At 48.1% G+C, this 218,648-nt stretch overlaps 2 protein-coding genes, 1 long non-coding RNA gene and 1 other non-coding gene across 6 annotated transcripts; 3 read left to right on the top strand and 1 right to left on the bottom strand.

Annotated features, from left to right (window-relative positions):
- The first annotated feature begins 2,573 nt into the window (after positions 1-2,573).
- Positions 2,574-72,870, top strand: LOC121286786. 2 transcript variants are annotated; one of them, XR_005945054.1, is made up of 3 exons: positions 2,574-2,632; positions 19,690-19,812; positions 72,743-72,870. It is a non-coding gene; the product is annotated as an uncharacterized LOC121286786 (long non-coding RNA). The 2 variants fall into 2 exon arrangements; XR_005945055.1 differs by lacking the exon at positions 2,574-2,632 and adding an exon at positions 11,048-11,090.
- A 13,098-nt stretch (positions 72,871-85,968) lies between these two features.
- LOC121286785 lies at positions 85,969-111,736 on the top strand. 2 transcript variants are annotated; one of them, XM_041203826.1, is made up of 5 exons: positions 85,969-86,011; positions 90,596-90,686; positions 93,172-93,336; positions 94,240-94,371; positions 111,277-111,736. In XM_041203826.1, exons 2-5 carry the CDS (start codon positions 90,596-90,598, stop codon positions 111,411-111,413), a joined length of 525 nt encoding a protein of 174 aa, XP_041059760.1. In that variant the 5' UTR covers positions 85,969-86,011; the 3' UTR covers positions 111,414-111,736. The 2 variants fall into 2 exon arrangements, with proteins under 2 accessions (XP_041059760.1, XP_041059758.1); XM_041203824.1 differs by lacking the exon at positions 85,969-86,011 and adding an exon at positions 86,423-86,527.
- Positions 111,737-112,733: 997 nt separating this feature from the next.
- Positions 112,734-136,875, bottom strand: bcl2l1 (BCL2 like 1). Its single transcript, XM_041203823.1, has 2 exons — positions 136,254-136,875; positions 112,734-114,067 (listed from the first exon to the last, which is right to left on the bottom strand). The coding sequence occupies exons 1-2, from the start codon at positions 136,722-136,724 to the stop codon at positions 113,927-113,929; spliced, it is 612 nt and encodes a 203-aa protein (XP_041059757.1). The 5' UTR covers positions 136,725-136,875; the 3' UTR covers positions 112,734-113,926.
- A 47,432-nt stretch (positions 136,876-184,307) lies between these two features.
- On the top strand, positions 184,308-184,426 carry LOC121287671. Its single transcript, XR_005945210.1, has one exon. It is a non-coding gene; the product is annotated as a 5S ribosomal RNA (ribosomal RNA).
- The last annotated feature ends 34,222 nt before the right edge of the window (positions 184,427-218,648 follow it).

Raw genomic sequence — 218,648 nt, 5'->3', positions numbered from 1 at the left:
CCCCCTCCCCTCTTCCCTCCCCTCCCCTCCCCTCTTCCCTCCCCTCCCCTCCCCTCTTCCCTCCCCTCCCCTCTTCCCTCCCCTCCCCTCCCCTCTTCCCTCCCCTCCCCTCCCCTCTTCCCTCCCCTCCCCTCCCCTCTTCCCTCCCCTCCCCTCTCCCCTCCCCTCCCCTCCCCTCTCCCCTCCCCTCTCCCCTCTCCTCTCCCCTCCCCCTGCCCCCTCTCCCCTCCCTTCTCCCCCCAACTCCCCACCCCCTCCCCCACTCCACTCCTTCCCCCTCTCCCTCCTCTCTCTCCCCCATCATATCCCTCCTCCCCACTCTCCCCCTCCCATATTCCCCTCCCCTCATCAGATCCCCCCTCATCAGATCACCCCTCATCATATCCCCCCTCCCCCTCATCATATTCCCCTCCCCCTCATCATATCCACCCTCCCACTCATCATATCCTCCTCCCCCCTCATCATATTCCCCTTCCCCCAATCATATCCCCAACTCCCCCCTCCCATATCCCCTCCCATATCCCCTCCCATATCCCCCTCCTCCAATATCCCCCTCCTCCAATATCCCCCTCCCCCAATATCCCCCCTCCCATATCCCCCTTCCCCCTTTCCCCTTCCCCCTCCCCTTTCCCCCTTTCCCCTCCCCTTTCTCCCTTTCCCCCTCCCCTTTCCCCCGTCCCCTCCCCCTCCCCCTTCCCCCTCTCCCCCCTTCCTCCTCTCCCCTCCTCTCTCCTCCTCTCTCCTCTTTCCCCTCCTCTCCCCTCTCCCCCCTCCTCCCCCCTCTCCCCAAGTGAAGAGAGTAGATGGATGAGGCAGTAATTGGCCGGTCTAGATTTGTCCTGCTTTTTGTGGACAGGACATACCTGGGCAATTTTCCACATAGCTGGGTAGATGCCAGTGTTGTAGCTGTACTGGAACAGCTTGGCTAGGGGCACAGTTGGTTATAGAACACAAGTCTTCAATATTGTTGCTGGGATGTTGCAGTATCCAGTGCCTTCAGCCATTTGTTGATATCACGTGGAGTGAATCAAATTGGCTGAAGACTGGCATCTGTGATGGTGGAGACCTCAGGAGGAGGCCGAGATGGACCATCCACTCAGCAATTATGGTTGAAGTTGTTTTAAACTTTTCAGCCTTTGTCTTTTGCACTGATGTGCTGGGCTCCCCCATCATTGAGGATGGAGATATTTGTGGAGCCTCGTCCTCCTCCAGTGAGTTGTTTAATTGTGGCAAGACTGCAGAGCTTTCAATTTGATCCATTGGTTGTGGAATTGCTTTGCTCTGTCTATCACGGAGAGCTCCCAGGGCCACTCCCTCTTGACTATATACCTCTGTGCTGCCATCTCTGGTGGATCTGTCCTGCCAGGGGAACAGGACATACCCAGGAATGGTGGTGTCTGGGACATTGGCTAGCAAGCATGATCCAGTGAGTATGACCATGTCAGGCAACTGCTTGACAAGTCTGTGAGACACCTCTCCCAATTTTGGCATATGCCCTCAGATGTTAGGTAAGAGGACTCTGCAAGGTCGACAGAGCTGACTGTGCTGTTGTTCTGGTGCTTAGGTCGATGCCAGGTTGTCTGTCTTGTTTTACTCCTTTTTGACTTTTCTGTAGTGGTTTGGTACAATTAAGTGAATTGCTAGACCATTTCAGAAAGCGGTTAACAGTCAACCACATTGCTGTGGGACTGGAGTCACATGTAGACCAGATAAAGGTGGCAGATTTCCTTCCATAAGAGGGCATTAGTGAACCAGATTGGTTTTTATGACAATTGATAGTTTCATGGTCACCATGTCCACTCCATGCCAGCTGCCCATCCCCACCCACAACTCTGTCCACCCCTATCCCTCACCTCATCCCTGCCCCCTCTGCCTACCTCGGCCCCTTCTGTCCACTCCTGCCCCTTCTGCCCAGCCCTTCCCCCTCTGCTATACAGTGTCTCTGTCCACTGTTCTGCTCATGCCTGTGAGACCCCAATGTCCTTTGGATACACACTGAATTCCCGGATGAAGATGCAAAATTAACTATACCATGTCATATAAATGTAACTGTTGATTTTAAGACAGGCATTTGCACTATTCAGTTTTATTTGTTTTTGGTATGTGTGTGGTTTTGGCAACACCATACTTATTGCCATCCCCAGTTGCCCTAATAAGCTAGGCCACCTAAGAAGTAATTAAGAATCATGCAGTGTGGGGCTGAACTCAAATGCAGGGCTGAATGGCTGGAGGTGGCAAGTTTCTTTCCCTAAACCACATTCATTAATTAGTAAGGTTTGGACAATGTGCAGCAGCTTTTGGCATCATTATTTGTCTGGTGTCAGTCCACAAATGACTAGATTTATTGAATTTAATTTTAGCATGAGTGTGATAGATCCAAGTTTGCATTGTAACCAAGTTTGGAAAAGTAAGCTGTGTGGAGGACACAAAGCAGCTGCAAAGGGTTACAGTAGATTGAGTGAGTGGGCAAGAATTTGGCAGATGGGTTCTAATGTGGGAAAGTGGGAAATTCACTTTGGAAATAAAATGAGAAAACCAAATATATTTTATATTATGAGGGACAGGGAAATGTTGGTATTCAGAGGGATCTGGATGTTGTCCCTTTGTACATGACCACAAAGTTAACATGCAGGTAAGCAAGCATTAAGGAAAGCAAATGTTATATTATCCTTTATTACAAAGGGCTTGGGGTACAAGAGAGAAAATGTCATGCTGCAGTTGTATAGGACTTTTGGTGAAACTACACTCTGAATAATAACAGTTTTGATTCCCCTACCAAAGGAATTATATACTCTGCTTAGCGGGAGTGTGACAAAGGTTTACTGAACTGGTTCTGGAGAGGAGGGAATTGTCCTATGAGGAAGGATTGAGTCGACTGGGACAATATTCTCTGGAATTTACAATAATGAGGTGATATCATTTAAATATATAAAGTGCTTAAAGAGCTTGATAGGTTAATGCTGGAAGGATGTTCCCTCTGGCTAGGTAATCTAGAACTAGGTAGGGCACATGTTCTCAAAAGAAGAACATTTAGGACAGAGATGAGGAGAAATTTCTTCACTCAAAGGGTTGTGGATTTTTGGAATTCACTACCCCAGAAAGCTGTGTATGCTCAGCCATTGAGTATCAAGACAAAGATCGATAGATTGTTGGAGATTAAGGGATATAGGGGTGGTGCAGGAAGGTGGAGTTGAGGTAGAAGATCAGCCCTGATTGTATAGGATGGTTTCTTATTTCTTATGTTCTCAACTTCTAAGCTGGCATGTGTGATTTGAATTTGCAATCTCTGCATGATTAATCCATTTCCATAACCACTACATTAACAAAACTATCTTGCACAAATGATGGAAGAAATCTTACAGAGGGAGGTGCTGAGCTTCACACATCCTGCCCTTGCTCACATGAATACTGCCTGAATATTGATCAGGTGATAAGAGGAGGAAAACCTGGGTTCTTGGCTCTGGAATTAATCAATGATTTCCTTCCACTCCTCCTTTTGCAGTTTAATAATAATACTAATGACTTTTGCTCTGATTTCTGCAGATACGCAGGGACCTAAAACTATTGCAAATGTTTAATTGTTTGAATGAGAAACTCTTCCTCCTGCAACAAGTAGCCACTGAGAGTTGGAAACTGCTGCACTCGGACATGTGTTATTACCAATTCCTTACCACTACTAGGTGAGGAAAGCACAAAAGAATAGTACAATAGTTAAAAAATTGTTGGTTTTAGAGCAGTTCTTTGAACTTTGTGAAGGTTAATTGGTTTAGCTGAAAGGCCTGGGCCAATTTTATCTGCTAGATAGAGGCTCAATCTTTGTTAAGGGGCTGAGCATTCTACTTACCAAGGTTTCAGCCATGGCTCAGTGATAGCAATCTTTGCTCTGAATCAGGTCAAAGGTTCAAGCCCCACTTCAAAGACATGAGCAGAGAACTGAGGGTGTCCTGCACTTTGAGTTATCTTTTGGATGATATGTTAACCAGAGACCCTATCTGCCGTCAGGTTGATGTTAAAGATCCCATAGCAATATTAAAGAAGAGCAGGGGAGTCCCCCCCAGTTTCTTGGCCAATATTTATCCCTCAACCAACACCTAAAACATCATCCAGTCATTTATTTAATATTATTAGTGGGAGCTTGTTGTGTGCCAGTTGGCTGCTACATTTCCTACATGACAACAGTGGCAAAGCTCAAAGTACTTCATTGGCTGTGAAGTGCTTTGGGATGTCTTGATATTATGAAAGGTGCTGTATGAATGCAAATCTTTCTTCCTTTACTAGGCGCAATCTGTTTACTGTCATTCCCAGTTCCTAACTGAATATTAATTAGGGTTTCCAAAGTTTTGGTTTCAACTTGCCAACGTTGGTATTTCTTTCACCAGTAAAACACAGAACAGTTGGTTTAAACATCAGCTCCATACCTGCCCAGTGTACCTCAGTCACATGTGAGATTTGTGATTGAAATACTTCACATGAATTAAAAGGCTATTTTACTCATTCCAGTAGTGACACAGGAATAATTAATTCTACTTACACGCAATTGTACCTTAAGGTAAAGGCTAACAGCAAACATAAAGTCCCAAGTGGCTCAAATCCTTCAGGGAAATGTCTTAAAGATACAGTTTAGTATTTTCCTTCTCCAGCCTGTCCCTTCTGATCCTCCAGTTGACAGGGTTCCAGAACAGTGTCAGACGTTCATGGGCATCTCTATGCAGCTTGGAGAGAGATGAGATAGGGGCCCTGAACAGCCTCATTGGGGTAGCAGCTTTATGTCTGCACCTAACACAGTAACAGTGTGGGGAGGTGCTAGGAAATCCCAGAGCAGTACAAGGAGGCTAGTTCCCCAGGCAAAAGAGAGGAAAATCTCCCATAAGGTGTGGTCAAGAAAGTGATTTGTCTGAGTTTAGCATTTCCTCTTTGCTTTTGGACTCCAATTTTATTTATAAATTCCATATTTTTTTTAAAACAGCTTTGTCAGTTTATCTCTCCACTTCTAAAGCCCTGTGTACCTGAACCTCTAATTCTCTGTCCTCTTTTTAACATTTAACAATTTAATGTACATTTCCTGTCTTTATTTTTCCTCCCAAAATTTATTGCATTTCATTTCTCTACATCTAACATTTATCTAACTGAATTAAATGCATACGAACATACGAATCACGAGCAGGAGTAGGCCACTTGGCCCCTCGACCCTGCTCCACTATTCAATAAGATCATGGCTGATCTGAGTGTAACCTCAACCCCACATTCCTGCCTACCCCCGATAACCTTTCAACCCCTTGTTAATCAAGAATCTATCTAGCTCTGCCTTAAAAATATTCAAAGGCTCTGCTTCCACCACCTTTTGAGGAAGAGAGTTCCAAAGACTCTCAACCCTCTGAGAAAAAAATTTCTCATCTGTCTTAAATGAGCGAACCCTTATTTTTAAACAGTGACCCCTAGTTCTAGATTCTCCCACAAGAGGAAGCACCCTCTCCACAGCGACCCTGTCTAGACCCCTCAGGATCTTCTGTTTCAATTAAGTCACCTCTTACTCTAAATTCCAGTGGATACAAACCTAACCTGTCCAGCCTTTCCTCATAAGACAACCCGCCTACTGCTGTTATTAGTCTAGTAAGCCTTCTCTGAACTCCTAATGCATTTGGATCTGTCTTTAAATACAGAGACCAGTATTGTACACAGTACTCCAGATGTGGTCTCGCCAGTGCCCTGTATAACTGAAGCATAACCTCCCTGCTTTTGTAATCAACCCCTCTCACAATAAATGATAACATTCTATTAGCTTTCCTAATTACTTGCTGTACCTGCATACTAACCTTTTGTGATTCATGCACTAGGACACCCAGATCCCTCTGAATCTCAGAGCTCTGCAATCTCTCACCACTTAGATAATATGCTTCCTTTTTATTCTTCCTGCCAAAATGAAGAATTTCACATTTTCCCACATTATACTCCATTTGCCAGATCTTTGCATACTCACTTAACCTATCTATGTCACTTTGTAGCCTCCTTACATCCTCTTCACAATTTACTTTCCTACCTACCTTTGTGCCGTCAGCAAATTTAGCAACCGTCCCTTCATCCAAGTCATTTATATAAATTGTAAAAGGTTGAGGCCCCAACACTGATCGCTGTGGCACACCACTCGTCACATCCTGCCAACCTGAAAAAAGACCCATTTATGCCAACTGTTTTCTGTTAGCTAATCAATCTTCTACCCATGCCAATATGTTACCCCCTATACCATAAGCTTTTATTTTCTGCAATAACCTTTGGATGTGGCACCTGAATCAAATGCCGTCTGGAAATCTAAGTACCTCCACCAGTTCCCCTTTATTCATAGCACATGTGACTCCTTCAAAGAACTCCAATAAATTAGCTAAAAATGAGTTCCCTTCTACAAAACCATGTTGAATCTGCCTGATTGCCTTGAAGTTTACTAAGTGCCCTGCTATAACATCTTTAATAATATTTTCCCAATATTTTCCAACTTTTTCCCAAGACAGATGTTAGGCTAACTGGCCTATAGTTTCCTGCTTTCTGTCTCCCTCTCTTAATGAATAAAGGAATTATATTTGCTATTTTCCAATCTAATGGAACCTTCCCAGAATCTAGGGAATTTTGGAAAATTAAAACCAATGCATCAATTATCTCACTAGCCATTTCTTTCAAAATCTTAGAGTAACATCCATCCAGACCTGAGGATTTGTCAGCCCACAGCCCCAACAATTTGCTCAATACCACTTCCAAGGTGATTGTAATTTTCCCGAGTTCCTCCCTCCCTTCCATTTCCTGATTTGCAGCTATTTCCAGGATATTTCTTGTGTCCTGTATAGTGAAGACCGAAGCAAAATACCTGTTTAATTCATTCACTATCTCCTTACTTTCCATTATCAATTCCCCAGGCACACTCTATAGGACCAATGCTCACTTTGTTAACTCTTTTGTTATTTAAATATCAATAGAAATGTATGATCCGTCTTTCTATTACTATCTAGTTTTCTCTCATACTCTAATTTTTTCTTCCTCATTAATCTTTTTGTCATTCTTTGCTGTTCTTTCTATTATTTCCAACCTTCTGACTGTTCACCTGTCTTTGCGTAATTATATGCTTTTTCTTTAAGTTTGATACTGTCTTTAACTTTTTTAGTTAACCACGGATGCTGGGCCTTCCCTTTGGGATTTTTCTCTCATTGGAACGTATCTGTTCTGTGTATTCTGAAATACCCCTTTAACTGTCTGCCACTGAACTTCAATTGACCTATCCCTTAACCTCATTTGCCAGTTCACTTTACCTAGCTCTGCTTTCATGCCCTTATAATTGGCCTTATTCAAGTTTAAAATACTAGAGGCATTCATTTCTCCCTCTAAATTATGTAATATTCAATCATATTATGATCGCTGCTGCCTAGGGGTGCCTTCACTATGAGGTTATCCATTAATCCTATTTCATTGCTCAATACCAGGTCTAGTATAGCCTGCTCTCTGGTGGGCTCCAGAATGTGCTGTTCTAAGAAACAATCCTGAAAGCATTCCATGAATCTACATTAGCTTTGCCCATTAGATTTTTCCAGTCTATTTTTTGCTTAAAATCCCCGTGATTATTGCTGTACCTTCCTGGCAAGCTCCCATTATCTCTTCTTTTATACTCTGTCCCACTGTGTCCTCTGTCCTCAAGTGACTTCTTGTCTTAATCATTCCACATCTCAACCAAAACCGCTTCTGGTTTCCTGAACTTAGGTCATCCCTATTTAATGTGCTAATACCATCATTAGTTCACAGAGCCACCCCTCCATCTTTTTCTAACTTCCTGTCCTTCCTAAATGTCATGTACCCTTCAATATTCAGCTCCCAATCTATGCCATCCTGTGGCCATGACTCTGTAATAGCTATCAAATTGTACTTATTTCTATTTGTGCTATCAGTTCATCTGTTTTGTTTCGAATGCTACCTGCATTTAGGTTCAGAGCCTTTAGTTTTGTCCTTTTATTATTTTTGTAGCATCTAACCTTATCTGCTGATTTATTCTTAGATTTGTACTCTGTCACTTCCTGTCATAGTCTGTTTATCATTTCCCATATTAATACCTGTCTCTTTTGCCTGGTCTCTATTCTTTGGTTTACCACATCTTCCCAAATTTGATCCCTTGCCCCCAGTATTCAGTTTAAAACCCTGTCTACTTCACTAGCTAGGCAGCTCATGAGGACAACAACCCCAGCACAGTTCAGGTGGAGACTGTCCCAACGGTACAGATTCTACTTTCCCCAACACTGGTGACAGTGCCCCACAAGCCAGAGCCCACTTCTCCCACACAAGTCTTTAAGCCACTCATCCATTTCTCTAATCTTATTTGTCCTTTGCCAATTTGCACATGGCTCAGGTAATAATCCGCAGTGCCATGGTCAGTTTGCTCATCCACCCTGCATCTCCCACCCTCATCCAAATAAGCTGAGACCTGTTGGACAATTGCACAGGCTCACACTCCTGCCCTCTGGATGCCTTTACCTGCCTCACTCGCAGTCACACCCTCCTGTCCCTGGCCATTGACCAAATCTGAAGACCCTATCCTAAGTGGTGTGACTGCCTCCTGGTATAAAGCATCCAGGTAATTTTCCCCCTCCCTGATGTGTCACAGTGTCTGCAGCTCAGCCTCTAGCTCAATGACTCGGAGCCAAAGTTCCTCAAGCCGCAAACGCTTTCTGCATACGTGTTTTCCCTGGATCACAATATTATCCAGGAACTCTCATATGCTGCAGCCTTGACACATCACCTGTCCTGTCATCCTTGATGTGTTTTAAATAGTTAATTATATCAAGCACTTATTTAATGGTGCTTTCTTATATGCTTTATTAACTTTACCACCAAATTATGTACTATTTTAGACCTTAGGGATAGATTAGAACTTACCAACTTACCTGATACTTAACAAACAGCTAGCTCCTTTCCCTGTAGTAGAACAAGAACCAATTTCTATGGGGTGAGAAAGATTGAAAAAGGAAACGAACAATTCCTTCTCCCAACTCCCCTCGCACCAAACTCCAAGTATTCACTCAGTTAGTCGGCTGCGCTAAAGAACCCTGAATTTATAGTAAACTGAACTGGGGCTACAGTAACCAGATTCAACCAGTTAGCTAATTAACTACTCAGCTCCTACAGCTGAGAGTGAGTTTATCCTGTCTAAAATGCAAGAAAGAAAGAACTTAGCCTGTTTACACTTACTTTCCAGTTGCTGTTAATTACAGACTAGATTTTAAGAACAAAATTTAAGAACAAAATTAACACTTAAAACTCCCCCTCACCAAACTCCAGGGGCAGAATTTTCCATTCGTCGGGCAGGCCTGATCCAATTGCAGCGAGCACGGTGCCGATCGCCGGCAGCGATCAGGGCCACGCCGCTATTTTATGTGGGTGGGCCTTTCAGCGTGACATCCGCCGATAAGTGCAATGCGCTCCCTGTGCGGGCGGGCGGGGCGGGGTTATCCCTAAAATCGAGAGTGCGCTCTTTCGCGCATGCACACGAAAGAACTCACATCTCCCTGAGGCTATGTGCTGCATCAGGGAGATCGCCTCGACTTTTAAAAATATTAAAAGTAGAGAAAAGAAAAATCCCTAGCATGTCCCGTCATGTGACAATGTTCATAATTTCCATAACAACTTTATTACAATTTTTAAAACCCTACATGAAACCTCATCCCGCTGCTGGATGAGGTTTCATGTTTTTTCTAGTTGCCACCGGGGCTCCTGGCCGACCTGCCAACCTTAAGGTTGGACGGGCAGGTCCTTTAATTGTTTAAATGATCCTGTCAATGGCCCCAAGTGGCCATTGACAGGTCGGCTGGCCCACAGCTGATTTTGCTGTTTCCCCGCCTTCCTGAAAATTTAAATGGGGCGGGATGACGTCAGGGATTCGGCCCAAAGTCATCCCGCGTCATTTTACGCATCAGCGAGTGGGCCCCGCCCCTGCCCCTGCTCGCCGATGGTAAAATCCTGCCCCAGGTCTTCACTCAGTTAGTCGGCTGCACTCTGCCCAAAACCCCAGCCTCGTTCAACCACGTTGCTGTCACGTGTAAGCCAGCCCAGGTAAAGTCGGCAGATTTCCTTCTTTGAAGGAGATTAGTGAACCAGATGGGTTTTTACATGACCATCACCAGTTATTTATTCTAGTTTGCCTGTAGTGATTTATGGTCGTATTCTCTCTATTTGTGTCATCCGAAAATATAAATAAAGTGCCGCTAACCAGCTTTCTGATTATTTACATAGCTTGAGAAGAGCAATAGTCCCACTGTTTACATCCTCCAGTTTGTAAAACTTATATTAACCATGATTCTCTACTTTCTATTCTTTAACCAATTTTCTATTCATGCCACTACATTCCCACCTTAATTTTATTAACAAACCTCCTGTGGGGCATCTTACCAAATATATTTTGCAAATGCATACACACAGCATCCAATGCTTTTATCAGTACACTCTGTTACTTTCTCAAAGATCTCTTAAATTTGTCAGACATAACTTGCTCTTTACAAATCAGTGCTGGCTGTCTTTTGGGGTGAATATTAATTTTATCCCATTTTGTGAGTCTAGAAGCTTCCTCGTTACTGATGCTACACTGATGGGTCTATATGGGTATCCCCCTGGAACAGAGACAGCTAATGGGGTTCCAGATATATAAGAGTTTCCAATTTTTTTCATTTTTCAGTACACCCTTGAGACTGATTAATATATCTGAACCAGGAGATGTTTGCTGCATCTTGTCTCATTATCTTGAAATGATCTGAATATTCCATTCATATATACATCTCTGGAATTGCTTCCTTAAGACTCTTGGCCTCTCTGCCTTTTTGCCCTCCCCTAAGATTTCCTTAAAACTGTTTGACTCACCCTATGGTCACCTGTTCTCATTCATAAAATCTGAAAATTCTGGAAATACTCAACAGGTCAGGCAGCATTTCTAGCATTTTCTGTTTTTATTTCAGATATCCAACATCCACGGTATTTTGCTTTTGTACTCCAGTTATCATGAAACGTCATTGACCTGAGATGATGTTAATCCTGTTTCTCCCTCTCTTCACAGATGCTGCAGAACCTACTAGGTATTTCCAGCATTTTCTGTTTTCATTTCAGATTTCCTGCATCCGCGGTGTTTTGCTTTTGTACTAATATCTCCTTATGTGACTCGGTGTCAGATTTTGTTTGATAACACTCCTGTGGAATGGCTTGGAACATTTTGCCACAGTAAAGGCAAGCTGTTGTTGTTTTTATTGCACTGATTCTCTTCGTCACTCTTTAAATGTCGAATCTTTGAAATCTAGCAATGGTTTGGAGTTTTCCTGACCGGAATATCTTGCAAGTCCTCTTTCTATCCTTATTAAACTTTGGCTCAAAAAGACTCAAATAATCTTATTCCAGGCTGTGGGTAAAAGGCACTTGGGCTTATTCCTTTGTGTATGCCTCTTCCCCACTGTAAGAATTGGACATTTTATCATTGCTTAAATGCCAAGCTATAATCCAGAAGGTTTGGCAAGCAAATTTCTTCTCCTTTGTCCTCTCACTCTGTGGTTTTACTGAATTAATACAAAATGATTTTTGCTTCCACTGAGTACCACAACAGGCCCCTATTTATTTTTAAAACCAGTGATTCCGATCCCTCAGTATTGATGTAATGAAGATATAGCTCAGCCTCCACAGAATGCTCGTATTTAATAAGCCAGGGATTCTCACCTCACTACAGCAATTTAGCAGTACAACTGGAGCGGGTAGGGAAGGTCCATTCCTTTGGGTAGCTGGATTGCCTTGCTTTTAGGACAGCATGCTTAAAATATTACAAGATGTAGATTATTATCAGCTGGATATGTATACTGGAATTTTGAACACTCTCTCCCCCAGTTTTCAGCAGAGTGAATGGTATAGATTTCATTGGAGACTTTGCCTACTTATGAAATCTCAGTAAATGTTTTGCATAAGGAAAGCTGTCAGTGGATAATTCCTAAACTGTGGCAATAGTATCCAATAATCCATAGATACTCTGGCTGCAAAGTGCAGATGTGCAGCTCCCGTATTTTGAGCGCTAAAGGATGGTATGTCAGGTCGAAAATGGTGCCCATGCCATGAATGTCTACTTTGGTACATGCCATGTAGGACGCCATTTGCACAGAATCTTTGCAGAAGGAAGCCATTCGGCCCTTCGAGCTTGCACTGGCTCACTGAAAGAGCAATCTACCTAATCCCACTCCCTTGCCTTATCCTCGTAACCTTGCACATTCTCTCTTGTCAGGTAGCAATCCAATTCCCTTTTGAAAAACTTGGTCAAATCTGCCACCACCACCCATTCAGGAAGTTTGTTCCAGATTCCAACCACCCTCTGGGTGAAAAAGTTTTTCCTCACATCACATTTACTTCAATTTTTTTTTATTCATTCACGGAATGTGGGCTTCGCTGGCTGGGCCAGCATTTATTGCCTAACCCTAATTGCCCTTGAGAAGATGGTAGTGAGCTGTCTTTTTGAACCGCTGCAGTCCATGTGATGTAGGTACACCCACAGTGCTGTTAGGGAGGGAGTTCCAGGATTTTGACCCAGCGACAGTGAAGGAACGGCGAAATATTTCCAAGTCAGGATGGTGAGTGACTTGGAGGGGAACTTCCAGGTGGTGGTGTTCCCATCTATTTGCTGCCCTTGTCCTTCTAGGTGGAAGTGGTCGTGGGTTTGGAAGGTGCTGTCGAAGGAGCCTTGGTGAATTCCTGCAGTGCATCTTGTCGGTGATACACACTGCTGCTACTGTGCGTCAGTGGTGGAAGGAGTGAATGTTTGTGGATGTGGTGCCAATCAAGCGGGCTGCTTTGTCCTGGACGTTGTCCAGCTTCTTGGGTGTTTTGAGAGTTGCACTTATCCAGGCAATTATTGGAGATTATTCCACCACATTCCTGACTTGTGCCTTGTAGATGGCGGAGAGACTTTGGGGAGTCGGGGTGGGTTACTTGTCACACGATCCTTAGCCTCTGACCTGCTCTTGTATCCACAGTATTTATATGTCTAGTCCAGTTCAGTTTCTGGACAATGGTAACCCCCAGGATGTTGATAGTGGGGGATTCAGTGATGGTAATGCCATTGAACATCAAGGTGCGATGGTTGGATTCTCTCTTGTTGGAGATGGTCATTGCCTGACACTTGTGTGATGTGAATTTTACTTGCCACTTGTCAGCCCAAGCCTGGATATTGTCCAGGTCTTGTTGCATTTGGACATGGACTGCTTCAGTATCTGAGGAATCATGAATGGTGCTGAACATCATGCAATCATCAGTGAACATCCCCATTTCTGACCTTATGATGGTCATTGACGAAGCAGCTGAAGATGGCTGGCCTGAGTACACTACCATGAGGAACTCCTGCATTGATGTTCTGGAGCTGAGGTGACTGATCTCCAACAACCACAACCATCTTCCTTTGTGCCAGGTATGACTCTCACCAGCGGAGCGTTTTCCCCTGGTTCCCGTTGACTCCAGTTTTGCTAGGGCTCCTTGATGCCACATTCAGTCAAATGCTGCCTTGATGTCAAGGGCAGTTACTCTCACCTCACCTCAGGAGTTGAACTCTTTTGTCCACGTTTGAACCAAGACTGTAATGAGGTCAAGAGCTCAGTGGCCCTGGCGGAACCCAAACTGAGCATCAATGAGAAGGTTTTTGCTAAGCAAGTGCTGCTTGATAGCACTGTTGATGACCCCTTCCATTACTTTACTGATGGTGGAGAGTAGACTGTGGGGCAGTAATTGGCTGGATTGGATTTGCCCTGCTTTTTCTGTACAGGACATACCTGGGCAATTTTCCATATAGCTGGATAGATTGCCCATTTTTTTGACTCTGTGCCCTCTAGTTCTTGATGTATTCTTGAAAGGGAACAGTTTCTCAATATTTACCCTGTCCATACCCCTCAGGACCTTGAATATCGCTATCAAGTCTCCTCTTAGCCTTCTATTCTCCAAGGAAAACAGACCCAACCCCTCCAATCCAACCTCATAGCAACAGTTGTTTATCCCTGGAATCATTCTTGTGAATCTCCTCTGTACTCTCTTCAATGCCTTCACATCCTTCCTCATTTTGGCACCCAGAACTGTGAGGTTAGCACAGGCATTGGGAGTAGGATTATGTGGAGTAGACAGATTAAGATGACAGTCAGTAGATAACGCTGATTGATTGTGGCAGTGCCTTTTTTCACCTCACTGCACCAGCTAACAGCCTCCCTTAACCTCACACAGCTGAGCATGTGATCAGCATCACAACCATCCCCACCAGAGCTAGTTAAAGAGTTCATCAGCTTTTTTAAGGTTGCTTGCTGGTTGACTCCTGCTGGCTCTTGCTTAGTTAGTAGAATGTTTTAATGGTTTGTGATCTCATTTAAAGTTGAAGAAGTTACAGACATAGTGTGGCATGTGATAAAGGCCTCGGTTCTGACTTCAAGGGTTCTGATCACACCACTTGCTCCCTGACATGGTTCGTGTAGTTTCTATCTCCCTTGGCCTGCAGCATGACGGGGAGAATGAGCAGAAGCAACACAGAAGGACAAAATGCTACAAGAGGGAGGTGGAAAAGGGCTTTCAGTTGGTGGCCGTATTCACCCAGGGTCTCCAGGGAGCAATTCTCCTAGCTCCACCTCAGTGAGGAATGATGTATGCGATGTTTCTGCTCCATTAAGGAGGTGCTCACTGAAATCTGCCACCCCTGATGCTGGTAGACCAGCAGCCTCAGAACAGGGTGAGGATGGCACTGTCAATGGCTGTAAATGACCTTGAACCACTTCACATAGGGTTCCTTTCAGGCTGGAGCAGAAAACATTGTCAACATCTCTCAATTTACCATTCAGTGTTGTATAAGGAAGCTGACTGAGACACAATGTGCACTGACTATTCTCCAGAGAGAAGCAGATGGAAAATGTATATGACTTCACCAGGATAGTGGGTTCCCTAGGGTGCCATTGACTGCACACACATTGTTTTTTAGGCACCATATCTAAATTCTAAAATGTACCTCAGTCACAAAGAATTCCACTCCCTCAGTGTCCATCTGGGGTGTGACCATACTCAGTGCATTATGCAGGTCAATACCTGGTACCCTGATATCACGACACTTTCATTCTTCGTCAGTCTGCTGTACCATAACCACATAAGAAATAGGAGCAGGAGGAGGCCATTTGCCCCTCTAGCCTGATCCTCCATTTAATGAGATCATGCCTGATTAACTCCACTTTCCTTCTATCGCCCCCATAACCCTTGACTCTCTGGGGTAGAGAATTCCAACAATTGACGACTTTCTGAGAGAAGAAATTCCTCCTCATCACCATCTTCAATGGGTGTAGGGTTGTCAACCCTCCAGGACTGACCTGGAGTCTCGAGGAATTAAATATTAATCTTTGGGACTCTGCTGCCAGCAACCTCAGAAGAATACAATCAGAGCATTAAAAATGTTGTTTTTCATTGAATGCTTCTGGCTAATTAGTTATAAAAATATCATGGGGAATAGAGACTGTCTAACTTAACAATCATCCAATTGGATAATTAGGAATTAGAGATAGTTTCAGTAAGTTGTATTTGTATTTGTAAGTGTTCGGAATGAGTTTTAGCTTTAATGTTTAAGTTTGATTTGTATTTCTGTATTTGGGTGTTAAGAAAAGGTCAAATTGAGTTTAGGTTCACTTTAAAAGATGCCTGCATTTCTAATGAGAATTTTACAACTGTTGCAGCTAATTTAACCAAACAGGAGTAGAGAAACTGGGCTGTTGCCTAGCAACAGGGGTCCAGAGAGGCAGGTCCTTCCCACAGACACACAGAAGAAACTAGAAAGAACAGTTTGATTTGGAAGCTGTTTGAGTTCACTTGGTTTTGAAAGTAGCTGCAAGGAGAGACTGGAACAAAAGGGACAGATAGCCAGTCCCAAACTAAAGAAAAGACCCCAAAATCCAGGGGAGCAGAACAGGAGAAAGTCCCAAGCAGACTTCTAGTCAAAGAGAGGACAGGAACCTGGAAAAGGTCCTGTGAGTGAGGGACAGAAAGAAAGGCTCCAAGCTTCGGATTTAAAGAGACAGAAGCTGCATGAGGCAGATTTAAAGCGAGAACAGCTTGTGAGAGGCCAGAAGGTCCAAAGAGACAACTGAAGGTCTGTAACTCTCTGCTATGGGCATGTGCAGCAGTGGTGTACTATTGACAGCTGAGTCAGTGTGAAAGAGAGTGTGGAAGAAAACTTGAATGCATGTGGTGACTCAGGGGAGAGGAACATCAGAAGGAGAGTTCGAAACCTTGGAGATGAACCCTTGCAGAAGGCGTCTGAGAGAAAATGTTGGTTTGGAAGAAGATTCAAACGCAAGTTGTTGGAATGTGGAGACTGGAAACCCTTGTGTGAAAGATGGAGTTCAGTGAGACTGGTTGGCTTATGGTGTAACAAGCATCTGGAGGGAGTTGAGGACAGATCCATAGCATCTGTCTGGGGTGGCATCTGTCACTTGGTTTCAGAGCGTGGTGTGTCTGACCACGGGTTGCAAATTGGTTTACATGGACTGTACTTACTGTGAACATTAGATTATAAGATAGTTTTTGTAACTTGGGTTATCCTTACAAATCTGTATATATCTGTAAAGGTATAGTGGGTGAAGGAGTATTGTAATATAGTTCATCTATTCTTGATTAATAAATGTTTTATTCTTTTGTTAAAAGTTCATTAGCTGACTCCGGTGACTGTTCAGTGCCCACTCTCCATGTATCTAAACAAACAAATATAAGTTAGGGTCTATCAGGCTGGGTTCCACTCTGGGATCAGGCTTGTCCAGTGGTAATGTCAGCTGGGGATCATAACAATTTGTTTTCCTATTAGCTATGGGAAGGTGGTGCACTGAAAATATTGATGTTTCAGGCAACCAATGGCGTAGCTGGAGGCAGGAGGTCATGTGGTGACATCTCCAAGAATATATACAGAGTTGGCAATGGGAGACCCCTTATTCTTAAACTTTTCCCCCTAGTCCAAGATTCCCCCGCAAGGGAAAACACCCTCTCAGCATCTACCCTGTCAAGCCCCCTCTTAAATGTTTCAATAAGCTCCTCTCATTCTTCTAAACTCCAATGAATATCGGCCTAACCTGCTCAACCTTTTCTCATAACAGACCTTTCATCCCAGGAATCAACCTAGTAGATAAATCTTTCTCATTTGATCCACCACGAAAGAAGAGGGTGGCTACTGGGTGACAAGGTCTATCTGCTGACCATCTGGCTTGTAACTTCACTGTGCAACCTGTGCACACAAAGCAGCATAGATACAACAAGAGCCATGCTGCTGCCCAAAATGTCATTGAGCAGGTCAGTTGGCTGCTTACAAAACACCTCTGCTGCCTGGAACACCGTGGAGGAGTTTTGCAGTACTCTCCAGAACATGTGTTATGATTTGCCTACTGCAACCTGCAAAATCTTGCCATGTGAAAGTATATCCTTGTTGAGGAGGACGAAGGGAGGAGACAATCAACATGTCTCCTTTCTGGCTGAGCTTTCCACGGTTCGTTCATCTGACTGGTTCATCCCCATTCTCCACCAGATTCAATGGGAGGATCATTGAACATTCAGGTAAAACTGCAAAATCAACTTTGATGGACTGGACAGTGTCTGGATGGCAGAAAAACATCTCCTCCACATCCTTCACCTCCTAAAGACAAGACGCATTTTGGCTGCGGCAAGTGCTGGAAGGCTGAGGAGCAGTGTCTGACCTGAAGGAAGAGTGAATATGGCACAATAGCATAGAGCAAAGTTTGTGTGCTGCCTGCATCAGAAGGAAAGGACATAGGTTAATTGTGCAGCACAATCCCCATGCCCATTTTCAGGGAATATTGGATTGTGCCCCCTATACTTTCCAATAAAAATCAGAGCTACTGCCTGTGAGATCACTCAGCCTCATTATTACCCACTTATGAATCAGGATTACAGGAATCAATTTGCATACTTTGTTATTTATTCACACTAGAATCCATTACAAGTCCCTAGGTCATCCACTTAATTGGCACAGATTCCCCAAACTGCTCTCAATCTCTCCTAAACAGGACACCCAACTCTGCAACTTAAAGGCCCAAATCTTCCAGTATCGGTATCATTGAAATCTGGACTTAAGTTGGGAGAAGCACGACAGGACAAGCAGAAATCCTGACCCGCACACATGCACTCATATTGCCCGGGAAGTTTACATTTTCAGTTGCCTGATTTCCGCTGCAAATGTCTCCAACCCTGAGCTCAGTGTCACAGTCTTGGGCTAGATATGCAGGACTTACCCGGATACTTACCCAGGAAATGTTACACTGGTTAACACCTGGTCTAAGTTGGAGATTAGTCAGTGTAATTCAACTGAACACCACAGCCTACCCCTCCAATCAACCTCCCTCCCACCTGACCTGACCACATACCCCACCCACTACCCCACCGACCAGACTACACCCTCCCACCTAATCTGACCTGACTACACACCCCACCCAACTACTCCCTGACCCGACACGACTACCCTATCCCACCTGACCTGACTTGACTACACACCCACCCAACTAACCCCCCAACCAACCCAACTACCTCCTCCCACCAGACCTCACCCAACTGCACACCCTACCCAACTAACCCACCAACCTGACCCGACTAACCTATTCCACCAAACCTGACTCAACTACACACCCCATCCAACTATCCTCTGACCTGACCTGACTACCCCTCCCATCTGACCTGACCCAACTACCCAATCCTGACCCAACAACTTCCTCCCCACCTGGTTGTGCACCCACCAATTCACTCACTAACCCACTAACTGACTCACCAACTCACTTGTTCACTCACTAACCCACTGAAAGACTTGAGACAGCAGCTAATGTTATGAAAGGGGGTGTGCTTGCTCCATCCGTCTTTTCCTACACTCACTGGTCTTCCGTGAGGATGTCTGCACTGACTCATTGCTGCTACAGCAAGATTGGAAAAACAAAAGTGTACGAAAAAGTTGGGTCGCGTATATCTTCGTGGGCAGCACCCGGCATCGACGCTGACCCAAGATCTGGGTCATTAGCATTGGGAAATTTAATTTAACTGAAAGATCACCTTTTCACATCATTAATGAAAGACCTAAACTTCTTGAGTGACCACTGCCTTATCCCTTGTATCTGTACTTTAATTTGCAGGCCAGTTTCAATTAGCCCATTATTACACTTTAAAAAGTTTACTGAGACTCCCTTTTTAATAAAATCCTAATGAACACAGTCCCTTCAAGAAGAATCCAGATTGTGTGATTTAAAAATGGTGCCCATGGCATCATTCCCTCTTGAAAATGATCTCCAAAGTGAGACTGTCTCTTCAATGAGGTCAGAAAGGTGAAGCATTTTCTTTAAATGTCTAATTTATTCACCTCAAAGGGTGGTGGAAGGAAATTCTATAGTAGTTTTCAGAAGGGAATTTGATGTATAGTTGAAAAGGAGAAATTTGCTGGGCAACGGGAAAAGAGTTGGGGGGGTGGGACTAATTAGCAATTTCAAAGAGCCGGCACTGGCACAATGGGCTGAATGGCCTTCTGTTGCCCTGTATGAGTCCACAATTCTTTATCTGGTTGCCTAGCCTTTTCCATATCTTTGTCTTTCTTACTTTAATCAGGTACACAAAACATACTGTTTCCTGCTCTTAACTCTTGTACCCTCGTCACAGATTTTTCCAGTGGCTTCCTGAGCGAATCCGACTCCCTTGTCGCAGAATAATGTGCAGACCCTCGCCGTGTCGGCAATCGAGACGTTGCTGCACTCGATCCTGCTGGGAAAGCCTGCTGTGACAGTGAGTACAGCGCATCACATCAACTGTATCAAAGAACCAAAGGTCATGCACAGGAAAAGCATTTTGTATCAGGCTCAGGCCCTTCCACATGGAATTACACATCCCTTCAGGGCGTGAGCATTACCTTGTGCCAGACGTGTTCCAACCAACCATCATCCGGTCCACACCAGATAGGGCCTAACCGTTCCATCCCGGCCCTACCCATATCCTGGCACTACAAACGCTGCCTATTCCCAGCATTATCCAAATCCCGGCACAGACTGCATCCCGGCACTGTCCACATCCCGGCAATGTCAATATTCTGGCACTGTCCACATCCCGGTACTGTCCACTTTCTGACACTGTTCACGTTCCAGCGCTGTCCACATCCCAGCCCTATCCACATCCTGGCACTGTGTACATCCCGGAACTATCCACATTGCGGCACTATCCACACTCTCCACATCCCAGCAATGTCTGTATTCCGGCACTGTCCACTTTCTGGCACTGTCCAAGTTCTGATGCTGTCCACATTTCGGCACTATCCACATCCCGGCACTATCCATATTCAGGCACTATCCACATTCCGGCACTATTCACATCCCAGCACTGTCCACATCCCGGGACTATCCACATCCCAGCACTATCCACATCCCGCCACTGTGCACATCCCGGCACTATCCACATCCTGGCACTATCCACATCCCGCCACTGTGCACATCCCGGCACTATCCACATTCCGGCACTATCCACACTATCCACATTCCGGCACTATCCACATTCTGGCATTGTGCACACCCCGGCACTATCCACATTCCGGCACTATCCACACTGTCTACATCCCGGCACTATCCACATTCCAGCACTATCCACGCTATCCACATCCCAGCACTATCCACATCCCGCCACTGTGCACATCCCGGCACTATCTACATCCCAGCACTATCCACATCCTGGCACTATCCACATCCCGCCACTGTGCACATCCCGGCACTATCCACATTCCGGCACTATCCACACTATCCACATTCCGGCACTATCCACATTCTGGCATTGTGCACACCCCGGCACTATCCACATTCCGGCACTATCCACACTGTCTACATCCCGGCACTATCCACATTCCAGCACTATCCACGCTATCCACATCCCAGCACTATCCACATCCCGCCACTGTGCACATCCCGGCACTATCTACATCCCAGCACTATCCACATCCCAGCACTATCCACATCCCGCCACTGTGCACATCCCGGCACTATCTACATCCCGGCACTATCCACATACTGGCACTATCCACATCCCTGCACAATCCACAACCCAGCGCTATCCACATCCTGGCACTGTCCACGTCCCGGCGCTGTCCACATCACAGCACTATCCACATCCCAGCACTATCCACATCCCAGCACTATCCACATCCTGGCACTGTGTACATCCTGGAACTATCCTCATTCCAGCACTAGCCACACTGCCACATCCCGGGACTGTCTACATCCCGGCACTGTCCACTTTCCGGCACTGACCATGTTCCAGTGCTGTCCAAATCCCAGCACTGTCCACATCACAGCACTATCCACATCCCAGCACTATCCACATCCTGGCACTGTGTACATCCTGGAACTATCCTCATTCCAGCACTATCCACACTGTCCACATCCCGGCACTGTCCACGTCCCGGCACTGTCCACATTCTGGCAATGTCCACATTCTGGCACTGTGCACATTCCAGCACTATCCACATCCCAGCACTATCTACATCCCGGCACTATCCACATCCCAGCACTATCTACATCCCGGCACTATCCACATCCCAGCACTATCCACATCCCAGCACTATCCACATCCCAGCACTATCCACAACCCAGCACTATCCACATCCTGGCACTATCCACATCCTGGCACTGAGCACATCCCGGAACTATCCACATCCTGGCACTATCCACGCTTTCCACATCCCGGCACTGTCCACATTCCAGCACTATCCAAGCTATTCACATCCCGGCACTATCCACTTTCCGGCACTGTCCAATTTCCGGCACTGTCCACTTTCCAGCATTGTCCACGTTCCTGTACTGTCCACATCCCGGCACTATCCACATCCCGGCACTATCCACATCCCAGCACTATCCACATCCCGGCACTGTCCACATCCCAGCACTGTTCACATCCCAGCACTATCCACGTTCCGGCACTATCCCCATCCCAGCACTATTCACATCCCTGCACAATCCACAACCCAGCACTATCCACATTCCGGCACTATCCACATCCTGGCATTGTGTGCATCCCGACACTATCCACACTGTCCACATCCCGGCACTATCCACATTCCGACACTATCCACATCCCGGCACTGTCCACATCCCGGCACTGCCCACATCCCGGCACTGCCCACATCCCGGCACTGTCCACATGCCGGCAATATCTTTATTCCGGCACTATCCACACTGCCACATCCCAGCACTATTCAAATCACAGCACTGTCCACATTCCAGCACGATCCACACTGCCACATACTGACACTATCCACACGGCCACATACTGACACTATCCACACTGTCACATCCCAGCACTGTCCACATCCTGGCAATGTCCATATTCTGGCAATGTCCAATTTCCGGCACTGTCCACTTTCTGGCACTGTCCTCGTTCCCATGCTGTCCACATCCTGGCATTATCCACATCCCGGCACTATCCACATCCCAGCACTGTCCACATCCCGGCACAGTCCACATCCCAGCACTGTCCACATCCCGGCAGTGTCCACATCCCGGCACTGTCCACATCCCAGCACTGTCCACAGCCCGGCACTGTGCACATCCCGGCACTATCCACGTTCCGGCACTATTCACATCCCTGCACAATCCACAACCCAGCACTATCCACATTCCGGCACTATCCACATCCTGGCATTGTGCACATCCCGGCACTATCCACACTGTCCACATCCCAGCACTGTCAACAGCCCGGCACTGTACACATCCTGGCACTGTGCACTTCCTGGCAATATCCACATTCCGGCACTATCCACATCTCAGCACTATCCACATCCCAGCACTATCCACATCCCAGCACTATCCACAACCCAGCACTATCTACATCCTGGCACTATCCACATTCTGGCACTGTGCACATCCCGGAACTATCCATATTCCGGCACTATCCCCTCTGTCCACATCCCGGCACTATCCACATTTCAGCACTATCCAAGCTATACACATCCTGGCACTGTCCACATCGCGGCGCTGTACACATCCCGGCAATATCTGTATTCCGGAACTGTCCACTTTCCGGCACTGTCCACTTTCCGGCCCTGTCCACGTTCCGTTGCTGTCTACATCCCGGCACTATCCACATCCCAGCACTATCCACATCCCGGCACTGTCCACATCCCGGCACTGTGCACATCCCGGCACTATCCACATCCCGGCACTGTACACATCCCAGCACTGTCCACAGCCCAGCACTGTGCACATCCCGACACTATCCACGTTCCGGCACTATCCCCATCCCAGCACGATTCACGTCCCTGCACAATCCACAACCCAGCACTATCCACATTCCGGCACTATCCACATCCTGGCATTGTGAACATCCTGGCACTATCCACACTGCCACATCCCAGCACTGTCAACAGCCCGGCACTGTACACATCCTGGCACTATCCACACTGCCACATCCCAGCACAATTCAAATCACAGCACTTTCCACATTCCAGCACGATCCACACTGCCACATACTGACACTATCCACACTGTCACATCCCGGCAATGTCCATATTCTGGCAAAGTCCACATTCCGGCACTGTCCACTTTCCGGCACTGTGCACACCCCGGCACTATCCACATTCCGGCACTATACACACTGTCCATATCCCGGCACTATCCACATCCCGGCACTGTCCACGTCCCGGCACTGTCCACATCCCGGCACTGTCCACTTTCCAGCACTGTCCACGTTCCAGTGCTGTCCACGTTCCAGTGCTGTCCACATCCCGGCACTGTGCACATTCTGGCATTGTGCACATTCTGGCACTGTGCTCATCCCAGCACCAGCCAAAGAGCCACATCCCGGCACTATCCAAATCCCAGCACTATCTACATCCCGGCACTATCCAAATCCCAGCACTATCTACATCCCGGCACTATCCACATCCCAGCACTATACACATCCCAGCACTATCTACACCGCCACATCCAGGCACTGTCTACATCCTGGCACTGTCCACTTTCCGGCACTATCCACATTCCAGTGCTGTCCATATCCCGGCACTGTCCACATCCCGGCACTGTGCACATCCCGGCAATATCCACATTCCGGCACTATCCACATCCCAGCACTATCCACATCCCAGCACTATCCACAACCCAGCACTATCCACATCCTGGCACTGAGCACATCCCGGAACTATTCACATTCCGGCACTATCCACGCTTTCCACATCCCGGCACTGTCCACATTCCAGCACTATCCAAGCTATTCACATCCCGGCACTGTCCATGTCCTGGCACTGTCCTCATCCCGGCAATGTCTGTATTCCGGCACTGTCCACTTTCCGGCACTGTCCACGTTCCGGTGCTGTCCGCATCCCGGCACTATCCACACGCCAGCACTGTCCACATCCCGGCACTGTCCTCATCCCGGCACTGTCCTCATCCCGGCACTATCCACATCTCAGCACAGTGCACATCCCGGAACAGTCCACATCCTGGCACTGTCCACATCTCGGCAATGTCTGTATTCCGGAACAGTCCAATTTCCGGCACTGTCCACTTTCCAGCCTTGTCCACGTTCCTGTGCTGTCCACATCCCGGCACTATCCACATCCCGGCAATATCCACATCCCGGCACTATCCACATCCCGGCACTGTGCACATCCCGGCACTGTGCACATCCCAGCACTATCCACGTTCTGGCACTATCTCCATCCCAGCACTATTCACATCCCTGCACAATCCACAACCCAGCACTATCCACATTCCGGCACTATCCACATCCTGGCATTGTGCGCATCCCGGCACTGCCCACATCCTGGCACTATCCACATTCCGACACTATCCACATCCCGGCACTGTCCACATCCCGGCACTGCCCACATCCCGGCACTGTCCACGACCCGGCACTGTCCACATGCCGGCAATATCTTTATTCCGGCACTATCCACACTGCCACATCCCAGCACTATTCAAATCACAGCACTGTCCACATCCCGGCACTATCCACATCCTGGCACTATCCACATCCCAGCACTGTGCACATCCCGGCACAGTCCACATCCTGGCACTGTCCACATTCCGGCACTGTCCACATCCCAGCACTGTCCACAGCCCGGCACTGTGCACATCCCGGCACTATCCACGTTCCGGCACTATCCACATCCTGGCATTGTGCACATCCCGGCACTATCCACACTGTCCACATCCCAGCACTGTCAACAGCCCGGCAATGTCCACATCCTGGCACTGTCCACATTCCGGCACTGTCCACATCCCAGCACTGTCCACAGCCCGGCACTGTGCACATCCCAGCACTATCCACATTCCGGCACTATCCACATCCTGGCATTGTGCACATCCCGGCACTATCCACACTGTCCACATCCCAGCACTGTCAACAGCCCGGCAATGTACACATCCTGGCACTGTGCACTTCCCGCCAAAATCCACATTCCGGCACTATCCACATCTCAGCACTATCCACATCCCAGCACTATCCACAACCCAGCACTATCCACATCCTGACACTATCCACATCCTGGCACTGTGCACATCCCGGAACTATCCATATTCCGGCACTATCCACGCTGTCCACATCCCGGCACTATCCACATCCCATCACTGTCCACGTCCCGGCACTGTCCACATCCCGGCAATGTCTGTATTCCGGAACTGTCCAATTTCCGGCACTGTTCACTTTCTGGCACCGTCCTCGTTCCCGTGCTGTCCACATCCCGGCACTATCCACATCCCGGCACTATCCACATCCCAGCACTGTGCACATCCCGGCACAGTCCACATCCCGGCAGTGTCCACATCCCGGCACTGTCCACATCCCAGCACTGTCCACAGCCCGGCACTGTGCACATCCCGGCACTATCCACGTTCCGGCACTATCCCCATTCCAGCACTATTCACAACCCAGCACTATCCACATCCTGGCACTGTGCACATCCCGGAACTATTCACATTCCAGCACTATCCACATTCCAGCACTATCCAAGCTATACATATCCCGGCACTGTCCACGTTCCGGTGCTGTCCGCATCCCGGCACTATCCACATCCCAGCACTGTCCACATCCCGGCAATATCCACATCCCAGCACAGTGCACATCCCGGCACAGTCTACATCCTGGCACTGTCCACATCCCAGCACTGTCCACATCTCGGCAATGTCTGTATTCCGGAACAGTCCAATTTCCGGCACTGTCCACTTTCCAGCCTTGTCCACGTTCCTGTGCTGTCCACATCCCGGCACTATCCACATCCCGGCACTATCCACATCCCAGCACTATCCACATCCCGGCACTGTGCACATCCCGGCACTGTGCACATCCCAGCACTATCCACGTTCCGGCACTATCCCCATCCCAGCACTATTCACATCCCTGCACAATCCACAACCCAGCACTATCCACATTCCGGCACTATCCACATCCTGGCACTGTGTGCATCCCGGCACTGCCCACATCCTGGCACTATCCACATTCCGACACTATCCACATCCCGGCACTGTCCACATCCCGGCACTGCCCACATCCCGGCACTGTCCACGACCCGGCACTGTCCACATGCCGGCAATATCTTTATTCCGGCACTATCCACACTGCCACATCCCAGCACTATTCAAATCACAGCCCTGTCCACATTCCAGCACGATCCACACTGCCACATACTGACACTATCCACACGGCCACATCCCAGCATTGTCCACATCCTGGCAATGTCCATATTCTGGCAATGTCCACATCCCGGCACTGTCCACTTTCTGGCACTGTCCTCGTTCCCATGCTGTCCACATCCCGGCACTATCCACATCCCGGCACTATCCACATCCTGGCATTGTGCGCATCCCGGCACTGCCCACATCCTGGCACTATCCACATTCCGACACTATCCACATCCCGGCACTGTCCACATCCCGGCACTGCCCACATCCCGGCACTGTCCACGACCCGGCACTGTCCACATGCCGGCAATATCTTTATTCCGGCACTATCCACACTGCCACATCCCAGCACTATTCAAATCACAGCACTGTCCACATCCCGGCACTATCCACATCCTGGCACTATCCACATCCCAGCACTGTCCACAGCCCGGCACTGTGCACATCCCGGCACTATCCACGTTCCGGCACTATCCACATCCTGCCATTGTGCACATCCCGGCAATATCCACGCTGTCCACATCCCAGCACTGTCAACAGCCCGGCACTGTACACATCCTGGCACTGTGCACTTCCCGGCAATATCCACAACCCAGCACTATCCACATCCTGGCATTATGCACATCCTGGCACTGTGCACATCCCGGAACTATCCATATTCCGGCACTATCCCCTCTGTCCACATCCCGACACTATCCACATTCCAGCACTATCCAAGCTATACACATCCCATCACTGTCCACGTCCCGGCACTGTCCACATCCCGGCAATGTCTGTATTCCGGAACTGTCCAATTTCCGGCACTGTTCACTTTCTGGCACTGTCCTCATTCCCGTGCTGTCCACATCCCGGCACTATCCACATCCCGGCACTGTCCACATCCCAGCACTGTCCACAGCCCGGCACTGTGCACATCCCGGCACTATCCACGTTCCGGCACTATCCCCATCCCAGCACTATTCACATCCCGGCACAATCCACAACCCAGCACTATCCACATTCCGGCACTATCCACATCCTGGCATTGTGCACATCCTGGCACTATCCACACTGTCCACATCCCAGCACAATTCAAATCACAGCACTTTCCACATTCCAGCACGATCCACACTGCCACATACTGACACTATCCACACTGTCACATCCCGGCACTGTCCACATCCCGGCAATGTCCATATTCTGGCAATGTCCACATTCCGGCACTGTCCACTTTCCGGCACTGTGCACACCCCGGCACTGTCCACATCCCGGCACTGTCCACATCCCGGCACTGTCCACATCCCGGCACTGTCCACTTTCCAGCACTGTCCACGTTTCAGTGCTGTCCACATCCTGGCACTGTGCACATTCTGGCACTGAGCTCATCCCAGCACCAGCCACAGAGCCACATCCCGGCACTATCCAAATCCCAGCACTATCTACATCCCGGCACTATCCACATCCCAGCAGTATACACATCCTGGCACTATCCACATCCTGGCACTGTCTACATCCCGGCACTGTCCACTTTCCGGCACTGTCCACATTCCAGTGCTGTCCATATCCCGGCATTGTCCACATCCCGGCACTGTGCACATCCCGGCAATATCCACATTCCGGCACTATCCACATCCCAGCACTATCCACGTCCCAGCACTATCCACATCCCAGCACTGTCCACATCCCGGCACTATCCACATACCAGCACAGTGCACATCCCGGCACAGTCCACATCCTGGCACTGTCCACATCCTGGCACTGTCCACATCTCGGCAATGTCTGTATTCCGGAATAGTCCAATTTCCGGCACTGTCCACTTTCCAGCCTTGTCCACGTTCCTGTGCTGTCCACATCCCGGCACTATCCACATCCCGGCACTATCCACATCCCAGCACTATCCACATCCCAGCACTGTGCACATCCCGGCTCTGTGCACATATCAGCACTATCCACGTTCCGGCACTATCCCCATCCCAGCACTATTCACATCCCTGCACAATCCACAACCCAGCACTATCCACATTCCGGAACTATCCACATCCTGGCATTGTGCGCATCCTGGCACTGCCCACATCCTGGTACTATCCACATTCCGACACTATCCACATACCGGCACTGTCCACATCCCGGCACTGCCCACATCCCGGCACTGTCCACGACCCGGCACTGTCCACATGCCGGCAATATCTTTATTCCGGCACTATCCACACTGCCACATCCCAGCACTATTCAAATCACAGCACTGTCCACATTCCAGCACGATCCACACTGCCACATACTGACACTATCCACACGGCCACATACTGACACTATCCACACGGCCACATCCCAGCATTGTCCACATCCTGGCAATGTCCATATTCTGGCAATGTCCACATCCTGGCACTGTCCACTTTCTGGAACTGTCCTCGTTCCCATGCTGTCCACATCCCGGCACTGTCCACATCCCGGCACTGCCCACATCCCGGCACTGTCCACGACCCGGCACTGTCCACATGCCGGCAATATCTTTATTCCGGCACTATCCACACTGCCACATCCCAGCACTATTCAAATCACAGCACTGTCCACATCCCGGCACTATCCACATCCTGGCACTATCCACATCCCAGCACTGTCCACAGCCCGGCACTGTGCACATCCCGGCACTGTCCACATCCCAGCACTGTCCACAGCCCGGCACTGTGCACATCCCGGCACTATCCACGTTCCGGCACTATCCACATCCTGCCATTGTGCACATCCCGGCAATATCCACACTGTCCACATCCCAGCACTGTCAACAGCCCGGCACTGTACACATCCTGGCACTGTGCACTTCCCGGCAATATCCACATTCCGGCACTATCCACATCTCAGCACTATCCACATCCCAGCACTGTCCACAACCCAGCACTATCCACATCCTGGCATTATCCACATCCTGGCACTGTGCACATCCCGGAACTATCCATATTCCGGCACTATCCCCTGTGTCCACATCCCGGCACTATCCACATTCCAGCACTATCCAAGCTATACACATCCCATCACTGTCCACGTCCCGGCACTGTCCACATCCCGGCAATGTCTGTATTCCGGAACTGTCCAATTTCCGGCACTGTTCACTTTCTGGCACTGTCCTCATTCCCGTGCTGTCCACATCCCGGCACTATCCACATCCCGGCACTGTCCACATCCCAGCACTGTCCACAGCCCGGCACTGTCCACAGCCCGGCACTGTGCACATCCCGGCACTATCCACGTTCCGGCACTATCCCCATCCCAGCACTATCCACATTCCGGCACAATCCACAACCCAGCATTATCCACATTCCGGCACTATCCACATCCTGGCATTGTGCACATCCTGGCACTATCCACACTGCCACATCCCAGCACAATTCAAATCACAGCACTTTCCACATTCCAGCACGATCCACACTGCCACATACTGACACTATCCACACTGTCACATCCCGGCACTGTCCACATCCCGGCAATGTCCATATTCTGGCAATGTCCACATTCCGTCACTGTCCACTTTCCGGCACTGTGCACACCCCGGCACTATCCACATCCCGGCACTGTCCACGTCCCGGCACTGTCCACATCCCGGCACTGTCCACTTTCCAGCACTGTCCACGTTTCAGTGCTGCCCACATCCTGGCACTGTGCACATTCTGGCATTGTGCACATTCTGGCACTGAGCTCATCCCAGCACCAGCCACAGAGCCACATCCCGGCACTATCCAAATCCCAGCACTATCTACATCCCGGCACTATCCACATCCCAGCACTATCAACATCACAGCACTATCCACATCCCAGCACTATACACATCCCAGCACTATCTACACTGCCACATCCAGGCACTGTCTACATCCCGGCACTGTCCACTTTCCGGCACTGTCCACATTCCAGTGCAGTCCATATCCCGGCATTGTCCACATCCCGGCACTGTGCACATCCCGGCAATATCCACATTCCGGCAATATCCACATTCCGGCACTATCCACATCCCAGCACTATCCACGTCCCAGCACTATCCACAACCCAGCACTATCCACATCCTGGCACTATCCACATCCTGGCACTGTGCACATCCCGGAACTATTCACATTCCCGCACTATCCACGCTGTCCACATCCTGGCACTGTCCACATCTCGGCAATGTCTGTATTCCGGAACAGTCCAATTTCCGGCACTGTCCACTTTCCAGCATTGTCCACGTTCCTGTGCTGTCCACATCCCGCTACTATCCACATCCCGGCACTACCCACATCCCAGCACTATCCACATCCCGGCACTGTGCACATCCCGGCACTGTGCACATCCTAGCACTATCCATGTTCCGGCACTATCCCCATCCCAGCACTATTCACATCCCTGCACAATCCACAACCCACGCTATCCACATTCCGGCACTATCCACATCCTGGCATCGTGCGCATCCCGACACTATCCACACTGTCCACATTTCGGCACTATACACACTGTCCGCATCCCGGCACTATCCACATCCCGGCACTGTCCACATCCCGGCACTGTCCACGTCCCGGCACTGTCCACATCCCGGCACTGTCCACTTTCAAGCACTGTCCACTTTCCAGTGCTGTCCACATCCCGGCACTGTGCACATTCTGGCATTGTGCACATTCTGGCACTGTGCTCATCCCAGCACCAGCCACAGAGCCACATCCCAGCACTATCCAAATCCCAGCACTATCTACATCCCGGCACTATCCACATCCCAGCACTATACACATGCCAGCACTATCTACACCACCGCATCCAGGCACTGTCTACATCCCGGCACTGTCCACTTTCCGGCACTGTCCACATTCCAGTGCTGTCCACATCCCGGCACTGTGCACATCCCGGAACTATTCACATTCCGGCACTATCCACGCTGTCCACATCCCGGCACTGTCCACATTCCAGCACTATCCAAGCTATACACATCCCAGCACTGTCCATGTCCCGGCACTGTCCACATCCCGGCAATGTCTGTATTCCGGCACTGTCCACTTTCCGGCACTGTCCACGTTCCGGTGCTGTCCGCATCCCGGCACTATCCACATCCCAGCACTGTCCACATCCCGGCACTATCCACATACCAGCACAGTGCACATCCCGGCACAGTCCACATCCCGGCACAGTCCACATCCTGGCACTGTCCACATCCCGGCACTGTCCACATCTCGGCAATGTCTGTATTCCGGAACAGTCCAATTTCCGGCACTGTCCACTTTCCAGCATTGTCCACGTTCCTGTGCTGTCCACATCCCGCTACTATCCACATCCCGGCACTACCCACATCCCAGCACTATCCACATCCCGGCACTGTGCACATCCCGGCACTGTGCACATCCCAGCACTATCCATGTTCCGGCACTATCCCCATCCCTGCACTATTCACATCCCTGCACAATCCACAACCCAGCACTATCCACATTCCGGCACTATCCACATCCTGGCATCGTGCGCATCCCGACACTATCCACACTGTCCACATTCCGGCACTATACACACTGTCCACATCCCGGCACTATCCACATCCCGGCACTGTCCACGTCCCGGCACTGTCCACATCCCGGCACTGTCCACTTTCAAGCACTGTCCACTTTCCAGTGCTGTCCACATCCCGGCACTGTGCACATTCTGGCATTGTGCACATTCTGGCACTGTGCTCATCCCAGCACCAGCCACAGAGCCACATCCCGGCACTATCCAAATCCCAGCACTATCTACATCCCGGCACTATCCACATCCCAGCACTATACACATGCCAGCACTATCTACACCACCGCATCCAGGCACTGTCTACATCCCGGCACTGTCCACTTTCCGGCACTGTCCACATTCCAGTGCTGTCCATATCCCGGCACTGTCCACCTCCCGGCACTGTGCACATCCCGTCAATATCCACATTCTGGCACTATCCACATCCCAGCACTATCCACAACACAGCACTATCCACGCTGTCCACATCCCGGCACTGTCCACATTCCAGCACTATCCAAGCTATACACATCCCAGCACTGTCCATGTCCCGGCACTGTCCAGACCCCGGCAATGTCTGTATTCCGGCACTGTCCACTTTCCGGCACTGTCCACGTTCCGGTGCTGTCCTCATCCCGGCACTATCCACATCCCAGCACTGTCCACATCCTGGCACTATCCACATACCAGCACAGTGCACATCCCGGCACAGTCTACATCCTGGCACTGTCCACATCTCAGCAATGTCTGTATTCCGGAACAGTCCAATTTCCGGCACTGTCCACTTTCCAGCATTGTCCACGTTCCTGTGCTGTCCACATCCCGGCACTATCCACATCCCGGCACTATCCACATCCCAGCACTATCCACATCCCGGCATTGTGCACATCCCGGCACTGTGCACATCCCAGCACTATCCACGTTCCGGCACTATCCTCATCCCAGCACTATCCACATCCCAGCACTATCCACATTCCGGAACTATCCACATCCTGGCATTGTGTGCATCCCGGCACTGCCCACATCCTGGCACTATCCACATTCCAACACTATCCACATACCGGCACTATCCACATCCCGGCACTGCCCACATCCCGGCACTGCCCACATCCCGGCACTGTCCACATGCCGGCAATATCTTTATTCCGGCACTATCCACACTGCCACATCCCAGCACTATTCAAATCACAGCACTGTCCACATTCCAGCACGATCCACACTGCCACATACTGACACTATCCACACGGCCACATACTGACACTATCCACACTGTCACATCCCAGCATTGTCCACATCCTGGCAATGTCCATATTCTGGCAATGTCCACATCCCGGCACTGTCCACATCCTGGCACTATCCTCGTTCCCATGCTGTCCACATCCCGGCACTGTCCACATCCCGGCACTGTCCACATCCTGGCACTGTGCATATTCTGGCATTGACCACATCCCAGCACAAGCCACACTGCCACATCCTGGCACTATCCACACAGCTACATCCTGGCACTGTCCACATCCCGGCAATGTCCATACTCTGGCAATGTCCACGTTCCAGTGCTGTCCACATCCTGGCACTGTCCACATCCCGGCACTATCCACATTCCGGCACCAACCATATTCCGGCCCTATCCACAATCCGGCACTATCCACATCCCGGTACTATCCACATCCCGGTACTATCCACATCCCGGCACTGTCCACATCCCGGCACTGTCCACATCCCGGCACTATCCACATCCCAGCACTGTGCACATCCCAGCACTATCCACATCCCGGCACTGTGCACATCCCAGCACTATCCACATCCCGGCACTGTCCACATCCCGGCACTGTGCACATCCCAGCACTATCTACATCCCTGACAATCCACAACCCAGCACTGTCTAATCCCGGAACTATCCACATTCCGGCACTATCCACACTGTCCACATCCCGGCACTATCAACATCACAGCACTATCCACATTCCGGAACCGTCCACGTCCCGGCATTGTCCACATCCCGGCAATGTCTGTATTCCAGCACTGACCAATTTCCGGCCCTGTCCACGTTCCGGTGCTGTCCACATCCCGGCACTATCCACATCCCGGCACTGTGCACATCCCGGCACTGTCCTCATCCCGGCACTGTCCTCATACCGGCACTGTCCACAGCCTGGCACTATTCACATCCCGGCACTATCCACGTTCCGGCACTATCCACATCCCAGCACTGTGCACATCCCAGCACTATCCACATCCCGGCACTGTGCACATCCCAGCACTATCCACATCCCGGCACTGTCCACATCCCGGCACTATCCACATTCCGGCACTGTGCACATCCCAGCACTATCTACATCCCTGACAATCCACAACCCAGCACTGTCTAATCCCGGAACTATCCACATCCCGGCACTATCAACATCACAGCACTATCCACATTCCGGAACTGTCCACGTCCCGTCATTGTCCACATCCCGGCAATGTCTGTATTCCAGCACTGACCAATTTCCGGCCCTGTCCACGTTCCGGTGCTGTCCACATCCCGGCACTATCCACATCCCAGCACTGTCCACAGCCTGGCACTATTCACATCCCGGCACTATCCACGTTCCGGCACAATCCACATCCCAGCACTGTCCACATCCCGGCACTGTCCACATCCCGGCACTATCCACGTTTCGGCACTATCCACATCCCAGCACTATTCACATCCTTGCACAATCCACAACCCAGCACTATCCAAATTCTGGCACTATCCACATCCTGGCATTGTGCACATCCTGGCACTATCCACACTGTCCACATCCCTATACTATCCACATTCCTACACAATCCACATCCCGGCAGCGCCCACATTCCAGCACGATCCACATTGCCACATACTGACACTATCAACATCACAGCACTATCCACATTCCGGAACTGTCCACGTCCTGGCATTGTCCACATCCCGGCAATGTCTGTATTCCAGCACTGACCAATTTCTGGCCCTGTCCACGCTCCGGTGCTTTCCACATCCAGGCATTATCCACATCCCAGCACTGCACATCCCGGCAATGTCCACTTTCTGGCATTGTCCACGTTCCAGTGCTGTCCACATCCCGGCACTGTCCACATCCCGGCACCGTGCACATCCCAGCACTATCCATATTCTGACCCTATCCACATCCTGGCACTATCCACATCCCTGCACAATCCACAACCCAGCACTGTCCACATCCCAGCACAATCCACATCCGTGCACAATCCACAATCCAGCACTGTCCAATCCCGGAACTAACCACATTCTGGCACTTTCCACACTGTCCACATCCCGGCACTATCCACATCCCAGCACTATCCACATCCTGGCACTATCCACATCCTGGCACTGTGCACATCCCGGAACTATCCATATTCCGGCACTATCCATGCCGTCCACATCCCGGCACTATCCACATTCCAGAACTATCCACATCCTGGCACTGTCCGCATCCCAGCACTATCCACATCCCGGCACTATCCACATCCTGGCACTATCCACATCCCAGCACTGTGCACATCCCAGCACTATCCACATCCTGGCACTATCCACATCCCGGCACTATCCACATCCCAGCACTATCCACATCCCAGCACTATCCACATCCCAGCACTATCCACATCCCGGCACTATCCACATCCCAGCACTGTGCACATCCCAGCACTATCCACATCCTGGCACTATCCACATCCTGGCACTATCCACATCCCGGCACTATCCACATCCCAGCACTATCCACATCCCAGTACTATCCACATCCCAGCACTATCCACATCCCGGCACTATCCACATCCCAGCACTGTGCACATCCCGGCACAGTCCACATCCCAGGACTGTCCACATCCCGGCACTGTCCACATCCCGGCACTGTCCACATCCCAGCACTGTCCACAGCCCGGCACTGTGCACATCCCAGAACTATCCACGTTCCGGCACTATCCACATCCTAGCATTGTGCACATCCCGGCACTATCCACACTGTCCAGATCCCAGCACTGTCCATAGCCCGGCACTGTACACACTGCCAAATACTGACACTATCCACACTCTCACATCCCGGCACTGTCCACATCCCGGCAATGTCCATCTTCTGGCAATGTCCACATCCCGGCACTTTCCACTTTCCGGCACTGTGCACATCCCGGCACTATCCACATTCCGGCACTATCCACGTCCCGGCACTGTCCACATCCCGGCACTGTCCATGTGCCGGCACTGTCCACATCCCGGCACTGTCCACTTTCCAGCACTGTCCACGTTCCAGTGCTGTCCACATCCCGGCACTGTGCACATTCTGGCACTGTGCTCATCCCAGCACCAGCCACAGTGCCACATCCCGGCACTATCCAAATCCCAGCACTATCTACATCCCGGCACTATCCACATCTCAGCACTATACACATCCCAGCACTATACACATCCCAGCACTATACACATCCCAGCACTATCCACACTGCCACATGCAGGCACTGTCTACATCCCGGCACTGTCCACTTTCCGGCACTGTCCATATTCCAGTGCTGTCCACACCCCAGCACTGTCCACATACCGGCACTGTGCACATCCCGGCAATATCCACATTCCGGCACTATCCACATCCCAGCACTATCTACAACCCAGCACTATCCACATCCTGGCACTATCCACATCCTGGCACTGAGCACATCCCGGCACTATCCCCATTCCAGCACTATCCAAGCTATACACATCCCGGCACTGTCCACATCCTGGCAATGTCTGTATGCCGGAACTGTCCACTTTCCGGCACTGTCCACTTTCCGGCACTGTCCACGTTCCGGTGTTGTCCACATCCCGGCACTATCCACATCCCGGCACTATCCACATCCCAGCACTGTGCACATCCCAACACAGTCCACATCCCGGCACTGTCCACGTCCCGGCACTGTCCACATCCTAGCACTGTGCACATCCTGGCACTATCCACACTGTCACATCCCAGCACAATTCAAATCCCAGCACTGTCCACATTCCAGCACGATCCACACTGCCACATACTGACACTATCCACACTCTCACATCCCGGCACTGTCCACGTCCCGGCAATGTCCATAATCTGGCAATGTCCACATCTTGGCACTGTCCACTTTCCGGCACTGTGCCCATCCCGGCACTATCCACATCCCGGCACTATCCACATCCCGGCACTGTCCACGTCCCTGCACTGTCCACATCCCGGCACTGTCCACTTTCCAGCACTAACTACATCCCGGCACTATCCACATCCCGGCACTATCTACATCCCGGCACTATCCACATCCCAGCACTATACACATCCCAGCACTATCCACACTGCCACATCCAGGCACTGTCTACATCCTGGCACTGTCCACTTTCCGGCACTGTCCACATTCCAGTGCTGTCCACATCCCAGCACTGTGCACATCCCGGCAATATCCACATTCCGGCACTATCCACATCCTGGCACTGTCCACATCCCGGCACTATCCAAGCTATCCACATCCCGGCACTGTCCACATCCCGGCACTATCCACATCCCGGCACTATCCACATCCTGGCACTATCCACGCTGTCCACATCCCGGCACTCTCCCCATTCCAGCACTATCCTGGCACTGTGCCCATCGCAGCACTATCTACATCCCAGCACTACCCACACTGCCAAATCCTGGCACGATCCACATCTCGGCACCGTTCACATCCCGGCACTATCCCCATTCCAGCACTATCCTGGCACTGTGCGCATCCCGGCACTATCCACATTCCGGCACTATCCACGCTGTCCACATCCCGGCACTATCCCCATTCCAGCACTATCCAAGCTATACACGTCCCGGCACTGTCCACATCCCGGCACTGTCCACATCCCGGCACTGTCCACATTCCAGCACTATCCACGCTGCCACATACTGACATTATCCATACTGTCCCATCCCGGCACTGTCCACATCCCGGCACTGTCCACATCCCGGCACTGTCCACATCCCGGCACTGTCCACACTGCCACATACTGACATTATCCATACTGTCCCATCCCGGCACTATCCACATCCCAGCACTGTGCACATCCCTCCGCACAGTCCACATCCCGGCACTATCCACATTCTGGCACTATCCACGCTATCCATATCCCAGCACTGTCCACATCCCGGCACTATCCACATCCCGGCACTGTCCACATCCCGGCACTATCCACATCCCAGCACTGTCCACATCCTGGCACTGTCCACATTCCAGCACTGTCCACATTCCGGCACTATCCACATCCCTGCACAATCCACAACCCAGCACTATCCACATTCCGGAACCATGCACATCCAGGCACTGCGCACATCCCGGCACTATCCATGCTATCCACATCCCGGCACTGTCCACATCCCAGCACTATCCACACTGCCACATACTGACACAATCCAAATCCCAGCACTATCCACATCCCTGCTCTATCTACATCCCGGCACTATGCACATCCCAGCACTATCTACATCTCTGCTCTATACACATCCCGGCACTATGCATATCCTGGCACTATGCACATCCCAGCACTGTCCACATCCCGGCACTGTCCAAATCGCAGCACTGTCCACATCCGGGCACTGTGCACAGCCCAGCACTACCCACACTGCCACAGCCTGGCACGGTCCACATCTCGGCACCGTTCACATTCCAGCACCATCCTGGCACTGTGCACATCCCGGAACTATCCACATCCCGGCACTATCCACGCTGTCCACATCCCGGCACTATCCACATTCCAGCGCTATCCAAGCTATACACATCCTGGCACTGTCCATGTCCCGGCACTGTCCACATCCCGGCAATGTCTTTATTCTGGAACTGTCCAATTTCCGGCACTTTCCACTTTCCGGCACTGTCCACGTTCCGGTGCTGTCCACATCCCGGCACTATCCACATTCTGGCGTTGTGCACATCCCGGCACAGTCCACATCCCAGCAATGTCTTTATTCTGGAACTGTCCAATTTCCGGCACTTTCCACTTTCCGGCACTGTCCACGTTCCGGTGCTGTCCACATCCCGGCACTATCCACATTCTGGCATTGTGCACATCCCGGCACTATCCATACTGTCCACATCCCGGCACTATCCACATTCTGGCACTATCCACGCTATCCACATCCCGGCACTGTCCGCATCCCGGCACTATCCATATCCCGGCAATATCCACAACTCAGCATTATCCACATCCCAGTAATATCCACAACCCGGCACTATACACATCCCGGCACTGTCCACATCCCGACACTGACCACGTCCCTGCACAATCCATAACCCAGCACTATCCACATTCCGGCACTATCCACATTCTGGCATTGTGCACATCCCGGCACAATCCACACTGTCCACATCCCTGTACTATCCACATCCCGGCACTGTGCACATCCCGGCAGTGCCCACATCCCAGCACTGTCCACATTCCAGCATGATCCACACTGCCACATCCCGGCAATGTCCATATTCTGGCAATGTCCACATCCCGGCACTGTCCACTTTCTGGCATTGTCCACGTTCCAGTGCTGTCCACGTCCCAGCACTGTCCACATCCCGGCACTATCCACATCCCTGCACTGTGCACATCCCAGCACTATCCATATTCTGGCCCTATCCACATCCCTGCACAATCCACATCCCAGCACTGTCCATATCCGTGCACAATCCACAACCCAGCACTGTCCAATCCCGGAACTATTCACATTCAGGCACTATCCACACTGTCCACATCCCAGCACTATCCACATCCCGGCACTGTCCACATCCCGGCACTGTCCACGTCCCGGCACTGTCCACGTCCCGGCACAGTCCACATCCCGGCACTGTCCACTTTCCAGCACTGTCCACATTCCGGTGCTGTCCACATCCCTGCACTGTGCACATTCTGGCACTGTGCTCATCCCAGCACCAGCCACAGAGCCACATCCCGGCACTATCCACATCCCAGCACTATCTACATCCCGGCACTATCCACATCCCAGCACTATACACATCCCAGCACTATCCACACTGCCACATCCAGGCACTGTCTACATCCCGGCACTGTGCACATCCCGGCAATATCCACATCCCGGCACTGTCCACATCCCGGCACTGTGCACATCCCGGCAATATCCAGATTCCGGCACTATCCACATCCCAGCACTATCTACAACCCGCACAATCCACATCCTTGCACTATCCACATCCTGGCACTGAGCACATCCCGGCACTATCCCCATTCCAGCACTATCCAAGCTATACACATCCCGGCACTGTCCACGTCCCAGCACAGTCCACATCCCGGCACTGTCCACGTCCCGGTACTGTCCACATGTCGGCAATGTCTGTATTCCGGCACTGTCCAATTTCCGGCACTGTCCACGTTCCTGTGCTGTCCACATCCCGGCACAATCCACATCCCGGCACTGTCCACATCCCGGCACTGTCCACAGCCCGGCACTGTGCACATCCCAGCACTATCCACGTTCCGGCACTATCACCATCCCAACACTATTTAAATCCCTGCACAATCCACAACCCAGCACTATCCACATTCCGGCACTATCCACATCCTGGCATTGTGCGTATCCCGACACTATCCACACTGTCCACGACCCGGCACTGTCCACATGCCGGCATTATCTGTATTCCTGCACTATCCACATCGCCACATCCCAGCACTATTCAAATCACAGCCCTGTCCACATTCCAGCACGATCCACACTGCCACATACTGGCACTATCCACACTGTCACATCCCAGCACTGTCCACATCCCGGCACTGTCCACATCCCAGCATTATCCACATCCCGGCACTGTCCACATCCCAGCACTATCCACAATCCGGCACTATCCACACCCTTGCACTGTGCACATCCCGGCACTATCCTCTTTCCGGCACTATCCGCACTGTCTATATCCCGGCACTTTCCACATTCTGGCACTATCAACGCTATCCACATCCCGGCACTGTCCACATCCTGGCACTACCCACATTCCGGCCCTATCCATGCTATCCACATCCTGGCACTGTCCACATCCCGGCAACGTCTGTATTCTGGAACTGTCCAATTTCCGGCACTGTCCACTTTCCAGCACTGTCCACGTTCCGGTGCTGTCCACATCCTGGCACTATCCACATCCCGGCACTATCCACATCCCAGCACTGTGCACATCCCGGCACAGACCACATCCCGGCACTGTCCACATCCCGGCACTGTCCACATCCCAGCATTGTCCACAGCCTGGCACTGTCCACATCCCGGCACTATCCACATTCCGGCACTATCCCCATCCCAGCACTATTCACATCCCTGCACAATCCACAACCCAGCACTATCCACATGCTGGCACTATCCACATTCTGGCATTGTGCACATCCCGGCACTATCAACATTCCGACACTATCCACGCTATCCACATCCCGGCACTGTCCACATCCCGGCACTGTGCACATCCCAGCACTATCCATATTCTGGCCCTATCCACATCCCTGCACAATCCACATCCCAGCACGATCCACATCCCAGCACGATCCACATCCCAGCACTATCCACATCCCAGCACTGTCCACATCCCAGCACTGTCCACATCCCAGCACTGTGCACATCCCAGCACTATCCACATTCCAGCACTATCCACATCCCAGCACTATGCACATCCCAGCACTGTCCACATCCCAGCACTGTCCACATCCCAGCACTGTGCACATCCCAGCACTGTGCACATCCCAGCACTATCCACATCCCAGCACTGTGCACATCCCAGCACTATCCACATCCCAGCACTATCCACATCCCAGCACTATCCTCATCCCTGCACAATCCATAACCCAGCACTATCCACATCCCAGCACTATCCACATCCCTGCACAATCCATAACCCAGCACTATCCACATCCCAGCACTATCCACATCCCAGCACTATCCACATCCCTGCACAATCCATAACCCAGCACTATCCACATCCCAGCACTATCCACATCCCAGCACTGTCCACATCCCAGCACTGTCCACATCCCAGCACTGTGCACATCCCAGCACTATCCACATCCCAGCACTATCCACATCCCTGCACAATCCATAACCCAGCACTATCCACATCCCAGCACTATCCACATCCCAGCACTATCCACATCCCTGCACAATCCATAACCCAGCACTATCCACATCCCAGCACTATCCACATCCCAGCACTATCCACATCCCGGCACTATCCACATCCCAGCACTAACCACATCCCGGCACTATCCACATCCCAGCACTATCCACATTCCGGCACTATCCACATCCCAGCACTATCCACATCCCAACACTATCCACATCCCAGCACTATCCACATCCCAGCACTATCCACATCCCAGCACTGTGCACATCCCAGCACTATCCACACTGCCACATCCCAGCACAATTCAAATTACAGCACTGTCCACATTCCAGCACGATCCACACTGCCACATACTGACACTATCCACACTGTCACATCCCGGCACTGTCCACATCCAGGCAATGTCCATATTCTGGCAATGTCCACATCCCGGCACTGTCCACTTTCCGGCACTGTGCCCATCACGGCACTATCCACATCCCGGCACTATCCACATCACGGCACTGTCCACATTCCGGCACTGTCCACGTCCCGGCACTGTCCACATCCCAGCACTGTCCACATCCCGGCACTGTCCACATTCCGGTGCTGTCCACATCCCTGCACCGTGCACATTCTGGCACTGTGCACATCCCGGCACTATCCACGTTCCGGCACTATCCCCATCCCAACACTATTTACATCCCTGCACAATCCAAAAGCCAGCACTATCCACATTCCGGCACTATCCACATCCTGGCATTGTGCGCATCCCGACACTATCCACACTGTCCACGACCCGGCACTGTCCACATGCCGGCATTATCTGTATTCCTGCACTATCCACACTGCCACATCCCAGCACTATTCAAATCACAGCACTGTCCACATTCCAGCACGATCCACACTGCCACATACTGACACTATCCACACTGTCACGTCCCAGCACTGTCCACATCCCGGCACTGTCCACATCCCAGCATTATCCACATCCCGGCACTGTCCACATCCCAGCACTATCCACAATCCGGCACTATCCACACCCTGGCACTGTGCACATCCCGGCACTATCCACATTCCGGCACTATCCACATCCCTGCACAATCCACAACCCAGCACTATCCACATTCCGGAACTATCCACATCCAGGCAATGTGCACATTCCGGCACTATCCACATTCCGGCACTATCCACATCCCTGCACAATCCACAACCCAGCACTATCCACATTCCGGAACTATCCACATCCAGGCACTGTGCACATCCCGGCACTATCCACATTCCGGCCCTATCCATGCTATCCACATCCCGGCATTGTCCATATCCTGGCACTATCCACATCCCAGCACTATCCACACTGCGACATACTCACACAATCCAAATCCCAGCACTATCCACATCCCTGCTATATCCACGTCCCGGCACTATCCACATCCCAGCATTATTCACAGCCCGGCACTGTCCACATCCCAGCACTATCCACATTCCGGCACTATCCACACCCTGGCACTGTGCATATCCTGGCACTATCCACATTCCGGCACTATCCACACTGTCTACATCCCGGCACTATCCACATTGTGGCACTATCAACGCTATCCACATCCTGGCACTGTCCACATCCCAGCACTGTCCACATCCCCGCACTGTCCACATCCCGGCACTGTCCAAATCCCAGCACTGTCCACGTCCGGGCACTGTGCACAGCCTTGCACTACCCACACTGCCACATCCTGGCACGATCCACATCTCGGCACCGTTCACATTCGAGCACCATCCACGTTCCAGCACCATCCTGGCACTGTGCACATCCCGGAACTATCCACATCCCAGCACTATCCACATTCTAGCACTATCCAAGCTATACACATCCTGGCACTGTCCACGTCCCGGCACTGTCCACATCCCGGCAATGTCTGTATTCTGGAACTGTCCAATTTCTGGCAGTGTCCACGTCCCAGCACTGTCCACTTTCCGGCACTGTCCACATCCCGGCACTGTCCACATCCCAGCACTGTCCACATTCCGGCACTGTGCACATCCCAGCACTATCCACATTCCGGCACTATCCCCATCCCAGCACTATTCACATCCCGGCACTATCCACACTGTCCACATCCCGGCACTATCCCCATCCCAGCAGTATTCACATCCCTGCGCTATCCACACTGTCCACATCCCGGCACTATCCACATTCCAGCACTATCCACACTGTCAACATCCCAGTACTATCCACGACCCGGCACTGTCCACATGCCGGCAATATCTGTATTCCGGCACTGTACACATCCCGACACTATCCACATCCCAGCATTATCCACATCCCAGCACTATCCACATCCCAGCACTATCCACATCCCAGCACTATCCACGACCCGGCACTGTCCACATGCCGGCAATATCTGTATTCCGGCACTGTACACATCCCGACACTATCCACATCCCAGCATTATCCACATCCCAGCACTATCCACATCCCGGCACTATCCACATCCCGGCACTATCCACACCCTGGCACTGTGCACATCCCGGCACTATCCACATCCCAGAACTGTGCACATCCCGACACTGACCACGTCCCGGCACTATCCACATCCCGGCACTGTCCACATCCCGGCACTGTCCACATCCCGGCACTATCCACATCCCAGCACAATCCACAACCCAGCACTATCCACATTCCGGAACTATCCACACCCTGGCACTGTGCACATCCCGGCACTATACACATTCCGGCCCTATCCATGCTATCCACATCCTGGCACTGTCCATATCCTGGCACTATCCACATCCCAGCACTATCCACGCTGTCCACATCCCGGCACTGTCCACATCCCGACACTGACCACGTCCCGGCACTATCCACATCCCGGCACTGTCCACATCCCGGCACTATCCACATTCCGGCACTATCCACACCCTGGCCCTGTGCACATCCCAGCACTGTCCATATCCTGGCGCTATCCACATCCCAGCACTATCCAAACTGCCACATACTGACACAATCCAAATCCCAGCACTATCCACATCCCTGCTCTATCCACATTCCGGCACTATCCACACCCTGGCACTGTGCGCATCCCGGCACTATCCACATTCCGGCACTATCCACAATGTCTACATCCCGGCACTATCCACATTGTGGCACTATCAACGCTATCCACATCCCGGCACTGTCCACATCCCGGCACTGTCCACATCCCAGCACTGTCCACATTCCGGCACTATCCACATTGTGGCACTATCAACGCTATCCACATCCCAGCACTGTCCACATCCCTGCACAATCCACAACCCAGCACTATCCACATTCCGGCACTATCCACATCCTGGCATTGTGCGCATCCCGACACTATCCACACTGTCCACAACCGGCACTGTCCACATGCCGGCATTATCTGTATTCCTGCACTATCCACACTGCCACATCCCAGCACTATTCAAATCACAGCACTGTCCACATTCCAGCACGATCCACACTGCCACATACTGACATTATCCACACTGCCACATACTTACACTATCCACAATCCACAACCCAGCACTATCCACATTCCGGCACTATCCACATTCTGGCATTGTGCACATTCCGGCACAATCCATACTGTCCACATCCCGGCACTAGCCACATTCTGGCACTATCCACACTGTCCACATCCCGGCACTGTCCACATCCTGGCACTATCCACATCCCGGCAATATCCACAACCCACATTATCCACATCCCAGTAATATCCACATCCCGGCACTATACACATCCCGGCACTGTCCACATCCTGACACTGACCACATCCCGGCACTATCCACATCCCAGCACTATCCACAATCAGGCACTATCCACACCCTGGCACTGTGCACATCCCGGCACTATCCACATTCCGGCACTATCAACGCTATCCACATCCCGGCACTATCCACATTCTGGCACTATCAACGCTATCCACATCCCGGCACTATCCACATCCCGGCACTATCCACATCCCGGCACTGTCCACATTCCGGCACTATCCACATCCCTGCACAATCCACAACCCAGCACTATCCACATTCCGGCACTATCCACATCCCTGCACAATCCACAACCCAGCACTATCCACATTCTGGAACTATCCACATCCAGGCACAGTGCACATCCCGGCACTATCCACATTCCGGCCCTATCCATGCAATCCACATCCCGGCACTGTCCATATCCTGGCATTATCCACATCCCAGCACTATCCACACTGCCACATACTGACACAATCCAAATCCCAGCACTATCCACATCCCTGCTCTATGCACATCCCGGCACTATGCACATCCCGGCACTATGCACATCCCAGCACTATACACATCCCAGCACTGTCCACATCCCGGCACTGTCCAAATCCCAGCACTGTCCACATTCGGGCACTGTGCACAGCCCAGCACTACCCACACTGCCACATCCTGGCACGATCCACATCTCGGCACCGTTCACATTCCAGCACCATCCACATTCCAGCACCATCCTGGCACTGTGCACATCTCGGAACTATCCACATCCCGGCACTATCCACATTCCAGCACTATACACATCCTGGCACTGTCCACGTCCGGGCACTGTCCACATCCCGGCAATGTCTGTATTCTGGATCTGTCCAATTTCCGGCACTTTCCACTTTCCGGCACGGTCCACGTTCCGGCACTATCCACATCCCAGCACTGTGCACATCCCGGCACAGTCCACATCCCGGCACTTTTCACATCCCAGCACAATCCGCAACCCAGCACTATCCACATTCCGGCACTATCCACATTCTGGCACTATCCACGCTATCCACATGCCAGCACTGTCCACATCCCGGCACTTTCCATATCCCAGCAATATCCACAACCCAGCATTATCCACATCCCAGTAATATCCACATCCCGGCACTATACACATCCCGGCACTGTCCACATCCCGACACTGACCACGTCCCGGCAATATCCACAACCCAGCATTATCTACATCCCAGTAATATCCACATCCCGGCACTGTCCACATCCCGGCACTATCCACATTCCGGCACTATCCACACCCTGGCACTGTGCACATCCCGGCACTATCCACATTCCGGCTCTATCCACACTGTCTACATCCCAGCACTATCCACATTCCGGCACTATCAACGCTATCCTCATCGCGGCACTGTCCACATCCCAGCACTATCCACATTCTGGCACTATCAACGCTATCCACAACCCGGCACCGTCCATATCCTGGCACTATGCACATCCCAGCACTATCCAAACTGCCACATACTGACACAATCCAAATCCCAGCACTATCTACATCCCTGCTCTATCCACATCCCGGCACTATGCACATCCCGGCACTATCCATATCCCAGCATTATCCACATCCCGGCACTGTCCACATCCCAGCATTATCCACATCCCGGCACTGTCCACATCCCAGCACTATCCACATTCCAGCACTATCAACGCTATCCTCATCGCGGCACTGTCCACATCCTGCACTGTCCACATTCCGGCACAATCCACATCCCCGCACAATCCACAACCCAGCACTATCCACATTCCGGAACTATTCACATCCAGGCATTGTGCACATCCCGGCACTATCCACATTCCGGCCTTATCCATGCTATCCACATCCCAGCACTGTCCATATCCTGGCACTATCCATATCCCAGCACTATCCAAACTGCCACATACTGACACAATCCAAATCCCAGCACTATCCACATCCCGGCACTACGCACATCCCGGCACTATCTACATCCCAGCATTATCCACATCCCGGCACTGTCCACATCCCAGCACTATCCACATTCCGGCACTATCCACACCCTGGCACTGTTCACATCCCGGCACTATCCACATTCCGGCACTATCCACATTGTGGCACTATCAACGCTATCCACATCCCGGCACTGGCCATATCCTGGCACTATCCACATCCCAGCACTATCCACACTGCCACATACTGACACAATCCAAATCCCAGCACTATCCACATCCCTGCTCTATGCACATCCCGGCACTATGCACATCCCAGCACTGTCCACATCCCCACACTTTCCATATCCTGGCACTGTCCAAATCCCAGCACTGTCCACATCCGGGCACTGTGCACAGCCCAGCACTACCCACACTGCCACATCCTGGCACGATCCACATCTCAGCACCGTTCGCATTCCAGCAACATCCACATTCTAGAATCATCCTGGCACTGTGCACATCCCGGCACTATCCCCGCTGTCCACATCCCGGCACTATCCACATTCCAGCACTATCCAAGCTATACACATCCTGGCACTGTCCCCGTCCCGGCACTGTCCACATCCTGGCAAGGTCTGTATTCTGGAACTGTCCAATTTCCGGCAGTGTCCACTTTCCGGCACTGTCCATGTTCCGGTGCTGTCCACATCCTGGCACAGTCCACATCCCGGCACTGTCCACATCCCGACACTGACCACGTCCCGGCAATATCCACAACCCAGCATTATCTACATCCCAGTTATATCCACATTCCGGCACTATACACATCCCGACACTGACCACGTCCCGGCACTATCCTATCCCGGCACTGTGCACATCCCGGCACTATCCACATTCCGGCTCTATCCACACTGTCTACATTCTGGCACTATCAACGCTATCCACATCCCGGAACAATCCACATCCTGGCACTGTCCACATTCCATCACTATCCACATCCCTGCACAATCCACAACCCGGCACTATCCACATTCCGGAACAATCCACATGCAGGCACTGTGCACATCCCGGCACTATCCACATACCGGCCCTATCCATGCTATCCACAAACCGGCACCGTCCATATCCTGGCACTATGCACATCCCAGCACTATCCAAACTGCCACATACTGACACAATCCAAATCCCAGCACTATCCACATCCCTGTTATTCCACATCCCGGCACTATGCACATCCTGGCACTATCCATATCCCAGCATTATCCACATCCCGGCACTGTCCACATCCCAGCACTGTCCACATTCCGGCACTATCCACGCCCTGGCACTGTGCACATCCTGGCACTATCCACATTCCGGCACTATCAACGCTATCCTCATCGCGGCACTGTCCACATCCTGCACTGTCCACATTCTGGCACTATCCACATCCCGGCACTGTGCACATCCCGGCACTATCCACATTCCGGCATATCAACGCTATCCTCATCGCGGCACTGTCCACATCCTGCACTGTCCACATTCTGAAACAATCCACATCCCTGCACAATCCACATCCCAGCACTATCCACATTCCGGCACTATCCACACCCTGGCACGATCCCCATCCAGCAGTATCCACATTCCAGCACTATCCACACCCTGGCACTGTCCACATCCCGGCACTATCCACATTCCAGCACTATCCACACTGTCAACATCCCAGCACTATCCACGACCCGGCACTGTCCACATGCCGGCAATATCTGTATTCTGGCACTGTACACATCCCGACACTATCCACATTCCAGCATTATCCACACTGCCACATACTGACACTATCCACACTGTCACGTCCCGGCATTATCCATATTCCAGCACTATTCACACCCTGGCACTGTGCACATCCCGGCACTATCCACATTCCGGCACTATCCACACTGTCCACATCCCGGCACTGTCCACATCCTGGCACTGTCCACATTCCGGCACTATCCACATCCCAGCACTGTCCATATCCTGGCACTATCCACATCCCAGCACTATCCAAACTACCACATACTGACACAATCCAAATCCCAGCACTATCCACGTCCCGGCACTACGCACATCCCAGCGTTATCCACATCCCGGCACTGTCCACATCCCAGCACTATCCACATTCCAGCACTATCCACACCCTGGCACTGTGCACATCCCGGCACTATCCACATTCCGGCACTATCCACACTGTCTACATCCCAGCACTATCCACATTGTGGCACTATCAACGCTATCCACATCCCGGCACTGTCCATATCCTGGCACTATCCACATCCCAGCACTATCCACACTGCCACATACTGACACAATCCAAATCCCAGCACTATCCACATCCCTGCTCTATGCATATCCCGGCATTATGCACATCCCGGCACTATGCACATCCCAGCACTATCCACATCCCTGCTCTATGCACATCCCGGCACTATGCACATCCCGGCACTATGCACATCCCAGCACTGTCTACATCCCCACACTTTCCATATCCTGGCACTGTCCAAATCCCAGCACTGTCCACATCCGGGCACTGTGCACAGCCCAGCACTACCCACACTGCCACATCCTGGCACGATCCACATCTCAGCACCATTCACATTCCAGCAACATCCACATTCTAGAATCATCCTGGCACTGTGCACATCCCGGCACTATCCCCGCTGTCCACATCCCGGCACTATCCACATTCCAGCACTATCCAAGCTATACACATCCTGGCACTGCCCCCGTCCCGGCACTGTCCACATCCTGGCAAGGTCTGTATTCTGGAACTGTCCAATTTCCGGCAGTGTCCACTTTCCGGCACTGTCCACGTTCCGGTGCTGTCCACATCCTGGCACAGTCCACATCCCGGCACTGTCCACATCCCGACACTGACCACGTCCCGGCAATATCCACAACCCAGCATTATCTACATCCCAGTTATATCCACATTCCGGCACTATACACATCCCGACACTGACCACGTCCCGGCACTATCCTATCCCGGCACTGTGCACATCCCGGCACTATCCACATTCCGGCTCTATCCACACTGTCTACATTCTGGCACTATCAACGCTATCCACATCCCGGAACTATCCACATCCTGGCACTGTCCACATTCCATCACTATCCACATCCCTGCACAATCCACAACCCGGCACTATCCACATTCCGGAACAATCCACATGCAGGCACTGTGCACATCCCGGCACTATCCACATACCGGCCCTATCCATGCTATCCACAACCCGGCACCGTCCATATCCTGGCACTATGCACATCCCAGCACTATCCAAACTGCCACATACTGACACAATCCAAATCCCAGCACTATCCACATCCCTGTTATTCCACATCCCGGCACTATGCACATCCCGGCACTATCCATATCCCAGCATTATCCACATCCCGGCACTGTCCACATCCCAGCACTATCCACATTCCGGCACTATCCACACCCTGGCACTGTGCACATCCCGGCACTATCCACATTCCGGCACTATCAACGCTATCCTCATCGCGGCACTGTCCACATCCTGCACTGTCCACATACTGAAACAATCCACATCCCTGCACAATCCACAACCCAGCACTATCCACATTCCGGCACTATCCACACCCTGGCACTATCCCCATCCCAGCAGTATCCACATTCCAGCAGTACCCACACTGTCAACATCCCAGCACTATCCACGACCTGGCACTGTCCACATGCCGGCAATATCTGTATTCTGGCACTGTACACATCCCGACACTATCCACATCCCAGCAGTATCCACACTGCCACATACTGACACTATCCACACTGTCACGTCCCGGCATTATCCACATTCCAGCACTATTCACACCCTGGCACTGTGCACATCCCGGCACTATCCACATTCCGGCACTATCCACACTGTCCACATCCCGGCACTGTCCGCATCCCGGCACTATCCACATCCCGGCACTGTCCACATTCCGGCACTATCCACATCCCAGCACTATCCACACTGCCACGTACTGACACAATCCAAATCCCAGCACTATCCACATCCCTGCTCTATGCACATCCCGGCATTATGCACATCCCGGCACTATGCACATCCCAGCACTGTCCACATCCCGGCACTTTCCACCTCCCGGCACTGTCCAAATCCCAGCACTGTCCACTTTCGGGCACTGTGCACAGCCCAGCACTACCCACACTGCCACATCCTGGCCCGATCCACATCTCAGCACGGTTCACATTCCAGCACCATCCACATTCTAGCATCATCCTGGCACTGTGCACATCCCGGCACTATCCCCGCTGTCCACATCCCGGCACTATCCACATTCCAGCACTATCCAAGCTATACACATCCTGGCACTGTCCACGTCCCGGCACTGTCCACATCCTGGCAAGGTCTGTATTCTGGAACTGTCCAATTTACGGCAGTGTCCACTTTCCGGCACTGTCCACGTTCTGGTGCTGTCCACATCCTGGCACTATCCACATCCCAGCACGGTGCACATCCTGGCACAGTCAACATCCCGGCACTGTCCACATCCCAGCACTGTCCACATCCCAGCACTGTCCACTTTCCGGCACTGTCCACATTCCGGCACTGTCCACATCCCAGCACTGTCCACATCCCAGCACTATCCACATTCCGGCACTATCCCCATCCCAGCAGTATCCACATTCCAGCACTATCCACACTGTCAACATCCCAGCACTATCCACGACCCGGCACTGTCCACATGCCGGCAATATCTGTATTCCGGCACTGTACACATCCCGACACTATCCACATCCCAGCACTATCCACACTGCCACATACTGACACTATCCACACTGTCACGTCCCGGCATTATCCACATTCCAGCACTATTCACACCCTGGCACTGTGCACATCCCGGCACTATCCACATTCTGGCACTATCAACGCTATCCATATCCCGGCACTGCCCACATCCTGGCACTGTCCACATTCCAGCACTATCCACATCCCAGCACTATCCACATCCCTGCACAATCCACAACCCAGCACTATCCACGTTCCGGAACTATCCACATCCAGGCACTGTGCACATCCCGGCACTATCCACGTTCCGGCCCTATCCATGCTATCCACATCCCAGCACTGTCCACATCCTGGCACTATCCACATCCCAGCACTATTCACATCCCAGCACTATCCACATCCCAGCAATATCCACACTGCCACATACTGACACAATACAAATCCCAGCACTATCCACATCCCTGCTCTATCTACATCCCGGCACTGTGCACATCCCGGCACTATCCACATCCCGGCACTATGCACATCCCAGCACTGTCCACATCCCGGCACTGTCCACATCCCGGCACTGTCCAAATCCCAGCACTGTCCACATCCGGGCACTGTGCATAGCCCAGCACTACCCACACTGCCACATCCTGGCACGGTCCACATCTCGGCACCGTTCACATTCCAGCACCATCCACATTCCAGCACCATCCTGGCACTGTGCACATCCCGGAACTATCCACATCCCGGCACTATCCACGATGTCCACATCCCGGCACTATCCACATTCCAGCACTATCCAAGCTATACACGTCCTGGCACTGTCCACGTCCCGGCACTGTCCACATCCCGGCAAGGTCTGCATTCTGGAACTGTCCAATTTCCGGCACTTTCCCCGTCCCGGCACTGTCCACATCCCGGCAAGGTCTGTATTCTGGAACTGTCCAATTTCCGGCAGTGTCCACTTTCCGGCACTGTCCACGTTCGGGTGCTGTCCACAACCTGGCACTATCCACATCCCAGCACGGTGCACATCCCGGCACAGTCCACATCCCGGCACTGTCCACATCCCGGCACTGTCCACATCCCCGCACTGTCCACTTTCCGGCACTGTCTACATCCCAGCACTGTCCACATCCCAGCACTGTCCACAGCCCGGCACTGTGCACATCCCAGCACTATACACATTCCGGCACTATCCCCATCCCAGCAGTATTCACATCCTTGCACTATCCACACTGTCCACATCCCGGCACTATCCACATTCCAGCACTATCCACACTGTCAACATCCCAGCACTATCCACGACCCGGCACTGTCCACTAGCCGGCAATATCTGTATTCCGGCACTGTACACATCCCGACACTATCCACATCCCAGCACTATCCACACTGCCACATACTGACACTATCCACACTGTCACGTCCCGGCATTATCCACATTCCAGCACTATTCACACCCTGGCACTGTGCACATCCCGGCACTATCCACGTTCCGGCACTATCCACACTGTCCACATTCTGGCACTATCCACATCCCAGCACAATCCACAACACAGCACTATCCACATCCCAGCACTATCCACATTCCGACACTATCCACGCTATCCACATCCCGACACTGCCCACATCCCGACACTGCCCACATCCCGGCACTATCCACATTCCGGCACTATCCACACCCTGGCGCTGTGCACATCCCGGCACTATCCACATTCTGGCACTATCCACACCCTGGCACTGTGCACATCCCGGCACTATCCACATTCCGGCACTATCCACACTGTCTACCTCCCAGCACTATCCACATTGTGGCACTATCAACACTCTCCACATCCCGGCACTATCCACAGCCTGGCACTGTGCACATCCCGACACTATCCACATTCCGGCACTATCCACACCCTGGCGCTGTGCACAACCCGGCACTATCCACATTCCGGCACTATCCACACCCTGGCACTGTGCACATCCCGGCACTATCCACATTCCGGCACTATCCACACTGTCTACATCCCGGCACTGTCCACATCCCGGCACTATCCACATCCCGGCAATATCCACAACCCAGCATTATCCACATCCCAGTAATATCCACAACCCGGCACTATACACATCCCGGTACTGTCCACATCCCGACACTGACGACGTCCCGGCACTATCCAGATCCCAGCATTATCCACATCCAGGCACTGTCCACATCCCGGCACTGTCCACATCCCGGCACTGTCCACATCCCGGCATTGTCCAAATCCTAGCACTGTCCACATCCGGGCACTGTGCTCAGCCCAGCACTACCCACACTGCCACATCCTGGCACGATCCACATCTCGGCACCATTCACATTCGAGCACCATCCACGTTCCAGCACCATCCTGGCACTGTGCACATCCCGGAACTATCCACATCCCGGCACTATCCACGCTGTCCACATCCCGGCACTATCCACATTCTAGCACTACCCAAGCTATACACATCCTGGCACTGTCCACGTCCCGGCACTGTCCACATCCCGGCAATGTCTGTATTCTGGAACTGTCCAATTTCCGGCACTTTCCACTTACCGGCACTGTCCACGTTCCGGTGCTGTCCACATCCCGGCACTATCCACATCCCGGCACTGTGCACATCCCGGCGCTGTCCACAGCCCGGCACTGTGCACATCCCAGCACTATTCACATCCCTGCACAATCCACAACCCAGCACTATGCACATTCCGGCACTATCCACATTCTGGCATTGTGCACATCCCGGCACTATCCATATTGTCCACATCCCGGCACTATCCACATTCTGGCACTATCCACGCTATCTACCTCCCGGCACTGTCCACATCCCGGCACTATCCATATCCCGGCAATATCCACAACCCAGCATTATCCATATCCCAGTTATATCCACATCCCGGCACTATACACATCCCGGCACTATACACATCACAGCACTGTCCACATCCCGACACTGACCACGTCCCGGCAATATCCACAACCCAGCATTATCTACATCCCAGTAATATCCACATCCCGGCACTATACACATCCCGGCACTGTCCACATCTCGACACTGACCACGTCCCGGCACTATCCACATCCCGGTACTGTCCACATCCCAGCACTATCCACATTCCGGTACTATCCACACCCTGGCACTGTGCACATCCTGGCATTATCCACATTCCGGCACTATCCACACTGTCTACATCCCGGCACTATCCACATTCTGGCACTATCAACGCTATCCACATCCCGGCACTGTCCACATCCCGGCACTGTCCACATCCCAGCACTATCCACATACCAGCACTGTCCACATTCCAGCACTATCCACATCCCAGCACTATCCACATCCCTGCACAATCCACAACCCAGCACTATTCACGTTCCGGAACTATCCACATCCAGGCACTGTGTACATCCCGGCACTATCCACATTCTGGCCCTATCCATGCTATCCACATCCCGGCACTGTCCACATCCCAGCACTATCCACACTGCCACATACTGACACAATCCAAATCCCAGCACTATCCACATCCCTGCTCTATCTACATCCCGGCACTGTGCACATCCCGGCACAATCCACATCCCGGCACTATGCACATCCCAGCACTGTCCACATCCCGGCACTGTCCACATCCCGGCACTGTCCAAATCCCAGCACAGTCCACATCCGGGCACTGTGCACAGCCCAGCACTACCCACACTGCCACATCCTGGCACGGTCCACATCTCTGCACCGTTCACATTCCAGCACCATCCACATTCCAGCACCATCCTGGCACTGTGCACATCCCGGAACTATCCATATTCCGGCACTATCCACGCTGTCCACATCCCGGCACTATCCACATTCCAGCACTATCCAAGCTATACACATCCTGGCACTGTCCCCGTCCCGGCACTGTCCACATCCCGGCAAGGTCTGCATTCTGGAACTGTCCAATTTCTGGCAGTGTCCGCTTTCCGGCACTGTCCACGTTCCGGTGCTGTCCACAACCTGGCACTATCCACATCCCAGCACGGTGCACATCCCGGCACAGTCCACATCCCGGCACTGTCCACATCCCGGCACTGTCCACATCCCAGCACTGTGCACTTTCCGGCACTGTCCACATCCCGGCACTGTCCACATCTCAGCACTGTCCACAGCCCGGCACTGTGCACATCCCAGCACTATACACATTCCGGCACTATCCCCATCCCAGCAGTATTCACATCCCTGCGCTATCCACACTGTCCACATCCCGGCACTATCCACATCCCAGCACTATCCACACTGTCAACATCCCAGCACTATCCACGACCCGGCACTGTCCACATGCCGGCAATATCTGTATTCCGGCACTGTACACATCCCGACACTATCCACATCCCAGCATTATCCACACTGCCACATACTGACACTATCCACACTGTCACGTCCCGGCATTATCCACATTCCAGCACGATTCACACCCTGGCACTGTGCACATCCCGGCACTATCCACATTCCGGCACTATCCACATCCCGGCACTGTCCACATCCTGGCACTGTCCACATTCCGGCACTGTCCACATCCCAGCACTATCCACATCCCTGCACAATCCACATCCCTGCACAATCCACATCCCGACACTGCCCACATCCCGACACGGCCCACACCCTGGCACTGTGCACATCCCGGCACTGTCCACATCCCGGCACTGTCCACATCCCAGCACTGTCCACAGCCCGGCACTGTGCACATCCCAGCACTATACACATTCCGGCACTATCCCCATCCCAGCAGTATTCACATCCCTGCGCTATCCACACTGTCCACATCCCGGCACTATCCACATCCCAGCACTATCCACACTGTCAACATCCCAGCACTATCCACGACCCGGCACTGTCCACATGCCGGCAATATCTGTATTCCGGCACTGTACACATCCCGACACTATCCACATCCCAGCATTATCCACACTGCCACATACTGACACTATCCACACTGTCACGTCCCGGCATTATCCACATTCCAGCACGATTCACACCCTGGCACTGTGCACATCCCGGCACTATCCACATTCCGGCACTACCCACATCCCGGCACTGTCCACATCCTGGCACTGTCCACATTCCGGCACTGTCCACATCCCAGCACTATCCACATCCCTGCACAATCCACATCCCTGCACAATCCACATCCCGACACTGCCCACATCCCGACACTGCCCACACCCTGGCACTGTGCACATCCCGGCACTATCCACATCCCGGCACTATCCACATTCCGGCACTATCCACACTGTCTACATCCCAGCACTATCCACATTGTGGCACTGTCAACGCTATCCACATCCCGGCACTGTCCATATCCTGGCACTATCCACATCCCAGCACTATCCACACTGCCACATACTGACACAATCCAAATCCCAGCACTATCCACATCCCTGCTCTATGCACATCCCGGCACTATGCACATCCCGGCACTATCCACATCCCAGCACTGTCCACATCCCGGCACTTTCCATATCCCGGCACTGTCCAAATCCCAGCACTGTCCACATTCGGGCACTGTGCACAGCCCAGCAGTACCCACACTGCCACATCCTGGCACGGTCCACATCTCGGCACCGTTCACATTCCAGCACCATCCACATTCCAGCACCATCCTGGCACTGTGCACATCCCGGCACTATCCACATCCCGGCACTATCCACATCCCGGCACTATCCACGCTGTCCACATCCCGGCACTATCCACATTCCAGCACTATCCAAGCTGTACACATCCTGGTACTGTCCACATCCCGGCAATGTCTGTATTCTGGAACTGTCCAATTTCCGGCAGTGTCCACTTTCCGGCACTGTCCACGTTCCGGTGCTGTCCACAACCTGGCACTATCCACATCCCAGCACGGTGCACATCCCGGCACAGTCCACATCCCGGCACTGTCCACATCCCAGCACTGTCCACTTTCCGGCACTGTCCACATCCGGCACTGTCTACATCCCAGCACTGTCCACAGCCCGGCACTGTGCACATCCCAGCACTATCCACATCCCAGCACTATCCACACCCTGGCACTGTGCACATCCCGGCACTATCCACATTCTGGCACTATCCACACTGTCCTCATCCCCGCACTGTCCACATCCTGGCACTGTCCACATTCCGGCACTATCCACATCCCAGCACTATCCACATCCCGGCACTATACACATTCCGGCCCTATCCATGCTATCCACATCCCGACACTGCCCACATCCCGGCACTGTCCACATCCCAGCACTATCCACATTCTGGCACTATCCACGTTATCCACATCCCAGCACTGTCCACATCCCAGCACTATCCACATCCCGGCAATATCCACAACCCAGCATTATCCACATCCCAGTAATATCCACATCCCGGCACTATACACATCTCGGCACTATACACATCCCGGCACTGTCCACATCCCGACACTGACCACGTCCTGGCACTATCCACATCCCAGCATTATCCACATCCCGGCACTATGCACATCCCAGCACTATGCACATCCCAGCACTATCCACATCCCGGCACTATGCACATCCCAGCACTATGCACATCCCAGCACTGTCCACATCCGAGCACTGTCCACATCCCGGCACTGTCCAAATCCCAGCACTGTCCACATCCGGGCACTGTGCACAGCCCAGCACTACCCACACTGCCACATCCTGGCACGATCCACACTGCCACATCCTGGCACGGTCCACATCTCGGCACCATTCACATTCCAGCACCATCCACATTCCAGCACCATCCTGGCACTGTGCACATCCCGGAACTATCCACATCCCAGCACTATCCACGCTGTCCACATCCCGGCAATGTCTATATTCTGGAACTGTCCAATTTCCGGCACTATCCACATCCCAGCACTGTCCACAGCCCGGCACTGTGCACATCCCGACACTGACCACGTCCCGGCACTATCCACACCCTGGCGCTGTGCACAACCCGGCACTATCCACATTCCGGCACTATCCACACCCTGGCACTGTGCACATCCCGGCACTATCCACATTCCGGCACTATCCACACTGTCTACATCCCGGCACTGTCCACATCCCGGCACTATCCACATCCCAGTAATATCCACAACCCGGCACTATACACATCCCGGTACTGTCCACATCCCGACACTGACGACGTCCCGGCACTATCCAGATCCCAGCATTATCCACATCCAGGCACTGTCCACATCCCGGCACTGTCCACATCCCAGCACTGTCCACATCCCGGCACTGTCCACATCCCGGCATTGTCCAAATCCTAGCACTGTCCACATCCGGGCACTGTGCTCAGCCCAGCACTACCCACACTGCCACATCCTGGCACGATCCACATCTCGGCACCATTCACATTCGAGCACCATCCACGTTCCAGCACCATCCTGGCACTGTGCACATCCCGGAACTATCCACATCCCGGCACTATCCACGCTGTCCACATCCCGGCACTATCCACATTCTAGCACTACCCAAGCTATACACATCCTGGCACTGTCCACGTCCCGGCACTGTCCACATCCCGGCAATGTCTGTATTCTGGAACTGTCCAATTTCCGGCACTTTCCACTTACCGGCACTGTCCACGTTCCGGTGCTGTCCACATCCCGGCACTATCCACATCCCGGCACTGTGCACATCCCGGCGCTGTCCACAGCCCGGCACTGTGCACATCCCAGCACTATTCACATCCCTGCACAATCCACAACCCAGCACTATGCACATTCCGGCACTATCCACATTCTGGCATTGTGCACATCCCGGCACTATCCATATTGTCCACATCCCGGCACTATCCACATTCTGGCACTATCCACGCTATCTACCTCCCGGCACTGTCCACATCCCGGCACTATCCATATCCCGGCAATATCCACAACCCAGCATTATCCATATCCCAGTTATATCCACATCCCGGCACTATACACATCCCGGCACTATACACATCACAGCACTGTCCACATCCCGACACTGACCACGTCCCGGCAATATCCACAACCCAGCATTATCTACATCCCAGTAATATCCACATCCCGGCACTATACACATCCCGGCACTGTCCACATCTCGACACTGACCACGTCCCGGCACTATCCACATCCCGGTACTGTCCACCTCCCAGCACTATCCACATTCCGGTACTATCCACACCCTGGCACTGTGCACATCCTGGCATTATCCACATTCCGGCACTATCCACACTGTCTACATCCCGGCACTATCCACATTCTGGCACTATCAACGCTATCCACATCCCGGCACTGTCCACATCCCGGCACTGTCCACATCCCAGCACTATCCACATACCAGCACTGTCCACATTCCAGCACTATCCACATCCCAGCACTATCCACATCCCTGCACAATCCACAACCCAGCACTATTCACGTTCCGGAACTATCCACATCCAGGCACTGTGTACATCCCGGCACTATCCACATTCTGGCCCTATCCATGCTATCCACATCCCGGCACTGTCCACATCCCAGCACTATCCACACTGCCACATACTGACACAATCCAAATCCCAGCACTATCCACATCCCTGCTCTATCTACATCCCGGCACTGTGCACATCCCGGCACAATCCACATCCCGGCACTATGCACATCCCAGCACTGTCCACATCCCGGCACTGTCCACATCCCGGCACTGTCCAAATCCCAGCACAGTCCACATCCGGGCACTGTGCACAGCCCAGCACTACCAACACTGCCACATCCTGGCACGGTCCACATCTCGGCACCGTTCACATTCCAGCACCATCCACATTCCAGCACCATCCTGGCACTGTGCACATCCCGGAACTATCCATATTCCGGCACTATCCACGCTGTCCACATCCCGGCACTATCCACATTCCAGCACTATCCAGCTATACACATCCTGGCACTGTCCCCGTCCCGGCACTGTCCACATCCCGGCAAGGTCTGCATTCTGGAACTGTCCAATTTCTGGCAGTGTCCGCTTTCCGGCACTGTCCACGTTCCGGTGCTGTCCACAACCTGGCACTATCCACATCCCAGCACGGTGCACATCCCGGCACAGTCCACATCCCGGCACTGTCCACATCCCGGCACTGTCCACATCCCAGCACTGTCCACTTTCCGGCACTGTCCACATCCCGGCACTGTCCACATCTCAGCACTGTCCACAGCCCGGCACTGTGCACATCCCAGCACTATACACATTCCGGCACTATCCCCATCCCAGCAGTATTCACATCCCTGCGCTATCCACACTGTCCACATCCCGGCACTATCCACATCCCAGCACTATCCACACTGTCAACATCCCAGCACTATCCACGACCCGGCACTGTCCACATGCCGGCAATATCTGTATTCCGGCACTGTACACATCCCGACACTATCCACATCCCAGCATTATCCACACTGCCACATACTGACACTATCCACACTGTCACGTCCCGGCATTATCCACATTCCAGCACGATTCACACCCTGGCACTGTGCACATCCCGGCACTATCCACATTCCGGCACTATCCACATCCCGGCACTGTCCACATCCTGGCACTGTCCACATTCCGGCACTGTCCACATCCCAGCACTATCCACATCCCTGCACAATCCACATCCCTGCACAATCCACATCCCGACACTGCCCACATCCCGACACTGCCCACACCCTGGCACTGTGCACATCCCGGCACTATCCACATCCCGGCACTATCCACATTCCGGCACTATCCACACTGTCTACATCCCAGCACTATCCACATTGTGGCACTGTCAACGCTATCCACATCCCGGCACTGTCCATATCCTGGCACTATCCACATCCCAGCACTATCCACACTGCCACATACTGACACAATCCAAATCCCAGCACTATCCACATCCCTGCTCTATGCACATCCCGGCACTATGCACATCCCGGCACTATCCACATCCCAGCACTGTCCACATCCCGGCACTTTCCATATCCCGGCACTGTCCAAATCCCAGCACTGTCCAAATCCCAGCACTGTCCACATTCGGGCACTGTGCACAGCCCAGCAGTACCCACACTGCCACATCCTGGCACGGTCCACATCTCGGCACCGTTCACATTCCAGCACCATCCACATTCCAGCACCATCCTGGCACTGTGCACATCCCGGCACTATCCACATCCCGGCACTATCCACATCCCGGCACTATCCACGCTGTCCACATCCCGGCACTATCCACATTCCAGCACTATCCAAGCTGTACACATCCTGGTACTGTCCACATCCCGGCAATGTCTGTATTCTGGAACTGTCCAATTTCCGGCAGTGTCCACTTTCCGGCACTGTCCACGTTCCGGTGCTGTCCACAACCTGGCACTATCCACATCCCAGCACGGTGCACATCCCGGCACAGTCCACATCCCGGCACTGTCCACATCCCAGCACTGTCCACTTTCCGGCACTGTCCACATCCCGGCACTGTCTACATCCCAGCACTGTCCACAGCCCGGCACTGTGCACATCCCAGCACTATCCACATCCCAGCACTATCCACACCCTGGCACTGTGCACATCCCGGCACTATCCACATTCTGGCACTATCCACACTGTCCTCATCCCCGCACTGTCCACATCCTGGCACTGTCCACATTCCGGCACTATCCACATCCCAGCACTATCCACATCCCGGCACTATACACATTCCGGCCCTATCCATGCTATCCACATCCCGACACTGCCCACATCCCGGCACTGTCCACATCCCAGCACTATCCACATTCTGGCACTATCCACGTTATCCACATCCCAGCACTGTCCACATCCCGGCACTATCCACATCCCGGCAATATCCACAACCCAGCATTATCCACATCCCAGTAATATCCACATCCCGGCACTATACACATCTCGGCACTATACACATCCCGGCACTGTCCACATCCCGACACTGACCACGTCCTGGCACTATCCACATCCCAGCATTATCCACATCCCGGCACTATGCACATCCCAGCACTATGCACATCCCAGCACTATCCACATCCCGGCACTATGCACATCCCAGCACTATGCACATCCCAGCACTGTCCACATCCGAGCACTGTCCACATCCCGGCACTGTCCAAATCCCAGCACTGTCCACATCCGGGCACTGTGCACAGCCCAGCACTACCCACACTGCCACATCCTGGCACGATCCACACTGCCACATCCTGGCACGGTCCACATCTCGGCACCATTCACATTCCAGCACCATCCACATTCCAGCACCATCCTGGCACTGTGCACATCCCGGAACTATCCACATCCCAGCACTATCCACGCTGTCCACATCCCGGCAATGTCTATATTCTGGAACTGTCCAATTTCCGGCACTATCCACATCCCAGCACTGTCCACAGCCCGGCACTGTGCACATCCCGACACTGACCACGTCCCGGCACTATCCACATCCGAGCATTATCCACATCCCAGCACTGTCCACATCCCAGCACTATCCACATTCCGGCACTATCCACACCCAGGCACTGTGCACATCCCGGCACTATCCATATTCTGGCACTATCAACGCTATCCACATCCCGGCACTATCCACGTTCCAGCACTATCCACATCCCGGCACTATCCACATCCCGGCACTGTGCACATCCCGGCACTGTGCACATCCCGGCACTATCCACATCCCGGCACTATCCACATTCCGGCACTATCCCCATCCCAGCAATATTCACATCCCTGCACAATCCACAACCCAGCACTATCCACATCCCGGCACTATACACATCCCGGCACTGTCCACATCCTGACACTGACCACGTCCCGGCACTGTCCACATCCCGGCACTGTCCACATCCCGGTACTGTCCACATCCCGGCACTGTCCACATCCCGGCACTGTCCACATCCCGGCACTGTCCAAATCCTAGCACTGTCCACATCCGGGCACTGTGCACAGCCCAGCACTACCCACACTGCCACATCCTGGCACGAACCACATCTCGGCATCGTTCACATTCGAGCAACATCCACGTTCCAGCACCATCCTGGCCCTGTGCACATCCCGGAACTACCCACATCCCGGCACTATCCACGCTGTCCACATCCCGGCACTATCCACATTCTAGCACTATCCAAGCTATACACATCCTGGCACTGTCCACGTCCCGGCACTGTCCACATCCCGGCAATGTCTGTATTCTGGAACTGTCCAATTTCCGGCACTTTCCACTTACCGGCACTGTCCACGTTCCGGTGCTGTCCACATCCCGGCACTATCCACATCCCGGCACTGTGCACATCCCGGCGCTGTCCACAGCCCGGCACTGTGCACATCCCAGCACTATTCACATCCCTGCACAATCCACAACCCAGCACTATCCACATTCCGGCACTATCCACATTCTGGCGTTGTGCACATCCCGGCACTATCCATATTGTCCACATCCCGGCACTATCCACATTCTGGCACTATCCACGCTATCCACATCCCGGCACTGTCCACATCCCGGCACTATCCATATCCCGGCAATATCCACAACCCAGCATTATCCATATCCCAGTAATATCCACATCCCGGCACTATACACATCCCGGCACTATACACATCACAGCACTGTCCACGTCCCGACACTGACCACGTCCCGGCAATATCCACAACCCAGCACTATCCACATCCCAGTAATATCCACATCCCGGCACTATACACATCCCGGCACTATACACATCCCGGCACTGTCCACATCCCGGCACTATCCACATTCCGGCACTATCCACACCCTAGCACTGTGCACATCCCGGCACTATCCACATTCCGGCACTATACACACTGTCTACATCCCGGCACTATCCACGTTCTGGCACTATCAACGCTATCCACATCCCGGCACTGTCCACATCCTGGCACTATCCACATTCCAGCACTATCCACATCCCAGTACTATCCACATCCCTGCACAATCCACAACCCAGCACTATCCACGTTCCGGAACTATCCACATCCAGGCACTGTGTACATCCCAGCACTATCCACATTCCGGCCCTATCCATGCTATCCACATCCCAGCACTGTCCACATCCTGGCACTATCCACATCCCAGCACTATTCACATCCCAGCACTATCCACATCCCAGCAATATCCACACTGCCACATACTGACACAATCCAAATCCCAGCACTATCCACATCCCTGCTCTATGTACATCCCGGCACTATCCACATCCCGGCACTATGCACATCCCAGCACTGTCCACATCCCGGCACTGTCCACATCCCGGCACTGTCCACATCCGGGCACTGTCCACATCCCGGCAATTTCTGTATCCTGGAACTGTCCACTTTCCGGCACTGTCCACTTTCCGGCACTGTCCACGTTCCGGTGCTGTCCACGTTCCAGTGCTGTCCACATCCCGGCACTATCCACATCCCAGCACTGTGCACATCCCGGCACTATCCACATTACGGCATTATCCCTATCCCAGCACTATTCACATCCCTGCACTCTCCACATTCTGGCACTATCCATATTCTGGCATTGTGCACATCCCGGCACTATCCACATTCTGGCACTATCCACGCTATCCACATCCCGGCACTGTCCACAGCCCGGCACTGTGCACATCCCAGCACTATCCACATTCCGGCGTTATCCCCATCCCAGCACTATTCACATCCCTGCACAATCCACAACCCAGCACTATCCACATTCCGACACTATCCCCATCCCAGCACTATTCACATCCCTGCACTATCCACATCCCAGCACTGTGACTATCCACATCCCAGCACTGTGACTATCCACATCCCAGCACTGTGACTATCCACATTCCAGCACTGTGACTATCCACATTCCAGCACTGTGACTATCCACATCCCAGCACTGTGACTATCCACATTCCAGCATTGTGACTATCCACATTCCAGCATTGTGACTATCCACATTCCAGCACTGTGACTATCCACATTCCAGCATTGTGACTATCCACATCCCAGCACTGTGACTATCCACATTCCAGCACTGTGACTATCCACATCCCAGCACTGTGACTATCCACATCCCAGCACTGTGACTATCCACATTCCAGCACTGTGACTATCCACATTCCAGCATTGTGACTATCCACATTCCAGCACTGTGACTATCCACATCCCAGCACTGTGACTATCCACATCCCAGCACTGTGACTATCCACATTCCAGCACTGTGACTATCCACATCCCAGCACTGTGACTATCCACATTCCAGCATTGTGACTATCCACATCCCAGCACTGTGACTATCCACATTCCAGCACTGTGACTATCCACATTCCAGCACTGTGACTATCCACATTCCAGCACTGTGACTATCCACATCCCAGCACTGTGACTATCCACATCCCAGCACTGTGACTATCCACATCCCAGCACTGTGACTATCCACAATCCAGCATTGTGACTATCCACATCCCAGCACTGTGACTATCCACATTCCAGCACTGTGACTATCCACATCCCAGCACTGTGACTATCCACAATCCAGCACTGTGACTATCCACAATCCAGCATTGTGACTATCCACATCCCAGCACTGTGACTATCCACATCCCAGCACTGTGACTATCCACATCCCAGCACTGTGACTATCCACAATCCAGCATTGTGACTATCCACATCCCAGCACTGTGACTATCCACATCCCAGCACTGTGACTATCCACATCCCAGCACTGTGACTATCCACATCCCAGCACTGTGACTATCCACATCCCAGCACTGTGACTATCCACATCCCAGCACTGTGACTATCCACATCCCAGCACTGTGACTATCCACATTCCAGCACTGTGACTATCCACAATCCAGCATTGTGACTATCCACATTCCAGCACTGTGACTATCCACATCCCAGCACTGTGACTATCCACATTCCAGCACTGTGACTATCCACAATCCAGCATTGTGACTATCCACATTCCAGCACTGTGACTATCCACATCCCTGTACTGTCCACATTCTAGCACTATCCACACTGCCACATCCCAGGACTATCTGCATTCCGGCACTATCCACATCCCGGCACTGTCCATATCCCGGCGCTGTCCACATCCTGGCATTGTCCACATCCTGGCACTGTGCACATCCCAGCAGTACCCACACTGCCACATCCTGGCACAATCCACATCTCGGCACCGTTCACATTCAGCACCATCCACATTCCAGCACTATCCACATTCCAGCACTACCCACACTGCCATATTCTGACGCTATCCACGCTGTCCACATCCCGGCACTGTCCACATCCTGGCACTATGCACATCCTGGCACTATCCACATTCCGGCACTATCCACATTGTACACATCCCAGTACAATCCATATTCCGGCACTATCCACACTGTCCACATCCCGGCACTATCCATATTCCGGCACTATCCATGCTATCCGCATCCCAGTACTGTCCACATCCCGGCACCGTCCACATCCCAGCAATATCCATATTCCCGCACTGTGCACATCCCGGCACTGTTTGCTTTCCTGCACTGTCCACATCCCGGCACTGTCCACATCCCAGCACCGTGCACATCCAGGCACTGTTTGCTTTCCTGCACTGTCCATGTTCTGGCACTGTCCACATCCCAGCACTGTGCACATCCAGGCACTATCCACATTCTGGCACTGTCCACATCCCGGCACTATCCACTTTCCAGCACTGTCCACGTTCCGGTGCTGCCCACACTGCCACATCCTGGCACTATCCACATCCTGACATTATCCACATCCCGGCACTATCCACATTCCGGCACTGTCCACACTGTCCACATCCCGGCACTGTGCACATCCCAGTGCTATCCACACCCCTGCACTATCCACAATCCAGCACTGTGCACATCCCGGCACTATTCACATTCCGGCACTATCCACACTGTCCACACCGCGGCACTGTCCTCATCCCGGTACTATCCACATCCCGGCACTGTCCGCATCCCGGTACTATCCACATCCCGGCACGGTCCACATCCAGGCACTGTCCATGTCCCTGCACTGTCCGCATCTCGGCAATGTATGTATTCTGGTACTGTCCACTTTCCAGCACTGTCCACATTCTGGCACTATCCACATCCTGGCACTATCCATAACCCTGCACTATCCACAACCCACCATTATCCACATACCGGCACTGTCCACATCCTGGTACTGTCCACATTCCAGCACTACCCACACTGCCATATCCTGGCATTATCCACACTGCCACATCCTGGCACTATCCACATACCAGCACTGTTCACATCCCAGCACTATCCATATCCCAGCACTATCCACATCCCAGCACTGTCCACATCCCAGCACTATCCACATCCCGGCACTATCCTCATCCCGGCACTAACCACATCCCAGCACTAACCACATCCCAGCACTAACCACATCCCAGCACTATCCACATCCCAACACTATCTACATCCCAGCACTGTGCACATCCCAGCACTAACCACATCCCAGCACTATCCTCATCCCAGCACTAACCACATCCCAGCACTATCCACATCCCAGCACTGTCCACATCCCAGCACTGTCCACATCCCAGCACTGTCCACATCCCAGCACTGTCCACATCCCAGCACTGTCCACATCCCAGCACTGTCCACAGCCCAGCACTGTCCACAGCCCAGCACTGTCCACATCCCAGCACTGTGCACATCCCAGCACTGTGCACATCCCAGCACTGTGCACATCCCAGCACTGTGCACATCCCAGCACTGTGCACATCCCAGCACTATCCCCATCCCAGCACTATCCCCATCCCAGCACTGTGCACATCCCAGCACTGTGCACATCCCAGCACTACCCACATCCCAGCACTGTGCACATCCCAGCACTGTCCACATCCCAGCACTGTGCACATCCCAGCACTATCCACATCCCAGCACTATCCACATCCCAGCACTGTGCACATCCCAGCACTATCCACATCCCAGCACTGTCCACATCCCAGCACTGTGCACATCCCAGCACTGTGCACATCCCAGCACTGTGCACATCCCAGCACTATCCACATCCCAGCACTATCCACATCCCAGCACTATCCTCATCCCAGCACTATCCACATCCCAGCACTGTCCACATCCCAGCACTGTCCACATCCCAGCACTGTCCACATCCCAGCACTGTCCACATCCCAGCACTGTCCACATCCCAGCACTGTGCACATCCCAGCACTGTGCACATCCCAGCACTATCCACATCCCGGCACTATCCCCATCCCTGTACTATCCACATCCCGGCACTATCCCCATCCCTGTACTATCCACATTCCGGTACTGTCCACATTCCAGCACTACCCAAACTAACACATCCAAGCACTATTCACATCCCAGCACTGTCCACGTCCCAGTACAGTCCACGTTCCAGCACTACTCACGCTGCCACATTCCGGCACTAACCACATCCAGGCATAGTCAACATCCCGGCGCTATCCACATCCCAGCACTGTGCCTATCCACATCCCAGCACTATCTACATCCCTGTACTGTCCACATTCTAGCACTATCCACACTGCCACATCCCAGGACTATCCGCATTCCGGCACTATCCAGACTGTGTACATCCTGGCACTGTCCACATCCCGGCACTGTCCGCATTCCAGCACTATCCACACTGTCCACATCCCGGCACTATCTACATTCCGGCACTATACAGGCTATCCACATCCCGGCACTGTCCACATCCCAGCAACGTCCATATTCCAGTACTGTGCACATCCCGGCACTGTTTGATTTCCGGCACGTTCCACATTCCGACACTGTCCACATTCCGGCCCAAGCGTTTTCTGGCACTGTCCACATTCCGGCCTTGTCCGCTTTCCGGCACTGTCTGATTTCTGGCACGTTCCACATTCTGGCAATGCCCACTTTCCGGCACTGTCCACATCCTCACACTGTCCACTTTCTGGCACTGTCCATATTCCGGCACTGTCCGCTTTCCGGCACGTTCCACATTCTGGCAATGTCCACTCTCCGGCACTGTCCACTTTCCGGCACTGTCCACTTTCTGGTACTGTCCGCTTTCCGGCACTGTCTGATTCCTGGCACGTTCCAAATTCTGGCACTGTCCACTTTCCGGCACTGTTCACATTTCGGCACTGTCCACTTTCCGGCACTGTCCACTTTCCGGCAATGTGCACTTTCCAGCACTGTGCGCTTTCTGGCACCGTCTGATTCCCGGCATGTTCCAAATTCTGGCACTGTCCACATTCCGGCACTATCCACATCCCGGCACTGTGCTACTCCCAGCACTATCCACATTCCGGCACTATCCACACTGTCCACATCCCGGCACTGTCCACATCCCGACACTATCCACATCCCGGCATTGTCCACCTCCCGGCACTGTCCGCATTCTAGCATTACCCACACTGCCATGTTCTGACACTATCCACAGTGTCCACATCCCGGCACTGTCCACATCATGGCACTGTGCATATCCTGGTACTATCCACATTCCAGCACTATCCACACTGTCCACATTCCAGCCTTGTCCACTTTCCGGCACTATCCACTGTCCGGCACAGTACACTTTCCAGCACTATCCACTGTCCGGCACGGTCCACTTTCCGGCACGGTCCACTTTCCAGCACTATCCACTGTCTGGCACAGTCCACTGTCTGGCACTACTCCCTTTGCTGATGAAATGAAAGAAAACTGCTGGACACTCATTGATGTAGTTTTGATCCGATGTGATTCACACAAGTTCTAATTCATAAACTGGAGATATTGGGCAGGTTCTTGGTGTGCACGTGAAAGGAGCAGAAATATCCAGGCATTCTTCTAGTGGTACTTGTTACTGACCTCAATTTTCTAACATTTTTCTCACGGTGCAGAGTTAGACAGCACCTTCCAAACCCATGACCACTACCATCCAGAAGGACAAGGACAGCAGACACATAGGAACACCATCACCTGGAAGTTACCCTCCAAGTCACACACCATCCTGACTTGGAAATATACGCCGTTCCTTCACCATCACTGGGTCAAAATCCTGGAACTCCCTCCCTAACAGCACTGTGGGTGTACCTACACCACAGGGACTGCAATAGTTCAAGAAGGCAGCTCACCACCATCTTCTCAAGAGCAATTAGGGATGGGCAAGAAATGCTGGCCTAGCCAGAAATGTCTACATCCAATGAACAAATAAAAAAATACTGGCAGCCAGGGTGATGGGGTAGAGCCTCACTGGTGATAGATGCAGTTTGGGTTCACATTTGGAGTGAACCCTGATGTGCTAGTTTGAGTTAACAGTGCAACTCATGCCCTTCAATATTGCCATATTCATTATTGGAATAGAGTTCCTCTGTGACTGCAGCCAAGTGCTGCTCACTCATACTCTCTGTGTGCAATAGGGATCCTGGGCCTGACTTATCCTAATATTCTTTTTAAAGGTAGGTTTGTTGTACTGTGTAAAGTTTTTAGAGTTTTCTGTTACATTTTTCTCTCTGCGCTTTGTCAGTTTTTGCTGGAAGCTGGCATTTTTTCTGCTTTTTTTTAACCATTGATTTTTTCCATCATTATCCTGATTGCCACTGTCAGTTATATTACAAGCTGCAAAGTGTTGAACGTTACTTTTTGTTGCAAATATGCCTTTGAGAGGAAGGGGAGTTTGCAAAGTCCCAATAAGTGTAGGTGCAGCAACCCTAAGGTTAACCCCTACATTCGTCACTGCCCTGAGACATACATTTATACTATTATTGATCTGTACATGTCAGGGGAAATCGGACTTCACAAGACAGGCTATCACAAATAATACCATCTGAGGCTGGCGACTGTGAAAGAGAATGTTACTGTGCTATGAAGCTTTTATGCTCCTGTTCCCTCAAAGTCACCCCAGGGACATCTGCTAATTGCAGTTTGCAGTTCACTTCTGTCTCAAGAAAGTGACAGATGGGACACTGAACTTTCACTGGGCGCCTGGTTTTCCTCAATCATAAATTGTTTTTCATGCAGACATCAAGCATTTCATTGACCCTGTGATGTTCATGAACAGAAAAGGTTTGCACTCAATTGATGCACAGGGAGTATCTGGTCAGAGAAATATTATAATGCATACCAAATCACAGTTTACATGGAGCTGAATTTTCTGTATCTCACTCTTTCAGAAGCAGAGCACTGACGGTAAGAACTGTTCGTGTTTTGGGGACCACCAGCTGATGGCAACTTCTTATAAACAAAAGCCTTTTATGTGAAGTGAAAAAACTATGTATGTTTGGAAGTGTGAAATAAAAACAGAAAATGCTGCAAGCACACAGCAGGCCCAGCAACCCCTGAAGGAGAAAGGTTAGCTAACACTGGTTGTGACCCAGTTTAATGAAGAGCCACACCTGAAAAATTAGCTTTACTTGGCTTTGTTCACCTTGTAGTGGAGGTCCAGCATTTTGTGGTTTTACCTATGATGCAGGAACTGTGGCCGGGTTAAGTGTACATAATGTTCTATGAAGGGGACAAGTGGACCCACAGACTCAGTACACAGATGTACATACACAGAAACTCAATCATGCACACAGATACATATACAGAGGCCTTCCAGTAAAAACAGAACTGACACACATAAAGTTCATCATAGGTGTACAAACAGAATAACTGGATTCAGTGAGCAGTTAGTATATACCTGCTGTTTAAAAGATTTGACCAAAGATAATTGATGAATTTTCTTTGACGAAAGGGACTTTACGTTCGTGCAAAGCATGACTACAATAATTAATTGATTTGAATTAAATTAAGTCTTCCTATTTTAAACGATCAAGAGTAAACAATGATTAGGTCAAGAAAACTTTAAAGTTTTCTACAAGGAGTGTTCAGAAAGAATTGCAGCAGCTGTGAGAACGTTGATCTTGATATCATTGAAACAATGCTGTGAGCTGGAAATAGGCCAGGGATTGAATTCGAGGGGTGTGGAGAATTTTACAAAGGCAGGTATGTTACACTGGATGGAATAGTATGATTTGACAACTTGTTGTTGGCATCTTGAACTGAAAATGATTATATCTAGGATTGAGAGTAATAAGGAGAGATACATGGCTGCTGGGACCATGGGTGAGGGAAGGTGCATGTTAGTGTAATGTTTCTTCCTCAGAAGTTTCACTATGAATACAAGGTGAGTAGTGTAATAAGAGCAGTAAGGATCGACAAAATCAGTGGAAAGTCTGAGTTTGAAGACGAGCTGCAATGGGCAAACTGCACCACTCAAAGTCTGAATGTGGAATTTTTGCTGATAAAAATCAGAAAGAACTGGAAATATTCAGCAGGTCTGTGGAGAGAGAAACAGAGTTAATGTTTCGAGTTGAATAGGACTTCTTCAGAATATTTGCCAATGCCTCTTTTCAGAGTTAAAACAAACAACATTTCCAAACCATTCTGCTGAACCAACCTGCTCTCTGGCCCCAGTCTGACTCTGAATGCCAAGCAAGTCTAGTCTACAAGCTCATACCTTCAAGTTAGCTTAGTCTAATCATTACTACTCTGCATCAGATTGGCTGCTGTAGCTCCCCTTTATGTATTGATTATGCAAAATATGCTGAATATTTCTAATGCAAATCCTGAAACTGTCAATGGGCAGAGGTCACTTATCAATAATTAAACCACTGTTAACTGAGCAGTGACTGAAAAAAACCCACTTGTGTAAATCTCCAACAGTAACATTCCATTTTCCCCCAAAAATATACTTAATTTATAAAAGTACATTACAGGACCATTCAAAACAAATCAGTTTCATCTAATACAATATGTTACTACATTTACAATTACAGTCAATATTTACAATGTTCTTTACATGTCAAACATAAGCCTGAAGGGTTTTGCACAATTCCCAGCCTCTCAGTGTACTGTGGCTGAAGGGCTTTTGTGGTGGCTGCACCAAGCTTTAATGCATCCCTCAGCATGTAATCCTGGACACTGGAATGTGTCAGTCTGCAACACCCGGTTGTCGACAGCTCTTTCCTTGGAAAGTTTCAGGCCAAAGAGTTTCTTTCACCAAGTTGATGGTCCTCCAGCTGCAGTTGATGTTTATTTTGATTTGCGTTCCTGGGAATGCCTCATAAAGCACAGAAACCAGCATCACGGAGCTGTTCAGGATGAACTTCAACAAAAACCACTGCATCTTTTTCAAGATCTGCTTTCTAAAGGCACATTCCAGAAGGAGATGAACAGCGGTCTCTTCGTCACTGCAGCCATCTCAAGGGCAACGTGTGGACGATGTGAGACTCTGGGCGTGTAGGAAGGATCTGACGGGGAGGGCCTTTCTCACCACCAGCCAAGCTATGTCTTGGTGCTTGTTGGAAAGTTCTGGTGATAATGTATTCTGACAAATGACTTTGACAGTCTGCTCAGGGAACAATCTGACAGGATCCACCATCTCCTTTTCCACAGGGCCTTGAGGACGTTATGTGTCTACCACTGCCTGATGAACTTGTGGTCAAAGGTGTTTTTCTGCATAAACTCCCCCACAAGGGACAGGTGGTATGGCACCTGCTAGCTGCTTGGAGCATTCTGCGGCAACATGACCAGATCCATCCTTTGCAACACCATGGACAGAACCTCAGCACACTTGGTGTTTGCGTATCAAAGGTCCGTGCACAGATTGATGCAGCCACATATAAAGGTGGCCATCAGGATGAGGCCAATGTTGGGTATGTTTTTTCCCCTTTGTCTAGAGGTTTGTACAACATGTCCCTGTGGTATGGTCCATTTTCAATCATCAGACAAAGCAGAAGATGACTCGGGTGACCATTGTGGCCCAATAGTGGAGTATGGCCACAGCAGCAACACTGAAAGTGCCTAGCACCCATTGACCAGGTTTTTACCCACAATGGAGAGGGAGATTCACTCACATATGCCCAGTTTTTTTCACCATGGCTACCTGCTCCTTCCAGTTTTTAGCTCACATCCCGGCCCTACTGAACCATGTCCCCAGCACCTTTCATCTGAGGGTGAAAGGGACAAAGGATCAGTCAATTCAGTTCCCTAAGGACATGGCCTTGCTCTTGCCACAAAAACCTATTGTAATTGCGTTTCCAGCTGAGCTGAGAGATTCATACCTCTCTTTGTAGAATGCCTTGATCAGGCCACGTCTGGAATACTGTGTTCATGTTTGGCTGTCTCACATAATGGGGATACTGAGGCTCTGAAAATGTTCAGAGGCAGCCATTAGATTGAATATCTAATTTAAGGTCCCTCAGTTACCAAAACAAGCCAAGACAGCTAGGACTTTTTGGAACAGTGTAAACTTTGATTAGATATGATTGAGGCCTTTAAAGAAATGAAAGTACTGGATTCAGTCCACATAGATAGGAAAGGTCAGGGAGACGCAAAGGATGTAACTAAATTACATAAGCATAAAGCTTGATTAAATGCTAGGAGGTACAGTCCCTGCCACTTCAAACATCCATATTTAAAACAGGCAATCTCTTCTATTGGACAAAAAGTAATAATTATTCATTTGCATTAATGTCAAATTTCGAAGTTTCCAATTGCAACATCTAAACTCTGTTTATTTTGAGCAGAAACAACTGTAGTTACTCAAATTTGCAGCTTGTTAAAGTGCACTGAATAACCTAGCCACTGGTGCAGGCAAGCCAGTGTGTATTGGTGCCAGTCCCCAGCCTGGATAAATGGGGACGGTTAATAGCAGGAAGGGCATCCGGCTGTAACACCGCCTGCCAAATCCAAAATGATGGTTGATATGAAGGGATGATCAATCAACATTGTGGGGACCCCTTATAACATGGAAAAAAACCAGCAGAGAAACCAACCAACCTTTAAGGAGCATTGAATGCAAGAACAAACATACGTCAGTAAATATGGAAGAAAATAATAAGACTATAAGACATAGGAGCAGGAGTAGGCCATTTGGCCCATTGAGTCTGTTCTGCCATTCAATGAGACCATGGCTGATCTGATAATCCACAACTTCACTTTCCTGCCTTTTCCCCATAACCCTTGATTTCCTTACTGATTAAAAATCTGCTTATCTCAGCTTTGAATATATTTAATATCCAGCCTCTTCAGCCCTCTGCAGTAAAGAATTCCACAGATTCACTACCCTCAGAGAAGAAATTCCTCCTCATCTCTGTTTTAAATGGGGGACCCCTTACTCTGAGATTATGCCCTCTGGTCCTAGACACTCCCACAAAGGGAAACAACCTCTCAGCATCCACCCTGTCAAGCCCTCTAAGAATCTTTTATGTTTCAATAAGTTTCTCAATTATGTTTCTCATTCTTCTAAACTCCAATGAGTACAGGCCCAACCTACTCAACCTCTCCTCATAAGAAAATCCCTCCACACCCAGGATCAACCTAGTGAACCTTATCTGGACTGCCTCCAATACCAGTATGTCTTTCCTTAGATAAGGGGACCAAAACTGTTCACAGTATTCTAGGTGTGGTCTAACTAGTGCCTTGTATAGTTTTAGCAAGACTTCCCTATTTTTATACTCTATTCCCTTTGAAATAAAGCCCAACATTCCATTTGCCTTACCTATTACCCATTGAACTTGCGTGTTAGCTTTTTGTGATTCATGCACAAGGACCGCAAAATCCCTCTGTGCTGCAGCTTTCTCCATTTAAGTAATATTCAGCTCCTCTCTTCTTCCTGCCAACGTCTTGAGTAATGTTGGAGCTGCCTGTGGGACTGGACACTGGAGGCTGCTATTCTCTGTTTCAGCATTTCTCCCACTCAATGGAATTCAATTCCTGTACCTAGAAAGGTGAGGCTGAAAAACTAAGATGAGAGCTGAGAGAGGGGGTAATTCAGAGACTGAGAGGATGGTTGAAATACTTATGTTCTAATATGGCCAACAGGAAACTATAGACTTCATCTGGATGAACGAGTTTTGTTTTCTTTTGCCAGAGAGTTGTCCAATGAGCAGAACAGAACCACTGTGCACATCCCAAACCACTTATGAGCTCATGACAGAGAGTGTTCACTCCTTTCAGGTTAGACAGAAGCTACACAGAAGGAATATTCTTGTTAATTATAGTTCACTGAAATAACACAATCCTGTTCTACTGGTCATGGGATAGAGTGGGCAAATCACCCTTACACAAACATGACTCTACTTTTCACAAAGTTATCAATCTCTGGAATAAATGGCTGGTTCATGCAGTGAATGTGGATTCTCAACAAGTATTTTTAAACACCCATCTCGGCATAAATGGTAGATGGGTCTTTGGGGGCTGTAACTCCCAGTTGGTGGTGTTCCCTCAAGTTGCATTTGGGAGTCAGATGGATTTTCCAGAGTTTTTCCCTAAATTGACCTAAAGATTTTTCTTTTTCTCTTGCTTGCCTTTTTCCAGAAGGTTGCATGGCAGGATGAGGATATTGGTTTATAGAAGTTACCCCATGCCAGGATAGGACTGGCTCAATAGACCAGCTGCTTTTTGCACAAAAACAAAAACACCTGGACAAACTCAGCAGGTCTGACTGCACCTGTGGAGAGGGATACAGTTGACGTTTCCTGTATCCATCTCTGCAGATGCTGTCAGACCTGCTGAGTTTTTCCAGGTATTTTTGTTTTTGTTCTAGATTTTCAGCATCCGCAGTATTTTGCTTTTATCTTAGCTGCTTTTTGCATACCACTGTCCAGAGGTTCAGAAATCAACACAAATTTACAGTTTATACAGGAAGAGTAGGGAACAGCTGCCCATGGTCTATGATTACTGTCCACATCACTTTAAAGCATTGCATTAACCTTTAGCTAATTCCAGTGTGTTGAAAGAGGACCAAACCCAGAGTAACCGGTTGTAATAAAATAATGGACCAGCAATGGGAGATCTTGGAACTGAGAGCACAGAAGGAGGCCCATTTGTCAGCTCTTCAACAATAGCTCTCTTATCTATAAAAACAAAAAACTGCGGATGCTGGAAATCCAAAACAAAAACAGAATTACCTGGAAAAACTCAGCAGGTCTGGCAGCATCGGCGGAGAAGAACAAAGTTGACATTTCGAGTCCTCATGACACTTCAACAGAACCAGTTCTGGGAGTCAGATGGGAGTCAAATGCAACTTGAGGGAACACCACCAACTGGGAGGACTCAAAACGTGAACTTTGTTCTTCTCCACCGATGCTGCCAGACCTGCTGAGTTTTTCCAGGTAATTCTGTTTTTGTTTTACAGGTCTCTTAACTCATTATTTTGCTCTATCTACGCAGCTTTTTATGTTCTTCTTCTTCAAATACTTATCAAATACCCTTTTAAGTGATTTTATTCTCTCTGGCATAATACCCAATCCTGTGGGAAAGTATATTTTAATAGTGCGGTAACTACTGGCACAGCATCTAGGTGTCAATTCTAAACAGTGTCCTGCCCAGCACTGTGACTATGCCTGTGTACCCCCATTGTAGCTGCTGTCTGAAGAACAATTTCTCTCTACTACAAAAGCAAAATATTTTAGATGTTGGAAATCTGAAATAAAGACAGAAAGTGCAGGAAATACTCAACAGGCCTGCCAGCATCTGTGGAGAGAGAAACAAAGTTAATGTTTCAGGCCAATGACCAACTAAGTTATGACAAAAGGTCACAGACCTGAGACATTAACTCTGTTTCCCTCTACAGATGCTGCCAGACCTGCGGAGAATTTCCAGCATTTGTTTATATTTCACATTTCCTCCGTTGGCGGCCATTTTATATCAGTTTGCTGCTCACCTGGAAAAGGATCAGAGGAAGAAAGAGAGAGGAGATTGAGGGAGGAACTCAGAGTATGGGGGAATGAGTTTCAGAGGGGATAGGAGACTGGACACAGTCAGGAGATTGGAGGGGAGACAAGATTGAAAGGGGGCAGGAAATCAGAGATGGGGCACAGGCAATCGGAGGGAATGAAAGGAGAAGAAATCAGAGGGAGGAGAGGAGATGGGTGTGAAAGGGCAGGAGACCAGGAGTGGGGTTGAGGGAAGATGGAAGATTGGTAGAGGACAGGATAGGAGAGTAGATGAGTTGGTGGACATGAGATCACGGAGGGAAGACGGGAGATTGGGCCAGGGAGGAATGTGAAGGGGAACCAGGAGATGAGGATGGAGACAGAAGGGGGTGATGGTGAGGAGATTGGGAGGGGGAACAGGAGATATTAGGGCGGCTAGAAGTCAGAGGGTGAAGGCAGGGGATCCAAGAGAGGAGACAAGAGTGGACAGCACAAGAGACCTGAGGTGGGAGAGCAAGAGATGAGAGGAGGGCAAGAGATCAAAGCAAGGTCATGACAGGAGTTTGGAAATAATTGCAAATATTGTTACGATCCCATTGAGATGAATAACTTTTAAAAAGCGGCATGGATTTCCCAGTGACCGACACAAAGAATCACACAAGATTTAATGTTTTAAGACTCACTGTACAAACTGACCAACATCAACTAAATGTTCCTTAGTAGCAACTAATACATTAAACTACAGAAAAGGTACTCCCCATTAACTTCTTAACACAACCAAAAACCCCACACCATATGTATACATTACACCAACTCAGCAGAGATTTAATCTTGTATATAAAGCCCCAAGCTCCTCCCATCTTTAACAGGATCTCTTCTCCCTGCCCCTTCCAGTGTCCTTTTTTAAAAAGTCTCTTTATTTTAATCTTCTGAACATAATCCAATGGACTGCTGACTCCTTGATCCTTGGTCCACACCCTTGTCTCTTCAAACAGGGAATTCATCCTCACCAGTACCCTGCCTGGTAGTTAACACAAAACAGTCCTTTTCCTCTGCTTGGAATAACAGCACCTATTTTTGGTCTTCTTCCCCCAAATCTCTCTGTCTGACTGGCTCTGTGAGTTTGTGCACAGCAAGACCATCTGCCTCTGCCATTGTGTTCAGAAGTTAAAAATTGCACCTAATTTTTAATAATCTGAGTCCCTATCATCATGACAACCAGATCACATGGGTTTGTTTCCAGGCAAATTTTATAGAAGGTCACATCCCCTGCTCCAATTTATTCCATTTTACTTTGAATTAAAGGAGACAGTTTAAAACATAACTGTCCTATTAAGTTCAGCAGTCAAAACAATATCCTCTAAAAGGCAGACATCATTTTTGCCTGTCACAGGAGATCACTGGGCAATATCAGCACAGGTAGATAGCTATTTTATAAACCCATTTCAGGATTAAACACTGATTTAAAGTCTTAATTGAACATCCAGCAAGACCTTCAGAACCGATTCTTTGGAAGTTCATTCACACAAGACAAGCTAGCGGAGCTCTATTAATCACAGAGTGATTGCCACTTATCAGGAAATGACATTCAGGCGCTGTGCCACAGTCTGCTAATTTGACAGAAGCTTTTCTTGTATATGGGGTGGCATAATAAGAGTTCAACTGAAGAAATCTGTAATTAGAACAGGTACTTCATGAATTTGAGATCAAAAGATTCTTTGCCTCAAATTTTAACCTGTCTTTTGCTAAATGATCTGGACTGGATCTTTTCAGTATTTTATTTCTCATGAATTTGACCATGGAATACAGAAAATTAAAATTACTGAGGTATATTATTGGAGGTGTGCAATAGAACTCCCAATGCTTGGTAGTTATTTCAGCAGGATGACTCAGAAAGTGATGGTTAAACTTTGTGGATAATGGTAACTAAATATGAAGACAATATACATTAGAGGATCTGAGCACTACAACATGTATGTGCTTGTTTACATGGACTGGATTCTGCCACTTGATGGAGTTGTCCCAAAAGCAGGTTTGCATTTATCATCCATACACTGAGGTAAATTCCTGGTGTTAGAGGTACGGGAATGGCAACCTGGACTGCACAACAGCTAAAAATTAAAATAGCACCTCTAATGTAAAAATGTCCCATAGCACTTTATAGAATTATCAGACAAAAGCTGACACCAAGCCAAAGAAAAAGAGTTAACTAAAAGCTTGACCAAAGACCTAAGCTATCAGAAGGCTCTTAAAAGAGGAGAGAGATGGAGAGCTTTAAGGTGGGAGCTCCAGAGCCTAGAAGGCCGTAGGCATAGCAGTCAATGATGGGATGAAGAAGTGGGGGGGTGACAGGAGCTAGAGGTTAAGAACTGCAGAGTTCGTGGAGGATGTAGAGCTGGAAGAATTTACAGATTTGGGATGGGTGAGGCCTTGGAGAGATTTGACCATGAAGATGAGAATTTTAAAATTGAAGTGTGGCCAGGACAGAAGCCAATATAGATCAGCATGCACAGAGGCGATGGATGAACATGACATGGTGCAAGTTAGGATATAGACAGCAGAGTTTTGGATAAGTTTAGGTATATGGAGGGTGGAAGATGAGGAGAATCATGAGCAAATTAGAATAGTCCATTCAGGAGATAACCTGCAAGAGATTTCAGCAGCAGATAAACAGGCAGAAGCAGAAATGGGTGATATTACAGAGGTGAAAGTAGACAGTCTTTATGGTGGCCTGTATATGGGGCCAGAAGCTCTGCTTAGGGTCAATTAAAATGATAAGATTGTGAACAGTCTAGTTCAGCCTTGGATGGTGGCTCCTTGGAACATAGAATTGGTTTTTAGGGAACAGGATTTGTGGTGGGTGCCAGAGACAATAGTTTTGATCTTACCTAGTGGTTAATTGGAGAAAATTGTGGCTCATCAAGACCTGGATAATGGACATTGGACAGCCTGACAAAATGGGCAGTGGAGGGATCAAGGGAGGTAGAAGATTATATGTGGAACATTTATATTCTGTGTCATTAGAAGTCATATACAATTACTACAAAACTGAATCAGTTATCTGGCAATAATCTAACTAAAATTTGCAGTAAAATTGGATTATCTGGCTGTAAGGTATCCAGCCTCCTCCCTTCCTATGCCGATAATCCCAGTATTCTACAACTACATTATTTATATTTATAGAGTACCTTTAACATAATGAAACATCCCAAGGTGTTTCATAGGAGCATTATAAGATGAAGTATGACACTGAGCCACATAAGGAGATGTTAGGTTAGGTGGCCAAATGCTTGGTCAAAGAGGTTTTAAGGAGCATTTTAAAGGAGGAAGGTGAGGTAGAAGAGATGTAGGGAGGGAATACCAGAGCTTGGGGCCAAGGCAACTGAAGGGCATGGCCACCAATGGTGGAGAAAATATAATTGGGGCTGCACAAGAGGCCAGAATTAGAGAAGCACAGGTATCTTGGAGGGTTGTGGGGCTGGGGGAGATTTCAGATAGGGAAGGACAAGACCATGGAGAGATTTGAAAACAAGGATTCCTCTATCCCCACCCCCTTTCCAATCCCCCTTTTTTTCTAATAATTTATGTATTTTTTAAATATATTTTTCTTTTTCCACCTATTTCTATTATTATTTTAAAATTTATTTCCATCCATTGTTTTATCTCCACCTTTTAGCCTATTTCAATCCCTTCCCCCTACCCCATCCTCACTAGGGCCATCTGTCACTCGCTCGTCCTGCTTTCTACCCTTAATGTCACCATTAGCACATCCTTTAGCTAATATCACCACCGTCAACACCGCTTCGTCCTTTTGTCTATGACATCTTTGGCAATCTCTTCTTTGCCTCCAACTATCACTGGCCCTCTATCCAGCTCCACCTGTCCTACCCCCCTCAAACAGCTTATATTTCATCTCATTTCTATTTTTCTTTAGTTCTGATGAAGAGTCATACGGACTCAAAACGTTAACTCTGTCTTCCTCTCCACAGATGCTGTCAGACCTGCTGAGTTTTTCCAGCTATTTTTGTTTTTGTTTAATATTTACATGTTGTTTTACCGGGAGCCATTGTAGGTCGGTGAGCACAGAGGTGATAGTGGAACAAGACTTTGGGCAAGTTAAAACACAGGCAGCAGAGATTTGGATGACCTCAGGGATACAGAGAGTAGGATGTGGTAAACCAGATGGGTGCACTGGAATAGTTGAGTCTAGAGGATGAGGGTTTCAGTAGCAGATGAGCTGAGACAGAGGCAAAGTTGAGTGATCTTACAAAGTCTTAGTGATGACATGAATCTGAGATCAGAAGTTCATTTCAGGATCAGATGTGATGCCCAGGTTGAGAATAGACTGGCTTAATCTTAGATTGTTGCCAGGGAAAGTGGTGGAACCACCAGCCAGGCAATCGATTTTGGAGCAGGGACTGAAAACAATATTTATAAGAACATAAGAAATAGAAGCAGGAGTAAGCCATTCGGTCCCTCGGGTCTGCCCCGCCATTCAATAAGATTATGGTTGATCAGCCCCAGGCCTCAACTCCTCTTTTGTACGAGTTCCTCATAGCCCTCAAGTCCCCAATATTTCAAAAATCTATCCACCTCCTCTTTAAATACTTCCAGTGATCTAGCCTCTACAACTCTCTGGGGTAGAGAATTTCAGACATTCACTACCTTCTGAGAGAAGAAATTCCTTCGCATCTCAGTTTTAAATGAGTGTCCCCTTATTCTGTAACTATGTCCCCTAGTTCAAGATGCCCCTACGAGTGGAAACATCTTCTCAACATCTACCCTGTCAAGCTCCCTCAGAACCTTGTTTGTTTCAATAAGATCACCCCTCATTCTTCTAAACTCTAATGAATAAAGGCCTAACCAGTTTAGCTGTTCTTGATAAGTCAACCCCTTCATCCCAGGAATCAGCCTAGTGAATCTCTTTTGAACTGCCTCCATTGTCACTATATCCTTTCTTAAATACAGGGACCAAAACTGTACACAGTGCTCCAGGTGCAGCCTCACCAACACCCTGTACAGTTGTAACAAGACTTCCCTATTTTTAAACACCAACCCCCTAGCAATACAGGCCAAAATTCCATTTGCCTTCTTAATTACTTGCTGCACCTGCATGCTAACTTTTTGTGTTTCATGCACAAAAACACCCAGATCCCTCTGTGCTGCACTTTTTTGGAGTCTCTCTCCATTTAAATAATAATCTGCCTTTTGATTCTTCCTACCGAAGAGTATGACCTCACACTTCCCTACGTTAGATTTTATCTGCCAAGTTTTTGCCCACTCACTCAATCTTGCAGATTCCTTAAGTTCTCATCACAATATGCTCTCCCACCTTTTTTTTATTGTCAGCAAATTTAGATAAATTACATTCTGCCCCCTCCTCCAAGTCATTAATATAGATAGGAAATAATTGAGGCCCTAAGCTGATCCTTGTGGCACTCCACTAGTTACATCTTTCCAACCTGAAAAAGACCCATTAATCCCGACTCTGTCTTCTGTATGTTAACCAATCCTCAATCCATGCTAATACATTACCCCCAATACCGTGAGCTCTTATCTTGTGCAATTGGAGAAAATTTCAACTTGTCCAGTCCTGGATGTTGGATAAACAGTCTGATAATTTAACAACAGTGGAGGAGTCAAGCTGTGTTTTTGGATGATGTCACCAAGGGGCGGCATGTAGATGAGAAATAGGAGGGGCCAAAGATTGATCATTGGGGACACTAGAGGGAACAGTGCAAGAGTAGGAAGAGAAGCCATTACATGATTCTCTGGCTGCGATTAGATAGATATGAATGGAACCAGGCGAAAACAGTCCCACCCAGCTGGACAACAGTGGAGAGTTGTCGGAAGAGGATGGTTGGTGAACTCGGCTATAAGGCTACAGATAGGTCAAGAAGGGAAAGTGTACCTTTATCACAGTCACACAAGATGTCATTTGTGACTTTGATAAGAGCTTTCTCAGTACTGTGGAAGGATTCAAACATGGAGTTCTGGAAAAGATGGGAATGAATTTGGAAGTGAGAGTGGAGGGGAGAAGGGTTTAAGAAGGCAGTTCACAGTGGAAAAATGAAGCTGGATGACCCTAGAATAGTGAACAATTTTGGCAGACAAGACCAGGACCTGGTTGTGTTTTATGTGGTCCAGCCTGATCTGGTATGAATGGCTAAACCAGTTGTCTGCCATATCCTTACAAGTCTGCTGCCTTTGGACTTAAGGGAGTGGAAATGTGGTCCCTACCAAGGAAAAGGCCAGGGTGAGAGAGGGAGTAATGGTTTGGCTCCCAACTCTTTCATTGTTAGTTGTTAGCTGTGGCTCAATGAGGAACACTGTCTCCTGAATCAGAAGGCTTAAGTCCAACTCCAAAGAATTAAATTTCTCAGCCAGGCTGACCTTGTGTGCTGTGCTGTCAGAGGAGCTGTCAAAACCCATGACACCATTTGGGAGGGGGAGTCTTCCCTGGTGGCTTTGCAATTTATCTCCCAACCAACATCAGTAAAAAAAATGTTAATCACATTGCTGTTTGTGGTACCTGTTGGCAAATGCGAATGTCGTGTTTTCCACATTATAATGACTCCAATTCAGAAATACGTGACTGGCTGCAAATCATTTCGGACCATCCCGAAATTAGGGCGCCCTATGAGCGTAACATGAACCGACATGTTTGATTCTGCTTTCCTGAGCGGGAAATGAACAATTTGAGAGTCTCCTCAATTTCTGCTGCTGTTTTTAGTAAGGGTCAGTATAAAACCAGGACTTTACCTGATTTCTCATGCAGCTTGGTCAGTGTTTGCAGTTTGAGGTTTCCAGTATTTGTACTGTTTGGCTTGTTTGTACACCACAAAAGTTTAAAACGTGAAATGCTGTGTTTGTGTGTGTTGTGGGTTCGTGCCCATCTGCAGGTTCGCCTGTGCGTACCGCTCGGGGGTTGGGGGTCGGAGCTGCCAAATTGGCGAGAGGCCATACGGAGCAGCCCAGGGGATGGGAATGCGATCCGGACACCCCGAACCTCGGCCCCTGACTTTCCCACTAACTGGGAAAGTTTCCGGCCATCCCGAGCCGCGGGGACAGGGGGTCAGCGAGAAGTTTTGGGAAGTTTTGAGAAAGTTTCGTGCTGGGCTGCTCCCATGATGCCACATTCAGTCTTGGCAGCTGCCGCTTGTTTGTGACTGAGGGAGGGAGAGAGAGAGAGCAAACAGCACAGCGCTGTGCACAGTGTAAAGGACAAGGCAGGCTCCAGGACAGTACAGCACGGTAAGAGCGGAGAGCAAGCTGCCCCCACACTCACCGGGAACTCCGGCCTCCAGTCGGGGGGGGGGGGGGCGGGGCGCGGGGTGGGGTGGGTGGTCTCTGATTCCGGACAAACTGGCCCCAGTTCTCTCTGACTCTGGAAGTGCTTGGCCTAAATAGCCAAGTGGTTATGGTACTGGGTTTGTAACCCCAAGATCAAGAGTTCAAATCTCACAATGGTAAACTATGAAACAATGTAACTTCATCTGAAACAGATGGAAATGGGTTTGTACTCAAAAGAGCTGACTCTGGAAGGTCAGATCGGACACGGTCGGTTCTCCCTCTCTGCGCCGATGTTTCCCATTTAAAAATAAAACTCCGAGTGGCACAATTCCAAAAAAACTGCAGCCAAGAATTTGTCTGAGAGAGGGAATATGAGGGGGGAGAGATGGGGGAATGAGGAGAGATAGGGAGTGAGAGGGGGAATGATGAGAGAGAGGGGATGCGGAAAATGAGAGGGGTAATGAGAAGAGAGAAGAGTAATGAGGGGAGAGAGGGGATGAGGGGAAAGGGGGGAATGAGAAGAGAGACAAAGGGGGAATGAGGAGGGATAAGAAATGAAGAGAGATGGAATGAGGAGAGTGAAGGAGGAATGAGGGGGGGAAATGAGAGGGGAAATGTGGGAAGAGAGAATGTGGAAAATGAGGGCGTAATTAGAAAGTGGGAATGGGGAGAGAGGGGGAAATGAGAGAGTGGGGCATATGAAAGGAGAGAGAAGGGGAACGAGGGGAGAGAGAAGGGGAACAAGGAGAGGGGGGTGAGGGTTTGGAGGGAGAGAGGGCATGAGGGGAGAGAGGTGGATGACAGAGGGAGATCAGGGATGAGGGGGGAATGAGTGGAGAGGGGGGGAATGAGCAGAGGGGGAATGAAGGGAGAGGAGGGAAATGAGATGGGATAAGGAGAGAGGGGGAGAATGAGGAGAGAGTGGGGAATAAGGAGAGAGATCGGGATGTAGAAAGAAGGGAGGAGGAGAGAGGGGGATTGAGGGAGAGTGGGGGGGAATTAGGGGAGTGGGAAAATGAGAGAGGGAGGAATGAGGGGAGACGGTGTAATGAGGAGAGAGAGGGAATGAGTGGGGGTGGCGAATGAGGAGAAGAGGTGGAATGAGGAGAGGGAGAGAAGGGGAATGAGGGAGTACAAGGGGGGTGAGGGGAGAGAGAGGGATGAGGAGAGGGAATAAGAGGGCAAGGGAGAAGGGGATGAGGAGGGAGAGGGCAATGATATGATAGACAATATAAAAATGAGCAAAAATCTGTTGAGAGTGGGTAGAAAGCTTGGAAGAATGAGTTTGCAGAGTTTAAAGAAAGTCTAGCGAATGGATAGTGCAGGAATGGCTGGCGGAGACAGTGTGAAGAATGATTGATTTATTGTATAGTATTTTGTACAATGTGGTGCTGTGGAACAGTCTTGTGATCTGTCCTGTTTGGGAAGCAGAGACTTGCAGTACTGGAATAAAGGCTCCACTCACACACCAGCTGTTGCCTGGTGGGATAGCATTGTTGGATGGAGCTTTGCATTCGTTTGTCAAAGGACACGAGTCTATGTTCGTTTCCATGCGATACATCATCTCACTTTCTGACATGGTGACCTTGTCACAGGGCACAGGGACATATAAGGTATTGGACTTTAAAGCTTTTACTCTATAACTCAATGAGCATCAGCAATATTTGTGAGGCATAAAGGGAGGTAATTGAGGTAATGATTACGTGATGCCAAAATTGGGTTGTAAAACCCTGAAGATTGTAAACATGGAATTAAATCAAATTTCAACACAGAAACAGACCATTCAGCTCAACTAAGGAAGAATTATACTTGCCTTTGAGGTGCTGCATCAAAGGTTCACTGGATTGATTGCTAGGATGAGAGGTTGTTCGATGGGGAGAGATTGAGTAGAATGAACTTATACCTTCTGAAGTTTAGAAGAATGAGAGGTGATCTTATTGAAATGTATAAGATTCAGAGATAGATGCTGAAAAGCTGTTTTCCTAGGCCGGACTGTCTACAATTAGAGGAGTAGGCCATTTGGCCCTTCGAGTCTGCTCCACCATTCAATAAGATCTTGGCTGATCTATTTGTGGTCTCAGCTCCATTTTCCTGTCTACCCCCATAACCCTTGCCTAACAAAAATCTAACTTTACCTTAAATAAATTCTAAGACCTAGCCTCCACTACTTTCTGAGGAGAATTTCACACACCAATGACCCTTTAGGGAGAAAAAATTTCTCCCCATCTCTGTCTTAAAAGGGAGACCTCTTATTTTTAAACTATGACCCCTAGTTTTAGTCTCCCTCACAAGAGGAAACATCCTCTGGATATCCACTCTATCAAGTCCCTTCAGAATCTTATATGTTTCAATAAGATCACCTCTCATTCTTCAAAATTCCAATGGGTACAGGCCTAACATGTTCAACGTTCCTTCATAAGATAAGCCCTTCATCCCAGGAATGTGTCTAGTGAACCTTCTCTGAATTGCTTCTAATGCAATTATATCTTTTTTCAAATAAGGAGACCAAAACTGTACACAGTACTCCAGACGTGCAATAAATGCCAACATTCCATTTGCTTTCCTAATCCCTTGCTGTACCTGGACACTAACTTTGTGATTTTTTTCCAGAACACCCAGATCCCTCTGTGCCACCATATGCTGCAATCTCTCCATTTAAAGAGTTTCAATTCTTCCTACCAAAGTGAACAAGTTCACATTTCCCCACATTATACTCCATCTGCCAAATTTTTCCCACTCACATAACCTGTCAATATCCCTTTGCAGATTTTTTACCTTCTCTTCTTTCCTACTTATCTTGGTGTTATTGGCAAATTTAACAACCATACATTCACTCCCTTCATCCAAGTCATTGAAATAGACTGTAAATAGTTGAGGCCCCACTACTGATCCCTGTGGCACTCCACTAATTACAGATTGCCAATCCAAAAAATTACAAATTATCCCTACTCTCTGCCTCCATCAGCAGCCCCATTTTAACATTGGGCCCCACTGCGTCCCCCAAGTAGGACCGGCCCCTGCAGGTCCTCCCTTCCCCACCCCCAGCCACTCCACCAACATCCCACCCCGCTCTGCCCACACCGCTGGGCCTCACCTCCCTCCCACACCCAGAGACCCCTACACTTACCTGTTCCTGGATTTCTGGGACTTAGGTTTCGGGGACTGCTTGCTGTCCGGTAGCTCTCTGGGCCAGGACTTCCTCCTGAGTGAAGGGCGGAAGTCCCATCTCCAGCCAATTAACACTTGTTGGAGCATTAATTGGCTGTGGGGCAGGCAGTAAAGCTGTTCTCCTTGGATGGCGTGAAGGGAAACCCAGCCATCCTAAAAATCCTGGCCTATTTTTGGAAGTGTGGACTCCACTGTTGAAGATAATGGAATATTTCTAAAAATGTAGCTGGGTAGAGGAAGAGAAAGAAAGAAACAGAAGAGATGGGACAGGAAGACACAGACAGAAGGAGAGAGTGAAAGAAACATCTATATTTCAATGCTTTATTAAGCGAGAGAACGGGGAAATGAAGGGGAAAGAGAAGTTTGAGGGTCCTCGTATGCTTATTTACTTTTGTGTGGAGTCCCACTTTTTTTGAAATCATTTTTTATAGATGTTGCATTATTGCATCATCATAAACATCTGCCCCCACTCCACCCAAGCTCCCAACAAGTTGGACATCCCAGGCCCATCATATGACAGATGAGTTCTTGCACCTTGTTCAAAGATAATGAGCAGCCAACACATCCTGGACAGATATCAGCTTTGTTCAGGAACTGGGGTCCTTGGAGGCAGCTTTAGAAATGGAAGCAATTGGAGGAGGTGACTAGACCAGGAATTTCTGAATCAAGAAGCTGTAATGCATCAATTTAATCTTCTTTATCACTTCACTGTGTGACTATTCCACTTTGTACCAATTACATTTTTCTCTTACATTCCATTCACCTCCATTCCATTACTGTTTTGATGTGAAGGACCAACCTGTTCCAAGTGATTCATTTTGTGTTTCTGGGTAAATTTAATCACATGATGTTTCTTTACAGATGCTGGGGTTCTCTGTATTTCGAGGTACTAATCTCTTGAGAGCACGAGGTCTTTTATCCGCTCTCAGTGTTCGAGCAGCACATGGACATGGTAAGCCTCTGTAGGGACCAACCCCTGCACTCAAATTACTCACACTGAATCCCTATTGGCTCATGGAGTAACTGGAGTGTAATGGACCAGCCCTGACTGTAACTGATCATACAGGGCAATAACAGACTGTACCAGGGCAGATAGGACCAGGTCTATTTGAAAATCTGCCAAGGTTCCTTCTCCTGGTTATGACCCAGCGATTCTTGTTGGGGCATACCCATCTGGCCATTTGGTGAAAACCAGGTGCATCTAGACTGTGATGCAGCCTATGCTTGAATAGTCAGCTAACCCTCATTTCTGTGCTCAGCCATGAAGAATGGCCACTTGAGTGAATATCAGAGCATCCTTGACAGTTAATGAAGCAAGGAGGAATAAGGGGCTTCAGGAGAGAAAGCAAACATTAGCTTAAAAGCAGGTCATAAGAGCAGAAAATTCAAGCTCATTAGGTATTCTCAGAGGCTAAAACAAAAACAGAATTACCTGGAAAAACTCAGCAGGTCTGGCAGCATCGGCGGAGAAGAAAAGAGTTGACGTTTCGAGTCCTCATAACCCTTCGACAGAACTTGAGTTCGAGTCCAAGAAAGAGTTGAAATATAAGCTGATTTAAGGTGTTGGGGGGAGGGGTGGGGAGAGAGAGAGAGAGAGAAGTGGAGGGGGGTGGTGTGGTTGTAGGCAAAAGCAGTAATAGAAGCAGATCATCAAAAGATGTCATAAACAACAGGACAAAAGAACACATAGGTGTTAAAGTTGGTGATATTATCTAAACGAATGTGCTAATTAAGAATGGATGGTAGGGCACTCAAGGTATAGCTCTAGTGGGGGTGGGGGGAGCATAAAAGATTTAAAATATTTAAAAATAATGGAAATAGGTGGGAAAAGAAAAGCTATATAATTTATTGGAAAAAAACAAAAGGAAGGGGGAAACAGGGGGTGGGGATGGAGGGGGGAGCTCAAGACCTAAAGTTGTTGAATTCAATATTCAGTCTGGAAGGCTGTAAAGTGCCTAGTCAGAAGATGAGGTGTTGTTCCTCCAGTTTGCGTTGGGCTTCACTGGAACAATGCAGCAAGCCAAGGACAGACATGTGGGCAAGAGAGCAGGGTGAAGTGTTAAAATGGCAAGCGACAGGGAGGTTTGGGTCATTCTTGCGGACAGACCGCAGGTGTTCTGCAAAGCGGTCGCCCAGTTTACGTTTGGTCTCTCCAATGTAGAGGAGACTCAGAGGCTAGACTGGTATAACCCTTCAGCCCTTGAGGTGGTGCTGTTGGCCAGGTCACCCAGCCAATGCTGCAAAGCTGAAGGATGCCCCAAGCCACTGGTAGGTAATATGCTATATCTATCATGGCTGGGCCCAGGTTATAGTGAGCACTATTGGATATTCAGCTGATTCAGAAACAGTAAGGTGTAACTGGATAAAAACAAAAAAACTGCGGATGCTGGAAATCCAAAACAAAAACAGAATTACCTGGAAAATCTCAGCAGGTCTGGCAGCATCGACGGAGAAGAAAAGAGTTGACGTTTCGAGTCCTCATGACCCTTCGACAACTGGAGCCAGTCCAAACCACTAAGGATCTGTTTACTTTATATTATTCTGAAAGACAAATTCGCTACTTTCAGTTTAACTTTGAGCTACTCAAAGTTAAAGGATGTTAGTACTGGAAAATGTGACAATGTCAACATCAAACATTCCCAGTGCAGGTACAGCTCAAATTAGATAGAGAGTAAAGCTCCCTCTACACTGTCCCCATCAAACACTCCCAGGAAAAGTACAGCTCAGGGTTAGATATAGAGTAAAACTTCCCTGACACTGTTCCAACAAACACTCTCAGGACAGGTACAACATGAGGTTAGATAGAGAGTAAAGTTCCTTCTACACTGTCCCCATCAAACACTCCCAGGGCAGGTACAGCACAGGTTAGATACAGAGTGAAGCTCCCTCTACATTGCCCCATCAAACACTCCGAGCAAAAGGTACGGCATGGGGTTAGATACAGAGTAAAGCTCCCCCTACATTGCCCCAAGAATGTGTTACTAAATAGTTCCATGGGTTTGAATTTTTTTCATTGCCGGCCCTATCCTGCAGCATCTTTGAGTGAGACTGTTGATTAAGGTTGGTTTGTATGCAGTCTTGCACTGTGACTCAGACCTGGATTGTGATTTCCCACATTCATCACACTGAGGACAGAGAGGACAGTTTCAGGTCTCAGAGAATTTGATTTGAACCCAGGTCTCAGGATTATATGGCTAAACACTTGTAACAGGCTGTAGCAACCACTGCTAGTCTCAGTGCCTCTGGTATGTGGAAGGGTTAAAAATAGCAAGAGTTATTGATTGTCAGTTATTGATTGGGCAACAACGAAAGCGTGGAAATGAGATAATCAGAAGTGAGGCCCATTTGTTCCCCCAGGGAATTAACTTTATCTTGGGAGGGACAGAGTATACACGAGTGGGGTGAACACAATGACAGTTCTGCTTGTTTTTCCCCAGAGGTTGCTAAAGGTGAGGACCTGTCAGTGCCGATGTACTGTGATCGGAGGGATACACCTCTCCCTGATGTTCCTTATGTGCAGAAGCTGAATGCGGAACAGACAGCCCTGAAGGAAAAGGAGAAAGGGTCTTGGAAGAGCCTGACGGATGAAGAGAAGATTGCATGTAAGAGTATCAGAGGCTTGTGGGCTCCAAGGTTTTCTTCTATTTGAGTGGATGTTGGTGCTGGGGAAAAGAACCCTTTGCATTACATGTAGTCAGTCTTACAATGGAGTGCTCCTAGCTCTGCTCCAGGCTGAATTAGATGCAGACTGAAGCTTTCTCTACTCATCCCTTGAGCTGAGGACAGTGCCCCTCATTTGATCATTTTGTCATTTCACCCTCCCAGGAGTAGTTCTGCTCTGATCTGTACTATCGAAATTGATTTCATGGGAATCAATATTTATTCTGTTGTCAGTGCACACTGAGAACTAGATTCAAACTCCCTGAGCTCATTCTACCACACAGGGAGCAGATAAATGAGACACAGTCTGACCTGGTGACAAAGACACATCCCAATGCCATTGTCTAATTCATTGCTTTGCCCAGTCAAGAGTGCTCAGGGCTCACTGCCCGTTTGGTCTGTCCATGAAGTCACTGATGGTCCCTGCTGAGGGAAAAGTGATAAACAGTTTACATTGAACATCACGAATTTGTTCCAGGCACCCTGCTCCTATCCCAGCCCAGTCACTTTATATTTCAATATCACAGACAGGCCAAATGTGCAGCACCCTTAACCTCACCTGGATCTTTGCAGCTCTGAAGACTAATGATTCTAAGGAAGATTTCAAACAGAATTTCTCACCGAGTCTTATTTGTCACCAAGATAAGGCGGGAGAGGGTAGTTTATAATATTTATCACCTCCTTATGGAGAATGGATTCTGAAGGCTGTGTGATTCAGGACAGACGGCAGCTAATTCTAATGGAGATCTATAGAGGAACCACATTCAGTGTGGGTGAGCTGCATAACTGCATAGGAGGGGATGTATGAGCTGTCCCATTGAATTGGTGCTTGTGTTTTACCCTAGTGTATTGCATCGCTTTTCATCAGAGCTACGCCAATATGTGCAAATCGAACAATGAGTGGAAGACAGTGATGGGTGGAGCCTTCATCTTTATTGGATTCACCGGCCTGATTGTGTGGTGGCAGTCAATCTATGGTGAGCCCCTCCCTGCACCGACCCTCCTGCCTGTTTAAACTTGCCTTACATCATTGACAAATTGAAGATGGGGAGATTTGGGGACATCTTTTATTCCTGTGTCATTGATTAGACCTGCAGTGATCCCTGACCTCATATGGATCTTTACAGCTCAGGAAATGGTTTATTTTTAAAAAATTCAATCAAAACCTGGGGTTTTGGAGTGGGACAGGTCCCTGCACACCACAGACTGCTGTAAACTGGAGGCCTCTAAACTGCCCAGTCAGAGTTAGGGACCCGATAGTTTGGGATCAGCTGGGTTCTGGGTTCAGATGCTGTGTGATTTCTGTTGTTGCTGTCTCGATTGGGGATGGAGAGGCAGCACCCAGTTTCACAGTGGCTGATGGGTCACGATCCAATATATGATGGTGTGGAGGCTCCTTTGATAGTCCCTCCAGAACTCAGCAGCCATTTCACTGAGTGGAATACACAGATTGTACATTGTATTTTTAATTCATCTTCCCTCAGTTCAAACACAAAAACTTCTTTCCCCAATGAAAAGGTGCCAGTTGTCATTTTTGCCTCTTTATCCAGCACCATGCAGCTAAATTATGTCAAGCTGTTGGCTCTGGCTCAGTGAGTGGCACTCTTACATCTGAGGCAGAAGGTTGTAGATTTATGCCCTGTCCAGAGACTTGAGCTCCTGGTCCAGGCTGACCCCTCAGTGCCACAGAATGTGTCAGTTTTTGGGTGAGACGTTAAAATGGAGGCCCTTTTTGCCATCTTAGGCAGATAAAAAAAACCCCATGGCACTACTTGAAGGACAGGGGCGTTCTCCCCAGTGACTTGGACAATATTTGTCATTCAAACAGTATCACTAAAATGGGTAGTCTGATTATTACATCATTGTGGCATCTTGCTGGAAATGTATACGAAGTGGCTGTTGCAGTTCCTACTTCACAATAGGGATAACACTTCATATTGGATGTCAAGTGTTTTAGGGCATCCAGAGGTTGTGAGCCAGAGTATCACCTGCAAGGGTTTCTCTTCCTGTTGCAGTACCATTACCTCTGGTGTCCCTGAGCAATCTATCCTTATCCCCTCCTATTTCTCATCTCCATGGCTGCACCTCATATCATCTGAAACCACAAGGTCAGGATCCACATGTAGGCTGATGTCAGCTAGCTCCCACTCACCACTACCAGGTGACCCCTCTATTGTCTCTGATCTGTCTGACTGCTTGTTTGACATCCAGCTGAGAAACTTTCTCCAGCTAAATATTGGGAAGACTGAAGGCACTATCTTTGGTCCCTGTACAAACTCTCTTCCCTAGTTACTGACTTCATTGCTCTTCCTGGCTACTATCTGAGCTTGAACCAGACTGTTCATCATCTGATCCTGAGCTAAGCTTCCAAACACAAATCCTCTCCATCAGCAAAAGTACATCCGTCTACTTTCAATATATTGTTTAACTCTGTCAGCTCATCGATAGATTTTTGGATAATAAATGAATTATAAACTATGGGAATAGTGTAGGAAGGTGAAATTAAGGTAGATGATCAGCCATAAACCTGTTGAATGGTGCAGCAGGCTTGAAGGCCTACTCCTGTTCCTATTTCTCATGTTCTCATCTGTTGCTGAAACCCTCATCTATGCCTTTGTTCCCTCCTAATTCAACCATTTCAATGGCCAGCGACTCATCTTTCATCTTACTTCATTTTACATGTTCTGCAGTTCAGTTTCTTTTATTTACTCTATCATGGGTTGTAGGTGTCATTGGCAAGGCCAGCATGTGTTGCCCATCCCTAACTGCCCTTGAACTGAGCGGTATTCTAGGGCATTTCAGAGGGGCAGTTAAGAGTCAATCACATTGCTGTGGGTCTGGAGTCACATATAGGTAAAGATGGCAGATTTTTTCCCCTAAAAGGACATTAGTGAACCAACAATCAATAGTTTCATGGTCACCATTACTGCTAGCTTTCAATTCCATACTTATTAATTGAATTTAAATCCCACCAGCTGCCGTGATGGGATTTGAACCCATGGCCCTAGAGCATCAGCCTGGGCCTCTGGATTACTAGCCCAATGACATTACTACTACGCTACTATCTCCCCTTATACTGTGTATGGAGATGGATTTGTTGTAGTTACATGAAGCACCAGCATTCACATGCATGATATGCCTGTTAACATCTGTGAAATGACTGCAGTATTTCTAGCTGAGTTCTACTCGTATTGCATCATGTTCATCATGTGAGTTTATCAAAAAAACGAATAATGAAGAAACACCAAGTGCTATATTCCTCCTGCTAACCAGTTGAAGGAAGAATTCAAAGCCAGTCTTTACTTAGAATAGATTTATTCTCAGATTGAAACATTACAGGTAAATATCTCCTGACTCCACACTACTCCTCTGTCAGTACATCTCACTTTATATGTGAAGTAACCATCCAATCAATGTCCTCCACCTAAATGTGCTTAACCTCAACTGATGTAATTAGCAGTAAGGACTCACTGTCGAAAGTGCATTTCCTCTGTGGTAAAATTTCTACAATCTCTCAATTCAGGGAGCAGCTTTTTCTCTGCTGGAGTCTTTGTGACAAATCAGGAACCTGATTTATCACATTTCATTGAACATATTAAGCTTCCTACAGTGGGTTTGTGGCCGTGGTCAGTGTGCTGAGTGTGTGGTTAGAAACTGATCTGTGGTTCACAAGTTGAGTAAATGACAAGTCTGTCAATTTCACTTCTCTGATGCTGAGAGTTAGATTTCAGGAAATTGTGTGTGGTCTTAGGCCCTGTGTGGGATTGAGAGGCTTACCCACCTTCAGAGTTATAGCAAACTCGAACTCTCTGTCCAAGCTGGTAATTAATCTCTTGCTGGCAATAACAGAGTTAACAATCTGATCCACATTTGCCGTAGTGTCGATGCTCTCTGTCCCAAAGGATGTAAATGGTTGGCTAGCACTGAGAAAGGGTTAGTTTGGAATTGCTGATCCACCAGCTGATTGGAATTCCAGTTGCAATGGGCTCTTATCAGTCGGTGAAGTTTGATTTTGTAAGGACTTGTGATCTGGCCAAATTGTCAAAAGGATTAACTAAAACAAAGGTTCAATCTGAAAGGCAAAGATGGGAAAGAGATGCCTGGGAGTAAAGTGGAGGCAGCTCCTTCAAAGCTAGGTAGGCTAACCTTGAATTGATTGGGATGGAGAGTTATGAGCCCCTCTCTAAACCCATAACTGACTGGAACTGTGTAGGTTGACTGTTGGTTGTTGAGATTCCATGTGACAGATATTAACCTTAATGCCAGTTCACTAGTTGGACTCAGACCATAATCTTTGATGGTGCAAGTGGGGGAAGACCTAGGACTTTATGAATAGACAAGTTCTGAAAAGATTTTGCTTTCAGATACAGAACAAAATAATGACATTCTATTTCAGAATGCCCTAGATAAAGGAATTAAAATCAAAAAAGTATGATTGGTTTCGGGAGTCATCAGGAGTGAGTTTGAAGAAAGATCCTCATTGTTAAGAACAGTACATATTCCATAACTTGATCAGTTAAAAAGTGAATCATAGGAACACAGGACTTAGGAGCAGGAGTAGGCCATTCAGCACTTTAAGCCTTCTCTGCCATTCAATAAGATCATGGCTGATCTGGTTGTGGTGTCAATCCTACCTTTCTGTCTGCCCCCATAATCCTTGACTCCTATGTCTATCAAAAATCTGTCTAACTCGGCTTCCACTGCTTTCTTGGAAGAGAATTCCACAGACCACAAATCTCATCTACATCTTAAAAAGTAGATCTCTTATTCTTAAACTTTGTCCATTAATTCTAGTCTCCCCCACAAGAGCAAACACTGTCCCACTATCCACCCTATCGAGTCCCTTCAAGACCTATATGTTTTAATAAGATCACCTCTCATTCTTCTGAACTCTAATGGGCATCTGCCCAACCTGTTCAGCCTTTCTTCATAAGCCCTACGTCCCAGGAATGAGTCAAGTTAACCTTCTCTGAGCTACTTAGAATGCAATCCTTTTTCAAATAAGGAGATCAAAACTGTACACAGTATTCCAGATGTGATCTCATCAAGGCCCTGTAGTACAGCTGTAGTAAAACTTCCCTACTTTTATATTCCATTCCCATTACAATAAACACTAACATTCAATTGGTCTTCCCAATCTCTTGCTGCATCTGCATACTAACTTTTGTGTGATTCATATACCAGAACATCCATATCTCACTGTACCTCAGAATTTTGCAATCTCTTTCCATTTAATAGTATACTACTTTTCTATTCTTCCTGCCAAAGTGGACAGGTTCACATTTTCCTGCATTATACTCCATCTGCCAAATTTTTGTCCACTCATTTAACCTGTCTATAGCCTTTTGCAGACTCTTTACCACCTCAAGAGAACTTACTTTCTTTCCTATCTTGGTGTCATCGGCAAAATTAGCTACTATATATGCAGTCCCTTCACCCAAGTCATTGATATAGATTGTTTATAGTTGAGGCCCCAGCACGGATTCCTGTGGCACTCCACTGCCTACAATTTAACAACCCGAAAAAGATGCATTTGCCCCTACTCTCTGCTTCCTGTTGGCCAACCAATCCTTTACCTATGCTAAAATGTTACCCCCACACCATGTTCTTTGATCTTTTGTAGTAACCTTTGATGCGGCACCTTATCAAATGCCTTTTGGAAATTCAAGTACACCACCTCCCCTTTATCCACCTTTCTTGTTACTTCCTCAAAGAGCTCTAATAAAGTAGTTAAACACTATTTCTCCCTCAAAAAAAAACCATGTTGACTGTACCTGATCCCATTACGATTTTCTAAATATCCTGTTATAACCTTCTTAATAATGGATTCTAGCACTTTCCCTACATTCGCTATTTCCCAAACCTCTTCCAGAATCTAAGGAATTTTGAAAGATTATAACCAATGCCTTTATCTCTGCAGCCAATAATTAAGTGAGAATTGGGACCCCTGAGAGCAGATGAACAAACTTTAGGGGGATACATTAAATATTTTGTCTCTGTGTTCACAAAAGAGAAGGATTTTATGGAAATGGTAAATTCTGAATTGGTTAAAGTGAGATGTTATAAAAAGGGAAGTATTGGAGGAGTTAGTCAAGTTAACAGAATAACGTACCGTATCCTGCTCCGAGATATTGAGGATGTTGAGGGAAATAGGGGAAGAAATAGCAGAAACTCTAGAAATTATAGCCAAGAATTTGTGAGCAAATAAATGGTGAACTAAATGCTGCTTCTTTAAATGCATTCTTCTTCTTCAGTTCTCTGCCTGAAGGCAGGTTGGACCCACAGCTCCACGACCTCCATCATGGGTAGGGCAGGGTAGCAGGTCCCAAAGCCAACCCAGCCAGAATAGGGATCAAACCATGTGCTGTTGGCATCAATCTGATCCACATTTGCCATTGTGTCAAACAGTCTCACAAGGAGTCCGAGTTGCTGTGGCAACATACACTTTTACGTGCATGGTATAACCTGGAGCTATGGATAGTGATGGCAGGGGCTCCAATTTCTCTCCATCGCATGGCTGACCAGGAATCTGTCCCACTCTTATCAATGGCAGGTGGTGGAAGGATTTATAAGTTCATATTCAACCTGTTTGGCTGCATTATGTTCCTTGGCCCCAAGTCCTGAAATGGGACATGATGCTGGAGCTTCTGGCTCAGAGGCAGTGACTCAACCCACTGCATCACAAGACTTCCACACCCACCAATATTGATGTATAAATAACCCAGAGGTTTGTGGCGAGGAAGAGATACTCCATGAGGTGTGAACTACCACAATTTTTTGGCCTATTTGCGTTGCTCCATTGGTAACCTCAAATTTTAGATTTTTTAATTAAAGTTGAGTTGCTTATATCCAGAGGAGAAAATAATTAGACAAGCTAACAATTTCAGAAAGAATGATCTTTTCTGACCAGCCCAAATTCTAGTTCTTGAATTCCGAGGCAGGTACAGGTATAGTGAATGGGAAATGTAGTGGATGTGATGCACCTGGACTTGCAGAAATTCTTCAACAAGGTCACTACTGGAGGGCAGTGACATACCAACTCTGTAAACTCCTCTCATCCACCCATCCACTCTCACCTCAATTGGAATGAGCTCCTGGATAATTAATATTTCCAATAGGGAGATCAGACATCCAGCTGCCTCTTCCCCATCCCACAATATAATCCTGAATCCACATCATTTTGTAGTTTATTTTTCATCTACCTCCTCCACTCCACAGTCTAAACATCTCTTCCATGAGACCTGTCTTGCTCACTTGCTCACTCAGTTACATTTGTCTCACCCCTATTGCTACCAGACATCACTATTCCCCTTCCATCAGAAACTGTCCTTCTCAATAATAAGTGGTTTGGGGTGCCTGAAAACTCCAGAACAAAAGTATTGGCTCTCCAACACGTTTTTTTTTATTTTGGAGGCAGCTTCAAGGAGGTTGATGGTCACTTTCTTGACAACAGCAAGGAGCTAATTATAGTTATTATGGAGGCAATTCAATTTTACTAATTGGTGGCCTCCTGTAAGGTTCTGCCAGTGGAACCTGCAAATGGCTTTTATGATATTTTTAAGTGCAGAAGAATCTGGTTATCATTTCTTCTGCTTTTAATAGAGTCAACCATACAAACTTGCTCCAAACAGAGCTGTTACACATCATCAATCTTCCGTGCCCAGTACCATCCCCTAAAGACTCATATAGATATATCTAAAGCCTTCTCCTTGGTTAGCTACCTGCTATTTGTAGTATAAGGGTCTGGTACATAATGTGGGAATGAACACAATACCACCCACACAGTGATGTAAGAGAAGACATGAACAGCACCAAAGGGTCAATGTAGTATTGGACAGAGTTGAGTGTAAGTTGAGTACAAGACCCAAGCATGGAGACGCTCCGAGCTTAGACCTTTACTGTATCTACGCATTTAGCTTCTAGTAGTTAATAAATACTTGCTGTTGAATTACCTAAGACTACTAATACTTTAATAAGACCTACCGAACTAGATCCAATACCTTACAACATGGTGGCAACGAATGAAACAACACAAAACCTCGCAGAGACTGAAGAAAATTAAAATCCTGGAAAACTAAAGGAAAAATCAAAGCAGCATTCTGAGCTGAAGAAAAGCTCCAAGAAACGAAGGCACAGAAGGATATCGCCAGAGCAAAGCTCCAAAGAGAGGCTTGGAACCTGAAGGCAGAAATTAAATTCCTCACTGCAGCAGAAGATTCCATTGAATCCATGGAAGTCCATAGCTTCAATACTCAGTTTGCAGAGTCAGCAGGGGTGAGTAAACACTTAAAATTGCTGGACAACACAAGTCCTGAAAAAAGTGAAATACTGCAGTGGTCAGAACTTGCCATTTAAATCACAGTTGGAGAAACTTGATGCCCATGTCAGCACCTGAAGACGTGGTGGCTGAGCTCGGTCTGAACAAAAAAAAAAATAATAATCAATTAAAAATTAATTGTGACTTGAGTAGGTAGCTTGAAAACCCAAAAGCTGGGATTCGACTCTTTCAAGATCAGAGAACATTGCACTAAAGTGGGGAAGACTCTAACCAGTCAGTCCAGGCAGCCAATATTGAAAAAACTTAAATGCTGAGATTGCAAATGCCATTACTGTGGGAGCCCACCAAGACCAGCAAGCACAGGAACACTCTGTGCAGTAGTGTACAACGGCACCATCTGGGATTTTCGGAAAGCTCTTAAAGCTTAACCCGCAATTTTGTCACGGCAGCGGATCACAGCCCGAATTACTTAAAGATAACTTAAACTTTTTGAGGAAGACATGTTTTTTAAAAAAGGACATACAAGCAAAAGCTGGCTGAGAATGTAAAGTAACCACTTTCTGGAAATTCCAATGTGGATTACACTTGACTGACTAGTCCAGAGAAATTGGAATGTTGCACCTAAAAGGTGTCAAGGCCTACTTGAGACAGCGATACTTGAATGGAAGAGATGCAATGCAAAAAAACCTGAATTTTAATTCCCTGTGGTTGCAGAGACAATGGAGAATGATTATCATCTCAGCAGTAACCATCTCCTGATGAGTTATATATCAGAATGTGGAAATGGTTTGAGTTGAAAGCAAGCAGATTCTGGGCAAAAGACATGTTTGTTTTCCCTTCCAGGAATACATAGGAAAAGGAGTTAAAAAGCCACCTGCAATCCTGGTACGTGTGCTAGTTCTGGTATTTGAGTTATGGTGTGCTGTGAAGGTCACAGCTGAAGGATATCAACTAGGCATTCCTGCAGCCCGCAGGTTAAAAAAAAGTCTCTCTGTTGCTGGAGGCAAGTCAACAAAGCCACAGTCAAAAAGGAAACAGGACAGCTCCTTCAGCTAACCTGCAGAACCAATTGTCTCCAAACCAATTGCTCAACTGCCAAAGCCAGCTCTACCAGAGATAAAAACAAAAAAAACAAAAAAACTACGGATGCTGGAAATCCAAAACAAAAACAGAATTACCTGGAAAAACTCAGCAGGTCTGGCAGCATCGGCGGAGAAGAAAAGAGTTGACGTTTCGAGTCCTCATGACCCTTCGACAGAACTTGAGTTCGAGTCCAGGAAAGAGCTGAAATGAAGAGTTTGCACCGGTCAAACAAGCACCTAACTATTCTAATCCCCTATGAGCACAAGGCCCATAGCCTTGTATGACATGGCATTGCAAGTGCACATCCAAATACTTCTTAAATGTTATGAGGGTTTCAACTCTTTCTTGGACTCGAACTCAAGTTCTGTCGAAGGGTCATGAGGACTCGAAACGTCAACTCTTTTCTTCTCCGCTGATGCTGCCAGACCTGCTGAGTTTTTCCAGGTAATTCTGTTTTTGTTCCAGCTCTACCAGAATCACTCAACTTAACAGCCTCAGCGTTTCGCCATCTAATTCTCACAGACAAGCCAAAGACTGGTTCGTATATCTTTTTAAGCTTTTATTTTTGGACTCAACTTCTCATTTCTAATCTGTGTGTATGTGTGTTGCGTTATTATTTTTCTTGGGTTTTAGTAACTAATAAACTCACTTTTTGACTCAAGAAAGCCTGGTTAAGCTGACTCCTTCTAAAACAAATACATTTGGACTGGGAAAAGGTATCCACAAGGGAAGGAATTATTTTTAAATTAACCTTGTCACAACCAACTGAAGGGGTTGAATAAAGAAGGGGAGCCAATTCATCCCTCCTCACCCAGCAGCATAACAATCTGGGGTATCTCGTCCAGGATCATAACAAATTGAGGGACCTTGCTGAGGAACCAGTCGTAAAAATTTAAAAGTTTTATCCATGGATCAGAAACCACCCTTCCAGATCAGTTTGGACTTATCAAAGAACCAGATCAATCTCAAAACTGGGGATGGTGGAGAAAGAGATCCCTTAGATACATGATTGCTTCAAGTCTGGATTAAAAGACAGCGGCTGAACAAATTAACACAGACGTACCACGCACACAGAATCATAGAGATCTACAGCACTGAAAAAGGCCCTTTGGCCCATCAAGTTTGCACCGGTCAAACAAGCACCTAACTATTCTAATCCCCTATGAGCACAAGGCCCATAGCCTTGTATGACATGGCATTGCAAGTGCACATCCAAATACTTCTTAAATGTTATGAGGGTTTCTGCCTCTACTACCCTTTCAGGCAGTGAGTTCCAGATTCCCACCACCCTCTGGGTGAAAAAATTCTTCCTCACATCCCCTCTAAACCTCCTGCCCCTTACCTTAAATCCATGCCCCCTGGTTATTGATCCCTCCACCAAGGGGAAAAGTTCTTTCCTGTCTACCCTATCTATGCCTCTCATATTTTATATATCTCAGCCATGTCCCCCCTCAATCTCCTCTGCTCCAGGGAAAATAACCCCAGTCTATCCAACCTCTCCTCATAACTAAAACTCTCCAGCCCAGGCAATATCCCAGTAAATCTCCTCTGTACTCTCTCTAGTGCAATCATATCCTTCCTATAATGCGGATTCCAGAACTGCATACAATACTCTAGCTGTGGCCTAACCAGCATTTTATACAGTTCCAGCATAACCTCCCTGCTCTTATATTCTATGCCTCAGCTTGACACTCAGATATGCTTCAAATGAAAGAAAATCTAACCCTTGAGAAAGCCATCCAGATTGTCAGGCAATCTGAAATCTGTGTGCAGCTTGGATCCATATTAAGGGGAGAAAGCAAACTGTGGTACAAAGTAAACCCCACCATCCAGTTAATGAAACAGAACAGAAACATGGACTTAATGAAACAGAAACTCCAGGCCTAGGGAAGCAATACCCTAACAGACCAGTAAAGCGACCATGCCAGCACTGTGGAGCAATGTCTGGCAATTTAAGCCCAATGCTTTCAATGTAACCGAACAGGACACTTCAGGAAGCTATGCAAAGCCAAAACATCAAAATGCATGGAAGATCCCAAGAGGATTCGCGGGTCTACAGCATACCAAGAGGACACACAACCATTCTTCTTGGATGAGGTCAAAGATCCTGGATTTTCGTTCTGGAATGCGGACATCTCAGTTAATGGACATCTGACAAATTTTAAGTTGGACACAAGAGCCAATGTTACGGTCCTATTCGACAAAGAGCCATGGCTGAGACACCTCTGGGTACGAACAACAGACCCACCACTCTGTGGGCCTGGAGGAATTTGACTTCCGGTCATAGGCATGGTTCTGGAAACATAATATGATAGCAAACAAATCTTCGAGCTGATGTACATCACCCATATCTAGTCTTTTTCTCTCGAGTAGAAATGCCCATATAGCCCTGAATCTCCTCAAAATGGCAGAAAATGTCAAGATAACCACAGTTATAAATTATACTAAGCTGCAAGTTCCCGTGAGCTCCAACAAGAAAGATTCTCCCGACTGGGACTTCAGCTCTGAATTGTCTTCTCTCTTTGCAGAGCAGGTTTGTCAACTTTTGTTACAAGTGCCAGAAGCCCCTCATTGGTCAGACCAGCCAACCACTCAGATGGCTACCTCGAGTAGATTACAGCCAAGAGAGGAACCAGCAATGAGAAGAGCCTCAAACTTTGGCTCCAATGCCAGTTGGAGAGATAAACCCTGAGATCATGGAGCAGACCCTGTCCAGCTTCATTCCCCAGAATTAGTTCCAGCAATGCGCCGTCCCTGGTTGGACCCTCTACATACTGACCTAAAAAGTTCTCCTGTACACATTTCAAGAAATCCACTCATCCAAGCCCTTAACACTATGTCTATCCCAATTAATGTTGGGAAAGTTGAAATCACCTAATATAATTACCCTATTGTTATTGTTTTTGCACACCTCCGTGAATTGTGCACATATTTGCTCCTCAATTTCCCGCTGACTATCTGGGGGTCTGTAATAAACACCTAACAACATGGCTGCCCCTTTTTTATTCCTAAGCTCTACCCTCAAAGCTTCATTCAATGCCCCCTCCAAGATATTATCTCTCCTTACTGCAGTAACTGACTCCTTAACTAATAATGCAATGCCTCCTCCTCTTTTGCCCCCTCCCGTCTCACCGGAAGATTCTATATCCCGGAATGTTGAGCTGCCAAACCTGCCCCTCCCTCAACCACGTCTCAGCCCCTCTACTGTTAAAAATCATGCTTTCATCACTGATGCTTGACTGCTCCCAGTCTCCATTCATCATCAACCTATCTTCACTGACCAACATTTGCCCATGTCCCAAATGTTAAACTGAACACTCTCCTCAACCTATAGATTCCTCCATGACTTCCTATCTCTGTGATCTCCTCCAGTCTGACATCCCCTCCCACACACACACCCAGCTTTCAATACGTTCCACCCCACCAATTACTGGCAGAGCTTATTGCCCATTGTGAGATCAGACACAAGGGCTTTAAACTAGTAGGTAGTAGGGAGGACTCAGGTGGAAAAGGTAAAATAGATAATAGATTGAAAACAAAGGAAAGACAGCAGAGTAACAGACAAAGTAACAGAAAACACAGGTAATGGGAAAACTAAAAGATGCAAAGTAATTAAACCAAGAGAGAAAGAACAAGTGAATAAAGCATTGAAGCAGAAGGACAGGTCTGCGGCACAAATAAGTGTTCTTTATCCAAAGGTATGGAATACAGGGAACAAACTGTAGGTGCAAATTGGAGATGATGACATGGTAGCCATTACTGAGACATGAATGGAAGACAGTCAGGGCTGGGAACTAAATCTTCTGGGTTATAAAGTCCACAAGAAAGATCGGGAAAATTATAGAGGGGGAGCAGCAGCCTTAGGTGATTGAAATGAAATCACTTCATTGATAAAAGGGGAAATAATGAGAGGAAAACAGGCAATGGAGACCTTATGGGTAGATTTCAGAAATAGAAAAGGATTTAAGATCACAATGGGAATTGTATATAGGGTCCCTGATAGCAGCAGAGAAGTGGTAGCATAACTTATATAGATACTAAGCAAAGGCAGACTGGTTATAATGGGAAATTTTAACTTTCACAGAGATTGGGATAAGCAGGCTAACACATGCTAATGAATTTCTTGAGTGTGGCCAGGATAATTTTCTCCAACAATATGCTCTAGAACCAACAAGGAGGCAGGACATATTAGATTTAATGAATAACGAGCCAGATTTAGTTAACAGCCTGTGTAAGAACATTTATCTAACATAGCGACAATGATTGAGTTTGACATAATGTTTGAAAGGAAAAAATATAAAACAGCTAAGATTCTAGATTTAGGTAAGGCTGACTTCAACGGGATGAGACAGAGACTGTCCACAGTGAACTGGGCAAAATTGTTCATGGGTAAAACAACAGGGGTGGTGTTCAAACAAATGATGATATAGAACCAATTTATACCCCAAAGGGGCAGGAGCTCATTTAGCCAATAAAGGACAAGCAAAGAGAGCTAAAGAGACATTGTAAAACTAAAAGATAAAGCATGCAGATAAAACGGCATAAATCCTAGAAAATGGGAAAGATACAAGTACAGCAAAGGGTGACAAAGCAGATAGAAAGAGCTACAAAAGGAACTGACAAGGGGTGTTAAATTTTTATAATCGCTTTATGGCAAAAAGGTACTTGACCATGTGAGCAGGGGCGGTCTATTTAAGCTGCTGAAAAAGACTGATGGCCTGCTGAAGCTGCTCAATGTGATCTCCTCTTTCCGTGACAATATGATGGTAAGATCAGCTATGATGGGGCAACATTGGAACCTTATGGAATCCACAGTAGGGTTAAACAGGGTTGTGTTCTGGCATCAACACTTTTTGGCATATTCTTCTCTTTGCTACTGTCATATGCATTCAGGTCATCTACAGAGAGAGTGTCTACAACAAAACTGATGGAAAGCTGTTCAGCCTTGCTCACCTGAGATCCGAAACAAAGGTACATCAAGTCCTCATCAGAGACTTGCTCTAAGCTGATGCTGCACTAACATTCTATACAGAGGAACACTTCCAGTGGCAAATAGACAGACTCTCTCTCACCCGTAAAGAGTTTGGCTTGACCATCAGCATTGGGAAGACAAATGTCATGGTCCAGGATATTGTCATACCACCATCTATCAGCATTGACAATGTGACGCTGGAGGTTGATGGCTTCACATATCTAGGCTCCACAATCACCAGCAGTCTGTCACTTGATGCTGAAATCAATGCACGCATCACGAAAGCTGCAGCTGTTATGTCCAAGCTGCGTAAGAGTGTGTGGAACAACAGCAACCTGAGAACACCAAACTGCAAGTCTACCAAGCCTGCGGCCTCAGCGCACTCCTCTACAGCGATGAGACCTGGACAACATATGCTCAACAGGAGAAAAGACTGAACCGTTTCCATCTTTGCTGTTTCAGGCATATCCTCAGCATCACTTGTAGGACAAGGTCACCAACGCAGAGGTGCTGGAGCATGCAAATTCCATCAACATACATACATTGTTAAGCTAACTATGTTTGCTTTGGATCAACCACGTTCATCAGATGAATAACAGCTGTATACCCTGTGAAGACCTTTGATCCAGAAGGTATAAAGGGAAATTTGTAATTTCTTTAAAAGGTCTGTGGAATTTGTAGTTGTTTTTAAGAATGTTTGAAAAGGACTCTTAAGAACTTGCTTCAATTATAATGAGACAGACCAGAAAGAGGAACACAGAATTCTTATGAGAAGTAACAAATTACTTTCAAGATGATACCAGATTTTCTGCTTGGCAGAAAAGGAGACAGGAGCCCTTGGAGGTACTATGTGAGCTGGCTGAAACAGCCTAAAACCTGGAAAGCTGTGTGAACAGCTCAGGAACAGTAAAGAGCTGGGCATTTCCCCAGAAATGACCAAACCGTGAAGTAGGTTGTCATTGGTTTGTCGGTTGAAATGGAACTCTGGAAAGCTACACCATCTGTGAGAGGGAGAGAGGATTTATAGAAATGTGCCTTGCTGATGATAATCATACCTACGAAACTTGGAAGAAAACTGTTGTCAGGTAGGACTCCTGACCTAGCGTGAGTGAATAACAAACAGCATATTGGGGAACTGTGCAGCTATTAAGTGCCACATTTGTCCAGGAAATTATGTGAATGTTTGGCTGCGCAAGACATATCTTTGTTGTATTGACTATTTATATTGAAATTTACTTTATTTGCCTATTAATTCAGGTGTAAGTTGCGTTGGCTCTGATTCGTGTTAAAGTAAAAGCTACAAAAAGTAGAATGTTGTGGTAGGTCATTCAGTAAATTCTCCACGGGATCATAAAAACCTAAAGACTTTCTGTACAGTGAACTCACGACTGGGTCACAACCTCCTGGGTGTCCATAACTCTGTCACAGACACCTGCAAGTGAGGTATGAAGATGGCAGACAATAACACTGACAACTGGGAGACAGCTGCTAATGGTCATGATCTCTAGCGGCCGACTGTTTGGAAGGGCATTGGTATTGGCAAGCAAAGGGCCCAGAGAAAACAGAGGCCAGCAAACTGTTCACCTTCGCAGCCCACTGCCTTCATTCGCAACAAATGCAGCAGGCCAGAGTGGGACTCCTGAGCCACACCAGGTGATGCTTAACACACAGCTGTGCACCACGGTACAAACCATCATCTTACGAGTCAGAAGGCTGCCACCAGGGAAAAGAGGGTGGTTAGGTACAATGTGGGCCCCTTGTAAACTAAGAATGATAATATTGTCAATGAAATAAAGGAAATGGCAGACTTGCTTAAACAATTACTTTAGATCAGTATTTACAGTAGAGGAAGGGGTCAGCAGGTCGATATCCCAATGATACCGATATTGAATCAGGGAAAGGGACTCACCAAAATTAACCTAAGCAAAGTAACAGTAATGAATAAGTTAATGGCACTAATGAGTGACAGATCCCCAGGGCCAAATGGTTCCCATCCCTGGGTTTTAAAGGAATTGGGTGAGAACCTTGCAGATGCCCTATCTATAATCTTCAAAAACTCTCTTGATTCAGGAACCATTTCTTTATAATGAGAAATTGTGCACATCACTCCACTTTGAAAGAAAGGGAATGATAGACCAGTTAGCCTAACATGTCTTTGGGAAATTGCTAGAGTGTATAATTCTGGCTAATGACTGAACACCTGAAATTTTCAGCTGATCAGAAAGCCAGCATCAATTTGTAAAGGGTATGTCATGTCTGATGAACATGATTAAATCTTTTGAAGTGACTAAAGCAGTGGACTGGGGAATGTCTATGGATGTTATTTATATGGACTGTCAGAAGGCACTTGATAAATCCCTCATAGGATTCTGTTAGCTAAAATTAAAACTCATGGAATTGAAGGCAAATATTGACCTAGTTAGGAAATTGGCTGACTGGCAGGATGTGACACACTGGGGTCTCAATAATTCTCTGTATTAACAAGATATCTTTAGATTAAGTGAATGGGCAAAATTGTAGCAAGTGGTTTTCAGTGTAGGTGTATCCAGAGTATTTTTCTAAATAGTAAAAAGCTGAAAACTGTAGAGGTCCAAAGAGACTTGGGGTCTAGGTACAAAGATCATTAAAATGTCATAAGCAGTTACAGAAAACAATCAAAAAGGCCAATGGAATGCTGGCCTTTCTATTTAGAGACTAGAATACATGGGGGTGAAAATCATCCTTCAGTTATATAAAGTTCTGGTCAGACCACGCCCGAAGTCATTGGGAGCAGTTCTGGTCACCACACCTTAGGAAGGATAATTTGGCCTGGGGGGTGCGGGGAGATGATGGCAGTGCAGTGTAGATTTACCAGAATGATACCTGGACTCCAAGGGTTAAATTATGAGGCACCTTATAAGGTTAAGGGGTGATATGATTTAAATTAACGATATTAAAGGGGAGTAGGAAGGGTAGATAGAAACTACTTCCGCTGGTTGGAGAATCTAGGACTAGGGGTTATAGTCTAAAAATTAGAGCCAGATTTTTCATGAGTGAAGTTAGGTAACACTTCAAAACATACAGGGTGGTAGAGGTTTGGAACTCTTTCACAAATGGCAATTGATACTAAATCAATTGTTAATTTTAAATCTTAGACTTATAAGGATTTGTGTTAACCAAAAGGTATGAAGGAGTATAAAACAAAAGCAGGTACACACAAGAGCCACAATCTCACAGAATGGCACAGCAGGCTCAAGGAGCTAATTGGCCTATTTCTGTTTGTATATTCAGCCTAACTCTCAAAGTCTCTCCTTTCATCACCCCCTCCCTCCCTCCCTCTAAAAAAGCCTGTCACAATACATATTTTCAAAACAAGATTTCACTCACCACTCCTGGTGCAGCAGCTTGTTTCTGTCCCTCTAGCAATGAAAGTAGGTTTTGTTTGCTAATAGTTAACCCCAGCTTTAGGCTGACAGTATACTGTCCCAACTGTTGGTAAAACCAGAGAACTATTCCTGCTGTGTATAGACCTATGGCCTAAAAGTGTTGTGTTTCTACATATTCTTTCAGTGTATCCTCCCAGGCCACATACCTTAAGTGAGGAGTGGAAGGAAAAGCAGGCCAAAAGAATGCTGGATATGCAAATAAACCCGATAGAGGGGTTTGCCTCCAAGTGGGATTATGAGAAGAATGAATGGAAGAAGTGAAGTTCCTATTTAGAGGAAGGTTTTCCTCTTAATCCAAAATTTGAGTGTTCTAACAGAATCTGACTCAGCAACTTTAAAACAGTCTAACCTCATGTTAATCCTAATCTTCTCCAGGGTTTTGCTGAATTGTAAAATGACCACAAACGCACCTTCAACAGCAGTTTTAAATTTTGAAATAAGTCACATGATTGTAAAAATTGCAATTTATAATAAAGATTGCTCTTATAATAAAGTTCTGTACACTCCATACTCACTGTTATGTTTGAGAAATGGCCCTTGCACAATTCACTGCTGGAAATAAATGGACAAAGCGTTAAAACACAGGAACTGCAGCTCCTTCCTGGTATGGAAATATCCATGAACTTGCACTTCTGCACCATACACACATGTGCACACACAGTAAGTGTTAGAAGGACTAAAAACCAAAAGTGCTGGAACTCTCAGCAGGTCTGGCAGCAGCATCTGTGGAGAAAGAAACAGAGTTAACATTTCTGGTTGATGACCCTTCGTCAGAACAATTTCTCGTCACAAAAGTTACTATTCCAACATTTTGTTTTTATTTCAAATTTCTAGCACCTGCAGTATTTTGCTTTTGTATTAGGTGGAATCCTTTCCATGAAGTGCGACTAATGGAATTTATTTCTCTGTACCCAGGCCAAGGGAAAACATCTCTGAATTGAAAGCTCAGCATTTACAATCTACTGGGATCAAAGCCTAACCATATAGCACTGTTCATTTATACCATGGAGAGCCAAAATGTGGACAGGAATTCAAGCTGAGGGCATGTTTCTCAATACCAATCTCTGCTAATCAAACAAGGTACCACCCACTGTTGTATGAACTCAAGAAAGCAGAGTTGTCTAGGCTCAATCCCTAATGTGGACTAAATCAGTTGATCTCAGGTAATTGGCAAAAGAATTAAATGTATCATGAGAAAAAATATTTATCCAGTGAGTTGCTGTGATCTGAAATGCACTGACTGAAAGGGTGGAGGAAGCAGATTCAATAGTAACTTTCAAAAGAGAACCTGAAGTCGAAGTATGAAAGTTTGCAGGGGTGCGGGGAAAGAGCTGAGGAATGGAACTAATTAAATTTCAAAGATCTGGCACATGTGACCAAATGACCTCTTTCTATGCTACATCATTGAGATGCATGAAATGAGGATAAGATAGGCTGCTGAAATGGGCCTCAGAAAAGCAGACACTCCTGATCACGACCCAGTGCAACCTGCTGCAGTGTGGCTTGTTTCAGATGCTTTTTCAATCAGATTATCTACCAACACAGCATCAGTGAAGGGTGGAAAAAAATCAGAAGGCATTGTTTTAGTGTTTAAAAACAAGTCATTTTAATTTAAATCTTAAGACATTGTGTAAAATAGGTTCGCTTCTGATGTCGTGTGAGCAGCAAACTAACATGGAATGGTTACAGTGAATAATAGTGACCAGTGGTCACACCTTTAGCATCCATGCGTTACAGCTGAAAACCCTTTTAAAATAAATTTGACGCATTAAAGAAATGTGGGGACCCGCACTCCACACAATCTTTCACAAATAATCATGCCATCTTGCCAAAATGGCCAAACACCTGTTTTCGCTTCGGCTGAGGGGCAGCGGGAACTTCAACTTGCGGTCACCCAGGACAGCTAACCTAAATTCTCCTTCATTATCCCTTCATGAGAATCAGCAAGACTGCCCCAAGAAAACAGACATCCCATCAAAGACAGGCTTTGAATGGCACTGGTGTGATGCCAACACTAGGTGTGGTCGCCTCATTCAAACACCACATCACAACTCCAGCAGATGACAAAATTTTAAATTTGGCATAAATAAAACATCAAAGTCAGCCTTCAGTTAAAAGAAACCTCCGCTCCATTGCTTATGTTATCCCAGCAGCTTCTGGTAGAGGGTGCGGTTTTTACGTTGAGGATGCTGGCCACCACTTCCTTTGATTTTGAGCTGTATCAAGCGATTGGCATCCCAAGAACAAGCAGCAGCTTTCTCCCAGGCCTCTGGAACCCACCACTTTAGAATCCCAGTGACGCGATTTCCTTCCTGTGCAGCCTGGCTCCCATTCTACTAAGTCACATCAGATAGGATGCGTCTCAAAATTAACACCACAGCGTAGAGAGAGATCAGCCCTGTATTCTGGACTCTTGACCATCAGCAAAGAGCAGTCACTGAACAGAGATCTTCACTGTAAAAGCTGCTGGTCAACGCCTCCACTCCAGGTTTAATTTTCCTGAATAAAAAAATTAGCTTTCCTAACTGACATAGTTGATTTACTTGTAGATAATTTCCATTTCTGTCACAGCGCCAGCCTGAATGCTTTATATTTGTAAACTGAGTACACATACACAATACGTAATGTACAAATAGCTGAGAGATAAGTTCCAACACAAGGAATAAGCTGAGATCTAGTGGTGCAGCTTTCACGGTCATGCCAGTCTGATAAGGTAATCTTCCAATCCAGTGGCTGTTGACCAAGGCTTGCTTCTTAGTGCAGTCTCACTGCTGTTACCTTCTCCGGGCCAGGTATGCAGCGATGGCCAGCGTTGCACCCACAGCCATTAATGCCATAAACCATTTCACGACTGAGTCCTGCAACTGACGGTTACGAGCAGCAGCATTATTGCCATACAGTGCCACAAAGGCATCCTGGGAAAAGAAGACAACAGCACAAGTTAGTCACCAGTACATAGTGCATTTGATACCAGTCCAAGCTCAACAATTCCACGATTCACAGTTTCAAATCTTACCATGGTCACTTTCCTGATAATCATGGCAAAATCCCTGTCTAAACCATCCAGAAGGCAAGGTCACCAGATTCAATCCCTGCTCAATGATAGATTAGCCAGTCACAGCCACAGCAACAGTGAGAACTCTACAGTTTTAATTAACTTGCCCACGGAAGATGGGTGATGCTGGTAAAGTTGTATTTATTGCCTGTCTCCTGAGAAATAACTAAGCATGCTAGGCCAATTCAGAGGCGATTAGGAGGTATCCATGCAGTGTGGGATTGGAACCACGTATAGCACACAACAGGTAGGGTCCATGAAGAACATTAATCAGCTAATTATATTTAACAACAATCCAGCAGCTTTCCACGGTAACTTTTCATATGCCACCCCACAAATTTATTGAATTCAGTATCACAACATGGTATCACGGTAGGGTCTGAACTCAAACCTCTGAGTTGCTATTCTGGTACCAAAACTACTACAACTAGCATATTCCTCCCTAGGTCATTATTAGCCTCGGTGCCACTGGGCTTGGACAGTGGGTCCCATTACGGTCCAGTCACCTATTCTGGAATTTTTTTTTAAAAAACACACATCAGGCAAAGACAGGATCAAGCTAGGCTATGATACCCCTCCAGTCAAATTAGCAGGCAACACTCTCTCTAGCTGCACTTAGTTGATGTATGGAGGCTGCAAACAGTTGTGGAATTGTAGTCCAGAGAGTTGGTTTGTTCAGCCACAAGAGGCTAAAGAGGAGAAACCTGGCAAAATTCTCAGGGGAAATTGCTCTAAAACAGTTGCTACAACAGAGCCTCTGCATGGAATGAGTCATGGCACTGCCAAGTCTACCAAATGTGAATCATTTTTATACATTAAAATAAAATTCAAACTGCAGTGAAAGAGCTTGAGTAAATGACCAAAAACAGCAGACTTGGCTACTACAGTGCTACTCCACTCTTGAAGTTACACAGTGCGAGGCTCTGTCTGTTGTGGTTTGGGTCATCTCTCAGCACTTCTAATGTGTGTTCATGTGACAAGGGCAGACTGAGGCTCTCAGTGATTTAGAACCTGCACCTAACCTTTTAATTAAGGTATACGGCACCAGAGATCACCTGGGTTGCATACTAAACTCTCATTAACCACACCATTACTTTCTGGCTAAAACTTATTTCTAACTGAGATGGGTCACAGGAAGATACCAATAGTACATTTTGAACTTGCTAGAGTCCCATCAAATCAGAATTTGGATTGTGTTAACATGGAGGTTAGTCAGAACAATGAAAACAACAACTAAAAGACATGTTGGCTACATCCCACGTCAGGCTATCGGTGTTGACCAGAATAATGGAAGCACTTAAACAGTAGCACTTAACTATCTGGGATTGTCTGGGTCATCCTGTTCCCTTTGTAATGTTAACCGCTTAACAGTTAAACTATCAAGACGGCCATTGTGTCAAGTTTGAAGGTCAAGCAAAAAGAAGCTCATTTCAATGTACATTCTGGGTATCTTGGAATATGATTCACAAAGAAAGAGTACACAATACAGCAGAAGACAGTCTTTTTGAGCTCAGAACTCATGGTACATCCAACATCCCCAGAGGCCAAGTTTGATTACCTAGATGTTCAGGAAACCCAATTGTATTAGTCTATTGTATAACCATCATAGCTATTATACTACTGATGTCTCAGTAATAAACTTGCACTGTGGAATGGCATGCAAGCTTGACTCACTTTCTATGGGAACCAGTGATCAACTCATGGTTCTTGGTTTAAGTCATGCCAGTAATCAGCATGCAACACCCATTGGCACCTATACTCTAACAATGACACATACAGATGAGGTCAAAGCAACATTCTATGATGACTTCAGCACAAAAATTAGAGTACCGGCCTACCAGGACAAACTCATTATTCTTGATGATTTCAATGCATGAGTGGACACAGACTGTAATACATGGAAAGGGGTACTCGGACACGACAATATTGGCAGAGCAAACTCCAATGGCCAATTCCTTCTCTGAGTGCAATGAGTTTGGCCTAACCATTACAAACAGCCTTCCAGCAAACACAACATGGATGCATCTCAGTTCCAAAACATCAACACTCTTGAATTACATTATTTTACAACAAGTGAAATCTCAAGCACGTGCGCTCTACCCGCTCCCTTAGAGGTGCAGAACGTCAGTCTGACCATTGGTTTCTCAGGATCATTGCGCCTTTGAGGATAAAATCTAAGACACTTCAGCACAGAGTCAAGTCACAAAGGAAGCTTGATGTAACTGTTCTTAAAGGCATGATCAAGAGACAAGAACTGAAGACAACCTATCCACAGGAAATGCTGGTAGCCCAAAGTACAATTTGCCATTGAAGATTTTTGGAAAAATTTAAAGGATATTACTTACGGCACAGCATCTGAGCTCGTAGGATTTGTTAAATGGAAGCACCAGGACTGGTTTGACAACAGCAATCAGAACATAGACAAGCTTCCAGAAGCAGTGCACAACATGCTCAGATTTTACATATCTCACAAGAAATCACCAGCAAGGAACACCTGATACCACACTGCAAACCAAACAGAGATGAACACACACACTGCACTACCTTCACGGACCACGCACGCACACACTTACTGCACTACCAACACTGACCATGTACACACATACTACCAACACTGACTGAGCACCCACACTGCACAGAATCACAGAATTGTTACAGTGTAGAAGGAGGCCATTCAACCCATCTTATCTACACTGGTTCTCTGAGCATTTTAACTTCATGCCAATCTCTTGCCTTTTCCCCGTAACCCTGCACGTTGTTTCTATTTAAATAATTATCCAATGCCCTCTTGAATGCCTCAATTGAACCTGCCTTTACCACACTTCCAGGCAGTGCATTCCAAACCCTAACTACTTGCTGTGTGAAAAAGTTTTTTCTCACCTCGCATTTACTTATTTTGCAAAACACTTCAAAACTGTGCCCTCTGCTTCTCAATTGGTTTACAAGTTGGAACAGTTTCTCCCTATCTACTCTGTCCAGGCCTCTCATGATTTTGAAAACTTCTATCGAGTCTCCTCATAACCTTCTCCTCTCCAAGGAAAACAGTCCCAACTTCTACAATATTTCCTCATAACTGAAATGTTTCATCCCTGGAACCATTCTCATAAATCTCTTCTGCACTCTCTCCAATTTGTTCACTTCCTGTGGTGTGGCGGCCAGAACTGTACACAATACTCCAGCTGAGATCTAATCAATGTTTTATATAAGTTCATCATAACCTCCCCGCACATGTACTCTATGCCCCTATTAATGAAGCCTAGAATACTGTATGCTTTAGAAACAGCTCTTTCTACCTGTCCTGCCACCTTTAATGACTTATGTACATGTACACCCAGGTCTCTCTGCTCCTGCACACAATTTAGAATAGTACCTTTTGAAGTTCTATACTGTCCTCCTCACAGTTCACAATTCTCCCAAGTTTTGTGCCATCCGCAAACTTTGAAATTGTACCCTGAACACCTAGACCTAGATCATTTATATATCAGGAAAAGCAAGGGCCCAATACCAACTCCAGGGGAACTCCACTACAAACCTTCTTCCAGCTTAAAAAATACCCATTAACCGTCACTCGCTGCTTCCTATCCCTCAGCCAATTTTGTATCCATGTTGCCACTGTCCCTTTTATTTCATGACCTATAACTTTCCTCAAGTCTGTTGTGTGGCACTGTATTGAATGCCTTTTAGAAGTCCATATACAACACATCAAAGGCCTTGCCCTCATCAACCATCTGTTACCTCTTCAAAAAACTCCAAGTTTTTCCTTTAACAAATCCATGCTGATTCTTCCGAATCAATCCACATTTTTCCATGTGACTATTAATTCTATCCCGAATATTGTTTGTAGCATGCACTACCAACACTGACCGCACACATGCACACTGCACTACCAACACTGACCGTGCGCATGCACACTGCACTACCAACACTGACCGTGCGCATGCACACTGCACTACCAACACTGACCGTGCGCATGCACACTGCACTACCAACACTGACCGTGCGCATGCACACTGCACTACCAACACTGACCGTGCGCATGCACACTGCACTACCAACACTGACCGTGCGCATGCACACTGCACTACCAACACTGACCGAGTGCATGCACAACACACTACCAACAAGCCGCTCACATGCTATAAATTGTCTAATGCAGCACAGACAGGGACTGATGGTGTGATCTTCTTGGTGCAGCAGCTATTCGTTGGGTTAACTTGCTGAACAATCAGGGGAGCCTTTATATTTTTGTTTCTAAGCTCAAGATAAAATGTTGCAACCAATTCCCTTCTGGCTGGCTAGCTCTGTCAACTCCCAGTCTCTGGCCTAAGCCTCCTTGCATAGCTCCCTCTCCACCATGTCTACCGTTTCTCCACTGTCACCCCACATTTTCCACAAAAGTTTTTTTAAACAGTTATCCTACAGAAAGTGAAATAAAAACATGTTGGAAATCCTCCGAGTCAGACACCATCTGTGGGGAGAGAAACAAAGATCGATAACCTTTTGTCTGAACTGGGTTATCCTACAGAAAGTGAACCTCACTGAGCAGAGGTGCTGTTTGATCCCCCTTTGAACAGAAGACACTCGCCAGTGTCAGAGAGCACACAACTGGCAAGCCAGTGGAACAAGATCAATTGTCAAGAGGGACTAATGTGTTGTGCTGCAGTCATCCTCCTTGGACTATCCTGCAGAGCAATAGGCATGTCATATCTGAGCCAGCAGAGCAACCTGCAGGAAACTGATAGCAATGAGAGAGAGCTGGGTGAACACTTGATGGTAGGTGACCTGTTTCAGGTCTGATACTGGTTACACTGCTCTGACAAACAACCTTTCCTGGAACATTTTATCACTCAACTCAGGCGAGCCGCATACAAATATTTCTCTGGTTATCAAGGAACCTTCAGGCATTTCCTACTGCCTTTTCAGTAGAATCAAGACACACCCAAAACAGTGAAGGAAGAATTCTCTCTCAAAGAACAGCAGCGAGCAATACAAACTTCTTTGTGGATTCTATCCAATCTCTCTCTTCTCCCAACCCCAAAAATCCCACTACTAATCCCAACTGACAAATGGCACCTCCCAAATATCCCTCTGCAAATCCATACTGAGCCCATCCCCTCAAATCTCCATCCGTTGATCTGAGCTCCCCCAAAAAAATCACTCTGATCTATAATGACTCCATCATTCCACTCCCCCCTCGCCTCCACCCACCCTCCTCACCCCCCTGCATACTTCACTGTGGATCCGTAATGACTCCAGCTGAAATATCCTGGTTCCAATCTGCACTGACTCAAACTGTAAGCCCTTCAAAGCCTCACTATTCTGTACAGGAAATGCCTGAATTTCAATAGTTTTCTTATTTGCTGTTGTCATAGCCAAAAGACACCACACAAAATAGCTTCATCAGAGAAAACCACATAGAAGACTGAAATGAAACCCCATCTCGGACAGCCAGGCAGCTTGTCTTAGCTACTGAGATAAAAGCAAAAAACTGCGGATGCTGGAAATCCAAAGCAAAAACAAAAATACCTGGAAAAACTCAGCAGGTCTGACAGCATCTGCGGAGAGCAACACAGTTAACGTTTCGAGTCCGTATGACTCTTCAGTATGAAGATTGAAGACTGAAGAGTCATACGGACTCGAAACGTTAACTGTGTTCCTCTCCGCAGATGCTGTCAGACCTGTTGAGTTTTTCCAGGAATTTTTGTTTTTGTTTTGTCATAACTACTGCACTGAAACATCAGCCTAGCCCTAGGCTATATACTCATGTCCACGGTGAGAGCTGAACACTCAGTCTTCCGAGTTACGGAGTGCATACAACTAGTTGATGCAGCTTTTAAATCAGACATAGGTTTGGGATTTGAAATCTTTAAAGGCTTCACATTTGTGTGGTTCACTTGTGATGCATATCGGATAGAGACAGTCACTGAGTGATAGAAAAATGGGCAAACACAGAGGGAGACTGAGCCTAACAATTAGATTGACTTGATGCAATGGCAGACAGTCTGGCAGTTCTGTAACACAACTAAATAAACACGTTCTTTTAATTCTTCACACCACATCCCTGACAACTAATGCAATTCCAGTTCTTGTCATAGAAAAGCCTCACACAACATCACTGGGCCAAAAGTGTTTTAAAAGCAGCAATGACTCTTGCTTCTCACATATAGTGGGCCAAAAGATGGCCAATGTCTCAAACAAATAGTTCAGAACTATGATGGTGAAGCCTGAATAAACCAAGGCACAGAGAGACCCCTCATGCCTGTTTCTGTTAGGATATTTAACTTTCTATAATAAATGGAAAGCCAAAATGCAAGTTTTCTGACACCAGTCCTTTACTGCTCCAATCTTATTTTGAGATATACCTCATGGGATGGTTCAGCAATGCTACATGACCTTTAGTATGAGGCTGTTGGATGCAATGAGTGCTGATAGAAATAAGTAAGAAATTCTAACAGAATGTCTGTAAGGGTTAAGTGTCAGCTTGGCTCAGTTAGATGCATTTGCCCCTCAACTCAGAAAGCTGACTGCTCAAGCCTCACAGTGGCCTGGAGTACATAACCTAGGCTTATATTTCAATGCAGGACTGAGGGGCTGCTGCTGCGCTGTCATGGATGCTGTTACATCAAAGCCTCATCTGGTTGTTCGACTCAACATTAAAGGTGTAAATGGTGTTAAGAGTTCCCTCACTTAATCAACATCAATCTTGTTAACAGCAAGGTGCACAAACTGGCTGCTGTGTTCGCCTAAAATAACAGTGAATGCCCTTCAAAAAAACAAATCGTTGGTTCTGAAGTGTTTTGAGATGTTTACAGGTTGTGATACAATGCTAAATAAATGCAAATTCACTTTTGATCATTAAATGTAGATGAAGCTTTCCCACTCCTGGCTAAGTGGAAGGTTAATATATTCTACTTGCAGTCCATTGCATTTATTTTCTTGTTCATCTTCAGCACATTACCCATTCATTCTACTGTCAATAACGCAAATCAATTTCAATTACTCCGACTCGGCCATCCCTATCTAGAGCTAACCCAGAACATTACCCTGTGATCCCTATCCTCCCTAATTTCCAATCATTCCATATGACCCAGCAAGATGCCTCCGAACCTAGTTTGAGTCATTACTTTCAGTTCTCAGTCCCAGCCTCTATCCCTACTCTAAACTACATCGTTATCTTGCTCGCCTGTTTCCTTTGTAAACCAGTCTGAGGTGCTCTGTACAAGGTGTGTAATACAAATGTTAAGTTATGAGTGATGTTATACCTGAATTCGTGCAATCAAACTCTCAGTGCTAGTTACTGGAATACAATGGTACATTAGCTATACGGCTAGTACACTAAAGGAACAGGAGGTCACTCCACCCATCGAGACAGTTCTGCTGACCAGTTAGATCAAGGCTAACAGTACAATGTGCAAAGATGAGATGTAGCCTCTTTCATTAAACTTCAACTCTGCAATTGCTGAATCTACTGCTGCATTAATGCTTGCTCATCGCCTCCCATTTCATCAGATGATCCGCCAACTTGCAATTAATATTGATGCTTGATGACATGATTTAACCTTATGACCAGATCTGCAGCAGGGTATTCTGCACATTCACATGAATTAATTCATGAATCATGTGAATCACATGAACAAAGAAATGTGGAAATATTCTGGTACAGAAAGCAGACCAGAATACTACAGGAAATGGCTATCACCAAGACTGGTGCCTCATACACTGGAACCTTATGTTGCTGCAGTAACAGAAAAGTTGGGGGTAACTTCCTGGATTAATGAGGGAGGGATTTCTCAAGATGATTCGAAAATATCAGTCCAATCGTTGATTAACCATACTTAAAATACTGCGTACAAACAGAATTCCACAGCCAGGGTAAAAGCAGGACTCGATGTATTTAATATAAGTTGTAATCACCTGGGCTATCTAGGTCTAGCATTTTAGCATGTCAGCTATGACTTGGTGGAAGCTCTCTCGCCGGAGTCAGGCAGTTGTGGATTCAAGTAACACTCATGAGGTTCAAGTACAAGATCTAGGCCAACACCCCGGAGCATTACTGAGGGGATGCTACACTGACGGAGGTGCAGTCCTTTGGTTGAAACATTAAACTGAGGCCCCACCTGCCCTTGAAGCTCTCATAAATGTCTCCAGGGTACTAATTTGAAGAGCAGGGGAGCTCTCCCTAGTATCTTGGTCCAATTGTTATCCCCTAACCAACATCACTAACAGACTACTTGATCATCTATCACATTGCTGTTAGTGGAATCCTGTTGTGCACAAATTGGCTGCCACAAAGAACCCAACCTTGCATATAACAAACACCTAAACTCCAGATACTGGAACGCATCTATGACCCTGAACTACACAAACATAATAATTGTAAATGCCAGGCAGAACCTGACTCATGCCAGCCTTAATCAGTGGCAGATAGTGTGGAATGTCGAAGACTTTGAGCAGAAAATAAATGCCAGGGAGAGGAATATTCCTATTAACAAACCAGTCTGATATTGCACATGAACACATCTCACACATGAGGGGAGGAGCCTGTGATGTGGTGCTAGGATAAGGCTGTGACAATCCAGTTCATTTAACTCCACTCGTGGAGAGGGAAACAGTGGCAATACAACCTCATGTACAGGTTGGTGGCAATACAATAATTCAGCTGTCTAACATTAAGAAAAATCCACATAACAGGAGGGAAGTGCAGATTATGTGCTATTTAGTTAATTATTTCCCCAAAAAATGCATCCACTCAACCAGAACATTTTCACCATCAGTATTTATGTGGTTTCCTCATTTATCTAAGAATGTGTACTGAACTCTGATTCACCCAAAGTTCCGATCATTTTCAAACTTTGTACTTCGCATTTCGCAACTACAATGTCACGAGTATTTGACATTCTGCTTTAGGCAATGTTGCTACCACCATCATCATGACCACATTAAAAATGCACCTGCCCACTCATACTTACACCCCATATATAGCCTTCTTTTCCTCTCAGATTGCCATTCAACTCCACTTCCCCAATAACTCGGTCCGACTCCCCAACCATCTGGCTTACATCCAGGCCACAGCACCAACATTGCTCAGCTCAAAGATATTCTCTGTGATTATGTCCATGACATATTGATCCTCCTTATCTTCTCTGCAACTTCCAATAAGGTTGACCACTCCATTCATCCTCTTCTACCTTTGATGGTTCCATTCCCACCTGTCCCCAACATAGTATACAATAGATTCCTGACCACATCCTTCAGGTCACCATCATCAGCACCCCCCCCCACCCCACATCTCACCAGTACCAACCACCCCAACCCTTGCAACAGCAACAAAAGCAATAAGCTTCCATATGTATACTGACAACGCCCACCCTTACCTCACTATCACCCTTGTCCCCATAACAGTCACTGTGCTATCCAACCATCTGTTGACTTGGAAGAATTGGATGAAACAGAATTATTTTGTGCTAAAACCAAAGAGACTTGGCTTGGTTCCTCAGCTACCTACTCAGACTAACCCTATAGCTAGCATCCTTGATGTTCTATTCAATCCTTAGCTAAGCTACAAACTACATAGCCAGTCGAGCACCAAGATCACATTTCTTTTTTTTGCGTTCTGATGAAGGGTCATACAGACTCGAAACATTAACTATATACCTCTCCGCAGATGCTGTCAGACCTGCCGAGTTTTTCCAGCTATTTTTTTGTTTCACATTTCCAACTCCGTAATATTCCCCATTTCCCCGCCAAAATACACATTAACACCTTGGTCACCTTCAGGCTCGACTTTTCCTGTAATCTCCTATCAAGCTCCATCCTCCTAATCTAGAAGTCTGTTTCTCAAATCCCATCCTGCAGCAAAACCAGATCACCTTGCAACCCTGCCTTTATCAACTACCCCACCAATGCGTTGATTTGATAAACACATTTGCCCCAAATTCTTCCATTGTTACACCCAATGTTATACCTCTGCTCTTGTGCTCTGGGTTTGGAATTCCTCTCCCCATAATTCTACCATCGCTGATAAAGCCTCCAGTCATCAAAGTCCTACTTTTTTCAATTCTTGTCCTAAACTCTATCTTCAGAAGCATCACAAAATCTTTTCTTCCATCTATATCTTTAGCCACTTGCCCTTAGCTTTACTCAGTTCCTACTGGGGAAGACCAAATGCCCTCTCTCTTGATTGGAGATCTGACAGAGGTGTTGAAAATCATGAGAGTTCTGGGCAGAGCAAATAGGGGAAACTGCTCCCATTGGCTGAACAGCCAAGAAGCAAAGGACACCAATTTAAAGTGATTAGACAAAAGGTGACAGGAGGAAAAATTTCTTTATATAATGAGTGGTTAGAGTCTGAATACACTGCCTGAGATTGTGGTGGACGCAGGTTCAATCAAGGATTTTGAAGGGAATTGGATAATTATATGAAGAGAAAAGATTTGCAGGGCTATGAGGAAAAGGCAAAGTTTGGGACCAGTCAAGTTGCTCTCTCAGAAAGCTGTCACAGATATGACTGCCCAAATAGCTGCCTCCTGTACTGCAACCATTCTATAATTTTTGTGCAGTACCCTGGAACAGTTAACTAAACATGTTGTATTAATGCCTAGCTGCAGTTAAGTGTACAGAAACAGTCACTGCAACCCGGCTCACGTAGAGCTGCAGTAACAGAGCAAGGATCTTAGCAATGGGACTTTATGCTCAACGAGTCAAAAGCAATCTCCTCAGAACCTAAAGGCTCCAATACAAACCACACATTTCAGTTTCATTTACTTTGCCAATGCTCAACTTCTTGTGCTGCTGAGGGATTGTGTCATGTGAAACTGAGCTAAGAGGCAATATTTATTTAGGCAAACCTAAGAAAAATACAAGGAACAGCGCCTTTTTTGACCCCACAAGAGCCTTTGACTGCCAACTGCAAAGTTTTATGGAGTATCCTCCTCAGAATTTGGCTGCCTCAGAAATTTGCCACCATCCTCTGCCTACCCCACGGTGACATGCAAGCTGTGATCCTCACCAACAGAACCACCACAGATCCTATCTCAGTGAAGACTGGAGTCAAACAAGGCTGTGTCACTGCATCAACTCTCTTCTCCATTTTCCTCACTGCAATCCTGCACCTCACCTCTAACAAATTACCCACAGGCATGAAGATAATCTATAGTAAAGGCGGGGAAACTGTTCAACATACATTGCCTTCAATCCAAAACTAAAACCACTTCAACCTCAGTAATAAAGGTTCAGTATGTAGATGATGCTTTTGTGCACACATTCATTCAGAAACTGAGCTCCAGGTCACTACTGACTCCTTTTATGGAGCATATGAGAAAATAGTCCTTTCACTAAACACCCGGAAAACTAAGATTCTTTTCGAAACAGCTCCCATAGCAAAACATCTGCCCCGACGATAAGATCAACAGCAGAATTTGAAAATATGTGGACCATTTTCTGTATCTTAGGAGCCTTCTCTCGATGAAGGCAAACATAGATGATGACATTCATTATCACCTCCAAGGTGCCAGCTCAGCCTTCGGTCAACTGAGGGAGAGAGTATTTGAGGACCAGGATCTCAAATCCAAGACTAAGGTCACGGCTTACCAGATGGCAGTGATCCTCGTGTTCAAAGACTTGAATAACTGACAGCAGACACCTTAAAGCACTGGAGAAGCACCACCAGCGGCAGCTTCGCAAGATTCTTCAAATCCAGTGGCAGGAAAGACAGTTCAACAACAGTGTCCTCTCCCAAACCAACTTACCCAGCATCAAGGCACTGATCACTCAAAATCAGCTCCGCTGGGTGGTACATGTCATTCATATGCCTGACAGCAGATTCCCACAGCAAATGCCCCATTTGGAACTCTATCAGGGAAGGAGGCTCCCAGGAGGTTGGTGGAAACATTTTAGGATTATACTCAAAGCATCCCTGAAGAGGTCAAATATCCCCGCCAACTCATGGGAGGCCCTGGCCCGTGACCAACCAAAACGGAGAAGACTCCTTTGGGAAGGCACCAAACATGTTGTTATTTTGGTCTCTCAGGGAATCAAGAGGTATGCGGAATGACCAGGAAAGTGGAGTTGAAGCCCAACATCAGTCATGATCGTATTGAATGGAGGAGCAGGCTGGACGGGCATATGGTCTACACCTCTCCTATTTCTTGTGCTCTTGAGAGTCTTCATCAGGAGAATAGAAGTGAAGTTGACGAGTTGGGGAGAGCACAGAAACTTCTAAACACCTCATCTACCTGGTTCTTCAAGCACCACCTGCCCCACATATGGCAGAGTCTGTAGATAACTTATCAGCCAGCTCAGAACCCATTGAACAGAAATGGAAACAAGTCATCCTTGATCCCGAGGGACTGCCCAAGATGACTTAGGGATTGGTTCAAACATATCATGCATCAAGCAAGTTCCAGAATTAGTTAGCAAAAATTAAACACCACCAGCTTATGTTTATATAGCGCCTTTAATGTAATGAAACGTGCCAGGCCCATTGCAACAGCATTGTTTGGCAGTGAGCCAAAGGGAAGAATTAGAGGAGAACAGAGGGTCATGGGATTGGAGGAGATTAGAGATAGGGAGAGGCCAGGCCATGGAGGGATTTGAAATCAAGGGTGAGAATTTTAAAAGAGTTGAATTAAGTTAATTAAAACAATAACAATAATGATGCAAAATAAAAGCATAATTAAGAGTGTGCTAGGACGGAAACATTTTCAAACATGTAAAAAGCATATATTTCATTAGGCAATTACAATAACACTAATTCTGGCAACTGGGTATTACCACTAATGTTAGAATTTATTTCAGTTGAAAACTTTTAAAATATCGCATTTCTGTGGAACTGGCAATAGTTTAAAAGTAAATTTGGGTCTTAATTAGTCTATGCAGCAACAAACAGCAATGGGAAAAAGCAATGCCAATCTCCTGTTCCTTAATGTTTGTTCACTTGGCATTGAGGCAAAGGAACTAATATTGATACTTATATTAGAAAGGCTACGCTCAGTGTCCTTCACTATAAGAGAAAGGGTGATTCTAGGCACTTAACACAACTGCTCACCTAACTGAATCAAACCCAGGCCATGGACAAAACCTTTGTTTTTTTGTAGAAGTGAATTTGTAGCATGCTAAACTCTATTGAACGGCCACAAATGCACAGCATAAAATTGCCCATAATTGGTCCTAAACTACCAAACACACACTTTCAAGACGATAATAACAGTGCTGTGGAAAACAAGTACAGTGCTTTCTGCACAAAAAGCTGCTAAATATTTATGAGGAAGGTCAGTCCGACTGCTCCCATCTCTTCATACAGCCTTGGAGAGGGATCATAAGATGGCCACCAGCATGTATGAGACCATCTGCAACCAGTGAGCATCAAAGGATGTTAGCTGTATCAATAATAAAATAATCCAGATTATGATTTACTTTTATTTGCAATTTCCACTTATCAGCTTGACTGGACTGTGTGTGTCTTGGTGGTGACCTCCTGTTAGGGGGTGTCAACTTTTTTGGTCATTGTACTGAACTGGTCCACACTATAACAGACAGAAGCTGCTCCTCTCATGCTGAGGTTAAATACACTTGGCCAGTGTAGCAGAAGGTTTAACTTGTCCCTAACCTGCAACCTATCTGATGTGGGAATGCTCAGAACTATGATAAATGTGCAAGAGCATTAAATTTCCAAAATCAGCATCCCTAACTTTCAGCAGCTCAAGATTAATGCATTCCAGCTCATTATAACTCTCAGAACAACCAAACTGCTAAGATCCTTAAGGCTGCCAAGAACCCTCAAGTTTCCATTAAGCTATTAGCCTTGAGGCTCCAAAGGATATACAGCTGCTTGATTGCTTCCTGTATTGGTAAAGAACCTGGTTACCAGGTGTCCATTTGTTGTACCATATATACCTGGTATTCCACTGCCCATGCAATCGTGGAAAGTGTAAAACTGCCACAATCGCAGTCATGATAAGGGAGACTTGGTACTGAATTTGTAAGTAATACCGAGTGTAGTTTTGCATTGTTAGAAAGGTAGCAGCTGTTTGCTGCTTGTTTTCGAGTCATTGCTATGTGAATGACAGGGGAGAAGTAAGCTGATGGCTGGTAGCTTTGTGCAGCTAAACAGGGGAATTGGTATTCAAAAGCTGCACTCATGATACCAGTCTCGACAAAATAAAATAAAATGTATGATTAAAATGCTCTTGGGGTGTAGATTGCATCAAATAGTAAAGCAGGGTGAGAAGGGCAGCAGCAGAAAGAAGTTCCACCACAGTGGGTATGTAGGGGAGGGGGGGAACAAATGGATATCAGTCACTGTTGTATTGAATCATTGAAAGTGGAAAAATTGTAGAACTGATACAATTCAAACATCAGTGAACGGAGTCTTGCCATCAGGAGTGTTGGAAATAACTGAGCAATTCATTACACAGAATCAGAGTAGCCAAGTGGGGAGGGTATCAGAAATACAAATAAAGTGGTTGATCAGCTGAGTAATGGTGCAGTATCTTAAAATGCTCATTTCTTCTGCTTCATATTATCTAGTTCTGCATAACACTGCTCGATTTCATCATCTCTAATTTGTAAAGCACTGTTAAGCAAGAAAGGTCACCTAACCAATCAAACCTTTTCCTCCCAGTGCAGATTGTATTGTGAGGGATGCTCAACTCATCTAATCAGGGACTCAAGTGATGAGGCAATAAAGGGTAAAGTTCATGCTGTTAGGTGCAACTAATCTGAACAGTTTTTTGCTCTTCCCTCACTTGATTTACATCATCTAAACTGCCTGTTTACAACTTCCAGACATATACAAAACACAAGAAAAGGACAGACAATATTTAACAATTAAAACTGAAACAACTGCAAATATCCAGGTCAGGCAGCAGCAGCAGCTGTGGATGAAACAGAAGTTGATGTTTCAGGTCTCGGCTGTTCCTTAGGACACAGGGTATCTAACTGTTTGCATTACTCAAGTGATCCTTCAATTACATCCTGAAGTGGAAAACAAACATAGTGACACCTCCTTCCTCATGCAGCAGAAAGGTACTAAAAGCAACTGTGTAAATCTGAAAGCTTGTGCCAGCCCATAAAAGCCTGGGTATGGATAAGCACCAATTTCCATTCACCCATCACATCTGTGTTCCCTGACCAATACAGGTTCCCCTGAGATCTCAGCACTTCTCCGATTCAGGGCTCTTGCACATTCCTGATTCTCACCAGTTTGCTATCAGTGACCGTGCTGTCAGCTGCTGAGGCCCCAAGCTCTGGAGTTCCTTCCCTGCAGCGAGTAGCTCACCTCCTGACTCCCCAAAACCTGCCATCAGGATGAGGAAATACTCTCCACTTGCCTGGATGAGTACAGCTCCAGTAACACTCAAGAAGCTCAACACCATCTAAGGCATGGCAATCCACTTGTTGGGCACCTCATCCACCGCCTTAAACATTCACTCGCTCCACCAATACACAGTTGCAGCAGTGTGTACCATCTACAAGATGCGTTGTATTGACCCACCAAGGCTCCTTAGATATCACCTTCCAAACCTACAACCTTTACCCACTAGAAGGACAAGAGCAGCAGACATATGGGAACAACATTACCTGCAAGTTATAAAAACAAAAAACTGCGGATGCTGGAAAACCAAAACAAGAACAGAATTACCTGGAAAAACTCAGCAGGTCTGGCAGCATCGGCGGAGAAGAAAAAAGTTGACGTTTCGAGTCCTCATGACCCTTCAACAGAACTGAGTAAAATTAGGAGAGGGGTGAAATATAAGCTGGTTTAAGGTGGGGGGGGCGGGGGGGGGGGTGTTGGTTGTAGGGACAAGCAAGCAGTGATAGGGGCAGATAATCAAAAGATGTCACAGACAAAGGAACACAGAGGTGTTGAAGGTGATGATATTATCTAAACGAATGTGCTAATTAAGCATGGATGGCAGGACACACAAGGTACAGCTCTAATGGGGGTGGGGTGGAATAAGACTAACAGGCCATAAAAGGTATAGATTTAAAGATAATGGAAATAAGTGGGAAAATAAAATTCTATATAAATTATTGGAAAAAACAAAAGGAAGGGGGAAGAAACGGAAAGGGGGTGGGGATGGAGGAGGGAGTTCAAGATCTAAAGTTGTTGAATTCAATATTCAGTCCGGAAGGCTGTAAAGTGCCTAGTCGGAAGATGAGGTGCTGTTCCTCCAGTTTGCATTGAGCTTCACTAGAACAATGCAGCAAGCCAAGGACAGACATGTGGGCAAGACAGCAGGGTGCAGTGTTAAAATGGCAAGCGACAGGGAGGTTTGGGTCATTCTTGTGGACAGAGCAAAGGTGTTCTGCAAAGCGGTCGCCCAGTTTGCGTTTGGTCTCTCCATGTAGAGGAGACCGCATTGGGAGCAACGAATGCAGTAGACTAAGTTGGGGGAAATGCAAGTGAAATGCTGCTTCACTTGAAAGGAGCGTTTGGGCCCTTGGACGGCGGAGAGAGGAAGTGAAGGGGCAGGTGTTGCATCTTTTGCGTATGCATGTGGAGATGCCGTAGGTGGGGGTTGAGGAGTAGGGAGTGATGGAGGAGTGGACAGGGTGTCCTGGAGGGAACGATCCCTACGGAATGCCACTGGGGGGGTGAAGGGAAGATGTGTTTGGTGGTGGCATCATACTAAAGTTGGTGGAAATGGTGGAGGATGATCCTTTGAATGTGGAGGCTGGTGGGGTGATAAGTGAGGACAAGGGAGACTCTATCATGTTTCTGGGAGGGAGGAGAAGGCGTGAGGGTGGACGTGCGGGAGATGGGCCAGACACGGTTGAGGGCCCTGTCAACGACAGGGTGGAAAACCACGGTTAAGGAAGAAGGAAGACATGTCAGAGGAACTGTTTTTGAAGGTAGCATCATCAGAACAGATGCGATGGAGGCAAAGGAACTGAGAGAATGGGATGGAGTCCCATCTGCAAGTTTCTCTCCAAGGCACATACCATCCTGACTTGGAAATATATCGCCATCCCTTCTCTGTTGCTGGGTCAAAATTATGGAACTCCTTCCCTAACAGCACAGTGTTTGTAGCTCACCACCACCTTATTGCCCATCTCTAATTGGGCTTGAAGCGCTGGCTTAGCCAGTGACGCTCACTTCCCATCATTGAATAAAAAAACATTTTAGCCTCTCTATCCTATTTTAAGACACGGCTTAAATCTACTTCCTTGATCTGTCCTAATAAGTGGCTTTAGTCAAATATTGCTTGAAATGCTGATGTGAAGTACCGTGGCACATTCTGTTATGGCAAAGGGGTGTACATCATCCTTTTTACATAATTTGGGTTACTTCTAGTCCAACATACACTGACTTAAGTAGGAACGAAGGTGCTGATTTCAGTGGGCGAGTAGGCAATTTGATCATTGTACGGACATGAACCATGACAGATACCCAGCAGTTACAATTAAACATTCTGTTCTTACAACCTAGGGTTTGTCTGGATCTTGAATTTTGTTATGCCATGGGAAGAGTGAGAGGAGCAGCGTGGCCTTTAACAGTGAGAATGTGCGAGTAGCAGCAGGGCTATTAACGGCGAGAGAGTGAGAGGAACAGTGGGGCCATTAACAGCGAGAAGAGCAGCAGGGCGATTAACAGTGAGTGTGTGAAAGAAGCAGAGGGGCCAATAACAGAAGGAGAGTACGAGAAGCAGCGGGGCCAATAACAGTGAGTGCGTGAGAAGCAGCATGGCCATTAACAATGAGAGAAGCAACAGGCCCATTAACAGTGAGAAAACGAGAGGAGCAGCAGGGCCATTAACAGTGAGAGTGCGAGAAGCAGCAGGGCCACTAACAGTGAGAGAAGCAACAGGGCCATTAACAGTGCGAGAGCAAGAGAAGCAGCGGGGCCATTAACAGTGAAAGCGCGAGAGGAGCAGCGGGGCCATTAACAGTGAGACGATGAGAGACCATTAAAGAGTGTTGAGAGAGAGGCGAGAGACCATAAGAGTGCGGTGAGCAGCTGGTTGTTAAGTAGGATTGGTGAGTATTTATAGTCTTTAAAGTAAAAGTAAGGCCTTTAGTTTGTGTTTAGGTCTCTAGTCTTTTTCATTTTTTCTCTTTTTCTTAAAAATAGCTTGTTAAGTATAAAATCGAACTGGTTTATTGTCAAAATATTACAACAAAGAAAAAAGAACGGGGATACTAAAGTAATTAAATAAAATATGATAGTGATTGCAGGACAGGTGATGTGTTGCTGCTGCAGCCTGTGGGGCTGCCGGGCACCAAGGTGATCCAGGGTGAATACATCTGTAGTGTTTGCAGCTCAAGGAACTTCAGATCTGAGTTAAGGAGCTGGAGTCTGAGTTGCAGACATTGTGTCACATCAGGGAGGGGGAAAGTTGCCTGGACACTTCGCTCCAGGAGGCGTTCACACCCCTTAGATTAGGTGATTCAAATTTGGTCTGTGAGCAGGGACAGGAAGGTGTGACTGCAAGTGAAGCAGGTATGGGGACCCAGGGAGTCGCGTTTAAGGAGCCTCGGCCCCTGCAACTGTCCAACAGTGACGAGGTTCATGCAAGCTGTGTGGATGAGAGTGGGGACTGCAGGAAGGATGAGTGAACTGGATCTGGTAATGTGTAATAAGGCAGGTTTAATAAATGATCTGAGTATAAAAGATCCCCTAGGAAACGGTGCTTATAACATGGTAGGATTTAGCATTCAGTTTGAGTGTGAGAAACTTGGGCTGGAAACAACTGTGCTAAACTTAAATAAGGGTAATTACAAAGGAATGAGGCAGAGTTAGTTGGAATGGACTGGGAAGGGAGTTTAGCAGAAAAGATAGTTGATGAACAATGGCAGACGTTTAAGAAAATAGTTCATGACTCACAACAAAGATATATACCAGCGAGGAAGGAGGATTCTAGGAAGGGGATAAACCAACCATCGTTACCAATGAAGTTAAGGGTAGTGTCAAATTGAAAGAAAAAATATACAATGTGGCAAAGATTAATGGTACGGCCGGAGGATTGGGAAAGTTTTAAAAACCAACAAAAGATCACCAAAAAAAAATAAAGAGGGAGAAAATAAACTTTGAGGGTAAACTAGCAAGTGATGTAAAAACCGACCATGAGAGCTTTTTAAAATATATAACAAGGAAGAGAAAGGCCAAAGTGAACATAGGCCCCTTACAGAATGAGGCTGGGGAAATAATAACGGGGAACCAGTAAATGGCAGAGAAGTTGAATAAATACTTTGCATCAGTCTTCATAGTAGAAGACACTAATTGCATTCAAAAATACTAAATAATCAAGGAGCAAAAGGCGGGGGGGCGGGGTGGTAGGAAATAAATACAATAATTATCATGAGGAAAAAGTACTAGGGAAACTCATGGTGCTAAAGGCCGATAAGTCCCCTGGACCCGATGGGTTGCATCCTAGGATATTAAAGTAGTTACAGAGATAGTGGATGCACAGTAGCTACACAGATAGTGGATAGCAATCGTCCAAGAATCCTTAGATTCTGGAAAAGTCCCAGAAGATCGGAAAACTGCAAATGTAACACCCTTATTCAAAAAGGGAGGGAGCCAAAAAACAGGCAACTATTGGCTAGTTAGCTTAACATCTGTCATTGGGAAAATGTTAAGAGTCTATTATAAAGTATGTAATAGCAGGGCATTTAAAAATGCATAATGTAATCAAGTAGAGTCAGCATGGCTTCATGAAGGGGAAATCATGCCTGGCAAATTTATTAGAATTCTTTGAGGTAACAAGCAGGATAGATAAGGGAGAACCATAGATGTAATATAACTGGATTTCCAAAAGGCCTTCGATAAGGCACACACATAAGGCTACTTAATAAGATAAGAGCCCTTGGTGTTGGGGATAGCATATTAGCATGGATAGAGGATTGGCTAACTAATAGAAGACAAAGTTGGGATAAGGGGGGCATTTTCAGGGTGGCAATCTGTAAGTAGTGGAGTGCCACAGGGATCAGTGCTGGGGCCACAATTATTTACAATATATATTAATGACTTAGATGAGGGAGGTGAATGTACTATTGCCAAGTTTGTGGAAGATAAAAAAATAGGTGGGAAGGCAATTGATGAGGATGGCACAAAGTCTATAGAGAGATATAGCCAGATTAAGTGGGGCTATGCATTTTGGCAGGAAGAATAGAGGAGCTGAGTATTATTTAAATGGAGAAAGACTGTAGAAAGCTGCAGCACAGAGGGATTTGGGGGTCCTCCTACATGAATCCCAAAAGGCTAACATACATGCTCAACAGGTAATAGGGAAGGCAAATGGAATGTTGGCCTTTATTTCAAAGGGAATGGAGTATAAAAATAGGGAAGTCTTGCTAAAACTATACAAGGCACCAGTTAGACCACACACAGAATACTGTGAACAGTTTTGGTCCCCTTATCTAAGGAAGGATATACTCCCATTGGAGGCAGTCCAGAGATGGCTCAATAGGTTGATCCCAGGTATGGAGGGATATTCTTATGAGGAGAGGTTGAGTAGGTTAGGCCTTTATTCATTGGAGTTTAGAAGAATGAGAGGCGACTTTATTGAAACACAAGATTCTTAGGGGGCTTGACAAGGTAGATGCTGAGAGGTTGTTTCCCCTTGTGGGGACCAGAGTGCATAATCTCAAAAGGGTTGCACACTTAAGACAGAGATGAGGAGGAATTTCTTCTTTCAGAGGGTAGTCCATCTGTGGAATTCTTTACTGCCGCAGGCTGTAGAGGTTGGGTCGTTAAATATATTCAAAGCTGAGATAGACAGATTTTTAATCAGTAAAGGTTATGGGAAAAAGGCAGGAAAGTGGAGTTGAAGATTATCAGATCAGCCAAGATCTCATCGAATTGCAGAGCATCCTCGATGGGTCGAATAGCTGACTTCTGCTCCAACGTCTTATGGCACTGCTGATTACGGACGAGTGTCACGGCGGGGGGGGGGAAACAAGGTCGGATGTCAATGGGGGGGAACAAGGTCGGCTGTCACCGGGGGGGGCGGGGGGGGGGGAGAGACCCGGGCGGCTGTCACGGTGGGGGGACCCGGGCGGCTGTCACGGTGGGGGGACCCGGGCGGCTGTCACGGTGGGGGGACCCGGGCGGCTGTCACGGTGGGGGGACCCGGGCGGCTGTCACGGTGGGGGGACCCGGGCGGCTGTCACGGTGGGGGGACCCGGGCGGCTGTCACGGTGGGGGGACCCGGGCGGGTGTCACGGTGGGGGGACCCGGGCGGGTGTCACGGTGGGGGGACCCGGGCGGGTGTCACGGTGGGGGGACCCGGGCGGGTGTCACGGTGGGGGGACCCGGGCGGGTGTCACGGTGGGGGGACCCGGGCGGGTGTCACGGTGGGGGGACCCGGGCGGCTGTCACGGTGGGGGGACCCGGGCGGCTGTCACGGTGGGGGGACCCGGGCGGCTGTCACGGTGGGGGGACCCGGGCGGGTGTCACGGTGGGGGGACCCGGGCGGGTGTCACGGTGGGGGGACCCGGGCGGGTGTCACGGTGGGGGGACCCGGGCGGGTGTCACGGTGGGGGGACCCGGGCGGGTGTCACGGTGGGGGGACCCGGGCGGGTGTCACGGTGGGGGGACCCGGGCGGGTGTCACGGTGGGGGGACCCGGGCCGGGTGTCACGGTGGGGGGACCCGGGCGGGTGTCACGGTGGGGGGACCCGGGCGGGTGTCACGGTGGGGGGGACCCGGGCGGGTGTCACGGGGGGGGGGGGACCCGGGCGGGTGTCACGGGGGGGGGGGGGACCCGGGCGGGTGTCACGGGGGGGGGGGGACCCGGGCGGGTGTCACGGGGGGGGGGGGGGACCCGGGCGGGTGTCACGGGGGGGGGGGGACCCGGGCGGGTGTCACGGGGGGGGGGGGACCCGGGCGGGTGTCACGGGGGGGGGGGGGACAAGGTCGGGTGTCACGGGGGGGGGGGGGGGGGAGACAAGGTCGGGTGTCACGGGGGGGGGGGGGGGGAGACAAGGTCGGGTGTCACGGGGGGGGGGCGGACAAGGTCGGGTGTCACGGGGGTGGGGGGGGTGGTGGGGCATGTCACCGGGGTTTCAGAGGTGGTGCTGAATGAAGATCGGGTTGAGTCTTACCCAGCCCCCGTGCTGCCGGATCCAGGGCTCTAGGTTACTCTCCAGGTAGGTGCTCATCCAGTCGGCGATACGAGGCACCAAGGCGCCCATCTCCTTCTCGGCGCTCTCCACACTCAAAGCGGCCCCGAAGCAGAAGAAAGCAACCAGGCGGCCCCAGTTCACTCCATCGCGGAACAGCTCGCCTACCACCTGCTCGAAGCGCCGGTAGGCCGTGTCCGGGGTAACCCGGAGCTGGGCTGACAGGTCGCTGAAGGCCCTGCGGTAGCGCAGCTCAAACTCCTCGGCAGCGTCCCGCAGAGCCTGGCAGGCTCGCTCAGCCTCGGGCCTGCAGCTCAAATCAGCTTCTCCCTGCTCAGGCTGAGGCCCCAGGCCCGCCGCTCCATTCTGCTCACACAGCCGGCTCCAGCTGTGGCCTCTCTGGGACAGTTTGTATCGGAGAAAGTCAGTGACCAGCTCTCCGCTGCTGTACATCCTGTAGTTTCAAATCCTCACAGAGACGGCATTGCAGAGGAGAGAGAGCCGGCTCAGGCCCGACACACAGGGAGAGGGAGAGACAACTGGAGCCGCCGAGCCACCACCGGGGACCCCCGCCCACCCGGAGACAGGACCACACCCACCGGGGAGCCCCACCCACCGGGAGACAGGACCGAGACAGGACCCCGCCCACCGGGAGACAGGACCCCGCCCACCGCGGGCCTCGCCCGATGACAGGGCCCCGCCCACCCTGAGAGGGCCCCGCCCCCCCGGAGAATGGATCCCGCTCACCCGGAGGGGCCCGTCCAACCGGCGACAAGACCCCGCCTACCTGGGACAGGGCCCCGCCCAGCCTGACAGGGACACGCCCACCCGGATGGGACTTAACCCACCCAAAAAATCCCCGCCTCTCATTGCCCCACCTCCCATAGTCAGATCCCCGCCCTCCCACAGGGCCCTCCAACCCAGATAGACCCCTACCCCCTCAGTGCCCCGCCCACAGGAGCCCCGCCTCTGGTCCATAGCCTGGCCCACATGGTGCAGACCCATGACCCCAGCATAAAATCTTGACCCCTCCATCCTCTCCAGGTCACCGCACTCCCATTCCTGAAATCCTGCCTCTCACTCCTCATCTCCCCCTCCCCAACTAACCCACATCCCATCTCACCTCTTCTCATCCTTTCCCCATCCCAACATTGAAACCCCCATCTTCCCCTCCCCAAACACCCCCTTCTCCATCTCACCATCCAACCCCTCTAACCATCACCCCCGTACCCATCCCACCATACAAACCATTTCCCCCTCCCCAAACGTCATCTCACCATCCAAACCCAAACACATCCAGTCCCCTTTCCATTTCCCCTCCCTATCTCACCCCTTCTCCTCCCTCTCACCATCCAACCCCATCTGCATCCAGCCCTATCCCCTCCCCATCTCCCCTCACCATTCAACCTCATCCTCATCTAGCCCGCTCCCCATATTTCCGTCTCCCTCCCCATCTCTCCCTTCCCCACCGCCTCCTCCCCATCTCACCATCCAACCCTCCTCCCGATCTCGCCCTCCCCATCTCACCCCCTATTGATCTCTTTTGTACTCCACCGCTCAGCCCCGCCTCCTGCCATGCCCACCCCCCCCCCCCCCCCCCACCCCATCCTACCCGCTCCTCATCTTAGTCCAATCATGGACAAAAGAGCTGAACTCAAGAGGTGAGGTGAACATTTCACCGAATGTGGCATCAAGGAACCCTTTTAAAATTGCAGTCTTTGGGAATTGGGGGAAAACTCTCCACTGGTTGGGGTCATACCTAGCACAAAGGAGGATGATTGTGGTTGTTGGAAGCCAATGACTCCTCAAAGCCTGTCCACCCTCTACAGGACACAAGTCGGGAGTGTGATGGAATACTCTCCACTTGCCTGGATGAGTGCAGCTCTAGCAACTCAAAAAACTTACAGCCATCCAAGACAAAGCAGCCCAGTTGAAAGTCATGCCATCCACCACCTTAAACACTCATTCCCTCCACCGAAGCACAGTGGCAGCCGTATGTATCATCTACAAGATTCATTGCAACAACTTGCCAAGGCTCCTTCAACTGCACCTTCCAAACCTGCAACCTCTACCACCTAGAAGGACAAGGACAGCAGATGCATGAGAACACCACCACCTGCAAATTCCCCTCCAAGCCATTCACCATCCTGACTTGGAAATATATCGCCATTCCTTTACTGTTGCTGAGTCAAAATCCTGGAACTCCGTCCATGACAGCACTGTCAGTTTACTTGAACCTGATGAACTGCAGCGGTTCAAGATGGTGGCTCACCACCACCTTCTCAAAGGCATTTAGGGATGGACAATAAATGCAATCCATCCTAAGAAGGAACAAAAAATAAAATTCTGGAGATGTCATCTGCAGTTCCCTGGAAGGAACCAGAAGCAAAGAAATTCAGGGCTGCGATGACATTGACAACCACTGGCAATGTGTGCCCACCTGACACGCTTGGAAGGAGGTCTTGTTCCAGGAGGCTATAGATGTCTGCAACAGCCTGTTGTTAAAGCCTGATGTACTGTTGCTCTGTCATAAAAACACAACATAGAAAGATTTATGGCACAGAAGAAGGCCATTTGGACCATCATTTTCATGCTGGCCAAACAAAAACTATCCAGTCTAATCACACTTTCCAGCCCTTGGCCCATAGCCACTACAATGCATATCCAAGTATTTTTTAAAGGTGCTGAGAATTTCTGCCTCTACCACATTCATGCACTGAGTTCCAGACATCCACCACCCTCTAGGCAAAAAAAAAACTCCTCAAGGGCCCTCTAATTTTTCCACCAATTACTTTCAGTCTATGGCCCATGGTTATTGATCTGTCTGTTAATGGAATTAGTTCCCTCCTAACCACTCTAGGCCCCTCATTATTTTATATGCCTCACTTCAATCTCTTTTCAGTCTCCTCTGTTCCTGACAACATACCCGTAAATCTCCTGTATACTCTCTCTACTGCGATCATGCCACTCCAGTAATACAGTGACCAGAACCATGCAGAGTACACTAGCTGTGGTCTAACGAGTGTTTTATACAGTTCCAGCATAAGATCCCTGTTCTTATATCCTATGCCTCAGCTAATAAAGGCAAGTGCCCTTATCTACCTGCTACCTGCAGGCATCTGTGAGCATGCACTCCAAGGTCCCTCTGTTTCTCTACACTTTTCAGGATTCTAATATTTATTATGCATTCCCTTTCCTTGTTTACACTCCCCAAAAGCATTAATTCACAATTCTCTGTATTGAAAGCCCTACTGGATTTCTAGGTGCCTATCTTACATTGATGGCCTCTAGTTATACTCTTTCCCACAAGAGGAAGCATTCTGTCTGTATCCACCCTATCAAAACCTTTTATAATTTTAAAACCTCTATTAGGTCACTCCTCAGCCTTCTTTTTCCAAAAGTGAAGAGACCCAGCCAGTCAATCCTTTCCTGATATCTACACCCATGCATTTCTAACATCATCCTTGTAAATCTTCACTCTAGCCTCTCCCAGTGCCTCCATATCCTTTTTAATAATATGACAACCAGAACTGCATGTAGTACTCTAAGTGTGATATTATGACCCAGCAGATGGTAAAGCTGAGTTATTTAAAAATCCCAGAGGGAAATGTTAAACAACTGTCATAACCCATATTTTCAAGTGGTATGTTTGAGATGCAGCTCTAAATTCAGGAATCGGACTGCCAGTTCTCAAGAGGTTTTATATTAAACTAAGTGAAACATTTTATTAAGTTACAACACATTAAACATGTGGTTACAAATTACCACTATCAATGCTTCTAACAAATTTCCAAACTAATCTCCATTAAGGCAACAGCAACCCATAGACTTAACCAGATAAAGCACTTTCACCTTACGAATTCAAAATGAGGTTCTTTTCACTTTAGTTCCTATGGAGACAGTTGTAGGCCTAAAGCTACTTTGATCTTACATTGCCACTGCCCTGTACACACACAGCAGCTATTGGTTATTTCCAACACATCTCATTGAATGTAAATTCTCATTGTATCACTAGCCTCTTTGAACTCCACCTCTTCTTACAATAAAACACCTTTCATAATACCAATTTTATTAATAATATAAACAAATTGCTTGGTCTCTGCTAGCTAGGTGCCAGATTTCACTCACTTTTTGAATGCTCTATTCAAAAAATGCAAATGCACTTTACCTCTCTTACATCTCAAAACTAGTACACGTCAAGGCATCCAGACTAGTTGGCTTTAATCCAATTAAGACACACCCGCAGACCAAAACTCTATTTTAAAAGAAAAATATTTTCCAATAATATGATATACATTAATAGTTTCATGACAATGGTCAAATCAAGGTTTGATATAGGTTTAGCAAAACTTCCCTATTTCTCAATGCTATCCTAGAAACAAAGGGTAATGTTTGGTTTGCTTTTTTAATGGTCTTGCTACCCTGTGACACAACTTTTAGTGATTGGTCTGTTTGTAGTCAGAGATCCCTTTGTTCTTCTACCTCACCTAGACTTGCGCCTTCAAGTAATAAACAACCTCCCTATTCTTCTCACCAAAATGTTCTACCTCACAATTATCTTTGTTGAACTTGTAATTTGTCAATTATTTTATCATTCTGCAAGTTTGTTAATGTCCTCCTGTAACTTGTTGCCGTTCTCCTCAGTATTGACTATTGTCCCCAATGTGGTGTCATCTGATCATTCTATTTCTTTGTCTGTCAGTAAATATTTCCAGTTTATTTTCCCTAGTTCCATTCTCATCTCCTTAAAATCAGTTATTTTGCCAATATATTACTTGGTCTTCGTCTTCTATTGTCCTTCTCAATCTTTATCTTAAACCTTATTTTGCTGTGATCATCGTTGCTTATAAATTCCCTTACACGTCTTTTATCTGTTCTGGCTGATTCCCCATTACTAGATCCAGCAAAGATTCCTTTCTTGTTAGGCTTTTTGCATACTGGGTAAGAAAAGGAGTCTTGCGCACATTATAGAAGCTCCATTCCCTATACCCTTAGACAGCAACTTCTTGGTAGTTTATTGTGGGGATAGTTTAAATCTCCCATTATTATTATTCCACATCTTTTACTCACTTCCCATATTGCTTACAAATTTTTCCTCCACCTCCTTTCCACTATTATGTGGTTTGCACTACACCACCATTAGTGTGATTGATTACATTTTGTCTTTTATTTTGTTCTATATGGACTCTGTTTCTAACCTTCTGTTAGCTGCGTCCCTTTTTTTTGTTGTCATTATGTTACTGTTAGAGATACCCTTTCTTCCTTTAACGTCCTTCCTGATTATAAGCTAGAATATTTAATTGTCAGTCCTGTTTTTTACGTAGCCATGTTTGTTATTCCTATTTTGTACACACAGTCCTCTCACAAGGTCAGCTGAGGGCAGGGGCCAGAGGGGTGGTGGTGTTGGGGGAAGGATTGGTCAGCAAAAATCAAGGGAAGGAAATAACGTCTGTGGTCAATTTAGGCAGTGGCTCACCACTGGAATTACCTGTTCCATGGATGATGAAGTTGGGGTTCTGTTGCGTGAGGGTTGGCCTGTTTTGCACTTTAGGATACCCTTCCTAGAGAATAACAGTGCCAGACGGTACATGGTGCCCGAGCTCAATTTGCAGAACCTGGCAGCAAATGAGGCAGAAAATGGCACAACTTAAGGAAAGTAAAACTACTCAGTAGGACTATTCAATGGTAAATAACTCAAATGTGCATGCCACCAACTGGTTTTGATCAACCTGTTGCATAGTTACTGATAATCCATCCACAATCTTTCAGCTCTTTCATTGCTTACCATGTATTCCTATGTTCCAAATTAGCTCTACTACTTACAGTTGAAATCCTTGACAGATTCACATCATCAGATAACTTTATGATGACTGCATGATGACTGATCACTTAGTGACATGGGTTGTATTAATGAACAAATGAAGCAAATTAGGTTTAACATAGATAAATGTAGGGTAGTACCTTTTGGTAAGAAGGATAGCAAGATCACTGATTACTTGAAAGGTACGAGGTTAGGTAAGATAGAGGAACAAAGGGATCTCGGAGTACAAATACATCAATTACTAAAGGTTGCGCCACAAGTTCGCATGGCCATAAAAATAAAGCAAGCCAAGCACTAGGCCTTATTTCTAGAGGGATAGAACTGAACAGTAAGGAAGTTATGCTAAATTTGTATCAAGCCTTGGTTAGAACACAAGTAGAGTACAGTGTGCAGTCCTGGTCGCCATATTATAAAAAGAATATACAGGTTCTGGAGAGAGTGCAGAGAGGATTCACAAGGGTGAGATCAGAAATGGGTGGGTACACACATATAAGGAAAGGATCAACAGGCTGGGCGAGACCCTCAGTACACAAACACCAAGTGTCACATCGTGCTGAGTTCTATCTGCACCGGTGTAGCAAAGGATGGATCTGGCCACTGTTACCACAGAATGCTCTATTCAGTTGGACCGTATCATACCACCTGTCCCTCATGGCAAATTTTATGCAGATGAACACCTTTCCATCAGGCAGTGGTCTGCAGGTAATGTCCTAAAGGCCCTGCAGGAAAAGGAGATGGTAAATACAGTTGGACGGTTCCCTGGGCTGACTGTCAAAGTCACTTGGCAGAATTCCTCATCACCAGAACTTTTAAACAAGCACTAAGACATAGTCATAGAGTTATACAGCACAGAAATATGCCCTTCGGCTCATAGTGTCCATGCCAGCCTTCAATCACCTATATATTCTAATCCCATTTTCCAGCACTTGGCCCGTAGCCCTGTATGCTATGGCAATTCAAGTGCTCATCTAAGTACTCTTTAAATGTTGTGAGAGTTCCTGGCTCTACCACCCCCTCAGACTCCAGATTCCAACCACCCTCTGGGTGAAAACTTTTTTCCTCAAATCCCCTCTAAACGTCCTGCCCCTTTCCTTAAATTTATGCCCCCGGTTATTGACACCTCCACTATCTCTTCCTATCCATGCCCCACATAATTTTGTATACCTCTATCAGGTCCCCCCTCAGCCTTCCCTGCTCTAAGGAAAACAACCCTAGCCTATCCAGTCTCTCTTCATAGCTGACAAGTTACAGCCCAGGCAACATCCTGGTGAATCTCCTCTGCACCCTCTCGAGTGCAATCACATCCTTCCTATAGTGTGGTGACCAGAACAGTACACAGTACTCCAGCTGTGACCTAACTAGCATTTTAACCAGCTCCGACATAACCTCCCTGTTCTTATATTCTATGCCTCAGCTATTAAAGGCAAGTAATCACCTTATCTACCTGTGCTGCTGCCTTCAGGGATCTATGGACATGTACACCAAGGTCCCTCTGATCCTCTGTACTTCCTACTGTCCTACCATTCATTGTGTATTCCCTTGCTGTGTTAGTCCTCCCAAAATGCATCACCTCACAGTTCTCAGGATTCAATTCCATTTGCCACTGCTCTGTCCATCTTACCAGCCCATCTATATCATTCTGTAAACTAAAGCTTTCCTCCTCACTATTTACAATACCACCAATTTTTGTGTCATCTTCGAACTTACTGGTCATACCTCCTATATTCACATCTAAATCATTAATGTACACTACAAACAGCAAGGGTCCCAGCACCGATTCCTGCGGTACACCACTCGTCACAGACTTCCAATCGCAAAAACAACCTTCAACCATCCCTGCCTCTCCAAGTGGAGATTAATCCTGTCCCCCAGAATGTTTTCCAATAGTTTCCCTACCACTGATGTTAGACTCACTGGCCTGTAATTACCTGGTTTTTCCCTGCTAGCCTTCCTGAATAATGGTACCACATTCGCTGTCCTCCAGTCCTCTGGCATCTCTCCTGTAGCCAGACAGGATTTGAAAATTAGTGTCAGAGCCCCTGCAATCTCCTCCCTTGCCTCACACAGCAGCCCGGGATATATCTCATCTGGCCTGGGGAGTTACCCACTTTTAAGCCCGCTTAAACTGCTAATACCTCCTCCCTTTCAATGCTAATTTGTTCAAGATTATCACAGTCACCATCCCTGATTTCTACACCTACACCGTCCTTCTCCATAGTGAAGACAGATGAAAAGTAATCATTTAAAACCTCACCTACGTCCTCTGGCTCCACACACCGATTGCCACTTTGGTCCCTAATGGGCCCTACTCTTTCCCTGGTTATCCTCTATAATATATTTATAAAATGCCTTGGGATTTTCCTTTATCTTGCCCACCAGTGTTTTTTCATGCCCTCCCTTCACTTTCCTAATTACTTTTTTAAGCGCCCCCTACACTTTCTATACTCCTATAAGGCTTCCGCTATTTTCAGTCCTCTATATCTGCCATAAGACTCCTTTTCTTTCCTTATCCAATCCTCTATATCCCTTAACATCCAGGGTTCCCTGGGCTTGTTGGTCCTCCCTTCATCTTTATGGGAACATGTTGCCCCTGAACTCTCACTATTTCCTTTTTGAATGACTCCCACTGGTCTGATGTACACTTTCCTACAAGTAGCTGCTTCCAGTCCACTTTGGCCAGATGCTGTCTTATTTTAAAATCGGCCTTCTCCCAGTTCAGGACCTTTATTTCCAATCCATCTTTGTCCTTTTCCATAACTAGTTTAAATCTTACAGAATTATGGTCACCATCCCCAAAATGCTCCCCCACTGACACCTCTACCACTTGCCCGGCTTCATTCCCTATGATTAGGCCCAGTACTGCCCCTTCTCTTGTAGGACTTTCTACGTGCTGGCTCAAAAAGCTCTCCTGGATGCACTTTAAAAATTCTGCTCCCTCTAAGCCTTTCACACTAAGACTATCCCAATTAATATTGGGGAAGTTGAAATCCGCTACTTTTATTACCCTATTATTTTTGCACTTCTCTGAGATTTGCCTACATATCTTCTCCTCTATCTCCCCCTTATTGTTCGGAGGCCCATTGTACACTCCCAGCAAAGTGATTGCCCCCTTTTTGTTTTTGAGTTCTACCCATATGGCCTCATTTGAGGGATCTTCTAAGATACCATCCCTCCTTACTGCAGTAATTGACTCCTTGATTAATAGTGCAATACCACCTCCTCTTTTACACCCCACCCCTGTCACACCTGAAGATTCTATACCCTGGAATATTGAGCTGCCAGTCCTGCCCTTCCCTCAACCATGTCTCTGTGATAGCAACAATATCATATTCCCATGTGTTAATCAACGCCCTCAATTCATCTGCCTTACTTGTAAGACTCCTTGCATTAAAATCAATGCAATCCAGCCATGTATTATTCCCTTGTGCCTTATTAGGTCTATATTTGCTTTGCCTTCCAGACTGACATAGTTTCTCTTCTATATTTGGCTGTGCATCACCCCCTACTGTACCTCCACTCTGTATCCCATTCCCCTGCCAAATTAGTTTAAACCTCACCCCCCAATAGCACTAGCAAACCTCCCCGCAAGGAAGTTGGTCCCATTCTGGTTCAGGTGCAACCCCTCTGACTTGTACAGGCCCCACCAGAAACGGACACAGTGATCCAGGAAACTAAAGCCCTCCCTCCTGCACCATCTCTTCAGCCAGTGCATTCATCATCTCTATCCTCCTATTCCTATACTCACTAGCACGTGGCACAGGGAGTAATCCAGAGATTATAATCTTTGAGGTCCTGCTTTTTAATCTGCTACCTAGCTCCCTAAATTCTTGTTGCAGGACCTCATCCCTCTTTCTACCTATGTCATTGGTACCAATGTGAACTACGACCTCTGACTGTTCACCCTCCCCCTTCAGAATGCCCTCCAGCCGTTCTGTGACATCCTTGACTCTGGCACCAGGGAGGCAATCCACCATCCTAGAGTCACGTCTACGGCAGCAGAAGTGCCTGTCTGCACCCCTTACTATTGAGTCTCCTACCACTATTGCTCTTGCACTCTTACTCCTCCCGCCTTGTGCAGCTGAGCCACCCACAGCGCCGTGAACTTGGCTCTGGCTGCACTCTCCAGAGGAACCTTCACCCTCACCATTTTCCAACACAGAAAAATTGTTCTTGAGTGAGATGCAATCTGGGGCTTTCCTGATTACCTGCCTGCCTCCCTTCTTCTGATTGGTGGTCACCCATTCCCTCTATGACTGCACTTCCTGAAGCTGCGGAGTGACCACATCTAAAAACATGCAATCCATGTAATCCTCAGCCTCGCGGATGCAACACTGTGTCTCCAGGTGACGCTCAAGCTCCGAAACCCATTGTTGTCACTGGTCAAGCCAGTGGCACTTCCTGCACTTGTGGTCATCCAGACTGCAAGGAGTGTCTAAGAATTCCCACATGCTGCAGGCCATGCAACACACGGGGCTTGGATCCCTTGCCATACTTTTTGTTTGTTTTTAATTAAAAGACTATTTCCTTAAATTTAAGACCCGCTCTGCTCCCTGAAGTCTCGCTCTTTACAGCCCCGCTCCGCTCCCTGAAGTCTCACTCTTTCTTGCCCCGCTCTGCTCCCTGAAGTCTCGCTCTTTACAGCCCCGCTCTGCTCACTGAAGTCTCGCTCTTTACAACCCCGCTCTGCTCCCTGAAGTCTCGCTCTTTACAGCTCCGCTCTGCTCACTGAAGTCTCGCTCTTTACAGCCCCTGGAGGAAATGGTGCCATGGTGAGTATGTGGATTTGAGAGAGTGTGTCTCTGTATATGTGTGGGAGTGGGAGTGTGACTGAGTGAGTGGGCAAGTGTGGGGGCAGTGGGAGAGTGTGACTGAGTGAGACTGAGCATGGGAGGCATGAGACAGTGTGACTGAGTGAATGTGAGGGGAGTGAGAGAGTGTGACTGAGTGAGAGAGTGTGACTGAGTGAGAGAGTGAGTGTGGGGGGAGTGAGAGTGTGTGTGAACGAGTGATGGGGGAGTGAGAGAGTGTGACTGAGCAAGTCAGTGAGTGTGGGGGGAGTTAGGTAGTGTGGCTGAGTGAGTGAGTGTGGAGGGAGTGAGAGACTGACTAAGTGAGTGAGTGTGGGGGCAATGAGAGACTTTGACTAAGTGTAGGGACAGAGACAGAGTGTGACTGAGCGAGTGAGTGAGTGTGTGGGGAGTGAGATAGTGTGACTGAATGAGCAATGGGTGAGTGAGAGAGTGTGACTGAATGAGCGATGGGGGAGTGAGAGAGTGTGACTGAGTAAGTGAGTGTGGGGGGGAGTGTGACTCAGCAAGTCAGTGAGTTTGCGGAGTAGTGAGTGAGTGTCGGGGGAGTGAGAGACTTTTACAAATTGATTGAGTGTGGGGGGAGTGAGAGAGTGCGACTGAGTGAATGAGTAAGTGTGGGGGTAGTGAGAGAGTTTGACTGGGAGTGAGTTAGTGTGGGGGGAGTGAAAGATTGTGACTGAGTGAAAGAGTGGGTGTGGCGGGAGTGAAAGAGTGTGACTAAATGAGTGATGGGAAGTGAGAGAGTGTGACTGAGTAAGTCAGAGTGTGTGGGTGTAGTGAGAGAGTGTGACTGAGTGAGTGAGTGCGGGGGGAGTGAGAGACTTTTGCTAATTGAGTGAGTGCAGGTGGAATGAGAGAGTCTGACTGAGTGAGTGAGTGTGGGTGGAGTGAGAGAGTGTGGCTGAGTGAGACAGTGTGGGGGGAGTGAGAGAGTGTGACTGAGTGGGTGAGTGACTTTGGGGGTAGTGAGAGAGTGTGACTGAGTGAGTGAGCGTGGGAGGAGTGAGAGACTTTGACTAAGTGAGTGACTGTAGGAGCAGGGAGAAAGTGTGACAGAGTAAGTGAGTGAGTGTGGAGGGAGTGAGAGGCTTTAACTAAGTGAGTGAGTGTGGGTGGAGTGAGAGACTTTGACTAAGTGTAGGGGCAGAGAGAGAGTGTGACTGAGCGAGTGGGTGAGTGTAGGGGGAGGGAGATCGTGTGACGGAATGAGCGATGGGGGAGTGAGAGAGTGTGACTGAGTAAGTGAGTCTGGGGGGAGTGAGAGACTTTTACTAAGTGAGTGAGTGTGGGTGGAGTGAGAGAGTGTGACTGAGTGAGAGAGTGAGTGAAGGGGGAGTGAGAGTGTGACTGAGCGAGTGAGTGAGTGTGGGTTGCGGGAGAGAGTGTGACTGAGTGAGTGAGTGTGAGGGGAGTGAGAGAGTGTAACTGAGAGAGTGTGGAGGGAGTGAAAGAGTGTGACAGATTGAATGATGGAGGAGTGAGAGAGGATGATTGAGTGAGTGAATGTGGAAGGAGTGAGAGAGTGTGACTGAGTGAGTGATTGTGGGGGAGTGAGAGGGTGTGACTGAGTGAGTGAGTGAGGGGGCAGTGAGAGAGTGTGACTGAGCGAGTGAGTGTGGGGGGAGTGAGAGAGTGTGACTGAGCGAGTGAGTGGGTGTAGGGAGAGTGAGAGAGTGTGACTGAATGAATGATGGGGGAGTGAGAGAGTATGATTGAGTGAGTGAGTGTGGAAGAAGTGAGAGAGTGTGACTGAGTGAGTGATTGTGGGGGCACTGAGAGAGTGTGACTGACCGAGTGAGTGTGGGGGGAGTGAGAGAGTGTGACTGAGTGAGTTAGTGTGGGGAAGTGAGAGAATGAGTTTGGGGGAGTGAGAAGAGTGTGACTGAGTGAGACAGTGTGGGGGGAGTGAGAAAGTGTGACTGAGTGAGTGTTTGTGGGGAGAGTGTGAGGGTGTGACTGAGCGAGTGAGTGTGGGCAAGTGAGAGAGTGTGACTGAGCGAGTGAGTGTGCAGGGAGTGAGAGAGTGTGACTGAATGAGTGAGTGTGAGGGGAGTGAGAGAGTGTGACTGAGAGAGTGTGGAGCGAGTGAGAGAGTGTGACTCAATGAATGATGGGGGAGTGAGAAAGTGCGACTGAGTGAGTGAGTGTGGAAGGAATGAGAGAGTGTGACTGAGTGAGCGATTGTGGGGAGAGTGAGAGGGTGTGACTGAGTGAATGAGTGTGGGGGGAGTGAGAGACTTTGACTCAGTGAGTGAGTGTAGGAGCAGAGAGAAAGTGTGACAGAGTAAGTGAGTGAGTGTGGAGGGAGTGAGAGGCTTTAACTAAGTAAGTGAGTGTGGGGGAAGTGAGGGAATTTGACTAAGTCTAGGGGCAGAGAGAAAGTGTGACTGAGCAAGCGAGGGAGTGTAGGGGGAGGGAGATAGTGTGACGGGATAATCGATGCGGGAGTGAGAGAGTGTGACTGAGTGAGTGAGTGCGGGAGGAGTGAGAGACTTTGACTAAGTGATGAGTCGGTGGGGAGTGAGAGAGTGTGACTGAGTGAGTGAGTGTGTGGGGAGTGAGAGAGTGTGTCTGAGTGAGTTAGTGTGGGAGAAGTTAGAATGTATGACTGAGTGAGTGAGTGTGGGAAGAGTGAGAGAGTGTGACTGAATGAATGATGGGGGAGTGAGAGAGTGTGATGAGTAAGTGACTGTGGGAGGAGTGAGAGAGGATGACTGAGTGAGTGAGTGAGGGAGAGTGAGTGAATGTGGCTGATTGAGCGAGTGCGGGGGCAGTCAGATAGTGTGACTGAGTGTGTGTGTGGGGGGATGAGAGAGTGTGACTGTGTAAGTGAGTGTGGGAGGAGTGAGAGAGTGTGACTGAGTGAGTGAGTGTGGGAGGAGTGAGGGAGTGTGACTGAGTGAGTTAGTGTGGGGTGAGTGAGAGACTTTGACAAAGTTAGTGAGTGTGGGGGGAGTGAGATAGTGTGACTGAGTCAGTCAGTGCGGGGGGAGTGAGAAAGTGTGACTGAATGAATGATGAATGATGGGGAAGTGAGAGAGTGTGACTGAGTGAGTGAGTGTGGGGGGAGTGAGAGAGTGTGACTGAGTAAGTGAGTGTGGAAGGACTGATAGAGTATGACTGAGTGAGTGACTGAGGGGGAGTGAGCGAGTGTGGCTGAATGAGTGAGTGTGGGAGAGTGAGATAGTGTGACTGAGTGTGTGAGTGTGGGAGGAGTGAGTGATTGTGACTGAGTGAGTGTGGGAAGAGTGAGGGAGTGTGACTGAGTGAGTTAGTGTGGGTGGAGTGTGATAGTGTGACTGAGTCAATCAGTGCTGGGGGAGTGAGAGAGTGTGACTGAATGAATGATGAAGGAGTGAGATAGTGTAACTGAGTGAGTGAGTATGGGAGGAGTGAAAGAGTGTGAGTGAGTGAATGAGTGTGCAGGGAGTGAGAGAGTGTGTCTGAGTGAGTTAGTGTGGGAGGAGTGAGAGTGTGACTGAATGAATGATGGGGGAGTAAGAGAGTGTGACTGAGTGAGTGAGTGTGAGGGGAGTGAGAGAGTGTAACTGAGAGAGTGTGGAGGGAGTGAAAGAGTGTGACAGATTGAATGATGGAGGAGTGAGAGAGGATGATTGAGTGAGTGAATGTGGAAGGAGTGAGAGAGTGTGACTGAGTGAGTGATTGTGGGGGAGTGAGAGGGTGTGACTGAGTGAGTGAGTGAGGGGGCAGTGAGAGAGTGTGACTGAGCGAGTGAGTGTGGGGGGAGTGAGAGAGTGTGACTGAGCGAGTGAGTGGGTGTAGGGAGAGTGAGAGAGTGTGACTGAATGAATGATGGGGGAGTGAGAGAGTATGATTGAGTGAGTGAGTGTGGAAGAAGTGAGAGAGTGTGACTGAGTGAGTGATTGTGGGGGCACTGAGAGAGTGTGACTGACCGAGTGAGTGTGGGGGGAGTGAGAGAGTGTGACTGAGTGAGTTAGTGTGGGGAAGTGAGAGAATGAGTTTGGGGGAGTGAGAAGAGTGTGACTGAGTGAGACAGTGTGGGGGGAGTGAGAAAGTGTGACTGAGTGAGTGTTTGTGGGGAGAGTGTGAGGGTGTGACTGAGCGAGTGAGTGTGGGCAAGTGAGAGAGTGTGACTGAGCGAGTGAGTGTGCAGGGAGTGAGAGAGTGTGACTGAATGAGTGAGTGTGAGGGGAGTGAGAGAGTGTGACTGAGAGAGTGTGGAGCGAGTGAGAGAGTGTGACTCAATGAATGATGGGGGAGTGAGAAAGTGCGACTGAGTGAGTGAGTGTGGAAGGAATGAGAGAGTGTGACTGAGTGAGCGATTGTGGGGAGAGTGAGAGGGTGTGACTGAGTGAATGAGTGTGGGGGGAGCGAGAGACTTTGACTCAGTGAGTGAGTGTAGGAGCAGAGAGAAAGTGTGACAGAGTAAGTGAGTGAGTGTGGAGGGAGTGAGAGGCTTTAACTAAGTAAGTGAGTGTGGGGGAAGTGAGGGAATTTGACTAAGTCTAGGGGCAGAGAGAAAGTGTGACTGAGCAAGCGAGGGAGTGTAGGGGGAGGGAGATAGTGTGACGGGATAATCGATGCGGGAGTGAGAGAGTGTGACTGAGTGAGTGAGTGCGGGAGGAGTGAGAGACTTTGACTAAGTGATGAGTCGGTGGGGAGTGAGAGAGTGTGACTGAGTGAGTGAGTGTGTGGGGAGTGAGAGAGTGTGTCTGAGTGAGTTAGTGTGGGAGAAGTTAGAATGTATGACTGAGTGAGTGAGTGTGGGAAGAGTGAGAGAGTGTGACTGAATGAATGATGGGGGAGTGAGAGAGTGTGATGAGTAAGTGACTGTGGGAGGAGTGAGAGAGGATGACTGAGTGAGTGAGTGAGGGAGAGTGAGTGAATGTGGCTGATTGAGCGAGTGCGGGGGCAGTCAGATAGTGTGACTGAGTGTGTGTGTGGGGGGATGAGAGAGTGTGACTGTGTAAGTGAGTGTGGGAGGAGTGAGAGAGTGTGACTGAGTGAGTGAGTGTGGGAGGAGTGAGGGAGTGTGACTGAGTGAGTTAGTGTGGGGTGAGTGAGAGACTTTGACAAAGTTAGTGAGTGTGGGGGGAGTGAGATAGTGTGACTGAGTCAGTCAGTGCGGGGGGAGTGAGAAAGTGTGACTGAATGAATGATGAATGATGGGGAAGTGAGAGAGTGTGACTGAGTGAGTGAGTGTGGGGGGAGTGAGAGAGTGTGACTGAGTAAGTGAGTGTGGAAGGACTGATAGAGTATGACTGAGTGAGTGACTGAGGGGGAGTGAGCGAGTGTGGCTGAATGAGTGAGTGTGGGAGAGTGAGATAGTGTGACTGAGTGTGTGAGTGTGGGAGGAGTGAGTGATTGTGACTGAGTGAGTGTGGGAAGAGTGAGGGAGTGTGACTGAGTGAGTTAGTGTGGGTGGAGTGTGATAGTGTGACTGAGTCAATCAGTGCTGGGGGAGTGAGAGAGTGTGACTGAATGAATGATGAAGGAGTGAGATAGTGTAACTGAGTGAGTGAGTATGGGAGGAGTGAAAGAGTGTGAGTGAGTGAATGAGTGTGCAGGGAGTGAGAGAGTGTGTCTGAGTGAGTTAGTGTGGGAGGAGTGAGAGTGTGACTGAATGAATGATGGGGGAGTAAGAGAGTGTGACTGAGTGAGTGAGTGTGGGGGGGAGTGAGAGAGTGTGACTGAGTGAGTGAGTGTGCGGGGAGTGAGAGTGTGACTGAATGAATGATGGGGGAGTAAGAGAGTGTGACTGAGTGAGTGAGTGTGGGGGGAGTGAGAGAGTGTGACTGAGTGAGTGAGTGTGCGGGGAGTGAGAGAGTGTGTCTCAGTGAGTTAGTGTGGGAGGAGTGAGCGTGTGACTGAATGAATGATGGGGGAGTAAGAGAGTGTGACTGAGTGAGTGAGTGTGGGTGGAGTGAGAGAGTGTGACTGAGTGAGTTAGTGTGGGAGGAGTGAGACAGTATGACTGAGTGAGTCAGTGTGGGTGGAGTGAGAGAGTGTGACTGAGTGAGTGATGGGGGTTGAGAGAGTGTGACTGAGTTAATGAGCGAGTGTGGGGGAGTGAGATAGTATGACTGAGTCAGTCAGTGCGGAGGGGGTGTAAGAGATTGTGACTGAGTGAGTGAGTGTGATGGAATGGGAGAGTGTGACTGAGCGAGTTAGTGTGGGAGGAGTGAGAGACTTTGACTAAGTGAGTGAGTGTAGGGGGAGTGAGATAGTGTGTCTGAGTCAGTCATTGCCGGGGGAGTGAGAGAGTGTGACTGAATGAATGATGAGGAATGAGAGAGTGTGACTGAGTGAGTGTGTGTGGGGGGAGTGAGAGTGTGTGACTGAGTGAGTGAGTGTGGGTGGAGTGAGAGATTGTGACTGAGTGAGTGATGGGGGGTGAGACAGTGTGACTGAGTTAATGAGCAAGTGTGGGGGGAGTGAGATAATGTCACTGAATAAGCGATGGGGGAGTGAGATAGTGTGTATGAATGAATGATGGGGTAGTCAGAGAGTGTGACTGAGTGAGTGATTTTGGGGTCAGTGAGAGTGTTTGACTGAGTGAGTGTGGGGGGATTGAGAGAGTGTAGCTGAGTGAGTGAGTGTGGGGTGGAGTGAGAGACATTGACTAAGTGAGTGAGTGTGGGGGGAGTGAGATAGTGTGACTGAGTCAGTCAGTGCGGGGGGTCGTGAGAGAGTGTGACTGAATGAAGGATGGAGAAGTGAGAGAGTGTGACTGAGTGAGTGATGGGGATGAGAGAGTGTGACTGAGTTAATGAGCGAGTGTGGGGGGAGTAAGATAGTGTCACTGAATAAGCGATGGGGGAGTGAGTGAGTGTGACTGAATGAATGATGGGTTAGTCATAGAGTGTGACTGATTGAGTGATTTTGGGGTCAGTGAAAGTGTTTGACTGAGTGAGTGAGTGTGGGGGGAGTGAGAGAGTGTAGCTGAGTGAGTGAGTGTGGGGGGGAGTGAGAGACTTTGACTAAGTGAGTGAGTGTGGGGGGGAGTGAGATAGTGTGACTGAGTAAGTGAATGTGGGGGAAGTGAGAGAGTGTGACTGAGTGATGAGTGTGGGAGGAGTGAGATACTTTGACTAAGTGATGAGTGTGGGGGGAGTGAGAGAGTGTGACTGAGTGAGTGAGTGTGCAGGGAGTGAGAGAGTGTGTCTGAGTGAGTTAGTGTGGGATGAGTGAGAGAGTATGACAGAGTGACTGAGTGTGGGGGGAGTGAGAGAGTGTGACTGAATGAATGATGGGGGAGTGAGAGAGTGTGACTGAGTAAGTGAGTGCGGGAGAAGTGAGAGAGTATGCCTGAGTGAGTGAGTGTGGGGGGAGTGAGCGAGTGTGGCTGAATGAGTGAGTGTGGGGGGAGTTAGATAGTGTAATTGAGTGTGTGAGTGTGGGGGGAGTGAGAGAGTGTGACTGTGTAAGTGAGTGTGGGAGGAGTGAGAGAGTGTGACTGAGTGAGTTAGTGTGGGTGGAGTGAGAGAGGATGACTGAGTGAGTTAGAGTGGGAGGAGTGAGAGAGTGTGACTGAGTGAGTGACTGAGGGGGAGTGAGCGAGTGTGGCTGAATGAGTGAGTGTGGGGGAGTGAGGTAGTGTGTCTGAGTCAGTCATTGCGGGGGGAGTGAGAGAGTGTGACTGAATGAATGATGGGGGAGTGGGAGAGTGTGACTGAGTGAGTGAGTGTGGAGGGAGTGAGAGTGTGTGACTGAGTGAGTGAGTGTGCGGGGAGTGAGAGAGGATGACTGAGTGAGTTAGAGTGGGAGGAGTGAGAGAGTGTGACTGAGTGAGTGATGGGGGGTGAGAGAGTGTGACTGAGTTAATGAGCGAGTGTGGGCGGCGTAAAATAGTGTCACTGAATAAGCGATGGGGGAGTGAGTGAGTGTGACTGACTGAATGGTGGGGTAGTCATAGAGTGTGACTGAGTGAGTGATTTTGGGCTCAGTGAGGGTGTTTGACTGAGTGAGTGAGTGTGGGGGGAGTGAGAGATTATTGCTAAGTGAGTGAGTGTGGGGGGCGTGAGAGAGTGTGACTGAATAAAGGATGGGGGAGTGAGAGAGTGTGACTGAGTGAGTGAGTGTGGGGAAACTGAGAGTGTCTGACTGAGTGAGTTAGTGTGGGAGGAGAGAGAGAGTGTGACTGAGTGAGTGATGGGAATGAAGGAGTATGACTGAGTTAATGAGCGAGTGTGGGGGGAGTAAGATAGTGTCACTGAATAAGCGATGGTGGAGTGAATGTGTGTAACTGAATGAATGATGGGTTAGTCATAGAGTGTGACTGATTGAGTGATTTTGGGGTCAGTGAGAGTGTTTGACTGAGTGAGTGAGTGTGGGGAGGGTGAGAGAGTGTAGCTGAGTGCGTGAGTGTGGAGGGGAGTGAGAGACTTTGACTAAGTGAGTGATTGTGGGGGGGAGTGAGATAGTGTGACTGAGTCATTCAGTGCCGGGGGAGTGAGAGAGTGTGACTGAATGAGTGAGTGTGAGGGGAGTGAGAGAGTGTGACTGAGAGAATGTGGAGCGAGTGAGAGAGTGTGACTCAATGAATGACGGGGGAGTGAGAAAGTGTGACTGAGTGAGTGAGTGTGGAAGGAATGAGAGAGTGTGACTGAGTGAGTGATTGTGGGGAGATTGAGAGGGTGTGACTGAGTGAATGAGTGTGGGGGGAGTGAGAGACTTTGACTCAGTGAGTGAGTGTAGGAGCAGAGAGAAAGTGTGACAGAGTAAGTGAGTGAGTGTGGAGGGAGTGAGAGGCTTTAACTAAGTAAGTGAGTGTGGGGGGAGTGAGGGAATTTGACTAAGTCTAGGGGCAGAGAGAGAGTGTGACTGAGCAAGCGAGTGAGTGTAGGGGGAGGGAGATAGTGTGACGGGATAATCGATGCGGGAGTGAGAGAGTGTGACTGAGTGAGTGAGTGTGGGGGGAGTGAGAGACTTTTATTAAGTGAGTGAGTGTGGGTGGAGTGATAGAGTGTGACTGAGTGAGTGAGTGTGCGGGGAGTGAGAGAATGTGACTGAGTGAGTTAGTGTGGGAGGAGTGAGAGAGTATGACTGCGTGAGTGAGTGTGAAGGGAGTGAGAGAGTGTGACTGAATGAATGATGGTGGAGTGAGAGAGTGTGACTGAGTGAGACAGTGTGGGGGGAGTGAGAAAGTGTGACTGAGTGAGTGTTTGTGGGGAGAGTGTGAGGGTGTGACTGAGCAAGTGAGTGTGGGCAAGTGAGAGAGTGTGACTGAGCGAGTGAGTGTGCAGGGAGTGAGAGAGTGTGACTGAATGAGTGAGTGTGAGGGGAGTGAGAGAGTGTGACTGAGAGAGTGTGGAGCGAGTGAGAGAGTGTGACTCAATGAATGATGGGGGAGTGAGAAAGTGCGACTGAGTGAGTGAGTGTGGAAGGAATGAGAGAGTGTGACTGAGTGAGTGATTGTGAGGAGAGTGAAAGGGTGTGACTGAGTGAATGAGTGTGGGGGGAGTGGGAGACTTTGACTCAGTGAGTGAGTGTAGGAGCAGAGAGAAAGTGTGACAGAGTAAGTGAGTGAGTGTGGAGGGAGTGAGAGGCTTTAACTAAGTAAGTGAGTGTGGGGGAAGTGAGGGAATTTGACTAAGTCTAGGGGCAGAGAGAGAGTGTGACTGAGCAAGCGAGTGAGTGTAGGGGGAGGGAGATAGTGTGACGGGATAATCGATGCGGGAGTGAGAGAGTGTGACTGAGTGAGTGAGTGTGCGGGGAGTGAGAGAGTGTGTCTGAGTGAGTTAGTGTGGGAGAAGTTAGAGTGTATGTCTGAGTGAGTGAGTGTGGGAAGAGTGAGAGAGTGTGACTGAATGAATGATGGGGGAGTGAGAGAGTGTGATGAGTAAGTGACTGTGGGAGGAGTGAGAGAGGATGACTGAGTGAGTGAGTGAGGGAGAGTGAGTGAATGTGGCTGATTGAGCGAGTGCGGGGGCAGTCAGATAGTGTGACTGAGTGTGTGTGTGGGGGGATGAGAGAGTGTGACTGTGTAAGTGAGTGTGGGAGGAGTGAGAGAGTGTGACTGAGTGAGTGAGTGTGGGAGGAGTGAGGGAGTGTGACTGAGTGAGTTAGTGTGGGGTGAGTGAGAGACTTTGACAAAGTTAGTGAGTGTGGGGGGAGTGAGATAGTGTGACTGAGTCAGTCAGTGCGGGGGGAGTGAGAAAGTGTGACTGAATGAATGATGAATGATGGGGAAGTGAGAGAGTGTGACTGAGTGAGTGAGTGTGGGGGGAGTGAGAGAGTGTGACTGAGTAAGTGAGTGTGGAAGGACTGATAGAGTATGACTGAGTGAGTGACTGAGGGGGAGTGAGCGAGTGTGGCTGAATGAGTGAGTGTGGGAGAGTGAGATAGTGTGACTGAGTGTGTGAGTGTGGGAGGAGTGAGTGATTGTGACTGAGTGAGTGTGGGAAGAGTGAGGGAGTGTGACTGAGTGAGTTAGTGTGGGTGGAGTGTGATAGTGTGACTGAGTCAATCAGTGCTGGGGGAGTGAGAGAGTGTGACTGAATGAATGATGAAGGAGTGAGATAGTGTAACTGAGTGAGTGAGTATGGGAGGAGTGAGAGAGTGTGAGTGAGTGAATGAGTGTGCAGGGAGTGAGAGAGTGTGTCTGAGTGAGTTAGTGTGGGAGGAGTGAGAGTGTGACTGAATGAATGATGGGGGAGTAAGAGAGTGTGACTGAGTGAGTGAGTGTGGGTGGAGTGAGAGAGTGTGACTGAGTGAGTTAGTGTGGGAGGAGTGAGACAGTATGACTGAGTGAGTCAGTGTGGGTGGAGTGAGAGAGTGTGACTGAGTGAGTGATGGGGGTTGAGAGAGTGTGACTGAGTTAATGAGCGAGTGTGGGGGAGTGAGATAGTATGACTGAGTCAGAGAGTGCGGAGGAGGTGTAAGAGAGTGTGACTGAGTGATTGAGTGTGATGGAATGGGAGAGTGTGACTGAGCGAGTTAGTGTGGGAGGAGTGAGAGACTTTGACTAAGTGATGAGTGTGGGGGGAGTGAGAGAGTGTGACTGAGTGAGTGAGTGTGCGGGGTGTGAGAGAGTGTGACTGAGTGTGTGAGTGTGTGAGTGTGCGGGGAGTGAGAAAGTGTGACTGTGTAAGAGAATGTGGGAGGAGTGTGTGAGTGTGACTGAGTGAGTGAGTGTGGGAGGAGTGAGGGATTGTGACTGAGTGAGTTAGTGTGGGTGGAGTGAGACACTTTGACTAAGTGAGTGAGTGTAGGGGGAGTGAGATAGTGTGTCTGAGTCAGTCATTGCGGGGGGAGTGAGAGAGTGTGACTGAATGAATGATGGGGAATGAGAGAGTGTGACAGAGTGAGTGTGTGTGGGGGGAGTGAGAGTGTGTGACTGAGCGAGTGAGTGTGGGTGGAGTGAGAGATTGTGACTGAGTGAGTGATGGGGGGTGAGACAGTGTGACTGAGTTAATGAGCAAGTGTGGGGGGAGTGAGATAATGTCACTGAATAAGCGATGGGGGAGTGAGATAGTGTGTATGAATGAATGATGGGGTAGTCAGAGAGTGTGACTGAGTGAGTGATTTTGGGGTCAGTGAGAGTGTTTGACTGAGTGAGTGTGGGGGGATTGAGAGAGTGTAGCTGAGTGAGTGAGTGTGGGGTGGAGTGAGAGACATTGACTAAGTGAGTGAGTGTGGGGGGAGTGAGATGGTGTGATTGAGTCAGTCAGTGCGGGGGGTCGTGAGAGTGTGTGACTGAATGAAGGATGGGGAAGTGAGAGAGTGTGACTGAGTGAGTGAGTGTGGGGAAACTGAGAGTGTGTGACTGAGTGAGTTAGTGTGGGAGGAGTGAGAGAGTGTGACTGAGTGAGTGATGGGGATGAGAGAGTGTGACTGAGTTAATGAGCGAGTGTGGGGGGAGTAAGATAGTGTCACTGAATAAGCGATGGGGGAGTGAGTGAGTGTGACTGAATGAATGATGGGTTAGTCATAGAGTGTGACTGATTGAGTGATTTTGGGGTCAGTGAAAGTGTTTGACTGAGTGAGTGAGTGTGGGGAGAGTGAGAGAGTGTAGCTGAGTGAGTGAGTGTGGGGGGGAGTGAGAGACTTTGACTAAGTGAGTGAGTGTGGGGGTGAGTGAGATAGTGTGACTGAGTAAGTGAATGTGGGGGGAGTGAGAGAGTGTGACTGAGTGAGTGAGTGTGCAGGGAGTGAGAGAGTGTGTCTGAGTGAGTTAGTGTGGGATGAGTGAGAGAGTATGACTGAGTGAGTGAGTGAGGGGGGAGTGAAAGAGTGTGACTGAATGAATGATGGGGGAGTGAGAGAGTGTGACTGAGTAAGTGAGTGCAGGAGGAGTGAGAGAGTATGACTGAGTGAGTGAGTGTGGGGGGAGTGAGCGAGTGTGGCTGAATGAGCGAGTGTGGGGGGAGTTAGATAGTGTAATTGAGTGTGTGAGTGTGGGGGGAGTGAGAGAGTGTGACTGTGTAAGTGAGTGTGGGAGGAGTGAGAGAGTGTGACTGAATGAGTGAATGTGGGAGGAGTGAGGGAGTGTGACTGAGTGAGTTAGTGTGGGTGGAGTGAGAGACTTTGACTAAGTGCGTGAACGTGCGGGGAGTGAGATAGTGTGACTGAGTGAGTGACTATGGGAGGAGTGAGAGAGTGTGAGTGAGTGAATGAGTGTGCAGGGAGTGAGAGAGTATGTCTGAGTGAGGTAGTGTGGGTGGAGTGAGAGAGTGTGACTGAGTGAATGATGGGCGATTAAGAGAGTGTGACTGAGTGAGTGAGTGTGGGGGGAGTGAGAAAGTGTGACTGAGTCAGTGAGTGTGCGGGGAGTGAGAGAGTGTGACTGAATGAATGATGAAAGAGTGAGATAGTGTAACTGAGTGAGTGAGTATGGGAGGAGTGAGAGAGTGTGAGTGAGTGAATGAGTGTGCAGGGAGTGAGAGAGTGTGTCTGAGTGAGTTAGTGTGGGAGGAGTGAGAGTGTGACTGAATGAATGATGGGGGAGTAAGAGAGTGTGACTAAGTGAGTGAGTGTGGGGGGAGTGAGAGAGTGTGACTGAGTGAGTGAGTTTGCGGGGAGTGAGAGAGTGTGTCTCAGTGAGTTAGTGTGGGAGGAGTGAGAGTGTGACTGAATGAATGATGGGGGAGTAAGAGAGTGTGACTGAGTGAGTGAGTGTGGGTGGAGTGAGAGAGTGTGACTGAGTGAGTTAGTGTGGGAGGAGTGAGACAGTATGACTGAGTGAGTCAGTGTGGGTGGAGTGAGAGAGTGTGACTGAGTGAGTGATGGGGGTTGAGAGAGTGTGACTGAGTTAATGAGCGAGTGTGGGGGAGTGAGATAGTATGACTGAGTCAGTCAGTGCGGAGGGGGTGTAAGAGAGTGTGACTGAGTGAGTGAGTGTGATGGAATGGGAGAGTGTGACTGAGCGAGTTAGTGTGGGAGGAGTGAGAGACTTTGCCTCAGTGATGAGTGTGGGGGGAGTGAGAGAGTGTGACTGAGTGTGTGAGTGTGCGAGGAGTGAGAAAGTGTGACTGTGTAAGAGAATGTGGGAGGAGTGTGTGAGTGTGACTGAGTGAGTTAGTGTGGGTGGAGTGAGAGACTTTGACTAAGTGAGTGAGTGTAGGGGGAGTGAGATAGTGTGTCTGAGTCAGTCATTGCGGGGGGAGTGAGAGAGTGTGACTGAATGAATGATGGGGAATGAGAGAGTGTGACTGAGTGTGTGTGTGTGGGGGGAGTGAGAGTGTGTGACTGAGTGAGTGAGTGTGGGTGGAGTGAGAGATTGTGACTGAGTGAGTGATGGGGGGTGAGACAGTGTGACTGAGTTAATGAGCAAGTGTGGGGGGAGTGAGATAATGTCACTGAATAAGCGATGGGGGAGTGAGATAGTGTGTATGAATGAATGATGGGGTAGTCAGAGAGTGTGACTGAGTGAGTGATTTTGGGGTCAGTGAGAGTGTTTGACTGAGTGAGTGTGGGGGGATTGAGAGAGTGTAGCTGAGTGAGTGAGTGTGGGGTGGAGTGAGAGACATTGACTAAGTGAGTGAGTGTGGGGGGAGTGAGATAGTGTGACTGAGTCAGTCAGTGCGGGGGGTCGTGAGAGAGTGTGACTGAATGAAGGATGGGGAAGTGAGAGAGTGTGACTGAGTGAGTGAGTGTGGGGAAACTGAGAGTGTGTGACTGAGTGAGTTAGTGTGGGAGGAGTGAGAGAGTGTGACTGAGTGAGTGATGGGGATGAGAGAGTGTGACTGAGTTAATGAGCGAATGTGGGGGGAGTAAGATAGTGTCACTGAATAAGCGATGGGGGAGTGAGTGAGTGTGACTGAATGAATGATGGGTTAGTCATAGAGTGTGACTGATTGAGTGATTTTGGGGTCAGTGAAAGTGTTTGACTGAGTGAGTGTGGGGGGAGTGAGAGAGTGTAGCTGAGTGAGTGAGTGTGGGGGGGAGTGAGAGACTTTGACTAAGTGAGTGAGTGTGGGGGTGAGTGAGATAGTGTGACTGAGTAAGTGAATGTGGGGGGAGTGAGAGAGTGTGACTGCGTGAGTGAGTGTGCAGGGAGTGAGAGAGTGTTTCTGAGTGAGTTAGTGTGGGATGAGTGAGAGAGTATGACTGAGTGAGTGAGTGAGGGGGGAGTGAAAGAGTGTGACTGAATGAATGATGGGGGAGTGAGAGAGTGTGACTGAGTAAGTGAGTGCGGGAGGAGTGAGAGAGTATGACTGAGTGAGTGAGTGTGGGGGGAGTGAGCGAGTGTGGCTGAATGAGTGAGTGTGGGGGAGTTAGATAGTGTAATTGAGTGTGTGAGTGTGGGGGGAGTGAGAGAGTGTGACTGTGTAAGTGAGTGTGGGAGGAGTGAGAGAGTGTGACTGAATGAGTGAATGTGGGAGGAGTGAGGGAGTGTGACTGAGTGAGTTAGTGTGGGTGGAGTGAGAGACTTTGACTAAGTGAGTGAGTGTGGCGGGGAGTGAGATAGCGTGACTGAGTGAGTGAGTGTGGGAGGAGTGAGAGACTTTGACTAACTGATGAGTGTGGGGGGTGTGAGAGAGTGTGACTGAGTGAGTGAGTGTGCGGGGTGTGAGAGAGTGTGTCTGAGTGAGTTAGTGTGGGAGGAGTGAGAGAGTGTGACTGAGTGAGTGAGTGTGGAGGGAGTGAGAGTGTGTGACTGAGTGAGTGAGTGTGCGGGGAGTGAGAGAGGATGACTGAGTGAGTTAGAGTGGGAGGAGTGAGAGAGTGTGACTGAGTGAGTGATGGGGGGTGAGAGAGTGTGACTGAGTTAATGAGCGAGTGTGGGCGGCGTAAAATAGTGTCACTGAAAAAGCGATGGGGGAGTGAGTGAGTGTGCCTGACTGAATGGTGGGGTAGTCATAGAGTGTGACTGAGTGAGTGATTTTGGGCTCAGTGAGGGTGTTTGACTGAGTGAGTGAGTGTGGGGGGAGTGAGAGATTATTGCTAAGTGAGTGAGTGTGGGGGGCGTGAGAGAGTGTGACTGAATGAAGGATGGGGGAGTGAGAGAGTGTGACTGAGTGAGTGAGTGTGGGGAAACTGAGAGTGTCTGACTGAGTGAGTTAGTGTGGGAGGAGAGAGAGAGTGTGACTGAGTGAGTGATGGGAATGAAGGAGTATGACTGAGTTAATGAGCGAGTGTGGGGGGAGTAAGATAGTGTCACTGAATAAGCGATGGGGTAGTGAGTGAGTGTGACTGAATGAATGATGGGGTAGTCATACAGTGTGACTGATTGAGTGATTTTGGGGTAAGTGAGAGTGTTTGACTGAGTGAGTGAGTGTGGGGGGAGTGAGAGAGTGTAGCTGAGTGATTGAGTGTGGCGGGGAGTGAGCGACTTTGACTAAGTGAGTGAGTGTGGGGGGGAGTGAGATAGTGTGACTGAGTTAGTCAGTGCCGGGGGAGTGAGAGAGTGTGTGACTGAGTGAGTTAGTGTGGGAGGAGTGAGAGAGTGTGACTGAATGAATGATGGGGGATTGGGAGAGTGTGACTGAGTGAGTTAGTGCGGGAGGCGTGAGAGAGTGTGACTGAATGAATGATGGGGGAGTGAGTGAGTGTGACTGAGTAAGTGAGTGTGGGAGGACTGAGAGAGGATGACTGAGTGAGTGAGTGAGGTGGAGTGAGCGAGTGTGGCTGAATGAGTGAGTGTGGGGTGAATCAGATAGTGTGACTGAGTGTGTGAGTGTGGGGGGACTGAGAGAGTGTGACTGAGTGAGTTAGTGTGGGTGGAGTGAGAGACTTTGACTAAGTGAGTGAGTGTGGGAGAAGTGAGATAGTGTGACTGAGTGAGTGAGTGTGGGTGGAGTGAGGAAGTGTGACTGAGTGAGTTAGTGTGCGTGGAATGAGAGACTTTGACTAAGTGAGTGAGTGTGGGAGGAGTGAGATAGTGTGACTGAGTGAGTGAGTGTGGGAGGAGTGAGGGAGTGTGACTGAGTTAATTAGTGTGGGTGGAGTGAGAGACTTTGACTAAGTGAGTGAGTGTGGGAGGAGTGAGATAGTGTGACTGAGTCAGTCAGTGTGGGGGGTCGTGAGAGAGTGTGACTGAGTGAATGAGTGTGGGGGGAGTGAGAGAGTGTGACTGAATAAGAGAGTGTAGGGAGAGTGAGAGAGTGTGAATAAGTGAGTGAGTGTGATGGAGTGCGAGAGTGTATCTGAGTGCATTAGTGTGGGAGGAGTGAGAGAATGTGACTGAGTGAGTGATGGGGGTTGAGAGAGTGTGACTGAGTGAGTTAGTGTAGGAGGAGTGAGAGACTTTGACTACGTGATGTGTGTGGGGGGAGTGAGAGAGTGTGCAAGGAGTGAGATAGTGTGACTGAGTGAGTTAGTGTGGGGAAGTGAGAGAGTGTGACTTAGTGAGAGAATGAGTTTGGGGGAGTGAGAGAGTGCGAATGAGTGAGACAGTGTGGGGGGAGTGAGAGAGATGACTGAGTGACTGAATGATGGAAGAGTGAGAGAGTGTGACTGAGCGAGTGAGTGTGGGGGAGTGAGAGAGTGTGACTGAGTGACTGATGGGGAGTTAGAGAGTGTGACTGAGTAAGCGAATGTGAGGGGAATGAGAGAGTGTGATTGAGTGAGTTAGTGTGGGAGGAGTAAGAGACTTTGACTAAGTGATGAGTGTGGGCGGAGTGAGAGAGTGTGACTGAGTGAGTGTGGGGGGAGTGAGAGAGTGTGACTGAGTGAGTGAGTGTGGGAGGCGTGAGAGACTTTGACTAAGTGATGAGTGTGGGGGGAGTGAGTGAGTGTGACTGAGTAAGTGAATGTGGGGGGAGTGAGGGAGTGTGACTGAGTGAGTGAGTGTGGCTTTGACTAAGTGAGTGAGTGTGGATGGAGAGAGATAGTGTGATTGAGTCAGTCAGTGCGGGGGGCGTGAAGAGTGTGACTGCGTGAGCGAGTGTGGGGGGAGTGAGAGAGTATGACTGAGTGAGTGAGTGTCGTTGGAGTGAGAGAGTGTGACTGAGTGAGTGGTGGGGGTTGAGAGAGTGTGACTGAGTGAGTTAGTGTGGGAGGAGTGAGAGACTTTGACTAAGTGATGAGTGTGGGGGGCGTGAGAGAGTGTGACTGAGTGAGTTAGTGTGGGAGGAGTGAGAGACTTTGACTAAGTGAGTTAGTGTGGGTGGAGTGAGATAGTGTGACTGAGTCAGTCAGTGCGGGGGGGAGTGAGAGTGTGTGACTGAATGAATGATTGGGTAGTCATAGAGTGTGACTGATTGAGTGATTTTGGGGTCAGTGAAAGTGTTTGACTGAGTGAGTGAGTGTGGGGGGAGTGAGAGAGTGTAGCTGAGTGAGTGAGTGTGGGGGGGAGTGAGAGACTTTGACTAAGTGAGTGAGTGTGGGGGTGCGTGAGATAGTGTGACTGAGTCAGTCAGTGCTGGGGGAGTGAGAGAGTGTGACTGAGTAAGTGAATGTGGGGGGAGTGAGAGAGTGTGACTGAGTGAATGAGTGTGGTAGGAGTGAGGTAGTATGACTGAGTGAGTTAGTGTGGGTGGAGTGAGAGACTTTGACTAAGTGAGTGAGTGTAGGGGGAGTGAGATAGTGTGTCTGAATCAGTCATTGCGGGGGGAGTGAGAGAGTGTGACTGAATGAATGATGGGGGAGTGAGAGAATGTGACTGAGTGAGTGAGTGTGGGGGGAGTGAGAGCGTGTGACTGAGTGAGTGAGTGTGCGGGGAGTGAGAGACTTTGACTAAGTGATGAGTGTGGGGGGAGTGAGAGAGTGTGACTGAATGAATGATGGGGGAGTGAGAGAATGTGACTGAGTGAGTGAGTGTGGGGGGAGTGAGAGCGTGTGACTGAGTGAGTTAGTGTGGGAGAGTGAGAGACTTTGACTAAGTGACTTGAGTGTGGATGGAGAGAGATAGTGTGATTGAGTCAGTCAGTGCGGGGGGCGTGAAGTGTGTGACTGCGTGAGTGAGTGTGGGGGGAGTGAGAGAGTATGACTGAGTGAGTGAGTGTCGTTGGAGTGAGAGAGTGTGACTGAGTGAGTGATGGGGGTTGAGAGAGTGTGACTGAGTGAGTGAGTGTGGGGGGAGTGAGAGAGTGTGACTGAGTGAGTGATGGGGGTTGAGAGAGTGTGACTGAGTGAGTGAGTGTGGGGGGAGTGAGAGAGTATGACTGAATGAATGATGGGGGAGTGAGAGTGTGTGACTGAGTGAATGACTGAGGGTGAGTGAGCGAGTGTGGCTGAATGAGTGAGTGTGGGGGAGTGAGATAGTGTGACTGAGTGTGTGAGTGTGGGGGGAGTGAGAGAGTGTGACTGTGTAAGTGAGTGTGGGAGGAGTGAGGGAGTGTGACTGAGTCAGTCAGTGCGGGGGGGAGTGAGAGTGTGTGACTGAATGAATGATTGGGTAGTCATAGAGTGTGACTGATTGAGTGATTTTGGGGTCAGTGAAAGTGTTTGACTGAGTGAGTGAGTGTGGGGGGAGTGAGAGAGTGTAGCTGAGTGAGTGAGTGTGGGGGGGAGTGAGAGACTTTGACTAAGTGAGTGAGTGTGGGGGTGCGTGAGATAGTGTGACTGAGTCAGTCAGTGCCGGGGGAGTGAGAGTGTGTGACTGAGTAAGTGAATGTGGGGGGAGTGAGAGAGTGAGACTGAGTGAGTGAGTGTGGGAGGAGTGAGAGACTTTGACTAAGTGATGAGTGTGGGGGGAGTGAGAGATTGTGACTGAGTGAGTGAGTGTATGGGGAGTGAGATAGTGTGACTTAGTGAGAGAATGAGTTTGGGGGAATGAGAGAGTGTGACTGAGTGAGACAGTGTGGGGGGAGTGTGAAAGTGTGACTGAGTGAGGGTGGCAGGAGTGAGAGAGTGTGACTGAGCGAGTGAGTGTGGGGGAGTGAGAGAGTGTGACTGAGTGACTGATGGGGAGTTAGAGAGTGTGACTGAGTAAGCGAATGTGAGGGGAATGAGAGAGTGTGATTGAGTGAGTTAGTGTGGGAGGAGTAAGAGACTTTGACTAAATGATGAGAGTGGGGGGCTTGAGAGAATGTGACTGAGTGAGTGAGCGTGGGGGGAGTGAGAGAGTGTGACTGAATGACTGATGGGGATTGAGAGAGTGTGACTGAGTGATTGAGCGAGTGTGGGGGGAGTGAGATATTGTGACTGAATAAGTGATGGGGGAGTGAGAGAGAGAATGACTGAGTGAGTGAGTGTGGGGGGTGTGACTGGGGGTAGTGAGAGAGGGACTGAGAGAGTATGTGGGGAGTGAGAGAGTGTGACTGAATGAGTGAGTGTGTGGGGAGTGAGAGAGTGTGACTGAGTGAATGAGTGTGGTAGGAGTGAGGTAGTATGACTGAGTGAGTTAGTGTTGGTGGAGTGAGAGACTTTGACTAAGTGAGTGAGTGTAGGGGGAGTGAGATAGTGTGTCTGAGTCAGTCATTGCGGGGGGAGTGAGAGAGTGTGACTGAATGAATGATGGGGGAGTGAGAGAATGTGACTGAGTGAGTGAGTGTGGGGGGAGTGAGAGCATGTGACTGAGTGAGTGAGTGTGCGGGGAGTGAGAGAATTTGACTAAGTGATGAGTGTGGGGGGAGTGAGAGAGTGTGACTGAGTGAGTGAGTGTGTGGGGAGTGAGAGAGTGTGACTGAGTGAGTGTGGGGGTAGTGAGAGTGTGTGACTGACTGAGTGAGTGTGCGGGGAGTGAGAGAGTATGAATGAGTGAGTGAGTGTGGGTTGAGTGAGTGAGTGTGGCTGAATGAGTGAGTGTGGGGGAGTGAGCTAGTGTGACTGAGTGTGTGAGTGTGGGGGGAGTGAGATTGTGACTGTGTAAGTGAGTGTGGGAGGAGTGAGGGAGTGTAACTGAGTGATTTAATGTGGGTGGAGTGAGAGACTTTGACTAAGTGAGTGAGTGTGGGTGGAGTGAGATTCTGTGACTGAGTGAGAGTGGGAGGAGTGAGAGAGTGTGACTGAATGACTGATGGGGATTGAGAGAGTTTGACTGAGTGAATGAGCGAGTGTGGGGGGAGTGAGATATTGTGACTGAATAAGTGATGGGGGAGTGAGAGAGAGAATGACTGAATGAGTGAGTGTGGGGGGAGTGTCTGGGGGTAGTGAGAGAGGGACTGAGAGAGTGTGTGGGGAGTGAGAGAGTGTGACTGAATGAGTGAGTGTGTAGGGAGTGAGAGTGTGACTGAGTGAATGAGTGTGGTAGGAGTGAGGTAGTGTGACTGAGTGAGTTAGTGTGGGTGGAGTGAGAGACTTTGACTAAGTGAGTGAGTGTAGGGGAGTGAGATAGTGTCTGAGTCAGTCATTGCGGGTGGTGTGAGAGAGTGTGACTGAATGAATGATGGGGGAGTGAGAGAATGTGACTGAGTGAGTGAGTGTGGGGGGAGTGAGAGCATGTGACTGAGTGAGTGAGTGTGCGGGGAGTGAGAGACTTTGACTAAGTGATGAGTGTGGGGGGAGTGAGAGAGTGTGACTGAGTGAGTGAGTGTGTGGGGAGTGAGAGAGTGTGACTGAGAGAGTGTGGGCGGAGTGAGAGTGTGTGACTGAGTGAGTGAGTGTGCGAAGAGTGAGAGAGTATGACTGAGTGAGTGAGTGTGGGTTGAGTGAGTGAGTGTGGCTGAATGAGTGAGTGTGGGGGAGTGAGCTAGTGTGACTGAGTGTGTGAGTGTGGGGGGAGTGAGAGTGTGACTGTGTAAGTGAGTGTGGGAGGAGTGAGGGAGTGTAACTGAGTGATTTAGTGTGGGTGGAGTGAGATTCTGTGACTGAGTTAGAGTGGGAGGAGTGAGAGAGTGTGACTGAATGACTGATGGGGATTGAGAGAGTGTGACTGAGTGAATGAGCGAGTGTGGGGGGAGTGAGATATTGTGACTGAATAAGTGATGGGGGAGTAAGAGAGAGAATGACTGAATGAGTGAGTGTGGGGGGAGTGACTGGGGGTAGTGAGAGAGGGACTGAGAGAGTGTGTGGGGAGTGAGAGAGTGTGACTGAATGAGTGAGTGTGTGGGGAATGAGAGAGTGTGACTGAGTGAATGAGTGTGGTAGGAGTGAGGTAGTGTGACTGAGTGAGTTAGTGTGGGTGGAGTGAGAGACTTTGACTAAGTGAGTGAGTGTAGGGGGAGTGAGATAGTGTGTCTGAGTCAGTCATTGCGGCGGGAGTGAGAGACTGTGACTGAATGATGGGGAAGTGAGAGAGTGTGACTGAGTGAGTGAGTGTGGGGGGAGTGAGCATGTTTGACTGAGTGAGTGAGTGTGCGGGGATTGAGCGAGTATGACTGAATGAGTGAGTGTGGGTGGAGTGAGAGATTGTGACTGAGTGAGTGATGGGTGAGAGAGTGTGACTGAGTTAATGAGCGAGTGTGGGGGGAGTAAGATAAGGTCACTGAATAAGCGATGGGGGAGTGAGAGAGTGTGACTGAATGAATGATGGGGTAGTCAGAGAGTGCGAGTGAGTGAGTGATTTTGGTGTGAGTGAGAGTGTTTGACTGAGTGAGTGAGTGTGGGGGGAGTGAGAGATTGTGACTGAGTGAGTTAGTGTGGGGGTAGTGAGGGAATGTGACTGAGTGAGTTAGTGTGGGAGGAGTGAGAGACTTTGACTAAGTGAGTGAGCGTGGGGGGGGAGTGAGATAGTGTGACTGAGTCAATCAGTGCCGGGGGAGTGAGAGAGTGTGACTGAGTAAGTGAATGTGGGGAGAGTGAGTGAGTGTGACTGAGTGAGTAAGTGTGGGGGGAGTGAGAGATTGTGACTGAATGAATGATGGGGGAGTGAGAGATTGTGACTGAATGAATGATGGGGGAGTGAGAGAGTGTGACTGAGTGAGTAAGTGTGGGGGGAGTGAGAGATTGTGACTGAATGAATGATGGGGGAGTGAGAGAGTGTGACTGAGTACGTGAGTGTGGGAGGAGTGAGAGATTGTGTCTGAGTGAGTGAGTGAGGGGGAGTGAGCGAGTGTTGGGGTGTGAGAGAGTGTGACTGAGTGAGTTACTGTGGGAGAGTGAGAGAGTATGACTGAGTGAGTGAGTGGGGGGAGTGAGTGAGTGTGGCTGAATGAGTGAGTGTGTGTGGAGTGAGATAGTGTGACTGAGTGTGTCAGTGTGGGGGGAGTGAGAGAGTTTGACTATGTAAGTGAGTGTGGGGGGTGTGAGAGAGTGTGACTGAGTAAGTGAAGGTGGGTGGAGTGAGAGAGTGTGACTGAATAAGTGAGTGTGGGAGGAGTGAGAGAGTGTGACTGAGTGAGTGAGAGTGCGGGGAGTGAGATATTGTGACTGAGTCAGTCAATGCGGGGGGTCATGAGAGAGTGTGACTGAATGAATGATGGGGGATTAAGAGAGTGTGACTGAGTGAGTGAGTGTGGGAGGAGTGAGAGAGTGTAGCTGAGTGAGTTAGTGTGGGAGAGTGAGAGACTTTGACTAAGTGACTTGAGTGTGGATGGAGAGAGATAGTGTGATTGAGTCAGTCAGTGCGGGGGGCGTGAAGTGTGTGACTGCGTGAGTGAGTGTGGGGGGAGTGAGAGAGTATGACTGAGTGAGTGAGTGCCGTTGGAGTGAGAGAGTGTGACTGAGTGAGTGATGGGGGTTGAGAGAGTGTGACTGAGTGAGTGAGTGTGGGGGGAGTGAGAGAGTATGACTGAATGAATGATGGGGGAGTGAGAGTGTGTGACTGAGTGAATGACTGAGGGTGAGTGAGCGAGTGTGGCTGAATGAGTGAGTGTGGGGGAGTGAGATAGTGTGACTGAGTGTGTGAGTGTGGGGGGAGTGAGAGAGTGTGACTGTGTAAGTGAGTGTGGGAGGAGTGAGGGAGTGTGACTGAGTCAGTCAGTGCGGGGGGGAGTGAGAGTGTGTGACTGAATGAATGATTGGGTAGTCATAGAGTGTGACTGATTGAGTGATTTTGGGGTCAGTGAAAGTGTTTGACTGAGTGAGTGAGTGTGGGGGGAGTGAGAGAGTGTAGCTGAGTGAGTGAGTGTGGGGGGGAGTGAGAGACTTTGACTAAGTGAGTGAGTGTGGGGGTGCGTGAGATAGTGTGACTGAGTCAGTCAGTGCCGGGGGAGTGAGAGTGTGTGACTGAGTAAGTGAATGTGGGGGGAGTGAGAGAGTGAGACTGAGTGAGTGAGTGTTGGAGGAGTGAGAGACTTTGACTAAGTGATGAGTGTGGGGGGAGTGAGAGATTGTGACTGAGTGAGTGAGTGTATGGGGAGTGAGATAGTGTGACTTAGTGAGAGAATGAGTTTGGGGGAATGAGAGAGTGTGACTGAGTGAGACAGTGTGGGGGGAGTGTGAAAGTGTGACTGAGTGAGGGTGGCAGGAGTGAGAGAGTGTGACTGAGCGAGTGAGTGTGGGGGAGTGAGAGAGTGTGACTGAGTGACTGATGGGGAGTTAGAGAGTGTGACTGAGTAAGCGAATGTGAGGGGAATGAGAGAGTGTGATTGAGTGAGTTAGTGTGGGAGGAGTAAGAGACTTTGACTAAATGATGAGAGTGGGGGGCTTGAGAGAATGTGACTGAGTGAGTGAGCGTGGGGGGAGTGAGAGAGTGTGACTGAATGACTGATGGGGATTGAGAGAGTGTGACTGAGTGATTGAGCGAGTGTGGGGGGAGTGAGATATTGTGACTGAATAAGTGATGGGGGAGTGAGAGAGAGAATGACTGAGTGAGTGAGTGTGGGGGGTGTGACTGGGGGTAGTGAGAGAGGGACTGAGAGAGTATGTGGGGAGTGAGAGAGTGTGACTGAATGAGTGAGTGTGTGGGGAGTGAGAGAGTGTGACTGAGTGAATGAGTGTGGTAGGAGTGAGGTAGTATGACTGAGTGAGTTAGTGTTGGTGGAGTGAGAGACTTTGACTAAGTGAGTGAGTGTAGGGGGAGTGAGATAGTGTGTCTGAGTCAGTCATTGCGGGGGGAGTGAGAGAGTGTGACTGAATGAATGATGGGGGAGTGAGAGAATGTGACTGAGTGAGTGAGTGTGGGGGGAGTGAGAGCATGTGACTGAGTGAGGAGTGTGCGGGGAGTGAGAGAATTTGACTAAGTGATGAGTGTGGGGGGAGTGAGAGAGTGTGACTGAGTGAGTGAGTGTGTGGGGAGTGAGAGAGTGTGACTGAGTGAGTGTGGGGGGAGTGAGAGTGTGTGACTGACTGAGTGAGTGTGCGGGGAGTGAGAGAGTATGAATGAGTGAGTGAGTGTGGGTTGAGTGAGTGAGTGTGGCTGAATGAGTGAGTGTGGGGGAGTGAGCTAGTGTGACTGAGTGTGTGAGTGTGGGGGGAGTGAGATTGTGACTGTGTAAGTGAGTGTGGGAGGAGTGAGGGAGTGTAACTGAGTGATTTAGTGTGGGTGGAGTGAGAGACTTTGACTAAGTGAGTGAGTGTGGGTGGAGTGAGATTCTGTGACTGAGTGAGAGTGGGAGGAGTGAGAGAGTGTGACTGAATGACTGATGGGGATTGAGAGAGTTTGACTGAGTGAATGAGCGAGTGTGGGGGGAGTGAGATATTGTGACTGAATAAGTGATGGGGGAGTGAGAGAGAGAATGACTGAATGAGTGAGTGTGGGGGGAGTGTCTGGGGGTAGTGAGAGAGGGACTGAGAGAGTGTGTGGGGAGTGAGAGAGTGTGACTGAATGAGTGAGTGTGTAGGGAGTGAGAGAGTGTGACTGAGTGAATGAGTGTGGTAGGAGTGAGGTAGTGTGACTGAGTGAGTTAGTGTGGGTGGAGTGAGAGACTTTGACTAAGTGAGTGAGTGTAGGGGAGTGAGATAGTGTGTCTGAGTCAGTCATTGCGGGTGGTGTGAGAGAGTGTGACTGAATGAATGATGGGGGAGTGAGAGAATGTGACTGAGTGAGTGAGTGTGGGGGGAGTGAGAGCGTGTGACTGAGTGAGTGAGTGTGGGTGGAGTGAGAGATTGTGACTGAGTGAGTGATGGGGGGTGAGAGAGTGTGACTGAGTTAATGAGCGAGTGTGGGGGGAGTAAGATAAGGTCACTGAATAAGCGATGGGGGAGTGAGAGAGTGTGACTGAATGAATGATGGTGTAGTCAGAGAGTGCGAGTGAGTGAGTGATTTTGGTGTGAGTGAGAGTGTTTGACTGAGTGAGTGAGTGAGTGTGGGGGGAGTGAGAGAGTGTAGCTGAGTGAGTTATTGTGGGTGGAGTGTGAGACTTTGTCTAAGTGAGTGAGTGTGGGGGGGAGTGAGATAGTGTGACTGAGTCAGTCAGTGGCGGGGGAGTGAGAGAGTGTGTCTGAGTGAGTTAGTGTGGGAGGAGTGAGAGAGTGACTGAATGAATGATGGGGGAGTGAGAGAGTGCGACTGAGTAAGTGAGTGTGGGAGGAGTGAGAGTGTGTGACTGAGTCAGTCCATGCGGGGGGGCGTGAGAGAGTGTGACTGAATGAAGGATGGGGGAGTGAGAGAGTGTGACTGAGTGAGTGAGTGTGGGGGTCTGAGAGTCTGTGACTGAGTGAGTTAGAGTGGGAGGAGTGAGAGAGTGTGACTGAGTGAGTGAGTGTGGGGGGACTGAGAGTCTGTGACTGAGTGAGTTAGAGTGGGAGGAGTGAGAGAGTGTGACTGAGTGAGTGATGGGGCTGAGAGGGTGTGACTGAGTTAATGATCGAGTGTGGGCGGAGTAAGATAGTGTCACTGAATAAGCGATGGGGAAGTGAGTGAGTGTGACTGACTGAATGATGGGTTAGTCACAGAGTGAGACTGAGTGAGTGATTTTGGGGTCAGTGAGAGTGTTTGACTGAGTGAGTGAGTGTGGGGGGAGTGAGAGAATGTAGCTGAGTGAGTGAGTGTAGGGGGGAGTGAGAGACTTTGACTAAGTGAGTGAGTGTCGGGGGGAGTGAGATAGTGTGACTGAGTCAGTCAGTGGCGGGGGAGTGAGAGAGTGTGTCTGAGTGAGTTAGTGTGGGAGGAGTGAGAGAGTGACTGAATGAATGATGGGAGAGTGAGAGAGTGCGACTGAGTAAGTGAGTGTGGGAGGAGTGAGAGAGTATGACTGAGTGAGTGAGTGAGGGGGAGTGAGCGAGTGTGGCTGAATGAGCGAGTGTGGGGTGAATCAGATAGTGTGACTGAGTGTGAGTGTGGGGTGAGTGAGAGAGTGTGACTGAGTGAGTGAGTGTGGAGGGAGTGAGAGACTTTGACTAAGTGAGTGAGTGTGAGGGGAGTGAGAGAGTGTGACTGAGTGACAGAGTGTGCAGGGAGTGAGAGAGTGTGTCTGAGTGAGTGATGGGGATGAGAAAGTGTGACTGAGTTAATGAGCGACTGTGGGGGGGGTAAGATTGTGTCACTGAATAAGCAATGGGGTAGTGAGTGAGTGTGACTGAATGAACGATGGGGTAGTCATAGAGTGTGACTGATTGAGTGATTTTGGGGTCAGTGATAGTGTTTGACTGAGTGAGTGAGTGTGGAGGGAGTGAGGAAGTGTAACTGAGTGAGTTAGTGTGGGGGTAGTGAGGGAATGTGACTGAGTGAGTTAGTGTGGGAGGAGTGAGAGACTTTGACTAAGTGAGTGAGTGTGGGGGGGAGTGAGATAGTGTGACTGAGTCAATCAGTGCCGGGGGAGAGAGAGAGTGTGACTGAGTAAGTGAATGTGGGGAGAGTGAGTGAGTGTGACTGAGTGAGTAAGTGTGGGGGGAGTGAGAGATTGTGACTGAATGAATGATGGGGGAGTGAGAGAGTGTGACTGAGTGAGTGAGTGTGGGAGGAGTGAGAGATTGTGTCTGAGTGAGTGAGTGAGGGGGAGTGAGCGAGTGTTGGGGTGTGAGAGAGTGTGACTGAGTGAGTTACTGTGGGAGAGAGAGTATGACTGAGTGAGTGAGTGGGGGGAGGGAGCGAGTGCGGCTGAATGAGTGAGTGTGTGTGGAGTGAGATAGTGTGACTGAGTGTGTGAGTGTGGGGGGAGTGAGGCAGTTTGACTATGTAAGTGAGTGTGGGGGGTGTGAGAGAGTGTGACTGAGTAAGTGAAGGTGGGGGGAGTGAGAGAGTGTGACTGAGTGTGTCAGTGTGGGGGGAGTGAGAGAGTTTGACTATGTAAGTGAGTGTGGGGGGTGTGAGAGAGTGTGACTGAGTAAGTGAAGGTGGGTGGAGTGAGAGAGTGTGACTGAATAAGTGAGTGTGGGAGGAGTGAGAGAGTGTGACTGAGTGACTGAGTGTGGGGGGAGTGAGAGAGTGTGACTGAGTGAGTGTGGGGGGAGTGAGAGAGTGTGACTGAGTGAGTGTGGGGGGAGTGAGAGAGTGTGAGTGAGTGAGTGAGTGTGGGATGAGTGAGAGTGTGTGACTGAGTGAGTGAGTGTGCGGGGAGTGAGAGAGTTTGACTGAGTGAGTGAGTGTGGGTTGAGTGAGAGATTGTGGCTGAGCGAGTGATGGGGGTTGAGAGTGTGTGACTGAGTAAGTGAGTGTGGGATGAGTGAGAGTGTGTGACTGAGTAAGTGAGTGTGGGACGAGTGAGAGAGAGTGACTGAGTGACTGAGTGTGGGGGAGTGAGAGAGTGTGACTGAGTGAGTGAGTGTGGGGTGAGTGAGAGAGTGTGACAGAGTGAGTGAGTTTGGGTGAGAGAGAGTGTGACAGAGTGAGTGAGTTTGGGGTGAGTGAGAGATTGTGACTGAGTGAGTGTGGGCAGAATGAGAGAGTGTGACTGAATGAATGACTGGGTAGTCAGAGTGTGTGACTGTGTGTGTGAGTGTGGGGGGAGTGAGAGTATTTGACTGGGTGAGTGAGTGTTTAGGGAGTGAGAGAGTGTGGGTAGAGTGAGGGAGTTTGACAGAGTGAGTCAGTGTGGGAGGAGTGAGAGACTTTGATTAAAGTGAGTGAGTGTGGGTGGAGTGAGATAGTATGACTGAGTCATTCAGAGTCGGGGGGTGAGAGATTGTGACTGAATGAATGATGGGGGCGTGAGAGAGTGTGACACAGTAAGTGAATGTGGGCGGAGTGAGACACTTTGACTAAGTGAGTGAGTGTGGGTGGAGTGAGATAGTGTGACTGAGTCAGTCAGAGCCGGGGGAGTGAGAGAGTGTGACAGAGTAAGTCAATGTGGGGGGAGTGAGAGGGTGTGACTGAGTGAGTTAGTGTGGGAGGAGTTAGAGACTTTGACTAAGTGAGTGAGTTTGGGAGGTGTGAGAGTGTGTGACTGAGTAAGTGAGTGTGGGGGGAGTGAGAGAGTGTGACTGAGTGAGTTAGTGTGGGAGGAGTGAGAGTGTGTGACTGAGTAAGTGAGTGTGGGAGGAGTGAGAGTGTGACTGAGTGACTGAGTGTGGGGAGTGAGAGAGAGTGAGTGAGTGTGCAGGGAATGAGAGATTGTGACTGAATGACTGATGCGGGGTGAGAGAGTGTGACTGAGTTAATGAGCGAGTGTGGGGAAAGTGAGATAGTGTCACTGAATAAGCAATGGGGGAGTGAGAGAGTGTGACTGATAGAATGATGGGGTAGTCAGAGAGTGTGACTGAGTGAGTGATTTTGGGGTAAGTGAGAGTGTTTGACTGAGTGAGTGAGTGTGGGGGCAGTGAGAGAGTTTTGCTGAGTGAGTGAGTGTGGTGGGAGTGAGGGAGTGTGACTGAGTGAGTTAATATGGGAGGAGTGAGAGACTTTGACTAAGTGAGTGAGTGTGGGAGGTAGTGAGATAGTGTGACTGATTCAGTCAGTGCCGGGGGAATGAGAGAATGTGACTGAGTAAGTGAATGTGGGGGGAATGAGAGAGTGTGACTGAGTGAGTGAGTGTGGGAGGAGTGAGAGACTTTGGCTAAGTGATGGAGTGAGAGAGTGTGACTGAGTGAGTGAGTGTGCGGGGTTTGAGAGAGTGTGTCTGAATGAGTTAGTGTGGGAAGAGTGAGAGAGTATGACTTAGTGAGTGAGTGTGGGGTGAGTGAGAGACTGTGTCTAAGTGAGTGTGGGTGGATGAGAGAGTGTGACTGAATGAATGATGGGTTAGTCAGAGAGTGTGACTGAGTGAGTGAGTGTGGGGGGAGTGAGAGTGTTTGACTGTGTGAGTGAGTGTGGGGGGAGTGAGAGAGTGTGGCTGAGTGAGAGACTTTGACTAAATGAGTGAGTGTGGGTGGACTGAGATAGTGTGACTGAGTGAGTGTGGGCAGAATGAGAGAGTGTGACTGAATGAATGATTGGGTAGTCAGAGAGTGTGACTGAGTGAGTGAGTGAGTGTGGGGGGAGTGAGAGTATTTGACTGAGTGAGTGAGTGTTTGGGGAGTGAGAGAGTGTGGGTAGAGTGAGGGAGTTTGACAGAGTGAGTTAGTGTGGGAGGATTGAGAGACTTTGACTAAGTGAGTGAGTGTGGGTGGAGTGAGATAGTGTGACAGAGTCAGTCAGAGCCGGGGGAATGAGAGATTGTGACTGAATGAATGATGGGGGCATGAGAGAGTGTGTCAGACTAAGTGAATGTGGGGGGAGTGAGAAGGTGTGACTGAGTGAGTTAGTGTGAGAGGAGTTAGAGACTTTGACTAAGTGAGTGAGTTTGGGAGGTGTGAGAGTGTGTGACTGAGTAAGTGAGTGTGGGGGGAGTGAGAGAGTGTGACTGAGTGAGTTAGTGTGGGAGGAGTGAGATTGTGACTGAGTGACTGATGCGGGGTGAGAGAGTGTGACTGAGTTAATGAGCGAGTGTGGGGAAAGTGAGATAGTGTCACTGAATAAGCAATGGGGGAGTGAGAGAGTGTGACTGATTGAATGATGGGGTAGTCAGAGAGTGTGACTGAGTGAGTGATTTTGGGGTAAGTGAGAGTGTTTGACTGAGTGAGTGAGTGTGGGGGGAGTGAGAGAGTTTTGCTGAGTGAGTGAGTGTGGTGGGAGTGAGGGAGTGTGACTGAGTGAGTTAATGTGGGAGGAGTGAGAGACTTTGACTAAGTGCGTGAGTGTGGGGGGTAGTGAGGTAGTGTGACTGATTCAGTCAGTGCCGGGGGAATGAGAGAATGTGACTGAGTAAGTGAATGTGGGGGGAATGAGAGAGTGTGACTGAGTGAGTGAGTGTGGGAGGAGTGAGAGACTTTGACTAAGAGATGAGTGTGGGGGGAGTGAGAGAGTGTGACTGAGTGACCGAGTGTGGGGGAAGTGAGAGAGTGTGACTGAGTGAGTGTGGGGTGAGTGAGAGACTGTGACTAAGTGAGTGTGGGTGGATGAGAGAGTATGACTGAATGAATGATGGGTTAGTCAGAGAGTGTGACTGAGTGAGTGAGTGTGGGGGGAGTGAGAGTGTTTGACTGCGTGTGTGAGTGTGGGGGGAGTGAGAGAGTGTGGCTGAGTGAGAGACTTTGACTAACTGAGTGAGTGTGGGTGGACTGAGATAGTGTGACTGAGTCAGTCAGTACCGGGGGAGTGAGAGAATGTGACTGAATCAATGATTGGGGAGTGAGAGAGTGTGACTGAGTGAGTGAGTGTGCGGGGATTGAGAGAGTGTGTCTGAATGAGTTAGTGTGGGAAGAGTGAGAGAGTATGACTGAGTGAGTGAGTGTGGGGGGAGTGAGAGACTGTGTCTAAGTAAGTGTGGGTGGATGAGAGAGTGTGACTGAATGAATGATGGGTTAGTCAGAGAGTGTGACTGAGTGAGTGAGTGTGGGGGGAATGAGAGAGTGGCTGAGTGAGTGAGTGTGGGGGGATTGAGGGAGTTTGACTGAGTGAGTTAGTGTGGGAGGAGTGAGAGTCTTTGACTAACTGAGTGAGTGCGGGTGGAGTGAGATAGTGTGACTGAGTCAGTCAGTGCCAGGAGAGTGAGAGAATGTTACTGAATGAATGATTGGGGAGTGAGAGAGTGTGACTGAGTAAGTGAATGTGGGGAGAGTGAGAGAGTGTGACTGAGTGAGTTAGTGTGGGAGGAGTGAGGGACTTTGACTAAGTGAGTGAGTGTGGGCGAGTGACAGACTGTGACTGTGTAAGTGAGTGTGGTAGGAGTGAGAGTGTGACTGAGTGACTGAGTGTGGGGAGTGAGAGTGTGTGACTGAGTAAGTGAATGTGGGAGGAGTGAGAGAGTGTGACTGAGCGAGTGAGTGTGGGGGGAGTGAGAGAGTGTGACTGAGTGAGTGTGTGTGGGTGGAGTGAGAGAGTCTAACTGAGTAAGTGAGTGTGGGGGGAGTGAGAGACTGTGACTGAGTGAGTGAGTTTGGGGGGAGTGAGATTATGTGACTGAATGATGGGGGAATGAAAGGGTGTGACTGAGTGAGTGAGTGTGTGGGGCGTGAGAGTGTGACTGAATGAATGAGTGTGTGGGGAGTGAGAGAGTGTAACTGAATGAATGATGGGGTAGTCAGAGCGTGTGACTGAGTGAGTGAGTGTGGGGGGAGTGAGAGTGTTTGACTGAGTAAGTGTCGGGGAAGTGAGAGAGTGTGGCTGAGTGAGTGAGTGTGGGGTGAGTGAGATAGTGTGACTGTCAGTGCCGTGGGAGTGAGAGACTGTGACTGAGTGACTGTGGGAAGAGTGAGAGAGTGTGACTGAGTGAGTGAGTGTGGGGTGAGTGAGAGAATGTGACTGAGCGACTGAATGTGGGGAGAGTGAGAGTGTCACTGAGTGAGTGAGTGTGGGGGGAGTGAGAGAGTGTGACTGAATGAATGACGGGGGAGTGAGAGAGTGTGACTGAGTGAGTTAGTGTGGGAGGAGTGAGTGTGACTGAGTGACTCAGTTAGTATGGGAGGAGTGAGAGTGTGTGACTGAGTGAGTGAGTGTGGGAGGAGTGAGAAACTGTGACTGAGTAAGTGAGTGTGGAGGGAGTGAGCGTGTCTGACTGAGTGAGTGAGTTTGGGGGGAGTGAGAGAGTGTGATTGAGTGAGTGAGTTTTGGAGGGAGTGAGATTATGTGAATGAATGAATAAGTGTGGGGGGAGTGAGAGAATGTGACTGAATGATGAGGGAATGAGAGAGTGTGACTGAGTGAGTGAGTGTGGGGGGAGTGAGAGGGTGTGACTGAGTGAGTGAGCGTGGGATGAGTGAGAGACTGTGACTGAGTGAGTGTTTGGGGAGTGAGAGAGTGTGACTGAGTGAGTGAGTTTGGGGGGAGTGAGAGAGTGTGATTGAGTGAGTGAGTTTTGGAGGGAGTGAGATTATATGAATGAATGAATAAGTGTGGGGGGAGTGAGAGAATGTGACTGAATGATGGGGGAATGAGAGAGTGTGACTGAGTGAGTGAGTGTGGGGGGAGTGAGAGAGTGTGGCTGAGTGAGTGAGTGTTGGGGGAGTGTGATTGAGTCAGTAAGTGCCTGGGGAGTGAGAGAGTGTGACTGAGTAAGTGCATGTGGGGGTAGTGAGAGAATGTGACTGAGTGAGTTAGTGTGGGAGGAGTGAGAGACTTTGACTAAGTGAGTGAGTGTGGGGGGAGTGAGAGAGTGTGACTTAGTGAGTGAGTGTGGGGGAGTGAGAGAATATGACTGAGTGAGTGAGTTTGGTGGGAGTGAGAGAGTGTGGCTGAGTGAGTGAGTGTGGGGGGAGTGAGATAGTGTGATTGAATGAATGATGGGGGAGTGAGAGAGTGTGACTGAGTGAGTTAGTGTGGGAGGAGTGAGAGACTTTGACTAAGTGAGTGAGTGTGGGGGGAGTGAGAGAGTGTGACTTAGTGAGTGAGTGTGGGGGAGTGAGAGAGTGTGACTGAGTGAGTGAGTTTGGGGGGAGTGAGAGAGTGTGGCTGAGTGAGTGAGTGTGGGGGGAGTGAGATAGTGTGATTGAATGAATGATGGGGGAGTGAGAGAGTGTGACTGAGTGAGTTAGTGTGGGAGGAGTGAGAGACTTTGACTAAGTGAGTGAGTGTGGGGGGAGTGAGAGAGTGTGACTTAGTGAGTGAGTGTGGGGGAGTGAGAGAGTGTGACTGAGTGAGTCAGTGCGGGATGAGTGAGAGAGTATGACTGAGTGAGAGTGTTTCCATCAGGAATCTGGATGTGGCCTCCAATCTGATGTCGGTCCTGCCAGTTCGTCCAGCCACATCGATAATGCAGTTGAAGTCACCGCCCAGAATGACCAGCCTGGAGATCACCAGCAGTAGTGGGAGCTGCTGAAAGACCGCCAGCCGCTCACTGTTTTGAGCCAGGGCGTACACGTTAATTAACCGGAGTGGAGCATTCTTGTATTATACATCTGCTTTGTGGTGGCGCCTGGCCACCACCCCCTACACGTTGGAGATGGAGCTGTTGCCTTCCCACAGCAGAAAACCCAGGCCGGAGGAACGTGAGTCGTTTCCTCCCAACCAGATCGATGGCCCATGGGACCATCATCATGACCATTGCCTGTAGGAGCTGAGGTGCGGTATCGCACACTCCTGCAGAAACAGCAGGTAAGCTTTGACCTTGGCAAGGTAATCCAAGGTTGCAACACATCGGTTTAATGTTACGCACATTAATGGATACAATCTTTATCCCCATTTTTAAAGCATTTTGTCACTTACCAAACCTGTTGTCTATGAGAGTTCCAGACCTTTGGTCTATTCCTGCATACCCATAGCGTTCACAAATTGTCTTACATTGGATGGGCTGAGGAAACTGTCCTGAACCGCCCCATTTGAAATGATCTGCTCAGATGGCATCTGAGGGTTACGGCAAGGAGCGAGGTTTGAATTGTTCTCTGTTGGAGAAGTCTCTTCAATCCACACCCCCCCACCCCTCTGGAGCATTGCTGGTCCCAGCTTCCTGGGACTGGGGTGCACTGGCCTCTTCAAGTTGAGGGCGAAGTTGGGGTGCGCTGGTCTCTTCATTGTCTCCAATGTTCTGGAGCTCGGGTGTCTCCTCTCCACCTCCCTAGAGTTTTGCCGCTTCTTCCGTCGGTGCCGCCCTTGCCCTTCTTCGTCCGAAAAGCGGCAGTCCTTGTCATCCATGTCAGATGGGAGACACCTCTTGCCACTCGTCTGGGAAGTGTCTTGGTCCCTTCTAGCCCTTTCTTCTTTTTGGCCCTCTTCACCAGCTGCCACTCCCCCGGTTGATTTTCTGCTGGCTCCTCCTCCATTGATTAGCTGAGGAGTGAAAGGTTCAGGGAGCAGTGCAGTTGTTTGGCTGTCTGCTGCCTCAATCTTTTCCTTCATCTTGTCTCTCTCTAAATCCTCCTTTGTCCCATTATACTCGCTGGAGGCCTTAGTGGTTGGAGGCTTGCAAGTGTCCTTGGTAGTAGTGACACTAACCATTTCATTTGCTTCCCTCTCGTTGGTTTTGGCTGCCTGTGCATAAATGAGGCAGCGTTTGGGGCGGGTCTTGTAGAGGTGGCCTTCCTCACCATATAGGTTGCAGCACTTAGTCTGTTTGCAGTCCTTTCTCTGGTGTCCTTCTTGCTTGCAATTCTTGCAGAGGACGGCCCTGCAGTTGGCCGCCACATGACCAGACTTGCCACATGAGCGATAAAGTTTGGGCTGCCCAGTTTAGATAAGGTAGCCATGGCTTTCCCCGATAATGAAGCTGGAAAGATGGTGGAGGATTGCTCCCTTACCATCCGCCTTGAGCGTGACCTTGACCTGGCGTTTGCTGGTCCAAATCCCAAAGGCATCTTTAACCTCGGTGTAGTTCCCAACCTTGTCGACGTTCCTGGCGAGGAAGGTGAGCACATTGGTGACAGGGACGTGGAGGTTGTAGAGATGGACAGTCACCACACGATCTCATTGCAACCGCAGAGCAAAGAGTGACTCCACCATCAGGATCCTCATCTGTGGCTGGTCTCTCTTCTCCTTGAACACCTTCCGGAACTTGATGCAGGTAGCAACATTCTTGAAGGTCACATCAAAGTATCCAGCGCTAGGGAAGTCCTGCAGGCAGTAGATCTCCATGGCTTCAAATCTACATGATTCCAAAAGGATTCACTTAATGAAGAAGGCACGGTCCAAGAGTGTACCTACTTCACCACCACCCTAATGGTGTTACATACCCCTTGGTCTGGGGCTCAACTGGTTGCAGCTATCACCTCTTCAAGTTCCCGATGTTAGGCACTGAAGCTTGCACATGCAGAAGAAACTGATAAAAACAGATATGATACTTGATCTTAGCCAAAAGACCGAGAAACCAACACATACACACACACCCAATCACAGTGAGTGAGGGTGAGTGAGTGAGCACCCTGAGACTGGGAGTGAGCCAGACACACACACTGACCCCCTCACACTCTGGTCATTTTTATGAATTACTCTGTTTTACATTAACAATTTATTGCTATGACATTGATGTACTTCTGTTCAGCAATTGTTTCTTTCCTTAAAAGCAGAACTTTTTAAAAAAAATTCAGTTTATTGTGCCAAACCTAATCTTTCCAAAATTTGCTCATCAGCCCCTTGAATGAGAAAAATATGCAAATATGACCCCCCCCGCCACCCCCCACCCGCCCAACCCCCACACCAAGCCAAAAGGTTAGAGAAGCCAGTTCTAGATGGTAGCAGTCGTGGGTTTGGACGGTGCTGCCTAAGGAGTCTTGGTGAGTTTCTGCAGTGCATCTTGATGATGGTATACACTGCTGCTACTGTTCATCAGTGGTGGAGGGAGTGAATGTTTGTGGAAGAGGTGCCAATCAAGTGGACTGCTTTGGCCTGGATGGTGTCAAGCTTCTTGAGTGTTGTTGGAGTAGAACTTATCCAGGCAAGTGGAGAGTATTCTATCACACTCCTGAATTGTGCCTTGTAGATGTTGGGCAGGCTTTGGGAAGTCAGGAGGTGAGTTACTCACCACACGATTCCTAGCCTCTGACCTGCTTTTGTAGCCATAGTATTTATATGGCTACTGCAGTTCAGTTTCTGGTCAATGGTAACCTCCAGGATATTAATTGTGAGGGATTCAGTAATAGTAATTCCATTGAATGTCAAGGGGCCATGGTTAGATTCTCTTTTGTTGGAGATGGTCATTGCCTGCCACTTGTGTGGCAAGAATGTTACTTGCCAATTGTCAGCCCAAGCCTGGGTATTGTCCAGGTCTTGCTGCATTTGAATTAGGACTGCTTCAGTATCTGAGAAGTCGCAAATGGTGCTGAACATTGTGCAATCATTTGCGGAAATCCCCCACTTCTGACCTTATGATGGAACTCCCTTCCTAACAATACTATGAGTGTACCTACACCACATGGACTGCAATGGTTCAAGAAGGCAGTTCACCACCACCTTCTCAAGGGCAATTAGGGATGGGCAATAAATGTTGGCCTAGCCAATGACGCCCACATCCCATGAATGAATAAAAAAAAATAAACATCACTCTTTGGTCTGCCTGAAAGTTGCTGGGAAAAGTAATTTCTAAAGGCAAGTTGAAACAATGGGATTTACAAATCAAAAAGGGAGAAATATATTTAATGCTGGATGGAAGGCTGTGTGAGGGGTGGCCTTGTGAGATCTTGAAAGGTGCACCGTGTGAAACAGACTTGGTGGAAAAACCTCTAGTCACCCTGAAGATGTTTGCTGTTCCAGTAACCAAAATTATGTTAAAAGCCTTTGAAAGTCCATTGTCCATTGGGCGCTTGTGGTAAAATTGTTGGATGACTTTATAAATTCGGAATCTATTTAACTGTTGCCTTAAAGGGGGTGTGTAATTGGGAGTTTGGTTAAGTAGAAATTTTAGGAACTGTTATAATTGTGTAACTTTAATCTTTTGTGTGTTTAAGTTTGTTCTTCTTTTGCAAATAAATGTTCTAATTTAACCTTTAAAATCTGTAAAGGTGGTAGTGAACTCATTACTTCTGACTTCAGTGCACAAGTCTTCTCATAATAAATATAAATTGCAAAATCGTTGTGATAGCGAAACCAAGTTTCAATTGTGGATTTCGTCAACCTGGCAAATACCACCTGCCATATCATAACAAGGGCTAACCTTTGAGTTGTGGGGACTTCTTTTTTATTTTCACTTGAGGAGTGCAGGATACTATTCTTCCTTACTTCCTTGGTATTTTCTCTTAAGTTTGGATTCTAAATACAATTCCCAATTGACAATAATAAATTAAGATCAGATTCATCTCAAATTCCAACTATTTGACGCAATGAAACAAATTGCAGGTCTTTAGAGAAAGAGCACAGGTGTACATCTACAGAAAATGTTTAACATAAAGAATGAGATTCAATAATCCAATCAAAAATTTCAATTGTAAGCCAATTGAGCTTCACTGACAACTTAGTTGAGTGTTTTCTCACTCTGCAGGATAAATAACATCCTTGCCTAAGGCCATACTAGTCTGAAAGCGCCCGATCTCGTCTGATCTCAGAAGCTAAGCAGACTCAGGCCTGGTTAGTATTTGGATGGGAGACTGCCTGGGAATACCAGGTGCAGTAGGCTTTAGACTTGGCTTAAATAGCCAAGTGGTTATGGTACTGGGTTTGTAACCCCAAGATCAAGAGTTCAAATCTCACAATGGCAAACTATGAAACAATGTAACTTCATCTGAAACAGATGGAAACAGGTTTACTCAAAAAGAGTATCAAGAGTTCAAATCTCACAATGGCAAACTATGAAACAATGTAACTTCATCTGAATAGGAACAGATGGAAAATGTGTTTGTATTCGAAAGAGTTACATGGATAAAAACTAAATCTATAATAAATAACATCCTTACACCTCAATTCTGGTTATGACACCTTGTTGGAAATATCAGTACAAAGTACCAAGTTACTGAACAGAATTTAAGACAGAACCACAAACAATGCTCTACCACTGCAGCGGGGCTGGGGGACGGTGGGGGTGGGGTGGCGGGGGGGTGGGGTGGTGCTGTGGTGGGGTAGGGGTGACTCACATGCACAGACTGGGCTGCTGCCCACCAGTGGCAGCCATTCCCAATGTGCAAACCTGCCCCAGTTGAAGCTGGGCCCGGACACATAGATGGATACCCTCAGGCCCAGAGCCTCTGCTGACAGGGGAACAAGAGCATGACAGAGTTTGGAGCCCTTGGGAACTTCTCGCTGACAGGCAGCAACCCTGGCAGCTGCTACCTGCTCAGGCCAAAGACAAGACCTGCTCCAGAGCCAGTCTCCAGTTCCCCATCAGTGGCAGCCACCGGCTATTGCACAGTGTACAAGGGCCACCATGTCAAGCGTGTTAAGGCTGGAATCCTCCTGGCTCCCACCACTTGACAGTCGTTGAGATACTGAATCTGGCTGACAAAGTGCCTGAGACTCGCATCATCCCCCGCCACTCCAGCTCACCATCTGCAACGATGAGGAGCTCACAAGTTGCTGAGAGGATTCACCATAGCCCAGGGCAGAGGCCTGCCCAACATCCAGGCTGAGCTGATACCCAAGAAAACTAAACACTCCAGCAAGGTAAAAGGACAAGGTCAGAAAAAAAGAGCAGGAGGGAAAGGATCTGCGATTGGAGGAGCTGGAGCAGCAACGTGGGAAAGACAGCTCCTTACACATTCCGTCTCTCGCGCTTACATGGGGTGATCTTTCTAGAATTTCTTGGCTGCGCATTGAGTTTTAAAGGGCTATTTGTGAGGTTTCCAGGGCAAATTTGCCCATTGCCCCTATGTATTTTGAACCCTGCTGGCTTCTCAGATGGTCGTAAAAGATCCTACTGCATTATTTGAAGGAAGAGTAGGACAAGGCAACATTTATCCCTCCACTGACACTACCAAAATCACAGATTAGCTGCTGTGATTGTCCATATAACACAGTGACTACACTTCAAAAATAATTCAGTGGTAGTGAAGTATTTTGGGACATCATGAGCATGTGGAAGGCACCAACAAAATGTGTGAAAGTTCTTTGTTTATTTACACAGATGGTTTCCAGAGAGGTTGACTTATTCATTCATGAAACAGCAAGATGCTATAATGGAAGGCAGTTAGGCTGGTACTCTGAAAGGTCAATGAGCCAAATGGTTATCTTGAATTGAGCTTATTTTGTGACATGTTTTCTCCCAACTTGTGACGTTAACCAGTGTGTGCTGGTCTAATTTGATACAGCTAGGTTTTTATTTCCAACTGGGCTTTCTTGTTTATTAGAATTGCTTTCTTCAAGGTCTTGAGAGGATAAAGAGATGTTAGGCATTGTTTGGAAGTGCAGCCTGGTCTTTGCCCCACTACTCAATCGTTCACAGAGGGAGCTGGTGAGAAGTGACTGAAGCATTCTGGGAGAAGTCACCGCAGCCACCGTGACTCAGGAGGGAGTTCAGGAGGACCCACTGTCAAAGAACGGAATAGCCCCAAACATTACTTTACTACATTGCTTTAGTGTTTCCATCCATCCCTCCTCCTCAAACATAAAAAAGAGAGGAAGAGGCAGTGCCTTCAGAAGTGCACCAGACCTGCGAGGGACACGCTTCTGAAAGTGGATTTTAAAGAAAAAGCAACTGATTGGTGAGTAAATCCTGGGAGCAGACTCGGAGGGAGGAGCACCGGAGCGGTGAGTATAAATCTAGCTTACCTCGGGGATTCGCAACCTTGTCTCCAGGAGCAGACTCAGAGGGAGAAGCACTGGAGCGGTGACTTCGAGGCACAGTGTAACTGAAGCCAAAACTGAAAAAGTGACATCACAGGAAACCTGTGACCTGATTGGTTGGTAGGAAATCTGCACTAAATTTGAAAAAAAAACACTGCAAAGCTAATTAATAAATTAATTATCTAAGTCGAGATGGCCGGGCAGGTGATGTGCTGTAGCTGTATGATGTGGGATCTGGCAGATCCCATTGCGAGCCGCAGTGACCACATCTGCAGCAGGTGTTGGTTGCTGGAGGAACTCCGGCTCAGAATTGATGAACTGGAGTCCGAGCTCTGGACACTGCAGCACATCCGAGAGGGGGAGAGTTATCTGGACGCTTTGTTTCAGGAGGCAGTCACACCCAGTAGACTAAGTACCTCAAGTTCAGTCAGTGGTCAGGGTCAGCAGGGTGTGACTGCAACTGAGGCAGGTAGAGGGATCCTGTGTTCAGGAACAGAGGAGCCTCAGCTCTTAACCTTGTCCAACAGGCACGAGGTACTTGCTTCCTGTGTGGATGAGGAACAGTGCTGTAGGGACGATAAGCGAGCTGAACACGGCACCGTGGCACAGAAGGCCATTCAAGAGGGGGGAGCAAAAAGACAAGTGGTATTTGTAGGGGAATCTATAATTGGGGGAATTGATAGCACCCTTTGTAAGCAGGATCGAGAGTCCCGCATGGTATGTTGCCTGCCCAGTGCCAGGGTGAGGGACATCTCTGACCGGCTTGAAAGGATATTGGAGAGGGAGGGGGTGGATCCAGTTGTTGTGGTCCACATCGGGACAAGTAACAGGTAAGACTAGGAAAGAGGACCTGTTTGGGGATTATCAGGAACTAGGAACTAAATTAAAGAACAGGTCCTCAAGGGTTATAATCTCCGGATTACTACCTGAGCCACATGCATTGGGACACGAGAATAAGGGGAGTAAACACGTGGCTAAAGGAGTGGTGTGGGAAAGAGGGGTTCCATTTTGTGGGGCACAGGCATCAGTATTGGAACAGGAGGGATCTGTACCGTTGGGACGATCTCCACCTGAACCGATCTGGGACCAATGTTCTAGCGAAAAGGGTAAATAGGGTGGTCAACAGGACTTTAAACTAGAAAGTGGGTGGGAGGGAAGGGTAAAACTCCAAGAAGTATGACTAATGGGAAACAAAGCAGCAGGTTAGCATGTGGGGGGGGTGGATTCAACTTCATGAAAAATTATGAAAAAACTGAAAAGAGGAGAGCCCAAGAGAGGCTATTAAAGTCTCCAGAACACAAAATAGGACAGAGTGTTTGGAAAGGGCTAGGAATCTAACATCAAGCACATCAGATAAAGGGACGACAATAAGAAAGGGGATAGGAAATACAGGACTGAAGGTGTTGTACCTGAATGCACGCAGTATACGAAATAAGGTAAATGAGCTTGTGGCGCAGATTGAAATTGGCAGGTATGATGTGGGCATCACGGACACATGGCTGCAAGGAGATCAGGGCTGGGAGCTAAATATCCAAGGATATATATCCTATCAAAAAGATAGGCAGGTTGTCAGAGGGGGTGGGGTTTGCTTTGTTAGTAAGAAATGAAATTAAATCGATAGCAAGAAATGACTTAAGGTCAGATGATGTAGAATCTGTGCAGGTAGAGTTGAGGAACTGCAAAAGTAAAAAAACCATAAAGGGAGTTATGTACAGGCCTCCGAACAGTAGTTAGGATGTGGGACACAAGATGCACCAGGGGATAGAAAAGTTGTGTAAGAAAGGGAAGGTTACAGTAATTATAGGGGATTTCAACATGCAGGTAGACTGGGAAAATCAGGTTGGTAGTGGATCCCAAGAAAAGGAATTTGTGGAGTGTCTACGAGATGGCTTTTTGGAGCAGTTTATGGTGGAGCCCACTAGGGAACAGGCAATCCCAGATTTAGTGATGTGTAATGAGGCAGAATTGATAAGGGAGCTTAAGGTGAAGGAACCCTTAGGAGGAAGTGACCATAATATGATAGAATTTACCCTGCAATTTGAGAGGAAAAAGCTGGAATCAGATGTAATGGTATTACAGTTGAATAAAGGCAACTACAGAGGCACGAGGGAGGAGCTGACCAGAATTGATTGGGAGATGAGCCTAGCAGGAAAGGCAGTGGAACAGCAATGGCAGGAGTTTCTGGGAGTAATTTGGGAGACACAGCAAAAATTCATCCTTAGGAAGAAGAAGCATACTAAAGGGAGGACAAGGCAACCATGGCTGACAAGGGAAGTTAGGGACAGCATAAAAGCTAAAGAGAAAGCATACAATGCGGCGATGAGCAGTGGGAAACAAGGGGATTGGGAAGCCTACAAAGACCAACAGAGGACAACTAAAAAAGAAATAAGGAGGGAGAAGATTAAATATGAGGGTAAACTAGCCAGTAATATAAAAGAAGATTGCAAGAGTTTTTTAGAGATATAAAGGATAAGAGAGAGGCAAACATGGACATTCGGCCGCTGGAAAATGATGCTGGAGAAGTAGTAGTGGGGAACAAAGAAATGGTGGAAGAACTGAATAGGTACTTTGCGTCAGTCTTCACGGTGGAAGACACGAGTAACATCCCCAAAGTTCAAGAGAGTCGGTGGGGGGGGGTGGTGGCGGCAGAGGTGAGTATGGTGGCCATTACCAAGGAGAAGGTTCTAGGAAAGCTGAAAGGTCTGAAGGTGGATAAATCACCTGGACCAGATGGATTACACTCCAGAGTTCTGAAGGAGATAGCTGAAGAGATAGTGGAGGCGTTAGTGATGATCTTTCAGGAATCACTGGAGTCAGGGAGGGTCCCAGAGGACTGGAAAATCGCGAATGTAACCCCCCTGTTTAAGAAGGGAGTGAGGCAAAAGATGGGAAATTATGGGCCGATTAGCCTGACCTCGGTCGTTGGTAAGATTTTAGAGTCCATTATTAAGGATGAGATTTCAGAATACTTGGAAGTGCATGGTAAAATAGGGCAAAGTCAGTATGGTATCATCAAGGGGAGGTCATGCCTGACAAATCTGTTAGAATTCTTTGAGGAGGTAATGAGTAGGTTAGACAAAGGTGAGCCAATGGATGTTAACTACTTAGACTTCCAGAAGGCCTTTGACAAGGTGTCGCACAGGAGGCTGCTCAGTAAGATAAGAGCCCATGGTGTTAGAGGCAAGGTACTAGCATGGATAGAAGATTGGCTGTCTGGCAGGAGGCAGAGAGTGGGGATAAGGGGGTCCTTCTCAGGATGGCGGCCGGTGACTAGTGGAGTTCCGCAGGGGTCAGTGTTGGGACCATAACTTTTCACTTTATACATTAATGATCTAGATGAAGGAACTGAGGGCATCCTGGCTAAGTTTGCAAATGATACAAAGATAGGTGGAGGGACAGGTAGTATTGAGGAGGCGGGGAGGCTGCAGAAGGATTTGGACAGGTTAGGAGAATGGGCAAAGAAGTGGCAGATGGAATACAAAGTGGGGAAGTCTGAGGTCATACACTTTGGTAGGAAGAATAGAGGCATAGACTATTTTCTAATGGGGAGAGAATTCAGAAATCTGGAGTGCAAAGGGACTTGGGAGTCCTAGTCCAGGATTCTCTTAAGGTTAACTTGCAGTTGAGTTGGTAGTTAGGAAGGCAAATGCAATGTTGGCATTTATTTCGAGAGGACTAGAATATAAAAGCAGGGATGTGCTGCTGAGACTTTATAAGGCTCTGGTCAGACCACATTTAGAATATTGTGAGCAATTTTGGGCCCCGTATCTCAGAAAGGATGTGCTGGCCCTGGAGAGGGTCCAGAGGAGGTTCACGAGAACGATGCCAGGAATGAAAGGCTTAATGTATGAGGAACGTTTGAGGACTCTAGGTCTATACTCGATGGAGCTTAGAAGGATGAGGGGGGATCTGATTGAAACTTACAGAATACTGAAAGGCCTGGATAGAGTGGACGTGGGGAAGATGTTTCCATTAGTAGGAGAGACTAGGACCCGAAGGCACAGCCTCAGAGTAAAGGGAAGACCTTTTAGAACAGAGATGAGGAGAAACTTCTTTAGTCAGAGAGTGGTGAATCTATGGAATTCATTGCCACAGAAGGCTGTGGAGGCCAGGTCATTGAGTGTATTTAAGACCGAGATAGATAGGTTCTTGATTGGTAAGGGTATCAAAGGTTACAGGGAGAAGGCGGGAGAATGGGGTTGAGAAACTTATCAGTCATGATTGAATGGCAGAGCAGTCTCGATGGGCCAAATGGCCTAATTTCTGCTCCTATGTCTTATGGTCTTTATTCAGTGCAGGTTTTGATTGAGTTCTGCTTATAAAGTTTTGTTCAGCCAGAAGTTGATAAATGTGGCTTGAGCCACAGAGATCACAAGGTGCAGGCTCGCTTCAAGGTCTGTCTAGAGTTAGTTAATTTTAATATAGGTGACAGTGGACAAGTTCTTGTCCTGGGGTAGGAAATGGAAAATAAACCAGCATTCCCTCTCCTGATCATGATCATGACTTTAAACTTTTTTTTTGTGGTAACAAGCATCAACTGTCCATTCCTAATTGCCCTTGAGAAGATGGTGGTGAGCTGTCCTCTTGACCCGTACACCCACAGTGCTGTTAGGGGGCAGGATTCCGGGATTTTGAAGCAATGACAGTGAAAGACTAGTAATGTATTTCTAAATCAAGATGATGTGATTTGGAGAGAAGCTTTCAGATTGTGGTTGCCCTTGTTTTTCTAGGAGGTAGAGGTTGTGGGTTTGGAAGGTGCTATCCAACAAGCCTTAGAGAGTTGCTGCAGTGCATCTTATAGATGATACACTGCTGCTATTGCACATTGGTGCTTCATGGAATGAATGTTTAAGGTAGTGGATGGGGTGTAAGCAAGTTTCATCCGAGATAGTGCCAAGCCTCCTGAGTGTTGTTGGAGAAGCATTCATCCTGGCAAGTGCAGATGCAGCTCAAAATCGTTTCCTCTAATGACTGAGATTCCTGGTCACCAAACAGAATTTCATGCTCTAGCACGTCACTTTATCATGCCAAGGTGTCCCTGGTGTATTCTCTATAGGATCTTGAGCCTGAGGACTCTTGGTATGACACCACTCACCTGGGACTACCCCGGGACACCTCTCACCCAGGAATGTCCTGGAACAGCTCTCACCCGGGACACCTCTCACCCGGGAATGTCCTGGAACAGCTCTTGCCCAGGACACCTCTCACCCAGGACTACCCCAGCACACCTCTCATCCAGGAATGTCCTGGAACAGCTCTCATCCGGTTCACCTCTCATCCGGGTCTACCAACCTCTCATCATAAATCAGCAAGTCATCCACAACATTGAGATGTCTTCGTTGCTCAAATTATTGTTTCAGGATCAGATTATTTGGAACATATTCTGGCTATCCATTTTTGCAGTATTCTCTAATTTTAGCACATTTTTCACCAGTTTTTTATGCCTTTCAAATTTCATTCAGCCTCTGTTGTAGCTGGTAAGAATCTTATTGTCAATGAGGTACATGGCTCTACAGCAGGGGGGGTGGGATCCCCCGGCTGGGAGCCAGGTGCGGCCCAACATGCTTTTTCATCTCACCCGTGGTGAGATTTCACAGAAATATATCATGTGCATATGTCGCACATGTCTCCACCATTTACTGGGTAAAGGTTAACAGTCACTGCGGGGCTACTTTGTCGAAATCCACAGCCAGAATAGGGGGAAGGTGCAGCACAAACAGTTCAGGCAGGAGACTCAAGGAGGACAGTGTCCCCCTTCTCTGAATAAACGATATCCAGTCCTTTAAAAAGAAGGGTAGACAAACCAGTCTGAGAAATCTGTTTCTCGCATACTTGTTGAGATGATGTTATGGGAATTAAACTGTTGGTTATTTAGTTCCTTTGCTTTAAACAGAGATGGGAACTAATTTCAAAACTCCAAACCCCGGAGAACCAATCTGGGAACGGAACTGAAACCAGCGACAGCATTGAGAAGCTAAAGATTGAAACTGAACAAAGAGCAAAAAGTGAATCTTTCCTGGTCCAATCACCTTTCAGCTTAAACTCCTTTGAGTGATACTCTTGGGAGACCTGACCTGGGATAGTCTCGGGTGAGAGATATCTTGAGAGGTGTCCTGGGTGAGAGGAGTTCCGGGCGTGAGGTGACCCGGGTGAGAGGTGTCCTGGGATAGACCTGGGTAAGAGGAGACCCGGGTGAGAGGAGTCCTGGGTGAGAGGTGACCCGGGTGAGAGGAGTCCTGGGTGAGAGGTGACCCGGGATAGACCAGGGTAAGAGGAGTCCCAGGATAGACCCAGGGTGGGGAGGAGACCTGGGTGAGAGGTGTCCTGGGTGAGAGAAGTCCCGGGTGAGAGGTGGCCTGGGATAGACCTGGGTAAGAGGAGACCCGGGTGAGAGGAGTCCCGGGTCAGAGGAGTCTTGGGTCAGAGGTGACCCGGGTGAGAGGTGACCCGGGATAGACCAGGGTAAGAGGAGTCCCAGGATAGACCCAGGGTGACAGGTGTCCCGGGTGAGAGGAGACCCGTGTAAGAGGAGTCCCGGGTGAAAAGAGTCCCGGGTGAAAAGAGTCCCGGGTGAAAAGAGTCCCGGGTGAAAAGAGTCCCGGGTGAAAAAAGTCCCGGGTGAAAAGAGTCCCGGGTGAAAAGAGTCCCGGTGAGAGGTGTCCCGGGCGAGAGGTGTCCCGGGCGAGAGGTGTCCCGGGCGAGAGGTGTCCCGGGCGAGAGGTGTCCCGGGCGAGAGGTGTCCCGGGCGAGAGGTGTCCCGGGCGAGAGGTGTCCCGGGCGAGAGGAGTCCCGGGTGAGAGGTGTCCCGGGTGAGAGGAGTCCCAGGATAGACCCAAGTGCGAGGAGACCCGGGTGAGAGGTGACACGTGTAAGAGGTGTCCTGGGATAGACCCGGGTGAGAAGAATCTAGGGTGAGAGGTGTCCTGGGTGAAAGAAGTCCCGGGTCAGAGGTGACCCGGGTGAGAGGTGTCCCGGGTGAGAGGTGTCCCGGGTGAGAGGTGTCCCGGGTGAGAGGTGTCCAAGATAGTCCCGGGTGAGAGGTCTCCCGGTCTCTGTTGGTTACCCATCCAGGGCAATTGCTGTCATTGAGTAGATACTGGCAAACACGGCAGTGATGGGCAGGAGGTTTTGGAAGCGGCAGTAATACAGACCGAAGTACTAGTCATTGTGAACAGTGCAGAATCTACAATAACAATGCCCATTAAGGAAAAGCAAACTCAGCCTTCATATTAAAACTGTGGGTAAGTTGAACGTGTCTGTATTCTCTCAAAAAAAATAATTGACTTTTATGTGTATGTGGCCCATGACTGATTTTGTCTGTGTGAGTGACCCTTGATAAGAAAAAGGTTCCCCACCCATGCTCTACAGCTTCAACTAAATGTATGTCCTCCTGTACAGGCTTTTCAACAGGAATGTGTGACAATACATCTGCTATTGTTGGTTGTTTCCCTTGGACATATTTGTTTGTGGCATTGGACTTCATGAGTCTCAACCAAAATCTCTGGACTCTTGGTGGCTACTTTGCTAGTTCTTTGGCATTTAATTAGGTGACCAATGGCTTATGGTCTGTCTCAATAGTAAATTGTAGGCCTAAGGCATAGTCGGTGAACTTCTCACAGGCCCATGTAACTGCAATTGCCTCTTTTTCGATTATAGCATATCTTTGTTATGTTTCAGTCAATGATTGAGATGCATAATAAATTGGTCTGCAGGTTCTATCTTTCTGGATTTGCAAGAGTACTGCTCCTAGTCTAGTTGCTGATGCATCCACAGCAAATATTGTGGGCAGTTGCAGGTCATAGTGTGCCAAAATGTCTGATGAAATGAGCATCTCTTTCATCTATTGGAATGAGATTTGTTGATGTTCTCCCCAACACCATGCTTGATCTTTCTGAAAGCAATTATCATAGTGGTTTGTTCATATGTGCCAGATTAGGTAGGAACTTCCCGACTGAACTGACCATCCCCACGAAGTACTGAAGCTCTGTAACGTTGCAGGGTGGTGGGAAAACCTTTCATTGCCTCGTTCTTTTGTGATCACCCCTGGTGCCTGATGCATGAACAGTGTGTCCTACCTAGAATGGTAGGTTGAGAGAACTTACATTTATCATTGAGTTAGAACCAAGCATTGCAACACTGCTCTCACTCTTGCATCATGCTCCAGTATGGTGGGCCCATGGATCAGGATGTCATCCATGTGGCAGATGACCCCTTCTAATCCTTCTAAAACGCTTGTCATTGTTCTCTGGAAAATCACTGATAATGATGTAATTCCAAAGGATAGTCAATTGAAGCAATATCTCCCAATGGTTTGATGAATGTAGTTAGTAGTTTGGATTCCTTATCCAAAGATAGTTGCCAGAAACTATTGTTTGCATACAATTCTGTAAAAATTGTGCTTTCTGTTAGCTTTGTCAGACTCTCATCCACAGATACCATTGGGTGGATCTCCCTTTCCACTGTTTTGTTTAACTGTGTGATGACAATACAGATTCGCGGTGAACCATTATTTCGGTACTACAACACCAACTTGTAGGTTTGGAAAAGGGTGGGATGACTCCTGAATGCAACATTGATTCAATTTCTTGTTTTGTCACCAGTAAAAGTGGGTGTGAAATTTTTCTTGGGGTGAACAAGCACACTAGTTTTGCATCTGGTCTCAAAATGATGGGATAGACTGTTTTCAGCTTCCCCAGACCTCTGAATAATTTTGGGAAATCTGTCATGAATTCTGTTGATTTTTCTGAGCTTCCCAATTCATCGCCTTCTTAGACGAGTTGTAGATCTGTGCAATCTTTTTAACTTAGCAGTGAACACCCTGGATTTAGGTCACGCACAAATTTTCTGTGATTTCTCTTCCTTTGCACTGTAGTTCAGCTGTCAATTGTCCCTTAACCTTTAGCTGAATGCCTCCTGGACCATGGGGTTGTATGGTGGATGGCTGCAGATAGTATTGATTAGCTACTGTTCTATGTCCAAGAGAATTGAAACTCCTGCTCCAGTGTCTAATTTGGGGCAGAATTTTAGGTCCTGCAGGTGGGTGCGCTCCCAATCCGATCGGTTGCCCATCCAACCTTACTGTTAGCGAACTGGGCGAATTGGCCAGGCAACATTTGCATTTTTCATTAAACCTCATCCAATGGTGGGATAAAATTCCCATGATGAAATAAAATAAAAATAAATTTCTGTGGACAGCATTTTATCAGCCATGTTTTCAGGTGATCAATTATGATGCATGGACACTTTTTTCAGCTTTTAAATCCTTTATTTCAGCTTTTTCAGGTCTCCAGCTACTTGAGGCAGCTGTTTGCCTTCAAGGAACTTTCTCACAGCACTCATCTGTGCCCGCAGAAACCTGCTCTCTTCCGCCACCCCCAATCCCGGCAGCGCTGGGCATTTCTGCATGTGCTTCACGCTGGCTGGCTGTTAATTGACCAGCCAGCATGAAATAATGGTTGGGGGCCGATCGCGGTCAGCAGTCCGTTTTCCAACCGCTCCTGAGCCCGCCGATCATGCGCCCAGCAAGGGTAAAACTCAGGCCTTGAAGTTTGTTCAATTCCTGTTTACCATAATGTCTGTGCTCCAATAGTTCCCCTTGGATTCTGTAATTTCTCCCAAGAATGGCACGTCATTGTCTTTCGCTTCTTCAACTTCTTTAATGCTACATGATCATAGTTGTTTCTGCTTTAATTTTTGTGTTAGGAGCTTTTTACTTCAGGACTTCAATTTAAAAAGTCTTCTCCTCTTTCAGGAATGGTACTCCACATTTTTAGTGGGGCATTCTTTGGGATGATGCAGTCTTTTCCCGCCACAACAAGAACACTTAATAATGGCAGCTACCATGCCCTCTTCACTCTTTCCCTGTTTGGGATAAGGTGCGCTGTTACTTCTGTGTCCTACAAACTGCGCTGTCAGCCGTTTTACTCCATAAGATTTCCTTGTCACCTCAAATAAATATCTGATTTTGTTTCCTCACTTCTGCCTGTCTTGTTAACTGCACACTGACTGCAATTTTACAATGGCTCCCTGATGGCACACCTGGTCAAATACTGTCTTGATAACAAGGACAGTCACTGATTTCACCTGTGGAATTCAGCTCTTTTGTCCATGTTTAGGACCAAAGGTGTAATGGTGTCAGTTAGCCTGGTGGAAACCGAACTGGGCATCAATGAGTAAGTGCCGCACTGTTGACATTTTCCATCACTTTGCTGATGATTTTGAGAGTTGACTGATGAAACAGTAATTGGCCAGATTGGGTTTGCTCAGCTTTTTTGTGGACAGAACACAACTGGATCATTTTTCAAAACAAAAACAGAAATACCTGGAAAAACTCAGCAGGTCTGGCAGCATTGGCGGAGAAGAGCACAGTTGATATTTCGAGTCCTCATGACCCTTCAACAGAACTAAGTAAAAATAGATAAGGGATGAAATATAAGCTGGTTTAAGGGGGTGGGGGGGGGGGGTGTTGCTTGGGACAAGAAGAGATAGGTACAGGGTCAGTGATAGGTGGAGATAACCAAAAGATGACACAGACAAAAGGACAAAGAGGTGTTGAAGGTGGTGATATTATCTAAATGAATGTGCTTTAAAGGAATTTAAAGGAATGTCCTTTAAATAATATCACCACCTTCAACACCTTTTTGTCCTTTTGGCCGTGACATCTTTTGGTTATCCACCTATCACTGGCCCTCTACCTAACTCTTCTTATCCCAACCAACACCACTGCACCCACCCCTGCCCCCCACCCCCCTTCCCCACTCTTAAACCAGCTTATATTTCATTCCTTTTCTATTTTTACTTAGTTCTGTTGAGGACTCGAAACGTCAACTGTGCTCTTCTCCACCGCTGCTGCCAGACCTGCTGAGTTTTTCCAGGTATTTCTGTTTTTGTTTTAGATTTCCAGCATCCGCGGTTCTTTGCTTTTATATTTGGATCGTTTTTCACTTTGTCAAGTAGATGCCAGTGTTGTAGCTGTACTGGAACAGCTTGGCTAGTGATTCAGCTAGTTCTGGTGCACCAATCTCCAGAACTAGAGCCTGAATGTTTTTGGGGCCTTTTCAATATCCACTCAACATTTCTTGCTCAAAATTGTTGCAATGGTGTCAGCCTTTTCTTTTGCAATCACATGCTCCACCATCTATGAGCATGGCAATGTTCATGGAGCCTCCTCCTTCGGCTAGTTGTTCATGTCCATCACCATTCACGATTGGAAGGCAGGACTGCAGAGCTTGGATCTGATCCATTGGTTGTGGAATCACTTAGCCCTGCTTGTAGCATGTTGCATCCACCGTTTGGCATGCATGTAGTCCTGTGCTGTAGCTTCATTAGTTTGGCACCTCATTCTTAGGTGCGCCTGGTGAAACTCCTGGCATTCCCTCCTGCACTCTTCATTAAACCGGGGTTGGTACCCTGGCTTGAGAGGGATGATAGAGTGAGGAACTGTGCTGTAATACAATTCTGTTGCTGCTGATGGACCAGTGCCCTATGGATGTCAACTTTTGAGCTTCTACATCTGATATTAATCTATCCCATTTAGCACAGTGGTAATGTCATGCAACATGATGGAGGTTTCCTTAATGTGAAGGTGGGGCTTTGATATCACAAGGACTGTGTTCAGTCACTCCTGCCAGTACTGTCATGAACTGCAGGGCCAGAGAGAGAAATTATGGGCTTTGAAGCTTCTCCTGTTTCTGGACTCTTTTGCTTCCACCCCTGACTAACCCCCTTATCCCTGGAACCCTCCACCTCCATCATGCATATTATTTTTACTCTCTTTCAAGGTTCATCAATAAATTCAGCAAACAATCACAGGAAGATCCTAGTAAAATGATAACGCCCACTGTTGTATTCAGGTTACAAGTATCATCCAATATATATGCAGTATGGGTCATTAAAATTAGAAGCAGCAACAATATGATGCAGTGTTATTTTGTGTGCACTGTGATCCCACCGTGACTATTAAGCAAATCAGACAGTACAAATTTTACCTTAACAGCATTGTGCAATGTTGCCAATTTGACAGGAAACTACCCCATTAGCAATTTATAACACTGTGCAGAGACTGCCTCATTAACATGTTCTGTACATTGCACAATACACAGTGACAGTAAATTCATAAAATACTGCAAATGCTGGAAATCTGAAATTAAAAGAAAAAGTGTTAGAAATACTCAGCATGTCAGGCAGCATTTGTGGAAAGAGAAACAGAGTTAACAGACGGAATTTTCCATTCTGAAACCAAGTGCTGTGGTGGGTGATTTCCGCAGTGTGTTTCCCGCTGGTCAGAATGGCAGGAAATCACATATGATTCCGCGCTTAGAAGCTCACTAATTAGAGACAGATCAGTATCTCTCCAAATCACCTAGGAGGGGGGTTTGGGGGGGGGGGGGGGGGGGGGTCAGGAGTTGATTCGTCCATCCCACCATTCCCTGACAGGGTCAAAGGTCTGGACGCATTATTTAAATGCCACTCGAGCACACATATCTCACTTTCTCCAGCCCAGTTGTCTCCAGGAAACCCACAGAGATGTCTGGTAACCAGACGAAGAAGGCTGCACCCTGCTTCTGCCCTGATGCCCTCAAGGTCTTGATCTGAGTCATGTGGCAGCATGGGGATGTTCTTTACCCCAGGAATGGCCTCAAGAAGCACACCAGCCTCACCTCTCTGGCCTGGGAGGCCATAGCAGAGGAGGTCAGTGCTGCTGGACACTGCAACCGCAACACCATCCAGTGCAGGAAGAGGATGAATGATCTCACCCACTCTGCCAGGGTAAGTCATCTTTCAGCTCCCTCCAATATCAAACTCTCATGATGGGATCATGTAGTTAAAGGGCTACTCTCTTCAACGATCTCACACAAACATTAGTGGGGGACACATATCACCACTGATATATATCACTCAGAAACTTTCACATCATTACCATCTCATCGGTCATGTTGCTCACACTCCATCCTCAACTCTTTCTGCCAAAGGCTCACCATACACAGGCATATGCATGTTTCCCAACCTCTGCTTCATCCCTTCTCATCACATTCCTTTCTTTTGTGTTCATCCAGGGCAAGCTCGCCCGCAACAGATGGGAAAGATCCCAGGGCTGGGGAGGATCGGCCAACTTGTGGAATTGTGATATAGTAGCCATCACAGAGACATGGTTGAGGGAGGGGCAGGATTGGCAGCTCAACATTCCGGGATATAGAATCTTCAGGTGAGCCGGGGAGGGGGTAAAAGAGGAGGAGGCATTGCATTATTAGTTAAGGAGTCAGTTACTGCAGTAAGGAAAGATGATATCTTGGAGGGGGCATCGAATGAAGCTTTGTGAGTAGAGCTTAGGAATAAAAAAAGGGTAGCCACAATGTTAGGTGTTTATTATAGACCCCCAGATAGTCAGCAGGAAATTGAAGAGCAAATATGTGCACAATTCATGGAGGTATGTGAAAACAATTTCAACTTTCCCAACATTAATTGGGATAGACATAGTGTTAAGGGCTTGGATGGAGTGGATTTCTTGAAATATGTACAGGAGAACTTTTTAGGGTCAATATATAGAGGGTCCAACAAGGGATGGCGCATTGCTGGACCTAATTCTGGAGAATGAAGCTGGACAGGTGGTGGTGGGGGTGCATTTTAGTGATAGCAACCACAACATGGTACAATTTAAGCTTGTTATGGACAAAGTAATAGACAAGTTGCAAAAAAATGTTTTGGATTGGGGGAGAGCAGATTTTAGTTCAATAAGGCAGGATCTGGCCAAGGTAGACTGGGAACAACCACTTGTGGGGAAATCTACAGAAGAGCAGTGGGGCGGCGGAGGGGTCATTCAAAAAGGAAATGGGGAGAGTACAGGCTCAACATGTTCCCTCTAGGGTGATAGGAAAGAGTAACAAGCCCAGAGATCCATGGATGACCAGAGATATTCAGAATACAATGAGAAGGAAAAGAAAGGTTTTTTAGCAGGTACAAGGGGAGAAAATCAGCAGAGGCATTAGTGGAGTACAGAAAGTGCAGGATGGAGCTTAAGAAAGCAATTAGGAGAGCAAAGAGGGGATATGAGAAAGAAAGCTCTGGCTGGTAAAAGTAGGGAAAATCCCAAGATATTCTGTAAGTATATCAATGGGAAGAGGATAACCAGGGAAAGAGTAGGGCCCATTAGGGACCAACGGGGCAATCTATGGGTGGAGCCAGAAGACGTCGGTAGAGTTTTGAACTTCACATCCGTCTTCGCCCAAGAGAATGAGGATGAAGGCATCGAACCTGGGGAGAGAGACTGAGGTTCTTGAGCAAATTGATATAGGGAGTGATAAGGTATTGGTGAGGTGTTGGCAGAATTTAAAGAGGACAAATCTCCAGGTCTGGATGATTTGTGTCCCAGACTGCTGAGGGAGGCAAGGGAGGAAATCACAGGGGGTCTGACCCAAATTTTTAATTCCTCTCTGGCCACAGGGGAGGTGCCAGAGGACTGGAGAACAGCTAATGTGGTTTCGCTATTTAAGAAGGGTTGTAGAGATAAGCCAGGGAACTACAGACCAGTGAGTCTCATGTCAGATGTAGGGAAACTATTGGAGAAAATTCTGAAGGAGAGAATCTATCTCCCTTGGAGAGGTAAGGCTTGATCAGGGATAGTCAGCATGGCTTTGTCAGAGGGAGGTCATGCCTAACAAATTTGATTGAATTTTTTGAGGAGGTGACCAGGTGTGTAGATGAGGGTAGTGTAGTTGATGTAATTTATATGGATTTCAGCAAAGCCTTTTACAAGGTCCCACATGGGAGACTTATAAAGAAGGCAAATGCACATGGGATACAGTGGAATTTAATAAGGTGGATTCAAAATTGGCTTAGTTGTAGGAGACAGAGGGTGATGACAGAAGGCTACTTTAGTGCTTGGAAGCCAGTGGTGTACCACAAAGATCTGTGCTGAGTCCCCTATTATTCGTCATTTATATAAATGACATAGATGACTATGCGGGGGTTAGGATTAGTAAGTTTCTGGATGACACAAAGATTGGCCGGGTGGTTAACAGTGAGGTTGAGAGTCTTGGGCTACAGGAAGATATAGGCGGGATGGTCAAATGGGCAGATAAGTGGCAGACGGAATTTAACCCTGAAAAGTGTGAGGTGATATACTTTGGAAGGAGTAATTTGACAAGGAAGTATTCCACGAATGGCATGACACTAGGAAGTTCTGAGGAACAAAGGTATCTTGGTGTGAGTATCCACAGATCTCTGAAGGCAAAGGGGCATGTTAGTGGGGTGGTGAAAAAGGCATATGGGACACTTGCCTTTATCAATCGAGCCATGGATTAAAAAAGTAGGGAGGTCATGTTGGAGTTGTATAGAACCTTGGTGAGGCCACAGCTGGAGTACTATGTGCAATTCTGGTTGCCACATTATAGGAAGAATGTGATTTCATTGGAGGGGGTGCAGAGGAGATTCACCAGGATGTTGCCTGGGATGAAACATTTATGTTATGAAGAGAGTTTGGATGGACTTGGGTTGTTTTGGTTAGAGCAGAGAAGACTGAGAGGTGACCTGGTTGAGGTGTACAAGATTATGAGGGGCATGGACATGGTGGATAGGGAGCAGCTGTTCCCCTTAGTTGAAGGGTCAGTCACGAGGTGACACAAGTTCATGGTGAGGGGCAGGAGGTTTAGGGGGGGAGACATGAGGAAAAATGTTTTTACCCAAAGAGTGGTGACGGTCTGGAATGCGCTGCCTGGGAGGGTGGTGGAGGCGGGTTGCCTCACATCCTTTAAAAAGTACTTGGATGAGCACTTGGCACGTCATAACATTCAAGGCTATGGGCCAAGTATTTGTATATGGGATTCAGTAGGTCAGGTGTTTCTCACTTGTTGGTGCAAACTCGATGGGCCAAAGGGCCTCTTCTGCACTTCCGTGAACTTCATACCACTCATCCAGTTCAAGGAGTATGCCACCAAGCTGGCTGGGAAGGAAAGGGATTGCTCCTATGAGGAAGGGGAGATTGATGTGTCCCAGCAACCAAGTATGGATGACACCTTCATGAGTTCATCACATCCTGACATTCACAGTGAGTGACATGCAATTAAACCATAGAACCACAGAAAAGTTATGGTGCAGGAAGAGGCCATTCAGCCCATCATGTCTGTGCCAGCCATAAAAAGATAAAAATAAAATTTTAACCCCACTTTCCAGCACTTGGTCCGTAGCCTTGCAGGTTACAGAAGTTCTGCTGCAGATCCAGGTATCTTTTAAATGAGTTGAGTGTTTCAACCTCAACCACCAATTTAGGCTGTGAATTCCAGATATCTGCCACAGTCAGGGTGAAAAGGTTTTTCCTCCTGCACCTCTAATCTTCCCACCATCACCTTAAATCTATGCCCTGTGGTAATTGACCCCTCAGCTAGGGGAAACAGATCTAGGCCCCTCATAATTTTGCACACCTCAATTAGGCCACCCCTCAGCCTCCTCTGTTCTAAGGAAAACAACCCCAACCGAGTCAACTATTCCTCATAGTTGCAATTTTCCAGCCCTGGCAACATTCTTGTAAATTTCCTCTTTACTCTCTCCTGAGCAATTATGTCTTTCCTGTAATGTGGTGACCAGAACTGTACACAAAATTCCAGCTGTGGTCCAACCAGCATTTTATACAGTTCCAGCATTACATCCCTGCTTTTGCATTCAATACCTCATCCAATAAAGGAAAGCATTCCATTTCTTTACCACCTTACCGACCTGTCCTGCCACCTCCAGGGACCTGTGGACATGGACTCCAAGGTCTCTCACTTCCTCAACCCCTCTCAATAGCCTCTCATTTATTGAGTATTCCCTTGCTCAGTTTGCCTTCCCCAAATGCATTACCTCACACTTTTCCAGATTGAATTCCATTTGCCACTTTCCCACCCACTCAACCAAACCATTGTTATCTTTCTGGAGACAACAGCTATCCTCTTTACTGTCAACTACATGGACAATTTTTGTGTCATCTGCAAATTTCCCAATCATGACTCCCGCATTTAAATCCAAATCATTAATATATACAACAAACAGCAAGGAACCCAACACTGAGCCCTGTGGAATGTCACTGGAAACCGCTTTCCATTTGTAAAAACATTTATCAACCATTACTCTCACCTGTATCTAGTGAGGATTGAAAAATGATCCTCAGAGCATCCACTATTTCCTCCCTGGCATCCTTTAACAGCCTGGGATACAATCCATCTGGCCCTGGTCATTTATCCACTTTCAAGGATGTCAGTCCCTCCAGTACTTCCTCACACATTATGCCTCCTTCACACTCCCTCTTTAACTGGCATGTCTGCATCATCCCTCTCTTTAGTGAAGGCAGAGACAAAGCACTTATTGAGAACCCTGCCCACATCCTCAGCATTAATGCAGAAGCTACCACATATATCTCTGTTCCGCTCTACTCTTTCCTTGGTTATTCTTTTGCTCTTAATGTGTGGTAAATCATCTTTGGGATTTCTTTGATTTTACCCACCAATATTTTTCATATCCTCTTTTTGCTTTCCTAATTTCCTTTTTACTTCACCCCTGTACTTTCTATGGTCCTCCAGGCTTTCTACAGTATTAAGCTTTTTATAACTGTTGTAAGCTTTCTTTTTCTACTTTATCTTACTCTGCTTGCTTCTGGATACCCGGGGGGCTCTAGATTTGGCCATGGGGACATGTCTACACTGTGCCTGTAGAATCTCGCTTTTTAATACCTCCCGTTGATCTGTCACTCCTCTCCCTTCTAGAACTGTATCCAGCCCACTTTTGCCAGTTCACCTCTCAGCTTTGTAAAACTTGTCTTCCCCAATTTAGAACTTTTACTCCCATTCTATCTTTGTTTTTTTCCATAATGATGCTAAATCTAACTTTATTATGGTTGCTATCTCCAAAATGGTCCCCCACTGCTACTTCTTCCACTTGCTCAGCTTCATTTCCAAAGATTAAATCTAGAATTGTGCCCCATCTTGTTGGGCTTGTTACGTGCTGACTAAAAAAGTTCTCTTGAATGCAGTTCAAGAATTTTGTGCCCTCTGTGCCCTTCACACTGTTTGTATCCCAGTTGATATTAGGATAGTTGAAGTCCCCAACGATTACTGCCCTATTGTTTTTACACTCAGAAATTTGCCTATATATTTGCTCTTCTAACTCCCTTCCACTATTTGGGGGTCTATAGTACACTTCTAGCAGTGTGACTGCTTCATTTTTATTTCTGAGCTCAACCCTTATGGCCTCATTTGATGCTTCATTGAGTATATCATCCCTCCTCAGCTGTAATTGATTCTTGACCAATAATGCTACATGCCCACTTTTTTATCCTCCTTATCCTTTCTGAAAACTCTATATCCAGGGATGTTGAGTTGCCATTTTTACTCCTCCTTAAGCCAAGTTTCCATTATGGCGATGATATCATGCTGCCATGTGTCTATCTGTGCCCTCAGCTCATCGGCTTTATTTACTATGCTACTTGCATTTACATGTATATCTTTTAACACTGCCAAATTCCTGTGCTGTATACTTTGTAACCTGTGCTTCTTTTGTCTTTCAGTCACTCACTAATTCTCCATCTCCTTTTCCCTGCTCTGAATTTTCCCTCAGGTTCCCATCCCCATACCAATCTAGTTTAAATCCCACCCTCCCCACCATTAACAACAGCACTAGCTAATCCCCGTGAGGATATTTGTCCTGGTCCTATGCAGGTATAAACCGTGCAGCTTGTATAGGTCCCACATTCCCCAGAACTGGTCCCAATGCCTCAGAAATCTGATGCTGTCCCTCCTACACAAGCTTTCCAGCCACATGTTTAATTGCTCAGTTCTCCTCTTTCTATACTTACGAGCACGTGGGACTGAGTGTAATCCTGAGATTACTGCTTTAGAGGTCCTGCTTTTCAATCTGCTTCCAAGCTCTACTAAAATCTGCTTTCAGGACTCATCCCCCTTCCCACCTAAGTTATTGGTACCAATGTGGACCATGACCTCTTGCTGATCACCCATGAAGAATGTTCTGTAGACGCTCCGTGACACCCTTGACCCTGGCACCAGGGAGGCAACATACTATCCTGGAGTCACATCCATGGCCACCGAAATGCTTGTCTGTTCCACTAACTAATGAATCCCCTATCACTACTGCTCTTCCTTTTCTTCTTCCTCCTCTTCTGTGCAGCAGAACTGCAAATGGTGTCACAAACTTGGCTCTGACTGCAGTCCTCCAAGGAACAAATGCCCTCACCAGTATCCAAAATGAAAAACCGGTTAGCGAGCGAGATCCCAGGAGACTGCTGCACAACCTGCCTTGTTCTCCTAGCCTGCCTAGCAGTCACCCATTCCCTGTTTGTGACCACCTCTTTAACATGTTGCCCACGTAGCTCTCAGCCTCACAGATGTGTCACAGTGACTCCAGCCACCGGTCAAGCTCAAAGACCCAGAGCTCAAGTTTGTGCAGCTGGTGACACTTCCTGCACATGTGGTCGCCTAGGACACCAGTAGCATCCGCAACTTCCCATGTATTACAGGATACCCATTCCCGAGCTGATCTGTCCTGCTATTGCTTCAATTTACTTCCCTTATGTTAACCTAATTTTACTTTGGTTTACTTATACTACTTTATTTTATTTGGCCTTGATTTAACTTTACTTCCCTATTGCTTGATTTTCTTATTTAAATCTAAGTAGTTACTTCTTTTAAAAAGAATGTATTTTTCTAATTTTCATCTACTTAAAGACCCTCTCTAATAGCAGTTTCTCACCAATCAATGATTTTATGTTTCTCTTGTGATGTCACTCTTGGGTTTTTTTCAAACTCAGCCCTCTCCTGCAGCTTTTCAACTCCTGGTCTCCTGGAGGCTGAGAAAGATAGAGAAAGAAAAAGAAAAGAGCAAGGAAAGACTTCCTCCTCACTGCACTCTCTTACTCACCATATTCACAGTAATTACACTTAGAACTTGCTGCACTCCATGCCAGTGCACTTAATCTCTTTTATTTATATTGCTGAGATTCAGATAAGTCTCCTATGTGGCAGTTACAGAACCAGATTAGACCAGTTACTTAATTTGTTGATCTCACCTGTTCTGCAGCAGAAAGCCTGATTTGCTTGATTAGCCCTGCCCAAGCCTAAACTTAAAACAGTAAACTTAAGTTAAATATTGTAATCTGCCTGCTCATTAACTAAAACTCTCTTTGTTCTCTTATAGGCCACAGCAGATCCAGGCAGATGAGGAGGGCCAACTTAAGCAGCAGCGTCCCAGGCCACTTTGGATGAGGAAGCTAAGGAAGCCACCGAGGAAGAACCGTCACCGCGCTCACCCACACCCTCAGCCAGTGCAGAGATACATATCTTGGTGGGTCATAGCTCTAGATTAGCCTTGGGGCCATCTACTGGAGAACATCTCACTGATAAGTATCCATAGCAGTTGGAGGCAGGGACAGCCCAGGTCTCCGGCACTCAGAAGCTACTGGAGAGCGGCCACCTAATGAGTCTGAGTCAGATGATGAGCCTCTGCAAGCGGCCACAAACCCAATGCTGAAGATGAAACAACAAGAGGCTGAACATCAGGCAGAGATGCAGCAGTCTCTTAGCAGACTGGAGCAAAGGATGGAGGAGTCTGTCAGTGTTCTGTCTGATGATGTGGTTCCAACATGCAAGGGTCCTGAGGTCACCATGGGAAGGTTGGTGACTACCATGGAGTCCAGCAGGTTTTGCCGGGTTTACACCCGGTCCTGGACTCCATGGTCACATACACTGGTGGGCACCATCAGTGTCTAGGTGAGAGTGGGATAAGGCACCTTGACCTCCCTCCAGGTACCCCTCCCCATGATTATCAGCTGGACACCCTGGGAGCCTCCACTCAGGATACTCCAAGGGTGTCCAGCTGCTCTGAATCCCCTCTGTTTGTGACCCCATCCAATCCAGCTGCCCAGACCGAGAAGGGTGCATCTGCTCCTGAGCAGGAGACCTTTTCAGGCCGGGGCCCTGTAGGCCTCAGGCCACCAGAGGACTTCCACCAAGGTCATCACAGATATCAAGATATGGCAATCAGCAGGCTGCTTCCACCTCTGCTGCGGATGTCGGGGCTGCACCCAGGAGTAGTAGTAGGGTTAGGAAAATGAAGAAATATTGAAATTACTTTTGGGTCATGGGTGTGCAACCATTGTAAAAATATTGCATTTTTGTTAATATATTTAATGTTTATGTGAATGGCTTGGTCACCTGAAGGCACATATGTACATATGAATCCTCTTATTTTGAGGTTTAGCCATCTACCCACTCAGTGATCGTCTCCTTTTGTGGGATTCACATTCATGTGATGTTAACCTTACTGAAGATAGTTTCTGCACCCTTGTGTGATGTCAGGGAGATGTGTTAAAATCTTTACTGGAAGTGCGTGTTTAATGCGCTTATAACCCTCTCACCTCATGGCATATTATTGTGTGAGGGCGGCTCAGCAGCCTTTAAGGATTAGTTGTGTTGCCTCAGTGGCAGGAAGGACAAGACCTGGAGGGAAGGATGATATCCCCAACCATGTCCTCATCTCACTGGCCGCTGTAGTTTCTCATTAATGTGGTGACGCCTGCATCAAATAAGTTGCAGCAGCATCCTCCCTGTTGTGTCAACTTTCACTTCCCAGAGCGAGCACATACACGGTGCACCACTGACCTTCATAGAGATTATGGCCTGGTCAATCATGAGGCTGGAAGGTGCAAGTCTGAATGCTGAAATTGCTCTTGATGTGGCTGGTTGGACAATGCAATGGAATGGCATTAAGGGCCAGGAGGAATGTGGTCATCTCCCATTGCCTTCACTTTACTCCTCCTGGAATCTGGTAGCAATTAGAGTGACATGTATTCCATGCTGTGCTTCCTTGATGGCATCACCCCATGGTAGCTGACCCTCATCACCTTCAATTTCCTGGCCTTCCTGCTTTGCATCCTCCGAGGAGCTCTCATCCTTCTCCATTTCTCCCTCTGGGAAGGGATGCCCCTTTGTAGCACGAGGCTGTGAAGGGTGCAACACACAATGATGATGCAGGAGACTGTATCTGAAGTGTCCTGCAGAGCCCCACCTAAGTGGTCCAAACATTGTAAATGCGTCTTCGGAATGCCAATGGTCTGCTCAGTTAGGGCCTGTGTGAAGCTGTGAGAAGCACTTTGTGGGCAATGCATGGGTGTCATGGGCCAGCATTTCAGTTGGTATCCCTTATCCCCAAGCAGCCATCCCTGTAGACACTCACGCCCTTCAAATATCTGAGGCACCTGGCAGAGACTCAGGATGTATAAGCCTTGGCACAAACATGCATTATGCACTTCCGATGATCACAAACCAGTTCAACATTGATGGAACGAAAGCCTTTATGGTTGATTAACATTAGTGGCTGCTGCCATGGAGCCCTTAAAGCCACATGGGTAGAGTCAATTGCATCCTACACTCTTGGGAAGACTGAGATGGCTGTAAACCCATTGAATTTCACAGCCTGGCTATCTTCATCGAGCGTTAACCTCACACAGTGATGTACCTTGCTGTAGAGAGCATCTGTCTCCTCCTTGATGCATCTATCTGTGGTGGACTGTGAAATGCTGCACAGGTCCCCTGCGGACCCTGGAATAATCTGCAGGCAAAGAAATGGAGCGCAGCAGTGACCTTTAAAGTCACTGGCAGTGGATAGCCTCTGACTCCATGGGGCATTAGGTCCTCCCAAAGAATGTGGTAGATGTGATTGACCAAAGCCAGGGACGTGCATAGACATGCGTGGCATTGTTTCTCACGCATCTGCAAATAGGGGAGTCTTCTTTCGTAGACCCTAGATCTAGTGAGTCCCTCCATGGTCTGGGTCTATCCTCCTGATCCTTATGTTCTTACTGTGGCTCCTCTGCACCCTGGACCTCCTGAAGCTGCGCTCGTCTTTGCCTGTCCCTTCTTCTCCTCCTCCATTCTATTAGAACCCTCAAAAAAGGCAGCATTGAGCCCTGGAACCATAACTGTTTTGTCCTTCTCTCTGAAAAGATAGATTGAATAGATTAATGAATAATGGGTGAAAATAGTGAAGCTCACAATCTTGAACCAATAGCAACTGTACTGGTCTATAGCGGCTTCTGCTCTTCCAGCCTTGTCTCTAATGCAGCCTTATATCTGAGGTGCTAACAAACACATCAAGTTGACCAAGATGTCATCTCTGAGACTTTACATCTCAATCCCACAGTTGGGAAAAGATATGAGTAACATGCGCAATATCAGCTCGGTGCTCCAATCTCAGATCTGGCATACTAATTAACAGTAGGTTGCTCATAATTAATGACTGGGTTCCCTTTGGCTTGTTATGAATGCCAATTCTGGAAATCACATGAAAGTCTTTCATTGATGGGGTGCTGCATATGCAGCACCTGTGCCTGCTTAATGGTTGCCTGCATTCCCAAATTTCACATTCCTGTGTGTTAATGTTGAAATGCAGCAACTGTAACTAGACTGTGCCAGTAACTCATACATTTCCCCATTGCAGCTTGGCAAAAGGCATGGGTTCCAATGGCTAGCTTCTCAAGGAGATGTTCCTCCTTTCTCTCAGCTCTGACTCCATTTTAATTTTGTGGCACCAACAAGCTAAAGGGTACCCCCAGAAAAGGCCCCTTAGTCCAGCAGTGCGCTCCTCCCATGAAGATTTGCTTCTATTTTCGATTTATAACTGCGCTATTAGTTTGAAAGTGCAAGCTGATGGTCCTCCACTGTTATTTCGAGACCAGCTTTGCGCTCCCTCTCTCACTGTTTGCCTCCCAGAAATTTACCTGGAACCTCATGAAGGTAGAGCTCCCTCCTGTTATTCTTCAGCCTCCCCCACTGGTACTGGATCCCATTGTTTTTGTGGTCAACATTCCCACTGTAACCCCTGAGCCCATCATTGTGGATGTGCCCATGCCCCATCTGGACCTCTACCCTTCCCATCTAGAGACTGTGTGCATGGTCACCTACAGAGGAGAACCCCCCCCCCACCAACCCCACAAGAAAGCTTCACATAACCCCCTCACCTTTATAATGTTTTCCCCAAATACAGGCTGCAGATGGCTACCATAATCATTACCATCCCATCTGCAGACCAGCACAGAGCCAGACAGGCCAATGGACATGGACTGCACACCAAGCTTTTTTTTATTCAGTCATAAGATGTTGGTGTTGCTGGCTAGGCCAGCATTTATTGACCATCCCTAATTGCCCTTGAGAAGGTGGTGGTGAGCTGCCTTCTTGAACTGCTGCAGTCCATGTGGTGTAGGTACATCCACAGTGCTGTTAGGGAGGGAGTTCCAGGATTTTGACCCAATGACAGTGAAGGAACAGCAATATATTTCCAAGTCAGGATGGTGAGTGGCTTGGAGGGGAACTTCCAGGTGATGATGTTCCCATTGGTGTGCTGGTGCCTGTTGCTCCAGGATTGGATTCCAGGAGCCAGCCACAACCTTGGGTTTGAGCTCCACCCTGTGCTGCTTCAATCCCACTCCAGCTTTTGCTGTCTGGTCACAAGCTCTGAATTTAACAATTTTTGTCATGGTATTTGGTTTTCACCTGCAGTCAGTATCTGGGTGGGGTCAGAACTTTACTCAACGCATCAATGTCCACATTGTAATATTTGATGCTATGTATTCTCACTCACCTTTGATCAGGGTAAGACATTCTGACCATTCAATTAAATCTACAGAAATCCTGCGGCTGCGTTGTGGACAACCCGACTTCAGTCTGTGCAAGCTACAATCTGGCAACTTCAGATACTCCCAATGTCTGATAGGCTGTGCACTCTCCACTCTTGATCCTTGTTAGTCGCACTGATGAGAACATAGCAGCATTGTACCCTTGAGTATGTGGCCAAAATTGCTGGGTTACCACTCAGCCACCAGAATTGAGAAGGGAAGAGACCACTCTCTGGCAGGTGCCCAGGCTGTTGACCATGTCCAAAGAAAACAGGGATGGAATTATTTTAATATTCAAACAGAATATTGACTCTACTGTGTCAGCTAGTGAGTTGGAGGCTGGGCAGGACTTGGAAGCATTCGAACTCTTGAGCAACAAAGCAGTATACAGCAGGATTATTTCTCCAGCAAAATGCAATAAGTGAAGGATAGCTTCCCAATGGAAATTAGGTTCACAAATCAAACTTAACTACTTACAGAATTGCTAGACTCCAGGTGTTATTGAGGGAGAATGGCCCAATCACCTTCATTCTGGCCCTAGATTATGTCCCCAGTCACCACTAATGGAGCCTTTAATATTGGACATGAGGGCACATGTGTGTAGAGATGCAATAAAGGCATCTTATCTTGCTGGTAGAAAATCTAGGCAGTACCTTACCATTCTGATAGGCAAAAGTCCTCCCCCAGTCCCTCGACGCACTCGGGGAGGACTCAGATAAAAGAGCTCAAAGAAGAGGGGAAGGGTTCTGGGCCATGGACACCATGATCAAGGGACTGGAATGGGAGGATGACTTCAAGACTCAGAAGAGATCGGGAAAGGGAGGGGGAGGACCCTGGGCCACAGGAAAGATGTCATACTGCAGCCCCCGCACTAATATTGGATCCTATTGGGATTGGACTGGGGGTACAACTTTGGGACTCAGAGAAGAGGTTGGGAGGACAAGGGCCTTCAGGTTCGGGGTGGTTGGGGGGTGGTAAAGTAAATGTAGAGGCACTTACCTTGCACTCCAGCCAGGGAAGGAAGTTGCATATGAGTCTGACAACACCCAACAGAAGTCACAAGGAGGTAGGCAAGAAAAGGAGGGATTGGGGAATCTGTTGTCCAGAACAACAGCAATCATTGGCCAAGTAGCCTATCAATAGGGATGGTCCATTTGCCAGATTGGCTGCATTGGACACTGACCATCCAGAATGACAGGCTACTTGGCCATTGAGTCCGGGCCCCCCTAGAGCACAGGTCCAGGCGATTGACACCATTTGCACTCCGCTTTCCTGGGTCCTGATGGACAGATGCATATGCGACAGTTGGATCAGTGAGGATGAGGTTGTTAGGAACTAGAGATAGTTTAAGTAAGTTATATTTGTGTTTATTACAAATATTAGGTGTTAGGAATGAGTTTTAGCTTTCAGTTTAAGTTTAATTTTTATTTTTGTATTTGTGTGTTAAGAAAGGGAGAACTTGAGTTTTAGTTTCACTTTAAAAATGCCTGCATTTTAATGAGGTTTACGACTCTTGAAGGGGAGTTACAACAAACACAAGGTAGAAAACACTGTGCTATTGCCGAGCAACAGAGGTCCAGAGAGAGAGAGGCCCCCACATACACAAAGAAACTAAAAGCAGTTTGAGTTCAGTTGGTCATTCTGCTCTAAGGTGAAGGGAGCAGTTTTAAGTCTCCCTCTAGATGACAGACTAGCAGACTGCTGAGGAGAATAAGTCTAAGAATCTTAGATGAGTTGCTCCAAAGTTAAAGTAACAGTGAATGTCAAGTGAGTTCTGGATCTCAAGGGAGATACCAAGTTATCAGCTGTCTACTTGAGAAAAGGAACTTCAGGGAGCAGGTCCTAAAGGAAAAAGAAGCCCTTTAAGTTAAGTCAAAGGACAAGGACAGGAATCTGGAAAAGGTCCTGTTAAGTGAAGTTAAAAGTGAAGAACAGAGAAAGGATCCCAGCTTAAAGGGAGAAAACTGCAGGATGCAGATTTAAAGCAAAATAGGCTCGTGAGAAGCCAGAAGATCCAAGGAGACAGCTGAAGGCCTGTAACTCTTAACTATGGGCATGTGAATTAGTGGTGTTCTGTTGGCCTGTCTGAGTCTGAGAGACCATGTGTGGAAGGCAAAGCTTGAATGCATGTGGCAATCCAGGGGAGAGGAACATTGGAAGAAGAGTTTGAAACCCTGAAGGTGAGCCCCTTGGAAAGTGTCTGAGAGAAAGCGTCGTTTGGGAGAAGATTCCAAAGTGAGTTTTGTGAGAATGGAGATTGAAAACCTTCATGTGGAAGATGGAGTTCAGTGAGACCGGTTGGCTCATGGTGTGACAGCGACTGGAGAGAGTTGATGAGGGACCCATAGCATCAGTTTGGGGTGGCATCTGTCACTTGGTTTCAAAGTGTGGTGTGCCTGACCAGAGGTCACCTATTGGGTTTACATGGAATTATTGGAAACATGAGAGTACAAGATAGTTTTTGTACAAATTGTGTTATCCTTACAAATCTGTATATATCTGTAAAGGTATAGTTGTGGATGAAGGAGTATTGTAATATAGTTTATCTTTTCTTGTTTAATAAATGTTTTATTCTTTTGTTAAAAGTTCATCAGCTGACTCCTGTGACTCTGTTCAGTAGCTGCCCTCCACGTTTCTAAGTAAAAAAATAAAAGTTAGGATCTATCAAGCCGGATTCCAGTAATAGCATCAGCTGGGATCATAACAAGGTCAAGTCGGTTTTTCATTGTTTTACAATTTTAAATCAGAACCTCTGCCTCCATTTTGTTTGCTTTTGTTTTGTATTGGTAGTTTTTTTGGTTCTTTCTTTATTCCTTCACTTTGCATTTGGATGGCTGATATCCAGCCATTCACACCTCATCTGGGCACAATTTTTTTTTCTTTACTTAACCCATTACCACAAAACCCTTTGTGATTTAATTTCTCCTGGCCATTACCCTATCACAGGCCTTCCCTTTTGTTCTTCCTCTGTACCCCCCACTTTTACTTGTTCAAAACCTATTACATTTCTATCTTTCCTCAGTTCTGATGAAGGGCCATCAACTCTCCACAGATGCTGCCTGCCCTGCTGAGTATTTCCAGCAATTTCTGTTTTTATTTTTTATTGAGTTGGTTCTCTGACCATTCTATGCTATTGCTATCCTCGGTGCTTTCTCCAGGTGGTGTTCAACATGGGGGAGTTTTGACTCATCAGCTGAGGGAGGGCTGTTGGTAGGAATTAGCAGGTTTCCTTGCCCATGTTTGAACTGATGCCATGAGATTTCATGGAGTCCAAATTCAATGTTGAGGACTCTTAGAGCCACCTTCTCCTCACTGTATACCACTATTTCACCACCACCAGGGTCTACCCTGCTGGTTGGACAGGATGGTGATGGAGGAGTTTGGACATTGTCTGTAATGTATGATTCTATGAGAATAACTATGTCAGGCTGTTGCTTGACTAGTCTGTGGGACTGCACTCCCAATTTCAGACATCAAGTCCTGAAATGTTAATGAGGAGGACTTTGCTTGGTTGACTTGTCACATCTAGTGCTTAGATCGATTCTGTGTAGTCCAGCTGAATATATTCGTATCATCACTTTGCCTAGTGTTTGATGCAACTGGGTGTCTTGCTTAACATTTCAGAGGGCAGTTAGTCTGATCTGATCTGATCTGAGTTCCACAGCAGAGAGGACATGACAGAGTTTCAGGTCACAGGAGGCCATAGCCAGCACATAGGATCTACAGGCAGAAGATCAGCTTTGGCATGTTTGAACACCAGTGTCTGAGGCTCAGGGTGTTATGTCAGTTGGTTGCAGTTATTTTCAACTTGCTGGAACAAGACCTGCTGCCAACTGGACCTGGTGACCATGCTTTACCAGTGACTGTCAACAAGGCCCTCAACATTTTTTGCCTCAGAATACTTCCATTTAGAGATTTTTGCAGGATCTTGTGGTTGGCAGCACACAAATTCATACATCAGGTAACTGATTGTTTCTTTTTCTGGGCTGCCAATTATGTCAACTTTGCCTGTGATATCACCAGTCCAAATGAGGTGTTCGGGTTCATGGCACTGGCTGACATCCCACAGGTGCAGGGTGTCATTGACTGCACACACATTTCAATTAAGGAACCCACAGTTCACCCAGAGGTGTTTATTAACCATAAGGGCTCCCACTGTATCAACGTACAACCACAAAAAGATCTTTATGCAGTATGCACAAAGTACCTAAGCAGCAACCATCATGCTTTAATTCTGTAGCAGTACACCCTTCCTTATATCTTTGCACTTCAAGCAGAGTTACTGGCTGTGGCTGTTGGAGATAAGCAATACCCACTTAAAATATGGCTGATGATACTTTTCAGAAACCCAAGGATTGAGGCCTAGGAGCTATGCGCTTGATGAATGATGACCAGAACTGTCATCGAGCAAGCCATCAGCATGCTGAAGATGCACTTTAGATGCTTGAGGTGATCAGGAGGCATCCTTCAGTACACACTATCCCGGAATGCTCTGCACAATATTGCGCCGCAGCAGGGTTTAGACCTATGGGAGGGACAAGGCATAGAGCACAGAGTCTCATCAGACAGTTCCAAGGGACAGGGGGAAGAAGAAGAGGAAATAGAAGGTAATGCAGCAAAAGCACCAGCAGTGGCATAAGTTGCTACCAGGGTTCCCTCATTGTTGCAAGGTTCATTTCAGATTCATCTCTTCCCATTCACCACCACACAACCTGAAGAGGCCCCTTACCAGTCAGCAACCTAGAATGGGCAAAATGAAAAAGCAGTGCAAAAGAATAGTATTTTTGTGGCTCAAACTAAAAACAGAAAATAACATTCAAACAATTTGTAGCTATGTGCTGTCAGACCTGCTGAGTTTTTCCAGCATTTTCTGTTTTACTTCAGATTTCCAGCATCCGCAGTATTTTGCTTTTTATACAAATCTTTACTCTCCTGCTTCCTAGACCTCTTACTTGGTGCAAACACTCTGGCTTCAGCAGAGGAAGAGATAAGTTACTCAGATCCATGTTTTAATTGCTCAGTTGTCCTTGGCCAATCACTTTTTAATTTTGGAGCCAACGAGGACCTTGCCAAAGACTGCTCCACCATTCATGTTCGAGACAGACTCCTACAATCTCTCTACAATCATGCATTGTTTCATAATTTGCCATGGTGAGATTTGAACTCTTAATCTTGGGTGGCAGGTGCTTCCACAGGGACAGTGCTATTTGCTGCCCCTTGCTCAATTTGCTGATCTAATGTAAAAGAGATAGTATATTCAACATCAAGGAGCAGACTCCAAACTAGAGCATTGCAGGAGCATATCATTTTGTGCATTACCTGCATTGGACCAGGTATCAGTCGAATGAACCTTCTCCGAACTGCTTCTAACACATTTATATCCTTGGGGTTACAAGCTTAATACTATAACCACTTGGCTATCATACCAGAACTTACAATCATGCATAGTGTAGCTGGAATGCCTGCAAGTACATTGTCATTCTCTAATGCTGCTCCAGAAGCAACCTGTTCTTTGATGGTCCCCAAGATTCAGCAACTGCATTCAGCTGAGCAGAACCTAGAGCCTATTGCAATTTCCAATATGAACTCTCCACAGAGATAAAAACAAAAAAACTGCGGATGCTGGAAATCCAAAACAAAAACAGAATTACCTGGAAAAACTCAGCAGGTCTGGCAGCATCGGCGGAGAAGAAAAGAGTTGACGTTTCGAGTCCTCATGACCCTTCGACAGAACTTGAGTTCGAGTCCAGGAAAGAGCTGAAATACAAGCTGGTTTAAGGTGTGTGTGTGGGGGGCGGAGAGATAGAGAGACAGAGAGGTGGAGGGGGTTGGTGTGGTTGTAGGGACAAACAAGCAGTGATAGAAGCAGATCATCAAAAGATGTCAACGACAATAGTACAATAGAACACATAGGTGTTAAAGTTAAAGTTGGTGATATTATCTAAACGAATGTGCTAATTAAGAATGGTTGGTAGGGCACTCAAGGTATAGCTCTAGTGGTTTTTTTTTAATCATGGAAATAGGTGGGAAAAGGAAAATCTTTATAATTTATTGGAAAAAATAAAGAAGGGGGAAACAGAAAGGGGGTGGGGATGGGGGAGGGAGCTCACGACCTAAAGTTGTTGAATTCAATATTCAGTCCGGAAGGCTGTGAAGTCCCTAGTCGGAAGATGAGGTGTTGTTCCTCCAGTTTGCGTTGGGCTTCACTGGAACAATGCAGCAAGCCAAGGACAGACATGTGGGCAAGAGAGCAGGGTGGAGTGTTAAAATGGCAAGCGACAGGGAGGTCTGGGTCATGCTTGCGGACAGACCGAAGGTGCTGCAGTTGTACAGGGTGTTGGTGAGATCGCATCTAGAGTACTGTGTACAGTTTTGATTTCCTTATTTAAGAAAGGATTATTTTTTTTTACATCTTTTATGCTCTCCCCACCCTATACCTTGAGTGCCCCACCATCCATTCTTAATTAGCACATTCGTTCAGATAATATCACCAACTTTAACTTTAACACCTATGTGTTCTTTTGTACTATTGTTGTTGACATCTTTTGATGATCTGCTTCTATTACTGCTTGTTTGTCCCTACAAAAAATAATTTTTTTTTATAATGGAAATAGGTGGGAAAAGGAAAATCTATATAATTTATTGGAAAAAAAAGAAAAGGAAGGGGGAAACAGAAAGGGGGTGGGGATGGGGGAGGGAGCTCACGACCTAAAGTTGTTGAATTCAATATTCAGTCCGGAAGGCTGTAAAGTGCCTAGTCGGAAGATGAGGTGTCGTTCCTCCAGTTTGCGTTGGGCTTCACTGGAACAATGCAGCAAGCCAAGGACAGACATGTGGGCAAGAGAGCAGGGCGGAGTGTTAAAATGGCAAGCAACAGGGAGGTTTGGGTCATTCTTGCGGACAGACTGCAGGTGTTCTGAAAAGCGGTCGCCCAGTTTATGTTTGGTCTCTCCAATGTAGAGGAATTTTTTTTTTACACCTTTTATGCTCTCCCCACCCCCACTAGAGCTATAACTTGAGTGCCCTACCATCCATTCTTAATTAGCACATTCATTTAGATAATATCACCAACTTTAACTCCTATGTGTTCTTTTGTTGTTGACATCTTTTGATGATCTGCTGCTATTACTGCTTGTTTGTCCCTACAACCACACCCCCACTCCACCTCTCTCTGCCCTCCCACACACACACACCTTAAACCAGCTTATGTTTCAACTCTTTCTTGGACTTGAACTCAAGTTCTGTTGAAGGGTCATGAGGACTTGAAATGTCAACTCTTTCCTTCTCTGCTGATGCTGCTAGACCTGCTGAGTTTTTCCAGGTAATTCTGTTTTTGTTTTACATCATTTCATAGTTTGCCATTGTGAGATTTGAACTCTTGATACTCTTTTGAGTAAACCTGTTTCCATCTGTTTCAGATGAAGTTACATTGTTTCATAGTTTGCCATTGTGAGATTTGAACTCTTGATCTGGG

Source organism: Carcharodon carcharias, chromosome 14, assembly GCF_017639515.1.
Source record: "Carcharodon carcharias isolate sCarCar2 chromosome 14, sCarCar2.pri, whole genome shotgun sequence".
Lineage (NCBI taxonomy): Eukaryota > Metazoa > Chordata > Chondrichthyes > Lamniformes > Lamnidae > Carcharodon > Carcharodon carcharias.
Note: the sequence above shows the minus strand (reverse complement) of the source record. Positions and strands in the feature narration are given on the sequence as shown.

Coding starts and splice junctions, on each gene's coding strand:
- LOC121286785 (XM_041203826.1), top strand. CDS start 90,596: ATGCTGGGGTTCTCTGTATTTCGAGGTACTAATCTCTTGAGAGCACGA. Junction 90,687..93,171: donor TCGAGCAGCACATGGACATG/GTAAGCCTCTGT, acceptor GTTTTTCCCCAG/AGGTTGCTAAAGGTGAGGAC. Junction 94,372..111,276: donor GTGGTGGCAGTCAATCTATG/GTGAGCCCCTCC, acceptor ATATTCTTTCAG/TGTATCCTCCCAGGCCACAT.
- bcl2l1 (XM_041203823.1), bottom strand. CDS start 136,724: ATGTACAGCAGCGGAGAGCTGGTCACTGACTTTCTCCGATACAAACTG. Junction 114,068..136,253: donor TCCGGCAGCACGGGGGCTGG/GTAAGACTCAAC, acceptor TTCTTTTCCCAG/GATGCCTTTGTGGCACTGTA.